The 288,358-nt window shown below is 43.8% G+C and overlaps 6 protein-coding genes across 10 annotated transcripts; 4 read left to right on the top strand and 2 right to left on the bottom strand.

Annotated features, from left to right (window-relative positions):
* Positions 1-12,645: 12,645 nt before the first annotated feature.
* Positions 12,646-87,003, bottom strand: LOC120066156 (SRSF protein kinase 2-like). Its single transcript, XM_039017316.1, has 16 exons — positions 86,925-87,003; positions 86,632-86,698; positions 27,195-27,346; positions 26,049-26,157; positions 25,554-25,641; positions 25,235-25,322; positions 24,364-24,470; positions 23,639-23,804; positions 20,713-20,738; positions 20,242-20,554; positions 18,994-19,887; positions 18,704-18,819; positions 18,471-18,578; positions 18,256-18,325; positions 16,246-16,338; positions 12,646-15,089 (listed from the first exon to the last, which is right to left on the bottom strand). The coding sequence occupies exons 1-16, from the start codon at positions 86,938-86,940 to the stop codon at positions 14,905-14,907; spliced, it is 2,598 nt and encodes an 865-aa protein (XP_038873244.1). The 5' UTR covers positions 86,941-87,003; the 3' UTR covers positions 12,646-14,904.
* Positions 87,004-87,887: 884 nt separating this feature from the next.
* LOC120066157 (pseudouridylate synthase 7 homolog) lies at positions 87,888-100,284 on the top strand. Of its 2 annotated transcripts, none has more exons than XM_039017318.1 (17): positions 87,888-87,963; positions 88,726-88,802; positions 90,911-91,255; positions 91,363-91,447; positions 91,562-91,669; positions 91,827-91,971; positions 93,424-93,535; positions 93,638-93,715; positions 93,794-93,922; positions 94,101-94,226; positions 94,373-94,434; positions 94,642-94,802; positions 95,473-95,599; positions 98,293-98,394; positions 98,980-99,109; positions 99,344-99,435; positions 99,574-100,284. In XM_039017318.1, the coding sequence occupies exons 3-17, from the start codon at positions 90,921-90,923 to the stop codon at positions 99,708-99,710; spliced, it is 1,929 nt and encodes a 642-aa protein (XP_038873246.1). In that variant the 5' UTR covers positions 87,888-87,963; positions 88,726-88,802; positions 90,911-90,920; the 3' UTR covers positions 99,711-100,284. The 2 variants fall into 2 exon arrangements, with proteins under 2 accessions (XP_038873246.1, XP_038873245.1); XM_039017317.1 differs by having other exon boundaries at positions 87,894-87,963; positions 88,726-88,851.
* A 656-nt stretch (positions 100,285-100,940) lies between these two features.
* Positions 100,941-110,492, top strand: hdac10 (histone deacetylase 10). 3 transcript variants are annotated; one of them, XM_039017319.1, is made up of 20 exons: positions 100,941-101,181; positions 105,264-105,398; positions 105,483-105,579; positions 105,756-105,853; positions 106,006-106,110; positions 106,224-106,292; positions 106,391-106,517; positions 106,648-106,713; positions 106,828-106,887; positions 106,993-107,082; positions 107,213-107,319; positions 107,428-107,495; positions 107,630-107,894; positions 108,502-108,592; positions 108,978-109,063; positions 109,178-109,234; positions 109,328-109,409; positions 109,686-109,874; positions 110,030-110,189; positions 110,338-110,492. In XM_039017319.1, the coding sequence occupies exons 1-20, from the start codon at positions 101,117-101,119 to the stop codon at positions 110,382-110,384; spliced, it is 2,064 nt and encodes a 687-aa protein (XP_038873247.1). In that variant the 5' UTR covers positions 100,941-101,116; the 3' UTR covers positions 110,385-110,492. The 3 variants fall into 3 exon arrangements, with proteins under 3 accessions (XP_038873247.1, XP_038873248.1, XP_038873249.1); XM_039017320.1 differs by having other exon boundaries at positions 100,941-101,036; XM_039017321.1 differs by lacking the exon at positions 105,483-105,579 and having other exon boundaries at positions 100,941-101,036.
* A 98-nt stretch (positions 110,493-110,590) lies between these two features.
* On the top strand, positions 110,591-125,211 carry parvb (parvin, beta). Of its 2 annotated transcripts, none has more exons than XM_039017323.1 (13): positions 110,591-111,419; positions 120,477-120,566; positions 121,338-121,408; positions 121,513-121,615; positions 121,788-121,928; positions 122,685-122,800; positions 122,893-122,951; positions 123,052-123,071; positions 123,161-123,222; positions 123,319-123,387; positions 123,519-123,620; positions 123,740-123,812; positions 124,257-125,211. In XM_039017323.1, the coding sequence occupies exons 1-13, from the start codon at positions 111,305-111,307 to the stop codon at positions 124,331-124,333; spliced, it is 1,098 nt and encodes a 365-aa protein (XP_038873251.1). In that variant the 5' UTR covers positions 110,591-111,304; the 3' UTR covers positions 124,334-125,211. The 2 variants fall into 2 exon arrangements, with proteins under 2 accessions (XP_038873251.1, XP_038873252.1); XM_039017324.1 differs by lacking the exon at positions 110,591-111,419 and adding an exon at positions 112,310-113,246.
* Positions 125,212-126,642: 1,431 nt separating this feature from the next.
* parvg (parvin, gamma) lies at positions 126,643-137,661 on the top strand. Its single transcript, XM_039016858.1, has 12 exons — positions 126,643-126,718; positions 126,833-126,897; positions 127,898-128,000; positions 128,077-128,220; positions 128,566-128,681; positions 128,772-128,902; positions 128,945-128,979; positions 129,077-129,138; positions 132,645-132,713; positions 132,878-132,979; positions 133,673-133,745; positions 137,031-137,661. The coding sequence occupies exons 1-12, from the start codon at positions 126,658-126,660 to the stop codon at positions 137,102-137,104; spliced, it is 1,035 nt and encodes a 344-aa protein (XP_038872786.1). The 5' UTR covers positions 126,643-126,657; the 3' UTR covers positions 137,105-137,661.
* Positions 137,662-156,706: 19,045 nt separating this feature from the next.
* Positions 156,707-178,698, bottom strand: shisal1b (shisa like 1b). Its single transcript, XM_039016859.1, has 4 exons — positions 178,632-178,698; positions 169,135-169,348; positions 157,033-157,340; positions 156,707-156,741 (listed from the first exon to the last, which is right to left on the bottom strand). The coding sequence occupies exons 1-4, from the start codon at positions 178,696-178,698 to the stop codon at positions 156,707-156,709; spliced, it is 624 nt and encodes a 207-aa protein (XP_038872787.1).
* Between the last annotated feature and the right edge of the window lie 109,660 nt (positions 178,699-288,358).

Genomic DNA, 288,358 nt, shown 5'->3' on the forward strand with positions numbered 1-288,358 from the left:
TTACGGTCACCCCAACTCCACCCATATGCCCCCTCCCTTAACCCCAATTCACACCAACTGACATGAGGTTTTCATTGAGTTCAGCTTTCCTTGAGGAAGGCCCGATCCAAAATGTTGGTTTTGACAGTGATTAATATGCAACAGTATCAATATTGTTAACTTGATTTGTGGGCACTCGGCTCCTCCAATCACCTTACAATTTCCACCATCAAATGTATATCACAATAAACTCCTACTTAACCACTACACACAACCACTACATCTAAAACCTAAAAAAGGGTTCTTCAGCTGTCCCCATAGGAGAACCCTTTTTGGTTCCAGGTAGAACTCTTGGGTTCAATGTAGAACCATTTCCACAGAGGGCTCTACATGGAACCGAAAGGGTTATACCTGGAACCAGAAAGGGTTCTCCTATGGGGACAGCCGAAGAACCCTTTTTTCTAAGAGTGTAGATTACCTCTAATGACAGCTCTAATGAAAAGCCAACAAAGAGCTACCTTCCCCAGAGAGTGAGTGAGATGCACAGCCTGTCCCTTGGGGATGTTTCTTTCTGCCTCCGACTCCCAACAATACAGAGACTACACTGGCTGGATGAAGAGCTGCCATTGTTCCTAGAGCTGAAGAATGTCTCACCTCACTTATCTACTTATCCACTCTGTGCCTCTCTCCCCCTCTACTCAGCCGCTCTTCTCTAGAAGCTGGACTGGAATGGACATATTTCTCTCCATTACCCTCATCTAACCAAAACATCTCTCCTGCCCTTTGCTCATTTCATATATAGGTAGATGAGAGCTGACACCTATTAGAACTATTCTTACTGCACGGTTTTTAGTAGGCTGACACACACACACACGCCTGTCTTCCTAGGTATTCTAACATGGTTCTGTATAACGGAATGCAGCAGTATGATTGACAGCCTACTTGAACAACATTCAAAACACACTTTAGCCAGAGCCAGAGCAGACCGTAATTGAATATTGCTCAAATAAAACAGAGATCTGAAGCATCTTCAGATGTGCTTTTGCATATGTTTGTATTTTGATAGCACATGTGCACACACACACACACACACACAGTACCGCATCCAAACACATACACAAAATACATGTGCGCTCAATCAAACGCACACAAGCTAACAAAACCGACACAATAAATTACCTATAGTATTTAATGTACATTTTGGACTTAGTCAGTAAACAGTCAGTAAAACACACAATACCCACATTAACACACTTAAATATGTTACTGGTTCAGTCCCATAGTAAAAACATTTAAAAAGGTTCAAACTGAGATTCACAGAAAGTACAAAACAAATCTCTGAAACCAAAAAGCATAGACATTAAACACAAGATAATCTTGTGCCATACCTTTCTCAGCTGGATGAGCCCTGTAGAAGTGCTCTTGCAGTGGTTTGTCATTTTGTGAAATCGGACACTGACAGCATCCACTGGTATGGCTTCCTTCAAAGCAAAATTGCCCTTTTCTCCTTTCTCCTCTGGTTTACACCCCTGCCTCTGAGCTGCACTCTCACTTAGCATAGACCCTGCCCCTTCTTCTCAAGCAGAAAAAGAGCTTCTCCAAGATTCTCCACAAACTTGTTTGAAAAAGGACAAATCAAGGCAGTCCCTCCCCTTTCAGCCTTCAGGTTGAAATGTTTTCAGTTATTCTGTCCTTTTGCCTTCTCTCACTCACACACATACTTTCTGTCTATATTCTCTTTCAATGAATTTGCCGCTCTCCCTTTCTCAAACTTTTCCCACCCCTCCTTCTCTCATGATCCCCCTCCCTTTTCTGCCTTTCTCCCTTATTCTAGTACCGCCCTCCTTTTCCATCATCAGCTCAGCCCCCACCCCCAAGCCCACACAGCTGTACTAATCTGCAGCTGGCTGGGCGATTGGCGCCCCAGTTGCTGTGGAAACGGAGTGTCCTGCTCAGAAGCGGAATGGAGCAGGAAGGGGCAAAACTGAGCATAACTGAATACTTAAATAAGGGCCTCCTCCGGGAGCCAATTAAAAGTTCTGAAGGGCCTCTCTTCCTCTCTCTGAGAGGATAGTGGGGGCTTTGCTTTCCTGCCCTCCACTGACATTATCTCTGAAAGTAGCTTTTATTTACTGACCAGTCCACAAACGACCCAATAGAACCACAGCAGCAATGTGTTTTGGTAGCTACAGATGGCCCCTTGTACCTCTGCCCTTACATGGCATGACAATGTGTTGGTTGATTTCTAATTATTCACTAATTACAGGTGACTTCAAGGGATAGTTCACCCAAATTACATATTGCTTTCCTTACCCTGTAAGCAGTCTATAGAAAAGGCATGCCAGCAATCCATACTTTGGTTTAGTTTCCCTGGCACTGTTTCCACATGCTAACTTTTTAGCATTTGTGGCACAAAACCTATTCAAGTCATGGGACTGATATTAGCATTTGTACAAATACAAATACAAGTTACACATGAGTCTGACATCTTGATGACAACTAGGCTAACAAAGGCAAAGGAGTGTATTGTTATTGTATCAGTAAAACATAAATACTTGTGTGGTTATAGTCTCTCTGGGTTCACACAGAGAGTTTAATGAGTTAAACTAGACTACCTCACCCTACTAGGCTACACTTCATAAATATCTGTGACTCCAACTGTCTTGAACCAGTGCTGATCTATAGCCTGTGATCTCATCTCTGCAAAATACGTTTATTTGTATTTCAATATGTGTTGTTGTTGGTATAGTCTGTCAAGGGGAATTTTAGTAAAGTATTTTCATACAAGCACTCACTTTTCTGATAACTTCTTTGAGGAAAAATGTACTTACTACAACTGTAATATGTGGTTGTCTCACCTAGCTATCTTAAGATTAATGCACTAACTGCATCCAATTTGCTTACCACCCCAACAGATCCACAATCTCAATCGCACTCCACACCGCCCTTCCTCACCTGGACAAAAGGAACACCTATGTGAGAATGCTGTTCATTGACTACAGCTCAGCGTTCAACACCATAGTGCCCACGAAGCTCATCACTAAGCTAAGGACTCTGGGACTAAACACCTCCCTCTGCAACTGGATCCTGGACTTCCTGACGGGCCGCCCCCAGGTGGTAAGAGTAGGCAACAATACGCCTGCCACGCTGATCCTTAACACTGGGGCCCCTCAGGGGTGTGTACTTAGTCCCCTCCTGTATTCCCTGTTCACCCACAACTGCGTGGCCAAACACGACTCCAACACCATCCTTAAGTTTGCGGACGACACAACAGTGGTAGGCCTGATCACCGACAACGATGAGACGGCCTATAGGGAGGAGGTCAGAGAACTGTCAGTGTGATGCCAGGACAACAACCTCTCCCTCAATGTGAGCAAGACAAAGGAGCTGATCGCGGACTACAGGAAAAGGCGGGCTGAACAGGCCCCAATTAACATCGACAGGCCTGTAGTGGAGCGGGTCGAGAGTTTCAAGTTCCTTGGTGTCCACATCACCAACAAACTATCATGGTCCAAACATACCAAGACAGTCGTAAAGAGGGCACGACAAAATCTTTTCCCCCTCAGGAGACTGAAAAGATTTGGCAAGGGCCCCCAGATCCTCAAAAGGTTCTACAGCTGCACCATCGAGAGCATCCTGACCGGTTGCATCACCGCCTGGTATGGCAACTGCTCGGCATCTGACCGTAAGGCGCTACAGAGGGTAGTGCGAACGGCCCAGTACATCACTGGGGCCAAGCTTCCTGCCATCCAGGGCATCCATCTTCCTGCCTTCCTGCCATCCAAAGCACATAAAATTGTCAGAGACTCCAGTCACCTAAGTTATAGACTGTTTTCTCTGCTACCGCACAGCAAGCTGTACCGGAGCACCAAGTCTAGGACCAAAAGGCTCCTCAACAGCTTCTACACCCAAGCCATTAGACTGCTGAACAATTCATAAATATTGCACGGGACAATTTACATTGACACCCCCCCCCCCCCCCCCCCCCCCCCCGTACACTGCTGCTACTCGCTGTTTGTTTGTTACCTATGCATAGTCACTTCGCCCCCACCTACATGTACAGATTACTTCAACTAGCCTGTACCCCCGCACACTGACTCGGTACCGGTGCCCCCTGTATATAGCCTCGTTATTGTTATTCTTATTGTGTTTATTATTGTGCTTATAGTTTTTATTACTACTTTCTATTTTAGTCTATTTGGTAAATATTTCTTCTTCTTGAACTGCACTGTTGGTTAAGGGCTTGTACGTAAGCATGTCATGGTAATGTCTACACTTGTTGTATTCGGCGCATGTGACAAATAAAGTTTGATTTGATTTAACTGTAAGTCGCTCTGGATAAGAGTGTCTGCTAAATGACTTAAAGGTAAATGTAAAATGTAACCAGAGGAACAACCTCTGTGACCTGCAGCGCCAAGCTCTGACCTCTCCCTTTGAAATGTGGGAGACATTTGAAAAGCTTGTCTTGCCCCATCAATGGCTGGGGGGACAGGAGGGGGAGTGGGGGGTGGCACACCAACATCTGTTTGGCGTTTCTCCTACCTTTTGTGTGGCTTTTGTGTGGCTTCCTCTGTCCCTTCCACTCTACATCTGGGAGGTGGAGAGGACCTCTGTCCAGAAACACAATTTGTGACTGGGAACGATACTCTCTCCATTTAATTTTTATTAATGACAACATGTGCAATTAAATAATGTATCTAATGATGATTCAAACACTTGAACAATAATTTTAAGCATGGAAACCATTGTCTGCATCACCTTGTCCTGTGTCTCCCTCTTTTGGACACCCCAACATCTGCACACTCTATGTGTGAATTCCTGCAGAAAACATATATATTTTATCTACATAATTTAAAAATAAGCTTAATGTATTGAAATGACTTTATCGTGTCATGAGCACAATCATTTTTTTTCAACCCATTACATTATTGTATGGATGTGGATGTTTTTTTTTTTTAAAGGTGCACTATGTAGAAATCGCTCCGCCATTTCCTCATTGCAAAAATTCTAATAGTTCGCCTAATTTCAGTTTATGTAACAAAACAAGCAAGTATAGTGAACAAAATCATTGTACAATCTAAACCGCTGTGAAATATATTTTCCATAACCAAAGTTGAGATGGCCACTTCACCAAGATGCCTAATACGAATAACAGGTGGAAATATGACACAACACCAATTGAAACACAATGGGAAAGGTTGAAGAAATGACATCTTTGCTGTTTTAGAGTGAGCCCATATCCAACTACCTGAGCCCTAAGGGCCATCTAAGGGGGAAGCAGAGAATTTCCAGGATGGAAGTCTCAATATGGTGAGATCGCCTAATCATGTCCAGTCTTGTGACCTCTGCATATTTGAAACCTATTATACAGTGCATTTGGAAAGTATTCAGACCCCTTGACTTTTCCACATTTTGTTATGTTACAGCCTTATTCTAAAATGTATTAAATCGTTTTTCCCCCTCATTAATCTACACACAATACCCCATAATGACAAAACAAAACCAGGTTTTTGGAAATTTTTGCAAATGTATAAATTTTTTAAATGGAAATATTACATTTACATAAGTATCCAGACCCTTTACTCAATACTTTGTTGAAGCACTTTTGGCAGCATCGAGACTTCTTGGGTATGATGCTACAAGCTTGGCACACCTGTATTTGGGGAGTTTCTCCAGAAATGTTTGACCGGGTTCAAATCTGAGCTCTGGCTGGGCCACTCAAGGACATTCAGAGACTTGTCCCTAAGCCACTCCTGCATTGTCTTGGCTGTGTGCTTAGGGTCGTTGTCCTGTTGGAAGGTGACACTTCACCGCAGTCTGAGGTCCTGAGTGCTCTGGAGCAGGTCATAATCAAGGATCTCTCTGCTCCGTTCATCTTTCCCTCGATCCTGACTAGTCTCCCAGTCCCTGCCGCTGAAAAACATCCCTACAGCATGATGCTGCTACCACCATGCTTCACCGTAGGGATGGTGCCAGGTTTCCTCCAGACGTGACGCTTGGCATTCAGGCCAAAGAGTTCCATCTTGGTTTCATCAGACCAGAGAATCTTGTTTCTCATGGTCTGAGAGTCTTTAGGTGCCTTTTGGAAAACTCCAAGCGGGTTGTCATGTGCCTTTTACTGAGGAGTGGCTTCTGACTGGCCACTCTACCATAAAGGCCTGATTGGTGGAGTGCTGTCAGAGATGGTTGTCCTTCTGGAAGGTTCTCCCATCTCCACAGAGGAACTCTGGAGCTCTGTAAGTGACCATCGGATTTTTGGTCACCTCCCTGACCAAGTCCCTTCTCCCCTGATTGCTCAGTTTGGCTGAGCGGCCAGCTCAAGGAAGAGTCTTGGTGGGTCTAAACTTCTTCCATTTAAGAATGATGGAGGTCACTGTGTTCTTGGGGACCTTCAGTGCTGCAGACATTTTTTGCTACCCTTCCCCAGATCTGTGCCTCGACACAATTCTGTCTCGGAGCTCTAAGGACAATTCCTTCGACCCAATGGCTGTGTTTTCGCTCTGACATGCACTGTCAACTGTGGGACCTTAATATAGACAGGTGTGTGCCTTTCCAAATCATGTCCAATCAATTGAATTTACGACAGGTGGACACCAATCAAGTTGTAGAAACATCTCAAGGATGATCAATGGAAACAGGATGCACCTCAAATCAAATCGTATTTGTCACATGTGCCGAATACAACAGGTGTAGTAGACCTTACAGTGAAATGCTTACTTACAAGCCCTTAACCAACAATGCTCTAAGAAGTTAAGAAAACAAATAAAAATAAGTGTTAAGTAAAACATAGATAAGTAAAAAATAGAAAATAGAAAATAAAAGTAACAAATAATTAAACAGCAGCAGTAAAATAACCAGCGAGGCTATATACAGGGGGTACCGGTACAGAGTCAATGAGCGGGGGCACTGGTTAGTTGAGGTAATTGAGGTAATATGTAGGTAGAGTTAAAGTGACTATGCATAGATTATAAACAGGGAGTAGCAGCAGCGTAAAAGAGGGGTCTGGGTAGCCCTTTGATTAGCTGTTCAGGAGTCTTATGGCTTGGGGGTAGAAGCTGTTAAGAAGCCTTTTGGACCTCGACCGCTTGCCGTGCAGTAGCAGAGAGAACAATCTATGACTAGGGTGGCTGGAGTCTTTGACAATTTGTATGGCCTTCCTCTGACACCGCCTGATATAGAGGTCCTGGATGGCAGGAAGCTTGGCCCCAGAGATGTACTGGGCCGTACATACTACCCTTTGTAGTGCTTTGCGGTCGGAGGCCGAGCAGTTGCTATACCAGGCAGTGATGCAACCAGTCAGGATGCTCTCGATGGTGCAGCTGTAGAACCTTTTGAGGATCTGAGGACCCATGCCAAATCTTTTCAGTCTCCTGAGGGGGAATAGGCTTTGTCGTGCCCTCTTCACGACTGTCTTAGTGTTTTTGGACCATGTTAGTTTGTTGGTGATGTGGACACCAAGGAACTTGAAGCTCTCAACTTGTTCCACTACAGAATGGGGGGCGTCGATGATAATGGGGGTGTGCTCGGTCCTCCTTTTCCTGTAGTCCACAATCATCTCCTTTGTCTTGACCACATTGAGGGAGAGTTTGTTGTCCTGGCACCACACGACCAGGTCTCTGACCTCCTCCCTATAGGCTGTCTCATTGTTGTTGGTGATCAGGCCTATCACTGTTGTGTCATCGGCAAACTTGATGATGGTGTTGGAGTCGTGCCTGGCCATGCAGTCATGAGTTAACAGGGAGTACAGAAGGGGATTGAGCACGCACCCCTGAGGGGCCCCCATGTTGAGGATCAGCGTGGCAGATGTGTTGTTCCCTACCCTTATCACCTGGGGGCGGCCCGTCAGGAAGTCCAGGATCCAGTTGCAGAGGGAGGTGTTTAGTCCCAGGGTCCTTAGCTTAGTGATGAACTTTGAGGGCACTATGGTGTTGAACACTGAGCAGTAGTCAGTGAATAGCATTTTCACATAGGTGTTCCTTTTATCCAGGTGGGAAAGGGCAGTGTTGAGTGCAATAGAGATTGCATCATCTATGGATCTGTTGGGGCGGTATGCAAATTGGAGTGGGTCTAGGGTTTCTGGGATAATGGTGTTGATGTGAGCCATGACCAGCCTTTCAAAGCATTTCATGGCTACAGACGTGAGTGCTACAGGTCGGTAGTCATTTAGGCAGGTTACCTTAAAGTTCTTGGGCACAGGGACTATGGTGGTCTGCTTGAAACATGTTGGTATTGCAGACTCAGTTAGGGACAGGCTGAAAATGTCAGTGAAGACACTTGACAGTTGGTCAGTGCATGCTCGGAGTACATGTCCTGGTAATCTGTCTAGCCCTGCGGCCTTGTGAATGTTGACCTGTTTAAAGGTCTTACTCACATCCACTACGGAGAGCGTGATCACACAGTCATCCGGAACAGCTGGTGCTCTCATGCGTGTTTCAGTGTTGCTTACGTTGAATCGAGCTCAGAATTAATTTAGCACCTTTGGTAGATTTGTGTCACTGGGCAGCTCGTGGCTGTGCTTCCCTTTGTAGTGTTAGCAGTTGATGTTATTCTTTAATAACACAGACCCCAAAGCAAATCGGGGGAGGAAAATAGGCTTATTCAAATAGGATAAATCATAGTTATGCTGAGAGGTAGATGGCAGATGTTCATGCTTCCCTGTCCTCAGTAATTCTCTCCCAGTGATTCTCCCCTGTGGTTCTCTCCACAGAACAAAGGGACAGAATGCAGTTTTATAACCAAGCCCTAGCCTGTGGTTGACCAATTAGAAGTCCTTCCAGTACAACTGGGCCAATGGCCAAATAACAAGTATCCTATTTCAGGCTCACTGTATAGACAAATTCCTCCCATGTCTCTGACCCATTGATAAATAATTCCCTATTACAGAAAAAAACACTATTTCCATTGACCGTTAATTCTAGTCCTCTCATCTGTGTATTTATCGTCGACATATTCTTAGCGTAGTCTGTAATAGTTTGCAAGCCCTGCCACATCCGACGAGCAGCGGAGCCGATGTAGTACGATTCAGTCTTAGTCCTGTAATGACGCTTTGCCTGTTTGATGGTTCGTTGGAGGGCATAGCTGGATTTCTTATAAGCTTCCGGGTTGTCGCTCCTTGAAAGCGGCAGCTCTACCCTTTAGCTCAGTGCGGATGTTGCCTGTAATTCATGGCTTCTGGTTTGGATATGTACGTACGGTCACTGTTGGGACGATGTCATCGATGCACTTATTGATGAAGCCAGTGACTGATGTGGTGTATTCCTCAATGCCATTGGAAGAATCCCGGAACATATTCCAGTCTGTGCTAGCAAAACAGTCCTATAGCTTAGCATCTGCATCATCTGACCACTTTCTTATTGAACGAATCACTGGTGCTTCCTGCGTTAGTTTTTGCTTGTAAGCAGGAATCAGGAGGATAGAATTATGGTCAGATTTGCCAAATGGAGGGCGAGGGAGAGCTTTGTACACATTTCTGTATGTGGAGAAAAGGTGGTCTAGAGTTTTTTTTCCATCTGGTTGCACATTTAACATGCTAATAGAATTTGAGTTTCCCTGCATTAAAGTCCCCGGCCACTAGGAGCACCGTATACAGCTCATTGAGTGCGGTCTTAGTGCCAGCATCCGTCTGCAGTGGTATATAGACAGCTACAAAAAATATAGATGTAAACTCTCTTGGTAAATAGTGTGGTCTACAGCTTATCATGAGATACTCTACCTCAGGCAAAACAAACCTTGAGACTTCCCTAGATTTCGTACACCAGCTGTTGTTTACAAACATGCATAGGCCGCCGCCCCTTGCCTTACCAGAGGTCGCCGTTCTATCCTGCCGAAAAAGCTTAAAACCCACCAGCTGTATGTTAATCATGTCTTCGTTCAGCCACGACTCGGTGAAACATAAGATATTACAGTTTTTAATGTCCCGTTGGTGGGATATACGTGCTTGTAGTTTGTCTATTTTAGTATCGATTGATTGTACGCTGGATAATAGGACCGATGGTAAAGGTAGATTACCTTTATTTAACTAGGCAAGCCAGTTACGAACATATTCTTAATTGCAATGACGGCTTACCAGGGAACAGTTGGTTAACTGTCTTATTCAGGGGCAGAACAACAGATTTTTACCTTGTCAGCTCGGGGATTCGATCCAGCAACCTTTCGGTTACTGGCCCCACGCTCTAACCACTAGGCTACCTGCCGCCCCAAAATAATTTACAAATAACGTTAAAAAACATACACAATAGCACAATTGGTTACAGGATCGTAAAACGGCGGCCATCTCCTTCGGCGCCATTCTTCATCTGAGCTCAAAAAGATGTACCTGAGCTCAAATTTGAGTCTGATATCAAAGGGTATTAAGGTATTTAAAAAAGTATTTTTACATACATTAGCAAAGATTCTATAAACCTGTTTTCACTTTGTCATTATGGGGTATTGTGTGTAGATTGATGACAAATTTGTTTTATTTAATCCATTTTAGATTAAGGCTGTAATGTATCAAAATGTGGAAAAAGTAAAGGGGTCTGAATACTTTCCGAAGGCACTGTATAAACTCCCTTACTTATTTTTTTGGACAGTGAAGCTAAAATGTTTAATTTGGCTCTGTACTCCAGCATTTTGGATTCGAGATCAAATGTTTTATATGAGGTGACAGTACAGAATGTCACCTTTTATTTGAGGATATTTGTTATGCATATTTGTTTTTATATATAGTGTGTGTGTGTGTATAACTCCATTGTGTATTTTATTCCTCTTCTGTTACTATTTGTATTTTTAAACTCTGCGTTGTTGGGAAGAGCTCGTAAGCAAAGCGTTTTACAGTTGTATTCGGCGCAGTGGCGGATTTAGGCATAGGCGACATGGGCAGCCGGGGGCGGCATAGGGGCGGCATGGGGCGCCCGCACAAAAAAATATAAAAAATATTCAGAATGGTGACATTTGCGCGATTGGTTTTCTATCGCTCATTTGCACGTCACGTCAATGATATCATGTCACCGTGTTGGACTGTGGGTAAATTAACCTTGTTGGAATGGGCGCCCTGATTCTAGTTTGTGAGCTAGGCAGGCTACTGCCTGGGAAGGTCTCCCACTCAGAAGTACGATATGGGGAGGGGGCGGAGGTAGGTTGACCTCAGGTCTCCCCACTGGAAGCCCGAGGTAGGGGGAGCGGGGGAATCTATCAAATAGTGCACCTCTAACTTTGTACAGTACTAATGCAATTAGTTGTGCAATTTAGTTTGTGTGTTTCCTGTTTGAAGTGCAATAGTGTACTAATCAGGGTCTCTTCTTCATAAGTGTGTTATTCTATTTGTGTATTTGTGTGGCAGGTTTGTGGCACCTTGATTGCGGAGGACGGGCTCATGGTAATGGCTGGAGCGGAATAGGTGGAATGGTATCAAACACATGGTTTCCATGGGTTTGATGTCATTCCATTCACTCCGTTCCAGACATTATTATGAGCCATCCTCCCTTCAGCAGCCTCCATTGATGTACAGTATGTGAGTTTGCTACCAAGACTGCTGTTGACGTTGTGTTTTTTTTGCCTCTCTACAGGTGAAGTTGGAGAGTAACTTTGCGTCATTGTGTTTGCCATCATGATGCTGGAGGGGCTGGGGAGGTCTCTGGACCCTAACCTAGACATTCTGGACCTGGCCAAGCCCCTGCTGCTCAAGAATGCCCGACTCCCCTCACAACACCCACATATCACTACATCTGCCATAGGCTGTGTTTGATAGCATCATTGACTGACCCGACTGACTTATCTAAACATCATAAATATTTAAGGTGCAAGGTGATTTGTAAAACAGTCAGAAGAATTGATGCTCTCAAACACTACCACAGATTCCTGATATTTAGGGTCTAGAGTTCTTCTTGACCTTGTAAGGGCCCAGAGTATTTCCTGGTCAGGTGGTTGGTAAAAACACCTGGCCTTCTGTATGTTACATTAGTGAATGACTCAACGTATACGTTGTTGTAATGTACCTTTTACCTGTGAAATGTGAATCATTGCTTGGTTAAGGTGTCCAAATATTGTAATAACTACCATGGTAAACTGTTCTATAGTCCTACAGTATGTAAGTCTCATGCCTTGAACACTATTTCCCTTACCTGCTGGTCAGACAGACAGCATTTATACTTGAAGGTGCATGTGATTTACCTGTGTTTTAAAACTGACTGACAGTTGTGCTTACACTATCTGTAAGCACTGCAGAGTATTTTCCCTTAAATAAAATAGAAGTGAGTTTTAACATATATCTGATTTAGTGACAATCCTTAGAATATTGTTTTATACTATTCTAGTAATCTCAGGGTATTGTTAGGATACTCTTTTAGCGTGCAATTAGAATAATGCAATGTCATGCAGTTAGAATAATGTTGTCTGATGGCTAGGTAAAATCGTTTAGTGAGTATTAGAATGTAATAATGTGTGTCAAGTCAACTGACCTCAGCATTCTGAGTGATAACAATACATTGCCATTTTGAATTTTCTTTGTTGTTGTCTTTTTACACTCACTAGTGAAATGTATTTTATATGCATGTCTCAAGGCTGGTTTGAAAATGCATCAAAGTCTCAGCTTTTGTCTCTTATCCTCAATACACAAGTTACAATAATAGTAGTATTTAATGAAAACTGCTGTAAACTTTCAAAGACCACATCAAGACTCCATTAATTTACAATTTTATTAAATCTGTCAATGAAAAACACAGAAAAGAGACACGATTCTGTCGATGTCAGGAAGAACAGTCAGCATGGCTGAGAGTGAGATCAGGAGCTTTTGGTGCAAAAAAATCATAATTTACTATTATTGCAAAAATGTTTGATAAATTTCATCACCGTCACAAGTCCAAACAGAGCAGCCCTGTTCATGTAAGAGGGGAGGAAGAGGTGACAACTGAGTAAAAAATAACGAATCAGATTAATTACAGTAATAATAATATAACAATAATAATTACAAAAGAAATAACATCTCTAAAACAGACAAACACAATCACCTCAATAGGACGAGATTCGGTCACTTTCACAACAACCAGATAATTTTTGTATCTTTTTTTTTCTTCTTTAAATTAATTAAATATTTTTAAAAATATCTCACCATTTACTTATACTCATTTTTATTTTATTTGCGAAAAATAGGCAACTGGACTAATTGTGATGAGTGTGAGAGAGAGAAGTGGAGTGGAACGTAGGAGCATTGGCACTGAGAGGCGCTGCAGTGTGCAGGAACGCAGTACCCTCATCAGCCACAGAGTGGCACAGTTCGATATTCTGGTGGCCTCCAGAATGGCTCAGCCTCTCGCCACTGTCTGCTCTGGAGGACAGATCCATGTCCATGTGACAGCCTCTTTTAGGAATGATGCATGTGATTTTTTTCCAATTCTGTACGTCGGTCTTATCTCCAGAGCCGGATCTCAGAGTTATGTACAAAGATATATCCCTGAACAACATCTACAAAGACAAGTGCAACCTCCATTTGACTAACCCCTTCTGGAGAAGCTCAGGATCAAGTTTGAGGGTTTCCTCTGTAGGTTACAAGGGGGAATAATCATATCTGGTAAACGTGCCACGCCACATGGACTCATAGGATTGTTCTTGTTTTAAGGATAAAGACGAAAAGAGGTCAGGAATGGTGTGACTGAATCAGGAATGTCAAAGGGAGGAAGGATTCGAAAAAGGAAACAAGGGAACTTGGATAACCTCACACGGGGCACCAAAAGGTAAACGCAAGTGACTCCTTTCGCTTTTGAAATAAAAAGACAGGAAGAAAACTAAAACAACAAACCAATGAAATGTACAACTCGTCCATCATTACCATCATCATCCCTTCCTGTCAATCAGCCTCTCCGTACACTTCACTCCTTTTCACGACAGTTAAACTCTTTACAGATCAAGCAGTCCGGTTCATCGAGCATCAGTCTTTAGGATCTTTGTTTGTTCCGTGCCCTGTCTGCCTGTATGTCTGTCTGTATGGTAGCAGTTCAGTTCTGGGGCACCCTGGTGGCCGGGGATGGGACTGGAGCTGTGTTGTTGGCTGGGTGGCTGAACAGGGCAGGGGACTGGGGCTTTGGGGGGGATGTAAACAGTTCAACAACACTGCTTCAGTCCTGGACAGGGGGGGGCACAGTACTCCTACAGAGTGAGGGAGGGGGCAGTGGCTGGAGAGGGATGAGAGGAGGAGTAGGGTGAAGGGCCGACTCCTAATCTGGAAGTCTTGTTGCGCCTTTGTAGGAGAGGGACGTACATACACACCTACAGAATGTGCAGTGCAGACCCAGACTAATAACACACACACACATACACACACTTCTGCCTCAGCAGGTTTAGGCCGTGCTGTTGTAAGGTCAGGCAGATGGAGCTATCACACAGTCAGCATTCTGATAGAGGTGCTAATTGACTTCCAATAGGAAACCCAGGGTGGAGGACAGGTCTAGGTTCAGGATAAGACTGCTCAGGACATTGCAGAGAACCCATTCATATGAGCGGGTTAGTTTCTGTTCAGACTGCATGGTCTTTCTAAGTAGGATATGTCTTGGAAGACACAGTCCTGACCATGGCTGCTCCCAATGTTGTGCAGGGATCTCTGTCCTACCTGTCTAGAATCGTGGAAGTTTGACTCCGTTCAACTCCATTCCTGGGCCGCTCTATTCCTCCTGTGAGGGGTTGTATGGGACTTATGGGGATGACCGCAGAGGAGCAGCTTTTCTCTATCTGGTCTATGACAGCCTTGTGGTTTCTACCTGCTGAGGCTCTGTGGGTGTTTGTTTTGCATGTGTGTGTGTGTGTGTGTGTGTGGAGGGCTCAGGGCGAGGCAGGGCAGGACCCGAGAAAGTCTCCCATTTCCCTCTCCTCCTCCCTCCTCTCCCTCTCGCTCCAGTCTTGAGTGCCTAGCTTTGAGCAGTGTGTGGAGGCTGCCACTAGGGGGGGCTGGTGTCGCTACGAGTTGAGCCAGGGGTGGCTGAGGCAGTCCCCAGCCGAGGCCCTCTTTTCGGGGACCATCTCCAGCATGGGCAGCAGGAAGTGGGTGAAGTGGCCGGCGTCCTCAGGGGCCCAGCCGTACTTCTCCACCAACACATCAAACAGGGACCAGGGCTTCAGCTTGGTGATGTGCCTCAGCTCACCTACAGGGGGAGGTAGAGAGAGAGAGAAATAGAGAGAGAGAAAGGAAGAGTAATTAGTTAAAGAGCTATGATTTGTAGACTAACCATGAGAGAGAAAGAGTGAGAGAGCAAGAGAGAGAGAGAGAGAGAGAAGCAAGAGAGAGAGATTAAGAGAGAGACAAAGAAGAGAGTAGAACCCGGGCTGCATCTCAATACTCCACAGTGGCATCCTTTCCATGTCTCTTTGCTTTCATCTACACTGAATTGGTGGAAGCAAGGCTTCCTCACATTGCTTTCACTGTCATTATTTAACATTACTTACAGCGTACCATAGCTGAAGGAAAGGACACAAGCTTAAGACTATTGAGACAAGGCCCAAGAAAGGCAAATCAAGGGCCTGGAGTAGCGAGCGACTGAGTCCGTCAGAACACATTAAGACCATAGAGAGATAAAAGGAGAATGAATTAAGACATCCTTTTACACCAGACGAGACCTTTGATAGAGCGAGGGAGAGAGAGACAGAGAACATCAAAGAAAAGGAGCTGTAATCAGAATATTAGAGCCCCATGACTGGAACACGAGAGAAGCAGGCTAGCAGCAGGGTAGCATACTGTTTCTAAAGACACAGACACTTACCAAAGAGAGACACAGAGGTAACACACATATACTGGTAGACAGGCTGTAGACTCAGGGAGGATAGTACTCAGAACTCAGTCAAGTGGCTCAAATCAAATCTGGTTTGTCACATGCTTCGTAAACAACAGGTGTACACTTAACAGTGAAATGCTTACTTCCCAACAATGCAGAGATAAAAAAATAAAAAATAAAACAAAGATAATAACATGAGGAATAAATACACCATGAGTAATGATAACTTGGCTATATACACGGGGGGTACCAGAACCGAGTTGATGAGCAGGAGTACAAGGTAATTAAGGTAGATATGTACAGGTAGGGATAAAGTTACTATGCTAATACTGGTGAAACTAGCAAGATATTTATAACCAAAGCTTGAAAACACACATTTTCTAATGGATGTACTGTTTGTATTTCTAGGTGGACACACTACTCAAATACTACCGACGACTAGCTTTGTTACATGTACTAATATTTAGAGATAAATACTGTTGTGTATTCCTGTCTGCCTCGTTGGGGTAGTACCTCGTCATGACGTTACCTTTCTTGGAGAAAAACTCTCGGCTGTACTTCCCGGCGGCGACCACTTTGCGTGGAACCTTCCCCAGAAGCTCCGTGATCAGAGCGATGTGATCTGAACCCCGGCCGCCACAGCCCACACCACAAGAGAACAGGCACGGCATTACAGCATGCACACACACACACACACACATACACACTGGAGGGATGGATGGACACACTGCTGCCTGGAGACACCACACTGATAGACGGACAGACTGACTGACGGGACAGTAAGTCTCTCCAGAAGGTACTGGAGAGGGCTATGAATAAATTTGTGAAATAAAGCAAACAGACATATTGTTCCTGCTTCATGTGCGGTCTTGAACAGCTATGCACACCAGAGGAGGCTGGTGGGAGGAGCTATAGGAGGACAGGCTCGTTGTAATGGCTGGAATGAAATCATGGAATGCTACCAAACACACTGAAACCACGTGTTCGACCCCATTCCATTGATTCCATTCCAGCCATTACAACGAGCCCGTCCTCCTATAGCTCCTACCACCAGCCTCCTCTGGTGCACACCAATGGTGTCTTGGCAGCCAAGCAACTTGCTGCAAAACCCCTTACTGCTTTTGGACTGCTTATACAATTCCCATTCCACTGTGTCTATATTCATGTCTGTCCGTCTGTCTGTCTGAGTCACTGTGTGTGCTCGGGCGTCTGTGTGTCTCCGTCCCACAAGAACTTTCCCTGGTGCTACCTCTTCGGTTGAAGAACTCCCGGGAATATTTTCCGGAGAGCGCAAAGTGCCGTGGAATAACGCCCAGCAGCTCAATGATGTGGGCTATATGGTCTACAGAGGAGAGAGGGAGAAAGGAGAAAGCAGGGGGAGGAAGAGGAGAGAGGGAGAAAGGAGGAAGAGGAACAGGGAAAGGAGGAGAAGGAGAGAGGGAGAATAGGGTGAAAAGATAAAGGAGAGCGGAAAAGGAGGACAAGGAACCGGGGGATTGAGATGAGGAGAGGAGGGAAGGAAGGAAGGAGGAAAAGGAGAACAAGAAAGTAGGACAAGTAAGGAAGGCAGAGTTGAAAGAGGAGGAAAGAGTGAAAGAGGAAGAGACAGAGAGCTCAGTGTTAGTGACCTCACACCAGAGGCGGTGAGATGGAGTAGAGAGTGCAGTGGGTTTGGAGTAGAGAGACATGCATCTATTATCTTTGAATCTGAGAGACTCATCACCAAATATGGTGGCTCTCATTGTCGTCAATGAAGATATCATGGCAGTATCTGTCCATACATATTGACTACATGCCATTTATGTCGATAGTATGGTGAATTATCGTTCAAGTCACATTTTGGTGAAGTATGGTGGTGTAGTATTGTTAACATGGTATTTATGGAGTCAAATGTGGATGGCTGGACATGAGATCAACAAGAGGGTTGAGGTGACAGTGTGCAGGAGGTCAACTGGACTAGGGCTTCGCGATGGACAGCATGGGGGCGGGTGGGGAGTGGGGACCAGGAGTGAGCCGGTATAGAGGATGAGCGAGATAGGGAAGTGTAGGGAGTGTGGATGTTAATACAGGGATAGGGCGTGACAAGGCAGGATGAGTCAGGTCATGTATAGATGTAGATCCGGGGATAGGTTGAGTGAGAGTAAAGATGTAGAAGGTGAGGGTAGATAGAGAGACACTAGTGGATAGGATAACTAGAGGGGACTATACTAAAATCTGTTGTGACATCTTTAACCCGTTCAAGAATGTTCTATTTTGGGCCCATTGCAATACAAAAGTATTTACAATTAAGCCATTATACTATCTCCAATCTGCTAGTACTACAAGGTATTACCATCTTACTAAGTGCTACCACTTAATTCAGTTGAGCAAATCTCAAAAAGGACAGGTCAACAACAGCTGAAACCACACGGTTACTCAGTCTAAACACCTTCAAAATCAACGGTAACGACAGCAAATATTAAAACAGCTGAATCCTATGTCACTATAATCATATGTAGATCAATAAAGTGCAGTATTATTATAATATGTAGAGACTGACCCTCATCCCGGGAGTAGTCCTCCCCAGAGTGGGGCTCAAACAGGTAGTCTCCTGTAGCCAGCTCAAACGCCTGCAGGACACACACAGGACAGGATCATCCATCAGCACTGTGTGTGTGTGTGTGTGTGTGTGTGTGTGTGTGTGTGTGTGTGTGTGTGTGTGTGTGTGTGTGTGTGTGTGTGTGTGTGTGTGTGTGTGTGTGTGTGTGTGCTCACCATGCAGGCGGTGCTCCAAATGTCAGCAGGAGTGCTGTAGCCAGCTCCTATCAGGACCTCTATGGAGCGGTACTGTCTGGTCTGGATGTCCTCTGTGAAGTGCTTGTGCTGGGAAAGAGAAAGGAGAGAAAGGAGATGGTTTAACGACTACGGATTATACTGCAAATTACTTTATTGTAAAACACCACAGGCACGCACGCACACACACACACACACAGACACACACGTCTTACCACCCAGCAGGCGTTGCCCAGGTCAGCTATCTTGACTCGGAGTGTGTCAGCGTTGCGGGGGTCCAGGGGGTTAACCAGCAGGTCTGCTGCTTTGGCCTTGGCTAGAACCACATCATCTAGTTTAGATAAACGGGTTAATGTTGTTGAGAAGGACAGGCAGATTATGTACAGCAAATGTGTGTCTCTGTGACTCCATGTACTGTACATGCACATCTGTGTTGTTCATACATGTGTGTGAAAGAGAGAGAACAAGAGAGAACGAGGGAGAGAGAAAGGAAGAAACACCTCACCTTTAGGCATGTCCCCGGTGCTAGACAACGACACAGTACGGCTGCGGTCTGCAGTGGGGCTGTGAGGGGAGGTCGCACCCCCTGTGTGACCAGCTCCGCCCACTGTGACGGGGATTCCCGGGTCGGGGTCCAGCGGCAACTCGGGGAAGCGTGGCGCCGTGCCCCTGTGGCGCTGCGCCCCGTTGGTCAGGCCTGGCGTAACCACCTCGCCGTTGAAGAGCTCATAGAAGGAGCTGAGGTCCCTGTCCGTGCAGCTGAACTCTGACTCCACCAGGGGGCAGTGCAGATGGATGGGGGAGGAGGTAGGGACCGGATGGTTGGCTCTGGGACCTCTCTCCCTCTCTCTCTCCTCACCCCCCAGTAGGACGTGGCCGTTGGTTTTGGGGGTGTTGTTGTTCTGGCCCGTGGCGGTGGAGATGGAGTTGCTGAGGTCGTTAGCGCCCGTCTCTGTTTCATCGGCGTCATCGTCTTCTTCATCATCATCATCGTCATCATCGTCGTCATCGTCCTCTTCCTCTTTGTCCGTTTCCTGCTCCTTGGTCTCCTCACTCTTCTCCTCCTCCTCTGTCCTCCTCTCCTTCTCCTCTTTCTCTAACGCCGGCGGTGGCTCGGACGGAGCTGTAACCAAGTCCTCTTCATCCTCTTCGTCATCTTCCCCATCCTCCTCCTCCTCTTCCTCTTCCTTTACGGCCTCTTTCCAATCCTCCTTCTCGTCCTCCTCCTCCGCCTCGCTCTCTGGATTGGCTGTGTTGCCATCCCCAGGTGTGGTGGGGGTGGGTGTGGGGGTCTGTGTCTCTGTCTCTGGAGCAGGGCTGGGGGTGGGCTCCCCCTCCGGCTCTGCTGCTGCCTCTGGCGTGGGGGGAACCTCTGACTGCTCCTGGGGCAGGGCAGCACCTGAAAGGCGGAGGGGGAGAGAAAGAGTGGAGGAGTGAAAAAGAGAGAAGGGAGAGAGAGGAGAGAGGAGAAAGAAGGGAGAGAAAGAAGGAGAAAGAGGGAGAGAGAGAGAGAGATCGAGCTTCGGTTAGACTGTAGTTGTTTATGAATCAGCCTGACATTGCTCCCCTCTAGTAGGCCTAGTGTGAAAGGTTGGAAGCGGGCCCATCCTCCTCCAGTTCTCATTCACTCCCATTCCACACAGCCCTGAGTCACACACACTACGGAATGTGTGAATAACCAACACATTGAGTGAATGACCATAAAACCATCACCACCACCACACTGATTGACAGTCATACCACGTCAACTCACAGGTGTGATTGGTTAGCCTGGTGGGCCTCTCCCTCTCCGCCTCTCCTTCCTCCTCCTCGTCTCCATCCTCTTCATCGTCATCATCGTCGTCATCGCTCTCACCCAGTGCGACGGCGGGTCCCAGTGCCGCGTTGCGGGGTGTGTGTTTTGGGGAGTGGGTCAACCCCTCACCTTCGGGGCCCTCTGTGGCCCTCTGTTTCTCAGCCTCTTTCTCCAGGGCCTCGATCTCCAGCATGCGTCTCTCCAACAGCTCGGTCTGACGTTTCTGCTTCTTCTTCAGCTTCTTCTTCTTGTTCTTCGAGATCTTCCCCACCTAGAGGAGAGGAGAGAGGAAGAGGACAGGAGGGGTCTATTACAGTTAGTGAAACACTGACCCATTTGTTGAGCGACTGCAATTAGTTTGAAAAACATTGGACAGCATAATCAGGTTTTTCTGTTTATGAGGTGAATACAAAACGTTGGGCTACTCACCGATTTGACCTGTGGTGCTGTGCTGACTGTTGGGATGAAACAGAGTCGTCAAAGTCTGGAGAAAGTTCAACTTCAAACACATCATCCCTCACACACTCTTGTATAATATGCACCCCTGAATAAGACCTCATATCTTTTAGACCCTCTTAAAGACTTCAAATCAAAAATTAAGTCAAATTGTATTAGTCACATGCACCGAATACAACAGTAAACCTTACAGTGAAATGCTTACTTACGAGCCCCTAACCAACAGTGCAGTTTCAAAAAATACGGATGAGAATAAGAGATAAAAGTAACAAGTAATTAAAGAGCAGCAGTAAAAAATAACAATATATACAGGGGGGTGCCGGTACAGAGTCAATGTGCAGGGGCACCGGTTAGTTGAGGTAGTATGTACATGTAGGTATAGTTAATTAAAGTGACTATGCATAGATGACAACAGAGAGTAGCAGTGATGTAAAGAGGGTGTGGGATGGGTGTGGGATGGGGCAATGCAAATAGTCTGGGTAGCCATTTGACTAGATGTTCAGGAGTCTTATGGCTTGGGGGTAAAAGCTGTTTAGATGCCTCTTGGACCTAGATCGCTGCTTTGGTACCGCTTGCCCATGTGGTAGCAGAGAGAACAGTCTATGACTAGGGTGGCTGGAGTCTTTGACAATTTTTAGGGCCTTCCTCTGACACCGCCTGGTGTAGAGGTCCTGGATGGCAGGAAGCTTGGCCCCAGTGATGTACTGGGCCGTACGCACTACCCTCTGTAGTACCTTGCGGTCGGAGGCCGAGCAGTTGCCATACCAGGCAGTGATGCAACCAGTCAGGATGCTCTCGATAGTGCAGCTGAAGAACCTTTTGAGGATCTGAGGACCCATGCCAAATCTTTTCAGTCTCCTCAGGGAGAATAGGTTTTGTCGTGCCCGCTTCACGACTGTCATGGTGTGCTTGGACCATGTTAGTTTGTTGGTGATGTGGACACCAAGGAACTTGAAGCTCTCAACCTGCTCCGCTGCAGCCCCGTCAATGAGAATGCATACACAATCTTTGGGTGAACTGTGTGAGTTGAAAGGAGGATGTAATCAAAGTAATTTCAGACAGCTTTATTCCCTTGTCCTAGATCCATAGTAATCAACCTTTTCTCCATGTTTTACGCAGTGCCCACATACAGCCCTCATCATTCCCACCTGACTCATAGGTGTGTGTGGAGTCTGAAGATGTGTCAGTCACAGGAGGCTGCTGAGGGGAGGACGGCTCATAATAATGTCTGGAACGGAGCCAGTGGAATGGCATCAAACACCTGGAAACCATGTGTTTGATGTATTTGATACAATTCCACTGATTCCACTCCAGTCATTACCACGAGCCCTTCCTCCCCAATTAAGGTGCCACCAACCTCCTGTGGTGTCCACCGGTATATGGAACAAGACTTAGCGATTTGTGAAGAAAAGTAAGGCATGGAATTATAGTTACTTCGAGCTATCAAATTTCGAGGGATACTATTGGAAGAGCTGAGTGTCCAGCCGTGTGTTGTCGACACTACTTGACCCCTGACTCTGCTAGTGACATACACGTGACAGGACAAACAAACAGTACATTTTGAAGGGTAAGTTGAAGGGACATCAGGCAGAAGACAATAGGGGAATTGTGAGTGGAAGCAAAGAGTGCGCTGGCTAAATAAAAAACTCTTAACAACTCCACTTCCACTCTTTCCTCCTCTCTCTCCTTGCTAAAGGCACGTTTCCGTAATCACTATCAGCTAGCTTTTAGTGGAGCCGCGAGCTCTCAAGCAATCTCTCTGCCAATCAAACTAGGAAAGAGCTCGAGCCAAATTGACTGGTTGGCTTAGGCTGGCAAGATGAAGCAACAAACTAAGGGACCGCCGAACTGATTGATTCTTCCGATTGATTCGTCCGTTTGATGAATAGATTCATTAATGCTGTGACAGATACACTGATACACATCAGGGTACTGCTGATCATAACCAATACTTACTACTATACTGCAAACTACTGAAACTGTGAGACAGATACTTCCCTATACTAGCAATATAAATTGTCTTTAAGCAATAATAATCAAATGGTCTATAATGGATTTGACTCTCATGACTCCTCTACAAAGAGTGCACTGATTCAACAAAGACTGAACCTGAGGTCAAGTACAGATCTCTACACGGCTTTAGGGAAGAACAGCCACAAGTCATTCAATTCACTATTCACTGTTTAACTCCCAAAACACTTCAGTCTGAAATGAGGACAAGCCTACAATATAACTAACTATTTGGCAGTGGTGTAAAGTACTTAAGTAAAAAATACTTTAAAGTACTACTTAAGTAGGTATCTGTTTTGGATATCTGTACTATACGATTCATATTTTTGACAACTGTTACTTTACCACATTCCTAAAGAAAATAATGTACTTTACACTCCATACATTTTCGCTGACACCCTAAAGTGCTCGTTACATTTTGAACGCTTAGCAGGACAGGAAAATGGTCCAATTCACACACTTATCAAGAGAACATCTCTGGTCATCCCTACTGCCTCTGATCTGGCAGACTCACTAAACACAAATGCTTCATTTGTAAATTATGTCTGATTGTTGGAGTATGCCCCTGGCTATCCGTAAATGAAAAATACAAGAAAATGGTGCCTTCTGGTTTGCTTAATATAAGGAATTTTAAATTATTTATACTTTTGATATTTAAATATATTTTATTTTTACATTTACTTTTGATTCTTCAGTATGTTTAAAACCAAATAATTTTCCCACCACTGCTATTTGTATATACAGCAGCTTCGAGGGATAGTTCACCTTCAAAGTTTGCCAGATGGTTTCGAAAAAACCTGTGATTTTGGGTTATAATTATTCTGATATTATCTTCTACAGAGAGAGAGAGTAAGGGGAGGTGGGCAGTGCCCCCTGGTCTATACCCTACCTGCTGATCCAGAGGGCGGGGGTGCCCCGGCCTTCTGCCACTCTGTGGCCTCCACGGCCATGCGGCGGACAAACGCATCGTCCACACACATCAGGATGTTCTCCGGCTTGATGTCCGTGTGGACAATCTTACACTTGCTGTGGAGGTAGTCCAAGCCCTGCAGAACCTACACACACAGGAACACAAGCATGCCCAAACGCAAACACACACAAAAACAAACCCATCCCAGATTAAACACGCACTGATGCAACGCTAAATGAACCATTCCTTTCATCTTAGTCATCTTCCATTCGGGACAAGGCTACTGTTGCTCGTGCTTGTGTGTGTGTGTGTGTGTGTGTGTGGGGGGGGGGGGGGGGGGGGTGCACGGTTGCCAGTGTTTGTTTTCAGGCGCTTTGCATTGAAGTTGAGAACGGTTTCTATTCATCTTCAGTGGGCCTTTCAAGTAGGAGCAGCAGCGGCTTAGTTGCGTGAGCAGCAGCAGAGATGAGGGGATAAGTTCAGTCCACATGCTGCTCTGCTCTTAAGGGGGAAGGGGAAATGCCTGTGAAGGCCTTGAGAAGTCAACAACATGTACTACCCTGACCTGGCCTGGTGTGTGTGTGTGTGTGTGTGTGTGTGTGTGTGTGTGTGTGTGTGTGTGTGTGTGTGTGTGTGTGTGTGTGTGTGTGTGTGTGTGTGTGTGTGTGTGTGTGTGTGTGTGTGTGTGTGTGTGTGTGGCATACCTGTTTGATAATACTCTTGACACAGGGTAGAGGAAGGCCCTGGTAGTTGGACTTGATGATCCATTTTAGAAGATGGTGCCCCAGAACCTCAAATACCATACACACATCTGGGACAGCTGGTCAAGGAGGACGGACCACGACTTTATAATACACATAGAGGAAGTCATAGGTAACAAACAGAACGTTTCTGCACTGTTTTCTGCATGTTTCTGCACTGATGAATACACACACACACACACACACACACACACACACACACACACACACACACACACACACACACACACACACACACACACACACACACACACACACACACACACACACACACACACACACACACACACACATTACTACATTATATGTAGTAAAATGTTCAGTTTTCAAACAGTTAAGTATATGTTATCAAAATGCATACGGCCTCCAGGTCATTGCAAAGTGGTGTGTAACGCGCTGATGAAGCCGGTCTTCTGGTGCCTATGCATTTACTGTTTGAGATGCTGTCGCAGCAGCTCTGGAGCTGTCTGACAGATTTTACGCTCAAAGGCTCTGTATCTGTATGCGTGCGATAAATAAGGTGCATAACAAATAGACTGTACCCGCACGCCAATTCAATTCCATTAAATTATGCAAATTGCCCTATAGACCAATAAGCATGACCAGTCAAATGTATTTACATCGACTGGTATTTTTATCAATGAATATGCTAAAAAGCATTATTTTGCAATGGGATTTTTTATTATTTTCCAGGACAATTGGCAGGCACCAATTTTATTTATCGGCTTTTCAAAAAAAAAATATTGGCCAAAAGCCGGCTATTACTGGCTAACGGAAACCTTGACACACACACACCCTCTGCTGATAAGGATACGTATTCCGTTGATTCCAGAGATCTTGAAGTCGTCTATCAGCTGAACCACCATTTCTTTGTTTTGGTCAGAGGGGTCACTCTCTCTCACCTGGAGAGGGATGAGGACGGAGGGTGTGTGAGAGAGAGGTGTGAGAAACACATGGGGAAACACACACACACACACACACACACACACACACACACACACACACACACACACACACACACACACACACACACACACACACACACACACACACACACACACACACACACACACACACACACACGCTCACACTCACGTCCCAGACATTTTGATGACCGAGAGTCCCCTACTCACACATCTGAGCAGTTTGATCTCATCCAGGGCTGTCTCTGTGTAATGCTGAGCACTCTTCACCACCTTCATCGCCACAAAGTTCTTCACCCTGAAACAGCAAACAGTGTCACATACAGTGTCATCCATAACATTATGGACTACAACAGAGCTATTCAACACGGGACGTGAACCAATCAATCCCAGATAAAAGAAAAACACACTGCAGGAGTGATGCTTACTGGAAATGGTTTCATATCCAATGACAACGTCCATGTGAGGATCAGCGTATCGTGTATGACAATTTCAACATGGTTAACACCTCCGATATAGCAAGGACATTATGACTGAACCCGCAGGAGGGGGGGGGGGGGGGTTCTTATTGGGGCTAAGTGAGTATATGGGCCAGCTGTGTGATGTAACCTAGTGAAAGGTGATATTCTGACACTAATACTGTTAACACTTTGGTACTATGTGTTATCACACAGCAGCTGCTACTGCTATGTGTGTGTGACTCACTGGATGTCCCAGCACAACCACACGGTGGAGAAGTGACCCCAGCCCAGCTTGCGTATTACGTGGTACCTCCCGTTGAACAAGTCCCCTATCTTCACCGGATGGTATCCACCTGAGAGAGAGAGAGAGAGAGAGAGAGAGAGAGAGAGAGAGAGAGAGAGAGAGACAGAGAGAGAGAGAGAGAGAGAGAGAGAGAGAGAGAGAAAGAGAGAGAGAGAAAGAGAGAGAGAGAGGAAGAGACGGAGAGAGATACTGTTAAAGAAAGAGAGACGAGTGGACCTAGACAATCAGGATACTGATACTTTGAGCCAATCTGAAATGATGCCATTAGTGGGAGGGAGGGGGTGTGAGAGGGGATTAAGACAGAGAAAATGAGAGGAGGCTAGAGGAAGAGAGACACAGCAACAGCATCTTCAGTCTTCAGCCAATCCCGTGAAACCCTGTGGGAGAGGGGTATAGAGGACGAATGAGTGAAATAGGGGAAGAGCGATGGAGAGATAGACAGACGTAAACCCTATGGGAGAAGTCTCCCTGGTTCCTTAGAGCTATGTGTCTCTTCGGTGAAGAGGCCACTCCCTCTTGGCACAGACAACAACCTTGAGCCTTGGTGCTGGTGCCAAGCATACAGAGTTGCTGGCAAGAGTCACACTGCTACAAATTACATTATAACCCAGGGAAGATAAAGGAGATAGAGTAAGAGGGAGAGAAAGAGAGAGCGATAGAAAGAGAGAGCGAGAAAGAGAGAGAGAGAGCGATAGAAAGAGAGAGCGAGAGAGCGATAGAAAGAGAGAGCGAGAGAAAGAGAGAGAGAGAGAGAGAGAAAGAGAGAGAGAGAGAGAGAGAAAGAGACAGAGAGAGAGAGAGAGAGAGAAAGAGAGAGAAAGAGAGAGAAAGAGAGGGAGCGAGAGAGCGAGAGAGGAGAACAAGATACGGGCTTAAGTGTATTGGGGTATGGGGTAACAGCTGCGTGTCTGGGGAGGGGGGGTTGTATGCAGGCATGTGTGTATGCCTGCGTGTGTGTGCGTGTGTGTGTGAGTGAGTGAGAGAGTCCAAAAGGTAGAGAGAAAGGGGAAGGAGACGAGTTATGTGTGTGATTGTCATAGGTGTGTGTGTGTGTTTGTACAGTATATGGGGGTTGTCTCCCTCCACCTTTGCAGTAGTCTGCGGGGTCCTCTTGCTCCTCATCGTCAGAGCCTAGGATCTCCTCCTCTGGCTCTGGGGGGACAGCCGGCTCAGGAGGGGGTGGAGGTGGCGGCGGGAGAGGGGGGGCAGACACTGGGGCTTTTTGCTGGGTCTCAGGCCTGATGGAGAGAGACAGAGGAAGAAATAGAAAGAGAGAGAAATACTGTTACAACCTGAATTAGTTCGTGTACTCACAACAATTACAATCATCACTACGGTCGAACAGACATTCATAGCTGGATGCCATTTCGCTTTAAGACCTGATTCCATTTCAGCGCCCTAGCCCTTCCCCTAGCCCCTATCCCTTCCCCTAGCCCCTATCCCTTCCCCTAGCCCCTATCCCTTCCCCTAGCCCCTATCCCTTCCCCTAGCCCCTATCCCTTCCCCTAGCCCGTATCCCTTCCCCTAGCCCGTATCCCTTCCCCTAGCCCGTATCCCTTCCCCTAGCCCTTATCCCTTCCCCTACCCCTTATCCCTTCCCCTAGCCCGTATCCCTTCCCCTAGCCCCTATCCCTTCCCCTAGCCCCTATCCCTTCCCCTAGCCCCTATCCCTTCCCCTAGCCCTTATCCCTTCCCCTAGCCCGTATCCCTTCCCCTAGCCCTTATCCCTTCCCCTAGCCCCTATCCCTTCCCCTAGCCCATATCCCTTCCCCTAGCCCCTATCCCTTCCCCTAGCCCCTATCCCTTCCCCTAGCCCCTATCCCTTCCCATAGCCCGTATCCCTTCCCCTAGCCCTTATCCCTTCCCCTAGCGCTTATCCCTTCCCCTAGCCCGTATCCCTTCCCCTAGCCCTTATCCCTTCCCCTAGCCCGTATCCCTTCCCCTAGCCCTTATCCCTTCCCCTTATCCCTTCCCCTAGCCCTTATCCCTTCCCCTAGCCCCTATCCCTTCCCCTAGCCCCTATCCCTTCCCTTAGCCCGTATCCCTTCCCCTAGCCCTTATCCCTTCCCCTAGCCCTTATCCCTTCCCCTAGCCCCTACCCCTTCCCCTAGCCCGTATCCCTTCCCCTAGCCCTTATCCCTTCCCCTAGCCCGTATCCCTTCCCCTAGCCCTTATCCCTTCCCCTAGCCCCTATCCCTTCCCCTAGCCCGTATCCCTTCCCCTAGCCCCTATCCCTTCCCCTAGCCCCTATCCCTTCCTCTAGCCCCTATCCCTTCCTCTAGCCCCTATCCCTTCCTCTAGCCCCTATCCCTTCCCCTAGCCTGTATCCCTTCCCCTAGCCCCTATCCCTTCCCCTAGCCCCTATCCCTTCCTCTAGCCCCTATCCCTTCCCCTAGCCCCTATCCCTTCCCCTAGCCCCTATCCCTTCCCCTATCCCTTCCCCTAGCCCGTATCCCTTCCTCTAGCCCCTATCCCTTCCCCTAGCCCCTATCCCTTCCCCTAGCCCTTATCCCTTCCCCTAGCCCCTATCCCTTCCCCTAGCCCCTATCCCTTCCCCTAGCCCCTATCCCTTCCCCTAGCCCGTATCCCTTCCCCTAGCCCTTATCCCTTCCCCTAGCCCTTATCCCTTCCCCTAGCCCGTATCCCTTCCCCTAGCCCTTATCCCTTCCCCTAGCCCGTATCCCTTCCCCTAGCCCTTATCCCTTCCCCTAGCCCTTATCCCTTCCCCTAGCCCTTATCCCTTCCCCTAGCCCCTATCCCTTCCCCTAGCCCGTATCCCTTCCCCTAGCCCCTCGCCCTTCCCCTAGCCCTTATCCCTTCCCCTAGCCCCTATCCTTTCCCCTAGCCCGTATCCCTTCCCCCAGCCCTTATCCCTTCCCCTAGCCCCTATCCCTTCCCCTAGCCCTTATCCCTTCCCCTAGCCCGTATCCCGTCCCCTAGCCCGTATCCCTTCCCCTAGCCCCTATCCCTTCCCCTAGCCCTTATCCCTTCCCCTAGCCCCTATCCCTTCCCCTAGCCCGTATCCCTTCCCCTAGCCCCTATCCCTTCCCCTAGCCCCTATCCCTTCCTCTAGCCCCTATCCCTTCCTCTAGCCCCTATCCCTTCCTCTAGCCCCTATCCCTTTCTAGCCCCTATCCCTTCCTCTAGCCCCTATCCCTTCCCCTAGCCCCTATCCCTTCCTCTAGCCCCTATCCCTTCCCCTAGCCCCTATCCCTTCCCCTAGCCCCTATCCCTTCCCCTAGCCCGTATCCCTTCCCCTAGCCCCTATCCCTTCCCCTAGCCCCTATCCCTTCCCCTAGCCCTTATCCCTTCCCCTAGCCCCTATCCCTTCCCCTAGCCCCTATCCCTTCCCCTAGCCCGTATCCCTTCCCCTAGCCCTTATCCCTTCCCCTAGCCCTTACCCCTTCCCCTAGCCCCTATCCCTTCCCCTAGCCCGTATCCCTTCCCCTAGCCCCTATCCCTTCCCCTAGCCCCTATCCCTTCCCCTAGCCCCTATCCCTTCCTCTAGCCCCTATCCCTTCCTCTAGCCCCTATCCCTTCCTCTAGGCCCTATCCCTTCCTCTAGCCCCTATCCCTTCCTCTAGCCCTTATCCCTTCCCCTAGCCCGTATCCCTTCCCCTAGCCCCTATCCCTTCCCCTAGCCCCTATCCCTTCCTCTAGCCCCTATCCCTTCCTCTAGCCCCTATCCCTTCCTCTAGCCCCTATCCCTTCCCCTAGCCCTTATCCCTTCCCCTAGCCCCTATCCCTTCCCCTAGCCCTTATCCCTTCCTCTAGCCCCTATCCCTTCCTCTAGCCCCTATCCCTTCCCCTAGCCCTTATCCCTTCCTCTAGCCCCTATCCCTTCCTCTAGCCCCTATCCCTTCCTCTAGCCCCTATCCCTTCCTCTAGCCCCTATCCCTTCCTCTAGCCCCTATCCCTTCCTCTAGCCCCTATCCCTTCCCCTAGCCCCTATCCCTTCCTCTAGCCCCTATCCCTTCCTCTAGCCCCTATCCCTTCCTCTAGCCCCTATCCCTTCCTCTAGCCCCTATCCCTTCCCCTAGCCCCTATCCCTTCCCCTAGCCCCTATCCCTTCCTCTAGCCCCTATCCCTTCCTCTAGCCCCTATCCCTTCCCCTAGCCCTTATCCCTTCCTCTAGCCCCTATCCCTTCCCCTAGCCCCTATCCCTTCCTCTAGCCCCTATCCCTTCCCCTAGCCCTTATCCCTTCCTCTAGCCCCTATCCCTTCCTCTAGCCCCTATCCCTTCCTCTAGCCCCTATCCCTTCCTCTAGCCCCTTATCCCTTCCTCTAGCCCTTATCCCTTCCCCTAGCCCCTATCCCTTCCTCTAGCCCCTATCCCTTCCCCTAGCCCGTATCCCTTCCCCTAGCCCTTATCCCTTCCCCTAGCCCCTATCCCTTCCCCTAGCCCATATCCCTTCCCCTAGCCCTTATCCCTTCCCCTAGCCCTTATCCCTTCCCCCTATCCCTTCCCCTAGCCTGTATCCCTTCCCCTAGCCCCTATCCCTTCCTCTAGCCCCTATCCCTTCCTCTAGCCCCTATCCCTTCCTCTAGCCCCTATCCCTTCCTCTAGCCCCTATCCCTTCCTCTAGCCCCTATCCCTTCCCCTAGCCCCTATCCCTTCCTCTAGCCCTTATCCCTTCCCCTAGCCCGTATCCCTTCCCCTAGCCCTTATCCCTTCCCCTAGTCCCTATCCCTTCCTCTAGCCCCTATCCCTTCTTCTAGCCCCTATCCCTTCCTCTAACCCCTATCCCTTCCTCTAGCCCCTATCCCTTCCTCTAGCCCTATCCCTTCCTCTAGCCCCTATCCCTTCCCCTAGCCCTTATCCCTTCCCCTAGCCCCTATCCCTTCCCCTAGCCCTTATCCCTTCCTCTAGCCCCTATCCCTTCCTCTAGCCCCTATCCCTTCCCCTAGCCCTTATCCCTTCCCCTAGCCCCTATCCCTTCCCCTAGCCCCTATCCCTTCCTCTAGCCCTTATCCCTTCCTCTAGCCCCTATCCCTTCCTCTAGCCCCTATCCCTTCCCCTAGCCCTTATCCCTTCCTCTAGCCCCTATCCCTTCCTCTAGCCCCTATCCCTTCCCCTAGCCCGTATCCCTTCCCCTAGCCCGTATCCCTTCCCCTAGCCCTTATCCCTTCCCCTAGCCCCTATCCCTTCCTCTAGCCCCTATCCCTTCCTCTAGCCCTTCCCCTAGTCCCTAGCCCTTCCCCTAGCCCATATCCCTTCCACTAGCCCCTATCCCTTCCACTAGCCCCTATCCCTTCCACTAGCCCCTATCCCTTCCCCTAGCCCCTATCCCTTCCCCTAGCCCTTCCCCTAGCCCCTATCCCTTCCTCTAGCCCTTCCCCTAGTCCCTAGCCCTTCCCCTAGCCCCTATCCCTTCCACTAGCCCCTATCCCTTCCACTAGCCCGTATCCCTTCCACTAGCCCCTAGCCCTTCCTCTAGCCCCTAGCCCTTCCACTAGCCCGTATCCCTTCCTCTAGCCCCTAGCCCTTTCACTAGCCCGTATCCCTTCCTCTAGCCCCTAGCCCTTCCCCTAGCCCCTAGCCCTTCCCCTAGCCCGTATCCCTTCCCCTAGCCCTTATCCCTTCCCCTAGCCCTTATCCCTTCCCCTAGCCCCTATCCCTTCCCCTAGCCCCTATCCCTTCCTCTAGCCCCTATCCCTTCCTCTAGCCCCTATCCCTTCCTCTAGCCCCTATCCCCTCCCCTAGCCCCTATCCCTTCCTCTAGCCCCTATCCCTTCCTCTAGCCCCTATCACCTCCCCTAGCCCCTATCCCTTCCCCTAGCCCCTATCCCTTCCCCTAGCCCCTATCCCTTCCTCTAGCCCCTATCCCTTCCTCTAGCCCCTATCCCTTCCCCTAGCTCCTATCCCTTCCACTAGCTCCTATCCCTTCCCCTAGCCCCTATCCCTTCCCCTAGCCCCTATCCCTTCCCCTAGCCCTTCCCCTAGCCCCTATCCCTTCCTCTAGCCCTTCCCCTAGTCCCTAGCCCTTCCCCTAGCCCCTATCCCTTCCACTAGCCCCTATCCCTTCCTCTAGCCCCTAGCCCGTATCCCTTCCCCTAGCCCTTATCCCTTCCCCTAGCCCCTATCCCTTCCTCTAGCCCCTATCCCTTCCTCTAGCCCCTATCCCCTCCCCTAGCCCTTCCCCTAGTCCCTGGCCCTTCCTCTAGCCCCTATCCCTTCCCCTAGCCCCTATCCCTTCCCCCAGCCCCTATCCCTTCCTCTAGCCCTTCCCCTAGTCCCTAGCCCTTCCCCTAGCCCCTATCCCTTCCACTAGCCCCTATCCCTTCCTCTAGCCCCTATCCCTTCCCCTAGCCCCTATCCCTTCCCCTAGCCCGTATCCCTTCCACTAGCCCCTAGCCCTTCCTCTAGCCTCTAGCCCTTCCCCTAGCCCCTATCCCTTCCCCTAGCCCCTATCCCTTCCACTAGCCCCTATCCCTTCCACTAGCCCCTATCCCTTCCACTAGCCCCTAGCCCTTCCCCTAGCCCCTATCCCTTCCTCTAGCCCTTCCCCTAGCCCCTATCCCTTCCACTAGCCCCTATCTCTTCCTCTAGCCCCTCCCATAGCCCCTATCCCTTCCCCTAGCCCCTATCCCTTTCCCTAGCCCCTAGGTGTTCTCAGATCTGAAAAGACTGGAACTATAACTAATGCCCTTAAAAAAGTATGCTGTGTATTTAAGGGCTTAGCATGTCATCAATAAGACAGTGTGTGGCTTCTCTTACCAGCCTGAGTGGATGTGCTGCTTTCTATTCAATATACTATTCAGTATTATCTCCTGTATGTTTAGCATCCGGCTATCAGTTCCAGAGCATCAACGAGGACACCACCAGAAATATAAGAGTACATGATGAGGTGACTTATTAACATAAATAGCATTGTTCAATATCTGACTCAGATGAGGCAGAAGCACAAGATGTTGTTTTACGATCTCTGAACGTTGCTATTTCGGCGGCGTCCTCCGTAATAGCTGTGAGTTATTAATGCTAAATAAATAGTGTGAACTGTGTCAGTGCCTGGCTAATAGATTCAGCAAAAAATATCGGAAATACAATCAAACGCTTGAGTAAGAAGCAAACACAAACAAACGCGCGCGCGCACACACACACACACACACACACACACACACACACACACACACACACACACACACACACACACACACACACACACACACACACACACACACACACACAGTGATAAATCCCGTTCACAGGCACACGATGGAGCCTCACGGTCGGTGCGTTGCCATAGAAACTGTGGAGCAGGGAGAATCCACGCCTTGAAGAGTTAACGTGGCAGCTAGCTAGGACAACGCAAGGCTCCTCTAACGTCTAAAGAAGCACAGCCGTCTGAGAAGGACAACACAAACACTTAGCATTGAGATTCCTCTATACTTGCGCACACACATGCACGCACAGAGACAGAGAGACACACACACACACACACACCAGGCTATGTACGCGCACGCATGCACACACACACACTCCGTGCTTAGATCTGTGTGCCCTTGCAGCAAGATGCTCCTTAACCAAACCAGTCACGTACTGTATCATAGATCACTTACAAAGGCTTAGCACTTTTATGCTTGAGCCTGCCATACACACACACTTAGCCACAATAACTCTAAGCCCACTACAGCAGAAATCAGCCCACTCCAGTGTCTGTGGACGTGCATGTGTGTACTAGCGCATGAAAATATGTGTGTGTTTAGTCATATTGAAAATATACATACCAGAGGCTGCAGGGACCACTTCATATCTTAGCTCACGCGCGTGTGGGTGTGTGTTTATCACACCCTGCACCACTGTCACCATGCACTCATACACATAACAGCAACAACGGAACCAGAGTGTTTCTGAGTGCATGGAAATCCCCAGAGATTACCAATAACAACTAAACCTTAGGGCTGTGTCCCAATAGCACCTTTGGCCATACACCATCTACAGTAGTGCACTATGTAGGGAATAGGGTGCCTTTTGGGACGCAAGGTCAGCAGCTAACAAAGCTAATGACTGGCTGCCATTGTCGTCATTGCAGACATACCAGACCAGTTCGCAGCCAGCTGACACAGACGACTAGCTACTTTCTCCTCAAGACGAATGCATTAACGGTTTGTTTTGCGGCTGTTGGTTTTCTAGATGCTTGACTGTCACATTGGTATAAGCATTGTAATTACAGCACAAGAACCCACAGGGTGAGAGAGCGGTATTGTGGTTGCAGGTTACAATGGGAGTGTGTATAGTGTGTACATACAGCTCGTTCAAGAGTATTCAGACCCCTTCCCATTTTCCACATTTTGTTACGTTACAGCCTTATTCTAAAATATATATATATTTTTAAATCCCCCTCAAATCTACACACAATACCCCATAATGAAAAAGCAAAAACAGGTTTTTAGTAAATTTTGCAAATGTATTAAAAATAAAAACCTGAAATATCATATTTACATAAGTATTCAGACCTTTTGCTATAAGATTTGAAATTGAGCTCAGGTGCATCCTGTTTTCATTGATCATCCTTGAGATGTTTCTACAACTTGATTGGAGTCCACTCGTGGTAAATTCAATTGATTGTACATGATTTGGAAAGGCACAACTGTCTATATAAGGTCCCACAGTTGACAGTGCATGTCAGAGCAAAAACCAAGCCATGAGGTCGAAGGAATTGTCCGTAGAGCTCCAAGACAGGATTGTGTCGAGGCACCGATCTGGCAAAGGGTGGCAAAACATGTCTACAGCATTGAAGGTCTCCAAGAACACAGTGTCCAGTATTGGAACTACCAAGACTCTTCCTAGAGCTGGCCGCCCGGCCAAACTGAGCAATCAGGGGAGAAAGGCCTCAATCAGGGAGGTGACCAAGAACCCAATGGTCACTCTGAAAGAGCTCCAGAGTTCAACTGTGGAGATGGGAGAACCTTCCCGAAAGACAACCATCTCTGCAGTACTCCACCAATCAGGCGGGTCTGAATATAATATCAGTTTTTTTTCCTTTACATTTGCAAAACATTTCTTAACCTGTTTTTGCTTTGTCATGATGAAGTATTGTGTGTGGATTGATGAGGGGGAAAAAACTATTCAATACATTTTAGAATAAGGCTGTAACGTAACAAAATGTGGACAAGTCAAGGGGTCTGAATACTTTCTGAATGCACTGTACATGGTAACAGAGATTTGTGTGTAAGCACTGTCCCACCTCAGGGTAGCGTGGGTGCAAGAGACCTGCCCGGTGCTCTGTGGAATGTCCTGTGTGTGTGTGTGTGTGTGTTGAGCGGGTCCAGACAGGACTCTCTCTCAGACATGGTAAATTAGAGTGGGAAGCATTTTCCACCCTGAAACACCTTTTTGTGTGTGTGGACATGCCCAGAACTCAACTCACTCATAAAGGCTAGTGATGGGAAGTTCGACTCTTTTTACAGACTCAGATCTTTTCAACTCGTTCAGTCAAAACAACTAATCTTTCGGCTCCTTTTGTTAATTTGATTCAGTAATGCCCAGAGCATGCACGACCCCCTACCGGCGAACGATGAACTAAAAACTAGAAAAGATCATGATTCTACATGCCTCTCGTTCACCGTAAGGGGCTTATTGTCATTGCCATTTGTTACTGAGACTTATAAAAGTGTACTTCAAACAATGTACATTCGTGAAGGCTAGGGATACAAATAAGCTGATTTATTGCTAGCTTTGAAACGAGGTCTAGCCTAATTGTGGCCGCAACCAAACTAGATTGTGAACGACTCTTGGCGGAATGCTCTCTGCTTGACTGCAGCGAGCGAGATGAGCACAATATCGTTTGCGAACTGCAGCTGCCCCCCAAACGATTAGTTCTCAAGTATTTAGCAGAGGCATGCGTTTGTTTTGGTTCTACAAAAGGTGTCCAGTGGTAATGTTGAATAATCTATTCATTCTTGCATCATTCAATCAATGATCAGTTCTAAACGTGTATTTTTCTTCTCTATGCTCATGATCTATTTTTCTGTCCGCACATGATAGACAGTTTGTGATCAGAGCACGTCTCCGGAGCCACTGAGTCGGATGAACGTGTTTAAATCCTGCTGTAGAATTCATTGTGGCCAGTCAGCAGGTCAAACAAACGACTAAAATGAACGGGTCCCTCAGAAAAACGAATCATGACTCTCGAGTCAGTAAAAAGAGAATGAATCGTTTGCGAACTGCACACCACTTAATAAAGGCCAGAGTAGTGTGCGGAAGACAAACACACAGTACTGAAGAGCCTGTTCTCTAACTCTCCACGAAAACACACACACCCACACACACACACTTCCACTGTCCCACCCTGCAAAGGCATTTAGAGTCCCTGCAGTGCATTTCCAAAGCCCATCCCTATCAAAGGATGTCATGATTATGGGGAGGTAACAGTCTCACAAATTCACGTGTAAAAACATGTTTTGAGCTTTGGAGAAAATATTGTATGTTCACGTATACACTTATATGAAATTCCCAATCTGGCCCTCATACCATCATGGCCGCTTAATCATCCCCAGCTTCCAATTGGCTCATTCATTCCCCCTCCTCTCCCCTGTAACTATTCCCCAGGTCGTTGCTGCAAATGAGAATGTGTTCTCAGTCAACTTAGCTTTTAAAATGAGGGTTAAATAAAAAAATCAAATTAAATGTGAACGGAATAGTAGCTGAGAGACATGGAGGTTGGAGAGTAGAAAAGACAAAAGAGAGAGAGAACACAGTATCCGGGGAAGATAAATGAAATAAAGGTAGACGAAAGGCACACTGAATGTACCGGTAGTTTAGGTAAATCACTTCACAGTGTTTCAGAGCACAGTGATACCCCTCCTATCCCCAAGGCCTCTGTTCTAATTCAGGAAAATGATTCAATATTGTTAATCATTCATTTCCCTGCTAAATGGGGGAGAAAGACATGAGAAAAGCTAAGAAGCTGTCGTCTTTGTCAGCTCCAAATCCCTAATTCTTTGTCTTTGAAAACCTATGCAGTTCTATGAACTTATGGTTATACTGTATACACCATGAATGAGTTCCTTCCAAATACACTGAGTATACCAAACCTTCCTAACATTGAGTTGCACCCCCCCCCCCTCTTCATTTCAGATACAACAACCACATTATACCCCTGTTCACTCAGTAACATCTATCCTTAAAAAACATCTTCACATATTGATTACTTAACACCACTACCCGTGACTACAGGCAACATATTGATTACCTCGCACCAAAGTAACGTACTGAATGCTGAGCATGACTGTTACCAAGGAAACACATTTAATAGCGATGGAACTCCACTGTCACCCAGGTAACCTATTGATTAGGCCTGCTATCATCATGTCTGACTCTGAACATCCTGGTACCTCTAGGCAGAGGTCACCTAGGGGTTAAACCACTTCACCTGGGAAACATAGACCTAGTGGTTACTGAACACACTGTTGCCATCTAGTAGGTAACACCATAGCAATAAGGAATATGGATTCTATCGGTAACACAGATCCTATAATTCCGTCAATTATAGGATCTCTATGGGTTACACTTTGATGCCTGTCAGTCAACTTAGTGATGGATCAGTTATGGAATGTTGCTGTCACCTCAGTGATAAATTGAGAAAAACTGAGTACTATTAAGACAGACTGACATAACCTACTGTAGCTGAATGAAGACTTTTTATTTCAGCTGCCTGTCATTGCGGTGAGTCATTGATAAATGAGGTGCATTATCACCTAGGCAACAGCCATTACTTAGCAACTCGACTGTCCACTCAGCGAGGCTTCAATGACTAAACAGTGAGCACCAGCCTTTCTCAGTCAGAACCAAAACACCATCGCATCCCCCTGGTAATAGGCTACCACTCTCTCTTTCACTGATTCATCATCATCTCCCTCTCTCTCTCTCCCTCCCTCCCTCCTTCTCTCTCTCTCTTCCCCTCTCTCTCTCCCCCTCTCCTTCTCTCTCACTCCCTCTCTCTCTCTCTTCTCGCTCTCTCTCTCTCTCGCTCTCTCTCGCTCTCTCCTTCTCCATCCATATCAGTCTCTTCCAGCAGCAGGTCAGGCAAGCTGACTCATTTGCTCCTTTCCTCCGGTATGTCTGCTGCTCTGCACATGACAGGGAAGTGAGATCTCACTGCTATTTCAGTCTACAGCCTGCCTGCCTGACGTCACGCAGCACTGCCCCCACACTATCCATACCCGCCATGATGAATCTGTGCATTACCACTCACCTACCACACGATTATGGATCTGAGTCTACAGGTATCTGTACAAAACATTACCATATATTGGCAATTACAGCTCTGTAGTGCAATACATTACTGTCCACACACCTAGCTCACTATTTTGGTTCTCTCTGTGTACAATACATTAAGAAAAATTCAGCCCGGCATTAGCGCTGTAACATATACTGTGCAAAATCATTATACTACGGTTCCACTAACCAACTAAACACACCAACCTCGCTATTACAGTAACCTCTGTTTAATTCAACACTGAACCATGCATGAGAGCACCAGCTGTTCCGGACAACTGTGTGATCACGCTCTCCGAAGCCAACGTGAGTAAGACCTTTAAACACAAGGACGCAGGGCCAGACAGATTACCAAGACGCATACTCAGAGCATGCGCTGACCAGCTGGCAATTGACCCAGACTGTAATACCTACATGTTTCAAGCAGACCACCATAATCCCTGTGCCCAAGAATGCCAAGGTAACATCTCACATCTGTAGCCATGAAATGCTTTGAAAGACTGGTCATGGCTCACATCAAAACCATCATCCCAGACACCCTGGACCCACTCCAATTCGCATACCGTCCCAATAGATCCACAGAGGACATAATTTCTATTGCACTCCACACTGCCCTTTGCCATCTGGACAAGAGGAAAAACTATGTGAGAATGCTGTTCATTGACTACAGCTCAGCGTTCAACACCATAGTGCCCTCCAAGCTCATCAATAAGCTAAGGACCTTGGGACTGAACACCTCCCTCAACTGGATCCAGGACTTCCTGACGGGCCGGCCCCAGGTGGTGAGGGTTGGTAACAACACGTCTGCCATGCTGACCCTAAACACGGGAGCCTCTCAGGTGTGTGTGCTTTGTCCCCTTCTGTACTCCCTGTTCACCCACGACTGCATGACTCCAACACCATCATTAAGATTGCAGACGACACAACGGTGGTAGGCCTGATCACCGACAACGATGAGACAGGCTATAGGGAGGAGGTCAGAGACCTGGCAGTGTGGTGCCAGGACAACAACCTCTACCTCAACGTCAGCAAGACAAAGGAGCTGATCGTAGACTACAGGAAACGGAGGGCCGAGCACACCCCCATCCACATTCACGTTCCTCAGTGTCCACATCACTAAGGATCTATAATGGTCCAAACACAACAACACAGTCGTGAAGAGGGACGACAACGCCTCTTCCCGCTTAGGAGGCTGAGAAGATTTGGCATGGGCCCTCAGATCCTCAAAAAGTTATTCATTGAGAGCATCTTGACTAGCTGCACTTGGTATGGCAACTGCTTGGCATCGGACCGCAAGGCGCTACAGAGGGTATCATCAAATCAAATCAAGCTTTATTTATATAGAACATTTCAGACACTGATGAAGGAAAAAAAGTTTAAAAAACAATGGGAAAAAAACAAATATTTACTACACAACAAACATGAGGATAAAAAAACAAAAGAATAACAATAAAAACTGAAAGAAAAAAAACCCTAAGGAAAATAAAAAATAAAAAGACAAGTTTTAAGAATATGTCCACAGTTTTGGCCTCCCCAGGTTCTCTGGCAGGCTATTCCAGAAGCTAGGGGCAGAGGAACTAAAGGCTGCCTTTCCATGCCTCTTGGTCCTAGGCTTTGGGATAGTTAAAAGGGCAGTGCCAGAGGACCTGAGGGACCTACTGGGTACATAACTAAAAAGCATGTCTGACATGTAGTGGATGTACAATTGTGGATTGTTTTAAAAACCAATAGAAGGAATCTTCAATTGAATTCTAAAACTCCCAGGCAGCCAGTGCATAGACGTTAAAACCGGTATAGTGCATGCCCTCCGTCTGGTCTTGGTCAGTACCCATGCTGCAGGTTTTCACCGGCTTCGAGGGCATTATCACTTTTATACAACGGGTTACTGTCACGATCGTCTTTGGGTGAGAGATTGGACCAAGGCGCAGCGTGTGGAAAGTACATCTTCTTTTATTCAGAAGAGGGAAAAAACACGAAACGAACACTATACAACTAAACAAACAAAATAACAAACTGACGACCGTGAAGCTATAATAACAAAATGGTGCTGACACTGACCATTACACACTGACATAGACAATTACCCACAAAAAGGCTAAAGCCTATGGTTGCCTTAAATATGGCTCCCAATCAGAGACAACAATAACCAGCTGTCTCTAATTGAGACCCAATTCAGGCAACCATAGACTTTCCTAGACACCTACACTGAACACTAAACCATCTCCTCTACTAAACCCCCTAAACCATACAACACCCTAGACCAGGGGTGTCAAACTCATTCCACGGAGGGCCTAGTGTCTGCAGGTTTTTGGTTTTTCCTTTCAATAAAGCCCTAGACAACCAGGTGTGGGGAGTTCCTAACTAATTAGTGATGTTAATTCATCAATCAAGTACAAGGGAGGAGCGAAAACCCGCAGACACTCGGCCCCCCGTGGAATGAGTTTGACACCTGTGCCCTAGACAATACAAAAAACACACAAACTTCCCCATGTCACACCCTGACCTAACTAAAATAATAATGAAAACAAAGATAACTAAGGCCAGGGTGTGACAGTTACCAACATATTCAAATAATAATTGGCATATTTTCATTAAAAACGTTCTTTTAAATAATTTATTAATATATTTTTTATTTTACCTTTATTTAACCACGTAGGCTAGTTGAGAACAAGTTCTCATTTACAACTGCGACCTGGCTAAGAATAAAGCAAAGCAGTTCGACACATACAGCAACACAGAGTTACACATGGAATAAACAAACATACAGTCAATAATACAGTAGAAAAGTATATATTCAGTGTGTGCAAATTAGGTAGGATAAGGGAGGTAAGGCAATAAATAGGCCATGGTGGCGAAGTAAATACAATATACCAATTAAACACTGGAGTGATTGATGTGCAGAAGATGAATGTGCAAGTAGAGATACTCTGGTGCAAAGGAGCAAGATAAATAAATAAATACAGTATGGGGATGAGGTAGTTGGATGGGCAATTTACAGATGGGCTATGTACAGGTGCAGTGATCTGTGAGCTGCTCTGTCAGCTGGTGCTTAAAGCTAGTGAGGGAGATATGAGTCTCCAGCTTCAGTTATTTTTGCAGTTCGTTCCAGTCATTGGCAGCAGAGAACTGGAAGGAAAGGCGGCCAAAGGAGAAATTAGCTTTGGGGGTGACTAGTGAGATTACCTGCAGGAGTGCGTGCTATGGGTGGGTGCTGCTATGGTGACCAGTGAGCTGAGAGAAGGTGGGGCTTTACCTAGCAGAGACTTGTAGATGACCTGGAGCCAGTGGGTTTGGCGACGAGTATGAAGCGAGGGCCAGCCAACGAGAGCGTACAGGTCGCAATGGTGGGTAGTATATGGGGCTTTGGTGACAAAACAGATGGCACTGTGATTGACTGCATCCATTTTGTTGAGTAGAGCGTTGAAGGCTATTTTGTAAATGACATCGCCGAAGTCAAGGATCGGCAGGATAGTCAGTTTTACGAGGGTATGTTTGGCAGCATGAGTGAAGGATGCTTTGTTGTGAAATAGGAAGCTGATTCTAGATTTAATTTTGGATTGGAGATACTTAATGTGAGTCTGGAAGGAGAGATTACAGTCTCACCAGATACCTAGGTATTTGTAGTTGTCCACATATTCTAAGTCAGAACCATCCAGAGTAGTGATTATTAATACTACTTCATCCTTCCACGAGATATAGTCCCGACACAAATCTAGGGTTGCTACCCAAGCCGGCTGGTCGTTCGTTCTATTGGTTCGGTCGCCAGAGACGCGACCCAGTTGTTCAGTCTTTTTGTTTTGTATCTATGGACGCGACCCAGTCGTTCGTTCTAAATGTTCCATTGGCTGGCAACGTTCTTATCCCTTGCTTGCTAGCTAGCCAACTACGGCTAACTTACAGTCACATCAAACAGTGCAGCCAGAATAACAGCAAAGTAGCTGCATTTGCATTTGTTTAAGCTGTTTTCTAGTGACATTTATTTGGATACATCCATAACAATGAGCTAATGATGCAAAATTTCTCTCTCAAAATTTCTCACGGAAAATGTGCTCTCTCGTCAGGACACTTGTTCAGAGGAGCTAACCAACAACACAGCTAACACAATCAATTCAAACTGAAGCTGGAAAGACTGCAAACTAGCTGCAATTCATTTCGTTTTATATGTTTTCTTTTAGTAGTTCTTTGTATATATCCATAAAAATTATGCTGATTCATGATTTCAACTGGCTGTGAAAAGCTGCCTGCCTGTCTGTCTCGTCCCGACTCCCGACACGTTCATTACTATGGGACAGATGGAGATAGAATTTGAATATTGAAACAATGTTGCAAATGTCGGAGAGACAGACAGCAAGGTTTATACAAATCTCCGCTGTTGAAAACTAAATGTTTAGTTTTAAAATAAATGTGAGATAATGTCTAGATGCTTTTTATAGTGGAGGTCAAGTTTATAAATAGCCAGGCTGGGCTGATGAGACAGTGGATTGCACAGTCAGATGGAACAAAGTAAATAGGTATTTTAACGTCATAGATTTAGCCGGTGGTAACTTGTGGAATAGACACCGGCTGGAATGCAGTTTTAACGAATCAGCATTCAGGATTAAACCTACCCGTTGTATAATTAAGCAATAAGGCCCAAGGAGGTGTGGTATATGGACAATATACCACGGCTAAGGGCTGTTCTTAGGCACGACGCAATGCCTGGACACAGCCCTTAGCAGTGGTATATTGGACAAAAAAAAATCACAAACCCCCGTTGTGCCTTATTGCTATTATAAACTGGTTACCAACATAATTAGAGCAGTAAAAATAATTGTTTTGTCATACCTGTGGTATACGGTCTGATACACCATGGCTGTCAGCCAATCAGCAATCAGGGCTTGAACCACCCTGTTTATAACAGTCAATAGATGCTGATTTGACTGTTCGTCTATTTTCCCATGGGAAGCAAATGAATACTGTACTACATGCTGCACTACACTGACCTATACACTACTACACACAACAACATACACCCAAGCAAGAAAACACAAAAACATGCACCCAAGCACACATAAAACCCATACAAAGCAGACTAAAAAGCAGACTAAAAAGCATGCAAACTGTATAAAATGCAAAGGCACCCAACTACCCACACACGTTAATACAGAAACACACCAGTAAGCATATACACAAGACCCCATACACACTGGCACTGTCACTCTACGGCACAGTCAGCCACCCACCCACTTCTGGATGGGAGTTTTGTTCCCTAGAAGTGCTTGACTTTTCTTTTGAATAACATTTGCATTGAGAAAAATGGCTTGCTAGCTGGCGTGCTACTTCTCACTGACGTCACAGCCTGTTCCAATGTCACTGGCCCATGTCACAGCTCACACACACACACACACTGCACACACTGTACAGACTGTACACACTATCAAACAAATGTGCAAACACATCACACACACATAGCCTTGAGGCCGTGAGGCACATTGTGTTTATGCTGGGTGTGCAGTTATGTCAGAAGCCTGACTCTCCTCTACTGACACAACAGCCAAGATGCTTTTGTGTGTCTGTGATGTTTACTACAGAGATTGTGTGTGTGAATTTGTACTTACATGTTCATGTGCGTGTGTGTATGCATTGCTGAACATCACGCCATTCACCTTGGCTGTGACGTGACCACAAACAACCCTGAAGAGTTGCAGTATAATAGCTGCATTCTTGCACATATCAAGACACATCCCCAAACAGTACATATCTAGCTACAGAATACCACTAAGTACTGTATCACTCAGCCACTCAAACAGTATATATCTAGCTACAGAATACCACTAAGTACTGTATCACTCGACCACTCAAACAGTATATATCTAGCTACAGAATACCACTAAGTACTGTATCACTCAACCACTCAAACAGTACATATATAGCTACAGAATACCACTAAGTACTGTACCACTCAACCACTCAAACAGTATATATCTAGCTACAGAACACCACTAAGTACTGTATCACTCAACCACTCAAACAGTATATATCTAGCTACAGAATACCACTAAGTACTGTATCACTCAACCACTCAAACAGTATATATCTAGCTACAGAATACCACTAAGTACTGTATCACTCAGCCACTCAAACAGTACATATCTAGCTACAGAATACCACTAAGTACTGTATCACTCAGCCACTCAAACAGTACATATCTAGCTACAGAATACCACTAAGTACTGTATCACTCAACCACTCAAACAGTACATATCTAGCTACAGAATACCACTAAGTACTGTATCACTCAGCCACTCAAACAGTATATATATCTAGCTACAGAATACCACTAAGTACTGTATCACTCAACCACTCAAACAGTATATATCTAGCTACAGAATACCACTAAGTACTGTATCACTCAACCACTCAAACAGTATATATCTAGCTACAGAAAACCACTAAGTACTGTATCACTCAACCACTCAAGCAGTATATATCAAGCTACAGAATACCACTAAGTACTGTATCACTCAACCACTCAAACAGTATATATCTAGCTACAGAATACCACTAAGTACTGTATCACTCAACCACTCAAACAGTATATATCTAGCTACAGAAAACCACTAAGTACTGTATCACTCAACCACTCAAACAGTATATATCTAGCTACAGAATACCACTAAGTACTGTATCACTCAACCACTCAAACAGTGTATTCACATCCATATTCATCCAGTGATGTCAAAGGGAGCCATGGCCATTATGGAGGTCAATTACTCCCAAGCTGATAAGAGGAGGAAGACTGTTAGCTCTGAAATAGAAACACACAGCCTGGGCTGCTCTTAATGCATCTGAATTCTATACACAACACAATTACCTCCCCTAGGTGTTTACAGTCTGCATTATGGTTGTACAAAAGGTAAACATCTGACCAATGAATGTTGTTGAAGTGTTGTGTGAGGGTTTAGGCTGAACGTTTTCAGGACGTCATAGTAAAAATGTTGAGACAACATCACCCCCTGATATCTAAATTCAACGTTGTTAAGATGTTATCCCGTTGTGAATGTGTTTTTCCATTTGGATTGTCACACGGTTGCTCAGCATCCTCCACAAACAAGTGCAGGCACGCACAGTGGGACGCACGTACGCACACACACACACACATACACACACAATGCCTACACTACCCTCTAGGGATGTGCAAGGTTATTTGAATATTCGAACGGATGTTAGTATTCGAATACTAGTGTGAGTATTCATTTTAGTGAGATTGTTTTGTTGACATATTTTAACACTGAAAAGGCTTTTTCTAAATTGTATTAAAATATCCATGTGACACTGTTATGTACTACAAGGATATACCATGACATTTAAAATTATTAATTTAATAAAACAACAAACTTTTCAATTTTGTTTTTATGACATGTGCCACATAAAAAGACCAGTATCCAACCGGTAGCTTTGTGTAGCAAGTTGAGTGAGCATTCAATAACGCAATATGAACTAAAATCCCAAAACATAAAGTATATGTTTTTCACTTTTACCCCTTTTTCTCCCCAGTCTTGTCTCATCACTGCAACTCCCATACAGACTCGGGAGAGGCGAAGGTTGAGAGCCATGTGTCATCCGAAACACGACCCAACCAAGCCGCACTGCTTCTTGACACAATGCCCACTAAACCCGGTAGCCAGTCGGAGGAAACACCGTACACCTGGCGACCGTATCGGCGTGCATGCGCCCGGCCCGCCACAGGAGTCGCTAGAGCGCGATAGAACAAGGATATCCCTGCCGGCCAAACCCTCCCCTAACCCGGACGACGCTGGGTCAATTGTGCGCCGCCCCATTGGTCTCCTTGGCCGGCTGCGACAGAGCCTGGGGCCGGATTCACAAAACCTTCTTAACAAGACATTTCTTCTTAACTGACATTTTTTTCCTTAACTATAGACTTAACTATAGGCCACTTGGGAGGCCTCACAAAATTAAAAGTTATCGAAATGAGAAGGAGTAGGCTACAATGAGCAAGCAATAGCTAGGCTGTTGATTTATTGTAATGGGGTTGGGGAGATAGGGCAGCATTTGGCCTCAATTAGCCTATCTAGCTATAGCTGACTAACTTAGCTAGCTGGCTAGCTTCTCTAGGCTACTCCAGTTAATACAGGCCCTGTTATATGGGATGATAAATAACATTGCGACTGCTACAAGTTAGCTCGTATTGTCAGACAAGCTGCCTTGTCTGCTCGGCTCGCTCCCATCTCACACACCGCCCCCTCCACAACTGCAGCAGTAAGAGTGCCAGCCTCTCTCCCTCGCGAAGCAGTGCTCATGTTAAAAATTAAACTAAAACAAACCCAGATGTATTTCGAATATCCGGATATTTGATGAACATTCAGATAGTCAGCCCTCTCTCCCACAGAGACACCAATCTCGCCCCTCCCTCCCTCTTCATCTACCTGTTTTTGAAGGCTCTGTGTCGTAGCCTCATCACGCTCATAGCCAGGCCCCAAGACTTGGGCCTAGACGCACTACGATTCATAGAGAAGGATGGATGGACACACACGGACCATCAGACGAGGCAGTCCTCTCAGATGTGGTCGAGCTGAGGAGAAGACGATGTGTGTGTGACACACACTGTGCTGGCCAAGCAGAGAGGGCCAGGCCCAGAATTCCAAGCCCAGTCACATGGTGCTCTCTCACCTAGCTGCTAATGGAACTGCCTACCATGCATTGGACCACACGTAGCCACACACACGCACACACCCACAGACATGCGAATGCACGCACAGAGGCACACACACACACACACACACACACAGAGGCACACACACACACACATACACACCACCAACACACAACTAAACCCACACTCAGATTCACACCACACAAACACAACACGGACTGAAGTACACACAAACACAAATTATGAAAACACACACTACACGCGATGATGTCCACACACAAACTACCAAGGACAATAACGTCCTTTTTAAAATGATTTATTTTTTACCCTTATTTTACCAGGTAAGTTGACTGAGAACACATTCTCATTTACAGCAAAGACCCGGGCAATAGTTACAGGGGAGATGAGGGATGAATGAGCCAATTGGAAGCTGGGGATGATTAGGCGGCCATGATGGTATAATGTCTTCACTCCACACAGACACAGGACATTAAGGCAGGGTCATATTGCCGTTTCTGCTTCAGCCAACTTACTTGTCTTGCATAAGCAATCAACTACTGCCTTGTTGACTGCCGAAACAGTCAGGTACCCAGGCAAGGTATCATTGCTGTCTTCCCCCATGCATTACCTATGAAATGAACTGGCTATCTTAGATGGATATGAGTAATACTGAAGGGTAGGAGTAGAGATGAAAGGTCTAGGCCAGTTGTTCCACCATGTAGGGGCTCTGTATCTACTCTGTGTGTGTCTGGCCAGCCTGTGGGGCTCTGGGGCTGTGGCAGGGTGGGAGGGACGGGAGTATGTGTGTGTGTGTGTGTGTGTGTGTGTGTGTGTGTGTGTGTGTGTGTGTGTGCGTGCCAGGGGGCAGCAGGAACTAAGAGATTTATAGTAGGCCGTCATGCTGGTGTAACCGATGTGAAATGGCTAGCTAGTTAGCGGTGGTGCGTGCTAATAGCGTTTCAAATCGGTGACGTCACTCGCTCTGAGGCCTTGAAGTAGTTGTTCCCCTTGCTCTGCAAGGGCCGCGGCTTTTGTGGAGCGATGGATAACGATGCTTTGTGGGTGTCAGCTGTTGGTGTGTGCAGAGGGTCCCTGGTTCGTGCCCAGGGCGAGGGGACGGACAAAAGTTATACTGTTACATTGATGTTGTTGACCCGGATCACTAGTTGCTGTGGAAAAGGAAGAGGTCAAAAGGGGGGTGAGTGTAACCGATGTGAAATGGCTAGCTAGTTAGCGGTGGTGCGCGCTAATAGCGTTTCAATCGGTGATGTCACTCGCTCTGAGACCTGAAGTAGTTGTTCCCCTTGCTCTGCAAGGGCCGCGGATTTTATGGAGCGATGGGTAACGATGCTTCGTGGGTGTCAGTTGTCTATGTGTGCAGAGGGTCCCTGGTTGGAGCCCGGATCGGGGCGAGGGAAGGACGAAAGCTATAATGTTACACTGGGCACTTGGGACGGTACAACACACACACGCACACACAAATGCACACACGCACAAAAGCACTCACATGCACACAGGCAGACAATCAAAGACCTGCAAGCCGACACACATGTAAACAAACAAACAGACCATTATCATTCCAGTGCTTTAATTCAGCAGCTATATCAGCAGAGATTAAGCCTCTGGTGACCCAGAGTTTACCCCTACACTGCTAATCTTCAGAGGGCCCTCCCTCCCTCTCTGTGTCACTCTATCTTTGTCTATCTCTCTTCATCTCTCTCTTATGATGTCCCTCTCGCTCCACTATCTGTCTCTCTTTCTCTCTCTCTCTGTTCCACTATCTCTCTCTCGCTCTCTATCTCTGCCAAAGCTTACTTTGGATATTTACAATATTAAAATAATAATCATCAAAATTGTCAATGGGACAACAGTAACAACAATAACCAACGGTCAAAATAACCATTGAACAATAACAGTATAGAGGACAGGTTAATTGGTCTGTCAGACACTGTCCCTCATCTTATGGCAGGCAGCAATGTAGTGCGCTGCCAACCCACAGCTCTCTGTATCCTCCCCCAACAGGACGGGTAGCCTATTCTCATCAGAGAGGTCTTTGAAACCTTAAATAAGGGTTTCCAATTTGGGGACATGACACTCTCTAATTGTTTTATGTTATTTGAATTTTGTCAGGAATGCAGCTCTGTCTCGGGTTCTGCTGTGGTGCAGTGGTTGCACAGCCTTTCCTCTACAGGGAGCCAGGTTTTCCTGTATCTACTCTTCTCAATGGCAAGGCTGTGCTCACTGAGCCTGTACTTTGTCAAGGTTTTTCTAAGGTTTTGATCAGTAACCATGGTCAAATAGTTAGCCGCGGTGTACTGTCGATTTAGGGCCAGACAGCACTGCATTTTGCTTTGTGCTTGTGTTTCCCAATAAGCGATGTAGTTTTGTTTTGACTGTGTTGTAATTTGGTTTATTCTGATTGATTGGATGTTCTGGTCCTGAGGCTTCAGTCTGTTAGTAGAACAGGTTTGTAAAATCAGCCCCAGGACCAGCTGGATGAGGGGACTCTTTTTTTCTTTGCTCAGCTCTTGGCATTGCAGGGCTTGGTAATTGCAGGGCTTGGTAACTATCTGTCTCTCTCTCTCTGTCCACTATCTGTCTATCTCTCTCTGTTCCACTATCTGTCTCTCTCTCCATCTCTATTTTAAGCCCCCCATCAGGACATCTCTGTTCCAAGGCGATCATTGTGCCACATTCCTCCTCTCCTCTTAAATCGACATTTCCTGAGTCACTCTCTGGATGGTTCCGTCCCTCTCCCCCTCCATTTCCCTTTCTCTGCAAAGTTCATTTACAATGGTATGTTAGCTTGGAGGTACAAAGTACAGTATGTTACCAACCATACCTATCAGTAATATTCTATCTGATTGTTAGATGTGATACTCCTAATAATAATATTTCTGTATATATTGAAAATGACACAGCAGTTGCATATACTGTAACGGCCAGACATACAGGTTTCAGTCAGTGAGTCAGCTAGTTAAGTCGTGACGGTCCTCTTCCTCCAAACCAGCCTGTCATTAGGACTGACTGTCTGACTGGGGTTACTGGTCCAGATCAGGTTCCACTGGAAGAAACAGAAACCCGCTCAGTTGGAAACAAACACCGGATGACAGAGAGAAAAGAAGACGGGGAAACTAGAGAAGGACAGGTGGAGAACGAGCGAGAGGAAGAGAGAGAGCAAGAGAGGGTAAATAGTTGGTCCCAGAGGAAACCATTGCATGCTGCATGTAAACATATTGAGTAAACAGGGACACAGTGTGCTATCAGACCTAAACACACACACACACAAGCCATTTTATTCAAGTGCAGCAGTAGAGGGAAGGTGGAAAAGTCTGGATGATCACAATACCAGACCGCTATAATGTTAGTAAATTGCTGTTACTCAAGACAGATGCCAAAATATATTTTCAACCATTATGGCTTCTACAATATTTGTGGATGTAATCCTTCATGATATGACCATGACATGGAAACATAAGGCATTGAGAAAACATCTATAGGTGATTAAACAGTTGATTATTCGGTATATGGAAGATCTAGGCCTATAGCCTCATATTGTCAGTGAGAGAAGAAGTACATTTTTATTGTTTATTTCACTTTTGTTTATTATCTACTTCACTTGCTTTGGCAATGTTAACATGTGTCCCATGCCAATAAAGCCCTTAAAATGAACTTGAAATTGATAGCATGATAGCACAAACAGACTGGCTATGGAAGAACCCTTCTGTCCCTCAACCATAACCTTTAACCCTGGACTCCCTTGAACCCTAGCGACCTGCGTGTGACACCTGAACCAGATGGATTCTGACTCATCCTGTAGATCAGGTGACTACAGCGGAATCACATGACCACGCATCGGGGGTGTCGTGTGGTGTGTCTTGTTCATTCTGCTCAAGGCCCTGTTTGATTCAATAAAAAATCCAATTGTAATTCTATGGCCCTTCTAATTCACCAAGCCCTTTGAGGAAACAGACTGGCACTAGTTGACAGACAAGAACAGTCACTCCTGTTTCCACAGACAGAGGCCAGTTGGGCCATGTCTGGTCTGCCACTGACCCTTCTGACACAGAGAGAGAACGGGACAGAGAACGAGAGAAAAGAGAGAGAAATTGAATATAGAGAAAGATATTGGGACATAAAGCTAGCTAGAGAGGGAAATGGAAACACAAGAGAAATGAAGAGAATGGAAACAGAGAGATGGCGACTGGCCAGACACAAAGAGAAAGAGAAGGAAACCAAGAGAGGCATGCTGCAGACACAGAGAGCGAGAGAAAGAAAAAGGGGGGCCGGCCCAGGCATCTTGGCTAATGGGGGCCGGCGTGCGCCGTGGCAAGTCTCTAGCACTATATCACGCTTCATTAGCTGCTATGCTATTGCGGTTATCTACGAAGCAGCCAGCCTGAGTGCAGGGATGTGATGTGGGTCACACTGCACACAGAAGATGAAGGGGGAATTGAATGGACTGTCTGTCTGGGAGGGATCATGGCTGCTCCAGATGTAACTGCTGCTGGCCTGACTCTGCTTTCTCGACTGGCTGGCTGTGGTCCAATACTCTACTATGGCAGCCTTTCCTTGTCTCCTTCCACTTTCAGAATAGTGGTTGAGTGGGACGTGAGATGAGGGAAGAAGGCTGTTTGAGATTCTTGGGACGTGCCCTTTGTCTCTGTTTCTGTCTGTGTCTGAGCTTCAGTGGCTATCGACTTGTCAGATCAGTGGCGATTGGGGAAAGGAGGCTCGCGAGCTAACACCAATGGAACGTGGCCTAGGTCTGTGTTTTTTTGTTGACCCGGTTCCTTCAAATCAATTCACTGTCTGTTCATTCAAACAGACGCTGCGTGTGAAGGTGGGAGGAGGTGACACCGTTCTGTCCTTCACTGGGGGTCTCTTTGTGTGGTGCCTTTCTATCCTCCATCTCCCTCTGTTTCTCATCCTTCTCTCTATCCAAACGCTTAATTCTCCTCCTCCCTTTCTATCTCTCCTCCATCTCCCTCTGTTTCTCATCATTCTCTCTATCCAAACGCTTAATTTACTCCTCCCTTTCTATCTCTCCTCCATCTCCCTCTGTTTCTCATCCTTCTCTCTATCCAAACGCTTAATTCTCCTCCTCCCTTTCTATCTCTCCTCCATCTCCCTCTGTTTCTCATCATTCTCTCTATCCAAACGCTTAATTTTCCTCCTCCCTTTCTATCTCTCCTCCATCTCCCTCCGTTTCTCATCATTCTCTCTATCCAAACGCTTAATTCTCCTCCTCCCTTTCTATCTCTCCTCCATCTCCCTCCGTTTCTCATCATTCTCTCTATCCAAACGCTTAATTCTCCTCCTCCCTTTCTATCTCTCCTCCTCCGTTCTCTCGCCGTTTCGGAGTGGCAGCTCCAGTAATCACAGTAAAAACAGTGAGTCATCCGATCTTACCTGAGGACCATGGCACACACACACGCAAGAACGCACACACAAGAACACACACACGCACGCACACACACAGAGAGAGACATCTCACAGAAATACACACACCTCATATAAAACAACCCCACACATTACACAAACACACACACACACACCACAATCTCATAGCATAGACACACAGTAGAAAAGAGAGCTACCAGTCTCATTCATATGGTTGCAAACATCATTCATATACATATATGCAGAGGTTACACCCCCATGCTGCAAAACACACACTCGTTCAAATCAAGGTCCCACTGCTCGATAATGTGACACACGGAGAGGTACAATGCATTCGGAAAGTATTCAGACCCCTTGACCTTTTCCACATTTTGTTACATTACAGCTTTATTTTAAAGCATTTTTTATTTAACCTTTATTTAACTAGGCAAGTCAGTTAAGAACAAATTCTTATTTACAATGACGGCCTACCCCGATAAACCGGGACGACGCTGGGCCAATTATGTTTACTTTCCCCCCCATCTACACACAATACCCCATAATGACAATGCAAAATTAGGTTTTTAGAAATTTTTACAATTTTATTAAAATAAAAAAAACTGGAAAATCACATTTACTCAGTATTTTGTTGAAGCACCTTTGGCAGCGATTAAAGCCTCGAAACTTCTTGGGTATAACGCTACAAGCATGGCACACCTGTATTTGGGGAGTTTCTCCCATTCTTCTCTGCAGATCCTCTCAAACTCTGTCAGGTTGGAGGGGAGCTTCGCTGCACAGCTATTTTCAGGTCTCTCCAGAGATGTTCGATCGGGTTCAAGTCCGGGCTCTGGCTGGGTCACTCAAGGACATTCAGAGACTTGTCCCGAAGCCACACCTGCATTGTCTTGGCTTTGTGCTTAAGTTTGTTGTCCTGTTGGAAGGTGAACCTTCACCCCAGTCTGAGGTCCTGAGTGCTCTGGAGCAGGTTTTCATCAAGAATCTCTCTGTACTTTGCTCCGTTCAGCTTTCCCTCGATCCTGACTAGTCTCCCAGTGCCTGTCGCAGAAAACTACCCCACAGCATAAGGCTACCACCACCATGCTTCACCATAGGGATGGTGCCAGGTTTCTTCCAGATGTGACACTTGGCATTCAGGTCAAAGAGTTCAATCTTGGTTTCATCAGACCAGAGAACATTGTTTCTCATGGTCTAAGAGTCCTTTAGTTGCCATTTTGGCAAACTCCAAGCGAGCTGTCATGTGCTCTTTACTGAGGAGTGGCTTCCGTCTGGCCACTCTACCATTAAGGCCTGATTGGTGGAGTGCTGCAGAGATGGTTGTCCTTCTGGAAGGTTCTCCCATCTCCAAAGAGGAACTCTAGAGCTCTTTCAGAGTGACCATTGGGTTCTTGGTCACCTCCCTGACCAAGGCCATTCTCCCCCGATTTCTCAGATTGGCCGGGCGGCCAGCTGTAGGAAGAGTCTTGGTGGTTCCAAACTTCTTCCATTTAAGAATGATGGAGGCCACTATGTACAATGCTGCAGACATGTTTTGGTATCTTTCCCCAGATTGGTGCCTCAACACAATCCTGTCTCGGAGCTTTGTTTATGCTCTGACATGCACTGTCAACTGTTGAACCTTCTATAGACAGGTGTGTGCCTTTCCAAATCATGTCCAATCAATTCAATTTCCCACAGGTGGACTCGAATCAAGTTGTAGAAACATCTCAAGGACGATCAATGGAAACAGGATGCAGCTGAGCTCAATTTAGAGTCTCATAGCAAAGGGTCTGAATACTTATGTAAATAAGGTGTTTCTGTTTTTTTAGTTTTTTTAATAAAATGTGTAAAAATGTCTAAAAACCTCTTTTCGCTTTGTCATTATGGAGTATTGTGTTGTAACGCAACAAAATGTGGAAAAAGTGCAGGGGAAAACTTTCCGGATGCACCTTGCGAGCCCAGTAGTTGACACAACCTTTCACAGAGGTTGCAGGTGTGTCTCCAGCAGACCAACACCATGAGGTTACCCACGGCACTAACGGCAGACAGATCTCGACTGTATCTCCCTTTCCACTTCTCTGTCTCTTTCACTTTCTCTCTCTGTCTCCTTCCCTTTATTTCTCTTGCCCCCCCTTCTTCTCTCCGTATGACAAACAAGCACAGAACAAACCAAGCACTGCAGTCCAGACAAACACCTGACCCCCATCCATGTAGAACAGCATACCAGCCAACACCCCAGCTCAGGTGTGAACTAAAACAACACCATTTTATACAACAAAGACTGCAACCAAACAGCACTACTACTGAAACTCTCAGATGTCAAAACACACACCCCTCCCCCAATCCCTCCCTTCCCAGCTGCATCCATCATCCATCCCTGGCATGGCTCCAGGTGCAGTAGTAGTTCCCCCTAACCACAGATCTAATGTCAGATTATCTGTTCACCGCACTAATCATAACCAGGGATAAAAGCAATGATCTGACCCAGAATCAGTTGATTGTAACGTCAACCTCCCACCCGCCATGCCTCGAGTGCAATCTTATACAACAGTCCTCGTCAAAATCTGCCTGCTGCTTAAAACGAAACGTGTCAGAGACAGAGCATCGTTACGCTCACAGCTTTCCTCCTGCCCCACTTCTTCCATCCCTCCCTCTACCCCCCCCTCTATCTATCCCCCCTAATTCAAACAGAAGAAGATAGGCTGCTAGCGCTGCTGGCGTCTCAGCAAGTCAGCTCAACTCATTATTGGCTAACACCTTTCAGCTCAACCAAACTGAGCGAGTGTGCGAGCGTGTGTGCACGTGTACATACATGTGTGTACCTGTGTGTGCGGTGCCTCGGGTCCAGATGGTACTGTAAAAATACAGCACCGATACCCCAAACACAGCGATACAGTGATTTGACACAGATATCAAGATAAAGCATTTCCACTTGTTCTCAGGTGAGATGAAATAGAACACAGACGAATAATGAATAGGCCTATTGCTGATGCACTTTAAATAATCTCCCCTCTTATGCAAATACATTAGCCAATACAAACCTTCTCACATATTAGCCATAATACACTTGTAAACTGTATGTGGCAAGTATATTAGCATAGATACTCATTCTGTGTTGTATGTCACTGATAAAGCAACTAGGCATAATATAGGTCTTTTCATATATCAACTCGTATTAAATGCCACTACTCATATATCCCACCGATACTGATGGGCCTAAAGGCATTGAGTGCTTTCTTATGACATAGGCCAAAACATTCTGTATGCCTTCTCATACTGTATATCAGCCCTGATATGCTTGAAAATAGGCTATTCACATACGTTGGCATTGATACTACTCATATGTGTTGGTATTGATACTACTCATACGTTGGCATTGATACTACTCATATGTATTGGTATTGATACTACTCATATGTGTTGGTATTGATACTACTCATACGTTGGTATTGATACCACTCATACGTTGGTATTGATACCACTCATACGTTGGTATTGATACTACTCATATGTGTTGGTATTGATACTACTCATACGTTGGTATTGATACTACTCATATGTGTTGGTATTGACACTACTCATACGTTGGTATTGATACTACTCATACGTTGGCATTGATACTACTCATACGTTGGTATTGATACTACTCATACGTTGGCATTGATACTACTCATACGTTGGTATTGATACTACTCATACGTTGGCATTGATACTACTCATATGTGTTGGCATTGCTACTACTCATACGTTGGCATTGATACTACTCATATGTGTTGGCATTGATACAACTCATATGTTTTGGTATTGCTACTACTCATACGTTGGTATTGATACTACTCATATGTTTTGGTATTGATACTACTCATGTGTTGGCATTGCTACTACTCATACGTTGGCATTGCTACTACTCATACGTTGGCATTGCTACTACTCATACGTTGGCATTGATACTACTCATATGTGTTGGTATTGATACTACTCATACGTTGGCATTGATACTACTCGTATGTGTTGGTATTTACACTACTCATACGTTGGTATTGATACAACTCAAATGTTGGTATTGATACTACTCATATGTATTGGTATTGAAACTACTCATACGTTGGCATTGATACTACGCATATGTTGGTATTGATACTACCCATACGTTGGCATTGATACTACCCATACGTTGGCATTGATACTACTCATACGTTGGCATTGATACTACTCATATGTGTTGGTATTGATACTACTCATATGTGTTGGTATTGATACTACTCATATGTGTTGGTATTGATACTACTCATATGTGTTGGTATTGATACTACTCATACGTTGGTATTGATACTACTCATATGTGTTGGTATTGATACTACTCATACGTTGGCATTGACACTACTCATATGTTGCTATTGATACTACTCATACGTTGGCATTGATACTACTCATATGTGTTGGTATTGATACTACTCATATGTGTTGGTATTGATACTACTCATATGTGTTGGTATTGATACTACTCATACGTTGGTATTGATACTACACATACGTTGGCATTGATACTACTCATATGATGGCATTGATACTACGAATATGTGTTGGTATTGATACTACTCATACGTTGGCATTGCTACTACTCATATGTGTTGGTATTGATACTACTCATACGTTGGCATTGATACTACTCATATGTGTTGGTATTGATACTACTCATATGTGTTGGTATTTCTACTACTCATACGTTGGTATTGATACTACTCATATGTATTGGTATTGAAACTACTCATATGTTAGTATTTATACTACGCATATGTTGGTATTGATACTACACATATGTTGGTATTGATACTACTCATATGTTGCTATTGATACTACTCATACGTTGGCATTGATACTACTCATATAATGGCATTGATACTACGAATATGTGTTGGTATTGATACTACTCATACGTTGGCATTGCTACTACTCATATGTGTTGGCATTGCTACTACTCATACGTTGGCATTGATACTACTCATATGTGTTGGTATTGATACTACTCATACGTTGGTATTGATACTACTCATGTGTTGGCATTGATACTACTCATGTGTTGGCATTGATACTACGAATATGTGTTGGTATTGATACTACTCATACGTTGGTATTGATACTACTCATATGTTGGCATTGATACTACTAATATGTGTTGGTATTGATACTACTCATATGTTGGTATTTATACAACTCATATGTTGGCATTGATCCTACTCATATGTGTTGCTATTGATACTACTCATACGTTGGCATTGATACTACTCATATGATGGCATTGATACTACTCATATGTGTTGGTATTGATACTACTCATACGTTGGCATTGCTACTACTCCCATGTGTTGGCATTGCTACTACTCATATGTTGGCATTGATACTACTCATATACGTTGGTATTGATACTACTCATACGTTGGTATTGATACTACTCATGTTTGCATTGATACTACGAATATGTGTTGGTATTGATACTACTCATACGTTGGTATTGATACTACTCATACGTTGGTATTGATACTACTCATACGTTGGCATTGCTACTACTCATATGTGTTGGCATTGCTACTACTCATACGTTGGCATTGATACTACTCATATGTGTTGGTATTGATACTACTCATACGTTGGTATTGATACTACTCATGCGTTGGCATTGATACTACTAATATGTGTTGGTATTGATACTACCCATACGTTGGTATTGATACTACTCATATGATGGCATCGAAACTACTAATATGTGTTGGTATTGATACTGCTCATATGTTGGTATTGATACTATGCATATGTTGGTATTGATACTACCCATATGTTGGCATTGCTACTACTCATATGTTGGCATTGCTACTACTCCCATGTGTTGGCATTGCTACTACGCATATATGTTGGCATTGCTACTACTCCCATGTGCTGGCATTACTACTACTCCCATGTGTTGGCATTGCTACTACCCATACGTTGGCATTGATACTACTCATATGTGTTGGTATTGATACTACTCATATGTGTTGGCATTGATACTACTCCCATGTGTTGGCATTGCTACTACCCATACGTTGGCATTGATACTACTCATATGTGTTGGTATTGATACTACTCATATGTGTTGGCATTGATACTACTCCCATGTGTTGACATTGATACTACTCATATGTGTTGGCATTGATACTACTCATATGTTGGCATTGATACTACTCATATGTGTTGGTATTGCTACTACTCCCATGTGTTGGCAATGATACTACTCATATGTGTTGGCATTGATACTACTCATATGTTGGCATTAATACTACTCATATGTTGGCATTGATACTACTCATATGTTGGCATTGATACTACTCATATGTTGGCATTGATACTACTCATATGTTGGCATTGATACTACTCATACGTTAGTATTGATACTACTCATATGTTAGCATCGATACTACTCACATGTTAGTATTGATACTACTCATATGTCGGCATTGCCACCACCCATATGTTAGTATTGATACTATGCACATGTTAGCATTGATATCACTCACATGTCAGTATTGATACTATGCACATGTTAGTATTGATACTACTCGCATGCTAGTATTGATACTACTCACTCGTTAGTATTGATACTACTCACATGTTAGTATTGATACTACTCACATGGAACCATAATAACATATTCATGACAACCTGGATTTCCAGCTAATCCTTGATGTTCTCATCATCATCCTCCTCTGCTGTCCAGATACAATCCCACCTACTTGCTCATTAGCTGTGATGTATTCATAGTGCAGGTGTCTAATAGAGGTATTAGACATTAGGGCTGTGACAATACCCGTATTGCAATATTTCTTCCATGTGAAAAATTCAAACACAAAGCCGAACAAACTCTTTGGTCCTTTAAAAACTGTAGGTAAACATAGTGTGTGGTACAGCTTAGAAAATTAACAACTGAGACTCTGGATGCCAACATATTGGTGTTTGTTTCCAACATTAGGGCTGTTTTCCTAAAGAAGTTATACCCGCTTCGTATTTAGTTTCCTTGCCATGATACTAACAAATATTGCGATACTGGTATCATCCCGGTCCTATTAGACATGCATGCATTAATGATATCCCAGGCCATCCAGCCATAATATATTGTCTATCCTGAGTCAGGATTACCAGACAAGCCACTTTGCCCCTCCAGGGTCCTGAGGTATTCTGTGTGTGTGTGTGTGTGACCAGACATCCTCTTCACTCTATCAGGGTCTGTCTGTCTATCAATAGCCGTATGTTTCCATTCTATAGTCTTCAAGTGTTTTTTGTGACTGTGTCTGTACAATGCACAATCACTCCTATCTACTCTTTCTCTGTGTCCAGCTAGAGTCTTCTCTCTCTATGCCAACACAACCCCCATTCACTGCCTAATCACCAAATCCTCTATATCTGTGCCCATTCACTCCTGTCTGTCCACGTGCCCACTCCACAGCAGATGAGAGTGTGTATGTGTGTGTGTGTGTGTGTGCCAGTCTGAGGAATGGCGCTGCAGAGGCCTCTTGGCGGCTGGGCCGTGACGGCTCTGCCCGTTCACACTTGGCATGGCATCAGTGATGACCGAGTCAGATGCCTGGCCTCACCTCATGGCTCACCCCTCACCGCTCACAGATCCCATATTCTAGATTTATATAATGTTGTGTTCTGGGCATATGTTCCTTCCTGTGTTTTAGTCCGAAACTAGACCCATTTCGGCATGCTTTGATGGGATGTGTAATATCATGTTGTTTTGGTTAGTTTGATGTTTGATGTTGGTTTGTAATGTTGTAATGTGTTGATTTGACATCTTGGTTTGTGTTGGTTTGATGTTGTGATGTCTGTTGGTTTGTGATGTTGCGTTGCAACGTGTTGGTTTAATGTTGTGATGTGTTGGTTTAATGTTATGATGTGTTGATTTCATTTGCAGTTGCTCTCTTGTGTTGGGATATCTGTTATTTGCTTGTGATGTTGGTTGCAACTTTGTGTTATAGTCTATTGGTTTGTTGTAGCGTGCCCGTTTATGTCATGGTTGTGTGATTGTTGTGCAGTGAGATTGTGTTGTTATGCTAAAATATATAGTCCGCAATCATTTTGACAACATTACAAACTCTCTGGTCGTCAGGCGAACTGCAATTGTTTTTGGATGTTTGTCTCTCTCTCTCTTTCTCTACGTGTTTTGAGGTGTGCTGCTGGGTGACTGACGTCCGATTGTTAGGTCCTGCTGAGATGGGCTGGTGGCTGTGCTATTGTTGACATCTTGACAGGCACTCTGCTGTGGAGCAGCCAGCGCCATTCAGCCAGCCAGCCAGCCAGCCAGCCAGCCAGCCAGACAGACAGACAGACAGACAGACAGACAGACAGACAGACAGACAGACAGACAGAATTTGACAGGGGGGGGCTGGTGTCGTCCGACTGGCTGTGTGAAAAGCTACAGCAGCATGCATCAGTGGACCACTGCGCCTTTTTCCTCCTCTGTGTGTCAGCACACTGCACCCTCTACAAACAACGGTGGACGACAAGCGGCTCGGGATGGACAGATAGACGGATGGATGAGGAGACAGACGGATAGAGAAGGAGAGGAAAGGAGGATGGGAGGGAAGGGGAAGAGGGGGAGGATACGGGGTGATTCTGGAGGAGGAGAAGACGGAATGACAGTCGGCCAGACAGAATGCTTGGCATAGAGACAGACAAACAGAGAGACAGACAGGCAGACAGACGGAGAGACGGGAGACAGGCAGGCAGACAGACAGGCAGACAGATGGAGGGAGGGTGGGGGGTGGGGAAGGCGTTGAGACATGTTACCTTTCGGGGGACGAGGATTTCTCAGAGTTCACGGACATGAGCGGTGCCTGTTAGCCGCTCGCTCGCCGAGGGACGACAGAGACGGAAGGAACGACAAAACGGGCTCTCTGTTTCCTCTGCTTCGTCCTCTCTCCTTTCGTTCTGTGCCGTGTATCTGTGTAAGGGGGAGGGCTGCCTCCCCTCCTCCTCCTCCTCTCTCTCTTTCCCTCTTGCTCAGAGGAGAAGAAAGGATGGAGGACAACGCTCCAAGAAAGAGGAGAAGGAAAAAAAAGCAGATGTGGGCTGGCTAAGCAGAAATCTTGCTGCCTGTCAAGCGAGACGAGCGATGTCAGACACCCCTCCTCAGACCCCGCTTCCTTCCTTCCTCCCTTCCTTCCTCTCTCACTTTCGCTTTTTCAGAGGCTGACGTTTTTTCAATCTCCTTCCTGCCGTCCTCTGTCTTCCTTGGTTGGTTCTTAAATGGGTGATGAAATGAACACACAAGCTCCCAGTCTCAATCCGGTGTGTCTGTCTCTCTCCTCCTCCTTGTCTCTGTCTCTCTCGGTCTCTTAGTGTCTCTCTCTCTCTGTGTCTCTCTCTCTGTGTCTCTCTCTCTGTGTCTCTCTCTCTCTGTCTCTCTCTGTCTCTCTCTCTCTCTCTCTGTCTCTCTCTGTCTCTCTCTCTCTCTCTCTGTAACAGCAGTAGCTGGCTCTAGCAGGCCTTCTGCAGCTCTGCACAACAACAGAGCCCAGAGCGAGCTGGAACAAACCACTGCCTCACAGAGAGAGGGGGTTGGGAGGGCTGGGACCAACCGGAAAACGAAACCACTTCTCCTTGAGGCCATCTCTCCTCCCCCTCTCCCAGTGTGGTCCGGCCCTCCCTCCTTCCCTCTCTCCCTCCCTCCATCCCCCCTGCCTTATTACGACATCCTGTATCTCGGGGCAACGCCGCACAGATCTGACTCCCCCCCTCTCTATCTTCCATCCTTCTCTTCTCCCCCGTCCTCGTTTCTCTCTTTCAATTCATTTCCAGCACTGTCTTTTCTGCCTCTACGGTTGTAACGTGCGCTTGTGTTCTCTTTTCTTTCTACATTCGCTCCACTCTCTCCAGCAGATGGGTCTACTTCTCCATGAGTGAACAACACATAGAGGTAGCCAGAGGGTGTGTCGTGATGGGGGGCATCTCTCTACTGTCCTTCCCCCATCTCTCTCTCTCTTTCCTCAATTTGACCTAAATGTCTGTCTGTCTGTCTGTCTGTCTGTCTGTCTGTCTGTCTGTCTGTCTCTTCTGTCTGTCTGTCTCTTCTGTCTCTTCTGTCTGTCTGTCTGTCTGTGGTGGGGGCATTCTGAGGTTGCTGTTACCGACTAATCAACCTCCGTTTGGAATGGAATTGCGCGGGTAAGAGTCTGTACTGTCTGTACAAACGCACACCCACGACACGCACTCACGCTGCTGAATGCATTCCATGCCCAATGTATTCAAGCTTTACAAAAACATTTGGGTCAGGCAGAACCATTGCATAATGCACATGTACTTTACAGCACATGAAACATAGGCTGCAGATAAAGGACATACACTGGCGTTCCAGTGTATATTAGCCCTGGGAGAAACAGGGTTTCTAGCATTAGCACAGGAGCTAGGATAGCGTTCTGTGGTGGTCGGATGACTTCATGGGAAAATCCACATGTGATCCATATCTGGGGGGCTCTGTGAGTGTGGGATTAAACAAGCTCAGATAAGAATCACACACACACACACACACACACACACACACACACACACACACACACACACACACACACACACACACACACACACACACACACACACACACACACACATCTCTCCATAAATCAGCAAACAGAATACAACACATGTATAACACAGCACAGTCTAAATCACAAGGCCAACGAGGGGGGGGGGGGGGGGGGGGGGGGTACCACTAGTCTAGGTCACCATGCACCCTGATAGCTGAGCATCACACTGTATTACTAGTAGAGCCTGGGACCCCCCCCGCCCCCAAACAATCCTGATGTCATAATTCCATAGAGGAGGCTAAGAACTGAGACTAAAGACCTGTCGCCCATTTTAAAGACTGCCTCCTCACACATCATTCACGTAAGCACATTCCCACTTCAGTAAAGTATGTGCACGTGCACACACACGCGCGCGCACACACACACACACACACACACACACACACACACACACACACACACACACACACACACACACACACACACACACACACACACACACACACAGGATGTCCTTTCTGCATGTCTTTCAGAGGGACTGAAGCTCTAGGTGGAGCTGTGGCGAAAAGTGGGGACGAGAAAAAGAAGGATGAGAGAAATAAGGATGAGGACCAGTCTTTTGGCTATAAGAGAGGGGGAGCTGAGAGGACATCAGTCTCACTAGCAGTGGTATTTTGGGAGCCTGTATTGAGGCTGCCGGGAGCTATCTTTAAACGGCCTACTTCTCTCACTGCCTGGTGGTACTGAGGAGAGAGAGAGGTAGAGAGAGGAGAAGAGATAGAGAGAGGAGAAGCGGGAGACAGAGGAGAGAGAGAGTGAGAGAGAGAAGAAGAGAGAGTGAGAGAGAAGAAGAGAGTGAGAGAGAGAAGAAGAGAGTGAGAGAGAGAAGAAGAGAGAGTGAGAGAGAGGAGAAGCGGGAGAAAGAGAAGAAGAGAGCGAGCGCGAGAGCGAAAGAAAGAAAGAAGAGAGAGATGGGGATAGAGAGAGATGGGGAGAAGTAGAGAGAGAGACAGGGAGTAAAATTGGAAACAAACAAAAAAAGTATTTCCACAGGGCCGTGAGGTGAGACAGGGATGCAGCTTAAGCCCCACCCTCTTCACTAGAACAGTCTGCAGCACCCGGCCTCACCCTTCACATTTGAAGTCAAATGTCTACTGTTTGTTGATGATCTGGTGCTTCTGTCCCCAACCAATGAGGGCCTACAAGAGCACCTATATATTCTGCACAGATTCTGTCGGATCCTGGGCCCTGACAGTAAATCTCAAAGACAAAAAAAATTGTGTCTAAGAAAGGTCCAGTTGCCAGGACCACAAATACAAATTCCATATTTACACTGTTGCCCTAGAGCACACAAAAAACTATACATACATCGGCCTAAACATCAGCGCCACAGGCAACTTCCACAAAGCTGTGAACGATCTGAGACGAGGCAAGAAGGGCCTTCTATGCCATCAAAAGGAACATAAAATTAGACATACCAATTAGGATCTGGCAAAAAATACATATCAGTTATAGAACCCATTGCCCGTCATGATTGTGAGGTCTGGGGTCCGCTCACCAACCAAGAATTCACAAAATAGGACAAACAACAAAATAGAGAATTCTGCAAAAATATCCTGTGTGTACATCGTAAAAAAAAAAAAAAATGCATGCAGAGCAGAATAAGCCCGATACCCACGAATTATCACAATCCAGAAAAGAGCCGTTAAAATCTACCACCACCTAAAAGGAAGCGATTCCCAAATCTTCCATAACAAAGCCATCACCTACAGAGAGATGAACCTGGAGAAGAGTCCTCTAAGCAAGCTGGTCCTGGGGCTCTGTTCACAAACACAACACACCCCACAGAGCCCCAGGACAGCAACACAATTAGACCCAACCAAATCATAAGAAAACAAAAAGATAATTACTTGACACATTGAAAAGGACTAGTAATTGCGAAGTAATTATATTTTTGTTTTCTCATGATTTGGTTGGGTCTAATTGTGTTGCTGTCGTCGGGCTCTGTGGCCATCCGAATGCTTTTTTGGCCCTAAACAGAGAGTACACAGTGGCAGAATACCTGACCACAGTGACTGACCCAAACTTAAGGAAAGCTTTGACTATGTACAGACTAAGTGAGCATAGCCTTGCTATTGAGAAAGGCCACCGTAGGCAGACCTGGCTCTCAAGAGAAGATGGAATATGTGCACACTGCCCACAAAATGAGGTGGAAACTGAGCTGCATTTCCTCCTGCCAAATATATGACCATATTAGAGACACATATTTCCCTCAGACTACACAGACCCACAAAGAATTCAAAAAAACAAATCCAATGTTGATAAACTCCCATATCTACTGGGTGAAATACCACAGTGTGCAATCACAGCAGCAAGATTTGTGACCTGTTGCCACAAGAAAAGGGCAACCAGTGAAGAACAAACACCATTGTAAATACAACCCATATTTATGTTTATTTATCTTCCCTTTTGTACTTTAATTATTTGCACATAATATGACATTTGAAATGTCTTTATTCTTTTGGAACTTTTGTGTAATGTTTATTGTTCTTTTTTATTGTTTATTATCTACTTCACTTGCTTTGGCAGTGTTAACATATGTTTCCCATGCCAATAAAGCCCTTAAATTGAAATTGCAAGCACATACTGTAGGCATGCAGGCACACAAACAGGACTGTGTCCAAGTGCATAACATCACCAACAACTCGTCCTTTTAAAAGAGAACTTGAGCAGATCTTGGGATCTGTAATTGACTATATTCCCTAGGAAACCCTTACATGCCTCTCTGTGATTGACTATGTGCCCTAGCATGCCTTACTACCAGCTGATGTCTGGCAGGGTGTATGTTAGCAGAGTAGACAGATTGATTGACAGACTGACAGCCCAGATCTGGCCTTGAGTGGGTCAATTTCAGTCATCCTTATAGAACTTCATATAGAGGCGCCTTCATATCCATGTACTCCTAACAAACAACATCCCTTTCACTCATGCACGCACACACACACACACACACACACACACACACACCAGTTACCCCTATATTCATTGAGCACCGGCGGGCCAACGCTGCTTAATCCAAAAAATATGATTTACATATCTCCCCGGGAGAGTATTTTTTTGTTGAACGACTGTGAGAAAGTCACTTCTGGTGACTTTAAAAAAAAGTCATTCTACTCTAACATTGCATGAAAAGTAAATGATGTTGACTCCATCTGAAATATACTGACGTACGCCACTGCACTGTAGGGTAATGATGAGGAGCAAGCAGTGGCTGTGCGCTCGTCTCTTAGATTTGAGCAGTGAAGCCCTTTTTCTACTTCCCCAGAGTCAGATGAACTCGTGGACACCATGTTTATGTCTCTGCATGCAGTTTGAAGTTGCGAACTAGCGAAACGACCTTCAACTTCCTTCAAACTGCACGCAGACACATACAAATGGTCACCAGACCTTCTCACATTCATTCTACAGAAATACTCTCACGGGGGTCATACATCCAGACCCCCCCCCCCCCCCCCCCCCCCCCCCGCAGCAAAGAGCAACCACCAGCCCTCCCCCTACCTTTGCCACCACTGTTAGAAAAAAAATCCTAGGGGAAACAATGCACACACACCCACACACACACACACACACACAGTGCTAGAGCTGGGTGATATCGACAAAAATCCATATTGCCATAAATTGTCTGAACTGATGCGATAATGATAGATAGAACGATAACTTTATAGCATGAATGTGCACCACAGTTGTTTTGGCTATTATTCTTTAATCGACTCCTACAACTAGTTTGACGGCCAGCAGCATAACACCCTGCATGCCACTCCTGAAGCTAAGCAGGGTTGGTCCTGGTCAGTCCCTAGATGGGAGACCAGATAGTATTGAAGGGCCTGTAGGAGGCACTCTTTCCTCTGGTCAATTTTTTAAAATAATATCCCAATGCCCCAGGACCATGACTGGGGGACATTGCCCTGTGTAGGGTCCCGTCTTTCAGATGGCCCATTAAATAGGTTTCCTGACTCTCTGTGGTCACTAAAGATCCCATGGCATTACTCGTAAGAGTAGGGGTGTTAACTCTGGTGTCCTGGCATGAATCCCAATCTGACCCTCATCATGGCGACCTAATCACCCCCAACTTCCAATGGGCTCATTCATCCCCTGTAACTATTCCCCAGGTCGTTGCTGTAAACAAGCATGTGTTCTCAGTCAACTTACCGGGTAAAAAAATTATTGTAGCCATCAGTTGGAAACCCATTTAAATTGTATCTTTTTGCCGGTATATGATTAACAATCACTCACATCATCGAATGCATTTCATTTCAAACTTGACATTTCTCTAGTATAGGATACTTATCCGAATGAACGATATCAACTAAATGCCTGAGATATTTTCTGTTAATCGTCCAGCTCTACACATTGCTGCTGTCCGCAGTGTGTTCCCTAGTGTAATGAGGCACAGTAAGCAGATAGAGTGCCACAGAGACACACACACACACACACACACACACACACACACACACACACACACACACACACACACACACACACACACACACACACACACACACACACACACACACACACACACACACACACCAAACTGAGTTGACAGAGTAGATCTTCCTAATTCCTTAACACTGTTGAATGCACCTGGTTTCCCCAGAGACAGGACAGGTAAGCAGCTGGCACTTTATCAGCTTACTGTGCCTCATTACACTAGGAAACGCACTAAGGACAGCAGTACTGTGTGTGTGTGCCTATGCCCAAATCCCACCACCAGGCACACACACGCGTACACACACACACAAAGCAGGTGGGGAGGGCTGGGGACAGTGTGCAGTCTCATTAGCTAAGTGGTGTATGTTTAATTGATGGACGAAGGACTACGACCTTTGACCTCTCCCACCACTCACTCTGACCTCTGTGATTTGATTTGATTTTTATTGTTGGACATAAAAGACTGTAAAAACACCAGCAAATCAGCTGCACATGGTTTTAATTTTGGAAATCTGTTCCAAGAGATGTGTAATTCCTATTGGAATCCAGCCAGAGTTGGGTTATCTGACATTTAGCATTTTCATTCACCCGCAACCTACATTCTGAATGACTGCCAGGGTTGGGAAGATTTAGACATGAGACTACCTTAAATATCAAACTGGAATAACCATTTCAGTAACAGGTGAAATAAGTCAAAGTAACAGATTGCCATAGTTTCGATTTTTGTAAAAAATATTTTGGAGTTGCATAAGATTAATTAATCAATCAATGTACATTCAAAAACATAGATATTGAAACAAACCATTCTAAAAATGAACCTGCAATAGAGCATGCTAGAAAATAGGAGCGTAGCTCCCTCGTCAAGAACCCCACACTTAACTCAAAGGTCCTTTATTGGGCAAGAGTTCTCCAAAGAACCTTGAGAGCTGAGGAAGAACCATTTAAGAACCTTGATTTTTTCCCCAGTGTATGTCATGGCTTGCTATAAGGCACAGCAGCTATGCCCTATTTAGCTATGACTAAGTATCGTGGTTATTATACACACAATGCACAACAACAACAACAACAAGCAATTTATGTTTGTTTTGGACTAGTAGAACTAGAAATGAGGAAGCCCTGCACAAAGCCTCTGTTCCCAACCAACAGCATAGAACTGGATCTCACTGGATGATGGGATAGAGCTCTCTGGTGTTCACTGAGAGAACTGCACTCTGCCTGAGCCTCAAATTGAACACAATTTTATTTTTACCAAATAGAAACCATTTAAGCGGCAATACAAGGCACTGGGTAGAAATAAAAACAGAAATGGGTTAGGGAAACAGGCTAAATCAGAAAGACTTTCATAATGTAACAGGCAGAACAACCTGGTCCCAGAGCATTTTGTATTATTCTGTACGTAAATCCAAGACACTCCATTTAATATGGCAGGACAACATGGTCTCAGAGCATTTCGTATTATTTTGTACATAAATCCAAGACACTCCATTTAGTAAATGTTACATTTTGTATGGTATGTATTAACTTGTGGATGTCCATCACCCATTCCGTATGATATATTATGAATGACAATTAATTTTATATGTTACAAATTTGCAATATGTACGAACTTGCAAAATTATGATATGTTAAGAATTCTGGCTAGGTGGCTATTGCTAGCTAGCTAACATTCTCTAGGTTAGGGTTTAGGGTTAAGTTTAGGAGTTAGGTTGAAGGGTTAAGGTTAGGGGAAGGGTTAGCTAAAAGGGTTAAGGTTAGGGTTAGGAGAGGGGTTAGCTAAAAGGGTTAAGGTTAGGATTAGAGGAGGGGTTAGCTAAAAGGGTTAGGGTTAGGAGAGGGGTTAGCTAAAAGAGTTAAGGTTAGGGTTAGGAGAGGGGTTAGCTAAAATGGTTAGGGTTAGGAGAGGGGTTAGCTAACATTCTAAGTAGTTACAAAGTAGCTAAAAAGTAGTAAGTAGTTGAAAAGTTGCTAATTAGCTAAAATGCAAAAGTTGTCAGTGATGAGATTTGAACTCGCAACCTTTGGGTTGATAGACATTTGCGTTATACACCCACCCACCCTGACCGACCAACCGGTTGATAGACGTTTGCGTTATACACCCACCCACCCCGACCAACCACCCTACTTAATTAAGTAACCATCTGTCTCATGTAACCATACAAACGTAATATATCATACTAACTTTGAGAGTTGCATATTTACATTTACTGTGTTACGTTTAGTCTATGAGATCAGGTGATGCAAGTGCATACAACAGCACTACCACAAGCTGCATGGGGCACAGCACACAACAACGAGAGGTCTGTGTTCCAACTAACATTAATGCCCCAGCCAAAGGAAGTAGGCAAGCTTTCCATCTGTCATATTCATATAACCAGCTGTGACCAATGTACCCTCGTTAAATATGGGAATAATGAAATGAGCCTAACTGGCAAGTCAGAAGAGTGTGACATTAAAAAGGTTGGATGGAAACCTGGTTATGTGAGTAAAGTACATGTCAGATAAAACATTTCACGACAGTACACTTGCCAAATGTCGACAAAACAAAATACACTTGACAAGGTCAAATTAATTATACGAGAAATGGTGGTGAAACGCATTTATGCTCAAATATTGATATAATAACTATCATATCGAAGTAAACTTGAAGTCATGTTATAATATGGTGTGTGGTCCTCCCTCTACGTCTCAGGAAAGCATGCAGTGTATTAGGCTACAGATAAAATATGTTATGATGACCTTCACAGGGTGGTGAAAGTGCACGGTGATGATGAGCTTGATACTCATTTCCTATAAATATCAAGGGTCTTATTCTGGTGGCATAATAATTGATGCTTGGCTGCCTTTTGTCAAATAAAAATAATCTCGATCTTTTGTCCCTAATAATCTCATTATATAATTTAGTAGGCTATACCCGCAATGTATCTGATACTTTGAACTGTTGGCTAGAGCGAACATGCAAGACCATATCATGAAATTTAAAAATATATAAAACCATTAGAGTTGAAGGATGGAAACCCATTTCAATTGTATTTTTTTGACGGTATATGGGAATTTAACGGCAAAAATGATTTGCATGTGCACTATGTAATCGCACACAGCCTTTTATCTGCAACAAGTCCATTTGATGGGATAGCTAGCTAGCGTTCGGTGGGAGTGAGAGCTGAGCTAGCAAACAGTGTAACAAAAGTATAATTTCAGATTCTACAAATACTCCAATAGCGTCTGCATTTCAGGAATCACTTTAGCAAGTACCCCTGTTGCACTGTTAAATTATTTAGCCATTTAAACCATTTGTTTTTGGAGGAAAACTTTTTGGAATGACCTCAATGGGCTTGTCCGAAGTGTCGAACTTGACAACAGTTGCTATCAATTGGAGCGCTACGACTGGTTGCCCAAACTTCTAGGTCAGGGCTTAGCGAAGGGTCAATTGTAAGGCAACCAGCTGCAAAATGATTATGTAGTTTGCTCGAGATTTGGGAATATAGCTGAACCAACATACAATGTTGCCTTCCAAAGGCAAACTTGAATTTGTAATTTGGCTAAACAAGTTTTTATACATTCAGCTCACTGTGAACTCAACAAATCAAATTCAATTTTATTTGGCACATGCCCCGAATACAACAGGAGTAGTAGACCTTACAGTGAAATGCTTACTTACAAGCCCTTAACCAACAATGCAGTTTTAACATTCACACATTAGCTCAATTTCTTTCCCACCTAACTCACAGAATAATGGTGATTAACATTGGTTTCGTTGGCTTTTTTTACAGTGCTATTGTGGATGTCGTATGCATAAAGACTTGTCTGCGTCATTCTGGCTGGAAGGGTATGTTTGGGGCAGCTCATCTCACCATGTGTGTGTGTGTGGCTGAGAAGGCTCAGCCAGAACCACTGACGGGATAGAGATTACAGTGTGTTTACAATGGCAACGGAGCTGCCATTGTAAACACACTGTAGAGGGAGTGTTTATGGTGTGAACTGTCTGCGTGGCTGTACACACACAGCTCTGGATTAGCGCCGATACATAATGAGATGAATAAACCTCCTCCCCCAGTCTGGTTAGGGTCCAATCACACAGTAGGCAGGCCTAACGTTAAGAATTTCATTCACTACAATAGCCTTAGTAATACACTACATAGACAAAAGTATGTGGACACTGTTCATCGAACATCTTATTCCAAAATCATGGGCATTAAAATGGAGCTGTTCCCCCCCCCTTTGCTGCTATAACAGCCTCCACTCTTCTGGGAAGGCATTCCACTAGATGTTGGAACATTGCTGCGGGGACTTCCATTCAGCCACAAGAGCATTAGTGAGGTCGGGCACTGATCGTGGGCGATTAAGCATGGCTCGCAGTCAGCTTTCCAATTCATCCCAAAGGTGTTTGATGGGGTTGAGGTCTGGGCTCTGTACAGGCCAGTCAAGTTCTTCCACACCTACTTCGACAAACCATTTCTGAACCTCACTTTGTGCACAGGGGCATTATCATGTTGAAACAGGAAAGAGCCTTCCCCAAACTGTTGCCACAAAGTTGGAAGCACAGAATCATCTAGAATGTCATTGTATGCTGTAGCGTTAAGATTTCTCTTCACTGGAACTAAGGGGCCTAGTCCGAACCATAAAAACAGCCCCAGACCATTATTTATCCACCAAACTTTACAGTCGGCACTATGCATTCGGGCAGGTAGTGTTCTCCTGGCATCCGCCAAACCCAGATTTGTCTGTCGGACTGCCAGATGGTGAAGCGTTTTCACTGCTCCAGAGTCCAATAGTGGCGAGCTTTACACCACTCCAGCCAACGCTTGGAATTGCGCATGGTGATCTTAGGCTTGTGTGCGGCTGCTCGGCCATGGAAACCTATTTCATGAAGCTCCGGACAAACAGTTATTGTGCTGACGTTGCTTCCAGAGGCAGTTCGGAACTCGGTAGTGAGTGTTGCAACCAAGGACAGACGATTTTTATGTCCCACCCGTTTCAGCACTCTGCAGTCCCATTCTGTGAGCTTGTGTGGCCTACCACTTCGCAGCTAACCAGGTTAGGTCAGGTTATTTGAGCCAAATAGAGGAGAGACACCCATGAATAGTATTATTGGCAGGTAGGCTTAGCTGCTGGTTAATATCTGAATGGAATAAGAACACACACCTGCCCACACAATCACACACACACGTGTGCACATGTGTATATGATAAAATGATTAGTGGAGGGACTCCCGAGTGGCGCATCATTCTAAGGCACTGCATTGCAGTCACTACAGACCCGGGTTCAATCCCAGGCTGTGTCACTACCGGCTGTGACCGGGAGACACATAAGGCGGAGCACAATTGGCCCAGCGTGGTCCGGGTTAGGGGAGGGTTTGGCCGGCCAGGATTTCCTTGTCCCATCGTGCTCTAGCGACTCCTTGTGGCGGGCCGGGCGCCTGCAAGCTGACTTCGGTCACCAGCATGACGCTGTTTCCTCCGACACATTGGTGCGGCTGGCTTCCGGGTTAAGCGAGCAGTGTGTCAAGAAGCAGTGCGGATTGGCTGGGTCGTGTTTCGGAGGACGCATGGCTCTCGACTTTCACCTCTCCCAAGTCCGTAGTTGCAGCGATGTGACAAGACTGTAACTACCATTTGGGGAGAAAAATGGGTAAAAAGTACCACAAAAAAAAAAGTATTAGTGGAGAGGAGAGTGTAACACTAGCCCACTGACTAGGTCAGATATGCCCGTACAGGACTACACATAACACAACACTTCCCTCACTATGCCTGGGTAGTTGGCAGACGCCTTGGTTCTGATCACACAGTGTATGAGACACATCTATTGTTCTTTTTCTCACACACAAGCCTTAGGCATTTTCTATTTCCAGCTCTTCTCAGAATATCAGAAACTCATGATCAGATATGGGGCTTCACTTATAAAAGAAAGGAGGATAAACTGAGAAGATTGGAAGATAAAATGTACCTATATTAAACAATATAAAAGGGAGAAAACAACTGTGCTATGGGGAGGGGTACATTCGGGGGCCTGGTCAACTAAATTAACACAATTATCATACCCCCTTTCCACATTTTCCAACAGACTCACACTGCGTCACCTTTAATCACCAGCAAGGGGCAGCCGAGAGAGGATTTTTAGGTTCTTTAATCACCAGCAAGGGGCAGCCGAGAGAGGATTTTTAGGTTCTTTAATCACCAGCAAGGGGCAGCCGAGAGAGGATTTTTAGGTTCTTTAATCACCAGCAAGGGGCAGCCGAGAGAGGATTTTTAGGTTCTTTAATCACCAGCAAGGGGCAGCCGAGAGAGGATTTTTAGGTTCTTTAATCACCAGCAAGGGGCAGCCGAGAGAGGATTTTTAGGTTCTTTAATCACCAGCAAGGGGCAGCCGAGAGAGGATTTTTAGGTTCTTTAATCACCAGCAAGGGGCAGCCGAGAGAGGATTTTTAGGTTCTTTAAATCACCAGCAAGGGGCAGCCGAGAGAGGATTTTTAGGTTCTTTAATCACCAGCAAGGGGCAGCCGAGAGAGGATTTTTAGGTTCTTTAATCACCAGCAAGGGGCAGCCGAGAGAGGATTTTTAGGTTCTTTGATCACCAGCAAGGGGCAGCCGAGAGAGGATTTTTAGGTTCTTTGATCACCAGCAAGGGGCAGCCGAGAGAGGATTTTTAGGTTCTTTGATCACCAGCAAGGGGCAGCCGAGAGAGGATTTTTAGGTTCTTTGATCACCAGCAAGGGGCAGCCGAGAGAGGATTTTTAGGTTCTTTGATCACCAGCAAGGGGCAGCCGAGAGAGGATTTTTAGGTTCTTTGATCACCAGCAAGGGGCAGCCGAGAGAGGATTTTTAGGTTCTTTAATCACCAGCAAGGGGCAGCCGAGAGAGGATTTTTAGGTTCTTTAATCACCAGCAAGGGGCAGCCGAGAGAGGATTTTTAGGTTCTTTAAATCACCAGCAAGGGGCAGCCGAGAGAGGATTTTTAGGTTCTTTAATCACCAGCAAGGGGCAGCCGAGAGAGGATTTTTAGGTTCTTTAATCACCAGCAAGGGGCAGCCGAGAGAGGATTTTTAGGTTCTTTAATCACCAGCAAGGGGCAGCCGAGAGAGGATTTTTAGGTTCTTTAATCACCAGCAAGGGGCAGCCGAGAGAGGATTTTTAGGTTCTTTAATCACCAGCAAGGGGCAGCCGAGAGAGGATTTTTAGGTTCTTTAATCACCAGCAAGGGGCAGCCGAGAGAGGATTTTTAGGTTCTTTGATCACCAGCAAGGGGCAGCCGAGAGAGGATTTTTAGGTTCTTTGATCACCAGCAAGGGGCAGCCGAGAGAGGATTTTTAGGTTCTTTTCCCTCACTGGCACTGTGATCCTCCATGAGTAAATATGAACACAGAATGAAATGCTCTAATGCCTCGCTTTTGCCTCGATGGTCTGGCCTGCCTGGCCCTGGCTGGAACTGGACTGCAGCTCATAGATGTTTTGAGAGACACACAGGCAGATCAAATGTAGGTTAAACCTCCAGTACAACATCTTATTCACCCATGCATGATGATACTTGTGTCTCATCGCAATAGTTTTACAGTGCCGGAACCCTGTCTGGTCTTACCAAGAACCAAATACAGTATATGAAAACATTTCTCAAAACCCATCACCAAGTTCTGAGGAGAACATCGTGCCAGTCCTAATCAGTAGGCCTTAATATGGATTAAATGGATAGGGTAGATTTAGTTCAACCAAATCAAATCAAACTTTGTCACATGCGCCGAATACAACAAGTGTAGACTTTACCGTGAAATGCTTACTTACAAGCCCTTAACCAACAGTGCAGTTCAAAAAGAAGAAATATTTACCAAATAGACTAAAATTAAATTAAATAATAAAAAGTAACACGATAAAAACAACGAGGCTATATACAGGGGGCACCGGTACCGAGTCAGTGTGCGGGGGTACAGGCTAGTTGAGGTAATCTGTACATGTAGGTGGGGGCGAAGTGACTATGCATAGATAACAAACAAACAGTGAGTAGCAGCAGTGTACAAAAGGGAGGGGGGGGGGTCAATGTAAATTGTCCGGTGGCAATTTTATAAATTGTTCAGCAGTCTTATGGCTTGGAGGTAGAAGCTGTTGAGGAGCCTTTTGGTCCTAGACTTGGCGCTCCGGTACCGGTTGCAGTGCGGTAGCAGAGAAAACAGTCTATGACTTGGGTCACTGGAGTCTCTGACAATTTTATGGGCTTTCCTTTGACCTCCTATTATATAGGTCCTGGATAGCAGGAAGCTTGGCCCCAGTGATGTGCTGGGCCATTCGCACTACCCTCTGTAGCGCCTTACGGTCAGATGCCGAGCAGTTGCCATACCATGCGGTGATGCAACCGGTCAGGATGCTCTCGATGGTGCAGCTGTAGAACCTTTTGACGAGACCCATGCCAAATCTTTTCAGTCTCCTGAGGGGGAAAAGATTTTGTCGTGCCCTCTTCACGACTGTATGTTTGGACCATGATAGTTCGTTGGTGATGTGGACACCCAACCAAACTCTCGACTCGCTCCACTACAGCCCCGTTGATGTTAATGGGGGCCTGTTTGGCCCACCTTTTCCTGTAGTCCACGATCAGCTCCATTGTCTTGCTCACATTGAGGGAGAAGTTGTTGTCCTGGCACAACACTGTCAGTTCTCTGACCTCCTCCCTATAGGCTGTCTGATCGTTGTCGGTGATCAGGCCTACCACTGTTGTGTCGTCAGCAAACGTAATGATGGTGTTGGAGTCATGTTTGGCCACGCAGTCGTGGGTGAACAGGGAATACAGGAGGGGACTAAGTGCACACCCCTGAGGGGCCCTAGTGTTAAGGATCAGCGTGTCAGACGTGTTGTCGCCTACTCTTACCACCTGGGTGGCGGCCCGTCAGGAAGTCCAGGATCCAGTTGCAGAGGGAGGTGTTCAGTCCCAGGGTCCTTAGCTTAGTGATGAGCTTCATGGGCACTATGGTGTTGAATGCTGAGCTGTAGTCAATGAACAGCATTCTCACATAGGTGTTCCTTTTGTCCAGGTAAGAAAGGGCAGTGTGGAGTGTGATTGAGATTGCGTCATCTGTGGATCTGTTTGGGTGGTATGCGAATTGGAGTGGGTCTAGGGTGTCCGGGGGGATGTTGTTGATGTGAGCCATGACCAGCCTTTCAAAGCACTTCATGGCTACCGATGTGAGTGCCATGGGGCGGTAATCATTTAGGCAGGTTACCTTCGCTTCCTTGGGCACAGGGACTATGGTGGTCTGCTTGAAACATGTAGGTATTACAGACTTGGTCAGGGAGAGGATGAAAATGTCAGTGAAGACACTTGACAGTTGGTCTGCGCATGCTTTGAGTACACGTCCTGGTAATCCGTTTGGCCCAGTGGCTTTGTGAATGTTGACCTGTTTAAAGGTTTTGTTCACATCAGCTACCGAGAGCATTATCACACAGTCATCCAGAACAGCTGGTGCTCTCGTGCATGCTTCAGTGTTGCTTTCCTCTAAGCGAGCATACAAGGCATTTAGCTAGTCTGGTAGGTTCGCATCACTGGGCAGCTCGCATCTGGGTTTCCCTTTGTAGACGGTAATAGTTTAAGCCCTGCCACATCCGACGAGCATCAGAGCTGGTGTAGTAGGATTCAATCTTAATCCTGTATTGACACTTTGCTTGTTTGATGGTCTGAGGGCATAGCGGGATTTCTTATAAGCGTCCGGATTAGTCTCCCGCTCCTTGAAAGCGGAAGCTCTAGCCTTTAGCTCGATGCGGATGTTGCCTGTAATCCATGGCTTCTGGTTGGGATATGTACGTACAGTCACTGTGGGGACGACCTCATCGATGCACTTATTGATGAAGCCGATGACTGAGGTGCTGGATTCCTCAATGCCATTGGATGAATCCCGGAACATATTCCAGTCTGTGCTAGCGAAACAGTCCTGTAGTGTAGCATCCGTGTCATCTGACCACTTCCGTATTGACCGAGTCACTGGTACTTTCTGCTTTAGTTTTTGCTTGTAAGCAGGAATCAGGAGGATAGAATTAGGGTCAGAATTGCCAAATGGAGGGCGAGGGAGAGCTTTGTATGCATCTCTGTGTGTGGAGTAAAGGTGGTCTGGGATTTTCCCCCCCCTGGTTGCACATGTAACATGCTGGTAAAAATTTGGTAAAACTGATTTAAGTTTGCCTGCATTAAAGTCCCCAGCCACTAGGAGTGCCGCTTCTGAGTGAGCATTTTCTTCTTTGCTTATGGCCTTATAGAGTTGGTTGAGAGCGGTCTTAGTGCCAGCTTCATTCTGTGGTGGTAAATAGACGGCTACGAATAATACAGATGAGAACACTCTTGGCAGATAGAGTGCCTTATGATAAGCTGTAGACGACACTACCTCAGGCGAGCAATACCTTGAGACTTCTTTAATATTTGACATTGCACACCAGCTGTTATTAACAAAAAGACACACACCCCCACCCCTTGTCTTACCAGAGATAGCATCTCTGTTCTGCCGGTACATGGAAAATCCCGCTAGCTCTATATTGTTCGTATCTTCGTTCAGCCACGTCTCGGTGAAACATAAGATGTTACAGTTTATAATGTCTCGTTGGTAGGATAATCTTAATTTTATTTTCCAATGATTGCACGTTAGCAAGAAGAATGGAAGGCAGTGGGAGTTTACTCGCTCGCCTCCGGATTCTCAGAAGGCTGCCCGATCTGCGGCCCCTTTTCCAGGGTCTTTTCTTCATGCAAAAAGGCGTAGATCTGGGCCTGTTCCAGTGAAAGCAGGATATCCTTCTCGTCGGACTCGTTAAAGGAAAAAGTTTCTTCCAGTCCGCTGTGAGTAATTGCTTTTCTGATGTCCAGAAGTTATTTTCGGGCCTTCCTTATTTTATGGATTTGGCAGTAATCTGTGGATCTGTGGATCCTGATAATCAGCCAAACATGGGTTAGTCTACTTTTACAGTTGATCATTATTATTATTAATTAGAAAGCGATATGAGCTGGAGAACCCCTTTTACATGCTCCAAATAATCATGCCTAAATCAATGCAAAATCACTTCAAGCTAAGTGTAGAATAGGCAGATCCTCTTCAGCACGCTACACTGAAATACTGATAGGTCTACCTAAAACACTCCTGGTACCTAATCCATTGGTGGTGCAATGGCCTACTTCTTCATTCAATTAGCTTCCAGTCAATCAGCCCTACTCCTTTACTGTGTCCTCTCTGGGAGAACCCAGAGCAAGAGCATAACACACACTGGGACCTTATCGTCAATATCTGTGTGAGAGCGATAGCTTAGGTATTCTATACGCTGCACACTACAAAACAGATGTTTCCTCACTATTAGCATACAGCTTTCATATAGCCTACCCAATCGTTATACAGTCATCAGTGTGAGCTAACAGACGTCAAACAGTAATAACAACTGATATTTCCTCATGACTACTTACTTGAAATGGTCTGTATTGGGCTATGGTTTAGCTGGTTAGCTAGCTGCCTGTCACGCTAATTAATAACAGCGTCATGACATGACTAAGGATTCGTGTTAAGTGGCACCCATCAGAATGTTTTGTTTTGAGAGTTGCTCTTAACTACCAGAGTAGGCTTACTTGTGCTTACTATAAATGTCATGTTACCCAAACAAGCATGGAAGGGAGTGGGTGTGTGTGGATTATGGGCTTTGTTTTAGCACCTTCATGGTCCTGACTGAATTCAACACAAACACAGCCTTGTTACAGCTGTTTCTCCAGACCAGAAGGGGAACTGGTGCACATTGCTGTCCTGCAGGTTTGACTTCTCATGACACATTTTGCAGCAGTGGAAAAACATGGCCGCACCTACAACCACACGAATACACACACTCAAACACAGGAACACGCATAGACAGAAGTGTGATCTATGTGCACGTCATCCTGAGTCCGATACGGCACAGACTACTCTGACACCCATTCCTCTCTCCCTTCCGCTTAACTCTCCCTCTCCTTCCTCCGCTGTCTCCTCCACTGCTGTCCAGGGACAGGCAGTCCCTCCCTCCCTCTCCACTGAATTACAGTGCATGAGGCTCATATGGTGTACTCTGCTAGGCTGTGGCTATCTGCTCCACCAGAGACATTCTGATAAGGCCTATATGGTACCACCCTCATCGCTAGCATTGAGAATTTGAGATACACACAAACAAACAGGTAAACAAGGGCATCTAAATACCAGGTAAGTGATGTCCATTCAGTAGAGCTAGCCAGGTCTGGTCTGGTGTATTGGCTCTTCACCATCACTAAGTGATCCCCTCTGGGAATCAATTCAATGAATTCATTAAGTCAGCTGAGGTCTGAGCTCTGACAACCTTGACGCCTGTACCTAGTCCTCTGACTTCCATTGAAGAACCACCACAACATAGCAATGCTAGCATTTATACATAGCATTTATATATTTGACTGAACTCCAAACTATAATCATAATTAGGCTTAAATAATTTGTCATATTTGCAAAAGGTCTCTCAAATTTGGGGCCTGATGGGAGTTGAGAGCTGGAGCAACAGTAACCAGCTACTACAGAAAAAAATGTTGGTTTGAATTCGTGAGAACATTCTGCTACCTGGCTGCCTCACTCTACTGAACCACACACAGTCCTGTTCGCCAGGCTGCTCACATCTTCAATCAGCTGGCGAAAGGCAAGACAAAAATCAATGCAGTTTACAATGCAATGTGTCGCAACATTATTCAGACTGCATTGGCTCATACAGGGATCTACATTACAGCAATACACAGAGAGCAGATCTATACAACCCTCACTGTTAGCGCTGAGGCTGGAGTTTCTATAGGATATCACTAACAACGCCCAGTGTGTGTGTATAAATCTGCTCTCTGTGTATTGCTGTAATGTAGATTGCATTGTAAACTGCATTGATTTTCGTCTTTGTAACGGCTTTCTTCCATAGGTGAAGGAGAGGACCAAAGTGCAGCGCGGCTAGTGTTCAACATGTTTAATAAAAGAACAAATGAAACACTACAAACAACATACAAAATAACAAATGTGCAAAACCGATACAGACCTATCTGGTGCAGAACACAAACACAGAGACAGGTAACAAACACCCACAAAATCCCAACACAAAACAAGCCTCCTATATATGATTCTCAATCAGGGACAACGATTACCATCTGCCTCTGATTGAGAACCATATTAGGCTGGACATAGAAACAGACAAACTAGACACACAACATAGAATTCCCACCCAGCTCACGTCCTGACCAACTAAACACATACAAAACAACAGAAAACCAGTCAGGAACGTGACAGAACCCCCCCCTCAAGGTGCGAACTCCGGGCGCACCCCTAAAACTCAAGGGGAGGGTCTGGGTGGGCATCTGTCCGCGGTGGCGGCTCCGGCGCAGGACGAGGACACCACTCCACCACTGTCTTTGTCCCCCTCCTTAGCGTCCTTTGAGTGGCGACCCTCGCCCACGACCTTGGCCTAAGAATCCTCCCCAAGGCCCCCACATGATTTAGGAGGTAGCTCAGGACAGAGAGGTAGCTCAGGACAGAGAGGTAGCTCAGGACAGAGAGGTAGCTCAGGACAGAGAGGTAGCTCAGGACAGAGGGGCAGCTCCGGACTAATGGCAGCTCCGGACTGTAGGGCAGCTCCGGACTGTAGGGCAGCTCCGGACTGTAGGGCAGCTCCGGACTGTAGGGCAGCTCCGGACTGTAGGGCAGCTCATGACTGTAGGGCAGCTCATGACTGGAGGGCAGCTCATGACTGGAGGGCAGCTCATGACTGGAGGGCAGCTCATGACTGGAGGGCAGCTCATGACTGTAGGGCAGCTCCTGACTGGCTGGCGTCTCTGGCAGCTCCTGACTGGCTGGCGTCTCTGGCAGCTCCTGACTGGCTGGCGTCTCTGGCAGCTCCTGACTGGCTGGCGTCTCTGGCAGCTCCTGACTGGCTGGCGTCTCTGGCAGCTCCTGACTGGCTGGCGTCTCTGGCAGCTCCTGACTGGCTGGCGTCTCTGGCAGCTCCTGACTGGCTGGCGTCTCTGGCAGCTCCTGACTGGCTGGCGTCTCTGGCGGCTCCTGACTGGCTGGCGTCTCTGGCGGCTCCTGACTGGCTGGCGTCTCTGGCGGCTCCTGACTGGCTGGCGTCTCTGGCGGCTCCTGACTGGCTGGCGTCTCTGGCGGCTCCTGACTGGCTGGCGTCTCTGTCGGCTCCTGACTGGCTGGCGTCTCTGGCGGCTCCTGACTGACGGCTCTAGCGGCTCCTGACTGACGGACGGCTCTAGCGGCTCCTGACTGACGGACGGCTCTAATGGCTCGGGACAGACGGGCGGCTCTAATGGCTCGTGGCAGACGGACGACTCTAATGGCGCTGGGCAGACAGACGGCTCAGACGGCGCTGGGCAGACGGATGGCTCAGACGGCGCTGGGCAGACGGATGGCTCAGACGGCGCTGGGCAGACGGATGGCTCAGACGGCGCTGGGCAGACGGATGGCTCAGACGGCGCTGGGCAGACGGATGGCTCAGACGGCGCTGGGCAGGCAGGCAGCTCAGACGGCGCTGGGCAGACGGATGGCTCAGACGGCGCTGGGCAGACAGGTAGTGCAGGCGGCGTTGAGCAGACAGGCAGTGCAGGCGGCGTTGAGCAGACGGCCGACTCTGACCTGCTGAGGCGCACAGTAGGCCTGGTGCGTGGTGCCGGAACTGGAGGTACCGGGCTGAGGGCACGCACCTCAGGGCGAGTGCGGGGAGGAGGAACAGGGCTCTGGAGATGCACTGGAAGCCTGGTGCGTGGTGTAGGCACTGGTGGTACTGGTCTGGGGCAGGAAGGTGGCGCCGGATATACCGGACCGTGAAGGAGGACACGCGCTCTTGAGCACCGAGCCTCTCCAACCCTACCAGGTTGAATGGTCCCCGTAGCCCTGCCAGTGCGGCGAGGTGGAATAACCCGCACTGGGCTATGCAGGCGAACCGGGGACACCACCTGTAAGGCTGGTGCCATGTACGCCGGCCCGAGGAGACGTACTGGAGGCCAGATACGTTGGGCCGGCTTCATGACATCCGGCTCGATGCCCAACCTAGCCCTCCCAGTGCGGCAAGGTGGAATAGCCCGCACTGGGCTAAGCACGCGTACTGGGGACACCGTGCGCAATACCGCATAACACGGTGTCTGACCAGTACGACGCCCTCTCACTCCACGGTAAGCCCGGGGAGTTGGCTCAGGTATCCAACCCGGCTTCGCCACACTCCCCTTTAGCCCCCCCCAATAAATTTTTGGGTGAGCCTCTCGGGTTTCCAGCCACTCTGCCTTGCAAGCGCCTCATAATGCCGCCTCTCCGCTTTTGATGCCTCCAGCTCCGCTTTGGGACGGCGACACTCCTCTGGCTCTGCCCAGGGTCCTTCTCCGTCCAGAATCTCCTCCCATGTCCATTCCTCCTTGTACAGCTGCTGCTGTTGCTGCTGCCCGTTGCCACGCTGCTTGGTCCGGGTTTGGTGGGTGTTTCTGTAACGGCTTTCTTCCATAGGTGAAGGAGAGGACCAAAGTGCAGCGCGGCTAGTGTTCAACATGTTTAATAAAAGAACAAATGAAACACTACAAACAACATACAAAATAACAAATGTGCAAAACCGATACAGACCTATCTGGTGCAGAACACAAACACAGAGACAGGTAACAAACACCCACAAAATCCCAACACAAAACAAGCCTCCTATATATGATTCTCAATCAGGGACAACGATTACCATCTGCCTCTGATTGAGAACCATATTAGGCTGGACATAGAAACAGACAAACTAGACACACAACATAGAATTCCCACCCAGCTCACGTCCTGACCAACTAAACACATACAAAACAACAGAAAACCAGTCAGGAACGTGACAGTCTTGCCTTTCGCCAGCTGATTGAAGATGGGAGCAGTGGTACATACAGAGTCATGATAATGTTATTGAAACTCTAGTGCAGGGTTGCCAAACTAATTTTTCCCCGGGGGCCACATCCGGTCTTCAACAAGGTTGAAAATTGGTTAAATATCCTCGCTGACAAAAAGTGCCAAAAAATAGTCCTAGTTTTTGGAATTTGATGCTCCCTGACTGTCTAGCTTTCATTTCAGTGATTATTAGTGAACTGGACACAGTCCAGAAACTGTATGAATGTAGGTCCATTATCATCACTGCACAATTTCAATTTGGTTTTGGTTATTTTAAAGTATATTGAGTTTGTGAGCTGTGTGTTTGACACCCCTGCTCTTGTGGTTCTGAAGTAATGCCAGCAAAATGAATAAACTCCAAATTGAGATGACTGAGTAATCAAGAACAATAACTCTAGGACGGTCAGAGGTTTAGCCATCATTCATTTCAATGTGTTTACCTACAAATCTACCTGATTATGTATTTAAAAAGTCCAACATTTTAAAACACAAACTAGCAACAGAAACTCAGGAAAACAAGAAACGTCCTCTCACTGTCAACTGTGTTTATTTTTCAGCAAACTTTACATGTTTAAATATTTGTAGGAATATAACAAGATTCAACAACTGAGATATAAACTGAACAAGTTCCACAGACATGTGACTAACAGAAATGGAATGTGTCCCTGAACAAAGAGGGGGTGAAAATCAGAAGTAACAGTCAGTATCTGGTGTGGCCACCAGCTGCATTAAGTACTGAAATGCATCTCCTCCTCATGGACTGCACCAGATTTGCCAGTTCTTGCTGTGAGATGTTACCCCACTCTTCCACCAAGGCACCTGCAAGTTAGCCGGACATTTCTGGGGGGGGGGGGTGGCCCTAGCCCTAGCCCTCACCCTCCGATCCAACAGGTCCCAGACGTGCTCAATGGGATTGAGATCCGGGCTCTTCGCTGGCCGTGGCAGAACACTGACATTCCTGTCTTGCAGGAAATCACGTACAGAACGAGCAGTATGGGTGGTGGCATTGCCATGCTGGAGGGTCATGTCAGGATGAGCCTGAAGGAAGGGTACCACATGAGGGAGGAGGAAGGCTCAGTCCCCAGACAGACAGATAAGTGTGAGTATTTAGCCTGTGTTCTTATGCGTGAGCTGGTGAAAGAGTGATAGGATCACATTACTAAGTTTTTTTGTTGTTACTTTAAACCTTTTTTCTCCCCAATTTTGTGGTATCCAATTGGTAGTTACAGTCTTGTCTCATCGCTGCAACTCCCGTATGGACTCGGGAGAGGCGAAGGTCGAGAGCCGTGCGTCCTCCCGAAACACGACCCAACCAAGCCGCACTGCTTCTTGACACAATGCCCACTTAACCCGGAAGCTAGCTGCACCAACGTGTCGGAGGAAACACTGTGCACCTGGCGACCGTGTCAGCGCGCACTACGCCCGGCCCACCACAGGAGTCGCTAGTGCGCGATGGGACAAGGACATCCCTGCCGGCCAAACCCTCCCCTAACCTGGACGATGCTGGGCCAATTGTGCGCTGCCCCATGGGTCTCCCAGTCAGGGGCCGGCTGCGACAGAGCCTGGACTCGAACTCAGAATCTCTAGTGGCACAGCTAGCCCTGCGATGCAGTGCCTTAGACCACTGACTGACTGTACACCATAAAAGAAGCAAAAGTTGGATGAAAAGTTGGACGTGCCGAAATAGAAAAAAGTTACACTTAATTTCATCTACTGTAGGTCGAGATGAGCCTCCTGTCTGTAGCAATAGACAGGTAGACTTACGTCTCCTGAAGGGCCTAACCATACACAAAACAGCACACACACACGTGGGCACGCATATGCTCATACGCTCATGTGGACGTGCAAACACACACACGACAATGAATGGACAGGAAGGCCAACTTGTTGCCTGACTATTGCCAAGATGTCATCTGAGAACATGCTGTGGGTGTTCTTGTTGTGGTTTCCACTCCAGCTCAAAGCATGTCTCTACAGAGAGATTGTTCACAGCAGCAGCCAAGCATGGGCCGTTAACAAACACATAGCTTTGACCTTTGAAGGTGGTAAAGGCCAGAAAGATAAAGGATGTTACAGTTGCATTTGTCAATTTCTATTTCAGAGCAATTTCAAGTCACATGATGTCAATATCCCCCATTTGAATCAACTGAAATTGACACATTGTTATACATCCATTATTAGCTGCGTGATAATAAGAGACATTTCCAACATCGTTCAATTAATGGCAACAACAACAAAAGACACTGAGCTTAAATAAATGTATATTTGACACGTTTGTGAGTGACGTGGTATAATTTGGTGAACGTATCCTGAAGCAACAGATAGACCATTCCAGCACCTTCCATAGCTGCGCGTGTGGGCAGAACCTTGGTATGGTATCACCTAATTGATGCAGTGACTACACCGGTGACGTCGGTCCAATAGCATCATGCCATGAAGTCGGCTCCTCTCTCTCCAGACCAATTCGCATGCACTTTACAGAGCCACTGCGCCGCGGCGCGCACACCAACACTGCACTCCGTCATAACCGGCTCATGCGCCATGCAAAATACAGCACTCGCACACCCAAAATTCACAGAGATCTCATTCACTCTAGTATAAGTCCCTCTATACACACTCTGTATAGGTACTGTTACGTCATATAGCAGCCACAGACCCAGTGCGATTCACAAATAGCGCCTATAAACCGACGAGGCTTTTCATTCCGGGTGCTTATTCTTTCATTACTGCAATGAGGCTAAGGAAGCCTGTCACACCTGTCAGATCTTATTTGCAACCCCCAACCAAGTCACGGCTCTCAGCCCCAGCTGATGCAGCCGATACCAAGACGCCTTCAGCATTTAACAAGTACACAGACAAGAGAGACAGTCATTGGTCATTTATTGCGATCTACAACTTCAGCATGCAATTCATTTCCTATATGGGCAAGACTCCACTCCGGGTATGATATATGATATTAATCGACGTAACCACACACACCGGCCCGAGAGACGTTGCCAATGACAACTTCCAACACAGTTGGACCGCCCAGAAGAGATGGACCCGAGCCGCAGAGGCCAGGCAGAGTTCCAATTCCCGCCAGCACCATCGCAGTATGCCTGCCTGTGTGTGTGTACGTTGTGCCATAGGTGCGCAAAAACAGACTCTCCCCCATATGTCGCCTTCACACCAGCCACTCGGCCAGACACTGTCAACATTGACAGCCGTCTGGCTGACGTTGTATGGGAACCCTTATAACCGCTATCACTGAAACAAAACACAACAAACGAGCACAGCACTGCACAGCACTGCACAACCAACACTCCAAGTACACTCCTCTCCCCGACCGCCGCCCTGCTTACCTCTTTCCGTGGACTGCCTTGTCTTTTTTCCCCTTCGGCCTTCTCTTTCGGGCCTGGATGGCCATCACTAAGAGATGTATGCAGAGGTAGGACCGAGGTCCGAGCACGGAGTGAGAGTGGGGGACAGGGAGAAAGAACAACACATTAGTCTCGAGCTATAACTGGCCGGTCCAAGCATCATTTACCTAAAAGGTTGAAAACCCCTCACACGCGTCATTTCACCACTTCTAACCAAAACCTACAGATGCTGTCCAGGATGCAGAATATTTGAAGAATAAAAGAGATTTCCATACCTTTCCTGGAGCTCATGATGTTTTCCTCCTTCCCCTCAGCAGCAGCGGCAGCTCAGCGCCAGCAGCCGGGATCTCTCGCTATCCAGCCTTCCCTCCAGAGAACGCGCACTCCCTCTGTCGTTAGGAGGAGGAGGCGCGCTCAGGCACTGGAGCTCTATGCTACATGGCCGCGCACAACTGGCCAGGTGAGGTGAGTGCAAAAAGGAGCCCCCAAAGAACCAAAAACAGAAATACTGACTCCCGTCTACATTATTAGACTATCCCAATGTATTGTCTCTGATGTCATGAACTTGAAAGGATTCCCCTTGCCTGCCTCCATATTTATCACCACCTCAAAGCATTATTAGTTATTAGGCCTATATGCTATCTGGGGCATATTATGAGTAAGGGAAAGACTCCAGTTAAATTATCCACCATATTTTATATTTTTGCAAGACATTTTATTGACAAGTTGGTTTACTTTTCTGTCAGAGTTGCCATCTTAAAGGATCTTACCAATTTGGAGAACTGTTAAGGCTATGGGTTTGGAAATGAATCTGTTGTGGCACCCCATAATCCGTAGCCATGGTGAGTCATATGGCAAACATAATCCATTATTATCTCACCCTGGATCACAAGCATCCCTATCCCTGACCCTGAACAACAATTTTCCTATAGATAGGCCTATTTCTCAAATAAATGTTGAATGAGAGTAGACCTATCTGGGATTGGTTAACCTACATGTTCTTATTATAGGCCTAGATTAATACTAGGCTATTCAAATTATAATGTATGACGAGGTATCGTCATTGAACACTAAGAGGAAGCTGCTAAATCATAGGCTACTCATATATCAAATATATTGTTACGTTGTAACACCGTGGTGTTTGGCCAAAGTAACCCTAATAGCCTGGAGCTTTGTGATTGACAGGCCCTTGAGGCAATGGGTGTTTGATATGGGCGGGTTTCAAGGAGTGACTATTTCCGGAGTCAAACACACGTGTGTAGGAAAACTGGCGTACTTTATTGTGCGCTCTCTACTAAACCCCTGTACGAGCAGGTAAATACGATTTTGCAATAGAAACAATTAATGTCAATATTTCCACATTGCATTAATGTAACTATGCATAGCTTTGCCCTGGCTAAGCATTTGTGGGCGCATTTGACTAGTCATGTTTCTACTTGGCATGAGCTATCGTTAGCAGGCTAGCTAGCTAGTAGCTAATTAGTCAGTCGAAGATAACATCACAACAGAGGCATGCATCTATGAAATTAAACAGGTTTCCGAACCATCTGCCAGTTGGATGGAACTGGGTACCAACAATGTAGTAGCATAGCCACAGTGTGAAATGTTGTTGTTACACCGTTTCAGAAAGGAAGATACATTCGCTATAACTAAACAGAATAATTAATAATGTCGTGTTTACAACGATGCTACAGTAGTTACCTAATCATCCTGCCAATCAGTCTATGCAATTATTTTTTTTATGTTGGTCTGGAGGGTGCAGGATATGAGGGCCGGTGCGCAAAAAAAGGGCCAGTGTGTTTTTGCGTTACTGATAAATTATTGAATCACCTACAACTGGGCTGCGTCCAGTACTAAAAAAAAGTAGTAGAACGTTCCATTAAACGGAACCGGTGGTGTTCTGAACGACCAGTTGAAAAACGTGGAGGGGAGGGTTAGGGCAGGGTTTCCCAAACTCGGAAAGGGGAGGTGTTAGATGGCCAATCCAGTACCTTGCTAGAGGCTAGTGTTCACAGAATATTTGGTTGGAGCGACATGCTTTGTAAAAAAAATAAAATGCCTTGTTTACATCCATAGGTCCATCAGGAATTCTCTTTGGGTTGCTTTGAGGTACCATACACCCCATCTACTAACTGCTGACATCCGAGCACCAGGTATCTGCCAGATACACAGCTTTTTCTTTAAGGTCCCTATCAGCAATCTGTAAGTCAAGTGTTCAGCACAACTCTCCCATTATATTAAAAGAGAAGTTCACTTTATTTGAACCAAATCTGTATTTTGGATGTAAATGGCATGTTATAGAAGTGCCCAGATACTTTTTTTTGCAATCAATTGTTTTTGAGAAATGTACACTACCAGCTGTATACTTCCGCATGCTCGTTCAGCAGTAGGGGCACAGATAACGTGCTCCTAAAACACCCAAATACATCCTTTTAGAAACAGCAATGCTTTCAGTATTTATAAAAAAAAAAAAAAAATATTTAACCTTTTTTAACTAGGCAAGTCAGTTAAGAACAATTTCTTATTTACAATGACGGCCTAGGAACAGTGGGTTAACTGCCTTGTTCAGGGGCAGAACGACAGATTTTTACCTTGTCAGCCTGGGGATTCGATCTAGTAACCTTTTGGTTACTGGCCCAATGCTCTAACCACTAGGCTACCTGCCGCCCATATAGTGATATACAGTATAGTGATGAAGGTCTTTAGATGTTGTACATATTAAATTGTTTTTCCTAACTAGTGTTGCACAGTATACTGTAACTTTGGTACTTTTGGATACTAGAACATGAAACACGGTTCGGTACTAAAATGTTTGTTTTGTTACTTTCGATACTTCTGTCAAATGTGTCTCATGGATCAAGCGCCTGTCTATCAGTGCAGCCGACCCCTTATTATAGCGCTCACCCTTGCCTGCTCCACTTACTCACTGCTAGCCTCCACTGGGATTCTGGGCTGCATCATGTTAGCTCCCCATTCATGCTGCTCATAAGTAACACACTTGAATAATGCGACACGTTATGTAGAAATGTTGCAACTGTTATTTACTGTTCGCAAAACAATGTCCACACAGGCTAGAACACTTCACAATGCAAGATACAGGTAGATTCCACCTATTATAGGCTACATTTCCTTGCTAGCTGACAGCTAAAGTTGATATTAATTCACTGACCTAGTACTTTGTTTGTGATAATATGCAAACCATCATGCAAAATATGCTGATTTCAAAGCTGATTGCCATCCAAAACTTAATTAATTAACTTATTCGGTCTCTCTCTCATCTCTCCCAAAGATTATCTATTGCAGGGATGGGCAACTCCAGTCCTCGGGGGGGCCTGATTGGTGTCACATTGTGCGCCCCCCCCCCAATTGATTAAACTCAATAACTCAATGTATGCACGCTCCTATTGAATATGCATTTACCTGTATTGTGGCTAGGCCGAGGCTACATCTTGATTTACCCAGTTTATCAATAGAGATTTACCATTCAAAAAATTATTACCATTACGTTGTAATGCAGTTAGATTTGTAAAAACAAAGTCAAATTGATTGTATGATAGGTTTTATTATTATTATTATTTAAATGTAGTGATATTGAACTCAAAATATGCCCAATGATTGAACAGAGCAGTAGTGGTAGTGTTTTGATATAGAGTATCTGGATGGTATAGAGTATTGTCATACTAAACCTGGTATCGAAGTCAAAATTCTGGTATTGTGACAACACCATTCTGAACTTTATCTGTGACTTTATATACCGTTTTGTGCGACTCAAGCAGGTTCAGCTGTGCTGCTTCTCAGTGTTGCCTGCGCATACGCACACGAAACAGGATCTTGGACTACACTGAGAAGTGTCGCTCGAGTCGCACAAAATGGAATTTAACGTTGAGGATACATTTCGGGAATGACACAATTTCATGTGTACATCTAAAGACCTGCGTCACTATAGTGAGTGTTGCCGTTTCTAAAAGGACATATTTGGGTATTTTCGGAGCCATTTGTTCATGTTTTATTTGTGCCCCTGCAACTGCTGAACGAGCCTGAGGAAGTATCTTGCTGGTGGGGCTAGTTTCTCCAAGACAAGTGAGATCGCAAAGAAAGTGTCTGGGAACTTCTATAACATGCCATTGATGTCCAAAATACAGATTTATTTCAAGTAAATTGAGCTTCTCCATTAATTCTATAAGAGTAGGTGTTTGTAGTAGTGGTGTGGATGTTAACAATGACATGCTGAGTGAATTCGATGTCTTCTCTTGCCCCTCAGCTTGGTCCCTATGGCCGACACAGAGCCCATGCTGGTCCCTGCCGCTGGGGGGGAGAAGAGAGCATGCCCTGCTTTGGAGGAGGAGGAGGTTGACCACAACACCAAGAGACCCAGAGTCCAGAAGGAAGAGAAGAACGGAGGGCCCTCTCACAAGCTGCCCCAGGATGAGGGAGAAGAGCCAGAGGGGGAAGAGACGGAGACATTGGAAGAGGATGGAGAAGGGGAAGGGTTGGGGTCAGGAGAGGCCTTTGCAGAGATGATGAAGCATGGCCTCACAGAGCTGGATGTGGGGATTCTGAAGTTTGTCAGTGAACACAAGGGGTTCTCAGGCATTCTCAAGGAGAGGTTAGTCCTGACTCCGGCCCTCCTGAAGAGCGATCTGAACATGGCGTATGTGTTGCTGTGTGTGTTTCGCTATGACTGAGATCAGCTCTTGCTCTGTCTGTGTTAAGGTACTCTGACTTTGTGGTGCACGAGATCAACAGAGAAGGCAAGACAGTGCTGTTGGATGATCTCTCTGTTCCTGAGGAGGCTGAGGTGAGCTAACAATGAATCAGTACATTTCTTTAGTCTTGCAGTTTAGAGTGAAATATAATCTATAAGTCATCATTGTTGAACTTAAACTCTGATGTTGGACTTGTCTTGCAATAGGAGGCCCCGGTAGAGCAGCCAGAGTCCCAGGTTTTCACAGAGGAGCAGAAACAGCAGCTGGAGCAGCTACAACTCTTCAAGAACAAAGAGGACAATGTCTCTATAGAGGTGAGTGCATGCATCGTTTCCACCAAGCCCACTGAAAGTTTATTTTCATTGTATCTTCACATTGTATCATTCTAGTTAAGATGCAAAGTTTACATTTGACCACGGTCCTCAAAGGCAAACTTTAGAGATCAATTAAGTTTTGATTACACGCACACAGGTAGCCGATGACACAAAAGAGAAGCGGACCCTGGTCCACAAGGCTGTGAAGACCCTGTACCCTGGACTGGAGACCAAGACAGAGGAGCGGGAGGGAAAGAAGTTCATCGTGGCCTACCACGCAGCCGGGCAGAAAGCCCTCGCAGGTACAGGAGAGAATGGGAGATGGGTGTCGTGGACATTTTCTGGGTTGTCTCTCTGGTTTAATTCCTATTGCTGGGTGAAATCTCTGTAACATCGATCAAGTCGAACCGAATCAAGTCGCTTTCACGTTCTCTTACTTCAACAAAGAGTTTACATTTCAGAATGGGGAAAGTTATGATTGAATGGTTGGAAAAGGGTGGTGCTGCATGCCCTTGTTCAGCTTGGCCTCATGTCTCTCATTACATGGGGTTCTCTCTAAGCTGAGTAGCTACTGGGTTGGCTATGGGATTATATGTAGGGTGCATGAATGAACAGGTGCATGTGTGAGGTCAACACACCTGCATGATGATGCTGACTAAAGATCCAGACCAAAGATCCTGACCAGTCCCATGGACTGAGAGAGATCACATGGATCTTGATTTTTATCCAGGTTTCTGTGAACTTTTAGATGTTAAAGTCTCCCCAACAAATCAGCAGTCTCTCTCTCGACGTGAACTGGCATGTTTTGCCTCTGAATCAATTCCCTAGGCTTATTAAGATCATTTAAGACGTCGCCGTTTTTCACATGAATCATTTCCTGTAAATGTAGTGGCCTATTCAAAAAGAGCACAACATGGTAGTCATCAAATAATGGCTACTCTGTCATGCCCGTGGAACACTCCTGCTGCACAGAACGGTTTAGACACAACGGCATTCCAACCCTGCATGCTGACCTCGCCACCCCTGCCGGTCTGTCTGTCTAACGGTCCACGACCGTCTTTTAGTAACATTCTTTTATCATTTATATCCTATTCCTTTTGCTCTTCTCTGGGTGGACAGAGGTCAAAGCAGCTGCAGGTAAGACTTTCTCGTCAATGGCAAGGTGTGTAGAATTTGCAGGAAACTAGCTTCAAAACAGCTCAATTTTGTCACTGGTCAACAGGGGGGGGGGGGGGCTCTAAAATATTCGGTCACCTTTAGCCACGCCCCCGCCACGCCCACCACCTAAGCCCTGTTGTTATCCAGAAAAAACGCTGCACATAATAAATAATAAAACCACTCTGATTATCCTGCTTGTTCAATATGGCTACTATTTTATTGGTAAATAGTTTTATTGGTAAATAGTCATTACCAATTTCAGGGTGTAGGCTAAGCTAGAAGAACCCCTGTTAGTTAGTTTAGAGCAATGGGGAATGAGTGTTCGAGGGGAGCATTTCAATTACTGAGGCGTCCGTCTTGGGACATGTATGCAGGATGCTCGTGGCATAAAACAGTTGTTAAAGAAGTGGTTGCTGCTGTCTGTGTTGGGCTCCTTAACAGAGCTGCCTCTGCACAAAAGGATAAAGGAGCCAGATAGTAATTTGAAAAGCATACCAAAGCACTGAATACTGATGTATTCTCTGACAGATGCGGTCTGTCTGCTACTCTGCCTTTATCGCCACAACTCACTCCTGTCCTCCTGTCTCCCTGGCCAGCCCCCAGGAAACACTCCTGGCCTAAGAGCCGCGGGGCCTTCTGCCACTTCGTCCTCTACAAGGAGAACAGAGACACCATGGAGGCCATCAACGTGCTCTCGAAGTTCCTCAGGTAAAAAACACACACAGTTTCTCATAGCATTTTTCCAACAATATGTAAGCAAAACTTCTACTAAACTGTACAACTCCTGATTTTGTGTCTGTTATTTCCCAGGATGAGGCCCAATGTCTTCTCCTACATGGGGACCAAGGACAAGAGAGCCATCACTGTGCAGGAGATTGCAGTTCTCAAGTGAGTGTGGTGGCTTGCTGCTATCAGCAAATACTTGTAAATACGTACTTACTTAACCTATGTTCTCTGTCCCTTCAGGATCACAGCAGAAAGACTGTCTCACCTCAACAAGTGCCTCAATAACTTTAAACTGGGAAACTTCTGCTACAAGAAACACCCTCTGAAGCTGGGAGAACTACAGGGCAATCACTTCACTGTGGTCATCAGGTCAGTGGATACTAGCTGCGCGTGTCGATGTGCGTAATCTCTTTGCTTGAACTTATTCTTTGTAACTCAAACTACTCTCCAATCCTGTTTTGATTCATTGAACAATTAAAATAGCGCAGCAACTTTTAATCTGATCTACGCGTTGCTATTTGTTCCTGGCTGGTTACCTCCCACACAGGAACATCACAGGGACAGAGGAGCAGGTCCAGCAGGCCATGTCCTCCCTTAGAGAGACGGGCTTCATCAACTACTATGGCATGCAGCGCTTTGGCACCACCGCCGTGCCCACACACCAAGTTGGCAAGTAAGGACACGGACTCTCACATATTTGGGTATTGGGTCGGCAGGTAAAAACATGATCCCCTTGGTGCATAGGGTAACCAGCCCATGGGTACGGGGTTGGCAGGGGATGGATGATTGACTGTTGTTGTGTCCCTCTGTTTGGACCAGGGCCATCTTGCAAGACAACTGGAAGGAAGTGATAGATCTGATCCTGAAGCCTCGCCCTGGAGGTAAAACATTTACTGCCTTTCATTTGTCTTTATATCGAATACATGTCCGCTACCAAATGGACAAATCTAAAATGGATAACATTATTGCAGGAGCGCGTGTCAAACGGTTTCTGCCACGGCGTGGCCTTTGTGACAACTGCAGATGTAAAAAGGATGTTTTAATAGAATATGATGTATTGATTTACTGCTCTCCCACTCTCTGCCAAGCGGAGAAAGGTTATTTGGTGAAGTGCCGTGAGGAGTGGGCCCAGTCCCAGGACCCAGAAGCAGCGCTGCAGAAGCTGCCTGTTAAACGCTGTGTGGAGGGACAGCTGCTCCGAGGTCTCTCCATGTACGGCAAGAAGAACATCATCACTGCCTTCGCCATGGTGAGCTGAGCCCGCTTTTACTCGTACAAACTAACTGGCAGACGCACTTTTATAACTGGTCAGGAAGCAATGGCTGTACTCACGCACACTTGCCAAATGGCAATATCAGACATCACGCACACTTGCCAAATGGCAATATCAGACATCACGCACCTTTTATTTATCCCCAAGTTGTTCCAATGGACTAAGTTGTTAAAAGTGAGAAACAAATGTAGCCACACACACTGTCAATTTGTTTGACTTATTAAAGCTGCTATATGTCACTTTATGAACGGCCTGACCAAATTTGCATAGAAATGTGCATTATAGATATGCCATTCTCATTGAAAGCAAGTCAAAGAAGCGGTAGATGTGTTCTATGTGTGCTATTTCTATGCTTCCTGTTATGTTTCGTTTGTGCGTCTTTTACCTTCTGTCTTGCCCGCCAGTTGAAAATGCTATATTTTTGGTTATGTAAAAAATATTTCACAGTGGTTTAGATGGTACAATGATTCTCTACGCTATACTTGCTTGTTTTGTCACAAACTGAAATTATGCGAACTATTCAAATTGTAGCAACCAGGAAATGGTGAAGGAGTTTCTGCTTAGTGCACCTTTTTTAAACTATGTTTTTCTCTGGTTTATTATAGCTGAGGTAACTCCCTGTGTTGGCCCTCTTCTTGTCTTCTAGATCCCTCGTAACAACCGACTGATGTACATCCACAGCTACCAGAGCTTTATGTGGAACACCATGGTCAGCAGACGCATTGAGGCCTTCGGACTGAAGGCTGTGGAGGGAGACCTCGTGCTCAGGGGAGGTGGGTCCTATCTGTTTATGTTTTGTGGGTGTATCTCTGATTCACCAGCGCATGTGGTGATACGTGTGGTTGGAATTCTTGAATAAATGTTCTGTAGAGAAGTGATGGAGCACACGGCCCAGAGTGCCTGTCTCACAGATGGCTCTAAAGTGTAATACATCATGTCTAACAGGGCTTTAGACCACCTGCTGAGCTGGGCTGAGTTAATGTGCTCATTCTATGTAGGGTCTCAAACCAAGTGATGTAGACATCCTCCTATTCACCCGTGGTGTAAAGTACTTTAGTAAAAATACTTTAAAGTACTACTAAAGTTGTTTTTTGGGTATCTGTACTTTCCTTTACTATTTATATTTTGGACAACTTTTACTTCACTACATTCGCTAAGAAAATAATGTACTTTTTACCTATATCCGATATTTTCCTTGACAAAAGAAACAATACTGATAACCGATATTACACATTTTAGCGGCCATTTAAGCATTCTAGTACAGTTAAATAGTTGACACACACGGACGCAGCGGTCTAAGGCACTGCATCTCAGTGCAAGAGGTGTCACTACAGTCTCTGGTTCAAATCCAAGCTGTATCACATCCGGCCGTGATTGGGAGTCCCATAGGGCGGCGCACAATTGGCCCAGCGTCGTCCGGGCCGTCATTGTAAATAAGAATTTGTTCTTAACTGACTTGCCTAGTTAAATAAAGGTTACACACACACCACACTGACCAAAAAAGTTATTTTGTTGGAATTTATGTATGTTCCCATTACCAGTAAAACATAATCAAAATCTATTTCTTTCACTTAATTGCTGTGCTGTTTCGTTGTTCAGTCATTTCATTCTCAACCAGGATTTCTATGGAATGCCGTTGCGTGTCAAAGATAACACTACACTATTTGACGTGTCAAATAACACTATTTGACGTGTCAAATAACACTATTTGACGTGTCAAATAACACTATTTGACGTGTCAAATAACACTATTTGACCAATCAGGACCTGAATGTGACTACACGTCACATTCATACATTTTTTTCGTAGCTGTTACATATTGATTACACCATCACTTGTATTTCATATGTCCCAACGATTCATCGATACGTATGCTATGATGCTGGTAAAGTTGTCTCGCGCATCTACAGTGCTGGTCATAAAAAAGATAGCAAAGCTCATGGATGCAAAGAAAAATCTTCCCCAAAAACATAGCAAAATGACACTGTTTCAGTAGCTATAGTTAGCTAGCTAGCTAGGTGTCATCATCTAAAATAACCCTAATTTATGATACACTTATTTGATTAATGGTGGTCAGACCCATCTATCTGAAGCTAGCCACAATAGTGGACTTTGCGGTTAGCCTTCAAAATAAAAGTATGACATAATTGTACTATTTGTATTTATTTGCTGTCAATGACATACTTTTATTTTGAAGGCAAACCGCAAATTCCACTATTGTGCCTAATGCTTATAGCTTCACAACACAACCTGGTCCGGTTGAGCGTCACTAGCCAGATGAAGCTAGCTTGCTGCTTATAACGTTAGCTTTGGGCAACAGGGTTACATAGCTGGCTAGCTATTTTCATGAACTGAAGTTCAATTTCAATAGGCGAACAACAAGTGGCAACTCAGCTAATACTTACTCACAAGTATTCCTAAATCACTGCTAAGAATAATGAAAATGACTACAGTTTCTACTGGTCATTGTTTTCAGGTTGGTTGTATTGGTGCTAGCTAGGTACCAAGCTAAAGCTAGCTACCCCAGAAGTTGCGGTCGAACAAATTATGCTTTATTACTAGCGCAGTATTGTGAACACATCGTTCGTGGCCGGTGTTTGCTTATTTGCAGACTTTTGTACAGCTTTGACAGTGCTACTGTATATTTTTTGACATGCAAAGACCCAAATGGCGTTCCATAGTATGTATGCCGTGAAGCTAATAGCAGTGATGCTATTACTGTGTAACTCCGGTAGGGCAGCATCTGAAAAATAACGCATTGGTAATGTGTACCGGTGCTCGACCAGTCGGCGAAATCCAACATCACCCACGACAGAGAACGGTTGATTGTCAAGTGCAATGAATTACATTATCTTGGCTTTAATGGATTTTTCCTTTGAGTTGTGTCGCTGAAATTGTCTTACTCTTTCAAATGACTGCTCGACTTGTTGACTGCTCGATCCACACAGCAGACATTGTGGGCTAGGTTAGGAATGCTGTATTGCACGAGTAGCGCAAAATTTTACGTGGCATCATTACGTCATGTACCTATGTTATATAGGTATGCACAGTAGCTTTGACATCGTTTTTTAACATCAACGTTAAACTAGACATCGGGCTGATAGCGATGTTGGCATTTTTAGCTAATATCGTCCGATTCCAATATGTTCACCGATATATCATGCATCCCTACTATCCGTAAATAAAAAAACAAGAAAAAGGTTCCGTCTGATTTGCTTAATATAAGGAATTTGAAATTATTTATACTTTTACTTTTGATACATAAGTACATTTTAGCAATTCCATTTACTTTTGATACTTAAGTATATTTAAAACCAAATACTTTTAGAATTTTACGCAAGTAGTATTTTCCTGGGTGACTTTCACTTTTACTTGAGTCATTTTCTATTAAGGTATCTTTTACTTTTACTCAAGTATGACAATTGGGTACTTTTTCTACCACTGCTATTCACCCACTTATCTCCAGGCACTGCATTCGTGCTGTCCGCAGCAGAGGCCGAGACCCACTCTATCCAAGACGTGGTGATGCCCCTACCAGGGTTTGACGTCATCTACCCCACTCACCATGGTAAGAGAGCCCTGCATCCTCCCACCATGTCAGGGCAAAGTCTCTATCCCTCCCTTAAGCTCTCCCCTCCCCCATAATCGGAAACAATCTCCTTAATCCTCTACCTTACCGAACGGTTTGTCCTGTCTGAACTAGTTTAATTTGGCTTGTTTGCCCTTGCATGAACTAGTTTCATGTCAGGGCAAAGACTTATCCTGTTGTCTGGGGTGTTACAAGCAGAGGTGAAGAAGAATTTCAATCCGTGGAAAATGATATCTCCCGAGTGGCACAGCGGTCTAAGGCACTGCATCTCAGTGCTAGAAGCGTCACTACAGACCCTGGTTCGATTCCAGGCTGTATCACAACTGGCTGCGATTGGGAGTCCTGTAGGGTGGTGCACAATTGCCCAGCGTCGTTAGGGTTTGGCGTGGTAGGCCGTCATGGTAAATAATAATTTTTTCTTAACTGACTTGCCTAGTTAAATAAAAAAATAAAAAAAGATCTCTGGAGTATTCTATTCTGTTTTACTGTTCTATACTATTCAGATATGTGGTTGAGGTGTGTGTTTCAGATGTGATTGTGTCTTTTCCTCCTGTTCTGTAACAGTGGGTAAGGGCTACAGGGAGATGCTGAGTGCAGATAACCTGGACATTGACAACATGAGACACAGGGTGAGGGACTACTCTCTGGCCGGGGCCTACCGACGCATCCTCATCAAACCCAGTGACGTCAGCTGGTCTGTAACACTCGCTGTCACCTCAGTATCAATTTATACATCTATTTTCAGTCTTAGCTAACTATAGGAAAAGGCGAACGAATAGTGTTGGAGACGTTTTCGTTACACATTCTAAATGCATAAAAAGGAGCTGTGGATTGCTTCATTTTTACCTTGATAATGTGATTGCCTTGTATAATATTTCCTCCTCTACATTACTGAGTTGTGTTTCTTGTATCATCTCTTTTTCTATAGGGAGGTGATTAACTATGAGGACCCTCGTGTCTCCCTGATCCACACTGATGTGGAGAAACTAGAGGACCAACCTCCCCCAGTCTTCAACAAAGGTATGTTCTAGTTTCATCCTGTTGCTGTGCATTAATCAATATGTGGTACCTTTCCATTCACCTTGTATCTGTACTCCATGAAATTGAAAAACACTCTTGGTGGTGTGTTTCTCCTAACTCTTTCTCTCCACCCACCAGAGGGGAAGTACAGGGCTCTGAGGATGGAGTTCTCCCTGCCTCCCTCTACCTACGCCACCATGGCCATCAGAGAGGTGCTCAAGATGGACACCAGCATCAAGAACCAGACTCAGCTCAACACCACCTGGCTAAACTAATACAACAGAACTGGGCCCACTGAGCTTCATATAGGGGCTCCTTTTCCAGGTTGCCGAGCAGTCTGTCCTTTAGTGGGTGTCTACTTACTGTATGTGAGACTAACAGTCTATATTGTATGTGTGTGTGTGGGTGGGAGTGTTTTGGTACTTTGACATGCCAAAGGTCATTCCTCTCAAGGTGTGTCAGTCAGGGTGATGGGAAATCTTACCTCATCCCACGCTACCAAGAGTAACAACTCTGATATTATATTGTTACTACTCTGATTATTTTCTTAGTTTCTTCATTTTTTTTATCAGGAAGTTTTTACTGTCTTTTAAAGCTTTGCGGCACTGGAGAAATTCAGAGATATGTTTTTGAAACAGCTGACGTGCTACAGAAGCACTTTAAAGGGGCTGTGTAGAACAGTTTGTGTAACCCATGGTGGTGCTCTGACACCCCTGCTACTTCCCAGGGTACTACAATGACCTGACCCTGGTTGTACAGAATTACTGTTTGCTTTTTTAACTGTAAAATGTTTTTGTTTTTTGGAAACCAGCTCTCTTACAGAGAGAGAATTAAAATGTTGAGTGCAAATGCTTTTTGTTACGTTATTCATGGACTTGGATAAGATGCATCATTCTGCTCTAACATGTGCCACTGTTAGGGTATTATCTTGAACTTGTAAAGTTGCCTATAGTAACTATTCATAGTAGGTGCTGTGGAGCTGACCATCTGGCAGGGGGGCTGATGCCAGCTGGCTGTAGTCACTGAATTCATCGCCTGGCTCCAATCTAATTTGTTTGACTGGATCCTGTCATCAGCCAGTCACCCTGGGATACTGAGGGTCTCATACGGTTTTACATGATTTTTCTCTTCTGTCGTGCTCTGAAATACTTCAGATTTCATCATATTGGAATTCGTGTATGGTGATATGGTACAGTCACATTGACACGTTATTTTCTAGCAGGACTGGTGTCTTATGAGTGACCGTCAATTGTCTTTTTTTCTCAAGCCCTAAATCATACCAACTCATACCACAAGGGGGGGGGGGGGGGGGGGTGGATTTACGAAGACATAAAGCTTTCATTTTTACAGAATAATTTATTTTGATTGAGCTCAACAAATGTACATCGCCTTAAATCATTTTCCAAATCCACTTGTGCTATTAATACCAAAAAACATAATGAAATTCAAAATATATAAATGTAACGGTACTCGTTGAGGACCAATCAAATCTGTCTTGTGATCACTCAACACAACAAAGATGTCTGCGCCGTTGGCAAGAAAAGCGCGATGAATGTGTTTCCCTGAAGTCGAATCTAAATTCGTATATCTCGAATTTACAGGTAGCTATCTACATTCCGTCAACTTTTCTTTAAAGTTGTGATCCATTCTGCCATTGAAGTCGCGAATACTTTGTTGAAAGATGTCGTCTGGAACCGCTTTGATTTATGATGAGGAGATGACTCGCTACAAACTGCTATGGGTTGAGTAAGTCTTGCTTCCTTATTGTGCATTTTGTTGTCCTACACACTGCAGTCTAGCGAAAGAGAGCAAAAACTGATATCTATATCAAAGATTATGATAACTATCGTTCTGCTGTGTGTGTACGTATGAGTGGGTGAGTCAAATATAAATAATTTTATCGGTCGCATACACACATTTAGCAGATGTTATGGCGGATGTAGCGAAATGCTTGTGTTCCTAACTCCAACAGTGCAGTAATACACACGAATCTAAAAGTAAAGAAATATAGAAATATTAGGACAAGCAATATGTTTATGTGTACTGACCTGTGTAGGCTGCGTGTGAGTGCACTTGTTCAAAAGTGTTTGAGTGCACACTGTTAGCTGGGTCATTCCTGTTATGTGGTGCCTTTTCAATCCCCAAGAAATAAAACTTTAGTGTAAAATGTGTATTTTACCTAAAAACACAGAGATAGTGCATTCGGAAAGTATTCAGACCCCCCTATATTAGTATTCTAAAAAGGATTAACACGTTTTACCTCCTCGTTAATCTACGCACAATAACCCATAATGAAAAAGCGAAAACGGGTTTAGAAATGTTTGCAAATGTATTCAAAAATACAAATAAATCGTATTTACATAGTTATTCAGACCCTTTACTCAGACAGGTTGGACAGGGAGCGTCGCTGCACTAATTTCAGGTCTCTCCAGAGATGTTAGATCGGGTTCAATTCTCGGTTCTGGCTGGCCCACTCAAGGACATTCAGAGACTTGTCCCGAAGTCACTAATGGGTGGTCTTGGCTGTGTGCTTAGGGTCGTTGTCCTGTTGGAAAGTGAACCTTCGCCCCATTCTGAGGTCCTGAGCACTCTGGAGCAGGTTTTCATCATTGATTTTCCTTTTGGCAAACTCCAAGCGGGTTGTCATGTGCCTTTTACTGAGGAGAGGCTTCCGTCTGGCCACTCTACCATAAAGGCCTGATTGGTGGAGTGCAGCAGAGATGGTTGTCCTAGAAGGTCCTCCCATCTCCACAGAGGAACTCTGGAGCTCTGTCAGAATGACTATCGGGTTCTTGATCACCTCCCTCAGCCAGCTCTAGGAAGAGACTTGGTGCTTCCAAACTTTTTTCATTTAAGAATGATTGAGGCCGCTGTGTTCTTGGGGACCTTCAATGCTGCCGAAATTTGTTGGTACCCTTCCCCAGATCTGTGCCTCGACACAGTCCTGTCTTGGAACTCAACGGACCATTCCTTCGACCTCATAGCTTGGTTTTTGGTCTGACATGCACTGTCAACTGTGGGACCATATAGGCAGGTGTGTGCCTTTCCAAATCATGTCCAATCAATTGAATTTAACGCAGGTGAACTCCAATGAAGTTGTAGAAACATCTCAAGAATGATCAATGGAAACAGGATGCACCTGAGCTCTTTTTCAAGTGTCATAGCAAAGGGTCTGAATACTTATGTAAAGAAGGTATTTCTGTATTTTATTTTTAATACATTTGCAAAAATTTCCAAACTGCTTTCGCTTTGTCATTATGGAGTATTGTGTGCAGATTGAGGGCATTTTATTTGTATTCATTTTTTTGTATTCATTTTTGAAAAAGGCTGTAATGTAAAAGAAATGTGGAAAAAGTCAAGGGCTCTGAATACTTTCCGAATGCACTGTGTGCACTTTTATGCATTTTTACCATTTTGTTTTCAGTGGATGTAGGCGTTTTTGCCATCTCCCCAGTGCTATTCATCGTCTTCTACGAGAAATATAAGCCATTAAATAATAAAATATAAAAAATATTTATTCATTATTTTATAGTCCTACTTAAAATATCTGTCATCACTACTCTTCTCATGATTATTTTATTTGTTACCGTATTTAAGAATTTACGTGTGTCATAAATGCGGAAGACACATTTCAGTTGAATGCATTCAGTTGTACAACTGACTAGGTATCCCCCTTTCCCTGATTTCACTTTCTCCCCTGTTAGTTGGTAGTGATACCCATTTAAAAAACAGCCCCTTCCCACAATGACATCACATTCAGGAAGTGTCAATCTTTTTTGGGGCAGGGAAAACAACAGTGCAACGCTAGTAAGTATTAACACTCGGTTTTATCTACAGTACCAGTCAAAAGTTTGGACACACCTACTCATTCCAGGGTTTTTCTTTATTTTTTACTATGTTCTACATTTGTAGAATAATAGTGAAGGCATCAAAACTATGAAATAACAGATGGTAGTAATCATGTTGTAACCAGAAAAGAGGGAACAGAGAAAAGGAAAAATAACAAGAGATTCCAATGCATCAAGGGAAATTCCAAATCTCCTGGCTCAAAAGTGAATGCCATGCTGAGACCTCATCCTGTCCAACCAACCATTAGAAGAACCCTTCTGTTGCACTCATCATTGGTTGAAGACATTTATTATAACTAAATATCGCAACACCAGAAAAGAAAGGGAGAGGCAGATTGCAAGAGTAACTATTGGGAACATAGTGAAGAAGTACCAACTCCAAAGGCTCAACCAGACTAGGTCTTTCAAAGAAGAGGGTTGGATTGGCTGGAGATGTGTGTACGAAGAACTGCTGAATCCAAGAAGGGATGATGTGTGACGCACGACTACAGGGAGGAAACAAGCTGTCACGCCAAACATACAGAAGATTCAAAAAAAAGGTTGCTAACCGACAATGAAGAATCTACACAGGAAACTCCTGTCAGAAAGTCAAGACTCAATCTCCTACTCTTTCTTCTGCACCTATAGGCCGTTTTGAGTTGTGGCACCAACGGAAGCTGATTGTGAGGCATGCCAATGTTAAACCCACGAGAATCTCCAATTCATGGCTGACAGCTGTGGGCTTTTATCGTCCAAAAACTGCAGCGAAAGACTCAATGAAGATGCATCAAGTGATACGTGTGTTGCCAGGTCACATCAAGTACAGAGACACAACCTGTCTCTGCCAAAGAGATGAGGGGGGTCACGGCCTGTCCCTGCTTTGAGTTAAAAGAAGCAACTCTAGAATCTGCTGAGTCTCTGAGATCTGCTGTTTTTAAAAAGATAAAGTAAATAGAAAATGTAATAAATTGAAAGTGATTCTAATTATAAATGTTTTATTTTTATTTTTGACCATTTCACAGATTTAAAAGTGCATAATATATCTTTGTTTAAATATTTTGTTTATTATTGGTATTAGTCCCACCCTTCATTCCACCCGGATAGGTCAGTGTTTTTAAAATAACAATTGGACAATAACATCAAATGTTATGTATATCTTTGTGGTAACTTGTCGAGATAGAAGGGGTCAACTACATATGCAAAACTGTTGACCAAATTCTGTTGTTATTCACTCTTATTCGGGAACATTTTTGTGCAAATGGTTTGGAAAATAACACACGTTTCGCTCAATAATCATTGATTTATAATTATTTGGCGAAAATAAATCAACGTAGTAGAGTAAGGAACATTTGATTACTTAGGGAATCTAAATCTTGATATTTACATGCATTGTTAACACCTTCAGAGAGTTATATGTAACTTCTTCTTAATAGGGGGCGCTGTTTTCACTTTGGGGAAAAATTGTGCCCAAATTAAACGGCCTCGTACTCTGTTCTAGATCATATGATATGCATATTATTATTACTATTGGATAGTAATAGTTTCTGAAGTTTCTAAAACTGTTTGAATTATATCTGTGAGTAAAACAGAACTCATTTGGCAGCAAACTTCCAAATAGGAAGTGAAAATTCTGAAAATGGGTCTCTGTGTAAGGCCTTGCCTATTCAATTGCCTTGTATTTATGGATCTGTATGCACTTCATACGCCTTCCACTAGATTTCAACAGGCAGTAGAACGTTGAATGAAGTCTCTCTGGAGGGTGATTAAGTAGAGGAAATATGTCATGTTCCGTGTGTGAACCATATGCCTATATTTATTAGGATTTAAGTGCCTGAGCTTGACCAATATGTTTTTCTGATAGTCAAACATGTCCCTTTTCTGATAGAATACAAAACAGATGGAAAATCTATACTTTTTCTTTCACATGTGGTCCGGAAGGCACCGCAGAGTAGGAATGACCCGGCTAATTATTTGGCTTACATTTGCATGTCCTCTCTTCAGCCCGGCTTGTAAAATTGAGGTCCCTGAGCGTCTGACTGTCAGTCACACAGCTCTGCAGGAGGAGGGTCTGGCTGAGCGCTGTGTCTCTGTGCCTATACGCCAGGCCACCGACGCAGAGATCCTACTGGCTCACAGGTGAGTCTATCACGCACACGCATGCACGCACGCACACACACACACACACACACACACACACACTGCTCTATGTCGTGCCTACAGTGAGGAGTACCTGGAAGCAGTAAAGAAGACACCATACATGAGCCTTGATGAGCTGAGGACATTCACCCAGCAGTATGGGGATGTCTACTTCCACCCGGTGAGATGACATGGACAGTCAATCAATCAACTAATCGCTGCATTGTCTCAAATGGAGAAGATACAGTATAGTGCACATAATATAGAAAAGCACAGAATGGGACCTGACTATGAGGCTGACCGAATCAGAGTTAGCATTGTGAAACCCATGTTCTCTGCTTGTGTTTTCGCCTCTAGAACATCTACCATTGTGCCAAGTTGGCCATCGGGGCCACTCTCCAGCTGGTGGACAGTGTGATGACGGGGAAAGTAAGGAACGGCATGGCCTTGGTCAGGTGAGTTTTAACCACGGAGGAACAGAATGCATATGGGTTTGTCCTGTTTTATTTACAATGCCGCGCAAGGTGTCATGGACTTCCTGTATGCACAGTTACAGTATCTGGTACTCAGGATTCACCTCCCTCTCCCACCTCTTTTTTTTCATCAGACCCCCAGGACACCACAGTCAGCGCAGTGCTGCCAACGGCTTCTGTGTGTTCAACAACGTGGCCATCGCTGCCCACTATGCCAAGAAACAGTACGGTATCAAGAGGTGAGCAGGGCCTGAATAGAACCCACTCTTAACTGATTCCATTGTAGGGCATTGAAAGTAGAAGAGTGGGCGAATGTGTGTTAGTTTTTCTCCAAATGTTTTTGTTCCCCCAGGGTGTTGATAGTGGACTGGGACGTGCATCACGGACAGGGGGTGCAGTTCGCTTTTGAGGATGACCCAAGGTGAGTGTCTTTTCTTGATCCTAACTGTACCTTTTGTCTGGTAATCAATCCTGTCTGATCTGCAGATTGCTCTGACTGACACCCCTCTTCCCCCCCAGTGTGCTGTACTTTTCCTGGCACCGCTATGAGCACCAAGGCTTTTGGCCCAACCTGAGGGAATCAGACTATGACAGTGTGGGCAAGGAGAAGGGTGCTGGCTTCAACATCAACGTACCCTGGAACAAGGTGAGTTCCATAGAAGTAGAATTCTAGAAGTCCTTTTAAATCAAGGAGCCCTGCCTACCATACAGTACTTGTTACTTTCTCAGTAGCATTATGCCTTCAGTTCTCAATTTGATCTCTTGACTGGTTACAGGTGGGGATGGAGAACAGTGATTACCTTTCTGTCTTCTTCCATGTTCTCCTACCCATCGCATATGAGGTGAGGCATTCTCCCAGGTCAGAATCGGCAGCACTCACAAAACGTGTGCGACGTTCTCTCTCTACATATCAACCTCAAATGATGACTGAATGAAATGAATGCTCTTTGTTCCAGTTCAGTCCAGATTTGGTCTTTGTGTGTGCAGGCTTTGACTCCGCCATTGGAGACCCAGAGGTAAGGCATTCTACTGCTTAAATGAATGACCAACTAATATAGGCCTAGACACTATTGTTATGGTTGTACAGTATAAGCAAGCGTTCTTTTATGCTTGTGTCCCAGGGTCACATGTGTGCCACCCCAGACATCTTTGCCCACCTGACCCACCTCCTGAAGTCCCTGGCTGGGGGGAAACTGTGTGCTGTCCTGGAGGTGACGGTCACTCATAGACTTATGATATTTAACGGTGTCACTCTTTTCTGAAATGAGTCACATTAACAAAACAGGAACTGTTTTTGCTGTTTTTTTGTACCTCGATTCACTCTATAAAAAACTATTTTAGGGAGGGTACAACTTGACCTCACTGTCCCAATCAGTGTGCCAGACCGTCCAGACCTTACTCGGAGATCCCGCCCCCCAAACGTCAGAACTGAACGGCCCATGTGAGAGGTGGGCTGACGTGTCAGTCACAGCTTTAAAAAAGGCTATAACCTAAATAGCTTGTACAGTCAGTTAACGCACTGCATTGTGTCTGCCACGTTCTCTCCGTCCCTGCAGTGCTCTGGAGTCCATTCAGTGTGTGAGATCAGCTCACAAGCCGTTCTGGGCCTGCCTCAAACACACAGGTACTATATAACATCACCCTCTGATCACGCTCAGATCTCATCACTTCATTTACAACATATCAACCTGATTTACCCTAATATAGCTATTAATCTTATCTTTCCTCCCTCCCTCCTTCCATTCACTTCCCTTCCAGTTGCCCCACCCGTGTCTGAGCCCAGCACTAAACGCTGTAAGCTGGCAGAGAAGGAAGAGGGTGTGCAGGCTGAGGAGGGTCAGAAAGAAGAGGGGGATGGTCAGAAAGCGGAGGAAGAGGAGGTGGTGTGGATGAAGCCTCCGTCCCGGTTGGCTCCTCCGGTCCACACTGAAGTGGCAATCCCTGCTGACCTGGAGGTCCCTGACAGATGTGACCGTGTGAGGTCATCACTGGCCCCAACTCTTCAGATACTGCAAAGACTAAGGTCTGTCCCTAACCTATACTCCTGAGATACCTCAGAGATTTAAGTCTGTCCCCAACAAATGTCCCCAGATACATTCACCACCCACAGATACATTCACCACCCACAGATACATTCACCCACAATAATGTTAAAGCTGCAATATGTAACCTTTTAGCCAACTTGATCAAATTCACATAGAAATGTGTGTTATAGATCTGTCCTCATTAATATCAAGTCTAAGAAGTGGTAGATCTGTTCTATGTGCGCTATTTCTATGCTTCCTGTTTTTGCCGTCTTACTTTCGGTTTTGTATACCAGCTTCAAACAACTGAAAATACAATATTTTTGGTTATAAAAAATATATTTTACAGCGGTTTAGATGGTACAATGATTCTCTACACTATGGTTGCTTGTTTTGTCACATAAACGGAAATTAAGTAAACTATTCGAATTTTAGCAACCAGGAATTGGCGGTGCGTTTTCTGCACAGTGCAACTTTTAAAGTATGATCATAGTTCCTGTTTAATCAATTTGTACTTTTACTTTGATAATATGAATACACGTCGTATTTATTGGACTCCAATGTTTTTGGTGAAGCTTCAATAATACTGTCTTATTTTATAACCAGGGATAACTTTTTTGAAGGGTCGGCGGAGGAGGAAGCTCTCATGTCTCTCTGCAGCGTCATCGCGCTCTTTGAAAAGATGAAGAAACAAGAGGTGAGCTGTGTTTAGAAGCTAAGAGTAATTTCATCTTACTCATCAAAAGTAATTTGCGTTGTGAGTCATTACATACATCAAATGCCCTCAATTGTTGCACTGCATCAATTGCACATAACTTTTGCCCGTGTGTTTCTTTAGTTCCAGAACATTTTATGTTGTCTTTGTTTGCTTGTGATGAAGTAATGCAACACATTGCTATTCCTGGGGCTGGAACATGATGAATACACAGAGGGTATTGTGTGTTTATGTATTATGAACTGAACTATGGGGCTATTATTCCCAGCACCACAAGTTGTAGAGAGATGGTGTGGTTTGGCCTCTGATATTTGGTCAGTGATTTGGCTTTGGCTAACCTGGCACTTTGATGCTAACTATCTGTCAGATTCGTAACGGTCTGGCGCTGGTGCCTGATGTCTCCGTGGCGATGCTGTGTGCCGCGCAGCATGCTCGGATGTCTCTCACCAACCGGTATACACCGTTTATGACCTTTGACCTTGAGTACATTCTCAATACTGGACATGCATAAGCCAGCAGAGAAACTGGTGGCGAACACTCAGTTGGTGAGTGTTTTTCTCCTCACAGGTTATTGCTGGTGTACCTGGGGGATGGGGAGATCCCGACATACATCACTGAGGACGGGTGAGAATGTTTGCACAGTAACCACACAGAGTAACCACACAGTCATAAATACCCTTCTAAACCATAAACATCTCCTTCACCTTTCTCTTTTAGGAAAGCACTCGTGGTGCAGATCAGCAGTAAGGAGCCAGAAGAGCAGAAATCCAGATATCAGGTTTCTGTGTGTCTGAAAAAGGTACAGCAAATTATTTGGAAAAGGAAACGTACTCCTACGACATGATTCTCTTGTTGAGCTTGCCAAGGTTTTATGTAAGAGATGTATGTTATTTTCTACCTTATTTTAATGCACAGCATCTGTTGTGTACAGTGTATTATTACAGTGTGTGTGTGTGTGTGTGTGTGTGTGTGTGTGTGTGTGTGTGTGTGTGTGTGTGTGTGTGTGTGTGTGTGTGTGTGTGTGTGTGTGTGTGTGTGTGTGTGTGTTTGTGTGTGTGTTTGCGTCCCACCACAGGGCTGCAGTGATGTGGCGGGGTTGATGCAGGCTGTGCTGTGCCTGCTCCTGCCTCTGGCCTATGAGTATGACCCTGGGCTGGTGCTGCTGGTGCAGGGGCCAGGCAGTGAGGTGGGGAAGGCAGCCTGGGCACAGATCACCAGCCTACTCCAGGGCCTGGCACAGGGCCACACACTTGCCCTTATACAGGTGAGAGGGACACCGAGGGAGTGAGGGCCCCACTTTGACTTGGTCCTAGCTATGCAGTTTTAAAGTATTTTGAATTATGTTTTTTCTCTGTATTTTTTTCACGTCGTATGAGTTTTGCAGGGATGATCCTCTAACATATTGTTGTCACATCCCAGGAGGGTGAGAAGGAGGCTGTAGGGACCACAGCAGCCTCTCTGCTGGGGGACCCTGCTCCCTCTCTGGGACCCCTGGGGGCCCCTCTCCCTGAGGACATGGAGGCCATGGAGAGCCTGAGACAGAGGCTGCAGACACACTGGGGACTTCTGCAGAATGCAGGTGAACAAATGATCACAGCCTCTAAGGAAACCTATTCAGTTACTCAAATGGATAATAACATTTTAGAAAAACAAAATAGTTATTAGTATAGACACCTCAAGAAAATACTGACCCCTCAGATTGTTAATACATTTTTGTCCTTTTAAAGCTGCAAAGGGGAAAGAAGTCGAGGAAAAAGGACAGAACCAGGACTGAAGTAATCTCCACACCAATTGGGTTTGTGACCAGGGGAGAAAATCCATCTCCCAGGCATCCATTTTTATACTGTTTGTAATTTTGGTAATTAAAAACAATTAAACCATCTGTTGGTCATTCCACTATCTAGTAATTGAACATGTCTGAAACTTGCAGCACTGCATAATCTCCATATTGCAACACAACAAAATATGAATATCATGGTTACTCTCTGTTTTCATCAGTCCATGTGTGATGGAAATTGAGAAACAACTTCCTGTTTGCGCAAATTAAGTTAAGTCATAGGGTCATTCAGTATTAATACAGAGGATGCAGCGAGCTGTTGGTCAGAAAAGATGTAGACAATGCTGTGATCTGTGTCAAAAGCAAAACCTATTTTCTATGGAAAACTAGAGCATACCATAGAAATACTGCTGTAAAACACTACTGCCAAAATACATGGAAATGGGAATACATACCAAAATATCCATAATATAAATGTGTTAGTTAATTATTTATTAGTTCCTCAAGAGTATTAGATCTGGTTCTGATTCTGAATAAGGACTACTGGTATAGATGTTGAGTAGCCTATGACAAATTGTTATGCATCAAGCAGTGGGTCCGTCGCTCTGTGGGCTATTGTGTGACGCATCCTCTCCTCTCATGGGACAACCTACATCCAGCCATTGACCGGCGCTGTCGGGTAGCTAATAATAAAGGCGATGCCTTGTCTGCTAACTGAGTCATCCGGTCCATTGAAGTCAAACGGGCGCTCCTCTTTGCCTATTGTTACCGCTACCGGCCCGAAGTGTTGTCTTCTTTTGAAGCGCCACGTCCTTTTTCCTGCCAGCGGACTTAATTCCAGGTGTTCAATGAATCACGGGGATTGAGGTTTCACAGAATTGAGCTGCAGCGAACAGTTAGTTGACCGTTCGTCAAAGATGGCTGGAGCTCCTGTTAGGTCAGCGACTTCGCAGTCAGGCAAGATGAAAAAGGACGAATCTTTCCTTGGAAAATTAGGAGGAACGCTGGTTAGAAAGAAGAAGTCCAAAGAAGGTAACATATGCTTAATTCCCTAAAGCGTGACGTTATACATTGTCATTATACCACACATTTGTGTATCCGTTTTATTCCCCGCTGTCCATGGTGCTGCAATTTACGTTTCCCATCAATACATTATATTGACAAGGGTCTAAATGTAGGATATGACTTCATAAAACCTTTTTAGTTGGAATAAAGAACAACAACCGGGTTGCATGAGCCACATCTTTGTCAATTATTTCTCATCTTTATTTCAAGCCATTGAAATGGCTATGATCAGAAGTAGCCTACTATTATAAAACATTGGACTTCAATACAAATCATACATGCCATGGCAAGTCTTTTAACTGTTAAACTTTGTGTACATAAAAAAAAAACTCTCAACCTTGGGAAGTTTCAAAGTGAATACTCAATGTAAGCAAGTAAAAACAAAGCCACAAAGAAAGTAGACTGGCAAGTGGCATTCCTCATGATGTAATAAACATAAATAGATCAGATGGTCATCACCTATGCCAAGAATGCAAGGTTATTAAGATAAGGAGTAAGAGGATTACTTTCCCATGATGTTTACTTTCTCTTCTCTTTTGAATAAGGTTTGGTCTGTCCTAGTTGTGCAGTTTCACTTTTTCATTTATTTACCAAGCTATTTTGAAGCCCACTTCCCAACTCTCTGTCTAGTATGAACAGCTGCAAGATTTGGCCCCTGTGTGTGTGTGTGTGTGTGTGTGTGTGTGTGTGTGTGTGTGTGTGTGTGTGTGTGTGTGTGTGTGTGTGTGTGTGTGTGTGTGTGTGTGTGTCAGTCCCTCCCTGCCTGGCCATGTGTTTGTCATTCTCTATATAAGAAACTCTAAAGGCAGGAAAATGGAGGCTAGGTTGTAATTGCTGTGGAACCCCAGTAAATTCCAGTCATCAACACTCAGTACCTCCTATATGTGTTCTGGGCACGTGCTCTATTAAGGGGGAATAGATTTCCTGAAGGTAAAGCTCATGTTCCCTGTTTGTTACTTATACCACAGCTAAAGAGTGCCCCTTTGTGGTGACTGGTGAAAGTGATGATAGCCCTGGCCTGGGGGGATGGAAGAACAGTTTCAAGACAGCACTCTGTGATAAATGCAGAATAAAAAAATAAAAGTAGATGTATTCAGTGAATGATTGAAAGGTGTAGCCAGGTCAGTTTGGTTGTAGTCTTTTTAACTAAGAAAGATCACAACCAGACAAAACGAGTTAGCTGAGTGGTATAGGCCTAACTGTACATTCACTGGGTAATTACTTTAGGCACTTTCTATATTAAATTTCGCTCTTTGGGAAATTGCCTTTCATCTCTGTGTATCCTGAAGGGGTACCTGAGAGAGCTTGTTGCCTACAAAAAAAATCAAAATGAAAACCACACATTCAGTACTCTATGATTTGCCCAATAAGTGTGCAAGTTGCAACTCTCAGTTTGAGACTATGAACAGCAGCTTGTGATCAAGGCCAAATACACATTATAACGCCTTCTGAAGAAAATAAATGTCTGTTATAATAGCTGTATTACTGCTATGTGTTGAACTCAGATTCCTGCTGTGTGTGCCGGACCTAGATATCATGTGTTTGTGACTGTTTCTGCAGATAAACAGAAAGGAAGCATCTCTCTCCCTGATGTGTTCTTTTAAGGCTAGTGTCAATCACCACTGCACTGGACTTTAGAGTGATAATAGTCAGTAAAAAGTGCTAGTCATGGCCTTAAATTGATTATAATGAAGAGTGTATCCTTACTGTCTCCATTATGTCTTAATGGGTGTGACTGAGGGAAATATTATTTCAGTGTTACAGCAATGTCTACCTCAGAAAGTACTCCCACAAGTAAGTTATTTTTTGTTTCACATATTTTAGTTTCAGCATAATATTTTTCGTTCTAGTCTATGTAGTAAATATATAATCTAGAAATGATTTGCCGGAGAAGCTATAGAGAAATACTTTCCCTGTGAAAATGAGTATCAAAAGCCCATTTATTCAGTGTAATTTGAGAAGTTAGTTAGGTGACCGACTGCATTTCCCCTGCAAATGTAAAAAATAAATGAATGTTTGTATAATACAGTCAGTCACCTAACTAACTTCTAAAATTACACTGAATAAATGGGCTTTTGATATGTCCCCAGCACTCATTTTCACAGGGAAAGTATTTGTATAACACAGAGGACAATTTAAACATTAAATTATTTATATTTTTATATATATTTTTTTAATGATATATAGTTCCAGTCAAAAGTTTGGACACACCTACTCATTCCAGGGTTTTTCTTTATTTTTACTATTTTCTACATTGTAGAATAATAGTGAAGACATCAAAACTGAAATAACACATATGGAATCATGTAGTAACCAAAGAAGTGTTTACACACAATACCCCATAATGTCAAAATGGAATTTTGTTTGTAGACATGTTTAGAAATGTATACAAAATTAAAATCTGAAATGTCTTGAGTCAATAAGTGTTCAACCCCTTTGTTATAGGAAGCCTAAATAAGTTCAGGAGTAAAAAAGGTGCTTAACAAATCGCATAATAAGTTGGATGAACTCATTCCATGTTCAATAATAGTGTTTAACATGATTTTTGAATGACTAACCCATCTCTGTACCCCACACATACAATTATCTGTAAGGTCTCTCAAGCGAGTAGTGAATTTCAAGCAAGGATTCAACCATAAAGACCTCGCAAAAAGAAGGCACCGATTGGTAGATGTGTAAAAAAAAAAAGAATAATAAGCAGATGCTGAATATCCCTTTGAGTGGTGAAGTTATTAATTAGGCTTTGGATGGTGTATCAATACACCCAGTCACTACAAAGATACAGATGTCCTTCCTAACTCAGTTACCGGAGAGGAAGTAAACTGCTCAGGGATTTCACCATGGTCAATAGTGATTTTAAACAGTTAAAGAGTTTTTAATGGTTGGGATATGAGAAAACTGAGTACGGATCAACATTGTAGTTACTCAACAATAATAACCTAAATGACAGAGTGAAAAGAAGGAAGCCTGTACAGAATAAAAAATATTCCAAAACATGCATCCTGTTTGCAACAAGAAACACTATAGTAATTCTACAAAAAAATGTGTCAAATGAATTAACTTTTTGTCCTGAATACAAAGCGTTATGTTTGGGGCAAATCCAACACAACACATCACTGACTACCGCTCTTCATATTTTCAAGCATGGTGGTGGCTGCATCATGTTATTGGTATGTTGTCATCGGCAAATACTATAGTTTTTTGGGGGGATAAAAAGAAACGCCATACAGCTCTAAGCACAGGCAAAATCCTAGAGGAAAACCTGGTTCAGTCTGCTTTCCAACAGACACTGGGAGATGAATTCACCTTTCAACAGGACAATAACCTAAAACACAAGGCCAAATATACACTGGAGTTGCTTACCAAGATGACATTGAATGTTCCCGAGTGGCCTAGTTACAGTTTTGACTTGAATCGGCTAGAAAATAAATCTATGGCAAGACTTGAAAATGGCTGCCTAATAATGATCAACAATCAACTTGACAGAACTTGAATGATTTAAAAAGAGTAATGGGCAAATATTATACAATGCACTTAGAGAATTACCGAAAAAGACTCACAGCTGTAATTGCTGCCAAAGGCGCTTCTACAAAGTAATGACTCAGAGGTGTGAATACTTACACTACCGTTCAAAAGTTTGGGGTCACTTAGAAATGTCGTTGTTTTTGAAAGAAAAACACGTTTTTTGTCCATTAAAATAACATCAAATTGATCAGAAATACCTCTAGTTTGAGAAACAGACGCCTCATAAGTCCTCAACTGGCAGCTTCATTAAATAGTACCCGCAAAACACCAGTCTCAACATCAACAGTGAAGAGGCGACTCCGGGATGCTGGCCTTCTAGGCAGAATTGCAAAGAAAAAGTCATATCTCAGACTGGCCAATAAAAATAAAATATTAAGATGGGCGAAAGAACACAGACACTGGACAGAGGAACTCTGCCTCGAAGGCCAGCATCCCGGAGTCGCCTCTTCGCTGTTGATGTTGAGACCGGTGTTTTGCGGGTACTATTTAATGATAATAATAATCATTTACAACATTAACATTGTCTACACTGTATTTCTGATTAATTTGATGTTATTTTAATGGACACATTTTTTTTGTTTTTCTTTCTAAAACAAGGACATTTCTAAGTGACCCCAAACTTTTGAACGGCTGTCACGATCGTCTTATGGTGGAAGAGAGGAGGACCAAAGCGCAGCGTGGTTAGAATACATTATTCTATTTATTGAAGACGAAAACGAAGAACACTATACAAACTAATCAAAAAAATAAACGACGACCGTGAAGCTATATAAACAATGTGCTAACATGCAACATAGACATAGACAATCACCCACGAACTACCTAATGAATATGGCTGCCTAAATATGGTTCCCAATCAGAGACAACAATAGACAGCTGTCTCTAATTGAGAACCAATCTAGGCAACCATAGACATACATACACCTAGACCAGACACTGCCCCATAAACATACAAACCCCTAGACAATACAAAACACATACATCCCCCATGTCACACCCTGACCTAACTAAAATAATAAAGAAAACAAAGATAACTAAGGCCAGGGCGTGACAACGGCACTGTATGTAAATGACATATTTCTGTATTTAATTTTCAACAAATTTGCAAACATTTCTAAAAACACGTTTTCACATTGTCATTATGGGTATTTGTGTGTAGATGAGTGAGACATTTTTTTAATTTAATACATTTTGAATGCAGGCTGTAACACAACAAGATGGTGGAATAAGCCAAGGGGTATGAATAGTTTCTGGCACTGTGTATATACAGTATATATATTTTAACTGTCTCTTGGCAGTTATAGAGAAATAGAGAAATATAGAGATGTAGAGAAATATTTGATTGCGATAGTTTTCTCAGTTGAAATGATGTTCCTTTATGTAATGTTATTTCTGAAGCCTGATAAGTGTTATCAATCAGTGAAGGTTTACCAGTAGTAGAGTCAGCATGACTGTCATCATAGTCAACTGAAAGCTCTGAATAGCCCAGGCCAGGGTTGTGACATGGTCATCTCAGCTCTGGACAGTGGGCGTGTATGGATTCTGTGTCCGTTTAGTCACTCACGCCTATGCTGCCTGCCCGACATAAATAACCTGGGCTAAATTTAAGGCCTTGCCTGTCTCACTGAGGCATAAATAACTTTCCCCGGGTCACAGTAAATCAAGTTCCCTCAGGGGGCACGGGAACCTTGTTGTACGTTGAAAATCTACTGAGATATAAGGAGATGTAAGCTTTTCATCTTCATAGAATGGGTATATTTAGATGATATTTACACCATGAATTTGACACACTTTACCTCCAGCTTACAACTAAATTGCTTGTGGTATGTTGTTGTTTTTGTCGATTGACTGCAGTCTTCTGCCTACTCTACTCTGCTAATGGTCTTAACCATGACAGGTGTTTCATATAATGCCTGCAAAGAAGCTGGCTGGTGATTTATTTCACTGCAAGGCCGGGGGTAGAACTGAGTTAGTGTAATTATATTAAGACGAATACTTTTAGCGCACGATTCATTGTTCAATGCAGCAAAACAGATTAAAGGCCCAGTGCAGTCAAAAATGATCTTAGGCTTGTGTGCGGCTGCTCGGCCATGGAAACCCATTTCATGAAGCTCCTGATGAACAGTTAATGTGCTGATGTTGCTTACCAGAGGTAGTTTGGAATCGTGTTGCAACCGAGGACAATCGATTTTTACACGCTTCAGCACTCGGCGGTCCCGTTCTGTGAGCGTGTGTGGCCTACCACTTTGCGGCTGAGCCGTTGTTGCTCCTAGACATTTCCACTTCACAATAAGAGCACTTACAGTTGACCGGGGCTGCTCAACGGTGCCACGTTGAAAGACACTGAGCTCTTCAGTAAGGCCATTCAATCAATCAATCACATTTATTTATAAAGCCCTTTTTACATCAGCCGATGTCACAAAGTGCTATACAGGAACCCAGCCTAAAACCCCAAACAGCAAGCAATGCAGATGTACAAGCACGGTGGCTAGGTAAAACTCCCTAGAAAGGCAGGAACCTAGGAAGAAACCTAGAGAGGAACCAGGCTCTGAGGGGTGGCCAGTCCTCTTTTGGCTGTGCCGGGTTGAGATTATAACAGTACATGGCCAAGATTCTACTGCCAATGTTTGTCTATGGAGATTGCATGGCTGTGTGCTCGATTTTATACTGAAATATATACTGAATATACTGAAATAGCCAAATCCACTAATTTGAACTGCTGTCCACATACTTTTGTATATAGTGTATATTTACACACTATGAGGTTAGAATAATACTGTGACATTTAGAAAATTATGATAATGCCCTTTTAGTGTAGGAAATGTCAGCCTGTTGTGGTGGGATGGAGTTTTGGCCTGCCTGGTAAAATCACCAGGTGGTAAATTCTTTAATAGACCAATAAGAAAGAGAGTTCCAAACCTCTCTGCCAACAACAGCTGGTTTTCCACCCAGACAACTCCCATGCAGTCCTAGCAAAATTATTTATTGGGAAATTGCTAAGATGCTATTTTTGTTTCTTTTTGATCATTTTAATTGAAAACGATCACAGTAAGTTACTTAATTGTTACCAGGAAATTATTTGATATTGAGATAAAAACAGCTGCATTGGACCTTTAAGACCTGAAAGCAACGCTGATAGCATAAGGACGAAGTTGTACACTAAAGAACATCTCTAACCAAGAAAGATAGCCTGTTGGGTTTTTCATATGTAGCTTACCTCTGATTATCATATAAACAAAAAACAGGAACATCACACTGCTGTCTGAGTTTATTCAGCATTAGACTGTTCTCCTATATGTTATGATAGTTTAATCATATTGTGTTACTCTGCACCTTCCTACGCAGTACTGCTGCTGCTAGATTGGGTACACAAACACAACATGGTCCACGTCAGTGCAGTAGTGTAGTGTAGTAGTATCCATGCTCTCTGTCCTGCCCTGTGTTGTCTGTAGCGTCCCAGGGGTTAGTTAGGTAGTGTTCTGCTATTGTGGTTGCAGTTCCTTTCCTGCCCTGGTAATCCCCCCCCCCCCCCATCCTATTTTATCTAACCCGTAACCCTAAACCTAACTCCTAACCCTTGACCCTAATTCTAACCCTAACCCTAGTTGTAACCTAGTTTTACTATCCTTGTGGGGACTTTGGGGGATTTTAGGTCCCCACAAGGATAGAAGAACCAACACACACACACACTCATACACCCACCCCTCCTCTGCTCCTGTAACTGGACCGCAAGGGTGGGGGGGTTGTGACAGAAATAAACACGTGATGACGCCTCGGCCACTGCCTAGTCCCACCGGGCAGGACCTCACACACACTCTCACACACACACTCTCTCTACCACTATACCTTCACTTCGCTGCTACTCTCTGAGCACCTCTGGGATCCCTGGGCTAATTTCTGGAGACATGGCGGGCCTACTATGTGGGACCAAGAGGAAGAAACAAGGTAGTTCTGTTTGACATGGTGGGATTGGCTGGAAGGGCTGGCTGCTTATGGAACTCTGATTTATGAATGGGGAAGCATGCCCTGTACCGTATTTACATTTTGTGAGTGCTGCTGGTATGTTGCTGTTTAGGGACCTGTTCGTGTTTGTGTTTTGATATGAGAAATGCATGCTGAATATTTTTTCTTCAGTTTCCAAGTAACTGGGGAGTAATCCAGATTCAGCTTCGGTTGTGATCTATTGACACATTACATTTCTATGGCAGTATTATTTGGCTATATTATATTATATTATTGTTTGGGAGGGCTTTGGTCAAATCCTTAACAGTAATTTTCACTCATTCGATTGTATCACAGATGTACTGGACAGAGTCACAGTGGGAGGAAATAGCACAATTATGATGAAATGCAGGACTGTAATTATCAAGGAAATGCTGATCTGGTGTGTGATGCAGGCAGGCCCGCTGGCTTGTGGTTGAGCTCTACAGCAGGGCAAATCAGATAGGACATCTTTACAAACTACAGAGGACTACTCCTCTCTCCAACATCAACAACATCCCTTTTCTGCATACCATAAATGTGCTGTCTGCTGTTTTCTGCCGCAGAGGAAGATGAAAGGAATGTAGCCATTAGGGTTGGAGGCCTAAATGTAGACTCTAGCCACATCCCAGAGGTAAAGTCAGCCTGTGTCAGTGAAGGTGAATCAAAGCTCAGCTCAGCAACAGATTGGTTTGGCTTCATCTTGTGGTTTGTTTACAGCCTAGTCTCGGGAACCCAGGATCAAATATTACATGCGCTTAACAGTCACAAGAGACTGTTTACATCCTCAGTGATCAGCGAATTCATGTTGATGCGTCCTATTGAGTGCTTGTTATCATCAATTCACTAATAGAGTCATTAGATTTCTGGATTAGTATTAGTGTAGAACTACCCATGGAGAAGGTGTGGCGTCGGTCTTAGGCTCCAGGCAGTGTGTTAATCCCCCCCTCACACCAGACAGTTGGGTAGACACGCACGCACGCACAGACACACACACACAGGAGCCCACCGCTGCCACCCTTAGACAGCTGTGGGGTGTGCTGTGTGTGTGTCCTCTCACTGAGCTTTAATAGAATGGAAAATATAAATATCTTCACGTGTGTGTGTGTGTGTGTGTGTGTGTGTGTGTGTGTGTGTGTGTGTGTGTGTGTGTGTGTGTGTGTGTGTGTGTGTGTGTGTGTGTGTGTGTGTGTGTGTGTGTGTGTGTGTGTGTGTGTGTGTGTGTGTGTTAGGCTCTCTGATAACAGATCTACACCTGAAACTTGAGCTGTACGTTGTTGTTTCTTCTACTCCACAGAGCCATTTACTTTATGTTAGTATTCTTGTCTTTCCTTATTTTTGTTATGTTGTTGTCGTGGCGATTGGACGATGTACACCATGCGTATCCCGTACATACGACTAATACAATTTGAAACTGAAGGTGTGTGTATGTGTGTGGTGGGGGTCACTCTGAGGTTAATGCTATTGATTAAACTTGTTTATCTAATGCTGGGTCCTCTCTGTTGTCCCTGTCCCCAGTGAGTGACCTTCATGAGGAGGGGAAGAATGCCATCAACACTCCCATGCTGCCCTCTGGGACTGAAATCCACCCTGAGGACACCATGCTGGGTAACAATAACTCCTAAAACTCAAACCTTTACCCGAAAACTAACCTTCATACGCACAACATGTTTCTGTGTTGCTCGGTAACACCAACTCAAACTCCTAATGCTAACCTCAATACATACAGTACACTCCCATAGGAGAACCCTTTTTGGTTCCTGGTAGAACCCTTTTGGGTTCCATGTAGAACCCTCTGGGGGAAAGGATTCTACTTGGAATGTCTCTGTAGGCCTCCTGGACAAACCACAGGCTCTCTCATCTACAGAATCTTATGTATCCAAAACTGTTGTGCCATTTGTTGTCATTCCACTTCAGTCTTGTAGGTGTATTGGTCACTGACTTCTGATGCCTTTGGTGGACTGTTGATGACACTTTTGGCCTTTGGTGACAATTGTACTCGTTGGTGCCTGAGGGTTATGAGGTTATGTCTGGAGACCTTACTGAAGTTGATTGGGGGTGACTTCTGGGCACTCTGGGAACTAATTTTGTCTGTGAGTGACCTTTGGTGGAAGAGGAAATGAAAGAGCAATGTGCAGGGGTGGAGTTAGCACAACACCCTGTGTCTTAATAATTCCGCTCATCACCAATCTGATTCACTCTATGATTTAAGATAACTGTGCTCTCTAAAGGAGAAGAGGACTGAGTGTGTGTGTGGGGGTTGGGTGGGCATGTTGAAGTCTTCGAATGTGTCAGAATATGTGTTCACTTCCATCATGTATTAGTTGGATCCCTCTGGCTTCACAGCTGAGTGTCTTTCTCCAATCATGCCTTTCTTAGAAGAGAATGCTGAGAGGAACATGCTGGATCCGACCTCAAGGGAGAATCCAAAATTCAAAGATCTTCAGAGGGTATGTGTCTTATGCAAAGCTTAGTATTTCTTTCTGTATACTGTAGATCAAACACCGGTAACAGATCCAAACCTGAAACTTCAACTGTATGTTCTTGTTCCTAGGTATTGATAGACTGGATCAACAATGAGCTGGAAGAGGACAGGATCATCGTCAAAGGCTTGGAGGAGGATTGCTATGATGGACAGGTGCTTCAGAAATTATTTGGTAAGGAAGAATTAGTTTGGACTTTGTGTAGTGTCTGTGGCTGAACTTGTGTTTGATCGTTTGTACATCAAATTATAGAGTTGAAGAAGTAACTTTGCAGTACACAGTATTTGGATGAATGTTGTAGTATACAGATTTGCATAACCGTGTAACTCCTCTCTCCCGGTGACAGAGAAGCTGTCTGGGCGTAAGCTGAACGTGGCTGAGGTGACCCAGTCAGAGATAGGACAGAAACAGAAGCTCCAGACGGTACTGGAGGCCGTCAACGAGCTGCTCCGGCCTCACGGCTGGTCCATCGAGTGGAGCGTCGACTGTGAGTTGTCCACTAAGCCCTGAAAATACAGTAATTCAATATCCAGTTTGACACACAGGACTAACGTAAGGGTTCACAGACCATCAGACACATACTTTTACACAATCGCTACTACAGATCAGTTCTGTTATGGCATCTTTAAAGTCTTTAAAGAGATACATTATCTTCTCGTTGAATATTACCATAGGCACTGTATTTAACCTGATTTATAGTAGTACTGAACTGTATTTCACTTGATTTATAGTAGTACTGAACTGTATTTAACCTGATTTACAGTAGTACTGAACTGTATTTCACTTGATTTACAGTAGTACTGAACTGTATTTCACCTGATTTACAGTAGTACTGAACTGTATTTCACCTGATTTATAGTAGTACTGAACTGTATTCCACTTGATTTACAGTAGTACTGAACTGTATTTCACCTGATTTACAGTAGTACTGAACTGTATTTCACTTGATTTACAGTAGTACTGAACTGTATTTCACTTGATTTATAGTAGTACTGAACTGTATTTCACCTGATTTACAGTAGTACTGAACTGTATTTCACTTGATTTACAGTAGTACTGACCTGTATTTCACCTGATTTACAGTAGTACTGAACTGTATTTCACCTTATTTCACCTGAATTACAGTAGTACTGAAGTGAATATAGCACACCATTCAACCATGGTAAAGTCATTCTAGCCATGGTAATTCAAAGTGATGTCACGGCTCACAACGTCCTCTTCTGGTCTCCTCTGCCGTCCACAGCTATCCATGCTAAGAACCTGGTGGCCATAGTGTACCTGCTGGTGGCTCTGGCCATGCACTACCTGGCCCCCATCAGACTGCCAGAGCACGTCTCGGTACAGGTGGTGGTGGTCAAGGTAAGGAGACACAGCACACATTGACATCTATTATCTATTATACGTCGTGATGATGACTCGTTGACCTGTGTTGGTGGTTTTGATTGTTTTAGAAAAGAGAAGGCATACTGCAGACGTCTCATGTGACTAAGGAGCTGACGAGCACTACAGAGTATGTACTACCGTTATATCGGTTGTATGTTTTCAGTTTCCGTGGAAGTCCTTACAGTATACAGGTGTAACAATTCTGCTTTTCTTTATCTTCTTTTTAGGATGATGATGGGTAGATTTGGTGAGTACTTGTTGGTTGAACATTGAGGTCAGTTGTAAAATTTGATTATTGTGGAGTTTTTTTTATTATTGTTATCTCCTGTTTCTCAGAAAGGGATGCATTTGACACCCTCCTGGATCATGCACCGGACAAGCTCAATGTTGTGAAGAAGGTAAAATATTTGAAGAGAGATTCAAACTTGCAGAATGCATTGTGTTTGGTTCCGTCATACTTTACGCTTCGTTCTTTTTATCCCTCTCTCCATCAGTCCCTCATCACCTTTGTGAACAAACACCTGAACAAGCTGAACCTGGAGGTCACAGAGTTGGAGTCACAGGTTAGAAATCTGATGATGCTTTATTTAAATACACAACAGCTCAATCAATATAACATACTGTAGCTACTGGGCATAAGATACAGTGAGTTTTCCTCCATATCGTCATGTGGTTTTTATATTCTTGTGTCCAGTTTGCTGATGGTGTGTACCTGGTGCTGCTGATGGGACTGCTGGAGAACTACTTTGTCCCCCTCTACAACTTCTTCCTCACACCAGAGAACTTTGAGCAGAAGGTAGTTAGGATTATTAGAAGTGGTGTTTCTCTGTAAGTGGTGGACTTGTAGATGTGGTCATTCTTTAGTCGACTGTTAGCAGTTTCCTCCGGTTGATCCTCTCCCCTGGTTCCCCTCAGGTTCACAACGTGGCATTTGCCTTTGAACTGATGCAGGACGGAGGCCTGAAGAAACCCAAAGCCAGGCCAGAAGGTATAGTAGAAAGCCAGTAACACATGGTGGGGGAATGCAGGTAGTGTGAATTCAGTTGGAAAGGGACGCTTGATTTAGGTAGACTGTGCATCGGAGAGCTTGACACATAAGCAGCTGTAATGCCGTAGATGTCCAATAGGTGTAGCTGTTGCCTCACTTTAGATACTTGAACATTGGTGTATGTCTAAGCCAGCCTTTGACCCAGACACCCAACCTAACCCCGCCAGCTCTTATCATTCTGAATATAAAGTCTCACAAGATGTGTGGGTGTTTTCATTTTTTATTTTTGCATACTAATATTACCCAGAATCAGTCAAGCAGCATGAACTACCTTGACTTGCCTATTTTTGTGTGTGTGTGTTTGTGATCTTTCCTCTGGGAGCAGTTTGTTTATTTGTTTTGAATAACTTTTGACTTATTTTGTGTTGTCTTGTTTGGTTCTAGACGTTGTGAACTTGAACCTGAAGTCTACCTTGAGGGTGTTGTACAACCTGTTCACCAACTATAAGAACTCTGAGTGATGTCTACCTGCCACGCACAGTCACAGCCACAGTACAGTGTGAGGAGAATGAAGGCACTGTGTTTGTGCTACCTTCACACTGGCTGATGTCTGAACCCCTGAGGAATCCACTGGGACTAAACCAAAGGCCCACCCTTGTATCAGTGGGATGGCCTGAAGAGACTCGGAATGTTTGTATTTAATCTCCCCAATGACAGTATTTAAATCCTCCTTTATGCTAACCCTACCCAAGCACACGTATGTTTCATGTTTTAGTACATGTTTTAGGTTCATGCAACTGGAAAACATGGGTTTGTATTTTATGCAAAAAAAGCCACTACTGCTTTATAAGATAATATTTATGATCCACTGTTGCAATTGCTAAGACTTGCTGTATATCATATCTCAGAAAGCTTTGTACATTATTCCCATATCATTATTATGGTATTATTACTACATCTATTGTTCTATTGTATGTTGCCATTCCAAAGTATGATATGAATGAATTCTAACAGTACTTTTAGATTTCTCCGATTGTTTATATGGACAGGTTCAAGCCATATTTCTTACCCGATGCTGACCCTGTTGCCTTTCGCCTTAAGTGCCATGTTATTCTCTTCCTACTGTACCCGAGAGAGCCACAAAGCATTGTGGTATTAACCTGCCCTTCAGACGATTCCCAGTAGACCGTCCGGAGAACAGCTAGCGAGGCTCTCCACCGCGATGTAGCAGAGAGTGAGAGACCAGAGAGCTGCTTGTGGCCTACAGGAGTCCACTCATGCATTTTAGACTGAGGGTAAATTATTAAGAGGGATGAGTCAAGTCTGATCGCCAGGAGAACAACTTGTCTCACTGCTTGTATGTATCTGCCTTGATGTCTGTCTATCCCAAAATAAATGTTTCAACTCAGACAGCGTATGTTGCTTTAATTATACACTTCATACATGTACGTTAGCTTTCTTAGTTTGCCTTCAAAGTGAGTCAGAAGTAGGGTGTAGATTAGAACTCCGCATCACAAACCCTCTGGATCCGGTTTAGCAAAGGAATTATGGGGTTATTTTAGGACCCTGTCTTTATTTTCTTGTCTATTTCCTTGGTTACCATGGCGACCTCCCCTTTCCTAAATCTCCCTTTCCTCTCTAGGTGATGGCGTCTGTGTTTTTCTCTGCTCCTCTGACGTGGAGATGGAGCACATGCAGTGTGTTGTCTCTGTCTCTCTCTGTCGATGATTGTGGAGTGCTGGAGGACAGACAACAACCAACTGATACAGCCAGCTTCCAAAGGGAATGTGTGATAGGGTTGTCAGTGAGCCATACAGTAGAGCTGTCCTGTTCGTTTGGGCCTCCTGTGTGTTTGCTAAGAGAACGCTTTCACTTCTATGAGGTGAAGTGACCTCACTTTTACCGGTCTGCGCTCTATCCTAATGCTCTAAACTATAAGTTTTGACCACTAAGCGTCATATACAAGACCTTTCCTCAGAACGCACTCTGAACTGTGTGTAGCAAAACCACAGTTATAAAAGAGGAAGTGCTCACTACTTACTTCCTTCCGCATCCTCTCATTTTTATTTTTACCCGTTTATTCCTTCATTCTTCCTTTTTGTTTCTCATAGAAATGTTTAATTGGTCCTGAATTGGACGAAGTTTGTTTGTGCTGTTATCCCGTGGCATGTTTCTGGAGAACTGCTTGTCAGATTGGGTGTACTTCTTTTTGTAGCACGGCTATTTGGATTGATTTAGTGTTGACGTCAGTCAGGAAGCTGTACACACGAGTTCCCCTATTCTGTCTGCTTGCTGCTACTGCTCTGAAGGTAAGGTTTACTGGATAAAACATTTTTGGTGTGCCTCCGGGGGAAAGTTTGTGTCAACTTCAGGCAGAGAATCTCTAAGGAGAGGAGTGGACTACACACACAGACGGCACAGTGAAGCTACACTCTAGTCTCAGGGAGACACTTTGACATATTGTTGGTCACAGTGCATCCCAGTCAGGTTAGTCTACTGTCAGAAGGCCTTCCTCTTAACTTGTTTCTGTTCTGTGTTGTTTTGGGGCCCAGAATCCAAATAAAATATCCAGAGAGACGATTGCATGCAGCATGGTAGTGGGACTTCACAGGAAGTTATGGGGTATATATCCATTTGCCCGTTTGTTCACTTGTGTGGGCTCAGCTTAGGCAGAAGTGAACTCACAGAGAAGGAAGTAACCAAATCAAATACCAGAATTGTTTCAGTCTTCACATCGGAGGTTTGAAATGGTCCCTTACATGAATTGAATTTGAACTATCATTGACACTGTCTGCTTCACTGATACCAGAAGCACTGTGTTCATATTTTGCTCCCTATAGGGGATATGGAGGACTTTCCTGATATGTACCAGGGGAAAGACCCTGAGGACATTGAATCTTTCCAGGGTAAGTCTACATTCAACTGTACTCAAGCTCAGGCAAACTGTTTGATTTTATATTTTCTTTCCAAAATGGTTGTCAAGCAGTAGACTCAACTGAACAGTTTGCACGTTGAAACAGGTGAGAGGAGGAAGATCATTCAGCCGACATCTTTGAAAGATCCCAAACTTGAAAAGCTGAAATCGGTACGATTGATCTCTATTTTAGAATTCATGTTCCAACACCAGCCACAACATTATCCTAAATGTATTATCTATCATCAAAGCCCATAATAACACCATTGATACACTATACTACTATACTCTAGGGCCATGTTACCCCAGGGTCGTATGGGCAGAAAAGTCATTACAAAGAAAGCCTCTGATTGCATATTCATTAGGGTATGCTGAACCATTAAACCCTCTTGTGTGAGAGGTGGGTCGACCAGTACGTCTTCATTAGAGATGATGGTAGACAGATCACGGAGTTGTTGCTAGGCCCAGATAGATGTTGCCAGGGCACCTTCTCCCTAAGCCCTCAGAGAGGATTTGAAATAGAAAAGATGCTTATGGAATAAATTCAAGTAAAATGAAATAATTGTCTTCATCAATTAGATGAGCGTGCAACAGTGTAGGCATAAAAGTGTTGGAAAGAGAAAACCACGGAGTCTTTCTGGCCCTTGTAATCCCACATCTGCTCTCTTTAACGCCTCAATAACACACCAACCAGTCTCTTACTCATGAATAATTGAATAGAGACATAGGTGGAAATTGCAATAGGAATCCTTTGATATCATAACATCAGAGTCTGCTCTGAATAGACCAGTAAAGGTCATGTATACAAAGATTTACCACAATAGATCAGTGGAGGCTGCTGAGGGGAGAACGGCTCATAATAATGGCTGGAAGGGAGAAAATGGAATGGTATATGGTATCAAAAACAGGGTTTTCATATGTTTGATTCCATTCCATTCACTCTATTACACTCCATTCCCGACATTATTATGAGCCGCCCTCCCCTCAGCAGCCTCCACTGCAGTAGATAGTACGGTACTGATCTCTGCACCCAGAACCAAATATCTTTGTTGGTACATTTGGTACATTTCTGTAACAGTAGCTACGTCAAAAGAGACTAATACAGTACTATAGCAGGCAATTAATATCACTGATTATAACTTACTGTTATCATGAACCTTGGTCTTCACAGGTTTTGGTTAACTGGATCAACAGTACTTTGAAAGAGGAACACATTGTAGTGCAGAGTCTAGAAGAGGATATCTTTGATGGCCTAATACTCCATCACCTCCTTGGTGAGACACACGCACACACACACTCTCTCTCTCTCGCTCTCCGTATGTGCTTGGCCTTTACCTGTGCTCTTCACAGGGAGGTTAGCTGGAGTGCTTCTGTCTGTGGAGGAGATAGCGGTGACCAGTGCTGCTCAGACACGCAAGCTGGAGGTCATCCTGGAGGCCCTGAATGAGAAACTGGGGCTACAGGACAGCTCTCTCAGCAGGTGGAGTGTCAAACGTGAGTCACATTCACAATACAACCCCGCAAACAAAACCAAGTCCTTTGGACGTCCACTGTTGGCTGGGAAAGCTACACAACACTGCTGTTCCCCTCAGAGCCATGTTTGGCTAAGGGACTCTTCAATGGAATTTGATGGTGAAGCTACAGTATAACCCCAGTCTGCTGACACCTACTGAGAGGGATTATTGTAGGGGAAAAGGCAGCCCCACGGGGTGCAGTGTTAATCATCAGTGGGGCTGGAGATTAGTTGGTGTTGTGTTGCCAACAAGATTGACTGCACGGGGCTTTGGTATGGTGTTCAAGCAGGTTGACTCTCCCTTCATTCCCTTCCTTCTCTGTCAGTCATCCACAACAAAGACTTGCTGGCCACTCTCCATCTTCTGGTTGCCATGGTGAGGTGCTTCCAGCCTAATCTGGAGCTTCCCCCAAATGTCAGAGTGGAAGTTGTCCTGTTGGAGGTGAGTTTGGTGTCAAATGAATGGTACTTTACCCTAAATCAACCTAAAAAAAAGACTTCCCTGTTCAATAAAGTTGTGCTCTCACTTCAGGTCAACAGAAGTGGAATCAAATCAGAAAAGGAAATAGAGATTCTTACAGATGAAAGGTTGGTAAATTATTTCCGATTATGTTGTTGTGTCCAATTACAGTTGCATGTTCTTCAGAGAAGGGATTCTGTTTCAGAAGATAGAATATTCACTTAATTTGCTGTCTACTTCAACAGCGATTCAACTACAGACTCCCTGAGCAGTTCAGACAGTGAGTAAGATATGCAGGGTCACCTTTGCAGTACTGTGCTGTCGTTTATCCAGGACATTGCAGAGATAAAGCCTCTCCTTCCTGTCTCTTCATCCAGGTGAGGATCCCATTGAGCAGCTGCTGAAGCTGGAACCCCACAAGATCAACACAGTAAAGCGGGTAAATAACAAAATATGGGTCTTCCATCCCTGCTGACCTGTTCTGTAGTCTTAACCATTGCATTATTAGACAGAGGATTGATTTTAGGACTAGAGTATATATTGTCTAGCTACACTGGTCCTGATTCAGGGAGAGGCTGATTTGTGTGAACAATGCCTCTGATTGCTCATACTGTGTATGACTGAATGAGCATTGCACCGACCCTATACAACTGTAATATGGTCTCATTAGAATATGTCAACACAGTGACATTGAATGTTGTTCTTATATACTGTATATATGCAGTGTAGTTGGAAAGTATTCAGACCCCTTAACATTTTATTGTTTTACAGCCTTATTCTAAAAATGTTCCCCTCATCAATCTGCACACAATACCCCATAATGACAAAGCAAAAACAGGTTTTAGAAATGTTTGCTAATGTACTAAAAACAACAACTGAAATATCACATTTATATAAGTATTCAGACCCTTTACTCCCCTAAAGCACCTTTGACAGAGATTACAGCCTTGCGTCTTCTTGGGTATGACGCTACAACCTTGGCACACCTGTATTTGGGGAGTTTCTCCCATTCTTCTCTGCAGATCCTCTCAAGCTCTGTCAGGTTGGATGGGGAGCGTCGTTGCACAGCTATTTTCCGGTCTCTCCAGAGATGTTCGATCGGGTTCAAGTCTGGACTCTGGTTGGGCCCACTCAAGGACAGTCAGACACTTGTCCCAAAGCCACTCCTGCGTTGTCTTGGTTGTGTGCTTAGGGTCGTTATCCTGTTGAAAGGTGAACCTTCACCCCAGGCTGAGGTCCTGGGTGCTCTGTAGCAGGTTTTCATCAAGAATCTCTCTGTACTTTGCTCCGTTCATCTTTCCCTCGATCCTGACTGGTCTCACAGTCCCTTCCGCTGAAAAACATCTCCACAGCATGATGCTGCCACCACCATGCTTCACCATAGAGATGGTGCCAGGTTTCCTCCAGACGTGACACTTGGCATTCAGGCCAAAGAGTTCAATATTGGTTTCATCAGACCAGAGAATCTTGTTTCTCACGGTCTGAGAGTCCTTAGGTGCCTTTTGGCAAACTCCAAGAGGGCGTCATGTGCCTTCTCCTGAGGAGTGGCTTCCATCTGGCCACTCTACCATAAAGGCCTGATTGGTGGAGTGCTGCAGAGATGCTTGTCCTTCTGGAAGGTTCTCCCATCTCCACAGAGGAACTCAGGAGCTCTGTCAGTGACCATCAGGTTCTTGTTCACCTCCCTGACCAAGGCCCTTCTCCCCCATTTGCTCAGTTTGGCCGGGCGGCCAGCGCTAAGAAGAGTATTGGTGATTCCAAACTTCTTCCATTTAAGAACGATGAATGCCACTGTGTTCTTGGGGACCTTCAATGCTGCAGAACTTTCTAAAAACCTGTTTTCACTTTGTCATTATGGGGTGATGAGGGGAAAAAAGCAATTTCATTAATTTTAGATTAAGGCTGTAAAATAACAAAATGTGGGAAAAGGGAAGAGGTCTGAATACTTTCTGAATGCGCTGTATATACTACATGATCAAAAGTATATGGACACCTGTTTGTCGAACGTCTCATTCCAAAATCATGGGCATTAATATTGAGTTGTTCCCCACTTTGCTGCTATGACAGCCTCCACTCTTCTGGTCTGGGAAAGCTTTCCACTAGATGTTGAAACATTGCTGTGGGGACTTGCTTCCATTCAGCCACAAGAGCATTAGTGAGGTCGGACATTGATGTTGGGCGATTAAGCATGGCTCGCGGTCAGCGTTCCAATTATTCTCAAAGTAGTTCGATGGGGTTGAGGTCAGGGCTCTGTGCAGGCCAGTCAAGTTCTTCCACACCAATCTCGACAAACCCTATCTGTATGGACCTCGCTTTGTGCACGGGGGCATTGTTATGCTGAAACAGGAAAGGGCCTTCCCCAAACTGTTGCCACAAAGTTGGAAGCACAGAATCGTCAGAATGCCATTTTATGCTGTAGCGTTAAGATTTGTCTTCACGGGAACTAAAGGGCCTTGCCCGAACCATGAAAAACAGCTCAGAACATTATTCCTCCTCCACCAAATTTTACAGTTGGCACTATGCATTCGGGCAGGTAGCTTTCTCCTGGCATCCACCAAACCCAGATTCGTCCATCGGAATGCCAGATGGTGAAGCGTGATTCATCACTCCAGAGAACACGTTTCCACTACTCCAGAGTCCAATGGCAGTGAGCTTTACACCAGTCCAGGCGATGCTTTGCATCGTGCATGGTGATCTTAGGCGTGTGTGTGGCTGCTCTGCCATGGAAACCCCCGGACGAACAGTTCTTCATTGCTTCCAGAGGTAGTTTGAACTTGGGAGTGAGTGTTGCATCCGAGGACAGATGATTTTTTAAAATTTTAAAATTATTATTATTATTATTTTTTGCCCCTTTTCTCCCCAATTTTCGTGATATCCAATCGCTAGTAATTACTATTTTGTCTCATCACTACAACTCCCGTACGGGCTCGGGAGATGAAGGTCGAAAGCCACGCGTCCTCCGAAGCACAACCCAACCAAGCCACACTGCTTCTTAACACAGCGCGCCTCCAACCCGGAAGCCAGCCGCACCAATGTGTCGGAGGAAACACCGTGCACCTGGCCCCCTTGGTTAGCGAGCACTGCACTGCGCCCGGCCCGCCACAGGAGTCGCTGGAGCGCGATGAGACAAGGATATCCCTACCGGCCAAACCCTCCCTAACCCGGACGACGCTAGCCCAATTGTGCGTCGCCCCATGGACCTCCCGGTCGCGGCTGGCTGCGACAGAGCCTGGGCGCGAACACAGAGACTCTGGTGGCGCAGCTAGCACTGCGATGCAGTGCCCTAGACCACTGCGCCACCCGGGAGGCCCCTGACAGATGATTTTTACGCGCTCAGCCCTCGGCGTTCCCGTTTTGTGAGCTTGTGTGGCCTACCACTTCGCGGCTGAGCCGTTGTTGCTTTTTCTTAATTGAAGAATAATAGTGAAGACATCAAAATTATGAAATTAACATATGGAATCAATTCTTGACTGAGGGACCTTACAGATATTGTATATATGGGGGACAGAGGAAGGGATAGTCATAAACAAATCATGTCAACCCCTATTATTTCACACAGAGCGAGTCCATGTAACTTCTTATGTGATTGGTTAAGCCACATTTTACTTCTGAACTAAGTTTGGCTTGCCTAAACAAAGGGGGTGAATACTTATGCAACGACTATATTCTAGTTATTGAAGTTTTATACATACTTTTCTTTTCACTTTGACATTATGGATTATTTTGTGTAGATCAATGACAAAAAAAACAACAATTAAATCTATTTCAATCCCACTTTGTAGCACAACAAAATGGGAAAAAATCCCAGTGGGGTGAATACTTATGATACCCACTGTATATACCATTTAGCAGACACTTTTATTCAAAGCGACACGGCTACAGAGGTTAAAATGTCAACACCTTTCTAAAGTGATAGGTCTGTAATCCTATATCTTTCTATTATAGGCCATCATGCACTTTGTCAACAAGAAGATGTCAACCTTGGGACTACAGGTGACAGACATGGAGAAACAGGTTTGTTTTACTGTAGAAAGGGTTTGGCCATTCTGTTTGGATGGGTATTAATTGAGCACTACCAGTGTTGTGAATTGAAAGGTGATTGATCTGTTTCCTTTCAGTTACATCACACCACACGCATTTGGGTAAGAACCAACTGACGGTGTTCTTTATTCATGTAGTTTTCAGATGGTGTTATTCTCCTGCTGCTGATTGGACAGTTGGAGGGCTTCTTTGTTCCTCTCTATGACTTCAACATCACCCCAGTCAACACTACTGAGATGGTAAGGATCTCCTATGTCCCAGGACTCCTTCTTTGGGAGGAATCATGTTCTGGAGGCTGCTCTGCCTCAAAGGAAGAATGTATGTGATTGTATGGCTCAATGGTAAGGGCGGAGCTTACGTATGATACAGTGAATGGAACAAATATCACATTTTGGCCTACAATGATATTCTGACAGCAGCGGAACAATTAGATCCAATGTGTTAATAATTTGAAATCCAAACAGATAAGTATAAACAGATAAGTATAATCAAATAAAATCAAATAAAATCAAATTTTATTGGTCACATACACATGGTTAGCAGATGTTAATGCGAGTGTAGCAAAATGCCTGTGTTTCTAGTTCCGACCGTGCAGTAATATCTAACAATTAATCTAACAATACCACAACAACTACCTTATACACACAAGTGTAAAGGAATGAATGAGAATATGTACATATAAATATATGGATGAGCGATGGCCGAACGGCATAGGCAAGATGCAGTAGATGGTATAGAGTACAGTATATACATATAAGATGAGTAATGTAGGGTATGTAAACATTATATGAAGTGGCATTGTTTAAAGTGACTAGTGTATTATGTTATTCACTGTACTCCTGTGTGAGATGGAGATAACGTTGCCCCGGTGTGTCAGTCATCTGCATGTGTCATGGCCTGCTATGTCTCTCACCTCACTCTCTCTGGTCTAGCTGCAGAATGTGACCGTGGCCCTGGACCTCCTGAATGACACAGGGCTACCCACGACCAACATTGAGCCCCAAGGTAAGTGTGCTCATTTTCTGTGGCACCCATAGTTGACCTACGCATATTGTCTCACCAACTTGGAGCCAAATGGGTCTTGTAATAGTGCACTTAGAGTAGGAGATAGAGGGGCTTGAGGAGACTATCTAAAAATATCACATCCACATGTATCCTACTGTAAGTGAATATATCTTTGTAATAGGAAGTTTGACCAAGATTGCTCTGGGCTGTAATTTTCACATCACAGTAATGGCGCTGTGAGACAGAATTGTTAAACTAAATCAGAAGATTTCCTGTATCATAGCCATTTATCTGGGCAATAGCGGTATGCCACTGTTCATATGTCGAGTGGAAGCCAGGATTTGTGTTGATAGTTTGAGTTAAGCCGCATCACTACGCACGGGGATATAAAGGGATAGCTGGGATTCCGTTGGAATTTTCATGAATATGATGAATATGATGATTATCGCCCTGGATGATTGGCTGAGGGTTTGTCCCAAATGGCAACCTATTCCCTATATACAGATGTAGGATCTTGATCTCCCTGTTGCAGGAAATGTAACACTTTAAGTGTATTTGAGGTTTAATAAGGCTTCTGAAGTTTGTAATTTCCACAAATTTTCAGACTTGATTTTCCTTTAAGGAAAATGCACCAACCCTTACAAAAATATTCATTGATTAAAATCCACATAATAATTCACATTTCCTGTTGCTGCAGGATTAGAGAGCACTAGTTTTGAGTTCTATTGGGACTCAGGCCCACTCTGAGGTCATAATAATTTATTTAGAGGCTCTCTCAGGGAGGAAACCTCTATTTGTTAGTTGTTGATAGACAAATATCATGCAATGCCAAACTGACAAGAGGCTAGAAGTGTGCGTGTGTGTACATACTGTACACTGTTAATAAAGAAGCGCTAAGCATTTACTTTTATTGTAAATTATTATAAAAGAAGCTGGTTAATTTGCCTGGCAGCATAACCTGTAATTTGAAAGTAAAGCTTTGAGTTGATAAATGTTAATGGTTGGGCCGGTACAACTCATTTAACCCAGAAGCAAGAGACAGATTTAATAGATTTTTTAGCGTACTTTTAATTACGGGCACATTTCTGTGATGGAATAAGGAATCCCACTGCTCCAGGTCTACAGCACACACCACTGTGTGCATTAATTAGGGCTCTAGCCGATCTAAATAGTTCATTTAAAGGGATACTTAGGGATTTTGGCAGTGAATTATTTTATCTACCTCCCAGAGTCGGATGAACTTGTGGATACAATTTGTATGTCTGTGTCCAGTAAAAAGGAAGTTAGAGGTAGTTTTGTGAGCCAATACTAAGTAGCATCAGCACAATGACTGGAAGTCTATGGGTATCTACTAACATGCTAGCATATATTCATAGACTTCCAGTTATTGCGCTAACGCTAGTTAGCATGGGCTCACGAAACTACCTCTAACTTCTTTCATACTGGGCACAGTGACATACAAATGGTATCCACAATTTTTTGGGGGCTGTCTTGTTAGACTTCAGTGCAGCTTTTGACATTTTTGATCATAGTCTGGTGCTGGAAAAATGTATGTGTTATGGCTTTACACCTCCTGCTATAATGTGGATAAAGAGTTACTTGTCTAACAGAATACAGAAGGTGTTATTTAATGGAAGCCTCTCAAATATAATCCAGTTAGAATCAGGAATTCCCCAGGGTAGCTGTTTAGGCCCCTTGCTTTTTACAATTTTTACTAACGACATGCCACTGAATTTGAGTAAAGCCAGAGTGTCTATGTATGCGGATGACTCAACACTATACACGTCAGCTACTACAGCGACTGAAATGACTGCAACACTCAACAAAGAGCTGCAGTTAGTTTAGAGTGGGTGGCAAGGAATAAGTTAGCCCTAAATATTTCTAAAACTAAAAGCATTGTATTTGGAACAAAACACTCACTAAACCCCAAATCTCAACTAAATCTTGTAATAAATCATGTGGAAATTTACCAAGTTGAGATGACTAAACTGCTTGGAGTAACCCTAGATTGTAAACTGTCATGGTCAGAACATATTGATTCAGTAGTAGCTAAGATGGGGAGAAGTCTGTCTATAATAAAGCGATGCTCTGCCTTCTTAACAACACTTTCAACAAGGCAGGTCCTACAGGCCCTAGTTTTGTCACACCTTGACTACTGTTCAGTCGTGTGGTCAGGTGCCACAGAAAAGGACTTAGGAAAATTGCAACTGGCTCAGAACAGGGCAGCACGGCTGGCCCTTGGATGTACACAGAGAGCTAATATTAATAATGTGCATGTCAATCTCTCCTGGCTCAAAGTGGAGGAGAGATTGACTTCCTCACTTATTTTATTTCTGAGAGGTATTGACATGTTGAATGCACCGAGCTGTCTGTCTAAACTACTGGCACACAGCTCGGACACCCATGCATACCCCACAAGACATGCCACAAGAGGTCTCTTCACAATCCCCAAGTCCAGAACAGACTATGGGAGGCACACAGTGCTACATAGAGCCATGACTACATGGAACTCTATTCCACATCAAGTAACTAATGCAAGCAGTAGAATTAGATTTAAAAAACGGATTAAAAAAACACCTTATGGAACAGCGAGGACTGTGAAGCATCACAAACATAGCCACAGACATATGCATACACACACACACACACACACACACACACACACACACACACACACACACACACACACACACACACACACACACACACACACACACACACACACACACACACACACACACACACACACACACACACACACACACACACACACACAATAACATACGCACTATACATACACATGGATTCTGTACTGTAGATATGTGGTAGTGGTGGAGTAGGGGCCTGAGGGCACACAGTGTGTTGTGAAATCTGTGAATGTATTGTAATGTTTTTAAAATTGTATAAACTGCCTTCATTTTGCTGGACCCCAGGAAGAGTAGCTGCTGCGTTGGCAGCAGCTAATGGGCATCCAAAGTAAATACAAACACAAATACAAGTTCATCTGACTCTGGGGAAGTAGATAAAGGTCCTCATTGCCAAAATCAGGAAGTATCCCTTTAATTATGCATCATAAAGGGAAGAGTGATATTGTTGGATCTAATCTTACCGTTTAGATATTGATTAGATTGTATGCAAGGTTGTTTCTGGTTCAGTTTTGTGGCAGCGTCAGTAAATGCACACTATTGACCTCCATTATCAATGCTTCAGTGATGGTGAGGGGGTGACGATGCATAAATAGATGACCCTGATCACTTAATGTGTCTCTGACTGCATCTCTCCTAGATATAGTCTCTCAGGATGTGACAGCTACCTTGAAGGTCCTATATGCCCTGTTCAAGAAGCACAAAAGCGGATGAGAGTGGGAAGAACATGGACGAGGATCTTAGGAGGTGAAGATGCCAGAAGTCCTTTGCCTGGGGTGTTTTTCCCCTGGCAAGTCCAGAATCATAGGCTGATTCCCTCTGTGAAATGTTTACAGAAAAATCATATATCGATTCTATGTAAAGCTTTGTGTACTTTGTGTCAATAAAATTGTACTCTATGTGCCATAGTTTGAATAGCATGGGAAACGAATTCCCGACCACATTCAACTTTGAAGATCCAAGTAATCTCAAAGTAGTCTGAAATTGTGAGTATCCTATTGTGTTCTATGACTCTGACGCTGCTGCTCGCTGCAACAAGATATCATAGGAAAACGGCATCTTGTGACGTTTTTACAAATCGATAAGCATCACAACGTATGATGCTTATGTCAATACATTGCAGTCAATGGAAAAATATGAACTTCACAGGGTTGATGCCTAAGTGAATACATTGCATTTAATAGGGGAAGATTATTGACACAATGTGGACGCCTTTGGACATGACACCCTCGTTCTCTCTCAATTCAATTCAATTCAATGGGCTTTATTGGCATGGGAAACATACAGTATGTTAACATTGCCAAAGCAAGTGAAATAGATAATATACAAAAGTGAAATAAACAATAAAAATGAACAGTAAACATTACACTCACAGAGTTCCAAAAGAATAAAGACATTACAAATTATGTATATATACAGTCTTGTAACGATGTGCAAATGCTTAAAGTACAAAAGGGAAAATAAATAAGCATACATATGGGTTGTATTTACAATGGTGTTTGTTCTTCACTGGTTGATCTTTTCTTGTGGCAACAGGTCACAAATCTTGCTGCTGTGATTGCACACTGTGGTATTTCACCCAGTAGATATGAGAGTTTATCAAAATCGGGTTTGTTTTCGACTTCTTTGTGGATCTGTGTAATCTGAGGGACAAATGTGTCTCTAATATGGTCATACATTGGGCAGGAGGGTAGGAAGTGCAGCTCAGTTTCCACCTCATTTTGTGGACAGTGTGCACATACCCTGTCTTCTCTTGAGAGCCAGGTCTGCCTACGGCGGCCTTTCACAATAGCAAGGCTATGCTCACAGAGTCTGTACATAGTCAAAGCTTTCCTTAAGTTTGGGTCAGTCACTGTGGTCAGATATTCTGCCACTGTGTACTCTCTGTTTAGGGACAAATAGCATTCTAGTTTGCTGTTTTTTTGTTAATAGTAATTATCTTTTTGTTTTCTCATGATTTTATTGGGTCTATTTGTGTTGCTGTCCTGGGGCTCTGTGGGGTGTGTTGTGTTTGTGAACAGAGCCCCAGGACCAGCTTGCTTAGAGGACTTCTCCAGGTTCATCTCTCTGTAGGTGATGGTTTGTTATGGAAGGTTTGGGAATCGCTTCCTTTTAGGTGGTTGTAGAATTTAACAGCTCTTTTCTGGATTTAGTTAATTATCGGGTATCGGCCTAATTTTTGCTCTGCGTGTATTAACTGGTGTTCTACGTTGTACACAGAGGATATTTTTTGCAGAATTCTGCATGCAGTCTCAATTTGGTGTTTGTCCCATTTCGTGAATTCTTGGTTGGTGAGCGGACCCCAGACCTCACAACCATAAAGTGCAATGGGTTCTATAACTGATTCAAGTATTTTTAGCCAGATCCTAATTGGTATGTTAAATTTTATGTTCCTTTTGATGGCATAGAATGCCCTTCTTGCCTTGTCTCTCAGATCGTTCACAGCTTTGTGGAAGTTACCTGTGGTGCTGATGTTTATGCCAAGGTATGTATAGCTTTTTGTGATCTCTAGGACAACGGTGTCTAGATGGAATTTGTATTTGTGGTCCTGGTGACTGGACCTTTTTTGGAAAACCATTATTTTGGTCTTACTGACATTTACTGTCAGGGCCCAGGTCTGGCAGAATCTGTGCAGAAGATCTAGGTGCTGCTGTAGGCCCTCCTTGGTTGGTGACAGAAGCACCAGATCATCAGCAAACAGTAGACATTTGACTTCAGATTCTAGTAGGATGAGGCCGGGTGCTGCAGACTTTTCTAGTGCCCTCTCCAATTCTTTGATATATATGTTGAAGAGGGTGGGGCTTAAGCTGCATCCCTGTCTCACCCCACAGCCTTGTGGGAAGAGATGTGTGTGTTTTTTGCCTATTTTAACCGCACACTTGTTGTTTGTGTACAAGGATTTTATAATGTCGTATGTTTTTCCCCCAACACCACTTTCCATCAATTTGTATAGCAGACCTTAATGCCAAATTGAGTCGAAGGCTTTTTTGAAATCAACAAAGCATTAGAAGACATTGCCTTCATTTTGGTTTGCTTGTTTGTCAATTAGGGTGTGCAGGGTGAATACGTGGTCTGTCGTACGATAATTTGGTAATTGTTAATTATTTTCACTGAAGAAATGTACAAGTCTGCTGTTAATGATAATGCAAAGGATTTTCCCAAGGTTGCTGTTGTCGCATATCCCACGGTAGTAATTGAGGTCAAATTTGTCTCCACTTTTGTGGATTGGGGTGATCAGTCCTTGGTTCCAAATGTTGGGGAAGATGCCAGAGCTAAGGATGATGTAAAAGAGTTGGAATTGGAATTTGTTGTCTGTATATTTGATCATTTCATTGAGGATTCCATCAACAACACAGGCCTTTTTGGGTTGAAGGGTTTGTATTTTATCCTGTAGTTCATTCAAGGTAATTGGAGAATCCAGTGGGTTCTGGTAGTCTTTAATAGTTGATTCTAAGATTTGTATTTGATCATGTATATGTTTTTGCTGTTTGTTCTTTGTTATAGAGCCAAAAAGATTGGAGAAGTGGTTTACCCATACATCACCATTTTGGATAGATAATTATTCGTGTTGTTCGTTGTTTGTTTAGTGTTTTCCAATTTTCCCAGAAGTGGTTAGAGTCTATGGATTCTTCAATTATATTGAGCTGATTTTTGACGTGCTGGTTCCTTCTTTTTCTGTAGTGTATTTCTGTATTGTTTTAGTGATTCACCATAGTGAAGGTTTCTCAATTTCTTTCTTAGATTTTTGCATTCTTCATCAAACTGTTACATTTCCCAGTTTCTGTGTTGTAGTTTGTATTTGAGTGTGTGTGTTTCAGGAGATGGCTTCCTGAAATTCTCCCCAAGCAGCTGATTGGTCGGCCCCAATTGATGATTGGAGAGCTGACCCCGCCCCCTCGTCAAGACGCAGCTGTCTCCAATTAACAATGCCTTCTGAAGCTATAAAAGCCAGTGTTCTGTTGTTCAGGAGAGAGATCATTGCAGGCTGAGATCATTGCAGGCTGAGATCATTGCAGGCTGAGGAGATTGCAGGCTGAGGAGATTGCAGGCTGAGGAGATTGCAGGCTGAGGAGATTGCAGGCTGAGGAGATTGCAGGCTGAGGAGATTGCAGGCTGAGGAGATTGCAGGCTGAGGAGATTGCAGGCTGAGGAGATTGCAGGCTGAGGAGATTGCAGGCTGAGGAGATTAATTGTGATATAGATCATTGCTGAGAGAGGAGGTTGATGGCTGAGGGTTATAGCATGTTGGTCGTTGGTAGGTACTGTGTTAGTTGTTGCTGGGATCAGTTGGTATGTTCTGTGTTAGTTGTTGCTGGGAGCAGTTGGTATGTTCTGTGTGAGATTGTTACTCAGAGATTATTTGATGTCCTTTGTTTCTTAGTTTGTTTGAGTAATTGTTTGATATTCTGTGTCATTTGTTCCCGAAGGGGAAGGCACCTAGGGAGTGCTTAGGCAAGAGGCCCGCGGGCATACATATACCCGTAGTATATTCACTGTCTAGGCACACTAGGAAAGACCTGGGCGGCCCACCCCCTGTATTTTGGTTAGCGCACCAGGTGGTGCTAAATTAGGTAAGTAGTGGATAGGCAGGTTAGATAGAGGGGGAGCTTTGACATTTACTTTCTTTGCTTTGGTTCTGTCCAGCCCCTTTTCCCCATATTACCGTGTAAAGGAATAAAATCCTAGTAAACGGTCAATTCTGCCTTTTGTCGTCCTTTCTCACACCTACAGTCCCATACCTATTTCACTTCACGGGGAGTTGAGTTGCAGCAGGGTGTTGCGTTCCCTCTTCTCAGAGGCTTGCGTAACACAAACAACATTGTTGTTCATTTTCTTTGGTTTTCTATTTGAGATTTTTAGATTTGATAGGGAAGCTGAGAGGTCAAATATACTGTTAAGATTTTCTACTGCCAAGTTTACACCTTCACTATTACAGTAGAATGTTTTGTCCAGGAAGTTGTCTGAAAGGGATTGAATTTGTTGTTCCCTAATTGTTTTTTGGTAGGTTTCCAAACTACATTCCATCTATAGCATTTCTTAAAATTACTCAGTTGCTTTGATGCCTCATGATTGAGTATAGCTCTCTTCAAGTAGACTGTGATTTTGCTGTGGTCTGATAAGGGTGTCAGTTGGCTGACTGTGAACGCTGTGAGAGACTGTGTGTTGAGGTCAGTGATAAAGTAGTCTACAGTACTACTGCCAAGAGATGAGCTATAGGTGTACCTACCATAGGAGTCCCCTCGAAGCCTACCATTGACTATGTACATACCCAGCGTGCGACAGAGCTGCAGGAGTTGTGACCCGTTTTTGTTGGTTATGTTGTCATCATTGTGCCTAGGGGGGACTCCTATGGTAGGGGGGGAGGGTATGCTGTCACCTCCAGGCATGTGTTTGTCCCCCTGTGTGCTGAGGGTGTCAGGCTCTTGTCCGGTTCTGGCATTTAGGTTGTCACAGACTAGTACATGTCCCTGGGCCTGGAAATGATTGATTTCCCCCTCCAGGATGGAGAAGCTGTCTTAACTTAGGTATGGGGATTATAGTGAGGGGATATAGGTAGCACACAGGAGGACATTTTTCCCTGTTAAGATATTTTCCTTTTCAATTTCTAGTCAAATGTAAAATGCTCCTGTTTTGATTAATTTAATGGAGTGAGTTAGGTCTGCTCTATACCAAATTAGCATACCCCCTGAGTCCCTTCCCTGTTTCACACCTGGCAGTTTGGTGGATGGGACTACCAGCTCTCTGTAACCTAGAGGGCAACAAGTGGGTCCGTCTCCGCTATACCAGGTTTCTTGTAGGATGACAATGTCTGTATATCCGATTTCTTTGATGAAGTCCAGGTTCCTGCTCTTTAGGCCAAAGGCAGAAGACCTCAGGCCTTGGACATTCCAGGATGAGATACTGAAGGCTTTCTGTTCCATAAAGTGTCCAATGTTGTTGGTTGTTTGGCCTCAGGCCAGTAAGTGTGAGCAGAGCCCGCTGAGCATCTGCTACATTCCATTGGCTTGGGCTAGTGTAAGAGTGGGGGTTGGGCTTGTTTGCCCGCTCACGGCCTGGGCGTATGTGTGACTTCCATGTTGAGACCCTCTTTGCAGGGGTGGGGTGCATGGGGTGTGCAGGAGGGGCATAGGTCTGATCTGAGGGGGTGTAAATGGGATGTGGGCATGGTTGACTTGGGGGGGTGTTGATAGGTTGGGGTGGGGGTGTGTATGTGGCTGGTGGTGTTGTGGTCTGGATGTAGGTCCTCTATGTGTAGGTCCGGGGGGGGGTCCTGCAGGTCTGGGAGAGTGTCTCGCTGGTCTGGGCAGGCTGTCTATTGATCTGTTGCTCCTGTGTGAAGTGTTGGGGCTGCGTTTGAGAGTGATGTCTTTTAGAACCCGGGTGAAGGTGGGCACTGCTGCCTTGTATAGGTGGACCTGGTCATAGAGGCTGTCCAGGGTGGAGTGGTGGGCCAGGAAAACATTTGGTTTTGAGGCACAGTCACAGGAAATACTAGCGTTTACCCGCTGTATGGTAGCAGGGTGGAAGTCTTTTCGTGTTAGCAGGGTGGAGATAACCGCTTTTTCAATCACTCCCTTCAGTGCTGTGGCAACCCTTTCCTGCTATGTTCTCAGGTTGTTTGTGCCTGTGTGTATTATTATGTGGCTAGGTGAACCTAGTTGGTCCTCAGACAGAAGGTCTAGGGCGCGCTGGGTGTATGGACACCAGAGTTTAGACACACTGTGTTTGGGAAAAAGTAGTTTTTCTTTAATATTTTTCCCATTTGAGTCCATAAGGAGTACAATACACTCTCTTCCTCCCTCTCTCATCTAGAGAGAGAGACAGCCAGCCAGCCAGGCAGACAGACATATAAAATCACAGACAGGCAGGCAGTCCAACAGGCAGACAGACAAACCCTAAACCTAACCCAACTTCATGTTCACATACCTGGGGTAAGTTGTGCCGAGAGACCACTTTTTTGGGACAAGATATGTTTTGAAAACTTTAATGTTTACATTCATTCAGATTATTTCCAGGGATACACAACATCCTGAAAAATATGTAAATATCTTTGTTAGAAAGAATACTATATTTCGCTTGATGGAGAAATGCTGAATGTAAAAAAAAACAAAAAACTTACCCCTCAACTTACCCCACTCTCACTTACACTTAAAATAACATTGCGGAACTGCGGTTGGGTTCGGGACCAGTTCTTGCAGGACTGCGGTTGGGTTCGGGACCAGTTCTTGCTGGACTGCGGTTGGGTTCGGGACCAGTTCTTGCAGGAGCAGGTGGGAGTCTGACAAAAAGCCAGCGGGGGCTGGTGCGGTATGAAAAGCTGTTTGTGTGGTTGGGTGGGAGCGGGATGAAGAAATCAGTCCTGTGCAGACCTCTAGCTCAAGGGCTCTGGCTACTGTTAGCCAGATAGCTAGCTATAACTAGCTGGCTAGAAGGATGAAGTCAGAAGTTAACGTTAAACAGAGCCTGACCTCAGCAGGAGCAGTCAACTGAAATTAAACTAGCTATAATCTTAACTAAAGATATGCTATTATAAGTTCTCATAACAAAATAACTTTGCTTTACAGAGAGCAGTGAGGCAGACCGCAATGCAGACACACAGACAGAGATGGCAAGCAGAGAGATTGGGGTCCCCTGAAATTGAGAATGTTTAATCTTATCAAACACATTGTTTATCATCAAATGGGTTTAGAATATATATATTTTTTAATTCAACTAGGCAAGTCAGTTTAAAACACATTTTTATTTACAATGACGGCCTACACCAGCCAAACCCGACGACACTGGGCCAATTGTGCGCCGGTCTATGGGACTCCCTATCACAGCCGGTTGTGATACAGCCTGGATTTGAACCAGGGTGTCTGTAGTGACACCTCTAGCACTGAGATGCAGTGCCTTAGACCGCTGCACCACTCGGGAGCCCCATACAACATTTATTTGTCAACTAAGGTCCTTTTACAATGCTAGAATTCCTTGTCATTATGTGTTGGGACAGCCTGTGGGACCTAAAATGTAATACATTAAAAATACAATTTATTATTATTCTCATGTATATGAAAATCTATTTTTAAAACTGCTTTACAGAGAGTAGTGAGACAGACAGTGATGAGGCTGAGGCAGGCTGCAATTTAGGAGGAGGTGGAGGAGACAGAGAGAGAGGTTAGTAGTACAGCTGTCCCCTGAAATATGATCCCTGAGAGAATCTGTAATCTAATCAAAGACATGAATAACTTGTTTCTTTTCGAATGGGTAAAAAATACAACATTCTAGTCAGCTAAGGGTGCACTTTGGCAGTTTACAATACAGAAAACTGAATTGCATTGCAGCTCAAATGAGATGCTAAGAACATGAACGGAATTAAAAAGATACCACATTTCAATATAAACATCTCCACATGCTATTTCTCTGAACTTTTTAGTGTCCAGTCCCAATTAACTATTTTGGGAGGGCAACCTGATGTGCATTTTGTGTAATTTTTAACCACAGAAAATGACAGTAGGCCTTCCCTATATACTTCCATGAAAATCCAATCAAACAATACAGTTCTAAAAATGTAATATGTTTTGGTTTATATTGGTGTTTGTTCGTCTTATCTCGATCGTCCAGTGGAGTTTATAGTTTAACCACCTTTTTTTTTTTTTACCACTAACTTTTAAGAAAGCCCTGTGTCGAGGTTCAGCTTAATTTGGCAGGAGTGACTTAATTCATCCTCAACATGGTGCTTCATTCTCTCCCTGCAAAAACAGATTTCCATCATCTGAATTGTTAGTGTCCCCAGGAGGCCGTACATTGACTTTCAGCTTCCTGCGATTACAGGAAGTGTCTTAATTGGGGGTCATAGAGGCAGTTTCGAAGGATTATAAAAGTTGAATCTTTTCTATTTATGACCGGAGGACTGTCATGACCCGGCATATGACATTTTGAAGTAAATCGACCCAAAAGCATTTTTGACCTCTATTGGACATAATGATCTTGCAGTTCAAGAAAATAAAATTACCTGGCAACCCAGACTCCTCACTCCGGCCAAACGCCCACGGATGTTAGTTTCTTCTCCGCAATGAGTCTGGATCTGAGTACCTCCCCGACCCTTTACCTAATGCGAACACATTCGGGCCGTCTGATTGGTCCAGAAACAGATGGGTTGGGCCAGAGCCAGAGCACATGCGTAAAGTGCCGGTTTGAAAATTTGTCATTGGCTTTGGTACTCTGATTGGTTAGAGACGATCTAATCGCTGATCACTTTGTTTTGTACAACGCCCCTCGTCACCACAAACGACTTCAATGATGGCAATCTCAGACTAACGAATGTAGCAAACGACAGAGCAGCAGAATCATTTAGTGTGAGTCGTCAGGCTTAAAACTTGTTAGAATGAATTCTCAAGAGCATGTTGGTAACATTTTTATTTATTTACTTGAAACGGTCTGTCTGTCTGCCTGTGCATGTCTTGCTGTCTGCCTTTCTGCCCGCCTACAGCTCTCTGCCTGCTTGTCTGCCTGTCTGTCTATCTTTGAGTGCATATGTGTCTGTCTGTCTGTCTGTCTGTCTGTCTCTCGGTATGTCTTTCTTTGAGTGTCTGTTAGTCTGTCTGTCTGTCAGACTGAGTCTTTCACCAATTTACCCATTGCAGCTGTATCACCAACCTTTTCGCCTTGAAAGCAATGTATTGACTCATGCGTCAATGCCCTGTCTGTGAAGGTGGGAGAGAGGAGGAAGAGAAAGGAAGGAGAGAGAGAGATGAGGGGGAGGGATGGAAGAAGGAGCGAGAGGGAATGGAGGGGGAGGAGATGGAGGGAGGGAGATATGAGTGAATAAGAGAGATAGGGAAGAGAGAGGAGGAGAGAGAGAAAAGGAGGGAGAGGGGGAAAGGGAGAGAGCGAGAGAGAGAGAGAAACTTCTGAAACTTCTGTATGTGTAATGTTTACTGTTAATTTGTATTGTTTATTTCACTTTTGTATATTATCTACCTCACTTGCTTTGGCAATGTTAACACATGTTTCCCATGCCAATAAAGCCCCTTGAATTGATAAAGAAAAGGAGGGAGAGGGTGGAGGTGGTGAAGGGGGAGGGAGATAGAAAAGGAGGAGGGATAAAGAGCAGGTAGTGAGAGAAACAGAGGGAGGCAAAGATAGGGAGACAGAAGGAGGGAGGGAGAAAGGAAGGAGAGGGAGAGAGTGGAGGTGGTGAAAAAAGGGGGATGGAGAGAGAAAAGGAGGGGGTATAAAGCACAGGAGGTTGGTGTCACCTGAATTGGGGAGAACAGGCTTGTGAGAATGGCTGGAGTGGAATTAGTGGAATGGTATCAAATACATCAAACACTTGGTTTCCATGTGTTTGATGCCATTCCATTCACTCCGTTACAACCATTATTATGAGCCGTCCTCAGCTCTGAAGCCTCCACTGGTATAAAGAGGAGGTAGAGAGACAGAGGGAGGCAAGGAGATGGAGAGAGAAGGGAGAGAGGGGATTAGAGATTAGAGATAGAGAGAGAAAGAGACGTCTGTCTGTCTGTCTTCCACCAATTTAACCTTTGCATCTTTATCACCATCTTTCCCCATTGACTGCAATGTATTGACATTAGCCTCATATGATGTGACTCTTCTCTTTTTGCAAAAATGTCACAGGATGATGTTTTGAGGCTGACAGTGGTTGCTCACTTTCATTTCAGCTCAGTCACACTACAGGGGCAGACAGAGAGAGAGAGACCTGGCGAGGGTTGTGTTCCTCCTCTTCATCATGTAACTAGCCCATTTCAGTAGACAGTTTAAATATTCTGTCAGGTCATCTGAACGGTTTCTCTTCACTTAATGTTTTGGGGCCAGCCTTCCAATTTACTGCCCTTGAACTTGCCAGTCAGATTTGCCCGATGAAAATGGTGGACATTTAAGACATTTAAGACAGGGATAGCAGTCTGATTTTCTGATCTGAGGTCAGATCTCAGAGGATTCTGGACACTTAGTGTCGGATAAAAAGGTCTGCAATTACAATAAATAGACTACTGAATAAGGGCTGTCAGTCTTGTTGAAGGCTGGGTTCAGTTGAGGGGAAAACAGGGCTGAGTGTGGAGGAAGTGCAAAGACAGATGCAATATTGGTACTGCTTATGTTTGGTGCTCCTGTACAGATAGAAATCTACACATGAACGTTCTCTGAGTAAGGGAGGAAATGTAACTAGTTTACTGAAGTTCACAATCAGTTATGCACTTCAGCTCTATTCTTCTCCCATCCCCTCTCACCTTACCTCTCCCCTCCCATCCCCTCTCCCCTCCCATCACCTCCCACCTTACCTCTCCCCTCCCATCCCCTCTCCACCTTACCTCTCCCCTCCCATCCCCTCTCCACCTTACCTCTCCCCTCCCATCCCCTCTCCTCCTTACCTCTCCCCTCCCATCCCCTCTCAGCTTACCCCCCCCCCCCTTTGCGTGTCTCTATCTTTGACTGACATCTGATCTTTGACTGACAAATGGCACTATAATGATAATCTGATAGGGGCATCCAAATGGTCATTATCACATTGCGTTTAGACAAATGGCACAAAATGGCCACATCAAGATCCACTTAACGTGGGCTCAGCGCCACAAAAGTGCTCTCTGCCCTGTCTCGGAGAAGGCTGAGTGAGCAGGGGGGGTAGATGGGAGTGATGAGACGGTCTAATGTGGTTTTAATAGATGAATGCCGGAAGCCGATGCTTTGCCCCGCTTCTCTGGAACAGTGGGATAAGGAGATCCAGGCAATGTTTTGTTTTTCATAGTGATTAATGGGATGAATTAGTTCACACATGTCCATGTCTCTATGGTCTTTTCATAATAATGCTATCACAGCAATGACACAGAGAGGGGAGAGGGAGGAGGGAGAATGTGGAGGTGATGGGGAGCAAAGAGATGAATGTGTTTAGGGGAAGGAAAGAAGAGTGTGAGGGACAGACTAGTGGGAGGAGAGAATAGAGAAGGCAGAGTGTGAGGGACAGACTGGTGGGAGGAGAGAATAGAAAAGGCATATTGAACAGAAGCAGAGGTACAGAGGTGAGAAGTTTGGAGAGAGAGAGTGAGAGAAAGCTGATTAATGAAAAAGTTCAAAGGACTTCCTGCTAACAAACCTTGACAACTCCTGTGATGCTCTGGCCTCTCACACGCTCCCCCAGCTGTGGCAGACAGGTTTTGTAATTTAGAACAAGGTGTCTCTGTCTGTGTCTGTCCCTGTCTGGCCTGTCATCTCCTAGCCTTAATGATGTCTGTGCCTCTGGCCTGGCTGCCTGGGTCGTGTGATTCACCAGGCTGGGAGTGTCAGCTACAGGCCACTGCTTTGACTCAGACAGGATGTTCTGGCCAAACACAACCTCTGAAACTTGATTCAACTTTTATGTTTTTGGCTCCCAAGTTGTGCTGAGATTCTGCATTTGATAAAGAGCAGAACACACTCAGGAATGTTTAAACACACTGGAAAAGATACATCTTTATTTCTCCCTGGTGTAACAATACAAAGTTAACAAGTGCAGAAACAATTCAGCTTCTAACTGTACATTCTAGTGGGTAATACATAGACAGAGCGTGATGCAGGTCATCATCACCACACCCACAGTCAGGTACCGACCAATCACTACAAAGCTTCTGTGCACAAGTGGAGATTCACTGTAAGGCAACTGTTACTACAGCAACCTCAAGACTAAAAGATAAGTGCTCTGCCATCCTTACAGCAATGATTACAATATTGACTATGTCACGTCAAGTCCATGTTAAGAAAACAAAACAGAAAGTCAGATAACACCACAGACCTTGTTTGGGCTTCCAGTTTGGGGAGGGCTGCAGTTAGGCTCCCCATTAGCATTGCTATGATAAGAGGGGCAACTGCTGGGCTGTAGCCTACATAACATGTCTGTTGACACTGCCTGCTAGGGCAGGGGCATTACCCTAGTTATCCCCACTACATATTGTTGATGGGAAGGGAATTCTCTGCTCACAGTTTTTCCTTGTTACAGCAGCACAGCACTGGGGTTCCGGAGGAGACGTGTGTTCCCTAGCATGTCTGATCTCTGCCATTTCCCCTGTTTTGAGGCCCAATTAAATCCCCTTTGTACTGCAGAAGCTGTTTAAAATTCCTGCTCCTCCGGGCTTCCTTGCTGCTGATGCTGCCTCACTTTCTGGGGGGGGGGGGGGGGGGGGGGAGAGGGAGGGAGGTAAGGAGAGAGTGGGAGAGAGAGGAAGAGAGGGAAAGGGGGGGAAGAGGTAAGAGAGAGAGAGAGAGGAAGGAAGGAAGAAAAGCAGGACGAAGAGATAGAGCGCAATTAGCACCTCCACAGCTCTCCAGTCCAGGCCAATTATTTCAGTTGGGCGCATCGTGTCTCAGCACAAGGTACAAGTTTGCTGGAGCAAACATGCAATTAGACTATACGGAAGTTAACTATCTCAAACTGGCCAAATCTGAACGTTATTGCTAATCATAAGAGATCACACTGACTATACCAAACATTAGGAACACCTTCCTATTATTGAGTTGCACTGCCCCCTTTTGCCCTCAGAACAGCCTCAATTCGTCTTGGCATGGACTCTACAAGGTGTCAAAAGGGTTACACAGGGATGGTGGCCCATGTTGACTCCAATGCTTCCCACAGTTGTGTCAAGTTGTCTGGATGTCCTTTGGATGGTGGACCATCGTTGATGCACACAGGAAGTTGTTGAACGTGAAAAACTCAGCAGCATTGCAGTTCTTGACACAAACTGGTGCGCCTGGCACCTCCTACCTCCTACCATACCCCGTTCAAAGGCACTTCAAATCATTTGTCACCCTCTGAATGGCACACATACACAATGCATGTCTCAATTGTCTCAAGGCTTAAAAATCCTTCTTTAACCCGTCTCCTCCCCTTCATCTACACTGATTGAAGTGGATTTAAGTGACATCAAGAAGGGATCATAGCTTTCACCTGGATTCACCTGGTCAGTCTATGTCATGGAAAGTGTTCTTCATGTTTTGTACACTCAGTGTGTATTGCCAGCCATGGTCATTGTTGTAACAGAACATTGTAACATTTTCTTTTTTGGGGCCTCTGCACACTTCAGAGAAGCAGCTTCAGTCTAAATTGGCAGGTTCAGTTTGCCGTTTTAGTATATTGGGGATAGTTGTCCTGCTCCTCCTGCCTAGTGGCTGTTCAGGAGTATTGGTGGTATTTCCAGTAACTCCCAGAGAACCATTTATGGGTCTGCCCTCTTGGTTGGCCCCTACCAACGACACTGTGGTGTATTGCCTGCTGCACGGTGCGTACAGTCCAGGAATTCTCTGCACAAAATGTACTGGCTAAGCTGCTGCCAGATCGCAGGTTACAGCTCCAGAATTGGGGTAGAGTGAGGAGAGTGAGTAGAGACATAACCCGGTACAGTACTATATACCGACTGGTCTTCCCCCCCATCACACTCCATCCCCCTCCCAGTCTGCTGACCTGAACAGATGCTTTATTCTCTCACCCCTCCCAACACCACAAAGACTGCACTTTACGAATCAATAAGAAAGTTCATGTCAGAAATGAGTGAAGTGTTGAGCTTTACCCCCTCCCTGTGCGTGCACTACACTGCAAAAAGTGAAATCTAAGCAAGCCTAAATAAAATGATCTGCCACTGACGTTAGATCATTTAGCTTGGTTTGAAAAAACAACAAAGATATTTCAATTGAAGATATTTAGACTTGCTTAGATTTCACGTTTTTTGCAATGTAACACCTTTCAGTGGGAACCACTGAAGTGATTATTTTGTCAGCACTCCACTCTCCCTGATTGCTGGGCTGACAGGGTGACTTAAAGGGGAGGGGCCACCGTATTCAATAAAGGTTCATTATGCTGAAATATGTCTGTTCCATAGACTTCACCGTCCCATTAAATCTATCCTCAGCGATTGAGCCAGTCTATGTCCTAATTTTAGCTCCAAAGAGATGCTAAGCATCATGGTGAATCGTGTAGAATGTCTACCACTCGTAAAAAGTCCCTGACTAGTCTACATTAAATAAATCACCAAGAGATACACCCACTACCTCTTCTGACTACTACTGAATTTAACCCCACACAGCAACAAAGTACAATCAACACTCAAACACACACATTAAACAAAGCCCCCCTTGTTCAGTTGTTCAGTTGCGGTTTCAGTTTCCATTGGTGTCCTCTTAGAACAGCCCCAGCCCATGCAGGGGTTCTTCATGATCACTTTCAGTGCCTGTGACCTGTTCCTTAACAGTGTTTGGGTAGCAGCAGCTCCATTCGCCAGGACCTTTCATAGTAGTCTAGTGTTGACCTTTGGCCTGGTTCCGCTGGTTCAGTGGTGGAGGTGTTTAGAGGAATGGAGGTGAGCAGGTCCTGCTAGCTAACTGCTAGCTCCGGCAGGGACAGCCACCCTGTGGTATGTTACTGTGTAAATAATCCAGCCAGACAGAGACAGGTGTCGGAGCCGTGCTATCTTCTGCGGCGTGCTCTGCTCAGCATCGCTGCTCTATCCATTCATCCTCTCGCAGCTTCAGTCTGAATGGAAAAAAAGGAAAGTGACATAGTATTAAAACCCTTGGAACAGGAGTATGGAACCCATCACCCAGCTAAATTAACCAGCCACATATACTGTAGTCTCAGCCTTCTCCTTGTTTGTATTGCACAAGGCCAGTGGGGAAAAAGGCATGACATCGTTATTGTTGTGATCTATTTTTAATTGCAGTGAAGTGAAGAAAGGAAGAAAAATCAACAACCATTCCCCTCCCTGATGATTCCTCTCTACCAGGCTGTGTTGTGTTGTGCATTTTTTAAATGTAAATTAGGCCACCATATGGAGAGTGATACTCTCTAATTGGACAGGGCCTGGACATGCTGCTCTACACACACAAAGGTAGGTTACCTTCTAAATATAATCCATTATAGTTACCTGCCCAAAATTGTCATCAGTAACACAACTCAAATAATCTGATTACTTTCAGTTGCTTTTGGATTACTTACCCCTTAAGAGGCATTAGAAGAAGACAAAAAGTGGTCTGTGTCTTGTGGTCAGACTCGCTCAGGTGGAACAAACTATTAAACGTATGCTTTTTTTCAATTCTGAATTGAATGTCACTGGGTAAACAGAAAGGTGTCATTATGCATTCATTCCCCGCAAACATCCTTTCTGAATTTAAAAGTAATCCAAGAAGTAATAATCTAGTTTTCAAAAGTATCTGTAATCCGATTACAACATTTTTGCTGGTAACGTAACTGATTACATGGTCTTTTGTAATCAGATTACATGTAACTAATTACATTTAATCAGTTACTCCCCAACCCTGCAAACACAGGACAGCCTCACTTGATTTCATTATTTACTACTCAGTCATTACCACACAAAACACTTCAGCTAAAGTTGTGGTTCAAAGATAATGTGTGAATATGCAGGAAATAGACACAAGCATTGATCACGACACTTGTGGACAAAGAAAATGATATGAAAGCTGTTTGAAGCTATCAAGCATATTTCTGGAAGAATCTGGCATGAGCGAGGGGTATCTGTGTGATATTATTGTGTCACTCACTGCTCTGGCAGACTGGCAAGCAGATGGGTACTGTAAGTGTAGGTGTGTATTCTGCCATATGGTCAAGTACAATCAAAGCAATGTACCAGACATTGACCATCTGATGAATCATAAACCAGTCTCCATTTGCCAGGTGACAGACTTGCCAATATGATATCTCAGTCACAGAGGCCTGACTGGAAATGGCTGTTAGGTGACAACCAAGCAGATGGCTCAGCTCTGAGTCAGGGCCTGTAAATGTGATGACAGATGCCACCTTGTTTGGACCACTCTGGTTGGCTGACCTGTGCAGGCCTCTTGAAGCAGCCAGGTAGGCAAGCAGGCACCACCCAGGAGGTGGGTGGTGTAGTATATAGCGCTTGGCCAGGTTGCTGTGATCTGATGCCAAGTTGTCCTGGCGTTGATCACCGTAGAGATAGATCTTCACCATGCAGTATTAATATGATATGGAATGTTGCTGGCCGCCTACTCTGTTTTCACACTGTCAATGCTCTTGTAGCTGGCATATCCTCACTCATCAAATCAGCATACACTCATGTATTGTTAATTCCACCAACAAACATACTGTAGAGAGGGAAGGGATTTTTCGCTTTTTTTTATGACACATTACACACCAACCCCTCAGCAGTCATATCGTCTCTTACTGTGTTGTCAAACCTGAATTAAACGATATTGGATTTCAGCTCTTTTTTATGATGCTCTGAAGCATCCTACTAAGTTTGTATTAGCACGGGCACATGAGGAATGTGAAATGCACCAGTAATACTAGAGAAGAGAAGGCTGCCCACCATAAAAAACTGAATCCAGGACCTCTCTCTGGTCCGGCGTCCATCAGACATGGGGTGAAGAGGGTATCAAGAGAGTTAGGAGGTATCACCCCACCCCTGGGCAGAGAGAGATGGCCTTCATAAATCAGACATTTTAACTCCATCTGAGACTTTGTAACCGTCAGTAGGACATCCCGTTTCATTACTGTGCGACGAGTGTTTTTATTGCGTGGTGCTCGGAGCGTACTTGATACTGCCATGATCCCACTGTTCATATTCTTTGTTATACTTAAACAAGGGGATTTATTGTCTGTTATCTATATTGGACCCACCGGATTACTGTAAATACATGGCTGTTTTTTCCTTTTCCTGATCAATGCGTGTTGTCTTTTCTTTTTAGCCAGAACACACAGTACCTGGTTAAGCCGTCTGTATTTGTTTAAGCAGATTTTTTTTATAAAGGGCATTTATCTATCCACGGAGAGAAAGTAATATCAGATTCCCAGGCCGCCTACACAGAGCCCGTAACAGATCTAAGGCTGTGCACACATACCAGCCTTCTCAAGTAGCCTTATGGCAAACAGTGTTCCCACACATTCACTTGCCAGGTTGCAATTCCTCCACAAGAGGAAGTAGATACAGCGAAATGATCTGATACTTCTACTTTAAAAAGTATTGGAGATGCCCCAGTTCTGAGACTCCAACCAACAAACATATGTCTAAGTACAAGTCTAATTCTCAGCCATTACCCATCATCCTCCCTGACCCTGGTGATACAGCTCTGTCCCTCGCAACTAAACTCAAGGCCATCTGATGATGACGTGTTGTTTGGGCAACAAATTCTGGAAGCTATTCAGTTACAACTGGTTATAGAGTTTTCAGTGTAAGACAATAGCAATGTTATTTTAACCTCATCCCAGAAAAACAGCTTTTGATTGAACGGAGCCTTTGTTCTCTGTCATCTCAATGTTTTTTGTCATTTGGAAGAGAGCATCATTTTTAATTCAAAACTTTGTACATTATTATGAAAATATCATACTAATGAATGTTTACAGAAAGCATACATGCTACGAGCTGACTAAGCCAGAGTAAGTCTAGTCTCCATTTTTTATTTTATTTAACCTTTATTTAACTAGGCAAGTCAGATAAGAACCAATTCTTATTTATTATGACACCTACCCCGACCAAACCCTAACCTGGACGACGCTGGGCCAATTGTGCGCCGCCTTATGGGACTCCCAATCACAGCCGGTTGTGATACAGCCTGGAATCGAACCAGAGTCTGTAATGAAACCTCTAGCACTGAGATGTAGTGCCTTAGACCGCTGCACCACTCGGGAGCCCAAATGTCTAAATAAAATAGACATACGTCTTTATTTTCAGAACAAGCTCATAGTGAAGTTAAAGAACTCAACACAATCTATACCAACCTTATGGAGTCACAATGCAAAGCACTGACTATCAATCATCCATTACAACACCTTATTCCTGACCCAATTCTCATCTACTTTCAAAGACACCATGTTTTGTCTGAAGTTGGGCTGTTGCCTGTAGGGGTCAAGTAGCCCTGGCTGAAGTTGATGAGGCTTCTCAGACTGAACTGACGTCTCGATCTAACGTTGTAGTTAAAGGGGCAGTGCTGTTAAAAACTTGATTTGCCTGTTTTATTTGTTTTTATATTTCCACACCATGAAGTTGATATAACACTCTGAAATTGTGAAAATTATGATAATGCCATTTCTGAGTAAGAGCTGTTTGAACCTTCATCAGGGTATGGGGTGGGCATTAGACCATCCTATCAACCAATCAGGGCTGTGTATGTAAATATCTTCACATTTGTCTCATAACGCCCACTTGATCAGACTGAGCATTTCAATGGCCAAAAAAGGCTCAGGAATAAATTTGAATTTTGGAGTTATTTTCATGAAATAAACACACAGTGATTTATTAGACATACAGTGATTATTTAAAAAATACAATTAAAAAGACTGCATGGGGACTTTAAAGCATGTATTCACCACTAGGACAGATAGTATCTGAGCTCCTCGATCATGGCAGGTTCTAATTAGGCATATATTCATCAGTAGGACAAGTGCTATGGACATGTGTCTCTGGGGACATGTCCCAGTGGTAGTTAGGCATGTATTCACCACTAAAACAGCCCCAGGATCCCCTTCCACTGCCAAGCTCCTCTGTCTTTGTCAAAATCTGGCTGTCATGGTCTGGCACGGCCACAAACCCATTTGTCATATCTCTGCCCTCATTAAGTTATCATAGACAGTCAGAGAGATGGCTTGGCCCAGAAGTCTGTCTGTCTGTCTGTCTGACTGTCTGTCTGACTGTCTGTCTGTCTGTCTGTCTGTCTGTCTGACTGACTGTCTGACTGTCTTAGTATAAGCCATCTCCTGGATCTCTTGAGAATATCTGAGACAGAGATCGGTTTGAATAATTTAAGTTTTTATCCAAAGATTTAGGTTGTTCTGACGGTGTTTGATCCAGCTGTTCTTTGAATGCTTTGATGATAGATATGTGTGTCAAGGCTTGATGTGTGTCCCATAGCTACTACAGTATTTAGGGTGTCTCTCACTTTCCTCCTCTCTCCGAGTGGTGCGAGTGACTGAAGGGGCATGTTGGGCGAGTGTATGGTATCGAGCAGGTCCTTGCGTGTGTGTGGGGGGAGAAATGGAGAGAGCATAGGAGTGTGTGTGGGAAGAGATGGCACAAACGTGTGTGTCTGTCTGTGTGAGTGGGGGGGCAGGTAGGTGTGTGTGCGTGCGTGCGTGCGTGCGTGCGTGCGTGCGTGCGTGCGTGCGTGCGTGCGTGCGTGCGTGCGTGCGTGCGTGCGTGCGTGTACATCTACATACGCGTGTGTGTTTGCGGGAAAGGTTACAGCAGGTGAGTACGTGAGTGTGTGGGGAGGCTCAGTGGTTCAGATTCCCTGTCAGCCTACGCAGCTGATGGGGGAGGAAGGACTGCTGCTGGAGATACCAAACCTCTCCTTATGGAGACATGTTGCTCTGATGGACTGCTATGGTAACTTTCCCTTAGCAACATCGTACCATTCTACAAGACGTAATGAGGATGAGACAACGTAAGGTGATGAACCCCGAGGGAGAATACGATAGGCTCCCTTGTGCTTTTGCTGTTCAGAATGAGATCATCAGCAATTGTCCTCTCTGCCCCATCTATGCCTTCCAGCAAAATAACGCAGAAACATTTGGCATTTGAATGTGTTAGTGTCCTGACCCTGACAACTCTATGTCCTTACAGTACAATGTAATAGTGTAGCCATGTATATCATACACAATGAGTCTGAGTGGACATCCACTGAATGCTGGCGACAGAGTGACTCACCAGACGGTGGGGGCGTGCTAGGGTTCGTGGGGCTCTGGTCCTCTCCTCTGAGGCTGTGTCTGGGGTGCTGGTGGCTGAGGGCCATGGGGTGACCCTGGGTCTGTGCCTGGGTCTCATTCTCCTCTCCTGGGACTGGCTGGTGCCACTGGCTCCTGGCTTTCTTCAGCCAGCGCCCACCCAGACCCCACTTCTCCAGGTATACTCTGCACAGCTCATAGTTCATGGCCGAGTAGTAGAGGAAGTCCAAGGCTAGCAGCACCATGACGAAGAAGCCATAGATCCACACTCCTACCAGGGCTGTATAGTTACTGTATGGGAGCGATAGGGGAAATAGAGAAAGTGAGAATGGCATAATATATAATTATATGTATTCACCTTTTTGTATGCATTTTAAGCATATTTTTGGTAAACATATATTATGTTGCCTATCCATCTTAATATATCTCTCTCTTCAAACGTTGGTCCCAGTTTTTCATCCCAACACATTTATTAATGCATTTCACACTCCATAAGGATTTATGTGGTCCCCATTAGCACCTTCTTCAGATTCACGCTCCGCTCCATAAATCACCTGTACGGTAAATGTCTGCAAATAGTTTCCAATTACAGTAACCTGTCACGCCCTGATCTGTTTCACCTGTCCTTGTGCTCGTCTCCACCCCCCTCCAGGTGTCACCCATCTTCCCCATTATCCCCCGGGTACTTATACCTGTGTTTTCTGCCAATTTGTTTTGTTTGTTCAAAGCTACCAGCGTTTTCCCTTGCTCCTGTCTTTCCTATAGTCCCTGTTTTCTAGTTTCCCGGTTTTTACCTTTCCTGGCTGACCTGAGCCTGCATGCTGTTCCGGAGCCTTACACCCTCTCTGGATTATTGACCCCTACCTGCCTTGACCTGTTTGCCTGCCCCTGTTTTATAGAATAAACTTTAGTTTCTTCAACACTGTCTGCACCTCGGTCATACCTTAAAGCGTGATAATACCTCGATGAACAGCGTTATGAACGACACTTGTAATAAATGTCTTTATATGCTTATTTTTTTATTTTTTATGGAACAGAGCTGTGCATTAGAGAAATAACTACTGCACTCAAGTAATAACTGCACTCAAACCCATATGAAAACCATGTTTACCTCTCCTCACCTCCCCCTGTGCCTGTGTGACATATAGCTGACATATAGCTGTTTGCATGGTTTAGTCTGTAGTGATGTGTACATTTTTCTATTTAAGAGCAGCAGGGCATCCTTCCAGCAGTGCATTTGATTTAACCTTAGAGTAAGCAAACCCAACTGTTTGGACAGCCGTCAGAAACAAACGTTAGACAATGTTAAACAAGCCAAAATGAAAGGACAAATAGCTGAGACTGATCATGACACAGACACAAAGAATTTCCTAACAGATACACATAAAGTAATAATTTGCTAATCCCAGTGACTGGTCCAATCACTGCCCGCAGTAATAGAATAGCCTATTAACACTCTCATGCCCGTAACACTTTAGCCATGATGCTCAGAGTCCCAGACACAGAGCTATGGCCAGTTGAATCTGAGGCCAGTGGGAAATATCACCACTTCAACTCTGCAGTCCAGAGGGGAGGAGGAGGAAATGGCCTCCCATCAGCCACTAGATGAAATATCCTGGCCTGCCGAAGGGCATGTGTAACTGGTCTGAGAGAGCACCCCGCTGACAGGGTATTAGAGGAGAGAGACAGACAGAATAAGAGAGAGAGCTCTGACAGAGTCTGTGTTTCTGTCTGTCAGTGTCCTCATACGGTGCTCCTATACACACTATGGGATGTCTCTTCTCTTCCTGAGTTCCACTCGATTGCTGCAGACAGAGCTGTCGGTCTCCATAGAGATGTGTCTTCAAGTCTATCTATATTAGTGTATCTACTTATATTAGTGTAGTGTGTTGTAGTATATTATATATAGTGTGCATTGGTTGAAGCTCAATGTTAAATTCATATCGCCCTACCATCATATGTAAACCAAATATCTCTACCGTCAAATCAACTTGATCGGAGGTACACAACACCCTCCCCGCTTATCGTCATGATTCATCCAGCGGTTACCAAGAACCACTATACCGGATGTTTGATGTGTCATTAGCATTATGGTCGTTAGACAAATTTTTTCCTAAACCTAGCTCAAATTCCAGACGTCCAATTAAAACGAGGCTACATCGCACATAAGGTGACCTTATTTTTGTATTTTTTTTGGTGTACTTTTACCCCTTTTTCATACGGAATCAGGAGAGGCGAAAGTCGAGAGCCATGCGTCCTCCGAAACACGACGCTGCCAAGCCGCACTGCTTCTTGACACACTGCTCGCTTATCCCGGAAGCCAGCTGCAGCAATGTGTTGGAGGAAACACCATACAACTGGAGACCGGAAGTCAGCTTGCAGGAGCTAGGCCCGCCACAAGGAGTCGCTAGAGCGCCATGGGACAAGGAAATCCTGGCCGGCCAAACCCTCCCCTAACCTGGATGATGCTGGGCCAATTGTGCACCGCCTCATCGGTCCCCCAGTCACGGTCGGCTGTAACACAGCCTGGGATCGAACCCAGGGCTGTAGTGACGCCTCAAGCACTGCCTTAGATCACTGCACCACTCGGGAGGCCAGGACCATTAGACTTAGATCCATTTGGACTGAATACGTTTGTAGGTGCATCCGTTTTTTAAATTAAATTCACAATTTACTGCTCTCATGTGCACATTTCTGGCCAATAAAAGCCAACGATGTGCTACAAATGCTAACATATTTTTAGCCGAACCGTGGTTCTTACTCAACATAAATCGCTAGCTAGTAGAAGGCTAGCAGCTGTAGTTAGCTAACTTACACCAGTTGGATGAGAAGCAAAAGGTAGGTAGCTAGCTATTGAAGGTTTTTCATACGGCTGAAGTAAACTGAAGCAACCTGAAGTAAACTGAAATAAACTGCTGACCTGGACACTTACGTGTAATCAGAGCACAAAAACATTTAACTAGCGAATGTCCTTGGCTTCTATTATAGCTAGTTAGATACACCAAACTTTGGGAACTTTAGAAAAACTGCCACGCTGCTAATTTCTAATACATGCACACACCAGAGATCCAGTGCTAATTCTAGCCCTTACCTTACGCATTAATTCAGTTTGCTCCTTCCTCTGTCAATGCACTTTTCTTCTGGTCATTATAATCCAAATTTGCGCTGACTGATCAACACAGTGTCAAGTTACTTTTCAATGTGTTCCCGAAAACCTGAAGTCGCCATCTACCAGTAAAAAGTAGCAGGGGTGCAGGTTGTACATGAAGCATCCAGGTAAAACAAAAGTCTAAGCCGTTGGGAGGTGGGGTCCGACTAAGCTAACAAATTGAATTATTTTTGGATAAAATATTGAATTTAGCCTTTACTACTGCAATGCTACGGTTGTGCGTTCGATTCCCACAGGGGACCAGTATAAAAAAGTATGAAAATGTATTCACTCACTCCTGTTGCTCTAGATAAGAATGTCTACTAAAATGGAAAAGGAACGAATAGACCATTTCAGTTTTCACATAGAAATAAGTTGCATTTACAAATTATTTCAAGAAACTGGAAAACATATACAGTTGAAGTCGGAAGTTTACATACACTTAGGTTGGAGTCATTAAAACTCATTTTTCAACCACTCCACAAATTTCTTGTTAACAAACTATAGTTTTGGCAAGTCGGTTAGGACATCTACTTTGTGCATGACACAAGCAATTTTTCCAACAATTGTTTATAGACAGATTATTTAACTTATAATTCACTGTATCACAATTCCAGTGGGTCAGGTGTTTACATACACTAAGTTGACTGTGCCTTTAAACAGCTTGGAAAATTCCAGAAAATGATGTCATGCTTTAGAAGCTTCTGATAGGCTAATTGACATAATTTGGGTCAATTGGAGGTGTACCTGTGGATGTATTTAAAGGCCTACCTTCAAACTCAGTGCCTCTTTGCTTAACATCATAGGAAAATCAAAAGAAATCAGCCAGCCAATAATTGAATAGTCTGGTTCATCCTTGGGAAAAATTTCCAAACGCCTGAAGATACCACGTTTATCTGTACAAACAATAGTACGCAAGTATAAACACCATGGGACCACGCAGCCGCCATACCGCTCAGGAAGGAGACGCGTTGATGAACGTACTTTGGTGCGAAAAGTGCAAATCAATCCCAGAACAACAGCAAAGGACCTTGTGAAGATGCTGGAGGAAACAGGTACAAAAGTATCTATAGTCACTGTAAAACGAGTCCTATATCGACATAACCTGAAAGGACGCTCAGCAAGGAAGAAGCCACTGATCCAAAACCGCCATAAAAAAGCCAAACTACGGTTTGCAACTGCACATGGGGACAAAGATTGTACTTTTTGGGGAAATGTCCTCTGGTCTGATGAAACAAAAATAGAACTGTTTGGTCATAATGACCATCGTTATGTTTGGAGGAAAAAGGGGGAGGCTTGCAAGCCAAAGAACACCATCCCAACCGTGAAGCACGTGGGTGGCAGCATCATGTTGTGGGGGTGCTTTGCTGCAGGAGGGACTGGTGCACTGGTGCAAAATTATGTGGATATATTGAAGAAACATCTCAAGACATCAGTCAGGAAGTTAAATCTTGGTTGCAAATGGGTCTTCCAAATGGACAATGACCCCAAGCATACTTCCAAAGTTGTGGCAAAATGGCTTAAGTACAACAAAGCCCTGACCTCAATCCTATAGAAAATGTGTGGGAAGAACTGAAAAAGCATGTGTGAGCAAGGAGGCCTACAAACCTGACTCAGTTACAACAGCTCTGTCAGGAAGAATGGGCCAAAATTCACCCAACTTATTGTGGAAAGCTTGTGGAAGGCTACCCGAAACGTTTGACCCAAGTTAAAACCTGTTGAGGACAGAGGGCGCTGTTTTCACTTTGGGGGAAAATCGTGCCCAATGTAAACGGCCTCGTACTCAATTCTTGCTCGTACAATATGCATATTATTATTACTATTGGATAGAAAACACTCTCTAGTTTCTAAAACCGTTTGAATTATATCTGTGAGTAAAACAGAACTCCTTTTGCAGCAAACTTCCTGACAGGAAGTGGAAAATCTGAAATCGATGCACTCTTCTAGGGGCTGCCTATAAAAGTCCTTGATATTTATTAGTTTAGATGCACTTCATACGTCTTTCACTAGATGAAATTGAGTGTGTAACTTGATCTGGGCTCGAATGATAGCTCTTGGCATGACGTGTCACCAGTTTCCTGTTTTCTGGAGAGCGCGAGAAGGGACCTGGATTTGCCTTCTGATAAGCTGCCGTTATAGACGACTAATATCTCCGGCTTTGATTTTATTTGATACATGTGACAATATCATCGTAAAGTATGTTTTTTCAATATAGTTTAATCAGATTATTGAAATTTTTTCGGGAGTTTTGCCGTGTTCCGTTCTCTGAGTTTGTTTACAATGGAGAGATTCGCGCCACTTGGCAAGTGTGCTTGCTAAATCGAGAGGGAAAAAGGCCGTTCTAAATCCAAACAACGATTGTTCCCGACAAAGGACCCCTTGTACAACATTCTGATGAAAGATCAGCAAAAGTAGGACCCATTTTATGATGCTATTTCATATATCTGTCGAACATGTTGTGCTAGTCGTTTGCGCCCAGCTTTTGGGTACTCTCTCGCTATACCTAAGCTGGATGTCGTAATGAAGTTATTTTTAGAATTCTAACACGGCGATTGCATTAAGAACTAGTGTATCTATCATTTCCTATACAACATGTATTTTTTAGTTATGTTTATGAATAGTTATTTGGTCAGAATATGTGTGTCAGAAAAAGTGTCAGAAAAATATCCGGACGTTGTGGGAAAAAGATGCTACGTTAGCACAATGTATAACCACTGATTTCAGCTCTAAATATGCACATTTTCGAACAAAACATAAGTGTATGTATAACCTGATGTTATAGGACTGTCATCTGATGAAGCTTATCAAGGTTAGTCAAAAATTATATATCTTGCTGGTATATTCGCTATCGCTAACGTGCCTATTGCTATCGCTAACGTGCCTTGATGAATGAATGCGGTAGTGTGGTAGGCTATTGTAGTAAGCTAATATAATGCTATATTGTGTTTTCGCTGTAAAACACTTAAAAAATCGGAAATATTGGCTGGATTCACAAGATGTTTGTCTTTAATTTGCTGTACACCATTGATTTTTCAGAAATGTTTTATGATGAGTATTTAGGTATTTGAAGTTGGTGTCTGTAATTATTCTGGCTGCTTTCGGTGCAATTTCTGATTGTAGCTGCAATGTAAACTATGATTTATACCTGAAATATGCACATTTTTCGAACAAAACATAGATTTATTGAATAACATGTTATAAGACTGTCATCTGATGAAGTTGTTTGTTGGTTAGTTTGGTTGGTTCTTGGTTAGTTAGGTTGGCTTTGTGCATGCTACCTGTGCTGTGAAAAATGTCTGTCCTTTTTTGTATTTGGTGGTGAGCTAACATAAATATATGTGGTGTTTTCGCTGTAAAACATTTAAAAAATCGGACATGTTGACTGGATTCACAAGATGTGTATCTTTCATTTGCTGTATTGGACTTGTTAATGTGTGAAAGTTTTGAATTTCGCGCTCTGCCTTTTCAGTGGAATGTGGGAGGAGTTCCGCTGGCGGAACGCCAGAGCCAGACAGGTTAAACAATTTAAAGGCAATGCTACCAAATACTAATTGAGTATATGTAAACTTCTGACCCACTGGGAATGTGATGAAAGAAATAAAAGCTGAAATAAATAATTCTCTCTACTATTATTCTTACATTTCACATTCTTAAAATAAAGTGGTGATCCTAACTGACCTAAGACAGGAAATTTTTACTCGGAATTGTGAAAACTGAGTTTAAATGTATTTGGCTAAGGTGTATGTAAACTTCCAACCTCAACTGTATCAAACAAGTATATTTATATTCCACAATTATTATCATATTAACTGTTTTGTACAGATAAATATCAGACTCAAGTTACAAACGCTGGTAAACGCTCAAATACATTTTGTGACATTTCTTTTCACTGGGCCTTTACTAGTCCTGTATTAGCCGTTACTGCCTCCTTCAGTGGGGGCAAAAACAATTCTGCAGCACCCCCACCCCCAAACTACTTCTTGCAGCTATGGTCTGTCCTATATCTAGGAGATATAAGAAAGCTCAGGATATAGTTTAATTTTTTTGGTCAATTATTTAACCCCTTATTTTTGTTGGCACAAAACTACCTCCATAGTCCCATTCATTTGTATGGGTTCGCCTCAGATGAGTCCCATGACACTTGTGGGGGTCGTAGAGCAAAACATCACATTTTTCCATAGAGTGGTCATGTTATTTTATAGTTCAAACCGTTCGGACACTACAGACGTTTTCACGAGAAGACAGATTTTCTGTCTCATGGTTTGACAAACATCACTGTAGCTTGGCCACCTTCCACCGCAGATAGGTAAGGCCGACATATGCAGATGTGGTGGATTGAGATGCAGCCCATGAAAAAAAACAGATATCTCTAGTTTAAAATGATGGATTTTGATGGGGATTTTTTTATTAAGTTACTTAGATTGAAGCACGGGTGCGTCAATAGACTCTTAAAGACCAAGCAAGAGAAATAAACGGTAAATCAGTACAGCATGAACAAAAACCTTTTGGAACAAACAGGTGCTGTCATCACCAGACTGTCCATTTAAATAGAGTGTCTAGTTGACGTATCTATAACAGGTGCTGTCATCACCAGACTGTCCATTTAAATAGAGTGTCTAGTTGACGTATCTATAACAGGTGCTGTCATCACCAGACTGTCCATTTAAATAGAGTGTCTAGTTGACGTATCTATAACAGGTGCTGTCATCACCAGACTGTCCATTTAAATAGAGTGTCTAGTTGACGTATCTATAACAGGTGATGTCATCACCAGACTGTCCATTTAAATAGAGTGTCTAGTTGACGTATCTATAACAGGTGCTGTCATCACCAGACTGTCCATTTAAATAGAGTGTCTAGTTGACGTATCTATAACAGGTGCTGTCATCACCAGACTGTCCATTTAAATAGAGTGTCTAGTTGACGTATCTATAACAGGTGCTGTCATCACCAGACTGTCCATTTAAATAGAGTGTCTAGTTGACGTATCTATAACAGGTGCTGTCATCACCAGACCGTCCATTTAAATAGAGTGTCTAGTTGACGTATCTCTAACAGGTGCTGTCATCACCAGACCGTCCATTTAAATAGAGTGTCTAGTTGACGTATCTATAACAGGTGCTGTCATCACCAGACTGTCCATTTAAATAGAGTGTCTAGTTGACGTATCTATAACAGGTGCTGTCATCACCAGACTGTCCATTTAAATAGAGTGTCTAGTTGACGTATCTATAACAGGTGCTGTCATCACCAGACTGTCCATTTAAATAGAGTGTCTAGTTGACGTATCTATAACAGGTGCTGTCATCACCAGACTGTCCATTTAAATAGAGTGTCTAGTTGACGTATCTCTAACAGGTGCTGTCATCACCAGACTGTCCATTTAAATAGAGTGTCTAGTTGACGTATCTATAACAGGTGCTGTCATCACCAGACTGTCCATTTAAATAGAGTGTCTAGTTGACGTATCTCTAACAGGTGCTGTCATCACCAGACTGTCCATTTAAATAGAGTGTCTAGTTGACGTATCTATAACAGGTGCTGTCATCACCAGACTGTCCATTTAAATAGAGTGTCTAGTTGACGTATCTATAACAGGTGCTGTCATCACCAGACTGTCCATTTAAATAGAGTGTCTAGTTGACGTATCTATAACAGGTGCTGTCATCACCAGACTGTCCATTTAAATAGAGTGTCTAGTTGACGTATCTATAACAGGTGCTGTCATCACCAGACTGTCCATTTAAATAGAGTGTCTAGTTGACGTATCTATAACAGGTGCTGTCATCACCAGACTGTCCATTTAAATAGAGTGTCTAGTTGACGTATCTATAACAGGTGCTGTCATCACCAGACCGTCCATTTAAATAGAGTGTCTAGTTGACGTATCTCTAACAGGTGCTGTCATCACCAGACTGTCCATTTAAATAGAGTGTCTAGTTGACGTATCTATAACAGGTGCTGTCATCACCAGACTGTCCATTTAAATAGAGTGTCTAGTTGACGTATCTATAACAGGTGCTGTCATCACCAGACTGTCCATTTAAATAGAGTGTCTAGTTGACGTATCTATAACAGGTGCTGTCATCACCAGACTGTCCATTTAAATAGAGTGTCTAGTTGACGTATCTATAACAGGTGCTGTCATCACCAGACTGTCCATTTAAATAGAGTGTCTAGTTGACGTATCTCTAACAGGTGCTGTCATCACCAGACTGTCCATTTAAATAGAGTGTCTAGTTGACGTATCTATAACAGGTGCTGTCATCACCAGACTGTCCATTTAAATAGAGTGTCTAGTTGACGTATCTCTAACAGGTGCTGTCATCACCAGACTGTCCATTTAAATAGAGTGTCTAGTTGACGTATCTATAACAGGTGCTGTCATCACCAGACTGTCCATTTAAATAGAATGTCTAGTTGACGTATCTATAACAGGTGCTGTCATCACCAGACTGTCCATTTAAATAGAGTGTCTAGTTGACGTATCTATAACAGGGTTGGTATCATAACTTTTAGCGTCACTGCCCTGCGATTTTAAGATCCTGGATTTGCCTACTAGAGGGGATATTTGACCATTCTCTTTCGTGTATACTGTAGTTTGACACCCCCCTCCCTTTCCCGGCACACACACTGGCGCACGCACACACGCGTGCACGGTGTGTGCGTATTTTAATTGATTAGGTCTGTCTTAAAAGAGCCTTTGGGTTTGTTGGGCATCGCTGAGTGGCAAGGAACAGGGAGTGTGGCGTGCACTAGTATTAGTGCGCGGGTCTTGGTACTACGGAGGAGAGAACGGTAGAGAGACCAACTCTCTAGGAAGGCATCTGTTGCCCTCATCCATCAGATGCACGCCATCCCTACGGTACAAATGCATGCGATAAGTAGCACAAGTTGAAACGTTTTCTCCTTTTCAGGTGCCACTTTCTGTCATTTGAGAAGCTGACAAAAAATGTATGCTGGTTGGTTTATACGGGGTCCTGTTTTTTCAGTTCCCTCTGGAAAATCACCTGTTAATATTAAATAAAAACTAATATCTACATTATTCCTGTTGCCATTTGTCATTATTGTGTACTTTTACTTGACTTTCATTGCTGTGTTTTACTGTATTATAATGTATAGTCAGCGTCCAGTGTTAAAAACATGTTTTAAGTGAGAAGTAGGCATTGGTCTGAAGCAGAAAAAGAAAGGAAATGTACATGAGTACCACAATGCGTACTCCACTCTACCAATGTTTTCCAGCACACAGCTTTGACCTACTACAGTAGCTATTTTTGGTCTTTTGTACTTCCAATAATGTGTAGGCAGGTTGATTCAAACAGCTTAATTCATACTCTTCAGAGGGATAATGGATTTTACAGTGTCCTGCTATTAAATGTCCTGCTATTATGTATATATACAGTACCAGTCAAAAGTCTGTGCAAAGCTGTCATCAAGGCAAAGGGTGGCTACTTTGAAGAATCTAAAATAGATTTTGATTTGTTTAACACTTTTTTGGTTACTACATGATTCCATATGTGTTATTTCATAGTTTTGATGTCTTCACTATTATTCTACAATGTAGAAAATATAAAAAATAAAGAAAACCCCTTGAATGAGTAGGTGTGTCCAAACGTTTGACTGGTAAGGTACATACATTAGGCTATAAGTATCTTTAGATATAGGCCTATTGTAAATGTGTATTATTGAAGCGTCATCATCTTTATTGCTAAAATAAATACAAATCCATGCATATATTTGAACTACACAGTAATTTGACAGAGGTAATGAACTGTTCAGCACATCAATTGATAAAACAGGACCACGTTTAGAAATCAACTGGGTCTGAGTTTATGTTAATATTACACAGGTAAGCTAACGGTTACAGAAATCAGGAATGCAGACAGGCTCTATAGACCTATAGATACTCTCTATACAGTATCTATATGAGTGCCTGTGTTGAACAGACCACCTACTGTTTTTATATTTGTCAAAAAATATATTTATTTTTCATTGAATGTATTGTTAAAATAAAAGTTCAAGGAAATACAGGCAGGCACCACATTACTACAAAACAAAACAGCTCAATCAATCAAGCCTGGTGGTTGTAAGTATAAAAGCAAAGCCCGCTTTCATATAATAAAAAAAGCTTGAAAAGGTAGTGGAATGGGATAATGTTTTGTTTGGGGTGGGAAGAATGCAATACATTACCTTGTATGCGGTACAAATAACATTATTATGGGAGCACCTCCTCTAAGAGTAGGACTTTTTGAGAAGGTTTGAATCCTAAGCAACCTTCTTACAAATTGTTGGAAATACAATAGACCAACAGAGCTACTGTAGTAGGTCAAAGCTGTGTGTTGGAAAACCTTGGTAGAGCATGGGTGAAGTACTTATTGTGGTGCTCATGTGAATTCACTTTTTTGGCTTCTGACCAATGCCTACCTCTCACTTAAAACATATGTTTTGTTTTTAATAGTATAGTATAAGACAATACACTCAAGTACAATATCCATCTCTGCTGAGAGATGGCATCCGCCTGCAGCCCACTCACACACTCAGTAACAAAGCTTCAGCTCTTTTACTTTGGTTGTGATTCTCTCTATACAGTAGGAGAAGATCAATGTCAACGTGCCCTTTGAGCACCAGGCAAATGGTGTCAATGAGTGGGATATTGTCGAGGGAGCCAACAGCTTATCAATCACTAACATTTAAAGGCCAGGGCTTTTTTTCTCTGCGCAAAAGTCTTTGAAATGTCTAAATCTTGAGTATGAAACTGTTGGTCGTTTCCTTACAGATAAACTTTTGACATGTTCTTTAGATATTCACTCAAGCTAGTGTCAGTACCATTTTATAATAACATTAAACCGTATCATAGAATCACAATAATTAGCTTACTAACAGATAAGGAAAAGTACTACTCTATATATTCACTACTAAAACCTGAATATGACTCACTTGTGTTTGAAGCCGTCTGTGGCGGTAGTCAGGTTGACCTGCATGACCGTCTGGAACTCAGTCTCGTTGCAGCAGTACTTGAAGGCTGTGTTGTTGTGGTGACAGCAGAACATGTAGGTCTTGTTGTCAGAAAGGCGAGGGCAGTGGAAACCAAAGTGATAGCGCCCCTTGTGGTCGGAGTATGGTTCACACACTCTGAAATGAGCTGATAGAGCTGTGGAGAAGAGAAAGACAGTCGGAGGATGAAGGTACTGTCTTCTTGGCAAGCACTCCTGTGAGGTAAAATATTTTCAAGAATGACTTTACAAATCTGATAAATGGATTATAGTGATTGAGACCATCATGATTCAGCTTGCCTGTTTTGGACTTGCCCATTAATTAAAATGTTCTGGGCAAATTTCAAAATGGAGCTGGAGGACATGTTCATGTATTCTATAAGAATGGACCCATGGCTATTTGTTTTGGGTGTTGTCGGGAACAGGCCCTCACTTACCTTAGCACAGCTCAATACTTCTTAAAAAATTACTCTTTGTGACAAGCAAATGCCTTCTCCTTAACTGGATAAAAGACCAGCCATCAACAATAAATCAGTGGTATTGTGGGACCTTTAAAATTTTACCACTGGAGAAAAAAAATTGTGCTATATTTAGGAACAAGGAAGGCGATTTCTATACAATATGGGAGCTCTTTTTGCTATCTCTTCCCCTAATCTTGCAGATACCCTAAGACGTCTCAATACAATAATTAAATGAATCTACGGGTCAACCGGACCCTGGTCGCTTTCTTGTATAAAATAATAATTTTGTTGTATAGCTGTAAGGCCTCTATACTCTGGTAGGAGTATTTGATATTTTACATACTACAGCCACACATTTTGCGACAGTCAAATTATTAAAGGCATGTAAGAAAAATAGTAAGGTTAATTAATTAAATTTAAAAAAAAATTGAAGTAATGAAAAATTAAGAGCAGAGAACTGAAAGGGAATGTATCATTCTTATTGTTTTTGCATGTTTTTGTTTTGTTTTGGTGTTTGTTGGTAATGCCATATTTTATGCTACCTTGTTTCATTTTAGAATTCAAATGTATGCACATATCTACAATTTGTTTATGATGTTGACCTGAAAAAAGGAAAATTCTATAATAATAATTAAAAATATATATATCGAAGATTATTTAGCTTGTGATTTCTATTGTGGTGCAAATCATGCAAAACCAAGCAGAAATCAACAGACATTTATTAATCTCTGAATCTGGCAACCAGAGAGGGGTTTCTCTGTGATGGGAGTCATGGAAACATCATTTGGTAGCCTGGACTCATTGTAGATGATCACCAATTACCTATATGTCAGAGCAACAGAGCAGAGATAATGAGTGTAGATTTACAGGGCTCATCACAGTTGTCTCATATGTCACTGTGGACCAAAACAAAACTACTTGTTAGACAGACACCATCAAAACAGGTCTGGCAATTTGGCATCCTTTCGCATTTTATTACCGTTGATAACATGAGGTAAAAACGTCCGCCATAGCATAGCTGGGGATAGATTGCCCTTCTAGCAATATGGAATGAGTGTTGCCTGTAGAAACAATGGCAGAGGACTAGAACTGGAACAAGGTGATGTCTCTGTATTAAGACTATGAGCTCTTCCTCTCCATGATGGAGCCAAGACAATTGCACTGCTAAGAGGGAAAATAATGTTCCTTCTGGGATTTAGTTAGAGGGGGGAAGGGGAGGGAGGGGGTTATTATATATTTCTGCCAATGATGGTAAAAGTATTTTCTAATCCCATGTAGACCGAGCAGGCCAATCAGGGACATATTGGCCATTTGAAAGAGGAGAACACTCTCAGGTCTAATGAGCTTGGGACAGTGCTTCACTCAGGGCCGTCTGAATGACTGGCTGACTGGCTGGCTTATTGGCTAAATAGCTTGAATTGGCTTCCCTCCGACTCTCCCAAATTTTCAGGTTTCTGTGTCCATGCTGAACAGGGAAGTAGAATGAGGAGTGAGGAAGCTTGAGGTTTAATAGTATGGAGAGACGCTCTCACTCAGATGGATGCACGCTGGTAAACATTCATAACAGTAGTTAAGATGGCGCCAAAGAACATGGCTGATGTTTTACATTCTCCCAACCAATTGCTCTATTTTGTTATTTTTTTGCATTTTGTGTAACTTAGTATTTAACTTATTGTGTACATAATGTTGCTGCTACTGTCTCTTATGACCGTAAATAACTTCTGGACATCAGAAAAGCAATTACTCACAGCGGACTGGAAGAAACTTTTTCCTTTAACGAGTCCGATGAGAAGGATATCCTGCTTTCACTGGAACAGGCCCAGATCCACGCCTTTTGCGTGAAGAAAAGACGCCGGAAAAGGGGACGCAGATCGAGGATCCTTCTGAGAATCCTGAGGCAAACGAGTAAACTCCCAATGCCTTCCATTCTTCTTGCTAACGTGCAATCATTGGAAAATAAAATTGATGACCTACTCCTAAGATTATCCTACCAACGAGATATTAAAAACTGTAACATCTTATGTTTCACCGAGACGTGGCTGAACGAAGATACGGACATTATAGAGCTAGTGGGATTTTCCATGCACTGGCAGAACAGAGATGCTACCTCTGGTAAGACGAGTAAGACGTGTCTTTTTGTCAATAACAGCTGGTGCGCGATGTCTAATATTACAGAAGTCTCGAGGTAATTCTCGCATGAGGTAGAGTACCTTATGAGAAGCTGTAGACCACACTATCTACCAAGAGAGTTCTCATCTGTATTATTCGTAGCCGTCTATTTACCACCACAGAATGAAGCTGGCACTAAGACCGCTCTCAACCAACTCTATAAGGCCATAAGCAAAGAAGAAAATGCTCACCCAGAAGTGGCACTCCTAGTGGCTGGGGACTTTAATGCAGGCAAACTTAAATCAGTTTTAACAAATTTTTACCAGCATGTCACATGTGCAACCAGGGGGGTAAAATCCTAGACCACCATTACTCCACACACAGAGATGCATACAAAGCTCTCCCTCGCCCTCCATTTGGCAAATCTGACCCTAATTCTATCCTCCTGATTCCTGCTTACAAGCAAAAACTAAAGCAGAAAGTACCAGTGACTCGGTCAATACGGAAGTGGTCAGATGACACGGATGCTACACTACAGGATTGTTTCGCTAGCACAGACTGGAATATGGGATTCATATTCATTCAATGGCAATGAGGAATCCACCACCTCAGTCATCGGCTTCATCAATAAGTGCATCGATGATGTCGTCCCCACAGTGACTGTACGTACATATCCCAACCAGAAGCCATGGATTACAGGCAACATCCGCATCGAGCTAAAGGCTAGAGCTTCCGCTTTCAAGGAGCGGGAGACTAATCAGGACGCTTATAAGAAATCCCGCTATGCCCTCAGACGAACCATCAAACAAGCAAAGTGTCAATACAGGATTAAGATTGAATCCTACTACACCAGCTCTGATGCTCGTCGGATGTGGCAGGGCTTGAAAACTTTTACAGAGTACAAAGGGAAACCCAGACGCGAGCTGCCCAGTGATGCGAGCCTACCAGATGAGCTAAATGCCTTGTATGCTCGCTTAGAGGGAAGCAACACTGAAGCATGCACGAGAGCACCAGCTGTTCTGGATGACTGTGTGATAATGCTCTCGGTAGCTGATGTGAACAAAACCTTTAAACAGGTCAAAATTCACAAAGCCGCTGGGCCAAACGGATTACCAGGACGTGTACTCAAAGAATGCGCGGACCAACTGTCAAGTGACTTCACTGACATTTTCAACCTCTCCCTGACCGAGTCTGTAATACCTACATGTTTCAAGCAGACCACCATAGTCCCTGTGCCCAAGGAAGTGATGGTAACCTGCCTAAATGATTACCACCCCATGGCACTCACGTCGGTAGCCATGAAGTGCTTTGAAAGGCTGGTCATGGCTCACATTAACAGCATCCTCCCGGACACCCTAGACCTACTTCAATTCTCATACCGCCTCAACAGATCCACAGATGACGCAATCTCAATCGCACTCCACACTGCCCTTTCTCACCTGGACAAGAGGAACACCTATGTGAGAAGGCTGTTCATTGACTATAACTCAGCGTTCAACTCCATAGTGCCCACGAAGCTCATCACTAAGCTAAGGACTCTGGGACTGAACACCTCCCTCTGCAACTGGATCCTTGACTTCCTGACGGGCCACTCTCAGGTGGTAAAAGTAGGCAACAACACATCTGCCACACTGATCCTTAACACTGGGGCCCCTCAGGAGTGTGTACTTAGTCCCCTCCTGTATTCCCTGTTTACCCACGACTGCATGGCCCAACACGACTCCAACACCATCATTAACCCTTTCATGCGTGAGTTCCAAATATCTCTAACGGTCGCCCCAGCGTGAGTTGTTTTATGCACGTGATGTTAGAACGTTCTCTCCATTCAAGAATGTGATTGTTATGTAACAGTACATTTAATCTGCGCTGCCCTCAAACCAACGCCTTTGCCTGTTTTATTTGTCAATTTTAAATTATTTTCTAAACAGTTTTTTATTTTATAATAACAGTTTGAAATGAGGTGTGTTCCGCCTCATTCATTCACATAAAAGTAGTCATTTTTACTTTTGCGGACCAATTAATTTTTTTGACATTTCTGACCCGGACAAAATTCCCCAAACACTTCTCAATTGTTTGTGCAGTTCAAGTCTGCAGACATTTACTCATCTGCCGTCCTGCATACACGTGTTCATATTTTCCACCTGTCGCCTGCATCGCAATCAAAGTTGTTTTCGTTACCAATAATAACTTTGGAAACATTACGTTATAATAGTTTCTGCATGTCGTGTTATGTCGTTTCTACTGTAGCATCATGTTTTTGTGTATATTCCTTATAACCGCGGACACGCGATGTAACGTTACTCATTTCATAACATGTATGGTGTTATACTCAATGCTTAGGTATCTAGCTACAGTCTTATTAGCTCTGGAAAACAATGCTAATTGCGTCACGGATGTATTAGCATGTGTTGTATGTTGAAGCTACCCTGGCCTTTTGACTCCCAAGTGGCACAGCGTCTCAGTGCTAGAGGCGTCACTACAGACACCCATCTTCAAATCCAGACTGCGTTTCTATCAAAGTAAGTGCCTAATTACGTTATAATAGTTTCTGTGTCGTGTTTTACCGTTTCTACTGTAGCTCACTGTGTGTATAGAGCATAATATATTTGTGTATATTCCTTATAACCGCGGACACGCTAGGTAACGTTACTCATGTTACTCACCTTTTATGGTGTTATATTCAATCGTGCTTATGTAGCTAGTTACATTATTCTATTAGCTCTGTAAAACAATGCTAAATGCGTCAGAAGTATTGGCATGTTGTATTTTGACGCTACCCTGGAAAAATATCTTATACCACTTGGTCGTTTTCTGAGTTCATTCCACAAAGCTGTTTATCATGTCGGCCTTATCCACTGCCCCCATTTTGAGGTAATAGTCAAGCACGCAGTCTGGTTTGATGTTTCTCTGTCTGGTTTGTTTCTCTCTCCCGTCAGGTGGTTCACCTTCCCCGTGGCCGACCTGGTTGCTGTATGGACAGTGGAGAGGACATGGACGTTTCGTTTGTCATGGCACTTTACTGCCAGCTGTTGACATCTCTTGTTTTGTATAACGGGTCATTTAGGATGGCAGTAGCGTTGATGATGAAATGCAGTCATAGCAGCAGAACTAGAAAGCAGTCTTGGGAAAAGAGGGTGGCAAAGAAGGGAGTTGCAAACATAGGATCTCTGCTCCAGTATTCTCTTAGGGAGTTCTTCTTTACTGTCACCAGGAATGTATACATTTCACTAATTGTGGTTGTCCCCCCACTCCTGGTGTAACAGTATAACTTTACGTCCGTCCCCTCGCCCATACCCGGGCGCGAACCAGGGACCCTCTGCACACATCAACAACAGTCACCCACGAAGCATCGTTACCCATCGCTCCACAAAAGCCGCAGCCCTTGCTGAGCAAGGGGAACCACTACTTCAAGGTTTCAGAGCAAGTGACGTAACTGATTGAAACGCTATTAGCGCGTACCCGCTAACTAGCTAGCCATTTCACATCCGTTACACTGGCTCTCTCTTACCCTGTAGCTCCAAGGCATAGCGATTGGTCTCTACTATGTCTCCCACCAGCTCCTCTGTCAGAAACAACTTGAAGCACTCTGCCTCAGATGGAAATGGCAAGGGGCGTTGCACTCCAGACTGGAACTCATCAACACAATCAGCAGGGCCAGGAGGGGTGAAATGGCTGGCAGCCTTCTAGCTACCACAGAACTCCTGTACTTCATCCACTGTCAGTCTGCCACCATCACCACCAGCATCTTCTAATGGAACTGGGACTTTGTCAGTGGACAAGGGGTCCTCAGATTCAGGGTTCTCAATGGCTACAAGGTTGGGGGGCAGCTCCTCACTGTCAGAATCTGATTCCTGACTTTCATACTCAGACTCAAAATCTCCAGAATTTCCACATTTGTGAGTTGTCTCCTTTTGAAAGTTATTGCTAATGCTACAGCTTAGCTCACTATCTACATACATAAACAACAACACTGAATGGTTTAGAGTGAGAGGGTACGTGGTTGACTGCCGGCACGCGCCACTTGTCTCAATAAATCACTATCAGAAAATGTTTTGTGTGGCAATTATTTGTGTATTTATTGTTTTACTCACATGTTTTCAATTCTATGTGACAAATCATGCATTCCGATTCTTGCACAGATTGTAATGGGCACATATTATGTGTGTAAAATGCTTTTTTGAAGGTTGTACTGATTATGATGAGCTAAGCTAATTCCAGCTGTGTAGCCATGTTTGTTGACATACAATGCATTCTGGGTTTCACGTAATCGTCTGTTTGACCAAAGATGTTATAACAAAAGGAGGCGAGTAAGAGTTCACTCATTTTTTGAGGACTTCCGGAAATGAAGGGTGGGATGTGAACGACAGTGATTGACACACCCCTTCAACATGCATACTATAAACAGACCAAACTCATCTTGTCTTCTCTTATTATCTTCGGTTTCTGTGAGGAACAAATGCATGGCTGCGCGCTGAAACTAATCGTCGGATTACTTTCGATTTCAAAAGTGTTTTACCTAATTATTTCGATCAATGGTGAGCTCACCCGTGATGTGATTAATTATACATAATAATTGCTATTAGCTAATTCATATTGTAGTTTATGTCAGCCGAGAGTTAGAAAATATTACTGCTTGTGTTGGGTCAATCTTTCCTCAGTTAGCGCTTGGACAAATGTAGCCTACATTTTTCCGGTTAGGATGATTGTGTTATGCTATATATACTTCTGTGAATATCTGAACATTGCATCCCAAAATAAACTTCTCACATTCTGGACATAACTTTGTAAGGACTGTGTTTGTGTAAATAGTTTCTGAAAAAAGTGTGGCCAGCTCAAACGCTGATTGTTGCGTCATTCGAAACTGGCCGTTCTAAACGAGCGTTCTAAATGAGTGTTCTAATCACACGGGTGTGATCGTACGCTTCAGGGACCACTGTAGAACGATCCCACCCGTGTGATGGTACGTGTGAAAGGGTTAAGTTTGCTGACGACACGACAGTGGTAGGCCTGATCACCGACAACGATGAGACAGCCTATAGGGAGGTGGTCAGAGAACTGGCAGTGTGGTGCCAGAACAAAAACCTCTCCCTCAATGTGACCAAGACAAAGGAGCTGATAGTGGACTACAGGAAGAGGCAGACCGAACAGGCCCCCATTAACATTGACGGGGCTGTAGTGGAGTGGGTCGAGAGTTTCAAGTTCCTTGGTGTCCACATCACTAATGAACTATCATGGTCCAAACATACCAAGACGGTCGTGAAGAGCGCACGACAAAACCTTTTCCCCCTCAGGAGACTGAAAAGATTTGGCATAGGTCCCCAGATCCTCTAAAGGTTCTACAGCTGCACCATCGAGAGCATCCTGACCGGTTGCATCACCGCCTGGTATGGCAACTGTTTGGCATCTGACCGTAAGGCGCTACAGAGGGAGGTGCGAACGGCCCAGTACATCACTGGGGCCAAGCTTCCTGCCATCCAGGACCTATATAATATGCGGTGTCAGAGGAAGGCCCATAAAATTGTCAGAGACTCCAGTCACCCAAGATATAGACTGTTTTCTCTGCTCCCGCACGGCAAGCGGTACTGGAGCATCAAGTCTAGGACCAAAAGGCTCCTCAACAGCTTCTACCCCCAAGCCATTAGACTGCTGAACAATTTATAAAAATTGCCACTGGACAAATTACTTCTACCCCCCGATTTGATTTGATAACAGTAAATTTTCTTCGGTCTCATTTTATTACCCTTCTTTATCTGTTAACTAATCTCTCACAACTAGACGTAGGTCTCTCAAGTTTCTGAAATACCACTTTTGCCAGCACTCAAATCAGAAATACACTTCTCATTTCACAAAAAAACGATATGTTCATGTACATTTTCTAAAAGCATATCAAAACTATATCAAAATCCTAGTTATGTAAGACATATATAAATCAAATCAGTCACTCATAAAGGTCACATATAAATCCCAAAAGGACATTTAAAAGACAGCTTAATTTATGCCAAAATCATGTCATCAAAATCCATTTCTGGTATTCTGATCCTATAGCTGATCTCATAAACCACAGGATATATTTGTTATTTTATTTATTTAACCTTTATTTAAAGGAGGGGTATAAAGGAGGGGTCTGCGGTTATAAAGAGGGTGAATTGGCAATAAGGAAGCAGAGCACCTAAGCATTGGAAGTGGACCATAATGTCCTCTAATGACGCAAGATTTAAAGGAGAAGCAGGCCAGGGGGAAGGCAGTCTGAGCCTTACAGGGAAAACAGCTGGATCTGGTTAGGACTCTGTCGTAAATATTACCATGTTGTTAGTTACATTAACACCTATCCAGTTTTAGGATTCTACAGTAAACAGGTTGGCTCTTATGTTCCGTTTACAACCTCAACCTGTGAGCTGAAAAAAACCTGTAAGCTCAACCTGTGAGCTGAACCTATAAACCAAAATAAAGTTCTTTGCATACTATAAAACCTCAAGTTGTTTGATAATGTGCATTACAGTTACCGACATACAGTTTCACAAATGCAGATTAGTTACAGTAATCAACATCGATGTTTTACCATGCAGAATACTGTTCCGTGACAGTCATACACCAGTCTCACTTGGCAGGCTCACAGGCGACTGTGCGAAGAGACTATATACTTTAACACACACACACACACACACACACACACACACACACACACACACACACACACACACACACACACACACACACACACACACACACACACTCGCACACACACACACACACACACACACACACACACACACACACACACACACACACACACACACACACACACACACACACACACACACACACACACACACACACACCATAGTAAAAAGGTGTATTAAACCGCACTGACCTGCAGTGGACAGCAGGAGAAAGATGACTGTCAGGACATTCAAGGACTGCCGGCTGGTGACAGTCATCTTCGGGTCCTCATGAAAACAGGCGCCAGAGGGGGAGATTCTCACTGCAGGGCTGCTTTAGCTGAACCTCCTGGACATTCTTTGCTCTCTGCCACCCCCGATCACATGGCTGCTGTTGTCCAACCGGACACCTGGACAGAGAAAGAAAACCAATCAATCAATTAATTAAATTTAATTAATGATCATGATTATTACGTATAAAGCCTATTGTGAGCTACAGTAACTAAGGGCTACAGTAACTAAGGGCTACAGTAACTAAGGAGAGAAAATAAGCTTTTGATCAAATAACATAAATCTAGCCACAGGTTATTCGCTCTGATTAGACAATTGAGTTGAGCTCCAAAATGAGTTGGCTCTTTTTTCCAGCCCTCTAATAGTTCCGATCAATGGGAGTGCTTGTGATAAATCACATAAAGTGCTCTCTCTGTTAGAAGAGGACCCCGTTTGGCTACAGAGCTGTTCGAGATGAGCCTGTTGGTGATGATGCATCGCACCAGTTCATGCACCAGGTCAAAGTCTCTCTTCTTCAATTCTGTGTGCCACAGCCAGGCCTATGGAGGCTCCCATTAGCATCGCACCACTCTATCATACCCGTGAACTGGTGTGATGCTAATGGGAGCCTCCACAGGCCTGGCTGGGGCACACAGCATTGAAGAAGAGAGATTTTCAATTCTGAGTGTCCCCGCGAGGCACATGGAGGCTAGCATTCGCATCGCACCACTCTATCATACCCGTCCGACGTCCGTACAATGTGGCTAAATTAGAAAAATGGCTTAGGAGAAACTGTTTTATCTTAGTGAGGATTGAGGACTGTTATTTTCTGCTCTTGAACAATTGGTCACTGTGTGTTCCTGTTGATTTTATGTTCATCTGAGATTGCCAAATGTAAAATGTATGCTAATTTGAGTTGATTGTAGAGCGCGTCACAGACTTTGTCATCAAACACTCTGAATAAGCATGAAGGGTTTTAGATTGCGCAAAGTTAGTGTGACAATATCATCCTGCTCATCTGAGCTAGGAAACACTTATCTAGCAGTGTACATCTGTGTTCATGCTAGGAGGATCCTACATCTCTCAAGGGGAAGAGGAGAAAGCCTAGTGAGGCTGCTTCCTGCTTCATAATATTGACTTGAGTTCAAGAGACAGAATATCTGGATGTCTGTCTGCTCAGCCTGGTCTCACAGACTAGGCATAACATAGTAAATGAAATCCGACACACTCAAATTAGTATGGTATGTTTCATAAGACAGAAGGTTACTTCAGGATAAAACAAAAAGAGGGTGGTTGAGCGGGGTGGATGGGTAACTGTATATAACAAACGTCTAGCAATCCAAAGGTTGCGTGTTCAAATCTCATCACGGACAACTTCAGAATTTTAGCTAATTAGCAACTTTGCTACTACTTACTACTTGTTAGCTACATTGCAACTATTTAGCATGTTAGCTAACACTTCCCCTAACCGTAACCTTAACACATTAACCTAAGTCATAACCTCAACCCTAACCTTAACCCTTAGCCTAGCTAGCCACCTGGCCACCCAGCTAACGTTAGCAACAACAAATTGGAATTCGTAACATACATATTTCAAATTCGTAACATGTTATAAGAATTGCAATTAGTAGCATATCATACTAATTGTAATTAATTTCATATGAATTGTAATTCGTATCAATCAAAATGGATGATGGATATCCACAAATTAATACATTCCATACCAAACATAACATATCATGCTAATTTGAGTGTCCTGGATTTTCATTTACTATGTTACATCTACCCATGAGTCCAGGTTGGTCTGCTGAGATTGTTGGTCTCTGCCACTCTGATTTCTGTCATTCTGCTCATACCTGGTCCTGTTTGATGCAGTATATATAGCCCTGTCCCTGACAAGAAAGTTGCAATGGATGTTGTTGGAACAAAACCAAACCCAGATGGCAATCAAGGTGCAATACATGGAAAATACTGTATGTGCCATATGCAGTGCATACAGAAAGTATTCAGACCCCTTTGACTTTTTCCACATTTTGTTACGTTACAGTCTTATTCTAAAATGGATTCAATTGTTTTTTCCCCCTCATCATACTCAGGGTTGGGGAGTAACGGATTACATTACATGTAAGGGATTACAAAAACTGTAATCCGTTATGTTACCCGCAAAAACATTGTAATCGGACTACAGATACTTTCGAGGATTACTTTGAAATTCAGAAAGGATGTTTGCAGGAAAACATCTTTGACAGTTCTCTGTTTTCTCAATGACATTCAAATCAGCATTGAAAAAAGGTGTATGTTTAAGTTTGTTCCACCTGAGCGAGTCTGACCACAAGTCAGAGACCACTATGATGACACACCAAATGGGTTTGATGGATTGCAGAAAAAGAGCAGGAATAGGCTTTTTTAGGCTACAGTCCAAGCTTTGTCTTCCAATGGTGCGACTGCTGTCGGCATCCAAAGATTATCCAACTTGAATGAACACTTGGAGGTAAGGACGACAGCAGTGGTGTAGTCTACAGCAGTACGGATATCACTTATTATTGATATCTACATAGCGCATTGATGTGAATCACACTGCTGCTCTCTCATTTAGCTATTTGCGCCTTACGGATTGTGGTTGTTGTGGATGGCTGTTCACAAATCTAAATGTGTATTTGAACCCAATAATGGTTGAATTCAAGAAGTTTAAGCTGCCTATCAATCATTGTTTTTGAAACCAGGGACAGCCAGTGAAAAATGCACTCTTGCAACAGCTGCCTAGTGTGTTGATCCCAGCCTATGGAATAAAAATGGGGCTTTTATTGCTCAATCTAATTCATGCTGATAATCTTTTTAAATCCATAGGCCTAATGGACACTTGCTCAAACTCGCACACGTTTGATAGACTTAAAGGGGCAATCTGTAGTTGCTACATTAATGTTTGAACTTTAAATTATATATATTAATGTAAAGGTATAATTTAATGTAGTAGAAAGTGATGGGTTAGAAGAAGTATACATAACCAACCCATAAAGTACAATTTAACATCCATATATGGCCAGCTATGTAAACATTAACATTGATTTATCCTGCAATAGATGTCGTTCAATTGGTAACATATATTTTTGTCTTCTTCTAATACCTCTAAATTACATTACTGAGTTTAGGTAATCAAAAGGTTACATTACTGATTACAATTTTGGACAGGTAACTAGTAACTGTAAAGGATTACATTTAGAAAGTAACCTACCCAACCCTGATCATACTACACACAACACCCCATAATGACAAAGCAAAAACTAAAATATCACATTTACATAAGTATTCAGATCCTTTACTCAGTACTTTGTTGAAGCACCTTTGGCAGCGATTACAGCCTCGAGTCTTCTTGGGTATGATGCTACAAGCTTGGCACACCTGTATTTGGGGGAGTTTCTCCCATTCTTCTCTGCAGATCCTCTCAAGCTCTGTCAGGTTGGATGGGGAGCGTTGCTGCACAGCTATTTTCAGGTCTCTGATGTTTGATCAGATTCAAGTCCGGGCTCTGGCTGGGCCACTCAAGTACATTCAGAGACTTGTCCCAAAGCAACTGCTGCGTTGTCTTTGCTGTGTGGTTAGGGTCGTTATCCTGTTGAAAGGTGAACATTCACCCCAGTCTGAGATCTTGAGCACTCTGGGGCAGGTTTTCATCAAGGATCTCTCTGTACTTTGCTCCATTCATCTTTCTCTCGATTCTGACTAGTCTGCCAGTCCCTGCCGCTGAAAAACATCCCCACAGCATGATGCTGCCACCACCATGCTTCACCATAGGGATGGTGCCAGGTTTCCTCCAGATGTGATGCTGGCATTCAGGCCAAACAGTTCAATCTTGGTTTCATCAGACCAAAGAATCTTGTTTCTCATGGTCTGAGAGTCCTTAGGTGCCTTTTGGCAAACTCCAAGCGGGCTGTCATGTGCCTTTTACTGAGGAGTGGCTTCCGTCTGGCCACTACCATAAAGGCCTGATTAGTGGAGTGCTGCAGGAATGGTTGTCCTTCTGGAAGGTTCTCCCATCTCCACAGAGGAACTCTGGAGCTCTGTCAGAGTGACCATTGGGTTCTTGGTCACCTCCCTGACCAAGACCCTTCTCCCCCAACTGTCAACTGTGGGACCTTATATAGACAGGTGTGTGCCTTTCCAAATCATGTCCAATCAATTGAATTTACCACAGGTAGAAACACTTCAAGGATGATCAATGGAAACAGGATGCACCTGAGCTCAATGTCGAGTCTCAAAGCAAAGAGTCTATTTTATCTGATCTTCATCTTAATCACAACAATAGACAAACACAGTCTGCTGAAATGTATAATAATAATAATAACAATTATACGTTTTCATGTCTTTATTGAACACACTGTGTAAACATTCACAGTGCAGGGTGGAGAAGTATGTGAAAAAAGAAATCCCTTGGATTTAATTAACTGGTTGACCCTCCTTTGGCACCAATAACCTCAACCAAATGTTTTCTGTAGTTGCGGATCAGACCTGCGGTCAGGAGGAATTTTGGACCATTCCTCTTTACAAAATTGTTTCAGTTCAGCAATATTCTTGGGATGTCTGGTGGGAACCGCTCTCTTGAGGTCATGCCACAGCATCTCAATCGCGTTGAGGTCAGGACTCTGACTGGGCCATTCCAGAAGGCATATTTTCTTCTGTTGAAGCCATTCTGTTTTTGTTTTACTTCTGTGTTTTGGGTCGTTGTCCTGTTGCATCACCCAACTTTTGTTGAGCTTCAATTGGCAGACAGATAGCATTACATTCTCCTGCTAAATGTCTTCTTAAACTTGAGAATTAATTTCCGTCGAAGATAGCAAGCTGTCCAGGCCCTGAGGCAGCAAAGCAGCTCCAAACCATGATGCTCCCTCCACCATACTTTACAGTTGGGATGAGGTTTAGATGTTAGTGTGCTGTGCCTTTCTTTCTACACACATAGTGTGTGTTCCTTCCAAACAACTAAACTTTAGTTTCATCTCTCCACAGAATATTTTGCCAGTAGCGCTGTGGAACATCCAGATGCTCTTTTGCGAACTTCAGACGTGCAGCAATGTTTTTTTTGGACAGCAGTGGCTTCTTCCGTGGTGTCCCCCCATGAACACCATTCTTGTTTATTGTTTTACGTATCGTAGACTCGTCAACAGAGATGTTAGCATGTTTATGCAGAAATTCCAATAATTCCAAAGGGTTCACATACTTTTTCTTGCCACTGTATGTAAATATTTATTTTATGTTTTATAAATGTGCAAACATTTCTAATAACCTGTTTTTGTTTTGTCATTATGAGGTATTGTGTGTAGATTAATGAGGAAAAACATTTATTTAATCCATTTTAGAATAAGGCTAGTACGTAAGTAACAAAATGTGGAACAAGTCAAGGGGTCTGAATACTTTCCGAATGCACTGTTTACTTTAGGCTGTTCCTCCTCCTCAGAGGGACAGTCAGAGAGACTCTCTAGCAGCCTTTCCTTTGACTTCTGGCGAGAGAGAGAGAGAGAGAGAGAGAGAGAGAGAGAGAGAGAGAGAGAGAGAGAGAGAGAGAGAGTTATCGTGTTCTGTCAGACAACAACATGACCAGGGATTACCCTCCTTTGAAGATCCTCCTTCATTTTGGATTTACATGGATTCTGCATTTTTTCATATTGTCCTGTGGAATCACCCCCTTTGTCTCTAATGCTGTCTTATTTGTCTACACGGTACAAACAGATATGGTATTTTAATCCCCCGGTGTTGTATTTCTTATCAACAAAGAATCACATGTGGATAAAGGAGGTTTACATAACTAGCTTAATGTAAGTCAAGAAGAACCCCTCTTCCCGACACACATACACACACATGCACGTGCACATACGCACCCACAAGCGCTCAGGCAACGCACACACATCCACATGCAAGAAAAAGAAAGGCACACATACACACACATACATGCAAGAAATGCATTTCACTGTACTTGTGCACGTGAAATATATTTTTAAAATTACTTGACACACACACACACACACGCACGCACGCACGCACGCACGCACGCACGCACGCACGCACGCACGCACACACACACACACACACACACACACACACACACACACACACACACACACACACACAAAGTTGAGAAGGGATTGACTGCATCACTATTGGTCTTTGTGTGAGGTGTTGATGTGCTGAAGGTATCGAACTGTCTGTTCAAGTAGTTGGCACACAGTTCGGACACTCATCGGTATCACACAAGACATGCAGCCAGAGGTCTCTTCACGGTCCCCAGGTCCAGAACAGGGGCTGGAAAACACACAGTATTAAATACAGTATTAAATTAAAAAAACACCTTTCGGCACGACGGGGACTGTGGAGAGACACAGAATTTATGCATTTTGCAATGTATTTTGTATTGTATTTTGCATTGTATTTTGCATTGAATTTTGCACTGTATTTTGTATTGTATTTTGCATTGTATTTTGCATTGTATTTTGTATTGTATTTTGCATTGTATTTTGTATTGTATTTTGCATTCTATTATGTGTGTGATATGTGGTTGGTATACGACTGTGATATGTGGTTTTCTCACCTGGCTATCTTAACATGAATGCACTAGCTGTGGGTCGCTCTGGATGGGAGCGTCTGCTGAATGGTTAAATTGTAATGTAAATGTAGTGCTGTGTATATTTATGTATATTATATATTTTATTTGTTGTGTTGTTTCCTATTTGGTCCCCAGGAAGAGTAGCCGCTGCCTCGGCAGCAGATAATTGAAATACACACACACACACACACACACACACACACACACACACACACACACACACACACACACACACACACACACACACACACACACACACACACACACACACACACACACACACACACATCCACAGAGCGAGAGACTGACATCTCTGTTGCTGAACACACATAGTGCACATACATGCTACAGATGGAGAGGCAGTGTGGAGGCTGCTTGCATCATGTTGAACACAGTCCTGAGATGTAACGCAAACTGACAGAATATTCTAGCTATTTTGTCTAAACAACTGAATAAATCTGATTGAAATGTCAGCATCACTTGCTGAGGAGCAGCACAAATTAAGGACCAGCACACCATTATCAATCTATAAACCTATTACAGAATTATGCAATTGCTATTTTTTCTGGGCTGGGCAGATAATCAAACAGAAGCAGGACATGTTACCAATTACTCCAGCATCCACTATGAAGTCTAGATTACTACCAGACAGACCCAGACATGTCAGTTGGTTGATAAGAAAAAACAACCGTTTTCAGCTGTTAGAGGATTGCAAAAAAATTGCAGGAAAGAGACACTCTTTAGTGTTTTTTTATATTTTTTTAACCGTCTTGTTTTTGATCAAACATTTGCTTCCAGCCAGTAACACATTGTGCTCTTGAGTATTGTTCATCTCATAAGTTAATATATTTTTGAGGGCTAGAAAGAATATTGCATTCTGCATAGAGACTTCTATTTGATTTGCTGTTGATTAGCGGTTCAATTGTTACGCTACATCCTAGGCAACTACGTATGATGTCATACAATGAATTATAAAATGGGTGGTTCGAGCCCTGAATGCTGATTTGCTGACAGCCGTGGTATATCAGACCATATACCACTGGTACGACAAAACATTTATTTTAACTGCTCTACTTATGTTTGTAACTAGTTTATAATAGCAATAACGCACCTCGGGGGGTTGTGATATATGGCCAATATACCACGGCTAAGGGCTGCGTCCAGGCAGCTCTGCGTTGCGTTGTGCATAAGAACAGCCCTTAGCCGTGGTATAATAGCCATATAGCACAACCCCCCGGGCCTTATTGCTTAAATAATGAGACACAAGAGGAGTGAGTTTGTGGAGAAATAAGGTTAGCTGCCTGCACACAGGAAACTGAGCATTCACGCCGCAATTGTTGCAACCCCTATTACTAGTCTGTTCAACCTCTCTTTCGTATCGTCTGAGATCCCCAAAGATTGGAAAGCTGCCGGAGTCATCCCCCTCTTCAAAGGGGGAGACACTTTAGACCCAAACTGTTGCAGATCTATATCTATCCTACCCTGCCTTTCTAAGGTCTTCGAAAGCCAAGTTAAACCTATGTAAAATACTTGTATGTTTTCTGAATTTTTATAATGAGTATTTCTGTATTTGAATTTGGCGCTCTGCAATTTCACTGGACGCTAGCGTCCCACATACCCTAGTGAGGTTTTAATTAATGTGAGTCTGGAAGGAGAATTTACAGTCTAACGAGACACCTAGGTATTTGTAATTGTCCACATATTCTAAGTCAGAACTGCAGGCAGCGATCGGTTGAAGAGCTTGCATTTAGTTTTACTTGCATTTAAGAGCAGTTGGAGGCCACTGAAGGAGAGTTGTATGGCATTGAAGCTCTTCTGGAGGGTTGTTAACACAGTGTCCAAAGAAGGGTCAGAAGTATACAGAATGGTGTCGTCTGCGTAGAGGTGGATCAGAGAATCACCAGCAGCAAGAGTGACATCATTGATGTATACAGAGAAAAGAGTCGGCCCGAGAATTGAACACTGTGTCACCCCCATAGAGACTGCCAGAGGTCCGGACAACAGGTCCTCCAATTTGACACACTGAACTCTGTCTGAGAAGTAGTTGGTGAACCAGGCTAGGCAGTAATTTGAGAAATCAAGGCTGTTGAGTCTGCCAATAAGAATGTGGTGAATTACAGAGTCGAAAGCCTTGGCCAGGTCGATGAATGCGGCTGCACAGTATTGTCTTTTATCGATGGCGGTTATGATATCATTTAGGACCTTGAGCGTGTCTGAGGTGCACCCATGACCAGCTCGGAAACCAGATTACATAGTGGAGAAGGTACGGTGGGATTCGAAATGGTCGGTGATCTGTTTGTTAAAGATTAACTTCTTGTGAATCCAACCACGGTGTTAGATTTCAAAAAGGCTTTACGGCAAAAGCATACCTTACGATTATTTGAGAACATCGCCCAGCAGACAAATCATTACAAACAGTAACCAGCCAAGTAGAAGAGTTACACAAGTCAGAAATAGAGATAAAATTAATCACTTACCTTTGATGATCTTCATATGGTTGCACTCAGAAGACATTCATTTACTCAATAAATGTTTGTTTTGTTCGATAAAGTCTCTCTTTATATCCAAAAACCTCTGTTTTGTTCGCGCGTTTTCTTCAGTAATCCACAGGCTCAAACGCAGTCACAATAGGCAGACAAAAAAACAAAATTGTATCCTTAAAGTTCATAGAAACATGTCAAACGATGTTTATATTCAATCCTCAGGTTGTTTTTAGCCTAAACAATCGATAATATTTCAACCGGACAATAACGTTGTCAATATATAAGGTAAACAAGACAGGCACTCTCTCGGTCGTGCGCATGAAAAAGCTCTGTGACACTGCAGGGTCCACTCATTCAGACTGCTCTTACTCCCTCATTTTTCAGAGTACAAGCCTGAAACAATTTCTATAGACTGTTGACATCTAGTGGAAGGCATAGGAACTGAATTTGAGTCCTAAGTCAAAGGATACTGTAATGGCATTGAATAGAAAACTACAAAAAAATAAAAATCCTACTTCCTGGATGGATTTTTCTCAGGTTTTTGCCTGCCAAATCAGTTCTGTTATACTCAAAGACACTATTTTAACAATTCTGGAAACGTTAGAGTGTTTTCTATTCAAATCTACCAATTATATGCATATCCTATCTTCTGGGCCTGAGTAGCAAGCAGTTTAATTTGGGAACGCTTTTCATCCAAAATTCCGAATGCTGCCCCCTACCCTAGAGAAGGGCATCTTCAATCCAAAATTAAATCTAGAATCGGCTTCCGATTTCGCAAGAAAGCATCCTTCACTCATGCTGCCAAACATACGCTCGTAATACTGATTATCCTACCGATCCTTGACTTTGGCGATGTCATTTACAAAATAGCCTCCAACACAATACTTAGCAAATTGGATGCAGTCTATCACAGTGCCATCCGTTTTGTCACCAAAGCCCCATATACTACCCAACACTGCAACCTGTATGCTCTTGTTGGCTGGCCATCGCTTCATATTTCTCATATTTGTCACCAAACCCTCTGGCTCCAGGTCATCTATAAGTCTTTGCTAGGTAAAGCTCCACTTTATCTCAGCTCACTGGTCACCATAGCAGCACCCACCCGTAGCACGCGCTCCAGCAGGTATATTTCACTGGTTACCCCCAAAGCCTATTCCACGTTTGGCCACCTTTTCTTCCAGTTCTCTGCTGCCAATGACTGGAACGAATTGCAAAAATCACAGAAGCTGGAGACTCATATCTCCCTCACTAACTTTAAGCATCAGCTGTCAGAGCAGCTCACAGATCATTGCACCTGTACATAGCCCATCTGTAAATAGCCCATCCAACTACCTCATCCCCATATTGTTTTTGTTTCTTTTGCTCCTTTACACACCAGTATCTCTACTTGCACATTCATCTTCTGCACATCTATCACTCTAGTGTTTAATTGCTAAATTGTAATTACTTCGCCACTACGGCCTATTTACTGCCTTACCTCCCTAATCTTACCTCATTTGCACACACTGTATAAAGATTTTTTCTATTGTATTGTTGACGGTACATTTGTTTATTCCATGTTTAACTCCGTGTTGTTGTTTGTGTCGCACTGCTTTGCTTTATCTTGGCCAGGTCGCAGTTGTAAATGAGAACTTGTTCTCAACTGGCCTACCTGGTTAAATAAAGGTTAAATAAAAAAAATAAAAAGGTCTCATTCCTGACCTCACCCGCAGGCCATCGGCTCAAACACTAGTCAATATTCAACGGCAATGTTCCTGCCTCTGGTCTGATCAATGCTCTTTATGAATCATATCTAAATTAATTGGAATTGATTCCAGTTTTATGACTTTGGAGCTTTAGTTAGAGACTGTCCAGTGGTCCCTTAGGTTATGAGGCCACATTTGATAGATGTAGTAAAGCTGGGATCTAATGACTGTCATTGACACACAAGCCGTGAGTGTGTGTGTGTGTGTGTGTGTGTGTGTGTGTGTGTGTGTGTGTGTGTGTGTGTGTGTGTGTGTGTGTGTGTGTGTGTGTGTGTGTGTGTGTGTGTGTGTGTGTGTGTGTGTGTGTGTGTGTGTGTGTGTGTGTGTTCAGAAGTCGTAAATCTATCCTTTGCAAAAGGGGTATTATTGCTTCGAGGCAAACATCACTGAACCATGGCAAACATCACTGAACCACGCCAGCTGTGTGATATCGCAAGACCTTTAAACAGGTTAACATTCACAAGGCCATGGGGCCAGATGGAATACCAGGAAGAGTACTCAGAGCATGCGCTGATCAGCTGGCAAGTGTCTTCACTGACATTTTCAGCCTCTTCCTGGCCCTGTCTGTAATACCTACACGTTTCAAGCAGATCACCATAATCCCTGTGCCCAAGAACGTCAAGGTAACCTGTCTAAATGACTTTCACCCTGTAGCACTCACATCTGTAGCCATGAAATTCTTTGAAAGGCTGGTCATCGCTCACATTAATACTACATCCCAGACACCCTGGACCCACTCTAATTCGTTATACCGCCCCAACAGATCCACTGATGACTTTACTGATGGGCCACCCGCAGGTAGTGAGGGTAGGCAACAGCACATCCGACATGCTGCCCCTCAACAAGGGGGCCCATCAGGAGTGTGTGCTTAGTACCCTCCTGTACTCCCTGTTCACCCACAACTGCTCGGCCGTGCATGACTCCAACACCATCATTAAGTTTGATGACAACACGACAGTGGTAGGCCTGATCACAGATGACAATGAAGCAGCCTAGAGAGAGGAGGTTAGTGACCTGGCAGTGCCAGTACAACAACCTTTCCCTCAACATCAGCAAGACAAAGGAACTGATCGTGGACTACAGGAAACAGAGGGCCGAGCACGCCCCCATTCACATCGACGGGGCTGTAGTGGAGCAGGTCTAGAGCTTTAAGTTCCTTGGTGTCCACGTGAAGAGGGCACAACAAGTCTTCTTCCCCCTCAGGAGGCTGAAAAGATTTGGCATGGGCCCTCAGATCCTCAATAAGATCTACAGCTGCACCATTGAGAGCATCTTCACTGGCTGCATCACCGCTTGGTATGGCAAGTGCTTGGCATCTGACCGCTAGGTGCTACAGAGGGTAGTGCGTTGCCATCCAGGAACTCTATACCAGGCGGTGTCAGAGGAAGGCCCTAAAAATGGTCAAAGACTCCAGCCACCCAAGTCATAGACTGTTCTCCTTCCTACCGCACGGCAAGCGGTACCGATGCACCAAGTCTGGAACCAACAGGACCCTGAACAGCTTCTAACCCCAAGCCATAAGACAGCTAAATAGTTAACCAAATAGCTACCTGGACTGTGTAGATTGACCCCCCTTTGCACAAACTATTTTATACTCATAACATACGCTGTTGCAACTGCTTATTATCTATCCTGTTGCCTAGTCACTTTATCCCTACCTATATGTACATATCTACCTCAATTACCTCGTACCCCTCCCTGCACATCGACTTTGTACCGGTAACATGTGTATTTAGCCAAGTTATCGATTTTTCTCTCAGATTTTTCTCTCTGCTTTGTTGGGAAGCAAGCATTTCACTGTTAGTCTACACCTGTTGTCTACGAAGCATTGATTGGATGAAGGCATCCTTTGGTTAAAGGGTATTGGGTTGATTGTTTGAAAAATGGTCTGAGGGGCTTGTGTACACCACGCCTGCTGTTCCCATAGTGACAGCTCTGACGTAGATCGCTCTGTTTTCAAAAAGATTCAAAACCTCAAAATAAAACATAAAAGACATTAGGGTGCAAATGCAAGTGGACTAGCAGCTTGAGGTTGCCTGGGAAACCTCTCACAAAAGAGACGGGGGGGAAGAGTGGTTATTGCTCTGTCTAGTGAGTAATTATCTGTGGTAGTGAACAGGAAATGAAAAAAAATTGTTGCCTAAAAAAAGAACAGCCACAATGGAACAACACGGCGGGGTTTCCATGGCAGGGAGTATGTTGTTTTCGAGGTGAATGTGGCCCACCCTACTTTAATGGGCTGCTGAATTGTGTGCCTGCATGGTAGGCTTGTTTTCGGCATGTAGCACTTTATAAAGTTGACACAATCAGAAGAAGCAGCACTGTAATCCAAATCAATTCAGCTGGAGGCCTGTTGTTTTCCTACCTGCTGAGATGTGTCTGTGGAGAGAATACGCTGTCCCTCCCACATCCCACACACCGCTCATTCTTCTCTCTTCATCTATCAGAATCCTCAAGGGTAGATATGAAAAGTGGGTTTCTGTTTGTTTGGAAAGGCTGGAAGTTGGGAATTATGGCAAAACAACTATTCTGAGCTTAATTACATATGAGACAAAATAATATTGTCACATCGCTAATGAATATTTTCTATGTCTTAGAATAGCTCAATATCTTATTGGCAGATTCCTGCTCCAGTAGCAATATGAAGTTTGCTCAAATCTTGACTAAAGCTTGACTTGACTTGACTATGTTTTTAATTAATTGACGTATCCACATGCGTGAAACATTAAAAATGATATAAAAGTAATGTGTAAAAGCCACCCAGAGGATTTGAGCTGACCTGCTCTTAATTCCTTCTGGGCCAACTGAGAATTCAATTGCATATGATTTCCTTTTGGTGCCCTTCTCACTCAGTGACAAAAATATGCAAGCAGCTGAGAGATTTTGTAATGAGCCAGCTACTGGAGTCTAACAACTTGAATTAATTATATAATCAAGGCCTCAAAGTAGGTTGGGGATTGGAATTTATTAGAGCCCCTATCATAATGCAAGCTTTACTTCTTTACTCCCTACTATCTACTAAAGCCCATGCCTCCCACAGGATATAAAATACTATGGTTCACTTCTTTATACTTTGTGTAGCTATGTACAGTACCTGGGAGAGAGTGAGGAATTCTCTGGGCTATTATTAGAGATCCCTGTCAAAAGGCAGGCAAAGTAAATGAAGCAAATGGAAGTGGAGTATGATAAACACAAAGGAAGCAGCTGCTGACTGAAATTCTCTTTCAGTGCTGCCTCTTGACCTCACTGAAAAGCATGGATAGATTTCACTGGTTATGATATTTTGTGCTTTGATCATGTGAGCGTGAGGCAGCCAGATAAGAGTGTTGACTAGCTGACTGGTGAGGGGCAGCATTGTATTGTTGTTGTGAGTCACATCGAATGCTATGAATCTACACTTCTAGCAAGTTCTAGGAATCCCTTTGAGTGCAATTTAAGATGTGCATTGCTCTCTTCTGAAAATGTTCTCCTCTGACGATGTTCTTCTGAAAATGTTCTTCTGAAAATGTTCTCCGCTGAAAATGTTCTTCTGAAAATGTTCTTCTGAAAATGTCCTTCTGAAAATGTTCTCCGCTGAAAATGTTCTCCGCTGAAAATGTTCTCCGCTGAAAATGTTCTTCTGAAAATGTTCTCCGCTGAAAATGTTCTTCTGAAAATGTTCTTCTAGGAAGAAATGGAGCTTCAGGGGAGATTGATATCAAGTAATTAATCTCAGTCAGTATGTAAATTAAATTCAGTTACAGTATTTATAGTTTGGGCAAGTAGTCGGACTCAACTGCAGAAGCAGGACTTGGCTATGGGTACCCAGAAAAATGTCCTCCAGAGAGATGTCCTATCCCTGTATGTGGACTTTGATAGGCGCAGACGGGGAAGTACAGTATCTCCCAGACACAACCAGTCTATGTTTGTTTGGATTCTCTCTGACACCGTGCTTTGGGCTGAATTAATTTCTTTTGGCCTGCCTCCACCACATCATCCTCTGACCCTAGCCTCTAAATATACTCCTAACCCATGGACAAATAGCCTGATAGGAATTTTAAATATGGAATCCAACGTCATAGAGACAGAAATGAATGCAACATTAATTAAAATTGAAATCGTCCCCTAACGTCTAGATAATCTTAGTTATTCCCCAATGGTTTATTGCATCAACATTCTCAAGTCACATAGACCAACATGATGGTATGAGAATGGCTTAGTGTGGGTAATGCTAGTCTACAACATCTTTTGATGCTCAGTGAAAACTTTCATTTTAATGATACATCATTCTAACAAGATATTCATACCTCAAATCCTCTTGGTTTCAAGTCCCTAACAGGCCTAAAAAGGGTACTACACCCTGTTATCAGAGGTCTATGTATAGGAGTGTTGGTTTTGGCACAGCAGTTAACCCAGACACAGAGCCATCACAATAGATAGTCCCAGACAGCTCAGACCACCACCAGGTCACAGAGGTCACTGGGAGGGCAAAGGTCACAAACATGCCTCAAAAAACACTGCTTCTGGGACTCACTCTTACTCTGACAGAAGGTAATATCCACTTTCTATCACTTTACTCTGGGTTCCAAACACTAATGGCATTTTGGCAGGAGATTTATATGGACTGTTAGAAAACCAAAGCGGAAAGGAGACCTCTTCCAGCCAGAGCCCGTTTTCCAGAGAGATTGTTAAGTGAAGTGTTGGGTGACTGGGCCTTTACTGAGGAATCACACCTCATTACTGAGCTTGTCTGTTTGTCCTCTTAATGACCCGAAACACAGCTAGCTTACCTTCTAAGTCAGGGTGAGGTGATGGAACTTTACACAAACAATAAAAGTTATGTACTGCGATGAAGCACACCATTATTGCATGCTCTAAATGTCCCTTCAAATTGTTTCTGTACATATACCGGCTCATAGATATTGGCTGAATTCCATTGTGATTACTTTTTGCAGGATTTCACACAATGCTTTTCCAACAAGTATGGATGATAACGGTGGTGAAGATGGCTCATTATAATACAATATCTGTTCCAGATATCAAAATGAGTCATAAATAACATATCTTATAATGAATCACATTCTCTTGATCATTATCCAAACACACAACTACAGTCACTACTACAGCAGAAATATGACGTTCTGTTTTATGTACACTAGTCGTCTCAGTCTGTCATTTTGTGCAGTTTTTCCGTGAATATCATTTGATTATCAAAAGCAGCTGCCAGGCACATCAGTGGATCTGGATCACAAAGAGACAGAAACCTACTCTCTCACAGACACTCCTCTTTTATCTGTGGTTCCTGCTGTCCCTGTACCATCCTGTCTGTCAGTGAGGGTTCTCTTTTAAACCACATGGTCTGGTGTAAAGGGAGAGAGAAGAGAACATTGTCAAATAACTGAAGAACACAATAGGGGGGGAAGTCCTGAATATGCCTCATGCATTGAAATCTAATCTGGAGAAAATAAACAACGTTGGTAAAAAGATTATGTTACACACTGAACATCAACAAACAGATAATGAGAAAATAATGTCCCTCTGAGCATGGATTACAAAATTATGGATGATCATTTTATCCACTCGCTCATGCTTTTTCAGTCCTTTGTTTAAACCTAATCACTGTGGATAATACTACTTGTGTTCTGCGTGATCTTGACTTAGAGATCAGTCCCTTTTCTTAAATAGATAATGGCATTCTTGGGAGAGAGCTGAAACCTTTGATGATGAGAGTGGAGGTGAAGTCACATCTTCCCTTCGATCATCTGGCTGTTCCACTTTTTGTGAACAGACACCAGTATTTAGTATTTTTTTGTATATATTAGGATCCCCATTAGCTGCTGCCAAGGTAGCAGCCACTCTTCCTGTGGTCCAGACAGGACTAAAACAATATTACATCACAACAAAACCCAACAACAGCCTACATCAGTTGTCACCAACCTTTTCTGATTCGATCACTTTCTGAGTCAAAACGCAAGCCGAATACAACAGGTGTAGCTTAAAGTGAAATGCTTAATACATAACCAACAATGCAGCTTTTAAGAAAATATCCCCCCAAAAAAGTAAGAGATAAGAATACCCCTCACATTTAAAAAAAACATGACTTAGAAAAAGAATCATATGTAACATTAACCAATTATAAACAGTTCTGTAGCAATGAGGTTCAGGCTATAGGCCCAATACATTATCACTGCATATTGGCTACGCTTGAATTGACCTGCCAATGTTGTTCTTCTCAGACCATTTAGAAATTATATTTCAACATTTTAGGTACATGATCACACTGGTAATAGATTATTCATTGTATTACTTGTGCCGCACAGCTGAGTAAGCATAAACATTTGCCGATTTTTTTACTGGACTGATGGCCTGAATCTGATGGTCAGTCTTAGGGGAGGGAGGGAACAGCGGTGAGGCTGCCCCTCACCCGCCTCACCGTCCCTCCTCTCTCCCTATGCCTAGAAAAGGGACACAGTCTTCCAGCTGATGGTGAAACTTAAGTCGCACTGCATTACTTCTGCCTCATGCAACAATTCATATTGTTACTCCTATGACCAGAGAAAGGGAAACATTTCTCAATATGAAAAAAAGATACAAGCTGCAAATAATAACAGGGACAGATCTAAATTTACTGGGGAAGGGGTGTTCCAAAATAGGGGAGGGTTGTCAAACTTTTTATTTTACTTTGGGGAGGGTTTTGTATTTTTTGGGGGAGGCACAGGGGAGGGTAGTACGTTTTTTCCCTGGTTTACATTTGATCTTCTGCTTGTATTTTCACAATAAACAATGGCTTGTCTTACTTTTGATATTACCCTGATAAAGTTTAGAAACATTTGTGAAGGTTTGGTATGGTGTGGCTATTATTAAGCTTTAGCTACTTCAGGCCGATGAAATGAAAAGCAGTGCGCCCCGGCGCTCCAACTGACCACAACATTTGAACTTAAAGTGAGGAAAACTGTTTCAGGCCTACCAGAGTTACTTCTATAATCTAACAATATAATGCTTATCTTTAGAAAAAATATTTGGAACGAAAATGTATGAATTACCCTCATTCTATAAATCTATACGTGTATAGCAGACGCAGTAGCATTCTGACATAAAGAAATTCATGTTGGTGTCGTAGCATGACACCTGCATATCTCTATATCTCTGGGGTTAGGCCTAAGCTTCTCTTCCTTTATATGCAGTGCATTCGGAAAGGATTCAGACCCCTTGACTTTTTCCACATTTTATTAAGTTATAGCCTTATTCTAAAATTGATTAAATTGTATTTTTTCCCTCATCAATCTACACACAATTCCCGATAATGACAAACAAAAGCAGGTTTTTAGAAATTTTTGCAGCGGGGAGAGGAAACAGCCTAGTGAGGCTGCTTCCTGCTTCATAATATTGACTTGAGTTCAAGAGAGAATATGTGGATGTCTGTCTGCTCAGCCTTGTCTCACAGACTAGAAGTAACATAGTATATGAAATCCAACACACTCAAATTAGTATGGTATGTTATGTTTGGTATGGTTACATAAGACAGAAGTTTACTTCAGGATAAAATGAAAGGAGGGTGGTTAATCGGGGTGGATGGGTAGGTGTATATCGCAAACGTCTAGCAATCCAAAGGTTGCGTGATCAAATTTTATCACGGACAACTTTAGAAGTTGATCTAATTAGCAACTTTGCAACTACTTACTACTTTTTACCAACTTTGCAACTACTTTGCATGTTAGCTAACACTTCCCCTAACCGTAATTTTAGCCTATTAACCTAAGTCCTAACCTTAACCCTAACCTTAACCCTTAGCCTAGCTAGCCACCCTGCCAAAGTTAGCAACAACAAATTGGAATTCGTAACATACATATTTAAAATTGGTAACATATTGTAAGAATTGCAATTAGTAGCATATCATACTAATTGTAATTCATAGCATTTCATATGAATTGTAATTGGTATCATACAAAATGGATGATGGACATCCACAAATTAATACATTCCATACCAAACGTAGCATATCATGCTGATTTGAGTGTCCTGGATTTTCATTTACTATCTTACGTCTACTCCTGAGTCCAGGTTGGTCTGCTGAGATTGTTGGTCTCTGCCACTCTGATTTCTGTCATTCTGCTCATACCTGGTCCTGTTTGATGCAGTATATATAGCCCTGTCCCTGACAAGAAAGGTGCAATGGATGTTGTTGGAACAAAACCAAACCCAGATGGCAATCAAGGTGCAATACATGGAAAATACTGTATGTGCCATATGCAATGCATACGGAAAGTATTCAGACCCCTTGACTTTTTCCACATTTTGTTACGTTACCAAAGGTATGTGGACACCTGCACATCTTATTCCAAAATCATGGGCATTAATATGGAGTTCGTCCCCCCTTTGTTGTTACAACTGCCTTCACTCTTCTGGGAAGGCTTTCTACTAGATGTTGGAACATTGCTGCTGGGACTTGCTTCCATTCAGCCACAAGAGCATCAGTGAGGTCGGGCACTGATGTTGGGCGATTAGGCCGGCCCCCTTCTCGTCCAGTCAAGTTCGTCCACACCGATCTCGACAAACCATTTCTGTACGGACATTGCTTTGTGCATGGGGGCATTGTCATGCTGAAACAGGAAATGGCCTTCCCCAAACTGTTGCCACAAAGTTAGAAGCGCAGAATTGTCTAGAATGTCATTGTATGCTCTAGTGCTAAGATTTCCCTTCACTGGAACTAAGGGGCCCCAGACCATTATTCCTCCTCCAGCAAACTTTACAGTTGGCACTATGCATTGGGGCAGGAAGGGTTCTCTCTGGCATCCGCCAAACCCAGATTAATCCAGCGGATGGCCAGATGGTGAGGCGTGATTCATCATTCCAGAAAACAAGTTTCCACTGCTCCAGAGTCCAATGGTGGTGAGCTTTACACCACTCCAGCCAAGACTTGGCATTGCGCATGTTGATCTTAGGCTTGTGTGTGGCTGCTCTGTCATGGAAATCCTGTTATGAAGCTCCCGATGAAGAGTGCTGATTTTGCTTCCAGAGGCAGTTTGGAACTCGGTACTGAATGTTGCAACCACTCGGCAGTCCTGTTCTGTGAGCTTGTGTGGCCTACCACTTCGTGGCTGAGCCGTTGTTACTCCTAGATGTTTCCACTTCAAAACAACAGCACTTACAGTTGACCGGGGCAGGTCTAGCAGGGCAGAAATTTGACGAACTTACTTGTTGGAAAGGTGGCATCCTATGATGCCATGATGGTGCCATGATGAAAATCCCTGAGCTCTTCAGTAAGACCATTCTACTGCCAATGTTTGTCTCTGGAGATTGCATGGCTGTGTGATCAATTTTCTACACTAGTAGAAATGAATGTGGCTGAAATAGCCAAATCCACTAATTTGAAGGGGTGTCCACATAACTTTGTATATATATACTGTACCTGTAAAAAGTTTAGACACTCATTCAAAGGTTTTTCTTTATTTTTACAAAAAAAGTGTGAAACAAATCAAAATCAATTTAAGATTTTAGAGTCTTCAAAGTAGCCACCCTTTGCCTTGATGACAGTTTTGCACACTCTTGGCATTCTCTCAACCAGCTTCACCTGGAATGCCTTTCCAACAGTCTTGAAGGAGTTCCCACATATGCTGAGCATTTGTTGGCTGTTTTTCCTTTACTTTGCAGTCCAACTCATCTAAACCATCTCAATTGGGTTGAGGGCGGGTGATTGTGGAGGCCAGGTCATCTGATGCAGCACTCCATCACACTCCGTCTTGGTCAAATACCCTTTACACAATCTGGAGGTGTGTTGGGTCATTGTCCTGTTGAAAAACAAATGATAGTCCCACTAAGCGCAAACCAGATGGGATGGCGTATTGCTGCAGAATGCTTTGGTAGCCATGCTGGTTAAGTGTGACCTAAGTTCTAAATTAATCACTGACAGTGTCACCAGCAAAGCACCCCCACACCATCACACTTCATCCTCCATGCTTCACAGTGGGAGCCACACATGCTGGGATCATCTGTTCACCTACTCTGCATCTCACAAAGACACGGCGGTCAGAACCCAAATTCTCAAATTTGGATTCAACAGACCAAAGACAGATTTTCATCGGTCTAATGTCCATTGCTCGTGTTTCTTGGCCCAAGCAAGTCTTTTCTTCTTATTGGTGTCCTTTAGTAGTGGTTTCTTTGCAGCAATTCGACCATGAAGGCCTGATTCACGCAGTCTCCTCTGAACAGTTGATGTTGAGATGTGTCTGTTACTTGAACTCTGTGAAGCATTTATTTGGGCTGCAATTTCTGAGGCTGGTAACTCTAATTAATTTATCCTCTGCAGCAGAGGTGACTCTGGGTCTTCCTTTCCTGTGGCGGTCCTCATGAGAGCCAGTTTCATCATAGCGCTTGATGGTTTTTGTGACTGCACTTGAAGAAACTTTCAAAGTTCTTTAAATGTTCCGTATTGACTGACCTTTATATCTTAAAGTAATGATGTACTGGTCTTGGTATTTTACCAAATAGGGCTATCTTCTGTATACCACACTTACTTTGTCACAACACAACTGATTGGCCCAAACGCATTAAGAAGGAAAACAATTCCACAAATGAACTTTTAATAAGGCACACTAATTGAAATGCATTCCAGGTGACTACCTCCTGAAGCTGGTTGAGAGAATGCCAAGACTGTGCAAAGCTGTCATCAAGGCAAAGGGTGGCTACTTTGAAGAAGCTCAATATAAAGTATATTTTGATATGATTAACACTTTTTTGGTTACTACATGATTCCATATGTGTTATTTCCTAGTATTGATGTCTTCACTAAATGATACATTTAGTGTTCAAATCTCTGACAGCTGAACTGTGAGGTGAACAATTATTGTTTTAGGAAAGTTGCCTATAAAGTTTGTCACATGCTACACATCGAAAAAGAAGGAATAGTGTTTTTGTATTTTGTTACAGGCTGTTTTTAAGGACACGTAAAAATGTTGTTGGCTCATTTGGCCAACATCCCACGTTTATTGATGGCGCTGGCTGCAGCAGGTAGGATCTGAATGCATATGGATGTCCATTCAATTTCTCAAATGTCCGGTAAATTAAAATCTTTCTCAATCTTTCTCAAGGAGGTCCCACACTCAATAACATAAAAGCATTGAATACTAGATTTCTACAGTCAGTCAAAACCAACCCAATGTAATTCAAAAGGCACTACATCACTACACTACGTCTTTTGGTGTTCAAGGTTTTTGCAGAGTCCTGTTAGATTTGTATTGGCTAGTTAAATGTTCTTATAATCATAGTCTAATGTGAACCACCCTTTCTTTGTTTTTGGTTTTCTGTTCTAATGAAAGCCAGTGGGAGCTCTTAGAGGCATCGTGCACTGCACTCTGTGAGCAATAGCAACACCCCTCTAGTGCCCCAAAGTTAGCAAGACAGGGCTGCTAGCAGATTGTCTGGTTTTTAGTGTGAGTATTTGTATTATGTATTTGTATTCTCGCTAGCTGCGAGAACTAATGTGAATTGCAATGCCCAAAGGAAACTTTGAAATGGAATGATGTTTTAATGAAGATTTTAGAATATTCACATGAAAATCTTTCTCCAATTGAATGGAAACGTAACTACAGACACCTTAAAGACTCTGGCAAGTGTGCTAGTCCAGTATCACTTTGATGATGCCTGCACATCATGGTTCACCAGCAGCCCCAAACATCTAAAGAAGAAGTTATTAGCCAAACAGCTTGTAAGAATTGTACTTTAACACTCCCCTCATACTCATCTGGAGGTTGAGCATTTTTTATCTCTCTGTATCTGTGATGTGTCTGTATCTATGTAATTGTATTTATTTATGTAAAAAAAAAAATAGGGACCACAATGGAAACAAGTACCCAACTTTATTGCTCAATCCCGGTCACTTAATTTTTTTTGGTGTATATACTGTATATATATATTTTTTTACTGACAAATAAAATCAATTAATCAATCCAAACTGTGCAGCGGCCAATTGATGACTGGTGTAACGTTCGTCGTTAAGGGTAGACCAAGGCGCAGCGTGATTTGGGTTCATCATATTTTATTACAATGTGAACCAGCAAAAAAAACAATAAACAATACAACGAACGAAAAGCTTTGTCATGCAAAACATGCAACCAAACAAAGACAAGATCCCAAAACTGAAGGTGGGAAAAAGCGCTGCCTAAGTATGATCCCCAATCAGAGACAACAATAGACAGCTGCCACTGATTGGGAACCATACTAGGCCAACAAAGGGAAAAAAACATAGATATACAAAAACTAGAGTACCCACCCTATTCACACCCTGACCTAACCAACATATAGAGAATAAACAGGGATCTCTAAGGTCAGGGCGTGACAACTGGAAAGAGACATCTGTTACAAAACACAAAAAAGTTTAATAACATCCGGAGATTGTCAAGCCAAGCCTTTGATACTGGGTAAGCCTATAAGGTAGGGAGGGGTGTATTTTATTTTTGTTGAGATTGACATAGACTATTTATTGTGGTGTTGAAAACCCAAACCATGATATTGAAGTGCTCGAAGTCGGTATGCTTTGTGTATTGGTTGTGCGGTGCATAGACACAGAAACCTGTTGGTGGAACATTTGTTGCATATATTTTATATAATTATAAATATGGCATCATAATGTTGAAAATTTGATTTCCCCCTAGCTGATAATTGTCTGCAGCCAGCTCTGATTGTAGTGTAATGAAACAGGCAGGAAGACTGAGCTCATCTGTGGTGGTTGGTGAACCCTCAACCTTCTGGCTCATAGCCCTGCGTGGCATCGACTGGGCCACAAGAGTGGCAAAGTCAATATCCATGTTTATAAACACAGGGTCGCTACAGTTGTTATTGTTATATGTGGTCGTAAACATTATTTTGAGATAATTCTATGAGGGGGAGGGTGCTCCATTTATTTGACAGTACAAGGGGACGGGGGTGCATTTTTTTATGACACCTTGAGTGAGACCAGGAGTTCTACCTTCAGACACATGAAATGGTTCAAAATTGGAACACTTTGCCTTCCTGGCACTAGGGCTGCTGAATGAAGTGCACCTACTGTCAACAGAGCAAAACAAATACAAAAAATAGGGACGCAAGGCTTTATCATTGGATTTTTTTACAGAAATGTTTGGTGATACACTAGGAATGTACAATTTAAAATCTACAATACAACAATATTACAATGTGTGTGTGTCAATGTGTTTGGCTCTTCACAGTCTACGTTGTGCTATGAGGTGTTTTATCTGGGGGGGGTTTATCCGATTTTACTGCTCGCCTGAGCTACTTGATGTGGAAGAGTTTCATTTAGTCTTGGCTCTATGTAGTACTGTGCATTTCCCAGAGTCTGTTCTGGACTTGGGGACTTTGAAAAGACCCCTGGTGGCATGTCTTGTGGGGTATGTATGTGTCACGCCCTGACCTTAGAGATCCTTTTTTGTCTCTATTTTGGTTTGGTCAGGGCGTGAGTTGGGGTGGGAATTCTTTTTTTTATTTATTTTTTTATCCCCTTTTCTCCCCAATTTTCGTGGTATCCAATCGCTAGTAATTACTATCTTGTCTCATCGCTACAACTCCCGTACGGGCTCGGGAGAGACGAAGGTCGAAAGCCATGCGTCCTCCGAAGCACAACCCAACCAAGCCGCACTTCTTCTTTAACACAGCGCGCCTCCAACCCGGAAGCCAGCCGCACCAATGTGTCGGAGGAAACACCGTGCACCTGGCCCCCTTGGTTAGCGCGCACTGCGCCCGGCCCGCCACAGGAGTCGCTGGAGCGCGATGAGACAAGGATATCCCTACCGGCCAAACCCTCCCTAACCCGGACGACGCTAGCCCAATTGTGCGTCGCCCCACGGACCTCCCGGTCGCGGCCGGCTGCGACAGAGCCTGGGGTGGGAATTCTATGTTTTTGTGTTCTAGGTTTCTATTTCTGTGTGTTTGGCCGGGTGTGGTTCTCAATCAGAGGCAGCTGTCTATCATTGTCTCTGATTGAGAACCATACTTATTTTGTGGGTAGTTGTTTTCTGTCTCTGTGTCTGTACCAGACAGGACTGTTTCGTTTGTTCCGCTTTGCTATTTTATTTTTTTGTTCTAGTGTTCAGTGTTATTAAAAATCATGAACACGTACCACGCTGCACATTGGTCCTCTCCTTCTTCCTCGGAAGAAACATTGTTACAGTATGGGTGTCTGATCTGTGTGTTAGCTGTTTGAACAGACATTTCGAGGAGGGGAGGGTTCATACCATAATGTTACCAAGTCCACCTGTAATCGGAAAAAAACAACTGCACTCGCATTTGCCGACCCCGAGATTGGCAACACAGATGATAACAGCGCACATGGGAAAATAGAGCTTCTAATCTGATGTGATCAACGCTAAAAATTGCTACAAGAAAGTAAGAGAGAGTATCAGGATAAAGGTAAGACTCAGATGCTGACCGTGTCGAAGTAACAATGTTTATTACAGCAACAGGGGCAAAGGTACAGGATGGCAGGCAGGCTCAGGTCAGGCAGAGGTCGATAATCCAGAGATGGGGCAAAGGTACAGGACAGCAGGCAGGCTCAGGGGCAGGCAGAGTGGTCAGGCGGGCGGGCGGGCGGGCTCAGGGTCAGGACAGGCAAGGGTCAAAACCAGGAGGACGAGAAAAGAGAGACTGGGGAAAAGCAGGAGCTGATACAAAAACCGCTGGTTGACTTGACAAACAAGACGAACTGGCAACAGACAAACAGAGAACACCGGTATAAATACACAGGGGATAATGGGGAAGATGGGCGACACCTGGAGGGGGGTGGAGACAATCACAAAGACAGGTGAAACAGATCAAGGTGTGACAGAGAGTAAAGATTATTGTTTCTACAGTAGTTGAGGTGTCCACGCTCGCTGGCTGCACATCATTTCAAAAGATTGACGAGTGACTAAAGTGACCGCCCTGGAGCTGTGTGGGAGAGCAGGGCAGATCAGCTCAATCAGACCACGCAACTGAAAGACATTCATTCTGCCAATGAGAGGATTGGATTACATTTTCTTCAAAGGCATTCATGCTTATGATTGGACAAAACAGATTAATTGTCAAATTGAATGTCCTTTAGTCTCACGCTGAATTCTCGTCACATTTTAGTCAACCAAAATGAAAATTCATTCTTGTTACAGTTGTTTTTTTTTTCATGGCATCTCTTCTCGTTATCGTCATTAGTTTTCATCGGGAAAAAAGTTTGTTGATGAATATTTATCGTCAGAGTAATTGCTGACGAAATGAACACTGGTGCACTGTGACACTGGTCTATCAAAGGTAAAACAGATAGGTCAAAGGTCAAATCCACTAGTCCAGCATTTGGTCACAGGCAGAGAGAGCAAGTAATGAGTATTGATGGGGAGCTGAGACATTAATTACAGTAAGATTCAGACATCAGGCTTTTCAGAAAATGTAGCTCATGTTCTCCTGCTCCTGTAGAGCCATATAACTATGTGTAGTTTGGATCAAGACATTTTGCCAATGGTAGGAGCATGATCAGTGGCATGCTGATTCAATGCCAATCACAGACTAATTGCTCTCTCGGTCTGATAGTGTTTTTATGCAGAGGCTTCAATAGTACTAATATTATGTGCCATCTAGCAAAGTACAGCCATTATTGTAATGGAAATATTGTTTATCAATAGGTCAATACTTCCATAGCCAGGTAGTATATATTGCATTTCAAATCGATGTGATGTTTCCCCACATTTATACTGACCCAAAGATGCACTTCTATACACAGAGCGACAGCACACAAGCACACAGCACATTAGTATTCAAAACAGCCAGTGGGTAAAAATGTCTCTGAATTTCAACATCATGTTCTTTATTTTATTATTCCTGCTTTTAAATTCAGGTTTAGATACACAACACTAGAGAGAGAATGCCCTTCTGTCGGTTGACTTATCCCAAAAAACACCATCCACTAATAATGTTAATGTGAATACTGCTGGAATGACATTGTTGTAAAGGGTGAGTACAAACAAAACAGCACTTCTGACAATTCGGTATAATGAACGAAGTGTTGTTTTATTGGGAGTGAACAACAACAGAGAACAGCTTCCAATGTGCTTTGTTTTATCCATTGAGCAGACACAGTTGTGCAGTAAACAGGGGGCATAAAGCTTCATGTAGTCCTATCAGACATTACACTTGACAGTGTAACAGCTGGCATAGTGCCTCTGGCGTCTAATGATTACAGCTTTTGAATATGGGGCCCTGTGGGGCCACAACCCCAGCAGATACACACAATACAGCCGATGAGCGATCAGATGAGATGAGAGTATATTCCACATGAACTCCTGTTAGGCTCCTGCTAGAGATATTAATCTGTTGAGTGGAATTGGATAAGGGGGAGCATCAAAGCAAAGCCAGAGCCTTATCAAGGAACCAACCGGCTGCTGACTGTATGAGACTGAGGCTGTCTGCCTGCCTCTGTCAGTCAGAGTGAAAGAGATAGAGACTCAGCCTAGAGATGGGGAACTCCATATGAACTCAATGCAGAAATAGATAACTTTATAACTAGATAAGGCTGATGAATATTCAGTATATTAAAAACCACGATGAGTTCAATGAGTTTGGAAACAGACATCTGCATGTACAAACCCTTTAAAGCCGTTGTGCATTCCTAGAATTAGTGGTGACTCATAGAACCCTGGAGTTCCTAGTCAATGGTTCAAATTTGCACCTTTGGTTAGTTGAGGGGTTCTTGGGGGAACCTTTAATGGTTTAATGTAGCAACAGGTTCCTGGAGGAAACCTGGAGTGGATGTGTGGCTTAGTAGGGGCGTGGCTTTAAGATAGATATTTTTTGACCACCCGTTAGATTAAATGTTATTCCTGTTCATTTTGTTCTGTTTTATTGTCATCACATATTTTGGTTGATCACTGACAGTTTTGTACCTTCAATGAGGCTAACAAAGGTGTATAAACCCCTCAAGAGCCAATGCAAATCCCAAAGTTTAAATAGTTACCACTTTATTAAGGTATGTAATCAGCAAAGTGAATATTAAATATTGCAGTGTACAAACTTAAAATGAACAGGAATGACATTTATGCTAAAGGGTGACCAAAAACGAACTCTCTGAAAAGCCATGCCTCCGATATGACAGGCCACCTCTACAATTTAATAGGGTTATATCAACACAGACAGGTTATCAACACCACAAGTCTACCACTACATAAACACAGATAGCACGAAGTCTATAAAGAAACCATCGAGAAAATTAGCTAAGAAAAGACAGGGAATGACTTAAAACCAATAACATGCACTCTTAGAAGTGATGGATTCTGGGTACTAACTCCTACATTTGGGGAAAGGTTAAAGCGTTGGGCCAGTAGCCGAAAGGTTGCTAGATCGAATCCCAGAGCTGACAAGTAAAAATCTGTCGTTCTGCCCCTGAACAAGGCAGTTAACCCACTGTTCCCAGGCCGCCATTGTAAATAAGAATTTGTTCTTAACTGACTTGTCTAGTTAAAGAAAGGTTAAATAAAAAATGTAATAAAAAAATGATCAGGTATCCTATTGAAATATTGAGTGCTTAGGGTTAGAGGGTCTACATCAGAAGTTAATGGTTATCTGTAGGAGGAAGGTACTGTATGTGGTGTGTGCAATTAAACTTGGAATGTACTGAGTGTAGGGAAAGCGATCACATGTGACATGCACTGATAAAGGGAGAGAGCCATGGATTAGTGATCAAGGGGGTCGAGATCAGGTCAGGTCACGTTAAGGGAGAAAGAAAAGTTTATGGCCTGTATCACTTAGTGTACTGCCTAGCAGTAAAGATACAATGTTTGTACAGATGTGTAGGAGGAGACTCAGCCAAGGAGGAAGGGTTAAATATCAGTGCTTGTGTGAAAAGTTCTTTGTCTAATGCAGCTGTATTGATCCTCTGGGAAGAATACATTTGGTTGAGTTTTCATAGAGTCCGTTGAGTTTTTACTCTGAAAATTAGAACCTAACAGAAGTAAAGGTGCCTGGAAGAACCTTTTGGGTGTCACGTTCGTCGTATGAAGGAAACCAAGGCGCAGCGTGGTATACGTACATTCTCTTTATTAAAAGAATGAACACCAAACAAACTAACAAAATAACAAACGAAACGTGAAGCTATACAATATAGTGCTGTCAGGCAACTACACATAGTCCAGATCCCACACCAGAAAGTGGGAATAAGGGCTGCCTAAATATGATCCCCAATCAGAGACAACGATAAACAGCTGTCTCTGATTGGGAACCATATCAGGCCAACATAGACATACAAAACCCCTAGACCTACAAAACCCCTAAACATACAAAAACCCTAGACATACAAAAAACTAGAGTACCCACCCTAGTCACACCCTGACCTAACCAAAAATGATAGAAAACAGAGATATCTAAGGTCAGGGGGTGACATTGGGCTAATCTCCAGCAAAATGAATTAAGGCAGTTTATACAATTTTAAAAACATTACAATACATTCAGAGATTTCACAACACACTGTGTGCCCTCAGGGGCATACTCCACCACAACCACATATCTACAGAACAAAATCCATGTGTACATGTGTGTATAGTGCATATGTTATCGTGTGTGTGTGTATGCATATGTAAGTGGCTATGTTTGTGTTTCTTCACAGTTCCGCTGTTCCATAAGGTGTATTTTTATCTGTTTTTTAAATCAAATTTTACTGCTTGCAACAGTTACTTGATGTGGAATAGAGTTCCAGGTAGTCATGGTGCTGTACACCTCCCATAGTCTGTTCTGGACTTGGGGAGTGTGAAGAGACCTCTGGTGGCATGTCTTGTTTGGTATGCACTAGTTGAAACAGAGAGCTCGGTGCATTCAACATGTCAATACCTCTCATAAATACAAGTAGTGATGAAGTCAATCTCTCCTCCACTTTGAGCCAGGAGAGATTGACATGCATATTAAGAATATTAGCTCTCTGTGTACATCCAAGGGCCAGCTGTGCTGCCCTGCAATTTTCCTAAGTCCCTTTTGTAAATCTGACCACACGACTGAACAGTAGTCCAGGTGCGACAAAACTAGGGCCTGTAGGACCTGCCTTGTTCATAGTGCTGTTAAGAAGGTAGAGCAGCGCTTTATTATGGACATACTTCTCCCCATCTTAGCTACTGTTGTATCAATATGTTTTGACCACTGTTATTCCAAGCAGTTTAGTCACCTCAACTTGCTCAATTTCCACACTATTTATTACAAGTTTTAATTTGTCCCAAATACAATGCTTTTAGTTTTAGAAATATTTAGGACTAACTTATTCCTTACCACCCACTCTGAAACAAACTGCAACTCTTTGTTAAGTATTGCAGTCATTTCAGTCACTGTAGTAGCTGACGTATAGTGTTGGGTCATCCGCATACATGGACACACTAGTAAAAATTAGTAAAGATTTTAAAAACTAATGGGCCTAGACAGCTGCCCTGGGGAATTCCTGATTCTACCTGGATTATGCTGGAGAGGCTTCCATTAAAGAACACTCTCTAAGGGTTGATAACAGGCTGATTGGTCTCCTATTTGAACCAGTAAAGGGAGCTTTACCATTCTTAGATAGCAGAATTACTTTTCCTTCCCTCCAAGTCTTCGGGCACACACTTTCTAGTAGGCTTAAATTGAAAATATGGCAAATAGGAGTGGCAATATCGTCCACTATTATCCTCAGTAATTTTCCATCCAAGTTGTCAGACCCACGGTGGCTTGTCTTGCTTGATAGACAACAATACTTTTTTCACCTCTTCCACACTCACTTTACGGAATTCAAAATTACAATGCTTGTCTTTCATAATATGGTCAGATATACTTAGATGTGTAGTGTCAGTGTTTGTTGCTGGCATGTTATGCCTACATTTGCTAATCTGGCCAATATCAGTTGGTTTTGTGATGAATGAGCCATCTGATTCAATAAATGATGGAGCTGAGTTTGCTTTTTTCCCCAAAATATAATTTAAGGTGATCCAAAGCACCTATCATTCTTTATGTCATTTATCTTTGTTTCATAATGTAGTTTCTTCTTCCTTTTATTCAGTTTAGTCACGTGATTTCTCAATTTGCGATATGTTTGCCAATCGGTTGTGCAGCCAGACTTATTTACCATACCTTTTGCTTCACCCCTCTCAACCATAACATTTTTCAATTTCTCATCAGTCCATGGGGATTTAACCGTTTTTACAGACATTTTCTTAATAGGTGCACGCTTATTTGTAACTGGAATAAGCAATTTCATAAATGTGTCAAGTGCAGTGTCTGTTCCTCATAACATACCACTGACCAACAAATAGTATTTACAGTTGAAGTCAGAAGTTTACATACACTTAGGTTGGAGTCATTAAAACTCGTTTTTCAACCACTCCACAAATGTCTATAGTTTTGGCAAGTCGGTTAGGACATCGACATTGTGCATGACACAAGTAATTTTTCCAACAATTGTTTACAGGCAGATTATTTCAGTTATAATTCACTGTATCACAATCCCAGTTGGTCAGAAGTTAACATATACTAAGTTGACTGTGCCTTTAAACAGCTTGGAAAATTAGAAGCTTCTGATAGGCTAATTGACATAATTTGAGTCAATTGGAGGTGTACCTGTGGATGTATTTCAAGACCTGCCTTCAAACTCAGTGCCTCTTTGCTTGACATCATGGGAAAATCAAAAGAAATCAGCCATGACCTCCACAAGTCTGGTTCATCCTTGGGAGCAATTTCCAAAGGCCTGAAGGTACCACGTTCGACTGTACAAACAATACTATGCAAGTATAAACACCATGGGACCACGCAGCCATCATACTGCTCAGGAAGGAGATGCGTTCTGTCTTCTAGAGATGAAGGTACTTTGGTGTGAAAAGTGCAGACCAATCCCAGAACAACAGCAAAGGAAGTTGTGAAGATGCTGGAGGAAACAGGTACAAAAGTATCTATATCCACAGTAAAACGAGTCCTATATCGACATAAAGCCGCTGAAAGGTGGCTGCTGAAAGGCCGCTCAGCAAGGAAGAAGCCACAGCTCCCAAGCTGCCATAAAAAAGTGAGACTACAGTTTACGACTGCACATGGGGACAAAGATCGTACTTTTTGGAGAAATGCCGAAGAACACCGAAATGCCGAAGAACACCATCCAAACCGTGAAGCATGGGGATGGCAGCATCATGTTATAGGGGTGCTTTGCTGCAGGAGGGACTGGTGCACTTCACAAAATAGATGGCATCATGAGGTAGGGAAATGATGTGGATATATTGAAGCAACATCTCAATCAGTCAGGAAGTTAAAGCTTGGTCGCAAATGGGTCTTCCAAATGGACAATAACCCCAAGCATACTTCCAAAGTTGTGGCAAAATGGCTTAAGGACAACAAAGTCAAGGTATTGGAGTGGCCATCACAAAGCCCATACAAAAATGTGTGGGCATAAGTGAAAAAGCGTGTGCAAGCAAGGAGGCCTACAAACCTTCTAAGTTACACCAGCTCTGTCAGGAGGAATGGGCCAAAATTCACCAACTTATTGTGGGAAGCTTGTGGAAGGCTACCCAAAACATTTGACCCAAGTTAAACAATTTAAAGGCAATGCTACCAAATACTAATTGAGTATATGTAAACGTCTGACCCACTGTGAATGTGATGAAAGAAATAAAAGCTGAAATGAATCCTTCTCTCTACTATTATTCTGACATTTCACATTCTTAAAATAAAGTGGTGATCCTAACTGACCTAAATCAGGGAATTTTTACTGGGATTAAATGTCAGGAATTGTGAAAAACTGAGTTTAAATGTATTTGGCTAAGGTGTATGTAAACTTCCGACTTCAACTGTACATAAACAACATAGGAATCACTATAAAACTTATTATATGACCTCTTCTACATAATATTAGAACCAGATTTAGAACTTAAGTTTTCCTAGATATGGCTACTATATTGTGATCACTATATCTGATGGATCTGGATACTGCTTTCCAGCAAATTTCTGCAGCATTAGTGAAGGTGTGATCAGTACAAGGTGATGATTTTATTCCTGTGCTGTTTTAACTACCCTGGTAGGTTGACTGATAACCTGAACCAGGTTGCAGGCACTGCTTACAGTTTGAAGCTTTTTCTTGAGTGGGCAGCTTGATGAAAGCCAGTCAATATTTAAATCACCCAGAAAATATACATCTCTGTTGCATTTCACATGTTATCTAGATACTGACTGTTAGCTTTTGGTGGTCTATAGCAGCTTCCCACCAGAATGGGCTTTAGGTAAGGGAAATGAACCTGTAGCCATATTACTTCAACAGTATTTAACATGAGATCCTCTCTAATCTTTACAGGAATGTGGTTCTGAATATAAATAGCAACACCTCCATCATTGGCATTTCTATCTTTTCTGTAAATGTTATAACCTTGTATTGCTACCACTGTATCATCAAATGTATTATCTAAGTGAGTTTCAGAGATAGTCAGAATATGAATGTCATCTGTTACTAGCAAATTATTGATTTCCTGACCGTTGTTTCATATATTAACGTGGGATATTTTGAGCACTTTTCTACAGAGATGCTTACTTATTTTTATTGCTTTACTGGGAAGCTTAGCAGAAGTAGATATGCTCATGTTATTTATGTTAGTGCAGGGTGAGCTGCACACAGTGAACAGTATAAATCTGGTTCATAGGCACATGATTTATGCATACAATAGTTGTAGGATCAGCAGAGGCATTCAGGACAGTTAGAGGGACATAAATTAGGTTACTTACATTGTGTCTACCATCGCCTCTGGTGTAATGTACATTTGTCAACACTGCGTCACAATGGAAGGGATTAGCTGAGCTGCGCTTGAGTCATTGATAAGCCAGTTTCTCAACGCAGCATTCAACGCAGCACTCAACGCAGGATCCACTCAAAACCCAAATGATTTCAGATGATCCTCCTTATAAAGTGTGTTTTGTTTCAAAAAAGTATCGAAATTGTCAACAAAAGTGACACCCATTGAGCTGCAACAATCACGTAGCCAGTTGTGAAGAGAAAGAATCCTGCTAAAGCGTTCAATGCCACGATTCAGAGAGGGCACAGGGCCAGATATGATGGGTCTTTTGTTAGTGTCTAGCAGCTCTTTAAAATCCAATTTCAACTGTTCAGAGCTGCCCTTCATAACATCATTAAAACCCACATGGACTACGATAGAATCAATTTCCATGTCCTGACATAGTACATTTGGGAGCAGTTTTGTAATATCATTTACTCAAGCTCCGGGATAGGACATTGTTTTTGCTCCAGGAACGGTCACATTTCTTACCATGGAGCTGCCCAAAATCACGGCTGGTGAGAATGACAAGGAAATCCGCCCACGCTCATGCTTCACAGGATTCGGAGAACCCTTTATGGATGAGTGAGAGGCAGGATAACTTGAGCCCATTGCTCCCGATGCCTGGTGAAGGCCTCTGACAGATGGAAAAGCCCCTCTCGAGCCAGAGCAGGGACGGAAATTTGCCGATGTTGATTTAGAAATCGTAGTAGTAGGCACTGCGGCCGCAGACACAGGCACCCTCAGCGACGAAGGTGCAGACAGATCAGGCTCCAGGACGGCGAAACTATTTGTTGTTTGTATCCACTCCGGGCTACTTGTTGGGAGTGTAGACTGCTTTATGGGTGTCACGAATCCCGCTTCCTGAGTCTGTTTTTGCCTGTGTTCTGTCCTGGAGTGTTTTTCCGGTGTCCTGGAACGCACCCTGTCTGGTTGCCGGGCGACGTAGCTAGTTGGGAGATCTCTGATTACCCACACCTGTATCCCATCAGCTATCTGCACACCTGGTCCTGATCATCACCCCTCCACTTCATAAGCTCTGACCTGACAGCCATTCCCTGCCGGATCGTTAGCCATGAACATCATTCACCCGGAACACTCACCCCATCCCTGCCTGGTCGTCGGTGGCTTCTGTTACTCCCTTGGATCTGCCTATTCACTCCCATCAACTCACCTCCGCTGCCCGCTCCGCCACCAGGATCATTCTACCTCTACGTTTAAACTTGTAAATAAATACTCACCTTCGTCCTACTCTCCTTGTCCTGGTCTGCTTCTGGGTTCTAATTTAGAAAACCGTGACAATGGGAGGCCGCTGTCTTTGGCTTCCACGGCTCGTGACATGCAACCATTGTTGATTCTCTTGCTGTGCTCCTTCGATTACGCTATCAGATGGGGGAGCTCCGGGCAACACCGGCCAGTCGGATAAGACAAATGACAAGGCGGAGATGCATCAAGAACGAACGCCGTCCAGCCACCAGAGTATAAAATGTAAACATTCCACTCTGCGTTTTCCCCAGTTTCTTAAGTAGGCTGGCGACCTGCGTGATCAAGTAAGCCACCTCAAGCCTATAATCCTCGGCAAGTAAACAATTGCCGCATTGGAACTCCGAGTGATCCGGTTTGTCCCTGAACAAAGCGTAGTAAATACAGCTCCTACAGCGCTGGAACCGTTCATTTATTTCTCCAGACAAAGAGGGCTCCATTGCAAAACTCATCTGGCACCAACTTTGTTAGCTTGATGGCTAGCAGCTTAGTGTCTCAGTCAAGCAGGCTTCAACCTGTCTGTTAAGCGGGACTAGCTGTTAAAAGAAATAGGGCAAGAAATAGCGGTCCTAGCTGTTAAAAGCTAACCGCGCCACGGAATTCAGTATTCGGTATTTGTATTTAATGATTAGCGGTTTTGTTTTAATAAAAAAAAATAACACACCATGTTCAGCTGCGCACTCCGATGACGTATGAATGACTGCCAGAAATGTCTTGACTGCCGTTAGGTATGCTGTGACTAACATGACAAGAGGAACTGATGATGATTCCATTAATTCCATTCCAGCCATTACAACGAGCCCGTCCTCCTATAGCTCGTCCCACCAGCCTCCTCTGGGCTGAATACCCCCTCAGATAAAGTCCTCAGGGCTGTCCTCTTACAGGGCCCTGCAGAACAGAACAGTGTGTGTCTGACAGAGTGACAAGGTCACATACGGTACTTTAGTTGCGGAGATAATGGCTAATGGTCAGAATTGGTTTAATCACTTGGAGATGACTGCCATTAGCAGTCCAAAATGTCTGTATGTACGCACACATGGTGGGAAAGGTGTGCTGACAATAAGAGAGAATAAACTATGTACACTAGGAGTCTAGAATGACTGTGCTGTTGCAGCTCCACCCACTAATAAATACTGTCCCGTGTTCCAACTTGAGTGTGTGTGATCCTGTATATCCTGTCCCTTGTTTAAATGAAATGAGTACATTCATAATAACGCAGACCTGTTAATTGACTCACTTTCCCTAAGTCAGAGAACAATGTTGTCAGAGAAGGACCCACAGGCGAGCTGCAGTGTAAAGCCACTCTGCAAGCATGCGTAAAATGCATTCCTCAAATGCATTGTTGGAAGAGAGAATATGCTACATGCTCTCAGTGCCCTGCCTGAATCCTTTCCTACTTTGCAGTCTTTCGAAGTGAAGGCTCAGCACTGTGTGTTGATGTGCATTAGCTCTAATGGACTCATTACCTTAAAAGACTCCAAAGGGACACAGTGTCACCCACATACGCAGACGCTGGCACACATGCATACACACGCAGACTCACACAAGATGCCTCTGGCCACGTTTAATAACTCCAACAAAAACTGGCAATGGAAGCCCATAAGCTTTTTAAGTCATTTCGCCACACACGAGTGTGAATTCGAATCATTAGTCAGTGAGAAGACGGCTTTATGTGATGTACAAATGGATTCTCCCTCTCCTCTCAATCCTCTCATGTGCCTCCAAGCTCCCCCACGCGCCTGTTTCCAAGTTACCCACCAACAGCCACTGCCAATCGGCCTTAATTGCCTCACATTTAAAGGGAGAGCTGAGAGACACAGAGCTAGCTAGCCGCCCTCACGTCTCTTACACTGAGCTTACTCTGCTACCATGGAAGAGAAAACACTCCACCTGGATATCAGAGAATGAGAGAGAAACAGAGAGCACACCATGTACACAACCCAGAGTGAAACTTCACTCCTCCCAACAAAAGAGGCAGGCATCCCTCAATGACATGAAACCAGTGTATTGTTTGGCTTCATAACTGTATCGAACAAAGCCATACAAGTTACGCCTCTGTCTGTGTCCTCCTGCAGGACTATGAAAAGGACAATGTAAGGATGTAAATACAAACTTTGAAACGCCTTGCTAAGGTCCACAAAAACACGTCCATACAGAGCAAAAAGAGAGAAAGAAAGAGGGAACTCCTAGTGATTAAGACCAGCGATCTCTACTCACCCTTGTTGAGCCTGTAAAGGAGGGGAGGTCTCCTGTTTCTCCGTGCAGTCAATTACTCCCCTGTTGCTTCTTGTGCACTCTTCCTTTGTTGCAGCTTAACACAAACGCATCCTCATCCCAATGAATTGATCTAAATCAACAGCTCACGAGGGAGAGAGGAGGGAAGGAAACGCAGAAGAAGAAAAGAGCACTCTCCCCAAGTCCTCTGCACTGTATCCAAGCGGTTCGAGCTCAGCGAGAGTGTGAGTGAGAGAGTGAAGGAGAGAGCTAGAGAGTTGAAGCGAGTGAGGGAGTGAGAGAGAGACAGAATGAGAGAGCCAGAGAGTTGAAGCGAGTGAGGGAGTGAGAGAGAGAGAGGAGAGAGCCAGAGAGTTGAAGCGAGTGAGGGAGTGAGAGAGAGAGAGAAGGAGAGAGCCAGAGAGTTGAAGCGAGTGAGGGAGTGAGAGGGAGAGGAGGGTAGCTAGTGTGTACACACTAGTGTGCACTAGAGTGTGTGTTTCAGCGTGTGTTTCTGTGTGTTTCAGTGTGTGCTATGGGTGCATTCCTCATATGTTGTCTGAAGCAGAAGCCACAGGATCAGCTGCTGTTACACGAACAAGGGATTCTCTGCTCTCCGGGGGAAAGACTTCTGCTCAGTAACTTTGCTGAAGATCTCTTTGTGTGAATATGACCTTCTCCTTCTCTTTCTCCTTAACATCTCTCTCTCTCTCTCTCTCTCTCTCTCTCTCTCTCTCTCTCTCTCTCTCTCTCTCTCTCTCTCTCTCTCTACTCCTCCTTCTCCTCCATCCTCCCTCAGTTAATTTGCATCCCAGAGAGTTATAATCTAATCTCCGCCCCTATCACCACCCTCACTGTCTGTCCAGGGGTCAATGCATGATCATGGAGATGGAAATTTAGTATTTAAATGTATTTATTAGGATCTGAGAATTGAATCATGCAAACGTGCTATCACACGCGTGTATGTACATGCGCACACACACACACACGCATGCACACACGTGTACACAAGCACACATAAAACACAAAAGAAAGTGATGGATCTCTGCAGTCCTCAACTTGAAAGGACCTTGCTGTGTGAGTAACTAGGCAAAGGACAGGGTCAGTGTAAATAGCACTCTGTCATTTCTCCTACAGGTCTGTGATTCATGATGTGACGCATGTGCCCTGTAACAGTATAGGGGCGTTAAGTGCTTCTCTCCCCAGGAGAGTTACTACTGTCCAGGCTGTATCACATCCGCCCGTTTGGCCCAGCGTCGTCCGGGTTTGGCTGGGGTAGGCCGTCATTGTAAATTAGAATTTGTTCTTAACTGACTTGCCTAGTTAAAGTTAAATAAAATACAAAATAAAATACTGTAAAGCTCAGCACCATGTTACAGAATGCACAGAAAGCCCCCTGCCAATCATATTAGTGGAAGGTGCTTTAGATGGCACCCAACAGTCATGCTTGTAAATATACAGTATGTTGATTAACTGTCATAATTCCCCTTTTGCCACACACACAGCACCTGAAGATGAAGTGAAAGGGGACCTTTTCAAATGGAAAAAAGGAAAGATGGGAACATATGGCGTTGCTGTCGACTTGATGTGTGCATAACGGTTTGGTGTGTGGGCGGCATCGGCACGCTGACTGAGAGATGAAACGCTCCCATGGAGCCAGCGAGGATCATGGATATTGTCCTGTCTTGGCTGCTGTTGACGCTCCAGCAGACCTGAAAATGTGCATCAGAGGTTTACAAATAAGTAATAAGTGTCAGTCAGAGACAGGTGAGAGGCAAGACCAGACCAGAACTGCCTATAGGGAGCCCTGTAGCTGACTCAGGGAATGGATGCTACTGTATTGTGCAGTATGCTGTCCAGCCAACAGGAAATACTGGAGGGGAAATAAAGGGGATGTTTTGAGCAAAAGTTATAGTATATTGTTGCTGGTGTATTGTTACTCAGCCATGAGAGAGAAAGTATTTCTCATCGGTCATAACCGGTCTTTTTTCATTGCTGGGAAGTATTTGTGCCGCCTAAGAGTGAGACACAACTACACAGTCTGAACCCTCCAGCAACAAAGAGTGCAGTAACACAGTCTGGTGCTACGTGATACATTTATGTGAAAAAGTATTTGCCTCCTTTTTAATTTTCTCTACTTTTGCATATTTTTAATAAGGACTGTACTGTAGTGTACCCCACACTGTATTGTCCCTCTAATCACTCTGACATCAATGCAAATGTAATCGAAAATCTTATCAAACACTTCATGAGAGCCCATGAGCTCATGTTGCGCAACATTTCTATAGGCTATGCAATTGCGTGAGAAAACAGAGTGATGGCTTCTATTAAAAAGAGGAGGTTCCCATCAGCTTTCTATAGGTGAGGCCTACTACATTTATTTCTCATCTTTCCTAATATTAAGCACTTCTCTTTAAAATAGGAATATAGCCTACCTCGCTGGCATGAAAATGAACCACGGAAAAGCGTCGTCCCTTCGCTATTTAAGTGCATAGATGACATGTATGATTATTTTTTTCTGCCCCTGTTTCGAGACAGGTGCATGATAATGGTCCATTCTAATTCAAAACAAATTTCACACATCTATTATTTAGTATATGTAAAGACAAGATTAAATCAAGAATAGTGTGATAGGTGACAATATTAGCCCATCACTTGTGAATGATATATTATCACTTGTGAATGATGCTCAGCGTAAGGCAAGAAACAATGCCTTTTTTTGCTACTTTTAGTAGTTGCACATCATGCAGCCTGACCAATAGGCCTATGTGTTTTGATAAGCTTTGGATCACAACAAGCCCAGCTTAAGGCAAACAGGCATGCTTTTTTTTGTGTGACTTTTTCAAATCATAGTTGCACACCTTATAGCCTACTGCCATGTGCGCATTGCTGTGCTTACAATGTGAAGAAATAGCCTTATACTTTCTCAACATTTTAAGCTAAACGTTTTCATCTGTTGCGTCAAGCTCATTGCTTAAAAAATATAAATATTTTATGCTAGTGGTTGTATTTATTTGGGATCTATCGCATCCCACAACTGTCCCAGACTATGTTTAGAATATTATTTCTCACACAGAATAGAATAGGTACGTTTTTGTACTATGTGGGATAGTAGATATAGTGCTTTTGCTGTTTGTTACGCCTACTCATCTTGTTGGCTGATGAAAAGTAAATGTGGACAGTTCTTCCAATATCTTCAATATGCGCCTCGGAATTGGATAAGGACACGTGCAGTTGCGTCCCGGATGTGGTGGTCTTCACTTGTAGCCTGTGAGAAAGACCCAATCATGTGACTGAGAGCCATGTGATTGAGAGGCGCTTTGGCATGCAGCCGGGAGAAGGGATAATATAAAATAATGCCATGGAATTCTAAGCAAATCTTGTCTGCTAAATGAACTACTGTAGCCCACAGCCATATGGCATAGCAAGATCAGGGCCTAACATAAGGACAACTTATGGGAATATAGACTACATTTTCTTCCTATCATGTGTCATTAGACCTGTCTAAAATCTATAATGATTTATTGTGATGGTGTAGGCTATATTACATGGATTTATTAGACTTTTTAAAATGTAGATGTTCCAAAGGTCTGCATCAGTGGCTTGTAGGCTATGCGTGGAAGCCAGGAGATGCTAAACGTGTTTATGTTAATTACCATGAGACCGGCAGTTATTTGCTTGACAATCACCGATTGATAAAATTTCATGACCACCACAGCCCTATCTTCAATCAAAACCTAATATTAGATAAAGAGAACCTGAGTGAACAAATAACACAACAATGACATATTTATTTATTTATTTCACACACTGCCCCTGTGTGAAAAAGTATTTGCCCCCTTACACTCAATAACTGGTTGTGCCACTTTTAGATGCAATGACTCCAACCAAAAGCTTCCTGTAGTTGTTGATCAGTCTCTCACGTTGCTGTGGTGGAATTTTGGCCCACTCTTCCATGCAGAACTGCTTTAACTCAGCAACATTTGTAGGTTTTCAAGCATGAACTGCTCGTTTCAAGTCCTGCCACAACATCTCAATTGAGATTAGGTCTGGACTTTGACTAGACCATTCCAAAACTTCAGATTTGTTGCTTTCTAGACATTTTCATGTAGACTTGAATGTGTGTTTTGGATCATCTTGGTGCATGACCGAGCTGTGCTCCAGCTTCAGCTAGCAGATGGATGGCCTGACATTCTCCTGTAGAATTATCCGATACAGAGCAGAATTCATGGTTCCTTCTATTAAGGCAAGTCTTCCATGTCCTGAGGCAGCAAAGCATCCCCAAACCATCACACCACCACAACCATGCTTGACCGTTGTTATAAGATTCTTTCTGTGGAATGCAGTGTTTGATTTTCACCAGGCATAATGGGTTCTATGTTGTCCAGAATGTTATACTTTTGACTCATCTGTACATAGAACATTATTCCAAGAATCTTGATGATCTACCAGGTACCTCCAGGTGCTTTTTGGCAAACTTGAGTCTACTTTTTGAACTAGATGGGTCCCATTATGTCTGGCGAAAACCAAACACTGCATATTCTAAACATTAGACAGGTTCTAGGCCCATTAAAGGGAAACAGCACAGAGGCAGATATATAAAGAACAAGCTATGTTCTTGTTTGTCAAAGATTGTTTGTCAAAGCTTGTTTGACAGATAAATAACACACATTAACAAGAGTACATCAAAATGACTTCTTGGATCTGTTACTTCCACTTGATAGCTTTCTGAAATACAACAGTGCTTTCTCAGATTCAGTCCAAGTTCACAAGATGACCAAAACAGTGACAAACAATGCTGTTCTTCTGATGGTAAAAAATAAACGGTTACCACTGCATTTACATAAAAAAATACACATTTATTTATTTAAAAGACTTAAAGACAGTCACCTTCTTGGAGCGCGCTGCCAATAACTGCCTGGAATTCCAACCAGCAAAGCTTCTCCTAACAAACAAAACAAACCAAGTGACAACAGAAGGACATTTATGCAGTGGCTTTAAATAATGAACATCTTATATATTGTCACACATGAATAAAGTCAATGATGGTCAAACTCAACACATAGCATTGAGAACAATCGACCACACCCCAAACATTTCTTCAAAGGCAGCATGGTCACAAAATGGTTGCTCACTGAAATAAACAAACAGAAATGATGCCGTACAGCCTGTACAGTCTATACACACAACCAAAGGACCTTCCAGGCTTGGTTCATAACCTGTCACGCAATATTATTGAGTTACAAGATTGAAACTGATTGAGGTTTAGGTGAGGGTTATGGTGATGCCCATCTACCGTGGGATGGGCAATAGCAGGCGGAGGCAGAGGTGCAGTTCAGTTTAAGAGTCTTTAGATTCAGGTAATGGAGATGATACAGGGCAGGGAATGAGAGACAGTTGTTGACATGACATTTGTCTTGAATTGAGACTTGGTTTGCTTTGTGTGGACTATAGTTAATCTAAAAGGAGATAGAAAGGTACAAATAATAACGGGCAATAAAAGTAATGAATATACATAATTAATCAGCTGTTACAGTTTTCCACACGTTTGCTGAATCCTTGGCCCGTTTTCCCAAAACTCTTAACACAAAACCACATTTTAAGTCATTTAGCAGACGCTCTTATCCAGAGCGACTTACAAATTTATACTTTATTTAACTAGGCAAGTCAGTTAAGAACAAATTCTTATTTTTCATTGACAGCCTAGGAACAGTGGGTTAACTGCCTTGTTCAAGGGCAGAACGACAGATTGTATCTTGTCAGCTCGGGGATTCGAACTTGCAACCTTTCGGTTACTAGTCCAACGCTCTAACCACTATGCTACCCTGCCGCCGTCTAACCACAAAATGCAACTCTACAAATCTCTAGCAAAAGCAAACACTGCATTCCAAACTGTTTTATCTCTTTCCCCAAAAAATGTTGGTATCAAAATGAAACACATTTTGAATAGATCTGTCTACCAACCAACAACACACTGATGTGCTCAACACAAAACACTACTATGAATATCCCATCAGTAGGTTTATGCTTTTTGCATTTTCAGTGTTACACTGTAGCCGGTTGTAAAAGATTGTTACAGTAATGTATACCTACTCAAATATACATAAATAAACACACACAAATGCAATACAGTAGCAAAAACATTGTCATTTATTTCCAAAATGCAGTATTTTTGTAAAGTTGTGTTTTGAATGTAACACGTTCCATGCCCAACAGGAGAAAACCAGGAAAAACATTCAGTAAGATAAAGGGTTTTCTGTACAAAAATTAAAAATGAAAGTGGCTCAAGCTTTCAAAACTCTAAACACAAAAACATATCCAAAATGAAAAAAGACATTAGGCTGCATCCTGCCTCCTATTTCGGTCTGGCCACAGCACCTCATCTACATCACAAGCGATGTTCTCCCTGGCTAAACAGCGGGGAAAGAATCTTCTGGAGTGACGGATCCAGCCACCGAAAGCCCCCACATCAACTTCACCACATACATCCTCCATTGCCTGGAGAAGAGGCATGCGTGTGAGGGGATGGCGGTCATACACCTTCCATTGCCATGCCGAAAAAAACAATTCAATTGGGTTTCGGAATGGGGAATATGGTGGGAGGTATAGAACAATAAATTGTGGGTGGTCGATGAACCAGTTGCGGACCAGAGCAGCCCGTTGGAAAGTCACGTCGTCCCAGATGACAACATACCTGGGCTGCTCTGGTCCACCCCTCTGCTCGGCTGGAATGAGGATGCCATGTAGTGTCCAGGAATGTGATGAGAAGGGCGGTGTTGTAGGGACCAAGGTTGGCATGGTGATGGAGGACGCCTTGCTGGCTAACGGCTGCACACATGGTGATATTCCCTCCACGCTGTCCAGGGACATTCACAATGGCACGGTGGCCAATAATCTTACGTCCCCGTCCCCTTTTTTTGACTAGGTTGAAGCCAGCCTCATCAATGTAAATATAAACATGCTGAATTGCAGTGGCATCCAGCTCCAAGACTCTCTGAAACAGACAAGACAATATGTGACATCGACCTAGAGCAGTCAATATGGTGAGGCACAATAGACTGGATTACGGTACTGTAATGTGTCTATACAGTGCTGATATGATAGTAAATTCACAGTATAGTACTTACTTGCACATATTCATAGCACTGTTCTTTAACCCTCTGAGTTTCGCTCAGACCTGTTTCATCCGGATTCGGTTGCGCTATAATACAGGGTCCAATGTAGACAAGCCCACCTGGTGAATGTTATTGTGTTGTCTGCAATTATGTGGTTCTGGATTTCTCGTAGTCTAATGGTATTGTTTGCCACGACCATGTTCACAATAGCGGTCTCCTGTTCTGTTGTGAACAGCCGGTGTCTTCCTCCATGGCCGTCTCTCAGTTCTGCAGAAGATTCACAAATATGATATGATTGGTTACAGTAAGCTAAAATAATCTATTTTCTTTCAATATGAAATGACATTACTGTAACATTGGCCAACAATCCCTGAGTAACATAGGCCTACTGATATGTCGGACTGCAGTATACTACAGTATACATACATAAAGATTATAGTGTAGATGGTAGGTAACATACCGGTTGTCATTTCTGAATGTACAGATGATAGATGCAACCATGTAGCAGCTCAGGTTGGGCTGAACTATCTGCCTAGCCTCCCTCATACTCAACTCGTGGTTGAGCACATGGTCAACCAATGTGGCCCTGATCTTATCTGAGACAACTGCCCTTCCTCATCCTCATCCTCCTCTTACTCCGTCACCTCTAGCTCTTGCTTCATCATTGACTTCCATTTTCCTCCAAAACAGGAGAGCTCATCTGTGGCCTTTTATAGTGCTAAAGCTCTGATTTCTAAGTGAACAATTCAGCAACTAGTGTTTACACCTGTGAGGAGTGGGTGTTGCCAATTGGTGTATAGAGCTTGGCATTGTGATTGGCGTTGCTTTCCAAAGGGACGAAAGAGATTTTAATTTTGAATGTTGTGCCTAATGTAGAGAACTGTGTGTAGTGTTTTGCAAAAATTGTGATATAGAATTGAAAACTGAGTGTAAAGCAGGAATTGTGCTTGCAATTTTGCAGACTTGGTTTAGGGATTTGGTACATGAGTTTCAGGTTTCGGTGATTGCATTTCAAGTTCCAATGTTAGTGTGTAAACATTTGGGAAAAACTGAAATGGCAATAATCAATGACAAAATGCAAACGTAAAAAGCATATAAATGGGTAAAGCTATGCATAAATATAGCAGCAGAAAGGGGATGCAATAGCATGTGGCACGGTAGGCCAACTCTATAGGAGGATACTTGATCAATGGCTACATAGAAAGGCAAGCAAACAAACAATATAAAGCTAACAAAAGTAGCATGCATAGCCATAAAGCAGGCCTAGTTAGCATAACAAAGACAATGCACAAAAGTGGTACAGAGTCTCCATGGATTACTCTCCAAGCAGCCAGAGACAGTAGCCACAGCATGCCAGCATCACTCTTGAAAAGAAAAGTGCAACAGACTAGCAAGTGAAACACACATTTGGTCCTCTGATTGGACCAGCAAACTGTCAATCAACACAGGTTGGATGAGCTAGCCAGTGAGAAGGTTTTGGGGGGTTGGCGGGTAGATATTTTAATAGGCTACATATAGCGTACCATTTGGATTTTATATGTACTGTATAGCTTTGCTTATTCGATCTGGTAACTTACACAGGCCTACGGCATTGCACCAAGTTCTTATTTAAAAAACATTTAGGTGTAATCTATGCTTCAGAACAAAAAAGTTGCGTGTCTTGACTGTTGACCAATGACCAGTCATCAGCATTGGCGCAGGTGTACATATCCAGTGACCAGAAAGCGCTGGTTTAATTTTCTCAGGTTTTGCGTTGCAAAAACAGTAGCCTACCTACGTTTATATTATCCATATTAAGTTTAGCAATCTATTACGGACACATCTTTGCCAGAACAATACTATTAGGCTACCTGGTGATATCATTGATCGTTCTCAAATTTCAGATAGGCCTAGTTTGGGTAGGTTATAATTATATACCTCAGTGGTGGGTACACACTATTTGTCTAAAGATAGCTGTAACATTCAATAGTTAGCTGTACCTTCAATAGTTATGGGATGAAAATGTAACATATTCTGGAAAACAAATTAAGATATTTGTGAGGAAGAAAAAGGCTATAGACAGATCATGGTTTCTTTTTCTTGCAAGTTCTATTTGTATTTATTTTTAAACAATACAAAACATACAAAAGAGAACATACAGACAAACACAAACATCAACATCACACCTGCCCAGACCCACCTGTTCTCACCCCTATCTCCAGTGCCTGCACTACTTCCCGACACATGTCCTCAAATTGCACCATTTTATTTGTCTCCGTCACCCACGCTCTTTCAATATTTAGATAATGATGCATATGATATTTCCATTGTCTTAACAATGGATTTTAAAAAATGTAAAAAAATTAAGTTTCATATTTTTTCAAGATAATTGACGAGAAGAGAATCGTCCAACCCATCGGTATCTCAGAAACATGCAGACAGGCGGATTACAAATAAATGTACATTGTAATACTTCTGACAGCCCATAACTTTTGGACGTTATAGCATTCCCAGAAGGCGTGGATTATTGAGTCATTGTTAGTTTTACACTTAAGACATGACTGTCATTGTGCTGTAAAATTTGTGAATTTTGTCCCTTGTATAATACATTCTATACATTAGTTTATACTGGATTAAAACTTCTTATGGCTGCAAGGGAAAGTATTGAGTAGCCAGTGAAATCGTGCCCATTTCAAACGGCCTCGTACTCAATTCTTGCTCGTACAATATGGATATTATTATTATTGGATAGAAAACACTCTCTAGTTTCTAAAACCGTTGGAATTATTTCTCTGAGTGAAACAGAACTCATTTGGCAGCACTTTCCCTGACCAGGAAGTAGAATGTCAGAAATATATGCTCTGTTCAACTTCCTGCCTATACATGGTCATGACACGTAGGAGTCTACGTACACTCCATACGCCTTCCTCTGGGTGTCAAGATGATGTGAGAGAAGAAATTTTGTGTTTATCTTGGTCTGGGGTGGAATAAAAGCTATTTCTTTGACGTGACCGTCCACTTCCGGTACTCTGAAGCGCGCGACTTGGAAGTGGGATTGCCTTCTGTTTTGCTGCCGTAATGGACGACAACTATCTCCGGCTCGGATATTATTTGATACATGTGACCATATCATCGTAATGTATGTTTTTTCAATATAGTTTAATCAGATTATTGAAATTTTTTCGGGAGTTTTGCCGTGTTCCGTTCTCTGACTGTGTTTACGTTGGAGAGATCTGTGCCACTCGGCTAGTGCCCATGCTAAATGAAGAGGGAAATTTGCCGTTCTGAATCCAAACAACAACTCATCTGGACAAAGGACACCTTGTTCAACATTCTGATGAAAGATCAGCAAAAGTAAGATCCAATTTATGATGTTATTTCATATATCTGTCGTAGTCGCCGGCGCCCAAGTGTTTCTATTGTGCTAAGCTAAGCTAATATAACGCTACATTTTGTTTTCGCTGTAAAACACTTAATAAATCGGAAATATTGTCTGGCATCACAAGATGCCTGTCTTTCATTTACTGTACACTATGTATTTTTCAGAAATGTTTTATGATGAGTAATTAGGTATTTGACGTTGGTGTCTGTAAATATTATGGCTGCTTTCGGTGCAATTTCTGATTGTAGCTGAAATGTAAACTATGATTTATACCTGAAATATGCAAATTTTTCGAACAAAACATATGCTATACAATAAATATGTTATCAGACTGTCATCTGATGAAGTTGTTTCTTGGTTAGTGGCTATTTATATCTTTATTTGGTCGAATTTGTGATAGCTACTGATGGAGTAAAAAACTGATGGAGTAAGAAAAGTGGTGTCTTTTGCTAACGTGTTTAGCTAATAGATTTACATATTGTGTCTTCCCTGTAAAACATTTAAAAAATCGGACATGTTGGCTTGATTCACAAGATGTGTACCTTTCATATGCTGTATTGGACTTGTTAATGTGTGAAAGTTAAATATTTAAAAAAAATATCTTTTGAATTTCGCGCCCTGCACTTGAGCTGGATGTTGTCATAAGTGTACCGGTGTCGGGCTGCAGCCCTAACAGGTTAAGCAAACATTTTTTTTAACTGAAATTTTGTTAGTTATGTTCCAACATTCCCTTTGTCTTGTGCCAATATCAGTTATTTTTAAGTCTTTGTTCCAATAGTTTATATTTTTTCTACTGTAAGAGATTGTCAGTTGGATAGGCTCCCTGCAAGGTTTTGTATATCTTACCTATCATATTAATATCCTTTTCTGACTCAAATAGGATTCCCTCAAGATTGCTCTGATGTCCAAAAGACTTCAAATCAAAATTTTGTGATATGAATCTTGCATGTTGCATGTATATGAAAATATCTACATTGGTTAGTCCAAAATTGCTTTTTTTCTGTCATGGAAATAAATGTATTTCCCACTAGCAGGCCATTTACGGTTTCTATGCCTTTAGTTTTCCATGTGGACCAATTTGTCTGTGCATTCTGAAAATGTATCCAAGGATTATTCCATAGTGTTGTAATATTGGTTAATATAGAAACTGTTTCATTTTCTTCCATATTGTTATAGTGTTCTTAACTATTAAATTGTTAATGTTCTTAGCTTTATCCTTTGACAATAGACATGTGAAAAGGTTCTGGGGGTGAGCATGTGCATCTTAAACAATTACCCATTGTTTCTCTTTAGTGCATCTACCAATATTTCTCAAGTAAAAGCCTTGGGTGGCGAGTTGACACAATTCCAAGTCTGGGAAGATAAAACCCCCCTCAGACTTAGGGAGATGTAAAATGTACATTTTTATTATATGAGTTTTATTTGCCTATACAGTATAAAGTATGTTATGGCTGAGTATGCTTTTTAAATAATGTCTTCAGTGGAGTAATTGGTATTACTGAGAATACATTTTAAAAACTTTAGAAGCCATGCCATTCTGATAAGGTTAATTCTACCTGTAAGATTTATGGGAAGATTGTTCCATTTAAATATATCTGCTTTCATATTGTTGAATAATGGGATAAAGTTATCTTTATTCAGTATATTTGTTGTTTGTTGTCACTTATTAAGCAACCTAAGTATTTCATATTTTTTGTGGTCCACTTAAAGGATTGCAGTTTTTTCCACGGGCATTGAGTTTTATATGTTGGTCAGGTACAGTTTATCAGGAGATCATCGGCAAATAACTTTGTTTATATTCATGTTTACCAATACTGATACTTGTTACATTTGGGTCCTGCCTAATTCTTTCTGCAAACGGTTCAATTGCCAGTGCAAACAGGAGAGGGTAGAGAGGACATCCCTGTCTTGTGCCCCTTTCTAAAGCAGTTTCATGAGATAATGTACTATTTGTGTATATTTTTGCTTTAGAATATTTATATATTATTTGGATTACATTTATTATTTCAGCTGGAAAGTTGAAGGCTTCCAAAGTATTGACTGGAAAATGCCATTCAAGATGGTTGAAAGCCTTTTTGGCATCAACACCCAATATTGATAAATCTATATGTTGTTTTTATTGCGTTATGTTATTATACTGAAACATGTTATTGTATATGTTTGTTTCTATTTTTAATAAACCCTGTTTGATTGATACAGTGCATTTGGAAACTATTCAGACCCCTTCACCTTTTTCACTTTTTTTATGTTACAGCCTTACTCTAAAATGTATTAAATAGTTTTTATTCCTCATCAATCTACTGTACGCACAATACCCCATAATGACAAAGCAAAAGCAGGTTTTTAGAAATGTTTGCAAATTTATTAAAAATATAGTGTTCAAACCCTTTACTCAGTACTTTGTTGAAGCACCTTTGGCAGCGATCACAGCCTCGAGTCTTCTTGGGTATGACACTACAAACTTGGCACATCTGCAGATCCTCTCAAGCTCTGTCAGGTTGGATGGGGAGCGTAACTGCACAGCTATTTTCAGGTCTCTCCAGAGATGTTTGATCGGTGCCTGGTTTCCTCCAGACGTGAATCTTGTTGCTCATGGTCTGAGAGTCCTTTAGGTGCCTTTTAGCAAACTCCAAGTGGGTGTCATGTGCCTTTTACTGAGGAGTGGCTTCCGTCTTGCCACTCTACCATAAAGGCCTGATTGGTGGAGTGCTGCAGAGATGGTAATCCTTCTGGAAGGTTCTCACATCTCCACAGAGGAACTTGGAGCTCTGTCAGAGTGACCATTGGGTTCTTGGTCACCTTCCTGACCAAGGCCCTTCTCCCCCGATTGCTCTAGGAAGAGTCTTGGTGGTTCCAAACTTCTTCCATTTAAGAATGATGGAGGCCACTGATGGAGGACACAATCCTTTCTCTGAGCTCTACGGACAATTCCTTCATCCTCATGGCTTGGTTTTTGCTCTGACATCCACTGTCAACTGTGGGACCTTATATAGACAGGTGTGTGCCTTTCCAAATCATATCCAATCAATTGAATTTACCACAGGTGGACCAATCAAGTTGTAGAAACAGCTCAATGATGATCAATGGAAATGTCAAGTCTCATAGCAAAGGGTCTGAATAAATATGCAACTAAGGTATTGCTTTTTTAGATTTTTTTATACATTTGCTAAAAACCTGTTTTCGCTTTGTCATTATGGGGCATTGTGTGTAGATTGATGAGCGAAAACATTTATTTAATACATTTTTAAATAAATGTAGATAAAGTGAAGGGGTCTAAATTCTTTCTGAATTCATTGTAAGTACCATGTCTGGTAAGACTTTTTCTATTCTATGAGCTTTGTTATTATTGTGTTGTAAGAATTTATTCAACTCATGGATCTGTAATCAGCAGGGGACTCTCCAGATTTTCCTGATTTTGATATAACTGAAATAACTGTTTGATACATGGAACTAGGAAGTACTGAATTGAGTGTCACATGTTGTCATTTGTGTAAATAGGTGTCCAAAAATGTCCAAAAATGTTAAATAGAATTTTATGGGAAAGCTGTCCATACCTGGTGCTTTTCTCCATGCCAATGTTTTAACAGTGTCTAATGTTTATTTTTGGGTGATCTCTGTTTTAAGTGATTATTTTGTGTCTGCTGGTAGTTGCTTTAGGGTTGTTGAGTCTAAGAAGGCTGTAGGATCAGTCCAACAGTTGTTTAATTCAGATTTATTCCGATTTTCATATGTTTTTAAAATTATCGTTAATCACGTTGTTGTATCTTTATCCTTTCAAATTATAACTGGTTTGGCGTGTATTCGTTTTGTGAGGGATGTGAGGTGGTTATTTGGTTTGTTTGCCATTAAGTAGTACAGTATGCTTTATTTGAGTTTAACTTGTAGTTGTTGGCTCTCTTCTAAAGTAAAACATCATATTTCTGCTTCTTAAGTTAATTTAATTTTCTTATTTTCCTTGTAAATATTTTTTTATGGGATTTTTCTAAAATTTGTCTACATTTGTAATGGTAAAGGTTTTATTTTTTCAATTACTTATTTAATACATTTCTGGTCTTGAAGATGTGCTATGTTCATTCTCCATATTCTATCGCTAAGTGTTTTTTCTGTTGAGGTAACAAAGCATGATACAGGTCAATGATCCAATAACACTATGTCATGGATTTACCAGTAAATTACCCAGTAAATTGTTGAGTGTATTTTGGAAATAAAAATGTAGGTACAATTCAACATTAGAAAATGGCCTTCTTGATCCGTGTGCTGGGATATAAGGGAAAACATTTTATTCTTATTTATTAGGATAACTACACCTCTCCAACCCAGCTCCTCTTTAAATATTAATGTGGCCTTTTTTTAAAGTAGCTCTTAGAGGACAACCACATCTGCTGACAATCTCTTAAAGTGATCAATAGCTTTATGTTTTTTTTTTGCCATCATGGAACCCATACACATTCCATGTAATAAGTTGAATTTTATTGGTCTTTACTTGTAGAGAATCAAGGTTAACTTTGTTTGTTTTGTCTATCATTGAAGATCCAGATAAAACAGTTTAGCAGACATGTCATATGAGGGCGGTGGACATTCCATGGAATGGGAGAGTCATAGTATGAATACATACCCCTTTTTCTCCCCAATTTCATGGTATCCAATTGATAGTTACAGTCTTGTCTCATCGCCACAACTCCAGTACGGACTCGGGAGAGGTGAAAGTCAAGAGGCGTGCGTCCTCCGAAACACCACCCAACCAAGCCGCACTGCTTCTTGACACAATGCCCGCTTAACCCAGAAGCCAGTGTGCATGCGCCCGGCCCGCCACAGGAGTCACTAGAGTGCAATGGGACAAAGACATCCCTGCCGGCCAAACCCTCCCCTAACCCGGACGACACTGGGCCAATTGTGCGCCACCGCATGGGTTTCCCGGTCGCAGTCGGCTGCGAAAGAGCCTGGATTCAAAGCAGGATCTCTAGTGGCACAGCTAGCACTGCGATGCAGTGCCTTAGACCACTGAGCCACTCGGGAAGCCCCGCAATAATTTTGTTTAACATGATTTTTGAATGACTACCTCATCTCTGTACCCCACACATACAGTTATCTATAAGTTCCTTCAGTTGAGCAATGAATTTCAAACAGATTCAACCACAAAGACCAGGGAGATTTTCTCATGCCTCGCAATGAAGGGCACCTATTGGTAGATAGGTAAAACAAAAAGCAGCCATTGAATATCCCTTTGAGCATGGTGAAGTTATTAATTACACTTTTGATGGTGTATCAATACACCCAGTCACTACAAAGATACAGACGGCCTTCCTAACTTAGTAGCCGGAGAGGAAGGAAACCGCTTAGGGATTTCACCATGAGGTCAATGGTGACTTTAAAATAGTTACAGAGTTGAATGGCTGTGATAGGAGAAAAACTGAGAATTGATCAACAACATTGTAGTTACCTTGGTGGCTGAGTCACTGGTTTACTAGCTTACTGGCTTACTAGTGCTCTTCCATGCAGTCCCTAGGAGGGGTGAGTACGTCGTGCCAGTTCTTTTTGCGCTATACTCGACTTGAGTGGATTGAGTCACTGACGGGATCTTCCTGTCCAGTCTTGCGCCACTTTGGGCTTGTTAGGTGGAGGAGATCTTCGTGGGCTATACTCAGCCTTGTCTCAGGGTAGTAAGTTGGTGGTCTGTTGATATCCTTCTAGTGGTGTGGGGGGCTGTGCTTTGGCAAATTGGGTGGGGTTATATCCTGCCTGCTTTTCCCTGTCCGGGGGTATCGTCACTGTGTCCCCCAACCCCCACTTCTCAGTCTCCAGTATCTATGCTGCAATAGTCTATGTGCCGGGGGCCTGGGGTCAGTCTGTTATATCTGGTGTAATTCTCCTGTCTTACCTGGTGTCCTGTGTGAACTTAAGTATTCTCCCTCTAATTCTCTCTCTCTCCCTCTCTCCCTCCCCTCCCAGAGCTAGGACCATGACTCAGAACTACCTGGCCCGATGACTCCTGGCTGTCCCCCGTCCACCTGGTCGTGCTGCTGCTCCAGTTTCAACTGTTCTGCCTGCGGCTATGGAACCTTGACCTATTCACCAGACGTGCTACCTTTTTCAGGACCTGCTGTTTTTGACTCTGCCCCTCTCTCTCTTTCTCTCTCGCTCTACCACACTTGCTATCTCGCCCTCTGAATGCTCGGCTATGAAAAGCCAACTGACTACGGCTAAGAAAAGCCAATTTACTCCTGAAGTGCTGACCTGCTGCACCCTCTACAACCACTCTACAATCCTTCATTCTCTCTCTCCCAAGCCAAACTTATGTCTCTCCACCTCCACCTGCCAGTTTATCCCCCCGTTTCCACACCCAACAGAAGCTTGTCCCAACCTCCCATCTTTTCCCACCCTCCCTCCCTCTCAGACACACTTATTCCCATCCATCCATCAACTTTCTCATTCATTCTCATTTATTCCCACACAGCATACCCTATTATCTGTGTCAAACCAGCAAACCTAATCTTCTAAGCTTTAATAAACTTAGCTTGTTCTTTATATCTTCCTCTGTAATGTTTCCCTTTAATGGGCCTAGAACCAAACCTGTCTACTGTTAGATGTTACAATTGTAATGACATTGTTATATTTTTACTAAGGTTTTGTCTGGTCCGTTGCATTGCTCAGAACTGTTGACCCAACTCAATAAGTGACCTGTCACAAGCCTGTGTGTCTTATGTTCTGGTTGAGGTGATCCTCTCATTAAACAATAACTGGCGTAGTCTGGTAGTTGTGCCATTTTAGCTAACCCTAGTCTACAGGTGTTACTACAATATACTACAGTCAAGTCCACAAAAACACTACAGTAAATACTACAATATACTACAGTCGTGTCTGCAAAAACACTACAGTAGAAACTTGAGTAAAGCCTGTAAAAACACTACAGTGAATACTACCGTGAAATCTGAGAAAAAAAACTTCAGTGAATACTATAGTTTATATATATAATAATACTACAGTATGTAGACCATAGTATACTATAGTATTTTTTCATGTGGGTTAACTGTAAATGTGTAACACGTTTGAACCAAGACCACAACGCAAACACATTTTCAACTTTTTTGGTGTTATTCTCAACAAAATTCTAAACACATTATATCCACATTTGTGGATGTGGTTGTTTTTATATAGTCAAATCAAATCAAAATCAAATCAAATCAAATTGTATTAGTCACATACACATGGTTAACAGATGTTAATGCGAGTGTAGCGAAATGCTTGTGCTTCTAGTCCGACAATGCAGTAATATCTAACAAGTAATCTAACAAATTCACAATGACTACCTTATACACACAATGTAAGGGGATGGAATAAGAATATTTACATATAAATATATGGATGTGCAATGGCCGTGCGGCATAGGCAAGATGCAATAGATGGTATGAAATACAGTATATACATATGAGATGAGTAATGTAGGATATGTAAACATAATTAGTGGCATTATTTAAAATGACTAGTGATACCATTATTACATCCATTTATTAAAGTGGCCAGTGATTTGAGTCTGTATGTTGGCAGCAGCCTCTCTATGTTAGTGATGGCTGTTTAACAGTCTGATGGCCTTGAGATAGAAGCTGTTTTTCAGTCTCTCGGTCCCTGCTTTGATGAACCTGTACTGACCTCGCCTTCTGGATGCTAGCGGGATGAACAGGCATTGGCTCGGGTGGTTGTTGTCCTTGATGATCTTTTTGGCCTTGCTGTGACATCGGGTGCTGTAGGTGTCCTGAAGGGCAGGTAGTTTGTCCTCGGTGATGCGTTGTGCAGACCGCACTACCCTCTGGAGAGCCTTGTGGTTGAGGGCGGTGCCGTTGCCTTACCAGGCGGTGATACAGCTCGACAGGATGCTCTCGATTGTGCATCTGTAGACGTTTGTAGGGGTTTTAGGTGACAAGCCAAATTTCTTCAGCCACCTGAGGTTGAAGAGGCGCTGTTGCGCCATTCTTCACCATGCTGTCTGTGTGGGTGGACCGTTTCAGTCTGTCCGTGATGTGTACGCCGAGGAACTTAAAAATATCCACCTTCCTCCACTTCTGTCCCGTCAATGTGGATAGGGGCGTGCTCCCTCTGCTGTTTCCTGAAGTCCACGATCATCTCATTTGTTTTGTTGATGTTGAGTGAGAGGTTATTTTCCTGACACCACACTCCGAGGGCCCTCACCTCCTCCCTGTAGGCTGTCTCGTTGTTGTTGGTAATCAAGCCTACCACTGTTGTGTCGTCTGCAAACTTGATGATTGAGTTGGAGGCCACGCAGTCATGGGTGAACAGGGAGTACAGGAGGGGCCCCAGTGTTGAGGATCAGCTGTTTGGAGATGTTGTTTCCTACCTACACCACCTGGGGGCGGCCGGTCAGAAAGTCCAGGACCCAGTTGCACAGGGCGGGGTCGAGACCCAGGGTCTCAAGCTTAATGATGAGTTTGGAGGGTACTATGGTGTTGAATGCTGAGCTGTAGTCAATGAACAGCATTCTTACATAGGTATTCCTCTTGTCCAGATGGGATAGGGCAGTGTGCAGTGTGATGGCGTTTGCATCGTCTGTGGACCTATTGGGGCGTTAAGAAAATTGGAGTAGGTCTAGGCTATCAGGTAGGGTGGAGGTGATATGATCCTTGGCTAATCTCTCAAAGCACTTCATGATGACAGAAGTGAGTGCTACGGTGCGATAGCTATTTAGTTCAGTTACCTTAGCTTTCTTGGGAACAGGAACAATGGTGGCCAACTTGAAGCTTGTGGGGACAGCAAACTGGGAAAGGGATTGATTGAATATGTCCTTAAACACACCAGCGAGCTGGTCTGCGCATGCTCTGAGGACGCGGCTAGGGATGCCATCTGGGACAGCCTTGCGAGGGTTAACAGGTTTAAATCTTTTACTCATGTCAACCACATTGAAGGAGCCCACAGTCTTTGGTAGCAGATTGTGTCGGTGGCGCTGTATTGTTCTCAAAGCGCGTAAATGTCACGCCCTGGCCTTAGTTATCTTTGTTTTCTTTATTATTTTAGTTAGGTTAGGAGGGATACCGGCGAATGGAGGCAGCACGACGACGCGGTAGGAAGCCTGTAAGTCAAGGGGCTACAACGGAGTGTGGCGAAGTCAGGTAGGAGACCTGCGCCAACTCTCCGTGCTTACCGTGGGAAGCGAGAGTACGGGCAGACACCGTGTTATGCGGTAGAGCGCATGGTGTCTCCTGTATGTGTGCATAGCCCGGTGCGGGTTATTCCACCTCCCCGCACTGGCAGGGCTAGATTGGGCATTGAGCCAGGTGCCATGAAGCCGGCTCAACGCGTCTGGTCTCCAGTGCGTCTCCTCGGGCCGGGAAATACATGGCACCAGCCTTACGCATGGTGTCCCCGGTTCGCCAACACAGCCCAGTGCGGGTTATTCCACTTCCCCGCACTGGTCGGGCTACGGGGAGCATTCAACCAGGTAAGGTTGGGCAGGCTCAGTGCTCAAGGGAGCCAGTATGCCTGCACGGTCCGGTATATCCGGCGCCACCTCCCTGCCCCAGCCCAGTACCACCAGTGCCAACACCACGCACCAGGCTTCCTGTGCGTCTCCAGAGCCCTGTTCCTCCTCCACGCACTAGCCCTGTGGTGCGTGTCTTCAGCCCGGTACTACCAGTTCCGGCACCACGCACCAAGCCTCCTGTGCGTCTCCAGAGTCCTGTGTGCCCTGTTGCTGCTCCCCGCACTAGCCTTAAGGTGCGTAACCTTAGCCCGGTACCACCAGTTCCGGCACCACGCACCAGGCCTACTGTGCGCCTCAGCCAGCCAGAGTCTGCCGTCTGCCCAGTGCCGCCTGCACTGCCCGTCTGCCCAGAGCCGCCTGTGCTATCTGTCTGCCCAGCGCCGTCTGAACTGCCCGTCTGTCCCGAGCCGTCAGAGCTGCCCGTCTGTCCCGAGCAGTCAGAGCTGCCCGTCTGTCCCGAGCCGTCAGAGCTGCCCGTCTGTCCCGAGCCTTCAAAGCCGCCCGTCTGTCCTGAGCCGCTAGAGCCGTCCGTCAGTCAGGAGCCGCTAGAGCCGTCCGCCAGACAGGAGCCGCTAGAGCCGTCCGCCAGACAGGAGCAGCCAGAGCCGGCCGCCAGACAGGAGCAGCCAGAGCCGTCCGCCAGACAGGAGTAGCCAGAGCCGTCCGCCAGACAGGAGCAGCCAGAGCCGTCCGCCAGACAGGAGCAGCGAGAGCCGTCCGCCAGACAGGAGCAGCCAGAGCCGTCCGCCAGACAGGAGCAGCCAGAGCCGTCCGCCAGACAGGAGCAGCCAGAGCCGCCCGCCAGACAGGAGCAGCCAGAGCCGCCCGCCAGACAGGAGCAGCCAGAGCCGCCCGCCAGACAGGAGCAGCCAGAGCCGCCCGCCAGACAGGAGCAGCCAGAGCCGCCCGCCAGACAGGAGCAGCCAGAGCCGCCCGCCAGACAGGAGCAGCCAGAGCCGCCCGCCAGCCAGAATCTGCCAGAGCCGTCAGTCAGCCAGGATCTGCCAGAGCCGTCAGTCAGCCAGGATCTGCCAGAGCCGTCAGTCAGCCAGGATCTGCCAGAGCCGCCCGCCAGCCAGGTTCTGCCAGAGCCGCCCGCCAGCCAGGATCTGCCAGAGCCGCCCGCCAGCCAGGATCTGCCAGAGCCGTCAGTCAGTCCGGATCTGACAGAGCCGCCCGCCAGCCAGGATCTGCCAGAGACGTCAGTCAGTCCGGAGCTGCCCCTCAGTCCGGAGCTGCCCCTCATTCCGGAGCTGCCCCTCAGTCCGGAGCTGCCCCTCCGTCCAGTGGCGCCCTCTGGGATGGTCTTCAGTCCGGGACTCGCTGCAAGGGTCGCCGTTCCAGAGGCGCCACCAAAGCGGGGATTGACTATGGTGGAGTGGGGCACGCACCCGAGCCACCGCCGTAAGAAGTTGTTTAATTTGTCTGGGAGCGAGACGTCGATGTCCACCACGGAGCTGGTTTTCATTTTGTAATCTGTGATTGTCTGTAGACCCTGCCACATATGTGTCGTGTTTGAGCTGTTGAATTGCAACTCTACTTTGTCTCTATACTGACTCCTTGCTTGTTTGATTGCCTTGCAGAGGGAATAGCTACACTGTTTGTATTCGGTCATGTTTCCAGTCGGATGGAGTCATGGTCAGATTTGCCGAAGGGAGTTAGAGTAGCAGTGGTCAATCAATCAATCACAGGATACTACAATGTGGAGTATAGTATTTTACAGTATACTACAAAGTTCTATAGTAAGCACTATACAATCAATGGGGAACCTCAGAGGAAATCCCTGGCATGAGATCCCCAAAGACAGCACGCTCATATCAAAACAGCATCGGCAAAGCTAGTAGTTAGCAGTAAAGTTTGCTAACAATCCAATCAATTTAAAAATTCTACAGTAAACACCATGTGATCGAGGGATACTACAGTGCGTAGTATGGTATTCTACACTGTATACTACACCATTCTATAGTATGCACTACACGATCGAGGGATACTACAGTGTGTGTAGTATAGAATTCTCCAGTATACTACAACATTCTATAGTAAGCACTACACGATTGAGGGATACTACAGTGAGTAGTATAGGATTCTACAGTATACTACAGTTTACTACAGTTTACTACAGAATTCTATATAATTATATTGTACAGTGTAGTATGTTTTATGTGGGTAGTTACTACCATATTGTAAATATTGCTCTCTGCATCCTCTCTTACAACTCTCATGAAATATTGACTGTTTTGAAATGTGGCGGGAAAATCAGGTCATGAGTGAAAACATAGACGCTTCTGGATTATTCCCTACACTTACAAGCTGGAATAGACCCTTGACAAGCTTCTCACACTGATATCCATAGATAGTGCTGAAGCAGTTGGTTAGTGGCTCTTTGATTACTAATGTTCGACACTGGAGAGAGAGAGTTTCGTCATAGTGTATCTTCTTAACAGGGGAGATGCCCAGCGTAGTGAGTTTCCCACTGGCACAGAGTGTGGGTGGAATATGTAATGCCCTGTCCTTTTTTGGTCGGACATGCTGCTGAGTTTTTTCCTAATTCAATGCTGTGTGTGTGTACAACAATTTCCATCAATCATTTATAATGACGGTTCAAGAACAACGTTGTACTGAAAAGGTACATTTTGTCAATTTTCCTTGGCTTAGTCTGTAAATCCCTCCATCCCTCTGCGAGAGGAGAGGTCCAGCTTATGTGGTGTATTTTCTGCAGTGTGACCTTCCCTGCTTTAGCCTGGATCAAGGAGATTTCTTTGAATCGTTTTAGGAGAGACCGTAAATGTAGAGGATCAGCTTACACAGCCAGCCATTAAACCAGGAGGGTATTTGATACAGATGTGACTTCCAATAAAAATGAAGAGATTTCAGCTCTCCACATTATATGGTCAGTGTGGAAAGGAAATGTATTTTTAAGAAAATTGTGTGTGTTTCCTTAATGCACACAGCTTTTGCTAATTTGCATAGTTAATTGTTTAATTCCAGCATTCACTTGCAGAATTTTTAACATTTTCTTACTTCCTGCACTAATGTGTTATCATTACACACATTATCATGTTTCTTTTGTTTAAAAAAATAATAAATTGACAAAATAAAGGATCTTCTTAGACAGTGCATTTTCAGCGGTTCTTACTTTCGGACGATTTCTAGAGTTCTGTACTCCCAAGGTTATTGACTGTTTTTGTGCTTGTCAGTTAGCTAGCAGTTCTCAACTGTTAGCAGCCAATAGCTAGCAGCTTCTTTCTGCCGATAAAAATGGATGATTACCATCATTTTATTACGGAATTATTTAATGTAACAAATCAAACATTAAACCTTGTAAATAATTCCTGATAATTAAAGGAAACCTTGTAAACAATTCATTTAGACCCAGCATTTATTTTAAACAGCTGTTTTTGTGTGCTGTTGCCCAGTTATTAAAAGGGACAGGCGGCTATTTGAAACTCAGTGTTTTATGGTATTTACTTTCGGAGAAACAGCGATCATAACACATATGAGTTGTGTTGTGCCTTCAATTCTGGCCATATAGGTTCCAGGGTGGGTTTTTCAAATGAATCATCATCCCTCTGGAGGCAATGGCCTGACCATGAATCACTGACCAACCTGCCCCCGATGGCCCAAAGTCATCCAGTGACACGGATGAGAGTGAATTTTCTTGTCAAGCACCTTTCAGGGGCATTGGTGAGGGGGATAAGGTGGAGGTCAGAGGGGAGCATGAAGAGATGTGTGAAGACTTACTGTATCTATACAGACATGACAGAACAAGCTCTACCGGGCTGGGGTTAAACAACTGACAACAACAGTTTACTTCCTTCCTCCTTTGTTGAACCTTAAGCCGATCTCTGATCTGTGCAGGTCAATAGGTTGAGTCCTGAGTAAGTACAGTTTGTGGGTGGCCCTCCACAAAGGGGCCCTCCACAAAAATCCCTTGGTAGTCATTTAGCTAGGCACAGGTGCTGGCCCCGTTTTGGGAAAGTCGTTTACAACATCGTCATCATCTCCATCAGCCGCTCCCCTGATGGGTTGGTTTCAGAACCTCTCTCCCCGCTCCGGGAAGTGCGTCTTGTTCATTGCCTGGAAGACATTGTTGCTTCTTACAAAGCCGTAAACCTCATCTTGAAAGCAATGGGGTGTCTCTAAACATAAGCAATTACAAGATTGAATCATTAACTGCTCAGCCATCTAATATTGAAATAATACTTTCTCAAAAACAAACAACCCACTGGGCAAAAACTGGTTGAATCAACGTTCTTTCCACATCATTCTAACACAAAAATGTCATGTGATGACATTGAATCAACGTGGAAAACTGGTTAAATTTGCAAAAAGTCATCAACGTAAGGGATTTTCATATTTTTTTTCACCCATCTTTTCACTTAAATACAATGGCATGGTGACATGTTTTGTTAATTTCACATTGAATTCATGTTAGTTGACAACTCAACCAAATGCAAATCAAAACTAGATGTTGAATTAAAGTCTGTGCCTAGTGGGAAAATTAAACAGTGAACGTTGCTAATATGCTGTTAAAAAGACGGTAGGTTAGTTTTTACCACCCTCTTTGAAAGCTTTTTATCCCAGTCTCTGCAGCTGCATTCCTTAGTACTGATTTCGTCGACTGGAGCAAATTACAAAGTTGGAATATATACATGTTCATATGAAGCACAAAAAGGATAATCGCCTAGGTCAGTGGTTCCCAACCTTTTTCGGTTACTGTACCACTAATAGAATTTTGCTCTGCCCAGAGTAACCCTGAAGTACCCCCTCATGTGCATTTTACCAGTAAGCCTATGGTCTCATGAGTACCCGCTGTGCATAGGCAAAGTACCCCCAGGGGTCTTAGTAGCCCTGGTTGGGAACCACTGGCCTAGGTTAGAAACTGAATTTAAAGTGTCATTGTTGCTGCAATAATTCAGAAGCATGAGACCATTGTTATATACTGTACAGTGTAGATTATAGACTAACAATGGTCTTTTTTATTACATTTTCTTGATCAAATCAAATTAAATGTATTTATATAGCCCTTCTTACATCAGCTGATATCTCAAAGTGCTGTACAGAAACCCGGCCTAAAACCCCAAACAGCAAGCAATGCAGGTGTAGCATGATCTCTCAGTTCAGTTATTTTTGAAGTAGTAAGCCCTGTGGAATCTATGTTTCTATCAACCCCAGACTTCTTTAACTTTGTCACCACAAAACTTAAAAGTTAATTCATGTTGACAGACGCACTGTCAGCCAGTATGTCTAATCAATGGCTAAACCCTCCTACCCACTGCAGATGACAGAAAAGTCCTGGCATTTTAATGGCTGTGTTCCCTTAGTTCCCTTCACTTTGTCTTGGCTTTTGTTTTTTCACTGTTCTGTCAGCTTTTACTTTGCCTCAGGGCCAATCTGTCTCATTCATTTCCTATTGTACCTTTCACTTACCCAGAGCGTCCCGTCATATTGATGCAGTGACAGTGGCATCACAAACAACATACAAACCTTTTCGCATTCCACACGACTGGCCAATATTTCTGCTGCACATCTATAGTCCACGCAGTTGGTATTCTTGGTACGCATATGTTATTATGGGGGAAATTGCCATACAAAAAGTTATAGCATTTCAGAACAGGCGGACAATGTACATGGAATGTGACATAAAGGCTCTCTACAATCTGTAGTGTATATCTAAAAGGTGTAGAGGACCAAGAGAAGATGTGAGATAAAGTGACAATGCCTATCAAATATTTACTACAGGGATCATCAAATAGATTCAGCCACGGGCCAATTTCTTCTTGAGGGGATGGTCGTGGGGCTGTAACATAATTACAAATCATTTGTATACTGCAAATTGACTGCAAGAAGCCCAAATAGGTATAATGTTTTACTAAAACATAATCATTTCAAACCTTCCTTACATTTGTATATGATCACGTCATGTCTCTCTATTATGCCTGGGAATACTTGGGAACAGATTCCTAAAATTAAAATCACTTGGAGCTGATTTCCTGGTGTTTTTGTTTTTACTATCTTCTACGTCCAACAATGAAGATTTCACACAATGTTTTTGCCAAATTCTGACCGTGGGGCACAAGTTAGGGAACCCTGATTTACTACAGTGCATCCTTGACTTGTCCACATTTTGTTACATTACAGCCTTATTCTAAAATTGATTAACTTAATTGTTTTCCTCATCAATCTACACACAATACCCCAATGACAAAGTGAAAACAGGTTTAGAAAAATAAAAAAAAACAGATCTTCTTTACATAAGTAGGGAGGTCTAGTGGTTAGCCTAGTGGTTAGAGCGTTGGAGCAGTAACCGAAAGGAATGCCAAGTGTCACGTCTGGAGGAATCCTGGCACCATCCCTACGGAGAAGCATGGTGGTGGCAGCAGGAATGGCTTCGGGACAAGTCTCTGAATGTCATTGAGTGGCCCAGCCAGAGCCTGGACTTGAACCCTATCGAACATCTGTGGAGAGACCTGAAAATAGCTGTGCAGCGACACTCCCCATCCAACCTGACAGAGCTTGAGAGGATCTGCAGAGAAGAATGGGAGATACTCCCCAAATACAGCCAAGCTTGTAGCATCAGACCCAAGAAGAATTGAGGCTGCAATCGCTGCCGAAGGTGCTTCAACAAAGTACTGAGTAAAAGGTCTGAATACTTATGTAACGGTGATAGTTCAGTTATTAATTTTTAATGAATTAGCAAAAATGTCAAAAAAACTGTTTTTGCTTTGTCATTATGGGGTATTGTGTGTAGATTGATGAGGGGGGAATTTTTTTAATCGATTTTTAGAAGTTCTTTGAGAGAAAAATTTAGCCTATATCATGTTTGTAGCATACTTAAACACGTCACTTTTATCTGTATGCATTGTGTCATTCAGCCTGTGGATGAGGTTGTTTTCAAGTTGAAAATTTAAATAGCACTTCGCTGAGTAGAGAGAAACGATGCCATGATTGATGCCTCTGGTGTCGATCTGAACGAAGGTAATTAGTGTGGAAACAATGAAGTGAGAAATCCTCAATGCTGGGATCAATTCAGCTCACAGCCATAGCTAGAACTGTATGGGTTGCTCCCATTTCTTTCAGCATCAGTGAAAATACAAAATGAAGCCTTTGGACTTGAACTGCTTAGAGAGAAAGAGTACCATTGCATGACTTATTATCAGTGAGGATAATGCAGCCATTGTTATCAAATCATTTCTGAGTAACAGTACTTACTGTGATTGTTTTCAATTAAAATGGTCAAAAAGACACAAAAATTGCTTCATAGCAAAGGGCAATTTCTCAAGCAAGAATTTAGCTGGGACTGTCTGGGGGTGGAAAAATTCAAATAAGGTGTTATTGGCAAAGACGTTTGGAACTCTCTTTCTTATTGGTCTGTTAACTAATTTACAGCATGGTGATGTTCATGGAAGGCCAAAACTCCATCCCACCAAAACAGGCTGCATTTTCTGGTGGTCTCTCAAACAGATCTTACACTAAAAGTGCATTATAACAATTTTTTAAACTTCACAGTATTATTCCAACCTCAGTGTGTAAATACATATAAAACACAGGAAAATCACGTTTTTGGTTGCACTTGGATTTTAAGACATGACCTGTTTTATCTTGTGAAGTGGCATTTCACACCATATGGAGAGCCCAGGAGCAAGAGGGAGAGATGGGATGAGGAAGGTAGGGGGTGTGAGGAGGGGAAGAGAGTTGCAGTAAATGAATAGGGATGAGGAGTAGGGAGGCATGGTTCTGTAGATTAACCACCCTGAGGGCTCTTACGCCGATTGCTAATAAGAGAGTTGTTAATTAGCTCAGTAAAATCAACAGATATCTGTCAACCAACCATTACACCGGTCTCCACTTCCATCAGTTCTCTCCTTCTATTTCCCTCCTTTTTCTTACCCTTTGAGTGTTAAAAGTGTTGAAGCGGACAGTCTGATACTCTTCTAATGGAAAATGAACAGGGATCCATGGATATATGATGGACACATGTAGGCCTATGACAAAGCATAAAGGATAATGCGTATAGTCCAGTTTACCTAAAGCCTTGCACTGCCCAGCATCCCTCTCTGGGCTTGCTACCTTTCGGAATAACTTCAGATACAGTACCCATAAAAAGTTTGGAAACACCTACTCATTCAAGGGTTTTTCTTTATTTTTACTATTTTCTACATTTTAGAATAATAGTGAAGACTATGAAATAACATATATGGAATCATGTAGTAACCACAAAAGTGTTAAACAAATGAAAATTTTGTTTATATTTGACATTCTTTAAAGTAGCCACCCTTTGCCTTAATGACAGCTTTGCACACTATTGGCATTCTCTCAACCAGCTTCATGAGGTAGTCACCTGGAATACATTTCAATTAACAGGTGTGCCTTGTTAAAAGTTAATTTGTAGAATTTCTTTCCTTCTTAATGCGTATGAACCAATCAGTTGTGTTGTGACAAGGTAGGGGTGGTATACAGAAGATAGCCCTATTTGGTCCATGTCCATATTACGGCAAGAACAGCTCAAAAAAGCCAGGAGAAATGACATTCCATCATTACTTTAAGACAGGTCAGTCAATGTGGAAAATGTCAAGACCTTTGAGTTTCTTCAAGTTTAGTCGCAAAAAACATCAAGCACTACGCCACAGGAAAGGAAGACCCAGAGTTACTTCTGCTGCAGAGGATAAGTTCATTAGAGTTACCAGCCTCAGAAATTGCAGCCCAAATTAACACTTCACAGAGTTCAAGTAACAGACGCTTGTTGGATGTGGCAGGGCTTGTTGGATGTGGCAGGGCTTGCAAACTATTACAGACTACAAAGGGAAGCAAAACCGAGAGCTGCCCAGTGACACGAGCCTACCAGACGAGCTAAATAACTTCTATGCTCTGAAACATGAAACATGAATGAGAGCATCAGCTGGTCCAGATGACTGTGTGATCATGCTCTCCGCAGCCGATATGAGTAAGACCTTTAAACAGGTCAACATTCACAAGGCCGCTGGGCCAGACGGATTACCAAGACGTGTACTCCAAGCATGCGCTGACCAAATGGCAAGTGTTTTCACTGACATTTTCAACCTCTCCCTCTCTGAGTCTGTAATACCAACATGTTTCAAGCAGACCACCATAGTCCCTGTGCCCAAGAACACTAAGGTAACCTGCCTAAATGACTACCGACCCGTAGCACTCACGTCTGTAGCTATGAAATACTTTGAAAGGCTGGTCATGGCCCACATCAACACCATTATCCCAGAAACCCTAGACCCACTCCAATTTTCATACCGCACCAACAGATCCACAGATGATGCAATCTATATTGCACGCCACACTGCCCTTTCCCACCTGGACAAAAATAACAACTATGTGAGAATGCTATTCATTGACTACAGCTCAGCGTTTAACACCATAGTGCCCTCAAAAGCTCATCACTAAGCTAAGGACTCTGGGACTCCCTCTGCAACTGGATCCTGGACTTTCTGACGGGCCGCCCCCAGGTGGTAAGGGTAGGTAACAACACATCTGCCACTCTGATCCTCAACATGGGGGCCACTCAGGGGTGCGTGCTCAGTCCCCTCCTGTACTCCCTGTTCACTCATGACTGCACGGCCAGGCACGACTCCAACACCATCATTAAGTTTGCTGATGACACACCAGTGGTAGGCCTGATCACTGTCAACAATGAGACAGCCTATAGGGAGGAGGTCGGAGACCTGACCATGTGGTGAAAGGACAACAACCTCTCCCTCAACGTGATCAAGACAAAGGAGATGATAGTGGACTACAGGAAAAGGAGGACCGAGCACGCCCCCATTCTCATCGACGGGGCTGGAGTGGAGCAGGTTGAGAGCTTCAAGTTCCTTGGTGTCCACACCAACAAACTAACATGGTCCAAGCACATCAAAACAGTCATGAAGAGGGCATGACAAAACCTATTTCCCCTCAGGAGACTGAAAAGATTTGGCATGGGTCCTTAGATCCTCAAAAGGTTTTACAGCTGCACCATCGAGAGCATCCTGGCGGGTTGCATCACTGCTTGGAATGGCAACTGCTCGGCCTCCGACTGCAAGGCACTACATATGATAGTGCATACGGCCCAGCACATCACCGGGGCCAAGCTTCCTGCCATCCAGGACCTCTATACCAGGCGGTCAGAGGAAGGCCCTAAAAATTGTCAAAGACTCGAGCCACTCAAATCATAGACTGGTCTTTCTGCTACCGCACGGCAAGCGGTACCGGAGAGCCAAGTCTAGGTCCAAGAGGCTTCTAAACAGCTTCTACCCCCAAGCCATAAGACTCCTGAACAGCTAATCAAATGGCTACCCAGACTATGCTGTTGCTACTCTCTGTTATTATCTATGCATAGCCACTTTAATAACCCTACCTGCATGTACATAATTACCTCAATTACCTCGGTGACCCCGCACCTTGACACATTGACTTTGAACCGGTACCCCCTGTATATAGCCCCGCTATTGTTATTTACTGCTGCTCCTTAATTATTTGTTTTAATTATCTCTTACTTTTTTTGATATTTTCTTAACTACTTATGGCTGCAGGAGCAGTATTGAGTAGCTTGGATGAAAGGTGTACAGAGGTGCCCAGAGTAAACGGCCTGCTCCTCAGTCATAGTTGCTAATACAGTATATGCATATTATTAGTAGTATTGGATAGAAAACACTCTGAAGTTTCTAAAACTGTTTGAATTATGTCTGTGAGTATAACAGAACTCATATGGCAGGCAAAACCTGAGAAGTTCCACTTCCTGTTTGGATTTTTTCTGAGGCTGGTAGATTTTCAACCAAGCTCCCATTGAAATTACAGCGGTTGATCTCTGCATGTGTGGTTCCCACCGTGAAGCATGGAGGAGGAGCTGTGATGGTGTGGGGGTGCTTTGCTGGTGACACTGTCTGTGATTTATTTAGAATTCAAGGCACACTTAACCAGCCTGGCTACCACAACATTCGACAGTGATACGCCATCCCATCTGGTTTGTGCTTAGTGGGACTATCATTTGTTTTTCAACAGGACAATGAAACAAAACATTCCTTCAGGCTGTGTAAGGGCTATTTGACCAAGAAGGAGAGTGATGGAGTGCAGCATCAGATTACCTGGCCTTCACAATCACCCGACCTCAACCCAATTGAGATGGTTTGGGATGAGTTGGACCGCAGAGTGAAGGAAAAGCAGCCAACAAGTGCTCAGAATATGTGGGAACTCCTTCAAGACTGTTGAAAAAGGATTCCAGGTGAAGCTGGTTGAGAAAATGACAAGAGTGTGCAAAGCTGTCATCAAGGCAAAGGGTGGCTACTTTGAAGAATCTCAGATATAAAATATATTTTGATTTGTTTAACACTTTTTTGGTTACTACATGATTCCATATGTGTTTTTCATAGTTTTGATATCTTCACTATTATTCTACAATGTAGAAAATTGTAAAAATAAAGAAAAACCCTTGAATGAGTAGGTGTGTCCAAACTTTTGATGGGTACTGTATGTGGTGTAATAAATTACAAACAAAGCAAAGAAAAAAACAGAAGACCATCCAAGAGATTCAAAAATTGTGAATTAAAACCCGTGTTGGCAGTCACACAAACAATTTAAATAGCAACATTAGTCTACAAATCAGAGGTGAAGGGCTTTGTTTTGTCTGCCGGAGTCAAATCTAATACACCTGGACTTCTGGCTCATCTTGGCTGAAGCATGTTCTCTGATTCATGGCCACCCTAAATGGTCTCGTGAAATGTGTGCTTTTATAGAGGAAGACTAGATCTTCCTCTCAGTGAAATGTCCACAAAGGAATCAGGGCCAAGCTCAACCAGGGTTGTAAGCAATAAGGTGATCCCGATGCCATATTATCTCCCATGATATATCATAATACTGTATATCACGTGTATGCATTATATAGACAAGGACGCCTGTCCAACTCCTATGATAAGAACATCTGACTGTGCAGCTCAAGACAGAGTCAACAAGTGCAACATGGCTCAAAAGGCAAGAAACTTAACCTTGAGAAAAATTAAAAGACAACTAATTCAAATAACCTAAGAGGAAGTTGTCATCCCACCGTGTGTTGGCTGATAGCTGTCGATTTTAAAGAAATGATGAGCATCTACCTCGTCAGCAATCAGGCTAAAAGCTCTCAGTGTGATTGTGATGGCTTGTTAGCCTGTTACACTGTGACGTTCAAGAGGCCAGAGTGTAGCAGACGAGATAAATCTGTCTGCTCAGAATATGTTTGGCCACTCCCAACTACGCAGAGTCATCTTGAGCGATGAGATGACTCCCAGCCTCTGTATGTGTTTGTGGGTGTGCGTGTGTGCGTGTGTGCATGCGTGCACACGTGTGTGTGTGTGCATGCGTGCGTGTGTGCATGCGTGCGTGCGTGAATGCGTGCGTGTGTGCATGCGTGTATGTAAGTCTACTGCTGTCCTTTCCAGGCGGTGGAGTTGCTAATGTGCCCCAGCCCTATCCATTTTCATGGACCAGTCTGGTGCATGCCTGATTGTTAACCTGCATCACCCCACTGAGCACACACTGGTTGAATCAATGTTGTTTCCACATCATTTCAATGAAATTACGTTGAAGCATACATTGACGCCTGTGCCCAGTGGGACACTGGTTGCCAAGCAACCTGACAAGAGTTCAATCGAGGAGAGGCTTAACTGAATGAGCAATGCAAAATATAAATGTTTATTTAAATTAGTATTGGTGATAGATGTGTCTTTGGGGAATGAACCCGAGAGCAAACATTGATTGGCAGCTGGCATTGAACTTACGTTTGTCCTTTGAAGTTTGTCCTTTGAAACTGTCATGTTTTGTCTTTGATCATCATGTCTTGTCCCTGTGCTTCCCTCTGCTGGTCTTATTAGGTTCTTTCCCTCTTTCTATCCCTCTCTCTCCCCCTCCCTCTCTCCCTCTCTCGCTCTCTCTCTCTATCGTTCCGTTCCTGCTCCCAGCTGTTTCTCATTCTCCTAACTACCTCATTTACTCTTTCACACCTGTCCCCTATTTTGCCCTCTGATTAGAGTCCCTATTTCTCCCTCTGTTTTCCGCTTCTGTCCTTGTCGGATTCTTGTTTGATGTTTGCTGTTCTGTGTCCTTGTTCCGCCCTGTCGTGTTTTTGCCTTCTTCAGATGCTGCGTGTGAGCAGGTGTCTATGTCAGCTACGGCCTGTGCCTTCCTGAAGCGACCTGCAGTCTGTGGTCGCGTCTCCAGTCGTTCCTCTCTACTGACGAGAGGATTTCAGTTTCCTGTTTTGGATTTACCTAGGATAATATCCAGGAGTATCATTGTTTGTTAAAGACTGGAATAAAGACTCGGTTTCTATTAAGTCGCTTTTGGGTCCTCATTCATCAGCATAACAGAAGAATCCGACCAAGAATGGACCCAGCGACTACGGATTTTCGCAACACTGCCGTCGAGATCCAGGGAGCAATGCTCGGCAGACACGAGCAGGAATTGTCTGCTGCTCGTCATGCCGTTGAGACCCTGTCCGCTCAGGTCTCCAATCTCTCAGGACAGTTTCAGAGTCTTCGTCTCGTGCCACCAGCTACTTCCTGGTCTTCCGAGTCTCCGGAACCTAGGGTTAATAACCCACCATGTTACTCTGGGCAGCCCACTGAGTGTCGCTCCTTTCTCACCCAGTGTGATATAGTGTTCTCTCTCCAGCCCAACACATACTCAAGAGAGAGAGCTCGGATCGCTTACGTCATATCACTCCTTACTGGTCGGGCTCGGGAGTGGGGCACAGCTATCTGGGAGGCAAGGGCTGAGTGTTCTAACGTTTATCAGAACTTTAAAGAGGAGATGATACGGGTTTTTGATCGTTCAGTTTTTGGGAAGGAGGCTTCCAGGGCCCTGGCTTCCCTATGTCAAGGTGATCGATCCATAACGGATTACTCTATAGAGTTTCGCACTCTTGCTGCATCCAGTGACTGGAACGAGCCGGCGTTGCTCGCTCGTTTTCTGGAGGGACTCCACGCTGAGGTTAAGGATGAGATTCTCTCCCGGGAGGTTCCTTCCAGCGTGGACTCTTTGATTGCACTCGCCATCCGCATAGAACGACGGGTAGATCTTCGTCACCGAGCTCGTGGAAGAGAGCTCGCGTTAACGGTGTTCCCCCTCTCCGCATCTCAACCATCTCCTCCCACCGGCTCAGAGACTGAGCCCATGCAGCTGGGAGGTATTCGCATCTCGACTAAGGAGAGGGAACGGAGAATCACCAACCGCCTTTGCCTCTATTGCGGTTCTGCTGGACATTTTGTCATGTCATGTCCAGTAAAAGGCCAGAGCTCATCAGTAAGCGGAGGGCTACTGGTGAGCGCTACTACTCAGGTCTCTCCATCAAGATCCTGTACTACCTTGTCGGTCCATCTACGCTGGACCGGTTCGGCTGCTTCCTGCAGTGCCTTGATAGACTCTGGGGCTGAGGGTTGTTTTATGGACGAAGCATGGGCTCGGAAACATGACATTCCTCTCAGACAGTTAGGGAAGCCCACGCCCATGTTCGCCTTAGATGGTAGTCTTCTCCCCAGTATCAGATGTGAGACACTACCTTTAACCCTCACAGTATCTGGTAACCACAGTGAGACCATTTCCTTTTTGATTTTTCGTTCACCTTTTACACCTGTTGTTTTGGGTCATCCCTGGCTAGTATGTCATAATCCTTCTATTAATTGGTCTAGTAATTCTATCCTATCCTGGAACGTTTCTTGTCATGTGAAGTGTTTAATGTCTGCTATCCCTCCTGTTTCTTCTGTCCCCTCTTCTCAGGAGGAACCTGGTGATTTGACAGGAGTGCCGGAGGAATATCATGATCTGCGCACGGTCTTCAGTCGGTCCAGAGCCAACTCTCTTCCTCCTCACCGGTCGTATGATTGTTGTATTGATCTCCTTCCGGGGACCACTCCCCCTCGGGGTAGACTATACTCTCTGTCGGCTCCCGAACGTAAGGCTCTCGAGGATTATCTGTCTGTTTCTCTCGACGCCGGTACCGTGGTGCCTTCTTCCTCTCCCGCCGGAGCGGGGGTTTTTTTTGTTAAGAAGAAGGACGGTACTTTGCGCCCCTGCGTGGATTATCGAGGGCTGAATGACATAACGGTTAAGAATCGTTATCCGCTTCCCCTTATGTCGTCAGCCTTCGAGATTCTGCAGGGAGCCAGGTTCTTTACTAAGTTGGACCTTCGTAACGCTTACCATCTCGTGCGCATCAGAGAGGGGGACGAGTGGAAAACGGCGTTTAACACTCCGTTAGGGCATTTTGAATACCGGGTTCTGCCGTTCGGTCTCGCTAATGCTCCAGCTGTCTTTCAGGCATTAGTTAATGATGTACTGAGAGACATGCTGAACATCTTTGTTTTCGTTTACCTTGACGATATCCTGATTTTTTCACCGTCACTCGAGATTCATGTTCAGCACGTTCGACGTGTACTCCAGCGCCTTTTAGAGAATTGTCTCTACGTGAAGGCTGAGAAGTGCGCCTTTCATGTCTCCTCTGTCACATTTCTCGGTTCTGTTATTTCCGCTGAAGGCATTCAGATGGATCCCGCTAAGGTCCAGGCTGTCAGCGATTGGCCCGTTCCTAAGTCACGTGTCGAGTTGCAGCGCTTTCTCGGTTTCGCTAATTTCTATCGGCGTTTCATTCGTAATTTCGGTCAGGTGGCTGCCCCTCTCACAGCTCTGACTTCTGTCAAGACTTGCTTTAAGTGGTCCGGTTCCGCCCAGGGAGCTTTTGATCTCCTCAAGAAGCGTTTTACTTCCGCCCCTATCCTTGTTACTCCTGACGTCACTAAACAATTCATTGTCGAGGTTGACGCTTCAGAGGTGGGCGTGGGAGCCATTCTGTCCCAGCGCTTCCATTCTGACGATAAGGTCCATCCTTGCGCTTACTTTTCTCATCGCCTGTCGCCATCGGAACGCAACTATGATGTGGGTAACCGCGAACTGCTCGCCATCCGCTTAGCCATAGGCGAATGGCGACAGTGGTTGGAGGGGGCGACCGTCCCTTTTGTCGTTTGGACTGACCATAAGAACCTTGAGTACATCCGTTCTGCCAAACGACTTAATGCACGTCAAGCTCGTTGGGCGTTGTTTTTCGCTCGTTTCGAGTTCGTGATTTCCTATCGCCCGGGAAATAAGAACACCAAGCCTGATGCCTTATCCCGTCTCTTTAGTTCTTCTGTGGCTTCTACCGACCCCGAGGGGATTCTCCCTGAAGGGCGTGTTGTCGGGTTGACTGTCTGGGGAATTGAGAGACAGGTAAAGCAAGCACTCACTCACACTGCGTCGCCGCGCGCTTGTCCTAGTAACCTTCTGTTCGTTCCTGTCTCTACTCGTCTGGCTGTTCTTCAGTGGGCTCACTCTGCCAAGTTAGCTGGCCACCCCGGCGTTCGGGGTACGCTTGCTTCTATTCGCCAGCGGTTTTGGTGGCCTACTCAGGAGCGGGACACGCGCCGTTTCGTGGCTGCTTGTTCGGACTGCGCGCAGACTAAGTCAGGTAACTCTCCTCCTGCCGGTCGTCTCAGACCGCTTCCCATTCCTTCTCGACCATGGTCTCACATCGCCTTAGACTTTATTACCGGTCTGCCTTCGTCTGCGGGGAAGACTGTGATTCTTACGGTTATCGATAGGTTCTCTAAGGCGGCACATTTCATTCCCCTCGCTAAGCTTCCTTCCGCTAAGGAGACGGCACAAATCATCATTGAGAATGTGTTCAGAATTCATGGCCTCCCGTTAGACGCCGTTTCAGACAGAGGCCCGCAATTCACGTCACAGTTTTGGAGGGAGTTCTGTCGTTTGATTGGTGCTTCCGTCAGTCTCTCTTCCGGGTTTCATCCCCAGTCTAACGGTCAAGCAGAAAGGGCCAATCAGTCGATTGGTCGCATATTACGCAGCCTTTCGTTTCGAAACCCTGCGTCTTGGGCAGAACAGCTCCCCTGGGCTGAGTACGCTCACAACTCGCTTCCTTCGTCTGCTACCGGGCTATCTCCGTTTCAGAGTAGTCTTGGGTACCAGCCTCCTCTGTTCTCGTCCCAGCTCGCCGAGTCCAGCGTTCCCTCCGCTCAGGCTTTTGTCCAACGTTGTGAGCGCACCTGGAGGAGGGTCAGGTCTGCACTTTGCCGTTACAGGGCGCAGACTGTGAGAGCCGCCAATAAACGTAGGATTAAGAGTCCTAGGTATTGTCGCGGTCAGAGAGTGTGGCTTTCCACTCGTAACCTTCCCCTTACGACAGCTTCTCGCAAGTTGACTCCGCGGTTCATTGGTCCGTTCCGTGTCTCTCAGGTCGTCAATCCTGTCGCTGTGCGACTGCTTCTTCCGCGACATCTTCGTCGCGTCCACCCTGTCTTCCATGTCTCCTGTGTCAAGCCTTTTCTTCGCGCCCCCGTTCGTCTTCCCTCCCCCCCCCCCGTCCTTGTCGAGGGCGCACCTATTTACAAGGTACGGAAGATCATGGACATGCGTTCTCGGGGACGTGGTCACCAGTACTTAGTGGATTGGGAGGGTTACGGTCCTGAGGAGAGGAGTTGGGTTCCATCTCGGGACGTGCTGGACCGTTCGTTGATTGATGATTTCCTTCGTTGCCGCCAGGGTTCCTCCTCGAGTGCGCCAGGAGGCGCTCGGTGAGTGGGGGGGTACTGTCATGTTTTGTCTTTGATCATCATGTCTTGTCCCTGTGCTTCCCTCTGCTGGTCTTATTAGGTTCTTTCCCTCTTTCTATCCCTCTCTCTCCCCCTCCCTCTCTCCCTCTCTCGCTCTCTCTCTCTATCGTTCCGTTCCTGCTCCCAGCTGTTTCTCATTCTCCTAACTACCTCATTTACTCTTTCACACCTGTCCCCTATTTTGCCCTCTGATTAGAGTCCCTATTTCTCCCTCTGTTTTCCGCTTCTGTCCTTGTCGGATTCTTGTTTGATGTTTGCTGTTCTGTGTCCTTGTTCCGCCCTGTCGTGTTTTTGCCTTCTTCAGATGCTGCGTGTGAGCAGGTGTCTATGTCAGCTACGGCCTGTGCCTTCCTGAAGCGACCTGCAGTCTGTGGTCGCGTCTCCAGTCGTTCCTCTCTACTGACGAGAGGATTTCAGTTTCCTGTTTTGGATTTACCTAGGATAATATCCAGGAGTATCATTGTTTGTTAAAGACTGGAATAAAGACTCGGTTTCTATTAAGTCGCTTTTGGGTCCTCATTCATCAGCATAACAGAAACGTCTTTGGTTTGGTGCCAGAATGTTTTACCATAATCCGTTTGCCAAACCTAAAATCAATGATATATTGATTTATTAGGATCCCCATTAGCCGACGCCGATGGACACAGATAGTCTTACTGGTGTCTGACATATAACCAAAAATACATTACAGACAAAGGACTTACAATTTAAATACAGTACCAGTCAAAAGTTTGGACATAGTTTTGATGTCTTCACTATTATTCTACAATGTAGAAAATAGTAAAAATAAAGAAAAACACTGGAGTAAGTAGGTGTGTCCAAACTTTTGACTGGTAATGTACATTTAAAAACATTAACATGTAGTGTGTGTGTGTGTGTGTGTGGGGGGTGGGGGGGGGAGGGGTGTATATCAGTTACACATACATGTCAGTACATACACACAACAAGTAGGTCAAATGGGGGAGAGGTTAGGTGATGTCACGTTCCTGACCTGTTTTTCCTTTTTCTTGCATTTATTTAGTTGGTCAGGGCGTGAGTTGGGGTGGGTTGTCTATGCGTTATTTTCTATGTTGGGATGTTTGTGTTCGGCCGGGTATGATTCTCAATCAGAGACAGCTGTCAATCGTTGTCCCTGATTGAGAATCATACTTAGGCAGCCTGTGATTCACGTGGTTTTTGTGGGTGTTTGTATCTCGTGTCAGTGTTCGTACCACACGGGACTGTTTTCGGTTTTGTCACGTTTGTTGTTTTGTATGTTGAAGTGTTCAGTTATTGTTCATTAAAATATGACCACTTTCCACTCTGCATATTGGTCTGATCCTTCTCGCCTCTCCTCCTCGTCCGAGGAGGAGGATTACGACAGCCGTTACAGGTGATGCTTTTGTTTTTTGAAAACAGGTTCTGTTCACTTGCGCTATATAAGATGGAAGGGAGTTCAATGCACTCATGGTTCTGTATAATACTGTACGTTTCCTTGAATTTGTTCTGGACCTGCGAAATGTGAAAAGACCCGTGGTGGCATGTCTGGTGGAGTAAGTGTGTGTGTCAGTGCTGTGTGTAAGTTGACTATGCAAACAATTTGGAATTTCCAACACATGAATGTTTCTTATAAAAACAAGAAGTGACGCAGTCAGTCTTTCCTCAACTCTTAGCCAAGAGAGACTGGCATGCATAGTATTAATATTAGCCCTCTGATTTACAATGAAGAGCAAGACGTGTGGCTTTGTTCTAAGGCAGTTAAGAAACAAGGCAACAGTAAACTTGTCATCCCCCACAAGTGATGTAACTTAGCACCTGCATGAACGTGCAAGAGCGGTGTCGTAGATCTTGATTAGTGGGGGAGGGGAAATACGCAGGCATGAAGCACCACCATACAACCTTGACAACCACTGGAAACATGAAGAAAATGTCATGTCTGCAAGTAAGTTATTCAGGACTAAGAGGACTGTGATCTAGCTTGCTCTATACGTGCACCTCAGGAGGCAGTTGTATGACATTTTCTGTTTAATAACACAATGCAATCACAACAATCACGACATGACACAGCCGTAGCTTGGTAACATCATGTGTGCTCTGGGAACTGTAGTCCTCTTAATTCAGCAAATCACAAAGGTGTTTCTGATTTTGTTTAATTTCTCAGTTGTTGAAGACTGATCACAACAAATCAAAAATGAAAACAGTTCCTCAGACTTTGGTGTAGGCTACAGTACATTCTGACACGGGACCCTTTCCCAGTGGCTCAAGTTTGTTTTCAGGTCATAATATATTCCCTTACATTGAAACTAAAGCATGTAGAACATGTCTAGCGTAAGAGTGTAATGATGCTATATCTGGTGTGTGCTCACCATCCTGACCTGTCCCCATTAACTGAGTTGACCCTGCCTCTTAAGTGCATTGAAGTGTTGCTTTTCATTTGCACTCAAATGGTTAAAGATGTTTCCTTTACCTTCTAATAAGAGCTCTCAAAGACAATTTTGTCTTTCTCCTATTTTATATGGTGGGGGGGGTTTGAGAAATAGAGACAGTTTGGTATGGAAAGTCATAGCCTCCCCAACATGTACTCTTAATTAAGGAGCCTAATGTTTCCATTACTCCTTAAGGTCCATGGACCCTTATGCTATTTTCAGAGGTAGACTGGCTCTGGCAACCAAAACAGCCAAATACTAAATTTTCAATTGCGACACAGTTCTAGAAACATAAAGCCCTTTACTTTCATATCACATCAAAATAGTTTCACAAATGCAAAATACATATTTACTGTACACTGTTTTTAACCGGCTTTATCACAGTTGCAGCCGACAGTGTTTTTCAGTGACAACACATATCTGGCAGCCTTCTTCCATCACACACAGATGTTCGGAGTTAGGTAGTCCCTCCGTCCACTGCTAAATAATAAGTTACAATGGCTGTTTCTGATGATTCCTCCTTCCAAGAAGAGCTGGACAAATATTTATGTTATTTTACATAGGAACATACAGCCCTATTTATTTGAGCTGGAATATACTGAAGAGGAGTTGAGACGGCGAGAAAAATAATTGCGAGACCAGCAAACAGTGGTCGCAGCCTAGACCAACTGATCCAGGACTCAGGAGGGGAAATGACAAACGAGTATGTTTTTTTGCTGTCGTTAGCTAGCTAGCAATATAATCTCTCTTTTAACCAAGGCAGTGTTGTTCAGTACAGTACAACTTGGTGATCGAATTTCTAGAACCACTATAAGCCAAGCTAGCCAAGTTTAGTTTAGTTTGGTTGTTTCCTATACCTAAAATGTACTATAGTCTAATGTTATAGCTTGCTAGCTATCTAGCCAAGCTAGACTCAGTGCCTCTCACTATGAGTAAAACTGGATACATGTTTTGATGATGATGGCAGAGACTAAAGAAATTACTTTGGCTTGATGAGTCATATTAGTCTTGGAGTGACTATACCTGTGTGTTGTAGCTAGCTAACTAGCTAGCCAATGTGTGTCTGTGAGATGTCTCATATTGTACACCATGAATATATGTCATACATTTACATAACTTTTCCTGCATACTGCTGTGTAAACTCACCTCGGACTCCAGAGCAAATAAACATAGTCTTGAATACAAGCCATGTCTACTTATTTGCTATATTAACAGACTAATCTACTGTTTTATCAAAACATATTTACTTGCCAACAAATTAGTTTAAATGATACACCAACTCCCTCCATAATTTGTTTTAGCAGTACGACTGAAACTAGTTTATCCAAATACATTTGATGAATATCACAATGAATTGATTAAGAAGTTGAAGTCAACACTTTGTTGGTTTCTGATGCAGCTGGAATCATTTTGTCACTTGTCAGTACACGTGTAAAAAAATATGATATAAAACCCTTTTATGTACAAAAGCTAGAAATATTTATACCACAATGCAGTTGTGAGCATACTAGACATTCTGTACTATACTCAGTGGTGATATTAGCATGTAAATCTTGGTGGGGCAAAAAAATATATAAGTGGAATGCATGCCAGCAGAGCCACTACACTACACAACACAACACTAAACAATACATTAAATGCACAATAATGGTGACAAATGGTGCCCTCAAACTGTTAGGGCCTACATAAAGCTGTCCCAACATCTTACCACTGCTACACCTAGCTATCAGCGGAGCCTTGTCTGGCAGCGGAACAGTTCATTCAGCCTCATTTATTGCCGTTATCATAACTGATATGACTGACTTGCTTAAACAAATGTGGTTTCTAATGACAATTGATATGTACAAACTACGGCATAAGGGGACGACAAGAGAATAAGAGGCAACCCCTACTTTCGATTAAGACATTAATGAGCGAGCTAGGACGGACGTAGTCAAAATAACTATTTGTTTAGCACTTTTGAAATGTACAGCGACCAAATTCAGAACATGGGCCATTCTTACAGTGTTCTCCCTGTACACCAAGACAGAACCATTGTCACGTTCCTGACCTGTTTTCCTTTGTTTTTGTATTTGTTTAGTATGGTCAGGGCGTGAGTTGGGGTGGGCATTCTATGTTATGTGTTTCTATGTTGGGTTCTTTTCTATTAGCCTTATAGGGTTCTCAATCAGGGACAGGTGTTTGACGTTTCCTCTGATTGAGAACCATATTAAGGTAGGCTGTTCTCACTGTTTGTTGGTGGGTGATTGTTCCTGTGTCTGTGTATGTCGCACCACACGGGACTGTTTCGTTTTTGTTCGTGTATGTGTTCGTTCCTGTTAGTGCGTTATGTTCTCTAGTTCAGGTTTGTTCACATCGTTTATTGTTTTGTAGTTATTCAAGTGTTCTTCGTGTTCGTCGTCTTGTTTAAATACATTTCATCATGTATTCCACCTACGCTGCATTTCGGTCCGATCCTTCTCGCCTCTCCTCATCCGAGGAGGAGGAAGAAATAGACGAACGTTACAGAATCACCCACCAACCAAGGACCAAGCGGCGTGGGAAAAAGCAGCAGCAGCGATCGCAGGATTTCTGGACATGGGAGGAAATACTGGACGGTAAAGGTCCATGGGCACAACCTGGAGAATATCGCCGCCCTCGTGAAGAGCTGGAGGCAGCTAAAGCCGAGAGGCGGCGGTATGAGGAGGTAGCACGGAAACAGGAGCAAAATCTGGACTACACTACGTGGGAGGAGATCGACAGGTGGGCGATCGACCCAGGGAGAAAGCCGGAGCCCGCCTGGGATTCTCTGGCGCAGTGTGAGGAGGGATACCGGCGAATGGAGGCAGCACGACGACGCGGTAGGAATCCTGTTAGTCAAGCCCAAAAATTTCTTGGGGGGGGGGCTAAAGGGTAGTGTGGCGAAGTCAGGTAGGAGACCTGCGCCAACTTCCCGATCTTACCGTGGAGAGCGAGAGTACGGGCAGGCACCGTGTTATGCGGTAGAGCGCACGGTGTCTCCTGTACGTGTGCATAGCCCGGTGCGGGTTATTCCACCTCCCCGCACTGGCAGGGCTAGATTGAGTATTGAGCCAGGTGCCATGAAGCCGGCTCAACGCGTCTGGTCTCCAGTGCGTCTCCTCGGGCCGGCATACATGGCACCAGCCTTACGCATGGTGTCCCCGGTTCGCCTACACAGCCCAGTGCGGGTTATTCCACCTCCCGCACTGGTCGGGCTACGGGGAGCATACAACCAGGTAAGGTTGGGCAGGCTCAGTGCTCAAGGGAGCCAGTACGCCTGCATGGTCCGGTATATCCGGCGCCACCTCCCCGCCCCAGCCCAGTACCACCAGTGCCTACACCACGCACCAGGCTTCCTGTGCGTCTCCAGAGCCCTGTTCCTCCTCCACGCACTAGCCCTATGGTGCGTGTCTTCAGCCCGGTACCACCAGTTCCGGCACCACGCACCAAGCCTCCTGTGCGTCTCCAGAGCCCTGTTCCTCCTCCACGCACTAGCCCTGTGGTGCGTGTCTCCAGCCCAGTACCTCCAGTTCCGGTACCACGCACCAAGCCTCCTGTGCGCCTCCAGAGTCCTGTGCGTCCTGTTGCTGCTCCCCGCACTAGCCTTAAGGTGCGTGTCCTTAGGCCGGTACCTCCAGTTCCGGTGCCACGCACCAGGCCTACAGTGCGCCTCAGCCGGCCAGAGTCTGCCGTCTGCCCAGCGGCGCCTGAACTGCCCGTCTGCCCAACGGCGCCTGAACTGCCCGTCTGCCCAACGCCGTCTGAGCTGTCCGTCTGCCAAGCGCCGCCTGCGCTGCCCGTCTGTACTGAGCCTTCAAAGCCGCCCGTCTGTACTGAGCCTTCAAAGCCGCCCGTCTGTCCTGAGCCTTCAAAGCCGCCCGTCTGTCCTGAGCCTTCAAAGCCGCCCGTCTGTCCTGAGCCTTCAAAGCCGCCCGTCTGTCCTGAGCCTTCAGAGCCGTCTGCCAGACAGGAGCCGCTAGAGCCGTCCGCCAGACAGGAGCCGCTAGAGCCTTCCGCCAGACAGGAGCCGCCAGAGCCTTCCGCCAGACAGGAGCAGCCAGAGCCTTCCGCCAGACAGGAGCAGCCAGAGCCTTCCGCCAGACAGGAGCAGCCAGAGCCTTCCGCCAGACAGGAGCAGCCAGAGCCTTCCGCCAGACAGGAGCAGCCAGAGCCTTCCGCCAGCCATGAGCAGCCAGAGCCGCCAGCCAACCATGGGCAGCCAGAGCCGCCAGCCAGCCATGAGCAGCCAGAGCCGCCAGCCAGCCATGAGCAGCCAGAGCCACCAGCCAGCCATGAGCAGCCAGAGCCGCCAGCCAGCCATGAGCAGCCAGAGCCGCCAGCCAGCCATGAGCAGCCAGAGCCGCCAGCCAGCCATGAGCAGCCAGAGCCGCCAGCCAGCCATGAGCAGCCAGAGCCGTCAGCCAGCCATGAGCAGCCAGAGCCGTCAGCCAGCCATGAGCAGCCAGAGCCGTCAGCCAGCCATGACCAGCCAGAGCCGTCAGTCAGTCCGGAGCTGCCCCCCAGTCCGGAGCTGCCCCTCAGTCCGGAGCTGCCCCGCAGTCCGGAGCTGCCCCGCAGTCCGGAGCTGCCCCGCAGTCCGGAGCTGCCCCTCAGTCCGGAGCTGCCCCTCAGTCCGGTGTTGCCCCTCATTCCGGTATTGCCCCTTAGTCCGGTGCTGCCCCTTAATCCAGTGGGGTTAATTTGGAGGGTGGTCATTAGGAGGAGGTTACGAAAGCGGGGATTGACTATGGTGGGGTGGGGACCACGTCCTGAGCCAGAGCCGCCACCGTGGACAGATGCCCACCCAGACCCTCCCCTAGATTTTAGGTGGTGCGCTCGGAGTTCGCACCTTGAGGGGGGGGTTCTGTCACGTTCCTGACCTGTTTTCCTTTGTTTTTGTATTTGTTTAGTATGGTCAGGGCGTGAGTTGGGGTGGGCATCCTATGTTATGTGTTTCTATGTTGGGTTCTTTTCTATTAGCCTTATATGGTTCTCAATCTGGGACAGGTGTTTGACGTTTCCTCTGATTGAGAACCATATTAACCTCTATTACATATTTATTGTATAGCATATGTTTTGTTATCACAGTTCTACATTGCAGCTGCAATCTGAAATAGCGCCGAAGCAGCCAGAATAATTACAGAGACCAACGTCAAATACCTAAATACTCATCATAAAACATTTCTGAAAAATATATGGTGTACAGCAAATATAAGACAAACATCTTGTGAATCCAGCCAATATTTCCGATTTTTTAAGTGTTTTACAGCGAAAACACAATATAGCATTATATTAGCTTACCACAATAGCCAGAAACACAAGCCATTTACCAGCAGCAAAGGTTAGCGATCGTAACAAACCAGCAAAAGATATATAATTTTTGACTAACCTTCATAAACTTCATCAGATGACAGTCCTGTAACATCATATTACACAATGCATATAGGGTTTGTTCGAAAATGTGCATATGTAGCGGCACAAATCGTGGTTATACAATGTGAATAGTAGCCAAACTTCAAGCAATCTGTCCGGCGCCATCTTGGAGAGGCACCTAATCTAATCAATAAATAATCATAAACTTGACAAAAAAATACAGGTTGGACAGCAAATGAAAGATACATTAGTTCTTAATGCAACCGCTGTGTTAGATTTTTAAAATTAACGTTACTACGACATACAGCGTGCGTTACAGCGAGACCGTGCCGAAATTAATGGCGCAATTAGTGTTTAACATTTTTCAACATAAATACGAATTAACAGCATAAAGACTTCTTACTATTTGTTGAGCTTCCATCAGAATCTTGGGCAAGTTGTCCTTTGTCCATAATAATCGTTGCTCGGCTGTAGAATGTCCTCTTCAACTTTGGAACTAGCAGCAAACATTAGCTATGTGGCGCAGAGGTGTCCAACTGTTCATAACGCAGTAGAAAGAAAATTCCGAAAATCGCAATATACTCATGTAAACTGATATAACTCGGTTTAAAATAACTACGTTATGATGTTTCTAACACCTATATCGAATAAAATCAGAGCCGGATATATCTAACGCCGATAACGTGAGCTTTTCAAAATGCCATCCTGAGGTCTGTCTCGCGTCATGGCGAACGTTGAAAAGGCTGCACCCCCTGTGCCATGAGCCTTTATATGGCCTCAGATCTGCCTAGCAACACCATTCCAATTCTCAACGCTTGCTGACATCTAGGGGAAATCGTATGCAGTGCTTGTCGACCAATAGAATAATTGCAAATTAATTAACTGACCCAGGAACAGAGTGCACAATTTCAGATTTCTCACTTCCTGACAGGAAGATTGCTCCAACTCGAGTTCTGTTTTACTCACAGATATAATTCAAACGGTTTTAGAAACTAGAGAGTGTTTTCTATCCAATAGTAATAATAATATGCATATTGTACGAGCAAGAATTGAGTACGAGGCAGTTTAATTTGGGAACGAATTTTTACAAAGTCGAAATGGCGCCCCCATATTGACAAGAAGTTTTAAGGTAGGCTGTTCTCACTGTTTGTTGGTGGGTGATTGTTCCTGTGTCTGTGTCTGTCGCACCACACGGGACTGTTTCGTTTTCGTTCGTGTATGTGTTCGTTCCTGTTAGTGCGTTATGTTCTCTAGTTCAGGTTTGTTCACATCGTTTATTGTTTTGTAGTTATTCAAGTGTTCTTCGTGTTCGTCGTCTTGTTTAAATAAATGTCATCATGTATTCCACCTACCCTGCATTTTGGTCCGATCCTTCTCGCCTCTCCTCATCCGAGGAGGAGGAAGAAATAGACGAACGTTACAACCATAGGATATATAAAGTGGGCATATAAGCAGACAATGAAAGCTCTTACAATATTCGATGATTACATTTCTCTAAAACAGGTTATAGGCTACATCTGCACCACCAAGTCAGAACAGTAGGCAAAATTAAGAGGGGTAAATATACCAAATTATTAGGGTGAGGCACTTGGGCTACTAACATCTTACTACACAACATACACTTAGTATTACTTTCTTAGCTACAGTATACATATCTCTCTGGCATATTACATAATTTATGCAACAGCACACAATACAGTTTTGGACTCACCTTGTTGTCCTGTGCTCACTTAGACAGGAAGGTGGCGCGGAGGTCCTTCGTGGGCAAATTTTGTCATTAAAGTCTGGTATTCTCTGGATTTATGGTGCTTTCAAAACAATTGGGAAATCTGAAGAAAAAAACAAGGTTGAATCATGATGACGTCAATGATCTTCAGGTCGTAGCTCTAGAAAGAGGCCGGATTTACAATTCCGAGTTGGCTGACCGTTGAAAACTTATTTTCCCAGTCAGAACTCGTTTATTCCCGACTTCCCAGTTGTCTTGAACTCACTGAAGTCAGGTTTTCGCAGTTCCGAGTTAACATGTGTTTTGAGCGCCGCACAAATCATGCTTCATTGACAACACGGCCAATGTTGAATGTTTATCATTTTAAACTTGGAAAAGAGTCCCTTAATCACAGGTTTGGGACCACACAGCCACTGTCACTGATTCCTTCCAAACCACTCATTGTTGAATTTGCGATTTCCAACTGTTGTGTAATGTTAATGTCCAATGGCCGATGAGCACCGATACATTTTATCTATACTTTTTCTTCATTATTTCTCTTCATATGTCACAGATTAAAAAGGATTTGCCAATAGACTCTCTATTTGATTCATGATGATGACTGCTAGCTAAGATTTTGAAAGTATGATGTTGACATAATCAGTCCAATCAAAGCTACTGTACATATAACGTGATTTTAAATCAGTTTATCTGTGGCCAATGACCTTGAGCCTTCTTGGATGGGCACTTCTAATGTAACTCTATGGCAGCACCCAAGGGGCTAGAATTTTTGAGGTCTCCTCTTAGACTTGGCGGTGACGTAGTGTCTCCATGAGTGACAGAACACTGAGCCAATCACTGCGCAACGCTCCGTATTTTCTGCTGGCTTGCCCCACCACCACAGAAAGCACTGTGCTAGGCAGAAACGCCTACATTTTGGAGCTGCCTTACTCAAGAAAACAAAAAAGAGACCATGTTTGTATGCAGCTTTATTAACTCGGATATGTATTTTTTTAATGTTGTTTGCAAACTGATATGTGACACATATTAATGCCAAAATAACATGTAAAACAGGCAATTCTTTGCTAAAAATGTGGAGCTCAAAACAGGTGGGGCTCTGCCCTGAATGACGGGCCGCCACTGACTATACTACAACATCAGTCTAACTGAATATGGATGTTGTGTTGGTTGAAGGTTCCAGGCAGGTTCCAGAATGCTGTTTCAGCTGGTGAACCTCTTCTTGGGTTAGGTAATGACAGCTGGTTAACCTCTACTTCCTCAGAAACCCGGGTCCGGGAGCACCCCCCACCAGTAAAAAAGCTGACTAGCATAGCTAGCATAGCGTCACAAGTAAATAGTAGCATCTAAATATCATTAAATCACAAGTCCAAGACACCAAATGAAAGATACAGATCTTGTGAATAAAGCCATCATTTCTGATTTTTAAAATGTTTTACAGGGAAGACAAAATATGTAAATCTATTAGCTAACCACGTTAGCAAAAGACACCACTATTTTTACTCCATCAGTTTTTTACTGCATCAGTAGCTATCACAAATTCGTCCAAATAAAGATATAAATAGCCACTAACCAAGAAACAACCTCATCAGATGACAGTCTGATAACATATTTATTGTATAGCATATGTTTTGTTAGAAAAATGTGCATATTTCAGGTATAAATCAGAGTTTACCATTGCAGCCACCATCCCAACTCTCCCCAAAGCGACTAGAATAACTACAGAGACCATCGTGTATTAGCTAATTACTCATCATAAAACATTTCTTAAAAATACACAGCGTACAGCAGATGAAAGACACAGATCTTGTGAATATAGCCAATATTTCAGATTTTCTAAGTGTTTTACAGCGAAAACACAATATAGCGTTATCTTAGCTTACTACAATAGTCAGTCACACAGTAGTATTGATTCAAGCCAAAAATAGCAATAACGTTATAAACCACCAAACGCTATTAATTTTTTCACTAACCTTCTCAGAATTCTTCAGATGACAGTCCTGTAACATCATATTACACAATGCATATAGTTTGTTCGAAAATGTGCATATTTAGCCGCACAATTCGTGGTTACACAACGTGATTAGTGGGCAAAAAATCAAGCAATCTGCCCGGCGCCATTTTGGAAAGGCACCTAATCTTATCGAAAACTATTCATAAACTTGACTAAAAAAATACAGGTTGGACATGAAATGAAAGATGCATTAGTTATTAATGCAACCGCTGAGTTAGATTTTTAAAATTAACGTTACTAGACATACAGTGTGCGTTACAGCCAGACTAGTGCCGCAATAATGGCGTCACTAGTCGCCATTATTGCGTTTACATTTTTCCACATAAATACGGAATAACATCATAAATAGCTCTTACTTTTGGACGAGCTTCCATCAGAATCTTGGCCAAGTGGTCCTTTGTCCAAAAGAATCGTTGCTTGGTTGTAAAACGTCGCCTTCAACTTCGGATTTAGCAGCTAACAATAGCTAACAATAGCTATTTTGCCCCAACATGCCCAAATCCTCAAGACGCAATACTGAGGAAATTCCGAAAAATAGCAATATACTCGCATAAACTGATATAACTCGGTTTAAAATAGCTTCGTTATGATGTTTCTAACACCTATATCGAATTAAATTACAGACGGATAAATCTAATGTCGATAACTGTGCGTTTCAAAATGTCATTCTGAGGTCTGTCTTTGCGTAATGGCCAGCGTCGAAAAGAGAGCTCCCCTCGTTCCTTGGTCTTTTATAAACTTTGAGAGCTACGTAGAAAGACCATTCCACTTCTCATTGGTTACTGACATCCAGGGGAAGGCGGGTGCAGTTCATGTCGACCCATAGGATACATACAGACCTTTAAACTGATCTGAGACCAGAGCTTCGTTTTCAGACCTTCGCAGTTCCTGTCATGGATTTCGCTGTAGAAAGAGTTCTGGTTCACCCACAGACATAATTCCAACGGTTTTAGAAACTAGAGAGTGTTTTCTATCCAATAGAATTAATAATATGCATATTGTACGAGCAAGATTTGAGTACGAGGCAGTTTAATTTGGCTACACCCAGAAAGAAATAATGCTAACAGCTCCCCCTATTGACAAGAAGTTTTAAGCAAGCTTTGGCGCAGTGGCAATGTTGGCAGGGATGTTGGGTTTGGCCGTTGTGACTCGGCTCCTTATAGACAACCGTCTGGTCCGTTCTGCCCTCCCCAGCCAGGTGGACAAGCCTCTCGCACACTTTCTTCACCACCCACTGCTTCGACCTCTTGCAGGAGACTTGTTTGTACTGCTAGTCTTCTGGAAAGACATGAAGACAGATCATGACGACGTGTAAAACATGAAGACTGATCATAATGATGTGTAACCATACAATAAACCATGTTCATCTGTAAACAAAAAAGGGTACAGTAGACTGGTATGTGTTTTGTTACACTCAGTCTATAATAGGGCATTGAGATGTTAGCAAAGATGTGAAAAGTTTGAGGGGGGCTTGACTTGTAGACAGTCTAGTCGTTTATTGTTGTGTATGCGCACCTGCAGTTGTGCTGTTAAGTAGACAAGCACTTCCAACAATAGAGTAAATAGGCTAGAAGAGTACACTAACAGACCCTCTCCCCCATGCCAAAGAACTGACTGCAAGGGTCTGAAAAGTTTGAGGAGTGTATTGGTGATTTTGTTTTCTCAAGAGAGTATTGTGCTTTCATAAATGCCTTTGGCTCTCCTGGCTTGTTTCAAAGTCATATGATGTTGAGCTTGAGCTGAAAGCTGAAAGCTTTTATCCAATGGCTCTCAGGCTCTGTACTACTAACGCTGCTGTCAAGGTCATCGTCATCAGGATTAGTCTGTAGGACACCCAGTAGTCCAGTGATTAGCCAAAATTGTACTACTTTGCCCCCATCAATATACACTCAAACAATGTACTATATCCACCCACCCCCCCATGTCAATAGATAATCCATACTAACCTTCACACACAATACCCACCCCAGTCAGTCACCCACCCCATCCCCTCCTTACTAATTCCTCCTTTTCTCCAAATTAGACTTCAAACCATGCATGAACAACCAACTAAGCCTCCAGAATACAGAGAAAACTACAATAGAAGTTGTAGCCTACGTGTAAACACACCAGCTATGACAACAAGATCGCATAGACCATGTTTATGCCTGGCTCCAGTATATTTACTTGCTCATCATGGAGTCATGGAAAGATTTAGTAGATTTTAGTACGATTTTAGAAGGTGACTTACACTAGGTCCTGGTGCTGCGCTTGATGTTGAGACATCTGCAGATGTTGATGGGATTGGAATCTAAATAGAACACTGTCACGTTAGCCTCTGCGATAGTTAGTTAGCTAGCTAGCTAACGGTTAGCTAATGTAACCTAACGAAGCTAACGTTAGCTTGCAAAGTTACAAATCACATCGCCAGATAGCAGCTGCCTAATTACATTGATATGCTTTGGAATGTCTAGCCAGTGTATTATGAAAGCTAGCTAGCTAGAGTTTGGTTGAGATACACAAATGCAGTTTGCTAGCTAGCTAGTTAGTTAGTTAGCTAGGTAAAGTTAGCTACATTACCTCAGCTTGACTTCTTTTCTGCTGCACAGATGTTGGCTGATTGGATAGCTCCCTCTTTGAAGTGAAGGGAAAATCAATAGAATGGCATCCCTTTCCAATGTTAGACGACATGCCAACCCCATCAGTTGAACATTTCAGTTCCATCCCAAAATCCTCTGGCTGAAAGTGCTGGCTATGAACACAGACATTTAGATATTTCTCACACCTCCACGGGTGGGGTGGGGTGGGGGGGTCCTCCATATCCTGAATACTGGATGTTGTGGTTTGCTTACAACCAGGCATTGTACAGTAGCTGGCCCGTTTCTGCAGGTGAGAAGCAGAAACGCAGGTATTTGAGTGTAGTGAGGAAATTCTAAATTTTTATGACACATATGATATGTTAATAACATATTCATGGACATACGAAAAGTCTTCATAGCAAATGCTATCTGGCTGGGGGATACTCCTTTCTCATATCAAGTCTCACTTTGTGACCCATTCCACACATCTGTTGTTTGTCATGTAGACTACAGGGGTGTATCTTTTCTATAAAAGATCTTTATATTCTTTGTGTCAGGGCCCTCAACCCAATAGTCAAGAGTGTTGATCAGCCACATTATTGCAGAGATCTCACTCTATTCACTTAGAGTGCATGTAATGACCTTGCTCCCTTATTAATAAGTGAATAAAGATGTTTGATTAAGTATAACTCTGACTTATGTGATAAGTTTGTCTCTCCTCAATTGATAATACAGAAATAACCACCACAGTCCTCCACTGAGTCCACCGTCCTCTCCACTCCAAACACCTCCGCTGTCTCCAGATTCATAGACAGGTAGGCTAACTACCAGTGATGGCTGTACCACAGGGAGTGTTGTTGATTGCTCCATGGCTGTGTGCGTGCAGCAGTATGATCCCCACAACCTGCCCTCTCCACAGTCACCATGAACTCTCCCAGCTCTATGCTCCCCTCGGACACAAAGGTCTTCAAACACACTGCAGTGCTGTACCTCCGCAGTCCTTACACAGATCACACACGCTCAATTCAAGTAGCTATCAAGCAAACACATCATCACATGACTAGCTAGTAGCCAGGTAAATAGGCTGTGTATAAATGGTTAGCTAGCTATCTTTTTCACAGAGACCCACAATAGCAAATAGCAAACCCACCGGAACAGTAACGTTACAGTAGCGTTAGCTAGCTAGTTTATAGGCTATGTTGGCTATGGCTATGTTGTTATCTTTATATTTTTTACAGAGACACACAAAGCCTAACTAACATTGGCTAAATAGCAAGAAGCAAGTCTACCGGCAAAGTAATGTTAGCGGTAGCTAGCTGGCTAGCTACAAATGCTAGCTAGAGAATGTAGTTGACTTATACTGAACATAAATATAAACCCAACATGCAACAATTTCAAAGATTTTACTGAGTTACAGTTCATATAGGGAAATCAGTCAATTGAAATAGATTCATAGGACCTAATCTATGGATTTTACATGACTGGGAATACAGATATGCATCTGTTGGTCACAGATACCATAAAAAAAGATAGGCGCATGGATCAGAAAACCAGTCAGTATCTGATGTTCCCACCATTTTCCACATGCAGTGCGACACATCTCCTTCATATATAGTTGATCCGGCTGTTTGTTGATTGTGGCCTGTGGAATGTTATCCCACTCCTCTTCAATGGCTGTGCGAAGCTGCTGGAGATACACGTCAACCCAGAGCATCCCAAACATGCTCAATGGGTGACATGTCTGGTGAATAAAGCAGGCCATGAAAGAACTGGGACGTTTTCATCTTCCAGGAATTGTGTACAGATCCTTGCAACATGGGGCCGTGCATTATCATGCTAAAACAAGAGGGGATGGTGGCCAGTGAATGGCTCGACAATGGGCCTCAGGATCTTGTCACGGTATCTCTGTGCATCTCTAATGCCAACTTCACCACCAGGAGCTCCCAGTCACTGTCCACAATTTCTGTGGATTACCTTGACGTTGTGACAGGACGGCCCCCGGTTTTAATCCATAAAACATCACCAAGTACTCGTAGTGCCCAGACATTGTGCCATAGGCCGTCTTCCATTCATCCTCCTCCCGGATGCGGATCAAATCCGCAGGTCCAGCTTAGTGAAAACCCAGCGGAGCTGTTTGATGGCGGCCAGCACCAACGGGAGGTGGTAGCTGTACTTGGTGGTGATGGCATTGAGACCTCTGTAGTCAATACACGGATGTAGATCCCCACTCCTTCTTGGCCACGAAGAAGAAATCCAGTCGGAGAGCATCCTGGATGTACTCCTCCATAGCCTTGGTTTCAATCACCGACAGCAGGGTCGACGCGGCTGCGAGGAGGCGCAGAGTCTGTTCGCAGTTCGATGACACAGTTCCAGGAGCGATGAGAAGGGAGACAGGTGGCGCGGGTCTTTGAGAAAACCTCCCGTAGATCCTGGTAAACCTCCGGGATGTTGACCTGGAAGGCAACCACAGGACTCTCAACCGACGTGGAACTACAGGGTAAGGGAAAGCAGGTGTTCCGACATCCGGGTGCCCAGGCAGTGATCTCCATCCTCGACCAGGAGATGGTGGGGTCGTGGCATTGGAGCCACTGGAGGCCAAGGATTACTTTGTGTACAGGTGCCTGGATGATGAGGAGGGAAAGGTTTTCTTGGTGCACGGTGATGGTGAGTGGTGCTGTGATGTGTGTGATTGTCCTAGATCCCAGTGGTCGGTTATCAAGCACCCAAACCAAAAACGGAGAGGAGAGAGGGTATGATGTTATGTTCAGGGAGGAGGCAAGGTCCTGGTCCATAAAATTCCGTGTGGTACCGGAGTCCACAGGGCTGTAGAAACAACACGAGGGACAGCCAGCTAGTAAAATTGGTACTACAAAGGGTTTGGTGGAGAGTGAAGATGATGGAATACTCACACCAACTCCAGGAGACAGATGATCACGTGACCGTGACTTTGTAAACTGCTATATTTTTCATGTCTCTGACAACAGTAAAAATGTATTACCTTTTAATGTGTCATGAACACAACCGTCATGATATTCTCATCCGACTGTCAAACAAATCACCTCAAAAAGTAGGCCACCTGTGCATGTTTGTCCACTACAAAATAATTCCAGCAGTACTCAGACCCCTTCTCAGACTCCTCATCAATCTACACACAATACCCCATAATGGTTTTTAGAAATACCTTATTTACATAAGTATTTGGACCCTTTGCTATGAGATTTCAAATTTAGCTCAGGTGCATCCTGTTTCTATTGATCATCCTTGAGATGTTTCTACAACTTGATTGGAGTCCACCTGCGGTCAATTCTATTGATTTGGAAAGGCACACACCTGTCTATATAAGGTCCCTCACTTGACAGTGCATGTCAGAGCAAAAACTAAGCCATGAGGTCAAAGGAATTGTCCGTAGAGCTCCAAGACAGGATTGTGTTGAGGCACAGATCTGGGGAAGGGTGCCAAAACATTTTTGCAGCATTGAAGGTCCCCAAGAACACAGTGGCCTCCATCATTCTTAAATGGAAGAAGTTTGGAACCACCAAGACTCTTCCTGGAGCTGGCCGCCCAGCCAAACTGAGCAATTGGGGGAGACGGGCCTTGGTCAGAGAGGTGACCAAGAACCCGATGGTCACTCTGACAGAGCTCTAGAGTTCGCCTGTGGAGATGGAAGAACCTTTTACAAGGACAACCATCTCTGCAGCACTCCACCAATCCGGCCTTTATGGTAGAGTGCCCAGACGGAAGTCACTCCTCAGTAAAAGGCACAAGACAGCCTGCTTGGAGTTTGCCAAAAGGCACCTAAAGGACTCTCAGACCATGAGAAACAAGATTCTCTGGTCTGATGAAACCAAGATTGAACTCTTTGGCCTGAATGCCAAGCGTCACTTCTGGAGGAAACCTGGCAGCATCTCTACGGCGAAGCATGGTGGTAGAGTCAACTATAGGCCTACTGTAATTAATGTACACTTGTTGGATGGATTGGATGCGCATTGGTGTCTAGCTAGCTGCCCTCAGGACTTTCCCATAATTCTTGCCAATAAAATGTCACATCTACTGTATATTACTCTGATTATTTGAGGAATACCCATTGCAAAGAGCAAATACACACACTGATTTCACGGGTTTCACAAAAAGGTCTGTCCCACCGATTTGAAGGGTCTTAGCACTTGCTTTATGGGCTCATATACAGTAGCGTCAATATCACAAAGTACAGTATAGGGATTTTTTAGGGAGGTAACAACTGCTACATTCATGTTTTTAATGATTTATTATGTATTATGTATTTTGACGACCACATTATTGACATTTAGTGAAAACAGATGTATTTACTGCTAGCTAGCTTGTCTAGCCACAAACAGTTGTGATCATTTGGCCACAAACACAAATTACAGTCACCTGAGACTGTTTGATATGAGATCACTGAGCTATAATAAGAACAAGCAGGTCCGGGACAAGAACGCGTGATTGGTTTCCATCGCTTTTCCTTCTGCAAGGAAGAACTATGGAAACAGCATGAATATAAATCGTTAATAACTTTGGCTTGATGGAAAAAAAATCGACCTCGAAGACAATTCATGGAATATTCTATGCAAGGAGATAGTTGAAGTCTATATTTAAACAAGCAAATCAAAGAATGTTTCTGTGTAATTCCAACAGTGCTTTGAAATAGGAATATTTGACAAGCAGTTTTTCACTTACAGTCCTGTCTTTCCTTTGATAAGCATCACCAGCTCTGAGACAGGAGACGCAAATATTGAGATTCTGTAAGAGTCTGGATGTTCAGGGAACATTTCATAATCCACATAAAGCACAGCTAAATATGCCTACTGCAAAATCAGACTCTGTGTTCTAGATAAGGTAAAAAGTGTAGGGAAAATTATATGTCCTAAAGTCTTCATATGCATACGGAAAATACCTTGAGGGTTTCAACCTACTGTACTGTAACGTCAGTCAATTCTGTGCTGGAGAATAATGTATGGATGTGTACCTTTATTCATTACCATTGACTTATTGAGCTGTCTATTTCTCAAGGTGGCTGTGTGCGTGTGCGTGTGCGAGTGTGTGTGTGTGTGCGTGCCAGCATGCGTGCGTGCCAGCGTGCGTGCGTGCATTGGATGCACCTAGCCAGTTGCCTTGATTGTCAGTACCATATTTTTTTCTGGTCTGATTGGTGTCACATGCCATTTGAGATGACAGTCTCATTGTGTCACTTACAGGCTGAGTGCTGCTGGTCTGGCACAACCTTGGTTGAGTCAATTCACAGGTCATCCAATCACTGTCACTTAAACACCTCTGTCACCTCATTCACAGTCAGATGAGGTAAACATTCAATGACTTGTAATAACACGTAGGAAAAAGTTTGTCTCTGGTACATATCTGGGTACATTCAATATCTGTATCAAATAACAAAGCCTTGCCAACCACTCATGGTGTAACCTTTCTGAGTGTTTGGCAAGTGTAGGGCACTTTCACTTTATTCACATTCTTTAAAATAATGCACACACACATAACAAATACCTTACTGATTAATAACTATCAATGAAATTAATCTGATGTTAACCAAAATGATCAAATGCGAGTGCACTCAGATTATGCAATTGAAAAAGTACAAACTGATCCAAACTAATTTGCCTCTTCTTCTTCTCTACAACGATGTGCATCATCTCAGGATGTTTTTGTGTGTGCTGAAATCCCAAGAAACACACAATTCCCATCACAGCAGCATGTTCATTCTAGTTCTTGTGGAGAACAGCGAGACTAATGACCGTGCTTCAGCATCAGTGATTGCCTGAAGGGAAGGCAGCTCTGCTTTGATCAAACGGCCAGAGACATCATGGCAGTGTGTGCCTGTGTCCCTCACCCCCTCCCCTTGTTTGGTGCTACATGTCGATCCCTCTCACCGAGAGTTCTACCACCTCAGGGTGTGTGTGTGCGCACATGACTAAGCTAGCTATTCTCTGTAGAAGTCACGCTAGAAGAAGGTAGACGGAACACAAACGGGGATCCATCTCAAAGTTACCCTATGAGGTTGGCGTGATTTTAGTGATTTCTGGAGATCTCTTAAATCCATAGATGTATGGTACAGAAAAGCATTTGTGGACATTCAACAGGTGACACCAAATGGATAAGTTGGCATTCTATGAAATTCTTTCTCAACCACCATGATGTCATCATTCAGGAAGAATCCATCATCACAATCCATAATATCATAATCCATCATATACTTGAGCAAAATCCTACCCAGTTAATGTCTTACTCTTAATTCAATTTCATAATTAACCCTAACATGGCTTAATTGATAAACCATGACTTGTATCAGGGAGTGACCATTTATGGTAATTAATTATGTGCGTGTGTGTGCTTATTACTTATTGCACTACAAACAGAATGCAATTAGTGGTGGTGCTTGATGGCTCTTTGATGTTAACGAAGTGCAAGGTTTGAAGACAGAGTGTCATCAGACGAGCTGGGTTGCCATGGTTGGGTTGCCATGGCTGGGCTGACGCAGAGCAGGCCACACAGAGCACCCTTGCGGTTATTTTGAGCACCGACCGGGGCTCTGGCTGGCAAGGTCATTTGGGAGCTCTGACCACTCAGGGCAGATGTAGGGGGAGAGCTCTGGCCTCGAAGCTGCTGGGGATTGTGATGGGGTGGTGGTGGTCTGTGTGTGCCTGCATGCGTGCAGGGGGTTGTGGAACAAGATGAGGGTTCACAGAAGATGCTAGTTAGTCCCTCCACCTCTCACCCACTGACAAGCTTCAATCTGCAGCCAATAACAACTACATGTTGAAATCCACAGTTTGCCACTCAAGTTGTAGTATTGCAGTGTGATTGCAGAGCCTCCCCATTAAATGTGTGATATGAAAGTCATTTTCACAGCAAGTGGGAAATTTGTTGTTTTTGTTTCCTCTACTTTTCACAAGGCAACTAGTATGTAATACACTATTATCATTACCAACAATATTTTCTGGATGTTGTGCAATTTTACCAGCTTGGCATTACAGTTGTTGATTGATGCCCATTGTAGCAAAAATAAGTATATGTAAAGTGGTGCAGTGGAGGGTTTATGCAGGTATACGGTGAATACCCACTTATTATTTACTCACTTCTTAATCCCCACAATGCTTATCAAAGTAGTGTAGTGGAGGTATACGCCATATCAATTAATAAGGCTAATGGAACAGATCAGAATGTTTAGCTTAAAATGTTGATAAACTATAATTTCTTCACATTTTACGCGCATCAATGTGCACACGATAGTAGGCCTATGCGCGAATGTTCCAGAATGCAATTTGTGTAAAAACATTTCTAAAATGCGCACTGCACATCAAGCAGTTTCAGGGAGATGGAAATATCTCTTCAACATTTTAAAAGAGGGGAGATCTAAAGATGCAACAACTATCATTGGGTTGCTAATATGACTATCATAATGCATCGGGCTGCTAAATAATGAAGCAAAGTTTCAAGAAAATCAATTGAACAGCAGATTGCATATGAAGAAGCCTTTATAAAATAATTGCCTCCACATTTCTATGGTGGGATTGTGGCTATAGGCTACTTTGAAGCAAGGTAAAACATGCCTCATAATATGAAGTAAAACGTCCAGATTTCAAACAATTAACGAACAGGAAAAACATAGCGATGCTAATGATAGGCCTAACTGTCTTCTGGTAGATGGAAAGCCTTTCCCAAAAACCTTCTCAATTAAATGTTAACTACAGATGGCAGATCTTAACTTGATCACTCTTTTGTTGCAGATAATTTTCTTGATGCATCAGGAAATTCAAATTAGCCTTATGAGTGGACGAGCTCCTATCAACTCGGCTTGAAGAACTGTAATATCCCATGTTTCTTGGAAACTTGGTTGGACAAGGACATGAATAATATTCTAGCTGGTTTTTCAATACATCGGCAGGACAGAATGGCAGCGTCGGGTAAGCTCAAGGGGTTGGTGTGTGTCTCTTTGTTAACAACAGCTGGTGCGCGATCTGTAATATTAAGTCTCAAGGTTCTGCTCGCCTGACTTAGAATACCTCATGATAAGCTGTAGACCACGCTATTTACCAAGAGAGTTTTCAACTATATTTTTCGTAGCTGTCTATTTACCATGACAAACCGATGCTGGCACTAACACAACACTCAACAAGCTGTATAGGGCCATAAGCAAACAGGAAAATGTTCATCCAGAGGCATCACACCTTGTGGCCGGTGATTTTAATGCAGGGAAACTGAATTCCGGCTTACCTCATTTCTACCAGCATGTCACCTGTAGAACTAGAGGTGAAAAGACTAGTCACATTTACTCCACACACAGAGATGCATACAAAACTCTCCCTCGCCTTCCATTTGGCAAATCTGACCATGACTCTATCCTCCTGATTCCTGCTTACAAGCAAAGATTCAAACAGGTAGTACCAGTGATGTGCTCAATAGAGAAGTGGCTAGATGATGGCAGGGCTTGCAAACTATCACCGGTTACAAAAGGAAACCCAGACGCGAGCTGCCCAGTGACGTGAACCTACCAGACAAGCTAAATGCCTTCTATGCTCACTTCGAGGCAAGCGTGAGAATATCAGCTGTTCCGGACAACTATGTGACCACACTCTCCGTAGCCGATGTGAGTAAGACCTTTAAACAAGTTAACATTCACAAGGCCGGAGACGGATTATCGTTAATATAAGGAATTTGAAATGATTTCTACTTTTTCTTTTGATACTTAAGTATATATAGAAGCAAATACTTTGACTTTTACTCAAGTAGTATATTACTGGGGACTTCCACTTTTACTTGAGTAACTTTCTATTAAGTTATCTATACTTTTACTCAAGTATGACAATTGGGTACTTTTTCCACCACTGGCCGTCAGATCCTCAAAAAGTTATACTGCTGCACCATTATGAGCATCTTGACTGGCTGAATCACTGCTTGGCATCCAACCGCAATGCGCTACAGAGGGTAGTGTGGATGGCCCAGGCAGAGATCCCTGCCATCCAGGTCATCTATACCAGGCGGTGTCAGCGGAAGGCTCTAAACATTTTGTCATAGATTCGAGCCCTCCAAGTCATAGACTGTCCTTTCTGCTACTGCATGGCAAGTGGTACCGATGCACCACGTCTAGAACCAACAGGACAATGAACAGCTTCTACCCCCAAGCCATAAGACTGCTAAATAGTTAGTCAAATAGCTACCCGGACTATCTGCATTGACCCTTTTTGCACTAACTTTTTTGACTCATCACTCATCGATAACGCATTCACATCCAACAAGCGCGAAACGTTTGTAACCACTGAGGGGCGGTAGGTAGCCTAGTGGTTAGAGCGTTGGGCCAGTAAACAAAAGGTTGCTGGATCAAATCCCAGAGCTGACAAAGTAAAAATCTGTCATTCTGAACAATGCAGTTAACCCGCTGTGGATGTCAATTTAAGGCAGCCCCCCTAACAGTGTGTGGGCACCGTTTGTCACTGTTATAGTGCCATTAATGTATTGTTTAGTGTAGTGGGTTTGCTGACATGCATCTAAAATGATTATGTTTTGTTTGCCCCACCAAGATTTACATGCTAAAATTACCACTGATGCTACTACAGTGGGATACCTAGTCAGTTGTAAAACTGAATGTATTCAACTGAAATGTGTCTTCCGCATTTAACCCAACCCCTCTGAATCAGAGGTGTGGGGGTTGCCTTAAATTGACATCCACAGCACCCAGGGAACAGTGGGTTAACTGCATTGTTCAGAATGACAGATTTTTACTTTTTTTTTACAATAAAGGGGCATGTAAGCAGACAAAGAAAGCTCTTACAATACTCAATGATGACATTTCTCTAAAATAGGCTATAGGCTACAAGTGCACCACCAAGTAAGAACAGTAGGCTATGTTCTGAGGGGGAAAGGGACCAATCATGAGGTGCATCGGCTACTAACAGCTTACTACACAACGTACACTACAGTAATATTACTTTCTTAGATACAGTATACATATCTCCCTGGCATATTACATAATTTATGCAGCAGCATACAAGACATTTTTGGACTCCCTGTTGTTGTGCTGTGCTCATTTCAAAAGGAAGGTGGCCCGGCGGTCCTTATTGTGTGCAAATTTTGTCATCAAACTTTGTCATCAAAGTCTGGCATTCTCTGGATGTATGGTGCTTTCAAGACAACTGGGAACTCTGAAAAAAACCAAGGTGGAATCATGACGTCAGTGATCTTCAGGTCAGAGCTCTAGAAAGAGGCCCGAGTTCCCGACTTGGAATTCTGAGTTGGATGACCGTTCAAAACGTATTTGCCCAGTCGGAGCTCCCAGTTGTCTTGAACTCACTGAAGTCTGAGATTTCCCAGTTCTGTGTTTCCAGTTGTTTTGAACGCTGCAGAAGTCATGCTGGATTGACAGCATGGCCAATGTATTCAACTTTTTCTGGCCCATGGTGTAAATTTTAAGCTTGGAATCAGACAGATGTTTTACATTCTTAAACCCAGACTTGGACCACACACCTGAATAGCAGGTAAATTACAAAATAAAATAAAAAATACTAATGTAGGCTAAATGCATTGGATACAAAACAAATACTGGCACGTGATAAAGAATAACATGTCCAAAATAATTATATAAATGCATATCAAACAGGAATATACAGTACCAGTCAAAAGTTTTTACTATTTCTACCTTGTAGAATAACAGATACAGTGGCACTGGTGAGTAATGATGGTGCTCTGGGGAGACAGACTTCATTGATCCATGGCTGTGACACATAATTATTATTATTCATCTTTTTATCCTGACAGCCATCAGTCATCTCCAGGCGGTGAGGGTGAGTGTGGCACAACGAGCGACGTGAAAGAGGCTCCTTCACCATGGTGATTTAAAGTACCAGTCAAAAGTTTGGACACATCTACTCATTCCAGGTTTTTCTTTATTTTTTAAAATATGTTCTACATTGTAGACATCAAAACTATGAAATAACACATATGGAATCATGTAGTACCCAAAGAAGTGTTTAACAAATCCAAATATATTTTATAGTAGCCACCCTTTGCCTTGATGACAGCTTTGCACACTCTTGGCATTCTCTCAACCAGGTTACAGTGGGTCATGTCGAGTTTGTTTCATTTGGTGACCTCATGAAGGACAGGAGACACACATTCCTGTGTCTTTGTTTGTATACACTTCTCAATTTATGGGGTTTGCATCTGAACGTTGTATGAAATAAATGATTAAGCATAAGAATAATTTTGGAAAGATAACAATGTGATGTTAGCCTTCTAAATGAGAGAATGTGAGCACAGACATTACGTCGGCGTCATGGAACGCCCCTGATTGCTACTGTATATATATATATATACTTCAGCAAATAAACTAATATAATATAATAGTAACCAGTGACTGTATTACAGCAGCTACCACAATACACAGTAAAGGTAGAGAGTTACAATAATCTGGCAGGAGTTGTACAGCAACTGCAAAATCATTTCTGGTGAGCATAGCTACGACCACAGGGCTGGAGCAGGAGAAATACCATGTTTAAACGTTGGCTTATTTACTGTACATGAAACATGCACGAATGGCCATAATGCTCACGACATACAGTGGCAGCCAGGTTGAGTTTGTAAGCTAGTTAGCTTGTAGCGTGCTACTAATACCAGGGGAGAGGGATGCCTGGGGAAGGCAGTCCAAATATTTTTTTGGGGGTTTGCAGAGCCTTCCCCAAACCATAGCCCCCTAGGTACGGTACTGCAGTCCATTGTATAGCCTACCAACACCGCTTCCATCTGCCCCCTGGCGGCGATTCTAAATATTCAATATTTATTCAAATCCTCCTGCTGCAGGATTATTTTCCTCCTGCGGCAAAATGGGTCATATTACGATCCTACATCTGTAGCTACAAAGTAGCCTATGCCTACCTGGCAAAATTATATCATGATTATTTGCATCAATCCAGTGGCCATTTGACTGCAAACTCCTTCACATGTGCTACAGAATCACCACTAACTAAACAACAGTGCTAGGTGCCTGTGCACTTGACTGAAAGGGTAACTACCCTCAAAATCAAATATTTTTCAATTCTTCCAAGACCTCAAAAGTGGTCTCCTGATGTGGTTTATTAAGCATTGTTATGGACTTAGAACATCCAATTTGGTTGTCTATTTAAAAAGTGTGACTTCGAGAGCAAAAACCAAAACAAATATGGAAAAATCTGAAACCTGTGAATTTCTGACTCAGTTGACAGCCTCATTTATCGGTTTCAATAGTAGGCCTACTATTAACCTACTTGCACAGTACAGCTTGGGTTGGCTTGACTGTGAAAACCAATATGGGATTTATAATTTTAGGTCATTCAGAGTGTATGTCAATGTTTCTCATAGAAGTTTTCACACAGGGCAACTTTCCTTCGCTGGGCGGGCCGTTTGGGTAATTTTTGGCAAAATTAGAGTGTACCCACTTCTCCAAGCACCATAACACCACTGAGTATGTGTATTGTTATGAATCGTTCATGTGTTTGTTAGTCACACTGGGAAGACCTTTGGCTTCAGCCAGCCATTCTCTATGACTCATCACAGGTCTACACAGTACATCCACCCCACTGTCTCTTCAGACCTAAACACCATGGTACACTGAAAACAGAGACACACCGGCAGACAAATGACACATACAGGAATCATGGTGAGAAGGGAGGGAGGGGAGGAGAAGATCTATTCTGGTGCATTAAATCCTCATAGTTTCAGGCATCAATTAGTCTGGAAATAGCCTTTGTCTAGAAAATGATAGCAGGCGTGAAAGAGTGAAAGAGCGGAGAGGCATTTTGTGTGTGTGTGTGTGTGTGTGTGTGTGTGTGTGTGTGTGTGTGTGTGTGTGTGTGTGTGTGTGTGTGTGTGTGTGTGTGTGTGTGTGTGTGTGTGTGTGTGTGTGTGTGTGTTTGTGTCTTTTATTCTGCTATGTTTATAGAGAGAAGGTGGGGATAGGTAACAGGTGGTGTGAAGAATGTAAGGTTATTATTAAGTGATAATGCCAGAGAAGCAGATGTTTGGAGGATACACTATATTGGTATGGGTGTTGTTAGGCCCGAGACGAAGTCGAGTGCCAACAAACCATGCCAATATATCCTCCAAACACCGGCTTCCGAGGGCAATATCACTTTTATACAACGGGTTACCAACATATTCAAATAATGACTGACATATTTGAATTAAAAACATTATTTTGATGAATTTATTCCTACTATTTCATCTTTCAACAAGATATATAGTCCCGACACACATCTAGGGTTGTTACCCAAGCTGGCTGTTTGTTCGTTCTATTGGTTCGGTTGCCAGAGACGCGACCCAGTTGTTCAGTCTTTTTGTTCTGTATCTATGGACGTGACTCAGTCGTTCGTTCTAAATGTTCCATTGCCATACAGGCTGACAACGTTCTTAGCCCTGGTTGCTATCTAGCCAACTATGGCTAACTTACAGTTACGTCAAACAGTGCAGACAGAATAACAACAATAGCTGCATTTGTTTAAGCTGTTTTCTAGTGACATTTATTTGGATACATCCATAACAATGAGCTAATGAGGAACATTTCGCCTGGCATAGAAAATGTGCTTTCTCGTTAGGACATGTTGTTCAGAGGAGCTAGCCAACAACACAGCCAACACATTAACTTCAAACTGGAGCTGGAAAGACTGCAAACTAACTGCACTTCGTTTCGTTTGACCTTTTTTCAATTGACATTTCTTTGTATATCCATAAAAATGATGCCAGCTGATTCATGATTTCGACTGGCTGAGAAATGCTGCCTGCCTCTCTGTCTCTCGTCCCGACTCCCAACCCCTACACGTTCATTACTATGGAACAGTTGGAGATCAAATTTGAATATTGGAGCAATGTTGAAAATGTCAAAGAGACAGACAGTAAGGTTTATACAAATCTCCGCTGTTGAAAACTAAATGTTAGTCTAAAAGAAATGTGAGATAATGTCTAGATGCTTTTTATAGTGGAGATCAAGTTTATAACTTCCCTGCCTGGGCTGATGAGACAGTCAGATGGAACAGAGTACATAAGCATTTTAACAGCATAGATTTAGCTGGTGGTAACTTGTGGAATAGACACCGGCTGGAATTCGCTTTTAACCAATCAGCATTCAGAATTAGACCCACCTGTTGTATAATATGTGACATGATCTGTAACCCAAGAGTTCTGATTCTAAATGAAGCCTTGTTCACATTACAGGCCTTAATGCTCAAATCTGGGTTTTTTCCAAATCCGTTTTGGAATATTGACTGTCCAAACAGCAAGTTACAAGTAACCAAATCGGATGTGTGTGTGTTCAGAGCGCAGTCATTTGCTGACATGGCCAAGCTAATTGTCATACTAACAACGGTTGCGTGGTTAGGCTGATGGTTAGGCTGATTGGTGGTGGTGCTAGTGTTTCCTATCACTCAGAAGTTTTGTAGCAAGCTAAGGTGACAACAATGCCTGCCATGGACGTATACCAGTTGCATTGGATGTTCAAAATCATAGTGTAAGAACACTTTTTGTCACGTGTGCTCCCTTTCCGGCCTCTAGGTCACCAGGCTGCTCGTTATGGTGCACACCTGTCACCATCGTTACGCACACCTGCGTGTCATCAGACTCACCTGGACTCCATCTCCTCCTTGATTACCTGCCCTATATATGTCACTCCCATTGGTTCCTTCCCCAGACGTCATTGTTTCTGTTCCTATGTCATATCTGTGTGTTGTTCATGTTTCTTATTTTGTATTTTGTTTTGTTTATTTTATTAAAACATTCACTCCCTGAACTTGCTTCCTGACTCTCAGTGCACATCGTTACACTTCTAAAGCCTTAAAGAATATGATAATCCAACTTTCAAAACAAGTCATTTTTGGTTAGCCACAGCAGTCAATTAGCTAGCTAGGTAGCTGTTTAACTTTCTAGCACATTCACTAATTTGCTTGTAAACAATTAACAAGCTAGTTAGCTACCACATGTTCTTGTCAAAACTTTAAACAGAGTAGCTAGCAAGCAACAAGATGTCAAATAACAGTCAAAAACCACTTGAGGGGAAATAAATCAGATTTGACCATTTAGACATGTCTCATGGTCAGGAATCAGATTTGTATGTGGCTTGAAATGTGGCTTGAAATATTATGATTCCATGTGCTTTTTGGCTGTTCAGAAATAAGAACAAATAACTGTTTTGAACTTAGATATGCAACATTTTTTATTTGTTCATTCAAACAACAGGTATCTCCTGATCTGACTGATCTGATCTGACTCTGATCTGACTCTCCTGATCTGACTTTCTGATGATCCCTTTTAGAAATAGCCTTCTCTAATACCGTTTTGTCTCATTTGATATATGTTAAGTCTATGAAAAGGATGTTAATCCCTCATTATGTATATATTCTGAATTCCTTCATGGAATATTGTTTAAATTCAACCTTGGTCTGATTGTTCTTTAAGTTTAAAGATCTGGATTACCCTTGGAAGGTGTGCATGTCCTTACATGCCCTTTTCTACCTTAATAATCTTTGGGATGATGAACTGTTTTGGGAGTGGGCCTTTCAATGTGATTTCTAATGAGAAATGCTCTCTCTCTCGCTCTCTCTGTGATACTTTCATGCCTGAGAATAAGCCCTCTGCTCTCTCTGAGATTAGAACCTAATCAAGAGGTATTACAGCAGACTAGAGCAGCCTGCCTCTCAGCTCGCCTTGCCAGATTTAGGGACGTTCCTTCCAAATTCCATTTCAAATTTTTCTCTTTTTCAGAACAGGTATAATGAGAGAGAGCCTTTTTGTGGACATGTCAACTGTGATTTAGATACCTCACATATTCTCCTTCTCACCTTGGATTAAACTTTAATTCATCATTAGGCTCATATTATAGAGGTAGAGAGAGCAAGAAAGAGATAGAAGAAAAAATTAAACATTTGAAAAATAGAGAAAGTTTGGTATGAGTTCAAAGGCAGGAGGAAATATGAACCAGCTGTACTGGCCCCACTTTCCTGGTCGTAAAAATATTTTTGCATATTTTTATTTCTCATAACTGGGCTCCATGCCTTGTGGACATTTTTCAGGCACGGTCTTCAGACCTTACTGGCAAACAAACATTGAAACAATTAAATAATAGCTAAACATACAACCTGAAAACATCTATATGACATTGAAATACATCTGTTTGTTGGGGTCATATAAAGTTTACAGTTGTGTGACTGTAAAAATCTACAAACACTTTACTCATGTACAGTACCTGTCAAAAGTTTAGACACACCTACTCATTCAAGGGTTATCTTTATTTTTACTATTTTCAACTTTGTAAAATAATAGTGAAGACATCTAAAACTACGAAATAACACGTATGGAATTGTTTAGTAACCAAAAAAGTGTTAAACAAATCATAATATATTTTATATTTGAGATTCTTCAAAGTAGCCACCCTTTCCCATTATGACAGCATTGCACATTCTTGGCGTTCTCTCAACCAGCTTCATGAGGTAGTCACCTGGAATACATTTCAATTAACAGGTAGCCTTGTTAAAAGTTAATTTGTGGAATTTCTTTCCTTCTTAATGTGCTTGAGCCAATCAGTTGTGTTGTGACAAGGTAGGGGTGGTATACAGAAGATAGTCCAATTTGGTAAAATACCAAGTCCATATTATGGCAAGAACAGCTCAAATAAGCAAAGAGAAACCACAGTCCATCATTACTTTAAGACATGAAGGTCAGTCAATACGGAAAATGGCAAGAACTTTGAAAGTTTCTTCAGTCGCAAAAACCATCAAGTGCTATGATGAAACTGGCTCTCATGAGGACCGCCACAGGAAAGGAAGACCCAGAGTTACCTCTGCTACAGAGCATAAGTTAATTAGAGTTACCAGCCTCAGAAATTGCAGCCCAAATAAATGCTTCACAGAGTTCAAGTAACAGACACATCTCAACATCAACTGTTCAGAGGAGACTGCATGAATCAAGCCTTCATGGTCAAATTTCTGCAAAGAAACCACTACTAAAGGACACCAATAAGAAGAAGAGACTTGCTTGGGCCAAAAAACACAAGCAATGGACATTAGACCGGTGGAAATCTGTCCTTTGGTCTGATGATTCAAAATTTGAGATTTTTGTTTCCAATGGTCTTTGTGAGACGCAGAGTAAGTGAACGGATGATCTCCGCATGTGTAGTTCCCACAGTAAAGCATGGAGGAGGTGTGATGGTGTCGGGGTGCTTTGCTGATGACACTGTCTGTGATTTATTTAGAATTCAAGGCACACTTAACCAGCATGGCTACCACAGCATTCTGCAGCGATACGCCATCCCAACTGGTTTGCGCTTAGTGGAACTATCATTTGATTTTCAACAGGACAATGACCCAACACACCTCCAGAATGTGTAAGGGCTATTTTACCAAGAAGGAGAGTGATAGAGTGCTGCATCAAATGACCTGACCTCCACAATCGCCCGACCTCAAACCAATTGAGATGATTTGGGATAAGTTGGACCGCAGAGTGAAGGAAAAGCAGCCAACAAGTGCTCAGCATATGTGGGAACTCTTTCAAGACTGTTGGAAAAGCATTCCAGGTGAAGCTGGTTGAGAGAATGCCAAGAGTGTGCAAAGCTGCCATCAAGGCAAAGGATGGCTACTTTGAAGAATCTCAAATATAAAATATATTTTGATTTATTTAACACTCTTTTGGTTACTACATGATTCCGTATGTGTTATTTCCTAGTTGTGATGGCTTCACTATTATTCTACAATGTAGAAAATTGTAAAAATAAAGAAAAACCCTTCAATGAGTAGGTGTGTCCAAACTTTTGACTGGTACTGTATGTTGAGAGCAGCGGGTGGAAAATAAATGTGTTTATTTATAGAACAGAAGGGGAAGAGACTTGCAGATCTTACAAACAGGTGAGATTTCATGTGTCAAGTTCACTTTTGAATAAAACTGTTCCTTTTTCCCCGGTACAAACTGTTTCCATGGCAACCTGGCTGCCGTCAGCCAGCTGTCCTAATTGAGATAGCGTGGCAAGTTGGAAAATAGTTCTATAAATTCCCAGTATGATCCCATAGATTACCAGCCGTGGTGTCCCGTGTACAGTATCTGAAAGTGATTGCCACTATGTACCGGATCTCATTCAAGATAGCCTCCACACATGGCTCAATGTGTGTGTGTGTGTGTGTGTGTGTGTGTGTGTGTGTGTGTGTGTGTGTGTGTGTGTGTGTGTGTGTGTGTGTGTGTGTGTGTGTGTGTGTGTGTGTGTGTGTGAAGGTGCGGAGAGTCAGTTCAGGTGGTCAGTCCAGTTCAAGTGTTCAGTAGTCTGGATGGCTTGTAGAAAGAAACTCTCTCTGAGCCTCTTGGTATAAGACCTCATGCTCCGATATCGTCAGCCAGATGGTAAGGGGCAGAACAGCTCATGGCTGGGGTGTGTGGGGTCCTTGATGATGCTGCGTGGCTTCCTCAGGCACCATTAGATGTCCTGGATGGATGGGAGTACGGTGCCAGTGATGTACTGAGCGGTCTTCACCACCCACTGGAGGGCCTTACAGTTGTGGACGGAGAAATTCCTGTACCATGCCGTGATGTAACCGGTCTGGACGCTCTCGATGGCGCAGTTGTACTATTTGTAGAGGACCCAGGGTGGAATGCTGAATTTCTTCAGCCACTTTAGGAAGAAGAGATGCTGTTGCCCCCTCTTGACAATAGTGGTGGTGTTTTTAGTCCATGTCACGTCCTCTGTGATGTGTATGCCGAGGAACTTAAAACTGCTGATGTTCTCTATTTCAGTCCCATTGATGTGGATCGGGAAATGTTCCCTCTGCTACCTGAAGTCAACAATCAACTCCTTTGTTTTGTTGATGTTGAGGGAGAGGTTGACCAATGACAGTTCAGTTATCTCCTCCCTATAGGCTGACTCAGCGTCATTGGTTATCAGGCCTATAGCCTCATCGAGAACCAGGCTAAAGGGGAAGCCTGGCGAAGTCCATGGCACAAAATCAGCTAAAAAGGGGTGGGAACCAGGTGTAAATCAGTGACACCTCGCAACATGTCAAACCAATAAAATGTCTTGCTTGGGCAGAGCATCAAAGGTTCCCACTAGATTAGTGTCATATGTGCAACAGTGAGTGAGGATAGCCATGAAATAGCAGATTAAAACCCCATCAGATATGTTGGTGTACGCCGTGTTTGTGGTGAACCGTATGACTGTAACAGGAACAAACAACCTTTTGCAAGGTAAATTGTCTTTATTGCGACCAGACTACACACTGGCTTTAGAAGAGATAATGGGACCTGTCACGGTAAGTGATGGGTTTTCAAAGGCAGTGTGTGTCTCCGGTTGCAATCTTCTACTCAGATATAAAAGAAGTGCCAACGATGTAGAAAGAATGGACTGTTTTGTGAGCAAATTCTAGAGAAAAGATGTGCCGCGGCTGTCTCGACCCCAAGAAGTACGAGAAAATCCCAGAGAGTCTGGCGAGACAAGGCCTTTTCAGGGACCCAGCCCCAGATATAGGAATTCAACCTCTACAAGCATAATTTTTTGGTGCGTCATCGGCTGTAAGTGACAACACCAAAAGTGATCACCACATGCAGTAGTTAAAGTGCTCTTCCTTCGAACATAGCTATCTACAGCTAACTTTTGTCAATAGCATAGGCCACGCAGCTACAGGTAAACTTTTTCTCGGCTTTTTTAAAATTATCCCAGTAGTAATCATTACACTCTTCATAGACTTCAGTCGATCATAGTGACAATTGTAGCCTAAATAATTTATACATAGTTCGTTGTTTTTCCTTGACAATGAAGTAACTGGTAAAGCCCATTTTATGTGGCACATACAAAGTTTATATTTGCAAATGTGTTGCCTAATGCCGACGACAGTCTCAGATATTAAAACATTATTTTCCTTTCATTTAAGGTCACTGTTACAACTACTTCTTGTACAAAGTCCTGGATACTTAGAGGTCCTTTGGAAATAATTGGTATATGACTTCACGGTAATCAGCCCAGGGCCATACCAAAGTATTTAATGCAAGTTCCAGGTTTGTCACAAGTTGTTATCAAGAAAGAACTGAATATTGTGACTGAGGAGTGTAGAGAGTTAAAAGGGGACCTGAATACTGCGACACAAGTCCCTCAGCACTGAACGAGTTTATGATATCAAGGCACAAGGCAAGACCCAGATGCAGACACAGGAGGCAGATGGTTGCAGTCTTACAATGTTTGTTAATCCAAAGGGGTAGGCAAGAGAATGGTCGTGGACAGGCTAAAAGGTCAAAACCAGATCAGAGTCCAGGAGGTACAGAGTGGCAGACAGGCTCGTGGTCAAGGCAGGCAGAATGGTCAGGCAGGCGGGTACAAAGTCCAGAAACAGGCAAGGGTCAAAACTGGGAGGACTAGAAAAAGGAGAATAGCAAAAAGCAGGCGAACGGGAAAACCTCTTGTTGACTTGGAAACATACAAGACGAACTGGCACAGAGAGACAGGAAACACAGGGATAAATACACTGGGGAAAATAAGTGACACCTGGAGGGGGTGGAGACAATCACAGGCACAGGTGAAACAGATAAAGTTTTGGATGAGTGGAAAAAGTCAGCCCCAAGATTTCTGGAATTTGTACAATGTGTGAGCACATTCTCCATGACTGTGGCTACAGGAACAAGGTAGAGGTTTTTAAACTGCGCAAAGAATTGCAATGGACATGGCAGATGCCACCCTTTTCAGGGCACATTTGAAATGTATGTGTGCACCAATATTTCGTAATGCCAAAAAGAGATGTTTTGACCGACTATCCAGGCTCGGTGTGTCCAGGAAGAGTACAATGATCAAATGTAAACAGACTGGCGAGTCATATGGAGTGTCCAGGTCCAGACTGCAGGGTGGGTAACTTGTCCTGACAACACAACGCAACACAACAATGATGGAATGGTATGTTTAAAGCTATTGAAATGTGTTGATGCAACCACCATAACAACAAGCTACAG

Source organism: Salvelinus namaycush, chromosome 21 (assembly GCF_016432855.1).
Source record: "Salvelinus namaycush isolate Seneca chromosome 21, SaNama_1.0, whole genome shotgun sequence".
In the NCBI taxonomy this organism is placed as follows: Eukaryota; Metazoa; Chordata; class Actinopteri; order Salmoniformes; family Salmonidae; genus Salvelinus; species Salvelinus namaycush.

Bases quoted from the DNA above. Each gene is read 5' to 3' on its own strand.
- LOC120066157 (XM_039017318.1), top strand. From the start codon at position 90,921: ATGGCCGACACAGAGCCCATGCTGGTCCCTGCCGCTGGGGGGGAGAAG. The intron at 94,227-94,372 runs GTAAGGACACGG...TGTTTGGACCAG, and splicing joins CCCACACACCAAGTTGGCAA to GGCCATCTTGCAAGACAACT. The intron at 94,803-95,472 runs GTGAGCTGAGCC...CTTGTCTTCTAG, and splicing joins TCATCACTGCCTTCGCCATG to ATCCCTCGTAACAACCGACT.
- hdac10 (XM_039017319.1), top strand. From the start codon at position 101,117: ATGTCGTCTGGAACCGCTTTGATTTATGATGAGGAGATGACTCGCTAC. The intron at 105,854-106,005 runs GTGAGTTTTAAC...TTTTTTCATCAG, and splicing joins AACGGCATGGCCTTGGTCAG to ACCCCCAGGACACCACAGTC. The intron at 106,888-106,992 runs GTAAGGCATTCT...CTTGTGTCCCAG, and splicing joins CCGCCATTGGAGACCCAGAG to GGTCACATGTGTGCCACCCC.
- parvb (XM_039017323.1), top strand. From the start codon at position 111,305: ATGGCTGGAGCTCCTGTTAGGTCAGCGACTTCGCAGTCAGGCAAGATG. The intron at 120,567-121,337 runs GTAACAATAACT...TGCCTTTCTTAG, and splicing joins CCCTGAGGACACCATGCTGG to AAGAGAATGCTGAGAGGAAC. The intron at 121,616-121,787 runs GTAAGGAAGAAT...TCCCGGTGACAG, and splicing joins GGTGCTTCAGAAATTATTTG to AGAAGCTGTCTGGGCGTAAG.
- LOC120066156 (XM_039017316.1), bottom strand. The intron at 18,820-18,993 runs GTGAGGTGTTTC...TATCTAAACTAG, and splicing joins CACCGGGGACATGCCTAAAG to ATGATGTGGTTCTAGCCAAG. The intron at 18,579-18,703 runs GTAAGACGTGTG...TCTCTTTCCCAG, and splicing joins TGGGCAACGCCTGCTGGGTG to CACAAGCACTTCACAGAGGA.
- parvg (XM_039016858.1), top strand. From the start codon at position 126,658: ATGGAGGACTTTCCTGATATGTACCAGGGGAAAGACCCTGAGGACATT. The intron at 126,898-127,897 runs GTACGATTGATC...TGGTCTTCACAG, and splicing joins AACTTGAAAAGCTGAAATCG to GTTTTGGTTAACTGGATCAA. The intron at 128,682-128,771 runs GTGAGTTTGGTG...CTCTCACTTCAG, and splicing joins TGGAAGTTGTCCTGTTGGAG to GTCAACAGAAGTGGAATCAA.
- shisal1b (XM_039016859.1), bottom strand. From the start codon at position 178,698: ATGACTGTCACCAGCCGGCAGTCCTTGAATGTCCTGACAGTCATCTTT. The intron at 169,349-178,631 runs GTCAGTGCGGTT...TCTTCTCCACAG, and splicing joins TCTCCTGCTGTCCACTGCAG to CTCTATCAGCTCATTTCAGA. The intron at 157,341-169,134 runs GTGAGTCATATT...GCTCCCATACAG, and splicing joins ACAGACGGCTTCAAACACAA to TAACTATACAGCCCTGGTAG.